Source organism: Caloenas nicobarica, chromosome 1, assembly GCF_036013445.1.
Source record: "Caloenas nicobarica isolate bCalNic1 chromosome 1, bCalNic1.hap1, whole genome shotgun sequence".
NCBI lineage: Eukaryota > Metazoa > Chordata > Aves > Columbiformes > Columbidae > Caloenas > Caloenas nicobarica.
This window is the reverse complement of record NC_088245.1, coordinates 125,435,702-125,724,059: the sequence shown is the minus strand read 5'-3', so window position 1 is coordinate 125,724,059 and position 288,358 is coordinate 125,435,702. Positions and strand designations below refer to the sequence as shown.

Below are 288,358 nucleotides of genomic sequence, written 5' to 3'. Positions count from 1 at the left end.
GTTGGAATGATGATCATATGGGTACATAATCCTGTTTGCTGCAGGCCTTTCCGAGAAAGCATTGCTTGACTAATCTCATGTACAGCCAACACAGTAGACTGTTTACTTTATTCATGTTGCTTTTATTTGTTTTGCATGATTGTCAGTTACAAAAGACAACTGTTACTCAGCTGTGTTAGCCCACAATAAAGACTCTTTTTAAGAATCCAGGCACATGTAAAACTAAAATGAAAGGTGTGCTGCTTTGGAAGACAGCTAACCTTTATGCGCCAGGCCTATAGCTGGCATAACAAAAAGATTTCCACCTACTGCAAATATAAACAAGGTGTTAACATCTGTCTTGAATGTCGCCAATGGAGAAAAAGACTTTTGCATCTACATGCACAATTTTCAGAGTAAGTACTATGAATTCACAGAGCCTGGAACAACTGGGAACCCTTAAGTAATCTGGAACTGCTACTTGGGGTGTGGACGCACATCTGCTTTTATGGTCCTTCAGGTTGTCATTTTTATTTTGGGTGCTAATTAAGATTTCCAATTAAAGAAATGGAAACAAAGAAATAGTACAAAATATACCTTACAAAACTGAGCCTAAATAACTTATAAATGATCCAAGGAAAAGTGAAGCCTGCCAGCGAAATGCAGCCACTCTCTACTTGAAAAAAAACCCATTCAGAACTCTCTCTTCAGCTGGCAGATAAATCAATAAAGCAGCAGGGTTTTCCTGTCTGTTATCAGTTTTAATCTGGTATAATGACTTTTGAAGAAAGCTATTGAAAAGTTCCTTTCTAGTTTGCTGTGAAAATGAAACTTTAGTGCACAAGCGCTCCCCAGTTCACTGGGTAGGGGTGTAATCAGTTCAAGATCCCCCAGACCTCCTACTGGTGCAATTTCTAATTGGCTTGCCACTGAAAGAAGAATTTAATTAGCATTACCATTCTAACGGTAGTAGCTCTTTAGAAAAAAAAGTATTAATACATTAAGAAGTAATATACAAAAGTATTTCTTTTTTAAGAATGACACTATGATTTTAAAATATAAGCATTTTTCCCCATGGTTTCATCTGTTTCTGAATTATGCAAGGTCAGTCATTACACTGAAACTCGAGGTGCACTCCCTTCCCTGTTACACACACCTATCATTACTAAATATTGCTAGGAAGACCTTTGCTCATACCTTTGTCAAAAATCCTCAGGAAGGCTAAAATGGAGTTTTGAATTTCTACTGTAATAACAGCTTGAGAAAGTTACAGGACACTTAAATACAACGTAAGACAGATTGTGTATTTCGTATCTCCTTTATTTTTGAGGCATAAATGCAATCATAATTCAAATGCAAACAAAATTGTTGAACTTATTTAAAATTTCAGAACAATGAAATTCCTATTAGTATTCTTGGCAGTGCATCTTTCATAGCTGCCATCATTAATGTTTTATTCAGGATATGCAGCTTCTAGGTTACCTTCAATGATGTCCTTGAAAAAAACAGGTGCACACAGTTTAGCTTCCTCTGATCTGGACAACAGAGAATTTCTTCCTTTTTAATATAGAACAGAGCCAAGGTTTTTCCATTTTTCAGTAAGTTTCCCTTTGCATTGCCTTCAGGATGATACTGGGGAGAACAAGTTGCTCTCCAGATATTCTTAGCAGTAGGAAATACACTGCTGCTCTAAGTTGCTCTTGAGGAGACAAATACCTATCAGAGCCTGGAAATCCTGGACAGGGCAATACACAGCAGCCCTTTCTAAGACATCCTCTTATCTATGCTAGGCTGAATTTATACATAGAATCATAGAATGTCCTGAGTTGGAGGGGACCCACACAGATCATTGAGTCCCACTCCTGTCCCTGCATATGACAACCCCACAGGTCACACCATGTGTCTGAGGGCCTTGTCCAGTCTCTTCTTGAACACTGTCAGGCTTGGGGCCGTGACACCTCCCTGGGGAGCCTGTTCCAGTGCTCCACCACCCTCTGGGGGAAGAACCTTTTCCTCATGTCCAACCTAAACCTCCCCTGGCACATCTTCCTGCCATTCCCTCGGGTTCTGTCATTGGTCACTAAAGAGAAGAGACCAGTGCCTGCCCCTCCTGCTCCCCTTGTGAGGAAGCTGGAGCCACTATGAGGTCTCCCCTCAGTCTCCTCTTTTCCAGGCTGAACGAGCCAAGTGACTTTAGCCGCTCTTCATACAGCTTCACCTCCAAACCCTTCACCAACTTCGTAGTGCTCTTCTGGACACTCTCCAGTAGCTTGTAAATGATATCACACAAAACCACTTGTCAGGACCTGAAAACAGCATGCAAGCTGCGTACACACAGAACTGGACATCCTAGTCTACCTTTTAATAGGGATACTAGCTCAACAGTAACACCACAGCAGTTTCAGTTCTAGTACCAGTGTGCCTGTTGCTAGCTGAACGTTATCTCTTCCACCACAACTTGCTTCGTTAGTATTTTTTTTTGCCTTACTTGGCATCTTATCTCCTCTTACACAGCGCAGCACAGAGCTTGATAGCTGGTTGACAAGCCAGTCCCAGAACAAGGACACTTCCAGCAAACCACCTCCACATCAAAGCAGGTCGAGCTGCCACGAAGTGCTTTAGGCCGCACAGCATAAATTCAGCAATCGGGTAAGCTAGACCAGCAACAACTCCCTGGGAATGGTACCTTCACAAAACGTTAGTTTAACCTTTCCTTGCACACCAGGCGTCACTGACCACATCACCGGTCAAGCCTGTCAACTGGTGGCACCTCCCAGCGCAGCCCTCGCGCCACACTTCTAAAAGAGTTCAGAATCTGACACCAGCAAAACACACCAAGTCCTGCCCCGTCACGTCTCTGCCTCGGACGCCACACGAGGCGATGCCTGTGGGACCGAGGCCGCCGCCGCGACCTACGGCTTCCGGCCCGCACAGCCCTCTCCCCTGGGAGAGGCGGCGAACACCCCGCCCAGAATCTCAGCCAGGCGCTGGGGTCGCCGCGGCCACTCTGGCTGCGCCGGCCAGCGGGGACACCGGCGGGGTGCCGGCCGCGGCGCGCATGCGCACTGCGCCGCGGTGTGGGCGGCTGCGCGTCGGCGGGGAGCGCCGCATCCAATCAGCGGGCGGGGTGTGTGCGCGGCGGGGAGGGCGCAGGGGCGGCGGGCGGGTAATGTTGTTTGGGAGTCACCTGACCGCTCGCGCCGCAGTGGGGCCGCAGCCTCTCTGGCAGGAGCGGCCGAGCCCGAGGGAGCGGGGGGAGAAGGAGTAGGAGGAGGAGGAAGGGGGCGAGGCGGTGACGGCGCTGCCCTCAGGCCGACCGGCCCGCGGGTGGGGGGGCCTGCGCGGAGCAGCGGCGGCAGGCGCTGAGGTGAGATGAGCCGAGCAGAACCGGCCGGCCGGTGCCCGTTGGGCTGAAGGAGTGGTGGTGGGGCGGAGGGGGGCGAGGGCAGCACCATTTCGCCGGGGGGGGGGGGGCAGTGGGGGCTGGAGGAGGCTGAGGCGCGTTCTTGGGGGTGCTGTTAGTCAGCCGGCCGCCCCCCTAATCTGCGGCCGGTGTAGTGGTCCGTCCCGGCGCGGGGCGGGCGTTGTCGGACCCCGGGCGAGGGCTGTGAGGGCGGCGGGGGGGGCGAGGGAGGGGCCGCGCTCGCGGGGGCGCCAGGCCGGCGCAGGGCGGTGGCGGAGTCGCCCTGTCAGCGCTGGGCACCGGGTGGCGGCCGGCTCTCCTTCCTCGGTGCCGTGCTTGAGGTATTTTCCCCCCCCGCCACCTTTCACCGAAGCCTGTGCCCAGCGCCACCCGCGGGGCTGGGCAGTCAGTCGTTAGTCAGCGTCTCGCCCCCAGTTTCCGCGGGTGCCCGTGCGCTCCGGTGACACAGGCGTGACTCTCCCACGCCGCGGTCGCTGGCCCTGTGCGAAAGGGACAGCTCAGCTCTGCTGGAAGTCCGGCGGTAACCCCGCTTTGCCCGGGTGAAACGTACAGCTGGGGTGTTTAGTGTTTGTTACCCTGTGTGGGAGCGGGGGAAGACTTATTTTTGACCGTAAACAGCGAGATCCAAATCCTGTCTGTCTTGTTCTGTTCAGTGAGATACTTGGCATGCTTTGGGGCACGCTGGAAATTTAGTAATTAAAAGAATCGTCACCTGCTTTTCTGTCAAATTATATTTACGTTCTCTATTTTAGTATGGCAATGTAACAGTAATCCCAAATTCAGCTACAGCTGGGCCCTCTAAATATTTGTTGAAATAAAAGAGAAAAAAGCAAATGCTCTAGCAGTAAAGTGAAGATAACTGTATATACAATTTCATCATGCTATAACTTTTGATAGGCTTGTTAATTTGAGGCACTTCCAGGAAGGCGCTTTCACTATGTGAAAAACGTATTTGACTGCAGTAATGGAATAATTGCAACCCAGAAACACGATAGATTAAAGTTACGTAGCACTCTGAATACTCTAGTAATGGAGTCAGTTCCTTAATCTCAAATATTATGCTACACCGAGGAGAAAGCAAAAGAGTATGTTCCTGTCAAACGTGTTGAGTCCAAATTAAAGTAACTAAGATATGCCAAATCTTATTTCACGGTTTATGAGTTTAACCTTAGAGGTTATTTAAATAGTATAATTACTCTTGGATGCCCTCACATATATAAATCTGTGTGCACGTTAGCAAGTAGTGAGGTGCAAAAGTTGAAGATTTGCAGAGAAACAGTTGTCACTGAAAACAGAATACTCACACTGTATGCTTTTCAGGAAGACTTCCTTCAAGCTAACTCTGTTGAATCCCTTAGTATTTGGGCTCCTTCAGATATGCTTCCAGAGTCTATTTCCCAATTTAATTTAGTTGAAAAAAAGAACTTGCTGTTGTCCAGTTCTGTCTTGTAAAGTGAATGAAGGCACAGCAAGTGGGATATTTGGCCAGTTTCCTTTGCTAGCACACTCCTGATTCTAACCAGAATGGTAAAGTGGAGGTTTAACTTGCATCTGTTCTGGTTTTGAGTGTTTTATACTCAAAATTGTCAAAGATCTTGGTGTACTAAATATTGATTTGCATTTAATAGGTTTTAAAATCCTTACGCTAAGGATATTTTTAACAGTAATAAAAACCAGAATTGTCTAGTATTAAAAGCCTGATAGTTTGGATCAGGTGGCACTGTCGTTGAGTGTAGGATAGAGATGTCTTTGTATATGACTTCAGTCCCAAACAACTTTGCCCTATGGTTTAGGGAAGCCTAGCTCAACAGGTCTCCTTGTCCTGTCATTCCCTCAACACTACCCGTTCCCCCCAATCCTGGTTTTATAAGACGAGGTGTTCATGCAGATTCTTCATAGATTTGATTATAGATTGGTCTTTCTCCCTGCACTGGGCATACTGGTGTGAAGGGAAGGAGTAGTAGGTCAGTCAAAGGATTCATGGTTGTGTCTAAGTGCTGGCATAGAATTTGACCACTGAAAGTTTCATGGGGGAGGTTTTAGGGGTACAAAAAAAGCTTTGTGGTATTTATAGCGTAAGTCCTGTTTACATGCAATCCTTAATTAAACCTTAGGTAACATGTAAATTGATGCAAATATGGCTGGGAGCAAAGCTTTAAGTGAGCAAAAAATAACTGCTGAAACAAGCATTAAGTTGTATGAATTCGGCCTAGTATGACCACAGTGGTGAAAATGTGTGAGAACCCACCTGCGGTTCCCTGCTCCCCACCTGCAGTTCAGAGGTTAGCAGTGTGGAAAGAAAAAAAAGTAATAGAAAGGCTCACTTTCCTGTAACAAATCATAGGCAGTGTCACAAAAGTAACTCCCTCTGCAGCAGTATGCTGTATTTTTCACTTAAGGCCCCTTTGAGGGTGGAGGGAAGTTTTGTTCTTCTTAAGTAACACGAAGGGAAACCTTAGTATTTTGGATAAATGTGAATTAGCAGGTCAGAGTAAGGCTCAACTGACCGGTCCACTACTGAAGCTTTAAAAAGGAGGAGGAAGTGCACTATGAAGGGCAAATTGACTTTAGAAGCATTGGTGAAATACAAATAAATTGAGTTTAATCATTAGACATATATCGGAGAGCGGGCGAGGTAGCCTCTGGTATCAGTCAAAGTGCCTTTAAATGACAACCTGCATCTTAAAGGATATTCAGCTAGTCTTTAGAATCACATTTAAATAATTTGCTTGTGAATTACTTCATTTGAGCTGTCAAGATAACCTTTGAAGGTGTTTGTTTGGATTGCAGTCTTGGCCCATTGACTAATACCTTGATAAGTAAACAGATAGCATTGCTATCCCTGTGTACCCTTCTTTTAAGATCAGTATTTTCTATGATGCCATCTCAGAAACACTTATTTACATCACAGCTTTATTTGACTTGACTAGAATTATCATTTGAAGTCTGGTCTTCTGCATCTTTTTTTCCTTACTATATAAATATTGCCAATTCTGATGAACCTGTGCTTTTCTGTTTTTGCATAAATGTTTCTGAAGTTCTTCCTGATTTATGTCTAAAATATTTGTAGAATTTTGTTTCAGTTTCACATACTGTGAAGAACAGTTGTGGAAAGAAATTTGAGTTAAAAAGCTAATACCAGAAACAAGATTATGAAGATAATTTCCAAAAAGTATTTTATTTGACTTGCCAATTTATTTGCTTCTCAGCTCTTTCAGGTTCTTGTGTCCTTCTAAGTTAGATACATTAAAACCACAGATGGTTAATTTAGTATTCATTAAAAATATTTTGACATACCTACTTGTGAATGGATTCTGACAGTCATTAAAACAAAATAATTTATGTGGTTTGTTTAACTGTGTCAGGGAGTAGAATATGTAGCTATAAATGCAAAGGTATTCACCCTTTAAGTAAAGATAAGAGCTGATAGTAGATGTTAATTGTCCATACTTTACATTGTACCAATTTACCCCTTATCCTAAGTGAATATTTTATTATCTAAATTAGTTTTTATTAAAAAAACTCCACCTACTAGTATTTTTGGGGTGTTGTGTTTGTGGAGGTTTTTTTGTTGTTGGGTGGTGTGTGTTGTTTTTTTTTTTTTTCTTTAAGTGAACCATACATTTCAGAAATCTGTGCATTGTTGTTGTCTTTCCAGAGTAACTGTTTGAATGTCAGCAGAATTGAAGGATTATCAGTGGTGAGATTTTCCTGGAAAGGAGTCTCTAAAATCTCTTCAGTCCTGTTTCATATTTTAGCACTGAAACAAACCCAGTCCCACAGTATGATTTTTTTTTTTTCCCCGTGATCCAAAAAGTAAACAGTAAGTGTTGTCTAAAATAATGTTAAACTACAAAATAGTAACATTTTTTTCCTGGTTTTAATATGGACTGCTTTGTGTCATCTTCTGAGGAAGACTATTCAAATCTCTGCTCTTTGGAAGATTTATATGATTACACAGTATCCATCCTTTGCTTTTTTTTTCTTTAAAATCCCAGCTAGAATCTGGAGTCTTGTGACTACTAAGAATTTCAGGTCTCTGTTTCTCCACCCTCCCCACACCCCAACTTCTCATGTAGCTTGCAAATATTAAAAAAAAGTGAACACTTAGGCTTAAAACCTGGAAAACAAATTAAGACTCTCAGTGCAGACTTACAACTTGCCAGACTTCCCGTGATTCTTTTTAATTCTTGCTTGTGACTTGACAAGAGTCCAAATGCTGTGGCAAGAATTATGTTGCAGAAATACAATGTAATAATTTTTAAAGAGCTCATTTATGTAATTAAGCTGTGAACAATATCATCCAGGTGTTTGAACTAATAAAGAATACAATTTAGAATTTTAATTATGAATGTGTTAATCATCTGAAGATGCAACCTACTTTTATTTTTAGAGGAGAAAGCATTGTTCTTATGCAGCAAAGCTTGCTTTTTGCCTTTTTTCTTAGTCACTTATTTCTTTTAATGTCATTTTGAACTAAAGATGGGGAAGCAGTAAACATGAATGCTAAAATGCTTGTTCATTCCTTGTCAGCATAACGTGACTCAGCAGCTATTAACTGCTGTAGGCATTCATCTGTAACATAACTTTATTTCCTTAAAAGGAGAGGTAGCTAGGGGCAAGGACATAGATATAAAACTTTAGAAAAAAGCCTTTGCTGTGTATTTTGAATAAAATGCCTCTTATCCAAACTGCCTTGTTTGAGCAGTAGTAAATGATAGTAGTCCCTTTGTACTTCACATCTGTGGATGGCAGTTTTGTTTTGTGTTTTTTTTTTCTTAATAGAATAAAGTAAATGTAAATGTCCCCCTCAAGGGAACCAAGAGACAAAAGTGACCTGCTGGAAGTTACTCAATAGATCAACTTTGAAGTCAGGAGTAGCATCCAGAGTTTGTTTTTTCCAAGCTGTTTTTTAGGGCTCTACTATGCCTTTTTTTCCAACTGTTCAGGAATTTAAAGTGTTCTGAGACTATAGATATGCTACGGGAGTCAGGGTAATGAAGCAGAGCTTTATTGTCTGCCAGGTGATAAATTAATCTTGCTAGTTTTGTCATGATGGTGATCACAACTGAAATTGCGTCTGGATGTGTAAGTTCAACTAGCTCAGGTAACAATGACAGCAAAGGTGTCCTGCCTGGGTCCTGCAATTACTGAAGGGGAGCTTCACTGTGTGCTTTTTCTTGTTGAAAGAACTTTGCCCATGTACAAGTGAGAGTTACTGTGATTCCTACAGAGGATTGATATCCAGTATGGTATTAGTGGATGGTGGTTCACTAAGTAAATAAAGACTAAGAAAAAGAGTTTCGTTTACTTTTTTAGTAAACTGAGTGACTTTTGAACTGGATCATTTACAGGAAATTTATGGTAGCTGAAGGTCAAGAAGAAAAAAGCCTACGTGTAGGCTGAGTTGATTGCAATGATATAGCCACATAATTGATACCGGAGTCTAGGAATAAAATATTTGAGCTCTTATTTTTAGAAATATTTGAAATGGATTTCTTGACTGACGGATAATAAGAGGCTGCTGCTCTTTTAAAGCAAGCACTGACTTGATTTGGTGTAACCTCTTGTAACTTCTGTAGCTCTTGTATTTTTTGCTTGGCTCTTGCTAGTACCATTGCAGTCTTAGTAGAGCTTAAGACAGAAGAACCACAGGTCAGATTGTGCTGGCTTTTTGCCCCACTTGCTATTAAGTGTATTACAGGTGACAGTAAAAAAGTACAGTCCTGTGTTTTATTTGACGGTGAGTCTGTCTCAGTCACTAGGTTTGGATGCTGGACTCAATTGAATCCAAATGCTTGTGACTTCCCATTGTATCTTGGTGACTGGATACTGGATTTTCTTCTCCAGGTCTTTAGATTTACCACCAAGAATTTAGATTGTAAGTTTGGCAAATCAGCTATGTCTTTCCTGAAAATGCAAGCTTTTTAAGTAGTAAAGGCATGACCATTATTGATTTCTGCGGATTTGTGTGCTCTGACTTAGTATTTTTAAGGACACTTGAAACAGTCAAACTTGGAATGTTCAAAAAGTATTTTGGTAAACTTGTATGCGAATCATAGGGGTATCATAATGTAAATAGAAGAAGTGACAGTGATTTGCACACTCAAACCTGTATCTCAATTTTAAGTGCCATTTTAGTATTCTTTGACTGTTTGCCTTAAAGAGTCTCAGAGCCTATGAAGCTCATTTGTGTGACTCATTCTTTCTAGTTGTGCATTTTCTTCTAACGCTACCAGTGGATCTTTTGAGTGTCAACTGGTCCAACTTTTAAAGCTCTCTTTAGCTGTAAAGCACATCCCTTTGTATGTTAAAATCTTACCCTTTTCAGTTTTTGTGGTGTTTGAGTATAAACTAAAGGACACTGAATTTACCAGTGTGTTAGCTGTCTTATTGTTTTTCTAAGTTATTCTGTGGTAAAGTTCCTGGCAGCTGTTCTAGGCAGGGACACCTCCAGCTGTTATTTTAAACTTCTTTGTTCAGAAAGAATGGTGCAAGTATATGATAAACTAGCCATAAGCATACGTAATTGGCGGTGTTTGACTAGTTTTATAAGTTATCGAAAAGCTTAGTTGTAAACTATTTGGCATTTGGGGGGATTTTCTAACATGATGCAAAATGCAAAATACTCTAAATCTTCATTTAAAGTCTAAAGAAGTTCTTACTATTAATTCACTGCATTGAATAGTAGTTTGTATTATTTATTTAGTCAGTCTGATTTTTATGGTCCTGTATGTTTGGCATTCATTATTAATAAAATATTTTGGACAGAGCATCAATGTTTTAGAAAGTCTCTACAGAAAAGTTAAAACTCTTTGGTAGTTGTCCAGTGGGCATCTGTATAAGTGGTAGTGATTTGGGATAATTGTTGCTGATGTTAATATTTGCAGTGAGCTGATGGATGGTACAATTGTTTTATTGTTCCAAGGTTTTTGAATGTTGTCTTAACATCTGTATCTTATTGCTATTGCTGCTGGTTAGTCATACAACTTTCCTCTTTAAATGGGATTTGTGTTTGTTTTCAGCTTTTTACAATGACAAAGGACTCAATCGTTATAGCAGATTGTGAAGTTTGGACTCAACAACATAAAGGCAAATGCTCATATTGAGTGTTTTATGTCAGTATACATACACTATGTGTTTTGCTGTCCTTTGCACAATGGGTAGAATTATTCCTCAGCATTAAATACTTGAGAAAGTGGTACTGTGTCAAATCCTGACTTTTATGAGCGGTTTGCTTGGAAGACCTATTGTAAAAGTCATTTACTGTTTCTTATTGTGATAATGTGTATATATATATAGTTTATAAAAATATATATTTACATATATAAAAATATATAAATATTTTTTTGTGAAATGCAATACAAAACTCTTTTCAGGACTCTGTAATTGTCTGAAATGTCAGAGACATACTTAATCATCAGGCTGTTCTTTTGCCTTATCACAAACTTTGGGAGGTAATCTGGTTTCTGTGCACGCTTTTGTCAACTTCACTGACAACTTGGTCCTTAAAATCTTCCTTCACCTCTTGCATGACACTTTTCTTGTCGACCACAGGATGTTGAGTGCAGATTCTCACATGCTGCAGAGGTACTGCTGAGTATGAAAGTTAATCTACCTTGTGCCAGATTTATATGTGCGTGGATAAGAAATACATCACACTATTATGAGTGTTATCCTGATAATATGTTCCTACTCTTATGTTATCTATTCAAAGATTATATTATCTACTATTATTTTCTTTTAGTAACTTAGCAATGCAAGTTCCTTATGGCTTTACCTAGTCTCACCCATAATGATGATCATCTTTGGAAAATGAATATATTTAGTATTGAATAGGAGGCTTTATAGTTTACCTGAAGATCTACACTAAGTGACTCTTTAAAGCAGAGATTGTGGGGGAAGGCAGTAGAGGATCATTTAACTAACATTTTATTCTGTAGTCAACTACGAGTTAAAGAGCAGTAATTGCTACCAATCCTAAGTAATCAGATGAGCAAACTTGATGTCTAATTTTAAACTAGCTTACATTTGCTATACTTCACAATTACCTCCATGTTAATAATATAAGCTAATGAATGACTTCAAATGCATGAGAAAAATGAGTCTTGGATAAGATCTGTATTTGCCATTGAGGCTCTATAGGCATCTTGCTCTGATCTCTACACTGTACACTTAAATGTATATTCCTTCTTAAATGTTGTTGCAGTGCTAATTTTCGTTAAGACAGTAAGTATTTTATATGTTCTTTGAAAATAAATATGTATATATCTAGTCAATTATAAGTACAGATCTCTAAATTTCCTGGAGATGTGGTAATTTTGCAGGTATGTGTTAGGCATAGTTTTCCTATTGGATCATATACTAGTAGGGAGAAAAAAAAATCAGTCTTCACTTTCATGAAGCAGAATAAAGATTTATAGCCAGTATTTAGGAGAAAATATTTTTGCCCTTAGGCAAAACATTTTTTTAATCTCAAATATCACTGTCTGATAAAGTGTGAAAACTTCATAGTAACATGAGTAGTTGTGTTTTCAAAGTAGAACCTGATTCATTCAGCTGCAAGTGTTCCTTTATGTAGTTTTTATATGAGCGTGTGTGTTTATATACTTTCTCCCATGTTTTTTTTTTTTTTTTTTTTTCCTCCCTTCAAGACTATGAGGTTATTAGGTGCACAGAATTTCAGGTGAAAGGAATTTGAGGAAAGCTCTTATACTGACAGTACTGATTTTCTTCCACTAACTAACTAAGGGTTTGTAGTTGGTGAATTTTCATGTTCTTTTGTCTTTAATCCTTTCAACCCCCATTGTAAGCACTATTTTGAGATTTGGAAGATCTTTTCAGACTCCTTAATTTTGATGGTACCTGCTGTATCAAATGTCCTAAAGAATATTCTTGCATGTTTTTGTTTCTTAGCATCTTTTGCATTCAGTCACGTGGTCGTTTGTTGATGCTGACTTAGGTGAGCAGTGATTTAAATGTACAGTCATTTAATGACTTTTGGAATACTTTTACAAATTATCTGTGCCTACTTTTAGTTTTCCTTAAGTGTTAATTTTAAAATAAAAATAACATGGTAGAATAGGAGTTTTAGTCTGGTTTTCAAGGAAATAATTTGTCTTATTGTTGTTAGTGTGCCTTTTCCTTCTTTTTAGCAACTTGTTGCTGCTTTCATTTGAGGGCAGGGTGTGGAGAATATTATAATGTTTTTAGAAAATTAAATTATGTAAAATGGACACCTGAACTGGGAAGAAGAAAGCACAGAAGGGTCTGTCTCTGTAGGACAGTTGCAGCATGAGTTTCTAACTTATAAAACTTCTTTAAAAAGCACCATTGAATTTTTTTTTTTGTCCACTTCACACCTTTTCCCTTCTTTGTCCATTCAACCATTAATTTTAAAAATTTCTGAGTCCTCCAGGGAGCAGTTACAGTAGAAGAAAAATTAAACAGCTTACATAAGATGTTCTTTTTGGTAAAAGAGTGTCGTTGTGGAAACGTGCAGAATGAATCTACGTATGGATGAGTGTATTTTGTACTCTCATGCTGCTGTGGAAAATCTAGTTGGCTGTTATTACAAAAACGATCAGAAATATGATACCATGCCTTTATTACACAACTGGCAAACAGAATTAAGACATTCATAAATTTGACCTCTGTTAGTACTTCTCTGAAATGTTACAGCTTTTTACAGTGGTTACGTTTTCCCTTTCCTGTTTGCTTTTTGTTTTCACCAGCATTTTCAGTCTTCTGGTTGTTTTCCTTTTGACTTCTCTCTTTATGATATATGACAGTAATTAGATTTTACAAAGAAGACTGAGAGAAATTTAGTGTTTGGTTTGTGTAGTGTGTTTTTTCTAGTTTGTGGTGGTGTTTTTTTGTTGTTGGTTTTTTCCAAAGGTTCTTTTAAATTTTGAAATGTTAATGAAATGCTGCTTTTTATATTTTGTATATCTGAAAAATCTTGCATCTTTAAAAATAGTGGGGACATAGTTTGACTGAAATATTCATATTAGGAAGTACCACATTGTATCAGAGTAGTGTTAAATTGAGTTTTGCTCAAATCAGATGTTTATTTTCACTTCACAAGAAACGGAAGGTAGCTTTTCAGTGTAGAAACCTAATTTATTTTTGGCAGCAACGTTGTTGGAAGCTCACTATCTGTGCTTCAAGTAGGCTGCATGCTGTTTTGAAACCACATTTTGTGCCTTGGAGAGTGAGTGAAAAGGAGATTTGACTGTTCTCTGTGCATATATATATATACACAAACACACAAATATTTATATGTGTGTATATATATCTATATACACTACTCTTGGTTTTAGCCTTTCATGCTGTGGAAGTGTAATGAGCTGAACTGGATATTGGAACTGACTATTTTGGGAACACCCAAGAGCCGCATGTGTGATACATGGATTGTCTGTCGGATGGTTGGGAGAACTTGGGACTTCAAAAGAAAAAACAAAAAAGAACCTTTGAAGGTCTGTCTGTAACTCTAGTCTCCGTTATGAGTTTTGCCTAAGTGTTCATCCCAGAATATGTCCTTATCTTTAATACTTCCCTGTACTTCCCACCACCCTGGATTTAGTCTTCTGTTTTGTGCTCCGTTCATTTTGACACTTTTTTCAGACTTTCTGGTAACAAATACGCAGTCATGCTTTGTTAAGCTATGTGTTGTAATATTTGAGGAATATGATAAGGATATAGAGCAAACAAATTAGGAATACATGGTTTATATTGCACTGCTTAGTTCTTGTAAGCTATTATGTGAATACCTGTTTCACATGGAATTATTCCATAATTCTCATTTAAACTGATTGAAAGCTAAATACCAAGTAAACAAATCTCTGTAGTCTTGTCATTAGGTATATGAAAACATTTAAAGTGTATTTTTCTTCCAAAAATAAGCCCTTCAGAGTTAATAGCACATGGGATAGCTGTTACTTACTGGGAATCTGATTTGTGTAACTTTTTTTTCCTCAGAACTTCTATTTTCACAAACCAAAATCTTGCATATTTAAGCAAATGCCCCAAAACAGCCTTACGTTCTTTGTCTTTGCCAAGGTATGATCTGTACATTTTTTTGGTAACATTGACTGAAGTTGAGTGCAGAATATTCCACGAGGGAGTGGGAAGGGCAGATAATGCTGATGCTCTGCACTTTGTACCGGAGTCCAGGCTGATACTGTGCTACTACTGCCACTGGATATGTGGATCGAAAGATCACTAAAAATGCCTGTATCCCATGAAAATAACTTGAGTAGTGAGTAATCAGGAGTATAGCTGACAGCGTTGTTTGTTTTTTCCCTGCCGTGTTTAAAAATGGCCATGCCCTCCTCCCCCCTGTGTTGTAAAAGTTTCCCATATTTGAAAACTGAAGCTTTGCATCGGTGACAGTTTTACTGTTGTTGGAAGCTGGTATATCATAACAACCTCTGTTGAGCAATATCATGATTGGGTATTCCTGTGTCAGCTGAAGTGAGTCTGAGCAGCTGTGTTCAGTCACAGTAACTCTTGGGTAGAATAGTCCAGTGTAATCTAAATGTTCGGTTTGTTAATGCTTTTCCTGGTAATATCATATTGCTCCTGCAGGACAGTTCCAAATCTTGTTATGTGGTTTTTTGGACAAGCTTTAGATGCAAGGACACTTACTCACTTATTAGGCTTTTTTTTTTTTTAAAAAAAAAAAAGGAAGAAAGGCTTAATCCAAAGAAGATAGGAATTTAGGCATACAGTGTAACGATCAGACTTGGAAATGCTTTTAAACTTTGCACTCTCTAGGAGGGCTGACCTCTCCCTAGCTTGCTGCTTTTTTTTTTTTTTTTTTTTAAATACTAGGAGTTGAGGAATAGCTTCAGGAAACTAGGATTTAATGTCAAAAGTTGTATGATATTTAAAACCTTAATGTTGTTTATTCTCTAATAAATACTGTTACTTCAGAACTTTGCTCTGTCACAAAAGAGGTTCTGTTGCTGAGTGATCTGAATCAAAGTGATCCATTAGGAAAGCAAACTTTTGACAAGCATGACAATTCAAATAGCGATGAGCAGGAGGGGGGAAGAAAGACTGCCCTAGAGAGTTGAGGCAGGTGGTAAATGGGAGAACTAATCTGCTTTAAAAACAAAACAAAGCACCAACCTACTAGAGAAAATGAAAATATTTTACCAGTGCCTGATTGGTTTAACAGGCAAACTACTTTTGAAAGAAGGTAGAACACAAATATTTTAGTCTGTACTGGGTGAATCAGTAAACAGAAGTAGTTTACATAGTATTTTGGTGAATTCTGACTTAATGCATCTGGTTTTTATTTCTCTGTACACTTTCATGGTGTTGGAGTCAGAATATACTGATAAGTAAAAATGAAAGCTTAAAGAATTTATTGGTGTTACAGTGAAATGATGACTCTTAATCACTTGCTACGGAAAAATCTGTTCTTTGCTGAAATCACGTTAAAAATTCATGCCTTTTTTGGTCTATGAGACTACTAAAGCAGTATTTTAAGATGTATATGTTAAGGTCTGAGTACTTCAAATGCTCATAAGCATGTATTTATGTGTTAATATGTATGAAATATTGAGTAGTAACCTTAGTCTTAAAAAGAATTTGAGTAGGCAATGCACGTTTAACAGTTGGCTTATTTTTTAGTATCAACAGGTTCCTGTTGGATATGACTATTCACTTGTACAACTTCTTTTTTCTTCCTCCAGATTTGAAGAATAGAAGCATGCTTTCCGCTGAGACTTACACTACTACTTGTGATACAGAATGTCTCTAAGTGAGAAAAACAGTGTGGTTTTTGCATATGAATCTTCAGTACACAGTACCAATGTACTTCTCAGTCTTGATGATCAGAGAAAGCAAGATATTCTTTGTGATGTTACTATTTTAGTGGAAGATCAACGATTTCGGGCTCACAAGGCCGTGCTTGCAGCTTGCAGCAGTTACTTCCTTTCAAGAATCGTGGGCCAGGTGGATGCTGATCTTATCATCACTTTACCGGAAGAGGTGAGTGTCACTCCCTTCTGTATTTTACCTGCCAGTGTTTCCAGTCTGTTTTGTTCAATTGGCTGGTGGTGCTTAACTGAGAAGGTAAGAGAGTTAAGAACAGAGGGGAAGGAATTTCGAAGTTGTAAAGCTGCCATTGGTTGAAGGAAAGGCTGAACAGATCAGAGTGTATATGACAGACTGAAGATAAGTGAATGCTGTCTTGCTGAATGTATAGGGGATATCTTTTCAATTAAGTATGTATTACTTTTAAAATCATGCATCTGATGCAAAGCATGTAAGTTTGTCAAAAAACAGCCCTTAAATGGTAAAGAAGTATTACATAACTAGTCCTCTTATATGAAAAGAGAATACATTTGGAGTAATAAATAAACAAAGCTTAAAATGGTAGTACATTTAAATTAGAGTTATTAGGATTTGGTTTCATACATTTGAGTAGTACAACTGTGTTTATGTTCCTTGCTTGGTGCTTAGTGTTGGTAACGATTTTCTTCTGCTCAGTTCCCCATCCTTTTTACACACTGATCATTAGCAGCATGGTTTTTTTCATTGTGTTTTATTACTTTTAAGACTGAGAAAATGTATTGCAATTACTTGCTTTCTTTTTTTTTTACACCTAAAATATAAATTCTTAAATCGGGTTGAATTTAAAGGCATTTAGCGGGAATGAGCCAGAACCTGACATCCATAGGAAAGAAAATTTATTAACCACCTATCTGGAGCATCCAGGACATTTAAAGAGTCCATTTCATACTTAGTTAAAAGACACATGAGGCAAGCCACTGACTGGATTTTCATATGAAATGCTGTGCTTGTAGATGAAAAGTAAAGAGCCCCCACGTGCTCTGTGTCCAATGATAGCAATAATCTGAAGAGTTGGTTTTTAAATAATCAGTGGCTTTCTGGGAAGCATTTTATGGTAATTAGCTTGGGGGGTGGAAAATAACATGCAAATTGTTGGCAACTCAACTAGAATCATTAAGGCTGGAGGAAAGGTGCACATCAATGAATATTTATAGTGACTTTGGAGGTTACGTTATAGACTTCTGCATGTACAAGACCGAGTTGAGTGTTAGTGCAGAGATGATGTGTTCAAGCAGCCTGTACTTCAGTAAAGCAGCTGCTTTGCTGGCTTTGTAAGGTTGAGATAGGCACAATGATTCTCTTGTTACCAGAATCTTTCTGATTTTGGAGAAAACAGAAAACTGAAATGGATCAGGTGGTCTCTTTAAAGAGCTTCTGTGGTCTGTGCTATTCTCTGTTGATCAATTAACTTGTTACAAAATTGTTACAGCAGGATGCCACTATGTCACTTTTACTTAGCCTTCTTACTGTGCCTCTGTGTTCATTTCTTCTTATGCTTTTTTTTCCTTAGTGGCTTAATATCTTGATAGCCTGAATGCATCTCAGATTAAAAAAAAGTAATGATGGGAGCTGGTGTGGGAAAGCAAGTAGGATGCTGAGGGATACAAAGCCATGATTTGGAGTAAAAGAGGGACATTAGTGGCATGTAAAACTTGTGTTGTCAGAGAATTTTGCTTTGGGATAATGGGAAAAAAATAGTACATTGAAGTTGGAGAGGGGAAAAATAGTCTCTGCTGCAGAGCAACTGTGTTCCAATGGACCCACAAAATAAACCTGAGATAAAAGAGACCAGAGTTTGTGAAGAAAATGGAGGAATGTGATAATCCTGATATTTATTACAATGTAGACTGAAGAGGACTCTTAGATCAGTAATGCTAAATTATATTAAGAACTGAATTCACTGAAGCAACAGGCAAAAATACTAACAATGAATCTCATATTTTAACCATTAAATCTGCTCACTTGCTAAAAGCATTTGAAGACTCAGCAATTTAAGCTTCTCTTCTGGGAACTGCTAAATATTTTGAAATGAGTCAGTTTATGAAGCTGCATATTTAAGAGAGAGGCAAACACTGATCACATGGTTTGACATGTGATTTTTATTTTTTTTAACCTTTTTCATCATCCAAAGTACTTGAAGTTTAAAATTAAAGATACCAGTCCACAATGTGAGGTAGTAAAATGTTTTTGTAATTAAAGTACTCCTTATATCGTAAAAAACAACTACTGACATCTTCATGTCCATTCTGTGTTGTTTTTCTGCTAGTGTTTTTACTCTATAAGTTAGACTTTCAACCTAAATACAAATTAAATGACTACTGCAAGAGTTGCTTTTCTAGGTCTGTCAGACCAACAATCTTCCTAGTGTTCTGTCTTGTTTCAGGATAGCCAGCTAGAAATGTGCAAGACAAAGCGAAAGGAATAGAGAGTGGGGTTTCTTCCCCTCTTGATCCTTCAATTTTTTAGCATTACATAGAAAGAACCTACAGTTTTGAAGTATCACTGTGTTTGTTTTGTTTAGTTTCGTGTATGAATATCACTTGTTTGTAAAACCACTGTAATGATTCATTGAATATACTAAGTTTGAAGACTTCTTGCCAGATGATGGATAAACTGTCTTTTACACTTCATTTCCTCACATTGTTAAGATGAATTAATATGGTGGTGTAATCAGTACTCTTTTTTTTTTTTTTTTCCCAGAGCATATTTCAAATGTTATTTTAAGAATTCCTTACTGAAGTTATAAGAATTTTCGCTAAATGCCTCTGTGCAGATCTCTTCAACTTCCTTTCATGTGGTGTTTGTGTTCTTAAAAAAACCAGACACCCACTAAAAAACAAACCCTCAACTGATTCCTAAATTAAATTGCATTCATAATGAATTATCTTGCTGGCAGAAGAATTCGGTATAGCTAATGCTTTAACATAGTGCTTTATGCAGGATAAAGTTGTGTTAATTTCAGTAAAGGAGGGGAGCTGAATGTGCGCTTGAGTTTGAGTAGTAGTAACGGACATATTGCTTTATCCTTTCAGAGAAAGGCTAAAGAAATGTCATGTAATATGGTGATCTGTTCACAACTTTCTACCAAATTCCTTAGTAATTTTTTTTATGTGTAGATGATCTTGTTCAGTTTGTAATGACACAGTTTTGTTTAACTCTGAATTCCCTGTTAGGCAACTGTTCTGTGGTTAAAAACTGAGATGATAATGATGGAAATGTTCAAACAAAACTGCCACCTCCAAAGAGGCTTTACGCTGAGAATAATTGGGTTGGGTGTACAGTTTTTTGGTACAATTCTTTTCATCTGTGGGAAGGAGAAAGGAGTCGGTAGCTATATAATAAATCGTAATGTGTGGTCAAATTCAATTTTTGTCAGACTTTTTTTTAATATCGGTGATGCATAGGACTGAACAAATAACAGTAATTGCTCTTTAAAGGAAAAGCTAAATACCAGCAGTATTTCGATCTTATTCTATGGTAATTCATTTACAACTTGGGTTTGAAAGGTATCTATGAAATTGGAATCTAGTTACTGGTTTTCAGTATACAGCAGTATTTTTTTTACTTGTTAGTACTGTATTTTCGGAAAATTTTAGACACTCATCACTGTGAAAAGATAATTGCCATAAAATGTACAGAAAAAAATTGCATCAGAATATTTGTTTCAGAGTGAGTGTGGTCACGTTTTCTCTGTGGTACAAACCTGCTGCTTTTGTCTTGTACTTTGTCCTACTGGTATGGTTTGCTCACAGGTAAATTTGGGTTCTGTGTGTTTCTTTATTTAAACCCATATTGGTCATACTTATATATATATATATTTTTTTTTTTAATAGGTGACACTTAAAGGATTTAGCCCTCTGCTTCAGTTTGCATACACAGCTAAACTTGTTCTAAATAAAGACAATGTGTCTGAAGTTTGCAAGTGTGCTGAATTTTTGGGTGTACACAACATTGAAGAATCATGCTTTCAGTTTCTCAAATTCAAATTTTTGGACTTCAAATCAGATCAGCAGGAATGTCCTAGGAAGAAGTGTTGTACACAGCGTTGTCGGGAAACAAGCCCTAAAATTGGCAATGTGGATGATGGAGACCTAGAAATAGATGATGAAGCAGAAGAACTTTTAGAAAAGGAATATATGCAAACTCCTGACACAAAACTCTGTAAAGATGAGGAAAATGCTAAATTGTCACCTGCTCTCCAAGATAATGCAAATCAAACATGTGATCCTGTACATGTAGAAAGGGGTGGTGTTTCCAGCTTAGCTTCCCAATGTCCAAAGTATAGGAAATTCCAGAAAGCTTTCGGAAATGACAAAGCTCATAATTCAGAGTCTAATTCCAGTACTAAAGACATTCAGGTGCCACCAATTGCAACTTTTCTTGAGAAGGACATGTCTGATAATGATGGCATACAAAAAGCTCAGGAGTGTGTACCTATGCAGCTGGTCTCAAAACGTGAAGAGACTCAGGTAAAAATGGAAGAAGGGGAGGAAGACGTGGAGAAAAAGGACGAGTCAAAGAGAGATTCTGTGACTCAGAATGTGTCGTGTCCTGTGGAGAAAATGGATCTTGCTGCTTTCCCTGCACATTCTGCTGCACCTCATGGACTCAATTCTGTGTCTTTTTTACATGCTTATGAGCAATATGGTAACTTGAATTTCAGTGGTATGCAAAACAATACAGTCTTAGCTGAAAAAACTGTATCAGGTACTGGAGTTGGGAACGACAAAATTGAAAGTCAAGATGACGCACCTTCGAAGGTTGATTTGAGCACTAGAGAAGCCACTAACATTACATCAGCTGGTGATCGAAGCAGTGTGGAGAGAGAGGTAGCAGAACATCTAGCACAAGGGTTCTGGAGTGATATTTACAGCACAGATCAAATGCATTTACCACCTGCAGTTCCAAAAGAACGCTTGGAGCCTGTATATTCGGGGAAGAAATCAGAGTGTCCGTGGCTTGGTATCAGGATCAGTGAAAGCCCTGAACCTTGCTCTCAGCGAACTTTTACAACGTTGAATTCTGTCAACTGCCCCTTTATAAGCAACCTTAGTACTGAAGGAGGCTCCAACAGCTCCGAAATAAGCAGTGGAGATTATGCTCAGGGACAGCAACAAGAACAATGTCCCTATAATTATCTGATAACTTTGGGAGAGGATTCAGAAACTGACACCGAGGGAGACAGTGAATCCTGTTCAGCAAGAGAACAAGAATGTGAGGTAAGAACATCCTGGTGTATTCCTTGCTTCCCTGTCTCTTAAGACCCTATTCAAAAACCTAATTCTGAGTCTTGTGGTGGGGTGTGGGGAACGGGAGGTTGTGGTTGCTTGTTTTCAAAATCTGGAAGATTAAACTTTAACCATTCAAAGGTTTATATGGAAGATCACTGTTAATTCAGGGAGACTTATGTTTTGGTGGGGTATTGAAGTGGTGGATGCTTCGGTATTAGAAGTCTTCAGATATTTTTTTGGAACAACTTCATCAGAAAGACTTCTTGGAACCTTTGTTTTATAGAAACTTAAGTTTTCTTGTGTTTATTCTGAGTTGTGGGGAGAAGGTTGGAGATAAATGATACTTCACATTTAGTGTCAAATGAAAATTTAAGTTTTCAAGCTGGCTTCAGTAGCTGTGTATTTGAGACTGTTTTAATAATATTGCCTTCTCTAAAAAATGAGGTTATATTTGTTCCTTCAACAGCAGAAATTGTTTAGCGCTTTTTTACGTCACTGCTTTGGTAGTGTTTTAGGCAGGTGCCATACATAAGTAGTATAATCTCAAAAGATTTTACTACATACCTAGAATGATTTCTGTCACAGTTCTTAGAATTGTAGTATTGCAGTGTGACTCTGTTTACGATGAGTCATTTAATGCCATGAAAATTCAATGGTTTTTAAAACACACTTTTTTCTTTTCAAGATGCGGGGCCATCAGTAGAGAAAGATGCTACCATCAGTATAGAAAGTTGACAGGTCAAACAAAGGGCCAGAATTGTTTAATACATAATTACTGAGGGCAATACCATCTCTTTTTTTGCCTGTTTGTCACCAGTGTTAGCCAAACACAGAGAGTTTCTCTGTTTGCTTTTTAAAATACATTCAGGTCTTTGACCACAGCAAGGTAGCATATTCTGCCACTTAATATGCTCAAATGTAAGGATTAAAATAAAGGGTCTTTAGTTGGATATTTCATAAAATTATTTTGTAAAGATAAAGATGGTTTTCAGTGTTAATCAGGACTTTGTGATCTGCGTACATTTCAGAAGCTCCTGCTTCTGTTGCTCAGGTGTACAGACAATAGCAAGAGCCTGGTTCTCTCCTCCAGCATTAAGAATTACAAGACAACTATTTAACTTCTATATTTTAAGTAAATGCCTTTCCTGCAGAAAACTATAGGTATAAAAATGTACGCAGGATACTGTCTTAATAGCAGCTATGGGGAAACTGTAGGCTGTATTAGTGATTCTTGACACCTGTTTTGTGTACCACCTAACCAAAACTTATTTTCCTAGAGTGTATCACCTAATTGCTTTGCTGCACACAAGGAAAGAGTTCATCCTACTCTGAATATGCTTTTGAAGATCTAGTGTAAATGTGCAAAGTACATGTGCCTGTGCTTGAATCCATCTAGTTGAAACTCCAGGGTTATATCCACCTCACCTGATGGCTACATTAGCTTACTCTTGTCTCTGAGATTTAGGAAGAAAGATGAGTGGTGTGGTAAAGAATGCTTAAAAACTTGAATTGGCCTGTTGGTGTTTATCAGTTTCACCTTTGATTTACAACTGTATCTTACATCCTAGGTAAAACTGCCATTTAATGCACAAAGGATTATCTCACTTTCCAGAAATGACTTCCAGTCATTTCTGAAGATGCATAAATTAACTCCTGAACAATTGGACTGTATTCATGATATCCGAAGACGAAGTAAAAATAGAATTGCAGCACAGCGATGTCGTAAGAGGAAACTCGACTGCATACAAAATCTTGAATCTGAAATTGAAAAACTGGTATGTATAAATATTCATTACTGTTGACTTGAGTCTTTCTCTAAACATTTTGACTGGATGTCTGGCAGTAGTTTGAGAGTGAGGTGGTTTACTACTTCTTGTACTTGAGATCAGAAAACATTATCTGTCTTGGATGACTACTTGGTAGCAGTTCTAGATTTTCTGTGCTTTACTCTAAAGTACACACATTTTTCCTTCTGTGGACCTGTTTCCCTTCAAGTAAAAGTGCATCCCAGCATAATTTTTCGTGAATGGTGTTTTTGAAGCCCGTCAGCATTGTGCTTAATTGTACTGGATGATTCCCGGACCCTCATCCCACTTTACTTTGTTTTCTACCTCCTTACCTTTTCTTGCTTTGTGCCTTTGTTCTTCAACTTGTGGTATTGCTCATGATCAAGTTTACTGTTGTGCAATTGTAAGTTGTGCAAGTATTGTTCTTGTAACATATCAACATGGGCTGGCAAACTGTTTCCTGAGTCTTGAATCTCAAAAATGAGACCCTTGCAGAAAGGCGGAAGACACAGATTAATTCAGGAAGCTGCTTGCCTTTTTAGCAACTGTATCAAGATTGTAGCTGAGGATCTAATGCATCCAGATTTCTCTACAACCATCTGTTTATATTTTTTCTCCTTCTTAAAAGACAATAAAAATTTAAATATGTAACTTAAAAGAAATGTGCATAATCTGAAGTTCTGGCAAGAAAATGATTGTGAATGGCTTTTCTGGTCTTTGTTTCTGACCTTCTCACCTCAGTTGCAGAGTTGATCCTACCATGTGCAGTAAATGGTTCAGTTGTTTAGGGTTACCATACTCTTAATTCTTGTTTACGGAGTGTTTTAGACTTCATGTTTATGTACATGAATTTTGTATCTGCATCAGCTAGGAACATATGCAGTCATTTATGTTGCACCTTTCTACTTACAACTTCAGAGTGAAAAGGAAACTAGAGCAAAGTGCCATGGGCTAGAAACTTATTTTCCTGAAGTGCTCCATCATCTTTCAGTACATGCACTTCTTCAACAAATGAGAGAGACTATGAAGGAAGGCCTGCAGTGCCGTACAGCCCTGATGAGTTGCCAGAGCAAGTCATTCAGTGTGCTGAATGAAGATGATACTCTGGGAGGGAAATCAAGTGATTATGTTAATAACAGTTATATTATTTTGACTTAAGAGAGAAGTTTCATTTCTGACAGTGCAGAATTGTCATAGTGTCATTTCTGTTTGTTATGTAACTTTGTCAAGATTATGCAACAGTTGGGGGGAGGGGGAAATTAAAGACTCATCTGCAAGATTAGACCCGTAGTTGACTAAGTGACTGATAATCATAGTACTATATCCTTTCTTCTGTAGACCTGGGCTAGAAGAGGCTGAATATCTGCTGTTTGACAAAGATCACTGTGCAAGGTCTAGACAATGAGTGTTGAGAATTGTAAGGTGAGGTCCGAGTTATGAATCGTGCTCTAGGCACAAATGTGTTCCAGTTGCTTGGTTTTTTCCAAACTCTGCACGTAAGTTTCTTCAGAACTTCCTGAAAAAACCTTGTCTGGAGCTGTTGAGCATGTCTGACAGCAGCTGATGTTATGCACCATCAAACTTGTGTAGGTTGTGCACAACTACAGGAACTTTAAGCTCTGTCTAGGTGTAATTTCCAGGTGGGTGGAAGAAAGGAGACATCTCTGAAAAGCATTGTGTGGTACATCCAGGATGCTTCATGCGAGATGACTCCTGCCTCGTTCCTTCTTCTATGGGTCAGTCATGTGTCTCAGACCTGTAGGTCTTTGATCTTTGCATGGTATCCTCTGTAATGTGGCTTTGAGAGAGGATAATATAGTGTAGCTATAGTTTGAAAACGCTTGACAAGTTAATACTCTGTACTATAGTCTGTTAGGAAATATTAATTGGTTAAATTCCTCATCCTGACTTCCAGTATGTGCAGCATATAGTCTTATATTAATTTCTATTCGTTGTCTCTTATCAGGTTTTTGTTCTCTCAGATTAAAAGCTAGTATTAGTGCTATGTTTCTTGGGAAGTCGTATATCTGAAACAGTCTAACTCCCTGCATGAGTAGAGGCTGGAGACTGACCGGCTGGGCAGTAGCTTCACTGAAAAAGACCTTAGCGTTCTGGGCAGACAGCAAACTGAACATGGGTCAGCAATCTGTCCTGGCTGAATAAAAGGCCATCGGGGTTGTGGGCTGGGTTAACAGGAACACAGCCAGTGGTTCAAGGGCAGCAATTGTACTCCTATGCTTAGCAGCATGTGTAAGACTGACTCTTTTGCCCAGTTTTGACCACCCCAGTGCCAAATGTACATTGACAAACAGGAACAAGGTTAGGAAGAGGGCCACCAGGATGGTGAGGCGTGGAGTACTTACGCTGTGGTGAGAGGCAGGGGAAATGGGGCCTCTGCTTGGAGAAGAGATGGATGTGGGGAGACCTAGTAGCCACCTGCCCATATCTATGGGGAAGTCCTCAAGATCATGTAGGCATTGGGAGTGGAAGATCTCCAGCCTGCCAGGGGTTAGTACTTCACAGCAGGAGAACAGGAGATATTGTCATGAATTAAAATGAGAGGTTTCAACTGTATACAAGGAAAGACTTTTTTTTTCCAGTGGAGACAGGCAGGCAGTGGAGCAGGTTACCCAGAGAGATTGTGCATGTTCTGTCCTTGGGGGTTTTTGTGACATGACTGAGCAAAGCCCTGAGCAGCCTGATCTTACCCAGAACTGACTTTGTTTTGAGCAGGAGGTTGGACTACAGAACTCCTAAGGTACCTTCCCACCCAAGTGATTCTGTAAGATTGAAAGTCTTATGTTAAGCTCTACTTATTTTGAAGAAAAGTGCTATTTGATACTGAATCTAACTGTTATCTGGGAGAATTAAGTTGCGTCATTTCTCTTGATCTTTTGTACTGATAGGGTCATTTTGGCCCCCATATAGTCTTCACTTAATGTTTTTTCAAGTGAACCTGTGTGTTCTTATTGTTCGCTAATGTTCCATATTTGAGAATAGACGTGGGCCACTAAAGGGTGATGTTGGCTTGTTAGAAAACCTGTGTGTATTCACATTCCTTGTACTTTCTCACTTCAGAACTTTAAAATGAGGGTACCTGTGAGGGGAAGCAGAGTAAAGGACAACTGGCTTCAGGAAGCACTACTTCTCTGGAGATTCTGTAGCTCAGATGGAGGATATGTTGGCAAGTGATACACTGTAGGCTGTAATCCAAGAATTGTAATTGAGATCTTGTTATATATACTATACAGAGAGAGGAAATGTGTGAACAAAACAGATTACTTACCAGAACAATTAAAAGAGCTCTGTTTGATTATTATGACGTCAAAACTAGCTGACATTACTTCACAGTATTAGTACAAGGCTGCTAAAATAAAACAATACTTAAAGGTATTAATCTGTCAACAACTTCAGACAAAGGTGGGGAATTGACACTGGAATAACTATTTCTGCATGTTGAAGTTTGTGTTAGACAGTAGTCCAAACTAATTTCATCAGTCCATAATACACAGCTGAGTGCCTCTGCATAACCTGAAATGTACATAAAGTGATTTTGCATTAGGAGATGTGGCAACAGCAGTTCCCGATATGCTGACAAGAAGTTTATTAGCAAAGCACTCTTTCTAAATGTTTTAAGCAAAAAGGACTGGCAACAACTGCTGCTCTTGCAAAATGCCACTTAAAGTTAGTCAGTTCCTTCAGAAAGAAGTTGTAGAGGTTGCAGTATGAGTTTCTCCTGCAAAAAGGAATGTGAGGAGGACTGAAAATAACTTTCTAAGAGTGAATCGACATAGCAATATTAATAGCACACAGTCCCTATGTTTAAAATTTATTTCTTAAGAACTATTTAAAGCTTTGTATGTCTTCAAAACTCTGCCTCTTCTTTTAATTAATTATAGAACTCAAAATATGTGGCATATTTGGTTTTGTCCTTTTATTTCAACTGTTTCATTATGGTGTTGCTTGTTTCCTGTCCTTCTTTGCCATTTCCTCATTTTTCTTTATTCCAGGTATTCCTTGTTTCCATCATTAGACCTCTCAGTTATCAGTCCTTTCATCTTCAGCCAGTTGTATGAGAAGTCTCAGAAAAATTCATGACATTGAATAAAAGAAAAAAGGAAAAAAACCTAACCAAAACAAAAACAACCCTGCCAAGACCAACCAAACAAAACCAAAACAACAACAAAAACACAACCAAAAAACCCAACAAACAAATTTTTAATGAATGATACTTTTTTCTACTTGATATTCATTAGTGAATTGCCATCCTTTTTGGTGCCCTGTGTTTGGAAAATTCTTTTGCTTTATGTAGCTAGACTGTAAGGTCTTCAGAGCAAGGACATTCTTATTTCATGTCAGAGAGGTGTCTGCCTCTCCTAAGCATGTTTGCTGTGTAAATAAAACCCAAATATTCAGCTAGTATTCTCCTGTTCCTATAGTAGGTTACCTACCTACTGGCACCTCTGTTCTTGTCTCTTCAGTTCACTAATCTGTCACGCCACTTTAAATTTTTTAACTTCCAGTGTTCTAGTTGGAGCCTTGAAACAAATCAGATTGCAGCATTTCCAGATAAAATATTTTATTTACAAGCTTAGCATGTTTTATTACTTTAACTTTCCTGTGTGTTCTGTTTACTTTAGAAACTCTTCTTAACTCCATTGTTTGTTCTACAGTGAACTTGGCACTTCTTGAGAAGTGAATTTATTTTCATATAGCAGAGCAGTATCAGTAGTGAAAATGCGATGTCTGGTTTTCAACATTTAACTTTTAAAATATAACTCTCTATGAAGACTGCCCTGCTTAATGTTTTGTCGGTCCAGTGGTAATGGTTTAAATGCATTTACACTGTAAAATTAGCTTTTCAGGAGTAGGCATTTGATTGTGTCACTTCTAAACCTTGTCATTGTCAAGTTACTTCTGTTTTGGCAGACCAGATTATTTAGAGTCTTGTTGTAGCTTCAGTAGGAACATAAACCATAGTTTTTGTGTTAAAATGTAGACTAAAAGGCTATTTTTCTTCTTGCAGCAAAATGAGAAGGAGAAGTTGCTGAAGGAAAGAAACCACATTTTGTCAACTCTGGGTGAGACAAAGCAGAATCTGACTGGACTTTGCCAGCAGGTGTGTAAGGAAGCAGCCTTGAGTCATGAGCAAATACAAATACTTGCAAAATATTCTTCCTCAGATTGTCCACTTTCGTTTTTATTCCCGGAGAGAGAACGAACAACTCCATCTGATAGTGAGCTTGCGATACCAGCATGTGTAGAATTAGCAGATGGTCTTTCAGGTGTTACATCTACAAATGAGCAGAGTTCTTGTTATCAGTGTGTGAAAAGCGTGTCTGATGCAACATATGATCAAGCACAAGAACTGCATCCAGTTTCTGTAAGAACGTTTGAGAAAACTTCACTTGTGGAACAGTGCGGACAGAGCGGTGGGATTACAGACTTCTGTCAGCAAATGACTGACAAATGCACTACAGATGAGTGACTTGATTCTTTTCCTATTGCCAGCCTCTCAATGTTGCAACTAAAAGTGTGAGCATTATCATAAAGTAATTGAGCATTATCGTAAAGAAAAGATGAAACTTTGTTTTGAAACCACATTGACAATTATATGGTCGTTATATTATTTGGCAAGTGTTGGGTTTGTTCTGTGTAGTTCTAGAGTGTAATTTGGATGTGTCAGCCTTGGAGGTTTTTCTGTGTGGTGATGCCAAGGAGAGTTGAGGAAAGTTATTAGAAAGTATAAACTCTGTGCACAGATGTTTATTTGTGCAGAAGCTTTCATTCAGGTATAGAGCAGCCTTCACTCTGATTTACGCCACAGCACCTAATGCCACTCTGCATCTCAAGAGGTGTTTATGCATAATGACTTCTATACCTGGAGTTCCTATCTCTGTAAGATTTCTTTTTTTCCTGGCAAACAAACCTTAAGGAGCGTAGATAGCTCTGTAAATGTTTCTTTTTAGATGGGTTAGGATGACATGATAGCATGAGGAGATTCTGGCAAGTGTGCTCTGGAACAGCTGATTACTTCCTGCTGTTCCCATCCCTGAACTAGAGCCAGCTTTTATTGAATACATGCTTTTGTCTTAGCTCTCCAGTACATAGTTAAGACAACTGGAACAGTGGAGGTGCTGCTCTCTTTTCTAAATTTTGTGGGAGGAGTAACAGCAATACTGGGAGAGGCAGAAGTTTGAAATTGATGGAATTCTTTGATTCGTGCACATTGGATCTTCTGGCATCTGAATCCCATATGCTAGTTCAAATTCATTTCTATATTGTGACTTGCTATCCTAGCACCTTCAAGATGGTTGCTGTTTGTGGTAAGTTGGAATCTAAGTATTAGGAAAGTTTAAGGACATGTTTTTTTTTTTTTTTTCCCCAAGGTATTCAGGCACCAAATTCTTCATTACTTCGGTGCCCAATAGCCTAAAGTAATCTACAAATGTATTTGATCTCTAATCACTGGGACCAGTAAATATCTATTTCAGAATTTTAATCTTCAGGATACTTTTATGGCTAAACCTGCAGTGCATTTTCAATGGCTTGTGCTGTAAGTAAAAATATAGAGAAAGTATAATAAGGAAATGGGCTGGAGAGATTTCCTTTATTTACTTTGTGAAGGAGAAATTCAGCCACTAAAAAGAATCCCTGTTTTTTAGGTGTGGTTTTTTTTTTTTTTACGTGGCAGTAAGTGCTTATTGTATACCAAGGATGCTTCGTTATTTAGATGTTATTCTCACACCTGAACTAAGTATTGAACCTCACCACAGAGAACTTTGGTTTTGCTGGTTTACAAAACATGAAGAATCTTGTACAAGCCAGTGGAATTCTTCATTTCCTACCTCAGAATGTATATTAGCTTTTTGTGTCTGTGTGCATGTACAGTAGGCAGCAACTAAGCAAAGGACTACTGTAAATACTGCTTTGCAGTTTTATCTTGCAGTGAGACAAAACTTGCTGAAGAATGTTCTTGACAAGGCTCTTTTTTTTTTCCCCTTCTCGTCTCCCTTTATAGGTAACGTAGCATTAATAAATGTATTAAGACTATTAAGCCACTTATTTAAAGCAAAAGTTAAAAGTTTGACAGATTTCAACAGTACTTCTCATAACCAGCATGTAATACAAATGACTACACTACCTCACCTATGGGATTGAAAGTTGATTCATATCTCTAGTGATATCCTTGGATTTTCCTCATATATCTTTTTAAAGGGGTAAATTTGTTAATGGAGCAGAGCTTGTATAAATCACAGTGCTTGCAGTAATTGAAATTCAGAAACAAATACTGTATGGCAGACATCATGAGAGTTCTGCTGCTTTTGATATCTTTTCAGATAATTGAAATGATTTTAAATCAAATTGAAATTCTTTTAAATTGCTATCATTTATATATGTTTATTCTATATATGTATTACTTGTGAAGCTCTCTGGTTCTCCAGCATCTGTAAATGCCTGGGTAATTTAATCGTTCCTCTGTTCTGTGCTGCCACCCTAGGCAGTGTTTTGCTCTGAAGTTTCTATTTTATTTAAAAAGCAAACCAACAAGAAACAAAAACAAATCAGAAGGCCCCAGACCCCTCTACTGTCCTTACATAATATCACCTTTAAAGCTGGTGATGTTCTGAAATGACGTGGATAATGACATTAAAGCATTATCCTATAGTACGCATACTCTAAAATGGAATTCCTTGGGTTAAATGCTTGTTATAAAGGGGTGGAGCATATATGTAGAGAATGACCGGCTGGGAGCTTAAACATCTCCCGTGGCCCAAACCCCTGACACGCTTGGCTATGGATGTTGGAAAACAAAGTCAGTGATTACCAAGTTCAGAGGTCGGAATGTCAACCAAAGAGTTGAGCTCCACTGCTGCGGTCCGGTGCTCAGCCGGGTCTGAATGCCGTCCGGCAGACAGAGCAGGGCTTCCAGAGCAGCAATCATGGCTGGCATTTCAGTGACATTTGAAATTCATGTCAGGTATTTAAACCTATGATGAACTTGATGAAGTTTGAGAGTAGGCTTTGGCCTAACCAGCTTCATCTAATTAATTTTAAAAATATTTATTTAATACAGTAAACATACAAGTTGCATGTTGACTTCTATAGCCTATATGATCAACTTGCAAAAGTGAAGAATGATGGACAATTTTATGATACAGAATTCTCAGGTAAATGTTTTGGAGTTTTTTGTTTTGTTTTGGGTTTTTTTTCAGTAAAGAAATACTCAATTTTGAAATTGTAAAATACTTTATTAAAGCATGTTTTAAAATACTTTGGACAGACTATCTTAAAGCCATAAGAGTATGATGGCATACAGATTGTAAAATAAACAGATAATTACAACAGTTGATTTTGTATCTTTCATAATTCAATATTTTCTAAGACTGCAATAAAAACCACTATCCTTTCTACAAAGGCTTTTCTCTTTTGTACAAATCTTTTGCAGTGGAAGTCTTTGCTGGTGCATTATTCACTTATGTAGTACTACTAAAATACTTCTGACAACAGTAGCAAAGTAGTCTATATAGTTTATAAGATCCCGAATAATACACGCAGTAGCAAATATTACCGAGTCGGAATAAATTTCCTGTAAGTTTGATGTCTTTGTGTCCTGTTCTGTTTGAGTGGGTTTTCTTTTCTTGGGATCTTTAATTTTATTGTTTTTATTATTATTTTATTTCTTTTGTTTTAAGGGAGAGAAAAGTTAAATGACTGATTAATGGGATACCATAGGTTTGTTGTATTTAGAAAAAACTTGGAGGTGATGATTATATGCATAATACAGATCAGTGCATGAAACTCCCTCTGTATCTCCTAAACAGTAAACTGTGATACTGATGTAGCCTTTCAGTATTGCTTTTTACCTCCTTCAGAAAGCTTTTCATTAGAAGCCTTACTTCATCTGAAGTTTTTGTAACCTGAGCATTTGACTCTTTCAAGTCCGAAATTGTATGATCCCACCAGCAGACCTTTCATTAGAAGTTAAAATGCATTTTTTGGGGAAAATGCTGGAAAGCAAAATGGTTGATTAGAAAGCTCAACTTGCTGCTTATAGTTGATAAGGCAGTAAAAGCCATATCTCTTTCTCCAGGACAGTTTTGTTGTTGGAATTCATTGTCACTTGGATTTAGTTAGTGTACTGTGCATTTATGGCCTTCAAGAACCAAAATGTTAGTTTGCACCAGAATGTTAGTGTGGTTTCTCTTTGAGGAAACTTAAACTCTTGATGCAAGAGTCTGTGATATGTTTAAAGCTCCTCTTAATATTCAGCAAGAAACAATGGCAACAAAAGCTAAAAGGTACATACACCAAAGATCAGAACTGCACAATTGGTTATAGCTCTGGATCTTTTCTTAGGAAGTAAGAAATGAGGAACTGCTGATAACTGGCACCCTTTCTGTGAGCTCTGAGCTTTCATCCTAGCATGACTGAACTAAGTGAAATCTGTTTAAAGAGCAAAATTTCTGCAAAAGTTGAAAAGAAGATAAAAGCACCTACTTTAACATATGCAGTTTTGGAACTAATTTCTTTAATAGCTCTTGTGACAAGGGTTAGTATGTAAACAAAATAGTTGATCTTTACAGAGCAAAGTGAATGTTGTCCCTTTTTGACACTGAGAAGCTGTACTTCAATGCCTGTTTGATATTCTATTGTTTGCTTATTGATTTCTTCTTTGTTTTGTTTTTGTTCTTCAGAAGAATGAGCCTCAGAAGCACACAGCTGCCATTCACTAGCATGTATAAAGGAGAATTTTAGTACTGATGCATTAATACTTACTGCAGTTGAATTTTTGTGCACAGGAGAAAAATAAGGGAAAATGAGCTGGTTTAGCACAGGTTTGAATTATAGAGACTTCATGAATATGAATATTGTAAAAGCCTATTTAAGCATGTTATGCTCTCCAGGCCTCATAGATTTGGATAGACTGCACTTAGGCTTTTTATTATTATTTTTAATCTTTTTGAATTGCAAATATTAATCTGACAGATTGTGGACACTAGAAATAATTTTTTTTCCCTATCTTTAGGCAGCAGGGATGGGTCCAGGAAAGCAGGGTTCAGAGAAATGAACAGGATGTTTCAACAGACATTTCTGTTGAGAACAAGGTGGTGGACCAGGACCTTCACAGGTCCAGGTGGTGACATTTGTTGCTGGGAAATGTTTTGGCATGTTGTAGGTTTAAAAATAAGGAATGAAAAGTGCTTATTTTCCTGTCGAACCAGGAAACTTTCAGCGTAGAAGCTGTCAGGAGTGCATGCTAGAACCTGATTTTTTTTTTTTTTTTTTTCCTTCTAGTTCAGAGTAGAGAAGGTGTTTTGCTATCCCTTCTCCACTGTTTCGAAGAAAAGTGGAAGACACATTTATAATCATGTTCATTCAGAATACAACATAGCTTTCTAAGGATAACTATTAAACAAAATAGCTTTAATATATGCTGGATATTGTAGGCACACAAACAAATAGTCCCTCTTCAAAAAAGATTTTGATTAAGGGATGTAAAATAACCTAATAACAGGATTTGCAAAGTACAGGATAAACTATAATCTCATTTTAGTTTTAGGACAGTGTTTTGACTTGCTACCTCTGAAAGACTTAAATAGGCATTCTGGGCTATGAGCAGGGATAGCGTGACTGCGGGAGAATCAAAACAGTTTTAGATTACAACTGAAAATAAATCTGTTTGGTGGTGGATTATATTGTCAAAATACTAGGTTTACTTATTCAGGAAACTATTGCCAATATTGCCTCGCACTTAAAGAACCACATTGCGTGGTCAATATTCACTAGAAAGCCCTGAGGCTGTGTTTGTAAAGTTCACTAGAAGCTGAATATTTGCTTGTAGATAGTCTTGAACAGCAGTGATCAGATAGAAGCGTTCTTTGGGTGCATGTGGTGGTTTCATTCCCCTTTCAGCTGCTGAGAAGCTTTTTCTGAGTGCTACAGCCTGTGCAAAGCTTCCACTTCTCTTTCTACCTCTTTCTACCTCTATCTCAGATGAAAATGATCAACATTTTGGTAATGTGGTGCACACTTTTTACTAATGAAAAAGTGACTTATCAGTGATTTCATGATGTTCCAGAACTAGAGGGTCAAGATGAAGGTATTTGTAAATTTGTAATACCTGTAGAGGACATCAGAAAAATGTCATCTGCTTTTGGGATTTCAGTCAGAACCAGATTAAACAAGGAACTTCTTTGTTTGTTCTCTCAGTTTTTTAATTTAAAAAAGCTGAAACAACAAAACAAACACCAAAGGAAATAAAACCAGGAAGTGTCAGATTTTAGAAGACAGAAGTTGGTAATTTACAGGATTTCCACGTAAAAAAAAAAAAAGACTTTTCCATTATTTTCGTAACAGGCAAACAGGTTTCCAGTTTTCATGGAAATTTATCACAATTTCTTATACTCAGCTTTCTGCAAAAGTATATAATTTCATGAAGAGCCACTTTGAGAACAGAAGAATCTCAATGCCTGAATCATTTTGGTATGTGAAGATTTTATTTCTGTAACTTTTTTCTTCCAAGCTGCGTGTGTAATCTAGATTCCCAAATCTCCATGTCATGCAGTTAAATAGAAGCTGATTTTTGAGAGTGCTGATGTGGTGTTATTTGTGCCCACGATGTGAACTACACACAAATGTGTTTGTGCATCTCTGTTGATCGCTTGTCCTTTGAGAAGCCTGGATCATTTTCATTCTATGAATGCTGAGTATCCAGTGGCTTCTTTTAGAATTTGGTATCAGTGCAGTCTTGTTCTTTACACTATAGATGGCAGCATGATACTGTGTACTGTACTTCTCAAAGTGAGAACAACTACATCAATGTTTGTTGGTTTAAAACCCTCCCAAAACCCAGTGGAAAAGCAAATTTAAATAATTTTCTTAAAGTAATTTAGAAGACAAATTTTGCTATCTAGCTTTTCAACCTGCAAATTATGCTTAGCGTTCACCTTACTAATTTCAACAGATCAGTGGTGCAAATGCAGCATACTGGTTACTGATGTTGTTAGACTGAATTCAGGTTTGAATTCCAAAAGCATACATTCTGCCCGTTATCTTTTCATTCTTGAAGTATATCTTATTTTACGGACTTGAATTCAAGACAGAAATGGGAACAACAATAAAATAATTAACAAAATATTTCCTGAGGCTTTCTGCATTGTGAATATAGCTGAATTGGGGTGTACAATGAGACTTTCCTTGGGGCCTGGCCTAACAGTATCGTAGCAACTTTTAATGTTAAATGTACTATTAGATCAAGGAGCTCACATTATATATTTTCTAAAAGAGAAGAAGTTTTTATGTAAATACAGAAATAGATTATGCATTAAAAAAAGCTGACACACGTTTTGGAAGAAAATATTTGATTTTATGTGTTTTACAGTGTCAACTGCAGCCCTCGCTTGGTGCCATGTAATGCTGCCCACAAAGAAAGGGAGAAGGAGAAAGAATTAGTTGAGACAAAATAGACACTTGTATTTAATTATTTTGTTGAGAAACTATGATAGTATCATTCACATTCACATTGGTGAACTCTACGTAGTTCTCATTTATGCAGATAAATTACTAGAAAACTCAGTAACACACAGATGCTAAAAGTAAATTCTCCCATATCCCTTTTTCCCTCATAAGTTTAAAAAAAAAAAAAAAAAAGAAGCCCCAAGCAACATAGTTCATGTGTGTGTGGCAAAATTTTCTGCCGTAAATGCAATTATCTTATTCTAGAATTCTTCCTGTAGAGACAGTAATGGAAGTGCTTTTAGGGATATTAATTTACTTGAAAAATGACAAGCTAAACTGGAAAACAACTTTTTGTTTGAACAATATGTAGAAAGGTCTTTATTCTCGATGCATGAAAATGCAAATGTTAAAAGCAGGAAGGTACAGATGTCATACGAAGAAAATCTTTATTTCAAAGCTGATATATTCCACTGTTATTTTACAGTTAGGAGAAATTTCCAAGTATTTCAAATGCCTTTAATTAGTAATAGAAAATGACCTGTTCTTTTGTTTTTCCCATCTCAAAAATAGCTTTAAAGAATCCTTTATTTGAGCTGTCAAAAATTATTTCTGCCCCATCTTAAAATCAAACGATTATGCTTCAGCCCAGAGAATACACTTAACATTGGACTCTGAAACACAGCCTGAACCATTGTTGAAACCAAGCAATAAAATAAGACGGCGCATTAATCCTTCTTTACTCTTTTCCTGTTGTGTTGATCTGAAGATCTGGTATCTGATCCCAGAAATATTCTTTGTTGACTGGATTGCCCTGTGGAGCTCTTAACGGGGAAAAAATAAACTGGGAGGAGGAAGGCTCGGTGCTGCAACTGAGGCACTTGCCATACAGTCGTTCCAATGCTTTTGGAGATACTCTTATGGCTGAGATTTTGCTTGCTGGCTCGCAAACTTAGGAGATCTATCAATCAAAAAAAACATGTTATGCGGAGAACCCAGCTGCTGTGCATTGTAGGGAGTTTCTGTTTGTTTCCCAAAGGAGCTGTGATTTGAGGCTGAGGCTTAAGAGGAACCAACAGCTGTTGTTTGGGTTTGGCATTTTGGTGTTAGAACTTTTTGATGTGCAAATTCTTCCAGGGAAAATACCTCAGGGAGAAACATGATCTCGCATACCAGGTCAGGAGGCATTGCATTGTCGAAATTGTTCATTTGTAGCCATCTTCTACAGGTGGTCTGTCACTTGAAAATAGTCCTGTTAGAGCTGAATGTATCGTATGTTCATGCTAAGTTCATATCTTAAAAAAACCAATTCTCGGATTTTGTTCTCCCATTAGAAAACAAGTTGCAGCAGCTGGAGACAGTCACTCCAGCTGATGCATTTCATAGATGCTTGCAAAAATACTTTAAAAATCAAATTAATCATAAGCAATTATGGTTTTAATTTTCCCTCTAAATCTCAAGTCATACTGAACAATGCTGATGAATGAGTTTGGTGTCTCTTGGCACCACAACATCCATTACATTAAGAATCACTGGTGGGATACTGGCAGAATTCAGCTAGATCTCAGACCTTGTTGCAATGTTTTTAGCTAGCTAATGAAGGAGGAAAAAAAAAAAGCCCTTTTATAATGTCCTTTTTTGTATTTCTCTTCCTCTCAGTTTGCGACTAGTCATACAAGAGTCCTAATCCTGTGTGTGCAGGACCGTCATCCTGCAGCATCACCAGTCAAGTCTATGAATTAGTAGGATCCAGGACTGTACTCTTCTTGTTTACTAGACTGTAATTTAATACATATTTTTTTATAAATCAGAAGAATATTGTGCAAGACTTCAGAGAAGTCTTGTGCTTTTACTGATTTTCTTCTGCTATTTTTATCCCCTTTAAAACTTATTTTGTGCTTTTCAGATAGGAAGGAAAACACATGAAAAAGTGATGTAATATTGGTCATGACTCCTCTCACACAGTTTTAAAAATGATGGCTTAATCATTTCAGGTTTTTGCAACTCTAACACTGAACTGTAGATTAAACTAGGTATGGTACATCCTTATTTTTTACTAAATGGTGGTCATCAACAAAAGTGCTTTTCTCTGATGTTTCATTATTCCCACTGTCTTCAGTGTTAGCATTGGGCAGTCAGGGATCTAAATGTATAAACTACCATGGCAGGACAAATTGCATGTGTAGCTCAAGAGCTGTAGCTTCAGCATCCTCAGCCTTTACCTCCTTCACAGATAATCTGAAGCAGGGATGCCAGCAGTCATCGCTGTGGCCAAAATTCGTGGGCTACTTGGAAATTCTTCTGCTTGTCGAGGCCAGATTTGCTCTGCAATGGCTTGGACCTGTTGTCACCTCTCATCTGGTCTCCTGGTGCATGTGATGTGTGGGTCCTAGCACTCTTCTGTAGAAGGATGCTAGCATGGACATTATATGGTCTGGTAGCTTTTTCAGCTCTGCTTTGGGGCTTGAACTGTCTCATGGCTGGTAGTGTAACATGGCTGCAACCTCAGTGGATCTGGCAGGAGGGCACAAAAACGTTGGTTATGACAAGGCTGTTCTGTTACAAACAACAGAATTGCAAAACAAGTATTAAGACAAATTGAAGCATCTTGCCAACTGGCAAGGATTCCTGTTGTTGAGAAGGACTTGGAAGTTCTGGTCAACAACAGGTTGACCATGAGTCAACAACGTGCCCTTGTGGCCAAGAAGGCCAATGGTATCCTGGGGTGCATTAAGAAGAGTGTGACCAGCAGGTTGAGGGAGGTTACCCTCCCCCTCTACTCTGCCCTGGGGAGGCCGCATCTGGAGAACTGCATCCAGTTCTGGGCTCCCCAGTTGAAGGAGGACAAGGAATTACTGGAGGGAGTCCAGCAGCAGCTATGAAGACGATTTGGGGCCTGGAGCGTCTTTCTTATGAGGAGAGACTGAGCGAGCTGGGTCTGTTCAGCCTGGAGAAGAGAAGGCTGAGAGGGGATCTCATCAATGTTTATAAATATCTCAAGGGTGGATGTCAAGAGGATGAGACCAGACTCTTTTCAGTGGTGCCCAATGATAGGATGAGGGGCAAAGGGGCACAGACTGGAGCACAGGAGGTTCCATCTAAACATGAGGAGAAACTTCTTAACTTTGAGGGTGCCAGAGCACTGGAACAGGCTGCCCAGAGAGGTTGTGGAGTCTCCTGCTCTGGAGACATTCAAGACCCACCTGGACACATTCCTGTGTGATCTGCTCTGGGTGAACCTGCTTTAGCAGGTGGGTTGGACTAGATGATCTCCAGATGTCCCTTCCAACCCCAACCATTCTGTGATATTCTGGATGAACTAAGGCTAGCTTAAAAATCTCAGTGGATGTGCTTTCAAACACTGTGTTCTTCCAGGGGTGAAGAAATTCAGAGGAATGACGTTCACTGTGGGAACAGTAATTGCAATAAGTAGTTTGATTGCTACACAGAAATACGCCTGCCTGACTAGATGCCTAGGAAATTCCAAGGTAAAATCCCTGTCATTGTGATTTATTTTGCTACAGCTATCAGTGGCGCTGGTAGAAAGATTCGATTGCCTCAAGACAGGTGATTAGGACCATTTCAAGTATGTGGATCTCCCATAAGTCCTATCTATTAGGCTCATGAGATGTCCTGTATACCTGATGGCACTTATTATCATACTTGTAGAGGGGGCATGAGTAAAAGAGTTTTTCCAGCACTGGGCATCAGAGCACCCTTTAGACATTGCAATGGATAACATCCAGTCAACCAAGCGAAACTGGGAAAGATAACTTTAAACGACGCTACTGAAATCTTTGGCAGCTCTCCAGCTTCCCTCAGAGAAGGTGTTTTAAAGTGGATATAGGCAGTATAGTTGAAGAGCTTGGTGATGGTTTTTTGCAGAAGACTTCTCATTCCGGGAATCTGATTAATTTAGGCACTAGGAACCTCAAATTAAAAGAATGCATTTTAAAGCATTGCACAACAAAGCACCCTTTATATATTAAAAGAAAGCCAATAGATAACCAAGCAAAATCGGGAATTATCATACTGCTGAGACAAATAGGCAGGAAACCATCTCATAGTCAGTAAATAAATTAGAAGAATCTAAACAAGCTTGTAAGGGCAAACAGGAATTCTTAATTCAGGAAAAATGAATTGGGAAATAAGGTTGAAATAAGGGAAACCTACACATTTCTGCAAGGAAGTAGTTCTTTCTGTGTTGTATAATTTGATGTGGACGATTTTGGTGTTGCATTTTAAAGACTATTGTAAGACTAGCTTTGGAACCAGACTTCTTGCCTATTCAGATGGTGAGCTTGGAAGCAGGCCTCAGGAGCTACTGGATCGGGCCTTCTGCAGTGCTTTCATCCAAGTATACGTCTACAGGTCTGATAAGTTAGTACACCCATAGCTCAGCATTGGGCCGAGTGGAATTGATGGGCACATCCAGACAGTCCGTAGACATCTGTGTTAGTTGGATGAGGAAAGTGGATCAGAAGCCTGCTGAGCTGCTAGTCGCCCTGAGACTGTTCGTCAAGAGCCTTCTTGACACAGTTAGAAAGACCAAAAAATAAATCTGAAAAATCATAGGGAGATATTTTGTTTAGTGAAAGCTTTATTCATTATAGCAACTGGGGCATCACACATTTTGAGGGTGTTAAGACGGCGGAATAAAAATGGCAAGAGCAGATTAAGTCTCCTGGTTTTATGTTTCTCTGATACTCTTTAAATAGATCTACATTGAATTGAACACTTAGAAATCAGTCTTGTTCCAGTTGGGGATTTTGGATAGCAGGTTAATGTAACTGGTTCTATGTGTTTCAAATGTTAGCAAATGGATTTTAACAAGTGTTGCAAAACCTGTTAATACATTAGTAAACTAAGCCTATAAACAGGCTAATTCGGTACCTGAAGCTGCCCTAATGTCCATATATCTAACGCACCTTAAAGATTGTCAGCTGGGCCTAGAAGCTCTCCTGAAGCTCTAAGTTTGACCGCCACCATCGTTATCTACAAGTTATTTGGCTGAACTTTAGCAAGACTGTGGGGAGCGATCCCATAGTTCAGTTCTTGATGTCCTCCTCCTACTCTCTGTTGGCTGTGCATAGCATCATGTCTAGAGGAAGAGACAATAATACCGAAAAAAAAAAAAATCTATTTTAATGTAGGCTTCCAGATAAGAAATAGGTGGAGAGTTCATACAGTCATTTGAAATGGGTGAATCCAATCCTTTAGTCTAAGTATCACTGAAAGCCTAATTCAAAGAGTTGTTTGGTTTGAAGTAAAAAGGGAATAGGAACAAAGATATCTTTTCTTTCTTGTTCCTTCCTCCTCTTTGTGAAGAAACCTACTTAGTAGAATAAGATCTCCAAGAAAGAGAGGTAGTGGTAATGTGGAAGTGTAGATGACAGCCACAGTCAGGAAGAATCTTCAAGTACTGAAAATGTGTGTAGTAGCAGAACTTGAATCTAAGAAGACGTCTGGTTTCCAAAGTGGAAGGTGAAAGAGCCCTGCCAAATCTGGCCATAGAGAGAGTAAGGGGTGGTTTCTCAGTGGGTTGACATCTTCTTTTCTTTCTCCAAGTAGTCACAGATAACCAGTCAGTTTTGCTCAAGAACAGTGCAGCAGTTGCATTCACTTGTATTTATTTGTGTACGTACAGCAACTGTTTTGTGGGTTTTGTTCATTTGTTTTTTAATATTGTATTTTGTGTGAGGATAACAATGCTGAGAAAATGTTCTAAAAATTTGGCATGACAAGCTAGACTTTTCATTTGAATTCAGAAAAACAAAACAGTAGAAAAATAACAGTGTCCAAACAGCTAATAAATAACAGACATTTAATACTAGCTCCTCTTTAGTCCTATTTGGGACTGCCTGATCACATGATGATTTACTGACTTCACTGATAATGCTCTCAGAAATCATAAGAAGGATGTGGGAACACTTCTGGATATTTTCAGAACACTTCAACTTCTTCATTTCTCACATAGTCAAGCCGCAATTGTAACTTCCAAAAGGCTGAACAACCAACTTCTGTTTTGCTGAATTCTTTTCCAATTCCAATATTAAACTTGAGGATTTAATATCTTCCATGTTATTCACATTAGGTTTTCTTGTTCCTTTCAAAGACCAAGAGTTGTGGCAGGAGCACCTGCAAGAAAGACAAGTCTTTGTAATAGACCTCTTGCAAAATATGGAGATTATTAGGTGGAACTGTGTATGCTTTCATTAGAGAACGTGGTGGAGAAGGTGGTGGAGAAGGATCTTCCCTATGTTGGTCAGCGTTGTTTCTAAAAAGTTTCTTAATCCTGAGCTATGTGTCTCAAGCTAGGGAGGAAGATCTCATCTTATTCCTTGGATTATGTGAAGAACATCTATGCTCACGAATGCACTGCATAAAAATCATTATGTCAGAAACTGTACAGGAAACATTCTTTTTATTCACTGAGTAATTTTCTCCTGTGTTTATTTGCTGATCTCTGTTAAAAAGGCCTTTTTCCTTCTGACCTTTTCCTGCTCCTTTAAATAAAACCCTGAATAATTTTGCTATTCTATCCAGCAGTATGTGCTCTTTAAGGAAACAATCTAGATTAAGAAAAGTTTAATTCTAGCTCGCTGGCATCAAACTAAGTTGAAAATAGTTCAAAACTCTTTTTGAACTTCAGGAAATGACTTTTCTATAGACTTTTCCTCTTGTGAAGTAATTTGAATAATTCAGGAAGAGGTAAACCAGAATACCCATCACTAACAATGATGTATAGTGTTTCCAGGTTTATGATAGAAAGTGCAAGAAATTTAAAATTAATTATGAAATCAACATTCTTGTTCTTCTAATGCAGCTGATTAAGATTTCTGCGACATTAAATGACTTCAGCTCAGCTACGTGCAGTGAAAATCAACAACTGTTTTGTCAAGCAACTCAGACACATGGAGATTTCTGTACAAGACAGGGAACTCAACCCAGGAGGAATAAATGAAGTTCACAAAAGAAGAGAGGTGACTCTCCCTTTTATCCCAGATCTGTCTTGCAATTAGCAATGCCCAGTATGTGCTTGCTTTCGAACTAATTAAATTATCTACATCATAAAGACCCTTCTCCTCATGCCAAGTCTGAGACAAAACCCTGGAGTGGGGCTTTCTCACTGTGGCAAAGTGAGATAAATTACCAGATCGGTCACAGGAAAAAGCAGCCTGGTGGCCTGGGAAGCCTCTAGCCCAATGCCTCAAGGACCTGGGTCCGGAGTCTTTATTCTGCCTCCTCAAACGCTCTGGATGTGGAGGTTGCCTGGGTGCTCCAGATGGCTATAAATAGCTTGGGAAGAGGAAAGGAGATGTTACAGCACCTTGTGATACCTTGCATGCCTCTTGTAGTGCTGGTTCAAAGTCCTCTGTTAGCTCCACTAAGTCCCCACCATGAGATCCCTGCAGCCAGGGCCATCTAAGGTGCCCTGACTCTTCCCCACCATGATCTCCTTCCAACACCAAATAGGTTTTAACAGGCTTTTTGGTGTATAAGAGCCCGTAACCATCTTAAAGGAGTTGCTGTATGTGTTTCTCATTTAAAAAATCCCTGTCCCTACGCCAAAGACTTTGCAATAAAACCAGACATGTTTGGTAGAGAGACCCTCAGATTTATTTTTCTTATCAGTAAATACAATTCCTAGCTTTGTGCAAAGTATGTTGTTGACCTGCACTTGTTACTAAACTTGAGTAAGCATTGAAGCCTGTAGATGCCTCAAGGATTCTAGGGGCAAAGGCAATCCGAGTATAGCTCTCTCGTCAATGAGAAATCTGGTCAAAACAGAATTATTTTCCCATCACATTAACAACATTTTAGAACACGCGCATAGGCTTTGATGCATTTAAATTCTTCGCTGAAGAGAAATAAGGGTTCTGATTGTTCCCTGTCAGAGAATATTTTTGTAGTCTCCCATTTCTCTGAAGACCTACCTACAGGTTTGAAATGACTCTCAGTTGCTGTTACTGCGAGACTGAGAAGGAAAAGGGGAAGCAAACAGCTGTCTACCAGAGGCAGGTCAGGGTCCTCTAATCTTCCATTTTATACATACAAGATTAAAGATCTGCTTTGAGTTCTGATTAAGAATGCAAAGTTAAAAGATTAAATACCAGCAAGCCAAATTAAAGAGGTTTAAGTCAATCTCAGAACTCATCAAAGTACCAAATTTTTAAGCTGTCATTACAACACAGGATTAGTGCAAAGCTTCCCTGAACCCAGATTTGATGTCCTTCAGTCAACAATGTTATTCTCCCTGCAGTTTTGTGCTCTTGGCGTAAAACCAGCTATTGTCTTGTATTTAGAACTCATCTCACCTAGATCCTTCTTTGGCTTTTTCCTTTTTTTATACCTATGGCCCAGTTAATCTGGAAACCTACATTTTTTGTGACCCACAGTTTATACTCCAACAGCAATATACTGCTCTATATTACGCACTGTCACGAAATGCATTAAAGCTTAGTAAATGTGGCTGTTTTAGAAAAAAGGTCTTAGTCTCTTGGATAATTATAGACTATTCCTGTGAGTCCCAAGAAGTAAATACTTCCCACTTCCTTTGTACGTTTCAGCTGATTGATTGCAAAGATCCAGGAAGAAGGCAAATGAAATGAGTAACTAGAACGAGATGAGGCTAATACGGTCATCACCACTGGTTCCTGAAAATGAGTATTAAAAGTCCATAATTGATGTTCAGACCTTTTCAAAACCATAAATCTTTTCAGCTGAAATTAGTGAAAACCTGGGATGGGAGGGTGGAAGTCTGGAGAATGATTACATCCAGGAATCTGCTAATGCAAATAACTACTTCGGTAATAAATTTTACAAACTGTCATAAATGTTATTTAGAGCTCATGCTGTAATGCATTAAAGTAAATGTTCCCCTGGTTTTCAGTATAATAAATTGTGTCCTTTCCGTTTTTCATTTATAGAATTTGGGATGCCTCAGCTACATTAAGATTATGCTTTCCAAGATCGTAATCACAAAAGATAACTTACCTTACTAAATGCCGTACTAATTAAAGCTTTAATTTGAAGTTATTCCCCCTTGTAAGACAGTGTGCCAAGGGACCTATTTTGAAATTTCCATCTTAAGACTTAACAATATTTCGTAAGAGCTAAAAAAAAGAATGCAGCTTTTTGAACCCACATTTTAACATACCTGTGCAGAATGTCTTATCTGAAACATCACTTATGTGCTAAATTACATTTTTTAAGGCAAATTAAAATTTTTGTTATGTATTTAAATACAGTATTTCCATCTGTATATTGACTCTTCCCTGTCTGCTCTGACTCTCGTGATCATTTCTGAGACTTGCCTTTATTAAGAGACATTTTAAAATACTGCTATACAAGTCATGTGAGCGTACTATACTGTTGTCAGTACCTAGTATTTTTCAGAAATATTCTTTGTGATGACAGAACACAAGGGATGAATTCTTGGCCTTTGAAAAAAGTTATATTTTTCCATCTAATAGTTTTCTATCATCTTTTTGGAAACAGCTTACTGATCTCACTTGTTTTGGACATACTCCATACATCCTGAAAATGCTTCCAATAAGCAAATAAAATTCATATTAAGTAGGTTTCTGGAAAAAACTTAATATGTGTCTTTTGGGTAATGATGAGAAAAATTGAATGCAGAAGAATGAGGAGAATTGTGAAGGAGGAAAAACAGGTTTTGCTTAGGAATTTGAAGGCCATTCTACTCCTAGAAGACTGCAAGTTATTTTATATCTGAATTTTCCTTGTTCATGGCAGCCAACAGAGCCACCCGTGTCCTGGGTGCACCCAGCACAGCATGGCCAGCCGGGCAGGGAGGGGATTGTCCCGCTCTGCTCTGCACTGGTGCGGCCTCACCTGCAGCACTGGGTGCAGTTCTGGGCAACACAGGATAAAAAAAGATATTAAGCTACTAAAAAGTGTCCAGAAGCAGACTACAAAGTTGGTGAAGGGTTTGGAGGGGAAGCCGTGTGAGGAGCAGCTAAAGTCACTTTGTTCGGCCTGGAGAAGAGGAGACTGAGGGGAGACCTCATGGGGCTCCAGCTTCCTCACAAGGGGAGCAGGAGGGGCAGGCGCTGAGCTCTTCTGTCTGGTGACTGGTGACAGAACCCAAGGGGATGGCAGGAAGATGTGCCAGGGGAGGTTTAGGTTGGACATGAGGAAAAGGTTTCTCCCCCAGAGGGTGTTGGAGCACTGGAGCAGGCTCCCCAGGGAGGTGTCACAGCCCCAAGCCTGACAGTGTTCAAGAGGAGACTGGACAAGGCCCTCAGACACATGGTGTGAACTGTGGGGTTGTCACATGCAGGGACAGGAGTTGGACTTGATGACCCTTGTGGGTAGCTTCCAACTCAGGACATTCTATGATTCTATGTTTTCACCTACTGGTATTTAAGTTGCAAGAGAAGTGGAAATGGGAGAGTATGATTTCCAGCCCACTGGCAGGTAAGATATTCACAACAAACTCCATCACCTGAAAATGATATTGACAAATCCATCTCAGGGGTAAGCAGACACAGATTGGGCAGATTTGGGGTAAATTTGATCACACATAGGTAGAGATGTGATGCAGATGACTCCTACCATTTTGCACTAATTTGTCCCTGCAATTTGATGGACCTTTTCAAAATGTAGAGTGTAGGAACAGTGATACTGATGGTATGTGGGTTTACCTGGCTATGTATATACTTTCTGACAGTGACTACACAACTTTAGACAAACACAGTGTCATCCTTCTGGGGCATCTCCACCCAGTGATCCACAGGTTATGGGCTTCCTGAGCCCAAGATTGCATTGGGATGTTTCTCTTTAACACTCTAGCATTCTTTTTATGGTTTAGACACTAGTTAGTGTTACCACGTAAATACACACAAAAAAAATAATTCATTTTATTTTGCTTTTACATCTTCTGCCTGACCAATACTTCTGATACACTGAAGTGTTCTTATTATGAAAAAGAATAATTAACAAGTTTCTTATTCAAACTTTCCATTTTGTCTCTCTACCTTCTAAGTTCTGCTGTATCCGTTTTCAGATGTGGTGAGCAGAACTGCATGCCTTGTTTAAGACATATTGTCACCGTATAACTGCAGGGCGACAATAAACCATGGCAGATGCTCTCTGTCAACCCCCTCCACCCCCCACTCCAGCCCCCCTCTCCCCACTAAGGAAAGGCGATAGGAGGAAAAGAGAGACAGAGTTGCAAGTTGGAAGAAGTTAAAAATGTTTTACTAATGCTACTAATAAAATAGAGAAAATAACACAAAATATACAAAACCAATCTTGAAATTCCTGGCACAGCTCAGCGCCGGCTGCTCCGGCAGCTGCAGGACAGGCACCCGGAATTCCTGGGTTGGACTCTGCAGCAAACTGGAACTGGATTCAGGGATGCAGGGTCTGTCACTAGGCCTCAGGTGGCAGGGACAGCAGGCAGAGTCCTCTCCAGATGCCGGCCATAGTCGAAGAGAGCAAGACTCTCGTGATCTTCCACCTTTATGTGATATATGATGTGGATGGGATGGAATACTTGGTTGGTCAATTTTAGTCACATGTTCAGTTCACTCCTCCTTGCAAATATGCCCGTCTCACAAGACGTACATTTTATCAGTATTTTGCATTCCATTGCTGTATTATCATCTACTGTCTGCAAAAGCAAGGAGCCAACTTCAGAAAAGTGCAGTTACTTAGAAGAACTCAGCTGAAAGGAAAATTCACTAAAAGAGAAACTGGTCTTGTTTTAACAAAACCAGGACACATATATTTATATATTTGTAAAGAATACTTTCTATTTTATTTTCTGTTCCTAATCTTTTCTAACCTTCTGCTCATTGCTTTGACCACCACTGAGCACAGAGCTGTTTCCAAAAACCTATCCATGTGTATGGTTAATTAAGGTTGTTTTTCCCTATATGCATCATTGTGCTTTAACGACATGGAATTTAATCTGCCTGTTTTACCATTCAGCTGCTCAGTCTCCTGCAACTCTTCATAGTCCATTTTATCTTTTTACTGTGCTGATTTATTATCATCAGCAAACTTTATCCTATAGTTCACTTTCTTTTCCAGGCGATTTATGAGTGTGTTGAACATAGAGACCATTACTGGACCCATGTGGTAACTTCCTTCATGGTAAAGGCTAATCATCTCTTCCTGTCTTTTATTTCCCGTCTCTTAACCTGTTATTAATCCGTAAGAGGATGTGTTTCTTACAAACAGCTTTGTTCAGGTAGCGTTAAACAAACCCACTTTGGAAATCCAAATATGGTTCACTCATAGCCACATGCTTGGTGACCCTTTTGAGGAACTAACAGCTTTGTAACTTCCCTCCTTGGGTCATACTGTCCCATCTCATTATATCACTCGTGTTTGTTCTAGTTCTGTCCATGTTATAATCTCAATCAGCCTGGGTCCCTACAGACAGCAGAATTATTAAACTCCAGCTCCCTACATCTTCTCGTAGCTCTTTTCTGAGGCTATCAACTTTCCTTTTCTCTGATGCTCATGCGGTAGGAGACATACCACACTGAACTACTTCAAGAATTAATATTTAAGATCTTTAACACCTGAACAAAAACTGTCTTGTCCTCATGAATTGTTACTATATGCTTTATCTGTTTATTCTACAACTCTTCTACTGACTCCTCTATTTAGCCGCCTCTCAAGCTGACTGTATGGCTAGAAGCCGAAGCAGGCGGCTCTACTCTTCTTCATAGTGAAAGCAGATGTAAAGAACTGATCTAGCATTTCTGCTCTGGCTTTAACTTTCTCGTGTATTTTTCTTACATCTGTTTCTTTTCCAGATTCTCCAGACTGGCTGATTTTCCACATCTGAAAAGTCTGAAAAAAAAGTCAACATTTTTCTTTCTGCAGTGTATTTCTTATCATGGTTTTATATTTAATTAGCTCCTCTCTGTTTTACCTGTTTTGACATCGCTTTTACTTCTGAAAGGATGCTTTTCTTTTAATATTATTAACTTTCTTTGCTGCTTGACCACACCAGCATTTTCAGCAATCGAGAGTCATTTTGATCCATATATGAGTATGTTCCAAGAGTCTGACACTTTGTCTTCGTATGCTTTTAAGACACCTGCAAGCATTTTGGCCCCTTAGGTGCTTTTATTTTTATATCTGTATGACGTGTCATTTCAAATACCTTTTTTTTTTCTTTACCAGGCCTGTATGGTCGCAGCACGAACAGATTAAAAATTTGCATAGCAATGAATGAACAAGCAGATGAGCAAATGTCATAAAATCAGCCTAGGTGAGGTTAAACTCTGAACTCTGATCCAGATCACAATATTATTCAAATTGGGTCCTGCCTGTTACCAGCAACATGCGTTCAATACACTCTGACACGGCTGTCATGGTGAGTGCTGAAAAAATGCCTGTGTGCCTCACTGACAGAACAACAGATGGACTCCTGGTGCGTTAACCCGCTGAAGGCGAGCTTGCCGTCTAAAAAGGGTGTTCATGGACTTTTTCCCTTCCCCTCCCCTCCCCTCCTCTCCCCTCCCCTCTCCTCCCCTCCCCTCCCCTCCCCTAATTTTCTACTTATGCTTCAGGTGGACCTTGGAAAGCACCAGGGAGTTTGCAGGATTTATACCGTGGTGTCTGTCGGCTTCCCTGGGTGTAGCTGGTGCGGAGCGCCGTGGTGGCGCAGAGGCGGCTGGGAGGCCCTGCCCCACTTTGCTGTGGTTGCTGACCTGCTGTGGCCTGCCCCACAAATGTCCCGTCAGCACCACTGTGACAAGGGCATTCAGTTTGCCCTCTGACAAGGCAAATAGTTGAGGGGCACCAGAAGAAACAAGCTACAATTAAAAGCTAATTGAGAAAGAATAGCATGAATCGGCTGGTTATCCCTGAGCTTCGCTTGTGAAGATCAGAAGTGGGAATGGCTCCTGCATGAGCAGTGAGTGAGGAGACCCCGCGATGATGTTACAGAGGTCCTACAGGACCATGACTAGTATGCGGAGGTTAGAGACTGTTCAACATCTTATGTGGGCAATCAAATGAAGCTAGCAGGGTCCAAGTTCAAAACAAAAAAGAGGTGGGTCTTGTCTTAATGGATGGCTTAGTTTCTTGTCCAAATGATATTAATACGTATAGGTGCTAGAATTTTATACAGACTGAAAGAGAGCATTGGACAAGTGCTTTGAGAAGTAACTCTCAGTGGAAGTTTATCATACAACCATATCTAGATTAGGAAGTTTCCTAGCTTCAAGTGATGGAAGGGAGTTTGTTGGGAGGGTATTAGGAGAAGTGTCATGTATGTTTGTGCACTCTTCTCCCCCAGCATCTGCTGTAGCTGCTGTTGGAGACAGTATGTTATATGGCCTCTTGGTCTGACCCTGTGTGGTTGCTTTTATATTCTTGTTGTTTCTGGTGTAGACATGCCATGTTGTGTGTAGGACCTTTATCGTGACATTAGAATCTACTTTCTCATGATTAACGATTCTGCTTTGTCTGAGTATTTCAAAAGGGAGAAGATGTTATTGAGGCTAAGGCTAAGGAATAACCATGAGTGATGCCATAAGGCTGCTTCTCTGAAGTCTGTGCTGGTGCTCAGCACTGGGTGGTAGTTCAAGGCTCAGTTTCATCCTGAGTGTTCCCAAGGCAGAAAAAGCACTGCAGTGTGGTCTCCTATGTTTGAACTTAGAAATAAAGTAAATCAATTCATTTGAATTAAAAACCAACCAACCAACAACAACAAATAAAAACCCCACCACAATCAACAACAACCACAAAAAAGTAAGATCATGGTTATCATGTCTATTGAGAAATTACTGTAACTTATATAGCACTCTTCCTTCATACATCTTGGTGCTTCTGATAGTAATTGGCATGCTGTTTTGAAATCTGTATGTGTGAAAATTATGTGCTACATTGGGTTCTCACAAAGCTTCATCTACAATATGGAATATGAAGACACAAAAATCACAGCTTACATTTTTGCAGAATAAACTTGGCCAGTGGATGTCAGAGTCCAATACTCTCTGCCCAGGTTCATTTAGTTATTCCATATTAAGAGAGTTTAATATCAAATGTACTTATTAACAAATTCACTTAATAGCAAATGACTTATTTGATTTATTTGTTGTTATATGGGATTTTAGTTCAGGAAAGTGATAGAACAATGTACTGAAATCAAAACACAAACTTAATATAACAATGTAATACACAGTAGAATCACAATACAAATGTGATTCCCATTACCAGTCTCTATACGCTCACCATCACCACACTGGACATCTCCAGTCACTGAGAAGGAATACATGGGTTGAAGACAGCTCAAATAATTGTCCTCTTCCAAATGTGCTTTATTAATCATCCAATTTTTAAACCTTATGTTTTGCTGAGCCACATATGCACTCCCTGTCCCTCCCTGGACTGGCTGGCTGAGGAAGTGATTGCTCTTTGTTAATTGTCCCAGGGTGCAGTTGTCTGATCCGAAGCTGCGGTTGCCCTCCAGACTCCCTGGTGTTGAGATAAATTTAGCCTTCTTTATGATACTTTATTCCCTGAACTCATTGTGGTGGTTGCTGTTGTTTGTTGTGGTTTTTCTTTTGTTTTTGTTTTCTTTTCTCTTATTTTCTTTTTTTTTTTTGGGGTCTGTGTTATTTTGTTTTTTCTTTCCTTCACTGTGGGGTTGGTCCCAGTGAGCCAACTGAGCGATGAAAGAAAAGGCCTTTTCAAAAAGCAGCTTACAAGCACAGTTCTTAATAATATATTTTAATGTTAGAAAAATATATTAGAATTAAGCTTTTAGTTACTTTGAATTATTTTAAGAATTGTGCAATACATAGTGTTCAGCTGTTACATTGTCCTAGTTCTTTCAAGTGCATTAGAGCCCTCAGTCTTGTTGGGCACTAGAGGTCTCTTATTTACTCTTTTTCAAAAGACTACCAGTTCATTTGTATTCCAAATACAGCACCCATCATGTTGCACTTGCTTGCTACGTTGTTATTCAAGGTACATAACGTACCATAGACCAGAAAATGTTAACAGGAATTAAGTCCTAGTTATTGAATATTACTCTTTCCCATACAAGCAGCAGCACAGCTTCACTAGCAGGAAAAACCATAATTTTTCTAAATTTTTCTTAAGAAAACAGAGATACAGGACATAGCATCTTTTTGCTAAAGTCTAAAGTTCTCCTCCTTAACTGACAGGACAGTGCTGAGCATTTGAGCCTGGAGAGACTCTTCCAGGTAGCTGAGTATGTAGCTACTCTCTCTGGTACATTGATAATAATAATTGAAGAGGCAATACATGAAAACATATACTTTGTCTTATAAACACGACTCAATTTAATTTCTGCTTATGAAAGATCTGGGGAGTTCAAAATGCAGCAACACAAAGGAGAAATACACACTTGCAATAGATCCTCAGGCACTGTGAGGTATATGTTTGCTGTGACTTTTATGATGCGCTTGACATTTTTCTTCTGCCCAGCGACAGTTTGTTACAGCCTCTACCACAAGAAAGGCTGTCAGTGGGAGGTTATCAGATGCTAGAAGTCCTACTCCTGGAAGATGTCTTCTGCAGATATTGCTTACATTTCTTCCCTTTATCTATGTTTTCCTCCTCTGATTACCCTGGGGGAAGAGAGAAAATGGATTAAAATTGATTGATCTAACGAGGTTTGGAAAAAGTGCTGAAAGATACATTTTCCATAAAACCACAAATGAAATGCACGCTGGCTACAGTCTAACAGAGGGAGTGTGAAGATAAAAATGCTTGGATGCAATATTTTCTTTGATTATCGCAGGATGAAATTCTTCCATTTCGTTTGTGGCACCTTCCATTGTGAAATCTAAGAACTTCTTACAAACATTAATGACTGAAGCAGCAAAGTTCAAATGATCGCTTCAGAGTGACTATTAATCTTTTCTAGAGGGAGCGTCTGAGGCACCCAAAAGCCACAAACATTGCTCCCATGCAGGGAGCTTTTAGCAAGGTAAGGTTACAATCTAGGTCCTTTGTCACCCAAAGCTTCCATCCCTGATTCCCAGTTAGTGTTTTTAATTTCTAAATCTTGGATTAATTCACTAGGAATCTGTGATGAAAACCTCTTTAAGCCCAGTGCCCAGCAGCAGTCCAGCCCAACCAAACCCAAGAGTGCAGCCTTCATCCTTGGAGGGCATTCCAAGACTCAACTGAGCAAAGCCTTGAGCAGCCTGGTGTGCTGGCCCTGCTTTGGGTAGGAAGTAGGACCAGAGTCCTCCTGGGTTTCCCTGCCACCCAAACTATCCGTGACGCTCCAAGAGCTTTGCTGAGCTCCAGAGATGGCAGTGGAGGCCATCCGTCTGCCTGCCAGGGGTGGGTGCGGAGATGGCTGGGTGCCATAGGCACAAGGTGTCAGTCTCTGCCTTCCTGTTGGCACTGCTGCTCTTTTCTCTGGCTGCCTGATTTGAAGGCAAGGTCAGGGGAGAGATGAGATGAGTAGTAAGCACCTTATTTCAGGAACAATTGTCCTACAATGGATAGACATAGTCCAGGGCAGGAAAATCTGGGCTGATTTTTCAACACTGGGCTACATTTAGCCTCTGTCCCCATTTATTGGTCTATAAAAGGCTAATAAGGTATGCTTGCTTACTTTAGGGATGAAAAGTTATTAGTAAATTGATATATAACGTATCTTTAATGTGTTATTTAAAAAGAAGGGCAGAGACAAACTGAAAATAAATGCAGGTTTGGAGTATATTTTCCATCCCATAAATATCTGTGTTTCTGGCTGCTTTTGCCCTTCTATATCAGAGCAGCCTGAAGTTGAGAAAATGAGAGCTACCAGCCTCAGCATCTCCTGAGCCTTGGGCTTGCCATCTCTGGTGGTGCCATCTCAAACCCTGCTGGGAAGCGGCCCCCACAGAAAGCCAAGCATTGAACACACCTGGCCGATTGCACGAGGACTGTGGGTTTATGCCACCCATGTACCCCAGCAGTGCAGGGGCTCCAGACCATGGCCCACACCCCCACAGAAATGGTACCCAGCTGACTGAATGACAGGAGAGCTGGAAGCTGAGTGGGAGTCCTGGGCAGCAGCTGTGTCCCTACCAGTACCTGGGAATGAGTTTGAATGTGAACTTTGTACATTCCTGGGCGATGCTGAGCACTCACCTCCCAGGCTACTGGTGGCTTTGCAGCAGGGCTGCATCTCCCTGTTAGGGCAGAAATGGAGAGGTGGAAGAAGCAGCCCACCCTGCAACATTTGGAAGAAAAAGAAATGGCAGAGCTTCACTGGAAAGATCAACATTAATTAGATATATTCATTTAATCTTCTCTTAAAATTACAGATCACAGAATCACAGAATGGTTGGGGTTGGAAGGGACCTCTGGAGATCATCTAGTCCAACCCACCTGCTAAAGCAGGTTCACTCAGAGCAGATGGCACAAGAAGGTGTCCAGCCGGGTTTCAAATGTCTCCAGAGAAGGAGACTCCACAGCCTCTCTGGGCAGCCTGTTCCAGTGCTCTGGCACCACCAAAGTAAAGAAGTTTCTCCTCGTATTCAGATGGAAAATGCTACAAATCTCTGTCTGAGACCACTAATGAAAGATGAGACATTAGCTGAGACCATGTCCTGGGATGCTGGCATTGTTTGCTGTTTGTAGTACTTAGACCACTATCTTCAGGAGTTTGTATTTTTGACTCATTGAATTTGTATCTGCATTCCAAGTCTCTTCATGTTTTTCCAGTTAACCTAAATGACTATTATTTCCTTCTCCTCCTCCCTCCCCCACCCGACTGTTGTTGTTTAATTAACCATAACGTGCTGCTCTTTGGTGGGTGTTTGTTTATAGCTAGATAAATGTCAGTAATATGCTATAAAGTCCTTTAACTGGGAATAGGCAGGTTCTTTTAACAACTACTACATTTGTAATTAAGAAAAGCTGCCCTAAAATATATTTTTCTGATTACTTTTCTTAATATTTTAATTATTATTTTAAAAGAAATGTGTGGTTCAAATTGCAAGTGAAACGTTGATCTCAAACTGAAACCATGTGTGATGGGAAAAGAAAATTATGTGGATTTCTTATAATATTTTTTCAAGAGGTTTAGTTCCCTAGAAATTCAGATCACATCTGCATTTCCCAGCTTTTTATTTTTCATCTTTTCCTTTCTTCTTATGCCTCTGAGAAAACATAATCAAAATAAGTTCATGACCAGTGAAATACAACATAGAGTGATCACTTTGATTTCTGATGTTTGTATTCAGTTCCTCCAAGGCGTGTTTAATATTTTGAATGACAAAGAATTTACTTTGCTAACAGTGCCACTGCAGCACTTTTAAAGCTGCTCCCTAAATGTTTTGTAATAATTTCTCGAAAATCACCTTTGTTTTAATATATTTCATAAAAGAAATACCTGATTTCCCTTTGCATGTGTGAAATGAAGTCAATAGATGATAGGACTACAAGATATCCTAATATCTGCCTTTTCTTGGTCAGTAGGAGTACAATGGACTAGGTTTGCAGTTTCTTCCTTTTCCTAAATTGTACAGACCTGGGACACAAATCCTGGCAGTAGAGCTCAGCCCAGTGCCCAGGATGAAGATATTCCTGCTTCAAGGGAAAAAATTTAAAAAAGAAAAAAAAAATTAAAAAGAACAAAAGACAGAGGAAGTTTGAAAACCTTGGCAAAGACAGAACAGGATTATAATGGTCTAGGACACTGCACTACATTTTACCCTACAGTAAGTCAAGACACTTCCTTCTTCAGGCTGCCCAAAACATTGCTGGTGGTCTTGTCTAATCACACGTGCTAATTCTGCCTCCTGTGGGCCCCAAAGACTGCTTGTGGCCAGGCTGAAAGTACAGCCCTAGCCTGGAGAGCACCTCCAGAGCTGGTGCATTTGTCAGTGTGAATCCAAAGCTAATTTAGCTTTCACACAACAAGGGCAGTGCATCTCTGCTCTGCCAGGCAGTGAAGACCAGCCCTGGTGTGACCATTGATGGAGGGGAGCTGGTCCCGATGGGGAGGTGGCCCCACGGAAGTGCTGGGCTGGGGAGGTCCCTGCAGTGGGGCTGCCCACCACGATGTGTGTGCACCCGAGAGCACTGCTGGGACAGGGCTGGAGCTGGAAGTTGTCATGTCCCGCTCTGTGTTGGTGGGATTGGTAGTTAGGGCAAGTCACGGATAAAGCATCTTCAAGTACAGGGTTTTGCAAGTCTACTTTTTTTCTTAACTTCTTAAAATAACGAATTTTTGAGGGTGAGTTTGTTCTTCTTTAGGAAGGAAGGCAATTGCTCTATGTCTGCTTATAAGCTGGCAGCCTATTTGACTGTCGTTTTTTTCTACCTGACTTGGCAGGATTGAAAAGCTGAGGAATATGGGCACCAAAATCTATTTCTCTGAACAAGACATGTCTAATTGTGCCATAACGCTCATCCAGACTCATTCCCTGTCATGAAAACATGCTGAGGGTTCTTCTAACTTGCTGAATAGCCACAGCACAGCAACCCATAGCTGGCACAATGCTGTACGGTGCTCTGGGGCCAGGCAGCCCCAGAGCTGTCTCAGGAGCCCTCTGCGCTGTACTGAATTACTGAGTCTAGAACAGCTTCTGTTTTCCTAAATGACTGGATATTTTGTATTTTACTTAAACATAGCACTGTTCTACCAGCTGTAGACTAAATCTGGAAGATTTATTGCCTGTAGTGTCTTACTCGGGACCCTATGCTGAGATTGGATATTTGTGGGGTTTTTGTGTGGAAGGCTCCCAGTCCCCATTTTATTGCCAGAAGGCATAGACATTCACTGCAGGGGTGAAATTCCTTTTCCTAAAACCATGTAATTTAAATGGAGGAAAGCATGGAGAACACCCAACACCAGACAATCATTGCCATCAGATGTCACAAGAAGAAGTCATGACTTGCCCTGTGTCACTTGGAAAGCATGCGGTAAGCTTGCTGTTAAGACAAACCTATCATGTGCTTTTCACAATATCCTTTTCCTTTTTTTTTTTTTATTTTTTGGGCGGCGGGGGGAGGATTTGCTTACATGGTGGCATCTGCATGTTTTTAACCTGGAGAGGAAAAGGCTATTTGTTACTAATCTTGTAAGAGTACAGAGCTTGTACAAGCTTTTACCTGTACACACATTTATGTTTATTGGTTGTGAGAAGATTAGCATGTCTTACATTACACTTATAATAGCTGCTGAGAAAGATCATGGACCTAAAACTGAAAGGCAGCAGGGCAAAGAATATACATACGCTGGCATACAATACACAAGGATTTCACTCGGGAGATAAGTGATGTTTTCTACCACTTATTTCTATTGAAGCACTGTCTCAGGTCAGGAAGAGTTGTTTTTCCTGCACCATCATTTTTATTCTTGCACAAAAAAGCTCTTTTGAGAGAAATAACGTGACCTCGCTTATTCCCCAGAGCTCAGTATTGGGGCCAGTTCTGTTTAATCTCTTTACCAATGAACTGGATGAGGGGATTGAGCGCACCATACAGAAGGCCATACAGAGGGGTCTGGACTGACTAGATTGTTGGGCTGAGGCCAATTGTATGAGGTTTAACAAAGCCAAGTGCCGGGTCCTGCACTTGGGTCACAACAACCCCAGGCAGCACTACAGGCTCAGGGAAGAGTGGCTGGAAAGCTGCCTGGCAGAAAGGGATCTGGGGGTGTTGATGGACAGCCAGCTGAACATGAGCCAGCAGTGTGCCCAGGTGGCTAAAAAGGCCAACAGCATCCTGGCTTGTATCAGGAATAGTGTGGCCAGCAGGACTAGAGAAGTGATTGTGCCACTGTACTCGGCACTGGTGAGGCCGCACCTTGAATACTGTGTTCAGTTTTGGGCCCGTCATCATAAGAAAGACATTGAAGTGCTCGAGAGAGTGCAGAGAAGGGCAATGAAGCTGATGAAGGGTCTGGAGCACAAGTCTTATGAGAGGTGGCTGAGTTTAGCCAGGAGAAAAAGAGACTGAGGGGAGACCTTATAGCTGTCTACAACTACCTGAAAGGAGGTTGTGATGTGGAGTGTGTTGGTCTCTTCTCCCAGGTAGCAAGTGATAGGACAAGAGGAAATGGCCTCAAGTTGCGCCCGGGGAGGTTTAGATTGGAGATTAGAAAAAATTATTCACAGAAAGGGTTGTCAGGCATTGGAACAGGCTGCCCAGGCAAGTGGTGGAGTCACCATCCCTGGAGGGGTTTAAAAGACGTTTAGATGAGGTTCTTCTGGACATAGTTTAGTGCTAGAGTTAGGTTATGGTTGGACTCGATGATCCTGAAGGTCTTTTCCAACTGAAATAATTCTGATTGTATGGCCGGCACACGTGTATGCATGATTTGTCTTCATTCAAGAGCTCTCTCTCCAAAGTCAGGCTATGTTTTTATATCACCATGTGTGCAAACTCCAGCGAACAACATGGGGCACAATCCAGCTGTGTGGCAATGCTGGTTCTTCCCTGACATGCTGGACTGGTGATGTACCCATCACCCTGGACACGCACATGTGTTTCAGGAGCAGAAAACCCTGATATGCATCTCCAGGGGTGTCCTCCCCTTCTACTCTGCCCTGGGGAGGCCACATCTGGAGAACTGCATCCAGTTCTGGGCTCCCCAGTTTAAGAAGGACAAGGAATTACTGGAGGAAGTCCAGTGGTGGGCTATGAAGATGATTAGGGGCCTAGAGCACCTTTCTTATGAAGAGAGACTGAGACAGCTGGGTCTGTTCAGCCTGGAGAAGGCTGAGAGGCACAGAGAGGTTGTGGAGTCTCCTTCTCTGGAGACATTCAAAACCCACCTGGATGCATTCCTGTGCCATCTGCTCTGGATGAACCTGCTTTAGCAGGTGGGTTGGACTAGATGATCTCCAGAGGTCCCTTCCAACCCCAACCATTCTGTGATTCTGTGATAAAGGATTCCCTGTTAATATACTGGGAGAAGGGGAGGAGAATTAGTGTTGTCCTCACTGTCACGAGCTAAGAACATTAGCCAGGTGGGGCTTGGGAACAGAGATAGATTCTTTTATTAGACAAACTGTTAAAGCTGGTAAAAGTTCTGACACATACGCTGTCCTTTGCTGAAATGAAAACAGCCAGTTTCAAAGTGAAATATAAACTGGGAACAATTGCTCTGAGTTTAACTCTCCATGTTGATGGTTAGGCTGTTTGAGAGAGAAGGTAAGAAGTAAGCCATAAGGGAGGGTTTTAGTACCAGGAAAAGCAGCTGAGGAAAGAAAGAGGAGGAGGAGGAAGGAGTTATCACTTGTAGAGCATGGAGGGACTAAGGACTGACTGTGCTGAGCTGTAATATTCTTTGAAATCACAGGAGCAGACCTGCCCCTAAAGGAACAACATTCTTTTATCTTACAAGAAGCTACTACATTTCATAATTATCTAGGTTTGTTTGCTTGTTGGTTTGTTTGTTAAAACAGGCGTGGATTTCTTTTTCTTCTATTTTCTGCCTTGCCTCCTCTTTCCCTTCACCTCTTCATACCTTTCAACTACAGCAAAATGAACAGTGACTACACATTCTCCCCAGTTTTCAGAAAAGTTCTCTTCCCCTCCCACCTCTTTCCTACCCCTACCGCATGTCTTATAAAACTCTCCATCCTCAGAAAAGGCATTGGCACAAGGGAGAAGAAGGAAGGAAGGAAGGAGAGAAGGAAGCGAGGAAGGAAGACTTTAAAATGAAATTTATTTGAAAAAAATGTTAACAACTGGAAAAAATGTTTAATCAAAAAATTTGGGTTTAAGAGCTAAGCTAATGCTGCTACAATAGTAGGAGTAGGGAGTGAAAGAGAAGTACAAGCATGTTTAGAGCCAAGTATGTGCATAATGTCCATGTGTCTCATGGCTAATTCGTTGCCATGTTCCAGCACAGATCATGCACATTTTGGTGTAGTGTCTTAACTCACCTTTCTTCTGGTGGCTGTTCCTTTATTAGTACATGAAATAAAAATTATATTGCATAAAGTACACATGAAGTTTCTCCCTCAAACTCGCTAGTCTGTTCAAATGTCAGTAGTCTTGCCTAGCCTCTGGCTGCTGCAGAGGTGACCCTGGCAGGCAGAAGCCTCAGGCCACCCCTGCCACGGAGCAAAGTCCAGCACTGGTGTGACTGCAGCACCAGGGGGACACATCTTCATGCCACCTGCATGCGTGCACACATGTACGCACACACCCTGCCATCACTTTTCTTCACTTTTGGCAGGGGAAGTGGATTCATGCATCAGGCACGTCACTCTGCGAGCGTCCTAACTCTGGTTTTGTATATATAGTCTGTCCTGTTGAATGAGTACTTTATAATCTTAAGTAAGGAGGTCTGCTAACTGGTATTATGCTCTTTAGGAGGGATTCATGTACTTCATCACTCTTGAAGAAGAGAGGATTGCTTAGTTTCAATAGGAGTGACAATACACATTTTTTCTGACTTGTGCCGCTCATCTACTTGTTTAAAGAAGCATCAGTCTAAACTAGAAGAGTTCATTGATGTGTACAGCATAACCGTGCCTGTCTGTATGACATAAAGCCTATACAATAAAGACTTTAGCATGTATCTATTATCTTTGGGCATGTTAGTTATGTTTTTGTCCTTATTATTTAAGGATTTAAATGAGCAGAAGACAAATGAGTTCGGAAATTCCCGTGAGACTACTCTATTATTAGCTTTGGTTCTTGAATTGGCCACAGATGTCTTGTGTGACCTTGATCAAATTGCTTAACACCTCTGAAATGGGTTACTCTGTGTAAATTAGTGATAATAGATTTCCCTCTGCTTTCACTTGCAGTTTCTATTTTAAGTGGATGGGAAGTGTCACCTGCTTACTTTGGTTCTATATTATTCACATTATGCTTAGCACAATGTGAGCTGACTTCAGCTGAAGCCTTTGGTAGTCTCAGACGACTGTTAAGAATGGAGACTGGGCAGTTCTGTTTAAATTATGTAGTACATGACACATGCTTGAAACCTGATATGAGTGACAACCACATCTTAAACCTCTTTGATTTTTTTTTTAAATGTATACCTATCTTAATAAAGAGTTGTAAATTCGTGCTTCCACCTAAGCTGAAGCAGTCTGCAAGTTCAAAGTGCCAGATTTCTAAGATGCTGGTGTCAATCACGTTTTTTCTGATCTAGTCAAAATAAGACAGAAAAACTCGAGAGGAATCTCTGTTCCATAAAAATTGTAGATCAGGTTTTCAGCCTCTGAGAGTTTATGGCAATATTATTCCCATCAATAATTATTACCTCTGAGACATTTATATGACTGCAGAAATTCACAATGTCCCATTGGCTGTTTTAGGGTCTTTCTTGGGTCATTTGTTGACTTGTGAAATCAAGTATTGTCTCACTTCTTCAGAATCTCTATTTTTGTTTCTGCATGGTAGTGTTGCAGCCTTGTTTGATTCCTCAGTTTCTCAGTAGTGAGGATCTCAAAGATCAGCTTGGTACATGGAGCTAGATATGGAAAGGGCGGGGTTTGAGTAAATGAGGATAAACTTCTTTCCTTTGAGGGTGCCAGAGCACTGGAACAGGCTGCCCAGAGAGGTTGTGGAGTCTCCTTCTCTGGAGAAATTAAAAACTCATCTGGACACATTCCTGTGTGATCTGCTCTGGGTGAACCTGCTTTAGCAGGTGGGTTGGACTAGATGGTCTCTAGAGGTCCCTTCCAACACCAACCGTTCTGTATATTGCTCTTCATAAGCAGACAGAGGTTGACATTATCTTTCTCTGTTCACGTGGACCTTCCTTAATTTACAGGATTAGATTTCTGACCCAGGCGGCCTATTTATTTTCCTTCATCGGCTTCTGATCTAATCAACAGCAACAAAAAAGCCATGATTTCTTTCTTGTTTTTATATCCCAAGGAGAACTCTAAGGAAACTAATAACATTCCTGCTTCTCCCCCAGTTGGTGACCACCCTGAGACATTTAGTATTCTCTTTGATTAGAGGAATGAAAGATCAACATCTATCAGGAATACATGGATATCCGCAGCTCTGCTTTACTGCAGGGGAACAAGGTGACCTCTCAAAACTCCTTCCAGTTCAATTTTCTGGTCTCCCTATATAGCATTGCAATACGTCTAGAAAGATCAGAAAAGATCCTGCATATAGATATCCCATTATTTTGCTCTGTTTTCAATAACACTGGAAAGGTCAGATTTGAAGGGAAAATCCCCGTGCAACCTTTAACTACTGTGTTGCTGTTGATACATTAATCTTCTGTATTTTTTTAAAGATTACAACAAAGCAGAAAGCAGCAGAATGAAAGCAGGTATATGACAGTTGCATGAGGAAACTTGGACAGATGTTTCACCAAGAGCAGAAATTTGAACTCTTGCACAGCAGAGACACAGTCTTACCATGCAGAACTGCTTCATAGATAGGTAATGTATATTTATACTTGGGATCACATGAAAGTACATGGAACAACTGAAGTAGGGATAACAGGCTTGAGTCAATAGACTTAAAGCCACACATGTAGAAAAACATATGCATGCAGCTTCTTGTACGCATACAAAGCAAAAGTTGCTCTCCTTTCCACTGGCGCTATACATTATGATATTTCTTCAGATGGTATAGCTGGGAGTCAGTCTGGCAGGCACTTCAGAATAGATTCTCCCCATCTGCTTTTTCATCTCAGAGGCTAAATCTAACCTCAGAAACCCTCATGTTTCTTTTTCTAGTTTCAAATAAAAATAACATTTGGCATTAACTGTCATGGTAAGTTGCTACTTACAGAAGCGACAGTTTTCTTAAATAAATGTAGAATTCTAGTCATTTATTTAAAGAAAATACCCACTCTGGCTAAACTGAATAAACATTGATCATCTATTAATATTCAGAATGACAGGTCTTGCTGCTTTGGCTCTGGATCAGCATCATAATTTATTAACATTTTGAAACAGCACTTCAGAATGGATGAGGCTCAAACCTGTACCTGAAAAATCCACCAAAATCTTCCTGTAGAGAACATCAGAGGTGAGGAAAAGAGAAACAAAAAAGGGTGTGTAGCTATCAGACAAGACTGTATAAGTTCAACACCTCATTTTACCCACTTTATATGCACTTTGTATAACAAAGGTCACATTTTAATTCTATGTTAAATCATCAAATAGTTATTTTCAAAATGTCAGCAATTCATTTCACAAATAGTCAGCCAAATAATAATTAATCAATTGTAAATGGCATGCATATTCTCAGGTAAACTTTGGGGAAATTGTTAACCTCAGCTAAATATAGATAATACTTTTAGTGGAAAGTCACTTCATTCACTTGCCTTGGTTGATTTAAACTGGGCAAAGCTCTTATAGAAATAATTTCAGAAACCTGGATTACAGTGAAAAATCATATTTGATCTTATGAGCATAACTGTACTACTCTTTGTAGCTCTACCCAACAGTTCCCTGCTGCGTAAGATCAGCCACTTTGCAGATCTGTGTCACTGGCTTAGGGTCAAACCCTGAAAAGTAAAATATTTATGTAATTACTATAACCACAGATTTTTCGCCGTTTTTTGTAGGACAGAGAACGGCATGTAAAGAGTTGTGTGGATTCCCCTGTTCTGTCAAAATATAGCCCTTGAGCTCTTAGCTAGACCAGATCTGCTCTCATTTGCATTAAGATTAGGGCTTTTGTGAACTGCCCTCTTTCCCTCTTCTCTCTCTCTTACCAGTGTGTCAGTTTCCTTCTCCTTTTATTCCCACCACATTGGCTTTGTCTAGGCTGCTTCCTTTTCACTCACAGTCAATTTTCTTCACAGCCTGTCCCCTTCACATGCAGGTATAGTATTTTCTCTTCCCACACAGCACCTTCCCTCCTTTATTTTCTCCTTTATTATTTCTCCTGTTGAAGTTGCATCTCACTCACGCTACTTTTAAATTTCTTTGCCTTTTCCTGCAGATCCTTGTTCAGGACTTCCGATTCTTTGTTAGTAATTTCCTTCTTTCCCTGTGTCTTGTAGGCAGCCTAGGTCACCGCTCCACCGCCATGGCACCCTTGCCTGGCTCTGGGACCAGCAGTGCTGGTGAAAGCTTCCTGGGGGGCCCTGGAGCTCCTGCTCCCAGTCATACCATCCTGCAGATGCTGTCCAAGGGGGAGCAAAGCAGCAAACCTACCCTAAGAATCAGAGAGAGCGTGTTTTCATCCCAGCACTTTGGAGACATGAAAAGAGGAACCCAGCCACTGTCTGACACAGGTGTGTGGGATGAAGGCGGGGTGAGAAGGACAGTGTTAAGACATCTTTATCCAAGGACCTCATGCCATTTATTTTCTCATTACTGGATTTTTCTGAGGGAGAAAACAGACTTGGGAGTAGGCTCAGAACTTGCTTATAACTGGGAACACACATTACCTTCTGGTGCAATGGCAGAGCAGCGTGGCGTCCCCTTGGCCCGCTCATTCTTTCTTGTCTGACGTTTTCTGCTCAGCCACGCCAGCTCTCCTCACATCTTCCTTCCCTTTGCAGCTCTGCACAGCACTTTGCATCTCCACTTCTCAATGGCAAGCTTATTTCTGATCATGTTGAGGAAAACTCCTGTGCCCTTGGGTGGGTGTTGCAGTCATAATGTCTTCTCAGTTCATTCTTCCTGCCACATTTGTGCCCCATTGCTACACTCTGAACCTCTGCTATGCTTTAGACTTGCCACTTCTTACCTGTAATTCATGAACATTAGTTAATCATCAGCAGGAGCCACTTATATTTTACGCCATTACTCTGTGATATAAATAGTCGAGATCAAAGTATTTGTTGATATATGTTATCTATGCTTTCTAGGACTTAAGATACTGATCATCTCTTCCTGTTGATTACAGGAATTTGGAGAATGCTACCAGCATTGCACAGCTGCCTACAAATAAATGGAGTATGTTCTGGCACGGCTCTGGCTGGTTGTGTCACCTACCCCTTCCCCTTCCCTAGATCTCCCTGCCCTCGGATAGGGATCTGTTTCCCCTCGGTAGAGCCCTGGGGAGGGACACATGGTGGGGCTGGGGGTCCCAAGCCGAGCCCTTCCCTCGGGCCCTCCGGGTGCTAAGAGGCACAGTGCCCAGCTGGGAATATTCAGGCAACTGTGTCTGAGGTACTGGCCTTGTGGAGATGATCACTTCACTTCGCTTCTATAATGGCATTTTGGAGTGGTGGACATTAGCAAAAGTAGAAACCTGGGATGTGGCTGGGTACAGGGATGCTCCAGTGAGGCTGCATGCCACCCATTCCAGGCCACCATGGGACACCTCGAAAGTTTGTCTGAGTGGTATGCCAGGCAGTGCTGCCAACTTAGAAAACCTTTATTATGAGAATGGTGTGTTCAGAGACCATCAATCTTCCCCAAGGCAGGTCCAAATTAAGCAAGGCAATCCTGAGAGATCTGGCCTGTTCAGCTTCAGGCCTTTGACATCCTCTCCAGGTAATGTACTCCAGTGTCTCTGTGTCGTTAATGTCCCTCTTCTTGCTAGAGTCTGAATCTGTTCCTTCTTGTCCTTGCACTGCAGTCAGGGAATAGTGTTTCCTCTCTGAAAAAACTTTTTGTATATTTGGAAAACATCATGCTTCCCCTCAGCCATTTCTGGGCTAAACAACCTCAGTTCTTTCCTCTGCCCACACAGGTGATACTTTTGGACCTCTGACTGCTGTCACTGCTCTCCTCTAACTTCTGCCCCCTTTAATCTCGAAGTACAGCACAGTACTCTAGCTGGACTCTTGCTGAAGCAGAGTACGCTGGTTAGAGAAGTGTCAGCGTGTTCCTGGCACGTGCACTGCCATAAACCCAGCCTGGCACGTTTGCTTTCTCACACGGCAGTATGAAAAGTCATTTATAACTCCTTGATCCTCTTTCTGAAAGACTGCTGCACACTCATTTGCTCTTTGTCTCACATGTAGGCAGCTGGTTATTCGTACATTAGGGTGGTGCTTTACAGTTGTCCCTCCTGAATTGCATCCTACCTGTGTCAGAAGAGCTTTCCACTCTGGCAAGATCACTTTGCATTGTCATCCTGCCCTCCAGAATGTTTGTGTACACTCCGGAGTTGGGGTACTCTGCAAATAAGGTTATTGTCTTCCGTCTCTCAAAGTATTTAAGGAAATGGTGAATTGATACTAAAATACTAAATGGAATTTTTTTGTCATTTTGTTCAGTGTGATACATTTCCAATGAACTAGTTCCTTGGGACTGTGAAAGTGATGCAAACAGTATTGTATTAGACATATAAACCATTAGACGTATGACTGAATTGTTTCTTCAATAATTAAAAATAATTTGTCCATAAGCTTTTTGCCTGCTGTGCCGCTGTGCCATAAAAAAATGGTTCAGTAATGCCTGTCATCTCACTAGGATAGTACTGAAGAACTTAAAAATTAATTTCTTGATGTAAGCTTACCATCTTTCTTGCAGTCACTGCTTGTCATTATACAAAATTTTGGATCCGTTTTCAGCTACTTCATCTTCAAACTTTTTCATAAGACAGTGGAATATGTCCCATCCAGACAGTCTGCACAATGTAGATGAAATTTATATTTCACTTATCAGACTTAACCATCCACCTGCCTGAAATCTACTGCATTTAAGTCATATGGAAGAATTTCAAGTAATTAAAGTTGCTTAAGCCTTGATAGAAATTGGTCCTGGGAGTATGTCTATTCTGCAAAATAGAGTCGAATGCAGAAACAAAGAAGTTAAGCTGGTGCCTCTGCATTATGCAGCACACCTTAGATATATTAGATCAGGAATTGCCTCCAGTTGTGTTGCTGGTATGTTCTCCAGTGGTATGTGGATCCTTGTTCAGTGTCTCCATTGAACACTGCAAGTCTGCCTTAGTAGTTTTATACCTCCACAGGAAAACCCAAGAGCAAAAGTCCCTCCAGCTTCCTCTGTGGTAGGGAACTACCCTAAACTACTGCTATGAATATTCACTTTCACAGTGGCATTTTCTACAGAGGTAGATCACTGTGGGAATGTATTCCCAGTTTTTAAAAACTCAGGCATGTGATGCAGATATATTGGTGATATGCTGGTAACTCTATGCAGAGATAAAGCTGAAAGCAATATAGATAATGAATGTTTTCTTCCTGTTGAATGTCCTTTACTTAACATTAGGTCTCATTAAAATCAATAGAAGGAATACAGGACAAAAGGACTTATATTTACTGAATTTATCCCTTAGAAAATTAAGTGTCAAATACATCATGCTAGTTAGGAATTAATTTAAACCAATTTTATTTTGATAATGCCAGCTGTCACTAAGTGCTGCTGTCACAGATTGTCTTCCAGTTCACCTTTTTTTATAGGTGAGCAAATCTTGACCTTTAAAATGCCAATGTGCTAGCTCTGGAGTGAACAGCCAAGCTTTGTGCAGGTTGGTGGGGATGTGGGTATTTTGCATGTTAAGAACAGAAACTGGAAAAGACAATTTAGCCATCAATAGTTGGACAAGTTTGCTGTCTTTAAGTAAACAGTCAGATAAAGCTTTATATGTGACTTTATATCACCACACTATCTGAGGGCCTTTTAAATGGATTGCAGTAACTGAGCTCCAGATATGCACTGAAACTAGTAGTTAATTTAGGATAGCAAAGATTATCTTGCAGGGTTAAATCTCGGACCAGGGTAACATTTTTAATAGAAAAAAAATGTAGGTAATATATTGGGAAATGTGGGGACAGTGACAGCATGCTGGAAAAGCTTTTCTCAAGCCCCAGAGTATCCCCTGGGGATGGCCAGACTGACCTAATCAACACGGAAAGATTATTTAATCTATCATGAAGCTGGGTTTTAATTTTTTAAAGAAAAGTAATTTTCTATTTATTTTGAGTGGGAAGCAGAAAATAAGTGTGTCTGTAAAGGAAGCTGTCATTTCTGGGGACTTAATGCGGTGACATCTTTTTGACACGGGAAACGTGTCAACCACATGTGACACTTGATCGTAGTGCTTTCTCTTTCCTCTCAAAAGAAGCAGAACCACTTAATTTTGTTGTTGTTCTGGTGGAGATGCAGATTCATGGGAGTACACTAGGTTTGTTAAAAATAAATGGCAACCTACTCGACACCTCGAGTGTGAAATGCTCTGGAAGGATTTACAGGATGCAGATGTTCTCCCCATCCCTCTGCCCTGCTCTGCGGGGGACTGATATCCAGCCTCTGCCTTCTGAGCAGGCCATTAATCTGACATGCAATCTGATTGAATGAAACAGGGTAAATCCCTGTAGGATAACAAAATGCTAGATTAGCAGTTAGGAAACCTTGTGATTAGAGAGATTAACTGCTAAAGACATCATTCTTTCAGAGGTAAGGCCTCCATTTTCATTTAGAGCTGGTAGTCCGTGAAAAACTACTGCACTAGCAATTAGGAAACTGTAAATGTGCTGACCTGCAGAGGGGTGATTGAAGCTTAAGATAACTTTGGCAGCAGTATTTCTTGCTGTTTGCTTGTTAGGCAACCCATTTTTCTTTCTCTGGACATTTAAGGCTTTACCTTCTCCAAAGATGTTGTTTTCTTTGAAGAAAAGGGGATTCGGTGCTGGCTACCACACGGAGCAAAAGTCCTTCTATTTGGCTTTATAATTTCATTAGGTATGGGATAACAGCTTTTAAGGAAGGGCATAGCTATAAAGATCAAAGGGTTCCCCAGAACTTTCTGAGCTGCCTGATAGAAATCTACCACTAGATGTTAAAGGTTACAGTAGTCTCCTATAGTGGCACTTGCAAGGGCTATAATAAAATATAAAAGGGCTATAATAAAATATATAAAAAATAATTGTTGAAATACACATGCTTTAATAGACATTGTTAAATTAGTTGGCTAGCTTAATTCAATATAGACATGATATTTAGCTTTTGCTTTGACATGGGAAGCAGGAGCTTTAGAAAACATACTACAAATATTTTTGCAAACATTTCTGCATCTCTTTCCAAGTGCCAGGTGAGAGTTTAGCACTCTACTGCTCCAAGCACATGTGCATTAAAACCTGAAAATGTGGTAACTATGAAATGAAAGGGAAATATTATTACTCTAGAGGAACATGAAATGAAAGCTGTTTGGGATACCTGTGTTTATCCCGAGTTCCCTTTTTCTACAGAATAAATATGATTAAAAAATGAAAACAATGAATGCAGAACATGAAAAAAAACTTCATAGAGGATGTATTAGGGATACATTTAACAGACAGCATTAAATGTGATTTCTCATATTTCTCCCTTTCCAGAGACATAATAGGTAATTAAGTCAAATCACACCCAGAGGTGTCATTTTGGGGTAAGAAACTCCACAACAACCTTGATCTAAGCAGCTGCTTTTGAATATTCTGCTAGGACCTAACTGTATCTTTGGGCTTCTAAATTCTTTAAACAACACAGTTCATACTTGACTTAATGAACAGAGACGTTTGCTAGATAGCCTGCCATGGCTTGCTCCCACTGAAACCAACACGTCTTTTTCCCTACACAGCCAGGAAGAGTTAAGGGCTCATGTGGTGTGACTAAAGCACTCTGGACATCACTCAGAGCAGTTTCTCTACTCAATATTTTCAGCAGCATGGTGCTGTGTGCATGAGTAAAAGCCTGTGGGGAGAAGTTTCAACTCCATCTGTAGGTAATTCATTCAAAAATTTCTACTGTTGCTGCTCCGCAATTAAGGACCTCAGGACCAGCTTGCTAGAGAAAAGCTTTACAAGTCTTTATCACCTCTTTTGCCATCCTGCAACAAACAGGAGCAAGTCTTTACACGGCTTTTCTCCCTCTAGTTGTGCTAGTTTCCTACACCCCTTCACATGGTTAAAACACCATCCATAGTGCGTTCATCAGGTCCTGCCTCACTGGTTTTTGAGATCAGAATATTTCCTTAGTGTTGCCATTTCCAAGAAGAGATGGTAGGCAGCGCAAGGATTGAAATTTGTATTTATTCTTAGGATTTCCTTAGAAATCACATACAAATTTTAACACTTTTGCAGCAGGGTTGGTTTTTCCTCACAATTTTCAGAAACCATGGAATGCTTTTGCTGCAGCAATGTGCTCTTCAGCAGAAAACAAAGCACTGAAAGCACAAAAACCCACCAGATGTGGCAGCTTTGAATGCTTTTACTTTGTAGAAAACCTAATGCTGGGGCAGAAAAAAAATATCTAGGCCTCTTACAACGTCTCCTTTACTATATATTTTATATCTAGCAGAGTATGATATAAGTTGTGGGCAGAACCCAAAGGAGATAAAATGGGTCAACTGATGAGTAATCAGATTATTTGAACCAAGTATTACTCTGATGACTCACCAGACTGGAGCTCATTTGGAAGCTGAGGATAGTGTGGACCCAATAACCTTGTAAATGTTCCTTACCCTTTCCCTCTGCAAAACTCAGTAGCATCCCAGCTTTTAGCACTTTACCCATCCCTGTAATTCTCCTTGTAGTTTTCAAGGTGAAGAGTCCTCCCTGCTGCAAGTGTTCTGGGGCTATTAATAACAAAATCCCCATTTCAGTAACAGATGCTCAAGTGCACTTGTGAGTGGAGGCGCTACAGACGCAGGACTATCACAGCAGTCTCACCCTCCCCATGTTTGGCTGCCCAGATGTTGTGTGCCTGCAGCTTCTGGCACCGCATTGCTCTAAAATAAGGGGAAACTGCCACAGCCAGACCTACCTTTGCCTCTCTCTGTTGAATTTTTCCCCCTGTCCATCAGTCCAGGTTGTGCCCCAAGGATACACAAGCTTGCACAGAGGGTGACACAGCTGCCCTGGTCTGGCAGAGGGGTGATGCAGGGAGTGAGACCTGTGCAAAGAGTCCCGGTGGTGCTTCCCCCACGCCCATGGGCTTAGCCCTTCCCCAGAATCCCTGGGAAAGCCAGAACTCAGACCTTCCCCAAGGGTGGCACCTACTTATTGATGGTCTGCTCAGTAGGACAGCCAAGGGGGTACAACACACACCTCTAGCAATGCAAAATCTGTAAAATCTGCCTTTTTGTGGTGGTGGTCGTGGGAGACGTGCTGTGCACTGAAGCACAATGGTTGTAGCCTCACAAGCTCCCCTCTGGGGGAGTCCTTGGGGGCAAGACCAGCCCTGCCCCTACTCCTGGGAAGGAGGGAGTTGGGGAATTGCCTCAGAAAGGAAAAGTGAATTGCAGACATACAGCTTTCCTCAAATCCCAACAGCACGGCAATTTGGGGGGGAGGTTGGCAGCTGGCCACATTTTCCTGGGGATGAAGCTGTTGTCCCCTCAGGGGGCTCAGGATGGAGGAGCCAGAAAGTGCACTAGCAGTCACTTTCCAGCTGCCATTTTTATAAATCTGGTTTGGTGACTGCATTTCTCCACAGTGGGTAAGCTTTCTGGGCACCATCCCTTTGGAGGGCCTCTGTCCTGAGCAGCACTAAGGGAGGGAGAGCTCCAGCCTTTGCAGGAGTCCAGCTCCTGGAAAATGTGTCCACGCTCCCCTTTGCATTTGAAAGCTTTGCTAAAGACATGTAATGCATCGTGCAAGGTGGGCCTGCCTGAAGGCGAACACCTAGCAGCTTCCAAACTGCACCTTATCTGAAACCACTGGGGAGCTGAGAAGCGTTATGGGCTGCTGCACACCTTGATGGCTTGTAGAGTGGATGAGCAGTGTTATCTGGTTCAGGTGTTTCTGTAATTGTGATTCATTAGGATAACTACAGAGTTGGGTGGCTAACACCTGTGTGCTCCTGCTGGGCTGCTGTCAGTGCTCTCAGCTCCAATAGGAAACGTACGGCTGTACTGGCTGGATCCAGATTATTTTCCTCCTTTTGTAGTCTCTTTGTGATGTATTTGTTGGCCTCTGCAGCACTGAGGATGCAGTTGCAAGCAGTGATCAGTTTGATGAGTTTTATCCATCCTCCCCCAGCAGGATTGCCCAGGTGCTCCTGGCAGCGCATGGCTGCCGTGGGAACCCATGCAGCAGCGGGCTATGCTGACAGAGCCTCTCTTACCCAGGGAACCATTTATCCTCCACTGAGAGGCAAGGGGAAGATTAAGGATGTTTAGTCCTTACTGGGGATATCTATGGTTTTCATGTTACTCAGAGTCAGGCTAGAAATCCAGCCTCCCCACAGACTTGAGTTTGTGGGATGCTGCTCTGAGACTGCACGTAGGTCTGGGCCATACATACAAAAAATAAAGGAGTTGCCTGAATGTGGGTCTCATCTCCTGGGCTGCGCAACTGCTATCAAAATCTAGAAATGCAAGGGAGAGCTTCATGTCTTAACAATGATAGCTGTATAATGTTTGTATTAACGATAATGGAATTTGGACTTGGAGTAGGAGATGAGAGGCGAACAGGAGAGTAGCTCGAGTCAGAATTCATCAGCAGGCAAAAACATATTCATCTTTATCAATCAATGGGGCTAAAATAAAATTGCAATCATTTGACAGCTCTAAGTGATGTATCTCTAAATAGTGGCGGTTCTGATCATTGAGAAATGAAACTCCTGCAAGCTTGACAGAGAGTAATTAAGGGACAAGCTCAGCAGTCAATAAATGCCCCACAGGATTACAGGTTCACAGCAGATCCATGAGACACAGTCCTCTGACAAAGGCCCCAAAAGGTAGTAAGGTGATCCTGATTTGTTCTACAGCAGCTTATCAATCATGCTATTGAGCTGGGCCCTGGGCACACAGCTTAAACAGTGGCTTATGTATTTCCAGCATTCCTTGTTTTCCACTGAGCCTGCCTTCCCACTTTCTTAGGAAAGTTAAGGGATGTTAAATAATCCTTACTAAGCCCACAGACTGGTGGTGGGTAGCTGTACAGGAAAGATCACCTGGCACTAAATCAAGGCCATTTCTGGAATGAAACACAGTAAAGACATTCAACAGCATCTGTCAATATTGTATTTCTCTTTTATAAACAATGAGGATGCATGCCTGCTGCTGCCAAGATAGAGATCTAATGAGGACATTGGCTTTCCTAATGGGTAAGTTCTAATCAGGCTTCTCTGCTACCACATGCTGCCACACAGGAAAAAAAGAAGGAAAATAATATTTGTTGGGATATGGAGAAAAGGTCACAGTAATCATATCTGCTCTTACATCAATATGTAAGATTGCCCTGTGCTTGTCCTTCGTCCCTCAAGACAAAGTAGCTTTCTCAGTCACAGAGTGAATTTACAAGTAGCATCCGAAGCTAAGGAAAGCATTTCTAGTGACACGGCTTGGTTTGCAGGAGGGAAGATTCTTTAGAAAATGATTTGGTTTTGCTTTAAACACTTCCACATACAGAAAATATGAAGAGTAGGATGGCTGTGAATATAGTAGACACAGTGGACTGTATCTGCATGGATTTGTGGAGTTGAGACCTGTCTGAGTTGTGGATGAGCAGCCCAGCCAGCATCCTAAACACATTTGGAGAAGGGTTGAAAAGGTCACAGCTCTGAATCAGGACAGCACTTAGCTGAATCCTTAAATACCAGCGGGATTTAAATGCATCCCTAAGCTTTTTCCTTAGCTACAATTTTAGCTAGCTGAAATATTAAATATTCAGTTGAATCAAAGTGGGAGACACAGTGGTCATAAGCTCCCCACCGATCTGTAGGTGCTCCGAGCTGTGCTCATGGCCAGTGCCAGGGGACATGGGGACACCCCAGTAGCCTGGGACATGGCCTCCCAAAGGGCAGCGGGTCACCCCTGGCCTGAGGTGGGAGCAATCACTGGCAGCCAGTGTCCTTTGGGCTCCTCCGTAATCTCACTTTAATCCTTTCTGTAGTTTCTTAAAAGGAGGCCAATTCGTGGGAGAGTCACAGGGCACAAAAGTGGTGCTGTACTGCTGGTTTTGTACATATATATATGTATATATCTATGGTGGCTGACAAAATCTTGCCTGGGGGGACAGGTCCAACTGATAGGGAAACTTGTCTCTGAATCACGAGAAATGTCAGAGGAAGCAGAGCAATGGGTTAGGCTGGTGGCCTGTGACTGCTTGGAGGTTTTAGGGAGCCCACATTTCACAAGGCAGTTCACTCCTCAAATCCACTCAGTATTTGGGGTAAATTTGTATTGGGGGAAATATTGGAGGGGTTTTATAACCAGTTACCAGGCTGCATTCTTGCAGCTGGCAGGGAAGGGCAAAGCCACACATCATGATGTGCTGCTTCATGAAATCATAGCAGGCTAGTTAGCTCCTTTGCATCAAGTATAGTTTGGTAAGCCACCATCCGAGTTTAACACAGAAACTTCCTGATATGTTTGACTCTTTCAAGGTACTAAAAAGGAAAAAAAGAAAATCAAAGAAGAACCAAATATACTTGCTTTATTGTTTTCCCATTGTCACATATTTCTTCCCAGATAGCAAAGAGATTCATTTTTTTCCCAGCACCTTTTTATATGTGGCAGACCACTAATACTGATGGGAAAGTTGAAATGTAAAATGTAGCCAAAGTACTGTCTGCTAGTTTCAGGAAAACAGCAACAGATCTTTAAAAAAATTAATTTGGAATTCTTAAACCTCAGGGTCTAAGCCATAGAAGAGTGTTCCTTTAAAAAGAAAAAAAATTTAGCCTGATCATAAATCTTTTATCACTTTGAATTTAGTAATTTTAAAATATCTTAGCTGAAGGCTGTGGATGGCAGAGCAATAGAGTTACACAGACTGAAAAATAATAATTCACTTTTCAATCATGATATTAGAATGTTGCTGGTAGTCTGAATGGCCTGTTTGTAACCTGATGGTGACATAAATAAATGAAACTACCTCTGGAAGTATGAAAGCACCTTATTATAAAATCCTCTATGAGCTCTCAGGGCCAGGGACTGTTTTTCTTAATGATTGCTTATCAGCCCAACCTGCCACTGCAGTTATGTAGGAGACCAAACTTCTCCAAAGCAAGCACTGATGTTAGAGCTTCCTACTGTAGTCACCTTAAAAGAGACCCTTCCCTTTCCTTTCTCAGAGGATGACTACTTTGAATCTTCTTAGAGAAACTCATGGAGGATAGATACAGTACAGAAGAAATGCTGGAATGCAGCAATAATTCCTGTCTTCAAAGGAAAGAAAAGAAGAATCTAGGGAGTTTTGGGCCAGCCAGCTTAACTTCAGTTGACTGGCAAACACTTGCATGAAATAACTATTTTGCAAGTAATTGGTAGGAAATGAGCAAGAGTTAATAACAATCTGTCAAAACCAGGTCTTGTTAATCTGATTAATTTCCTTCTTTAACAGCTTAAGGGGCCCAGTGGGTGAAGGAAGCCTTTGATGCTGTCCTGCATGACATTTGCATAAACAAGTAGAGCAATAGGTCAGATGACATATACTGTGTAGTATCCAAAATTGCTATTAACTGTCCTATTAACTCTCAGAACTTCACTGTCAAACTTGGGGGGGGTGGTTATAGAGGTCTTTCCACTGAATGGGTCTCCTTTATAGATGATTTTTAGTGCGTATATATGCTAAATTTGCAGGTACTGCAAAGCTGGTTCATGCCACAAACATAGCTGGGGACAAATTGATCTTGACAAACTGGAGAAACAGTCTGGTACAAAAAAAACCAAAACCAACCAAACAACAAAAAAACACCAAACCAAAACCACCAAACCAAACAAAAAAAAAAGCCAAACCCAAAAATCTGCAATTCCACATGGCAATGGCCCTAAACTCCAGCTGAAATTATCATTGCCTGTATTAGAGAGGAGTCACCCACCTTATGCAATTCAGGCAAGGAGAACTCCTCACAAGGTGCATGAGCAGCAGTATGACCTTTGAGACACAAGAAGAGGTTTTTCTGCCCAGCTCAATGTGGGTGGAAAAGCAGATCTAGCTTTGGGTATAGTTTTTTGAGAAGGGTATAGTTTTTTGAGAAGGGTATGGAGTAATTACGGAGATCCTTGGGAAAAGCAGTGATAAAAGTGGGAGGTTTAAAAAACTGGACCTCCACAGAAAGGCTAAATGAACAGAGGTGTCTTCTAGTCTATAATAATATCAAAATGTATGAAGCATGGCTTTTGTAAGCAATACTATTCATTGCAGATTGACCTTGCCATGCAGCACAACATGAGCGCTCACAGCGGACTGCAGGGAGTAGTGGTGGGAGGTGAAGGTGGAGGAGAGATTTCTCCACTCAAGGGCTTTCACATTACTTTCTTCTTTTGCAGAGGAAAGGGCCATGGATACAAGTCAAAGGTAATCAATTGTAAGCACTAAGTTCTCTGGGGTAATATAAGAAGGACAATAAAACTTAACACTTTGTTGAAGAGCCTGGGTCATGAACTTCCCCATAAGCTGAAGCAAATACTGTTGATATAACTCGAGCTTGCCCAGCTCCATGTGCTGCACAGAAAAGCAATTGGTGACTTCAGTCCTCTGCTTCAGTTTTTCCAGCCTTGCCTTAGGACTAGAGATGGTTGCAGTGGCAGGACAGCCCTGGACAGACCCAGCTTATATATATATATATATATATACACATATAAATAAAATATAACCCAGTGTGCAGGAAGGCAGGAGTACAGCTCCTGGGTGCACAGGGCACCCATCTTCCCACACCCACCCTCACCCCTGGAAGTGTGGAGGTGCCTGTATTTCACCTCTTTCCTTTTGCAGGCATCCTCAGAGCTAACCAGCTGGCACCAATAAAAGCCTCAGGACCAACAGAATTAATCACAGAGACAACATAGCAATAAATAGAAATGTGCTTTACCTCACTGCAATACAGAGGAACAGTTTTTTGCAGTAGAGGAAATCTGCTGCTATAATGCATCGCTTCTTCAGACAGAGGTTTCTTCACAAAAAAAGACTTAATTTCTCCTTCCCTGTTAAAACATTCTCCTGGTGCCCCCAGCTGTTGCAAGAAAAGGTTTAAATTCCAGAGCATTGGCTGTCTTTCTGTCAGATCTTGTTATCTTTGTGGTCAAGATTTGTTATAAATTGGATATTCTTGTCTCTAATTTCTAAGGGATTTTAATTTTGAAGTCAAGAACTGTTTTATTGGTATCTGAAGTTGGAGGATATGGCAGTGTGACAATGTCAGTGTTGCCTTCTCCTGATCAGTGACCACTCCTGTTGTGATTGTGGTTTTTCTTTTTTAACATCTAGCACCTGGAGCCATCGCATTACCTAATAAACATATTTTAAAAGAAATGAAAAAGAGAAAAGGAAAAACAAGTTTCTCACAGAAAATGACCTGAAAAGTGTTCCTCACAATACCAGAGGAAGTAAAAATAACTCATTGTTGGATACTGTTGTAACCTTTGTATTTAAGAAATGTTTGTATCATTTAGGAAGTTAGTTGTCCTTGTGTATGAGTTAATTGTATGAATTTTTACTTTGGTCGTCTGGGTCCTGGCTTATAAACAACTGTGCTCAGCAGAACTGCAATCTTTTCTTCAAAAGGAAAAAAAAAGAAGTTCCACTCCCAGATTACTGGAAAAAAGAACCCTGTCTCTTGTTTATTTATTTATTTAGAAAGCACATACAGCAATGCATGGGGAGGGGAAGAGAGATGCGAAACAGAAGAGCATACAAATCCATCTCAAAAGAAATAGTGAGACACTTCCCAGATGATTAGTAGTACATCAGTCTATGTGAGCATTTAAACTGCTGTACCTCTAGATTAAAAAAAGAAACCACAGAGAATTTCTGAAGAACAAAGTAAATGTCTATATTTCAGAAATCCCACCACGATCCACTTGTAGGCAGCAATGTTTTTGTTTTGTTTTGTTTTTGTTCCCGATATTTCTTCCCAAGGGTCTCTCTTGCTCATGCTATGGTTTCTTTCCTCAGTGTTCGCCTCTGGTGACAAGTAAGGATACTTGTGAAGGAAGATTTCCCCTTCGTTCTTGACCTTTTCTTCAACTTCTTCTGATGCTTGAGTGAAATTCCAAGCTCCTCCATTATCGCATTGAAAGAAAGACACTGGTGGAAGACAGAAATAGCATTAGACACTTCACACTGAAGGCAGAGCTCGACCTTAAACTTTGTACAAATGGTGGCTCTTGGAAGCCAGGACCTGAGCTCTTACTGGTGGGCTCGAAAAGCTTCTCTGCCGAGTTCTGCCAGCTTTGAATAAGCCCCTAAGGTATAATAAATGAGGCTGTGTAAGTCATGTTTTTTGCCTAACTTGGCTTCCACTGAATTTAATTTAACTTTGGCTTAACTAAAGCTGCTTCTGAATGTTTCTGAAATTCTACACAGATGCATTTGTGATGTTTTGGTGGCTTCGTATCATAAAACTTACCCTTTTTCAGTAGGTAAATTTCCTCCTGACCTTAAAAGAAAAAAGATCATCTCTTTTAAAATCACATGTACCTTAGCCACAAAAAAAATTGGTATACTAGAGAAAACAAAGAGCACAGTTTTGGGGATTTCTTTGTGGTTCAGTTATTTTCCCCTCATGGAATTAACAGACATTTCTAAAATATAGCACAGTCCTCAATCTTCTTCTTTCTTTGGAAAGAATCTTTTCCAAATATTGTGTGTTGAAGAAAGGAGAAAATTACCACAAGAATAAGGTAGCTGAATAGTTCAGAAAGAAAGCAGAAATCTTTTTTCTTACCACCATCATAACACTAACAAAGACATTTTGTGTAAGTGGAAACATCCCTTAAAGTCTACAGCTGGAATAATTACACATAACACAAAGAAACACGAAGAGGCTTTAAGTGCATTTAGCAATACAAAAATGTTCCATGCAAATATATATAAATAGATTATTTATATATAAAATGAAGTGACGGTAGCAGTGTGAAAGAAAGCTTTAACCACCTTACCTTCATCAAGTTGAGTAAATCCTTCCTACCAAACCCTTTGTAGAACTGCAGAACTGAGCAGCTTTAAAACAACTGGTTTAAACTACAGTTCTTGTAAAATGACAGCAACAGCACACAGACACGGTTCTCTGTAGCAAATACAAATTCCCTTCTAAAGGGGACCTTGCACCAATGCAAGGTAAGCAGCCTTCAGTTCTTAACCAGTAATAGTGCAATAGTGATCTCAGTTGTACAGGGCTAAAAAAATTAAAACCAGATTTATTATTGGAAGAGGAGAAAACCCAAGCTTTCTTAGTAGCCAGCTATTCCAGGGGAATGTTCTCCAACGCGAGAGTATGAGGGTAACCTGGATCCAGGCTAAATCATTTTTTTTAAAGTAGCAAAGGAATTCCAGAGAAGTGAATTCCACATGCTGTGCTTCTTCCTCTCCAGTATAAACCTACAGTATAACATGTGTAACCCTGGTTCTGCAAATAAGCTCATCAGTTCATCACCACGTGTGTGTATTTTAAATGTGTATGATCTTGCATATGCCATAATGTCCTTTTGTGGGATGGACTGCACACAGACTAAGATCCCGTAGTATGTTAAATCTATAGGTTAATATGCTCTTTCTTTGAGATGTTTAATTTTTGCTCATCTAAAATTATTAAGTGTACATAAATTAAACTACTGTTAATTCATTCCAGACCCAAAATATAATAGATGTAGGCCAGGGCAGTGTACTGCTTTTCTTTTTTTTTTTTTTTTTCAAATTAATGTTGGTAATAGCCAGGAATTTGCTGGTGCAATTAGAATTTAAATATCCCCTTTGACACTGTAATATAGGAATTCCACTGTTACTTGAGTTACAGTCAAAGGCGTTTGCTGCAGCCCCATGCCCTCAGGAAACAGCAGGTGAAGCAGGTATCATCCTAATAAAGATACTATTTCTATGTTGCCTCAGGCTTTTTAGAGAGTAGTACCACTTATTTTCAAACTAATAAAGATGCATGCTGTAATTATCCATAAGTTAGCATGGATAATTTCTCTCTACTATCTTAGTTTTAACTGAGCTTTCAAAATCTAGATTACAAAGTGATTCCAGAACTCCGCGGCACACAAGGAAAGGATCATATTAACCATTTGTAGGACTGATCAGGTTTATTTTAATTTTCTTTCCTTGTTGTCCTTAGTAACCTACACATTGTGTGTATATTTAATAATAGCCATCAGTCTCTATAATGTGCATACAGTGATGATTTCTGCAGATTAAATTGTACATTTTACTGCCTTGTTAACAGGCTTGTATTTTAATTGTCCAAACTGATTCCTATTATTCAGACTATGCAATTATCATAATGTCCTTCAATTTCATATCAACAAAATAGTCCCATGAATATAATTTTACATCTGCAGACAGATGCTGACATTAAGTTTGTGAGGATTTTAATATCTGACTACATGATTTGTAAAGTGCCCAACTAATTCCACTTCCAACTGTCTTGAATTTTAAAATAAATATTATCAGAAACACTTCAAGATATTCTTAGGAATGTCTTTGAGGTTTAGGTCTTGTCTCTAAGAATTTAACTTTTGCTTAATTGTTCATCAATAGCAGTTATATCTAAAACTGAATATAAAACCATTCCTGTTCTTTTTGATGGTCTTTTCTGTAGACTTGATTATGTTTATCCACCCAACGAGGCATGGAAGTAGGGCTTTCAAAACCTGAAAGTGCTCTGCCTTATTGAAACTCTCTCTTAACCTGTCCTGGCCGTGCAAGGCCCCAGAGGGTCGATGACCCGCGAGAGAGGTTGAAGCACACACACAGCACACATGGGAATCAGAGAATCATTTAGGTTGGAAGAGACCCGTAAGATCATCGAGTCCAACCACAACCTAACTCTAGCACTAAACCATGTCCCTAAGAGCCTTGTCTATACATTTTCTAAACACTTCCGGGGATAGCAAGTCAACCACTTCCCTGGGCAGCCTGTTCCAGTGCTTCACAACCCTTTCAGTGAAGAAATGTTTCCTAATGTCCAATCCAAACCTCCCCTGGCGCAACTTGAGGCCATTCCCTCTCATCCTAATGGGCTCAGCCACCCTGCAGAGACAGGGGTCTGGGAGAGAGAGAAACGGGAGGAGCATTTACAGTGGCAGCTGCCTGGGTCTTACACCTTGTACCTCTCGGCTTTGTAAAAGCACAAAAGCAGTTTTAGATTTACACTGGCATTAAGCTAAGTTTCAAGGGACTTTAAACATCATTGTCATGAGTTTTGTCAAAGTGAAGCAATGACTTTTAATAGATTTAAAACCCTGAACTGACCCTTCAAAGATATCCCAATGGACAAACTACAACTCTGAACAATTTTGTGTATATTTCTGTCTGAGATCCTACCACCTTTGAGAAAGCCAGCTTGAGGTGGCAAAAAACATCAGAAACGTGGGGGACACAGGGCTTTCTCTGCCCCTCTGCCTTCACACAGAGCTTCAGATGGTCTAAAAGAGCAATCTGAGATGATACTTGGAACTTTCAGGGGATGGGCTACTCATTCAGAAGGACAGTTACACATGAACTTTCCCTTGAGCTCCAGGAAGCACAGCTAAAAATCCTATTTATCTCCAAGCTTGTGCATGCCATCAGGAAACTGAACTGATGTCTGAAAACTGGAATTGCCCTGAACTTTTCAAGTAGTAGAAAGCTGCAGTACAGAGCAAGTACTAACTCAGCCCGAATGCTGTAGGATTTACAGGAAAAACACGGGCAAGAAACACATTCAGTGGGGACTCCCAAGACAGCCCTCTGAACAGCACCATGTCTGCAGCATAATTACAGTAGCCTTTAAAAAGGGGATGGTGACATTAAAAATTCCATTTAAAAGGCTAATATACTGTTCTTTTAGCTTCATATGTGGATAGCCAGACTGAAAGGGCTTCTTTAAAAAGCAATTTTTTTACACACTGTTATATCCACTTTTGAGCTCCTGCTGAGAATGACAGCAGAGTAGGCACAGAGCAATACATTTAACAGAGTAATAAGTTTAACATTTCACTTTTAGTCAGCTTGGCTTTCTCATTCTAGCAGTGTCAAAATGCTGCAGGACATGGCATGCAAGGCTAGAAGGAAATGTCATCCTTTAAAAACAGAATAGGTTTTGCTCTCCTTGTGATGTGTAACTCTTTCTTTTTGCCCTTTGGTCATTTCAGCAGGCTATAAAAGCTTGGTCGTGAAGCTCCTGAATCCTTCCTTACTCTCTCACGCAGAAGACTGTTAAGCTTTAATATAATTACAGATTCAGAATTTTTAAAATAACATAAAGTAGGAAGAAGACTGAAAAATATAATCTAGTTAGGCTTTATCGATCTGCTGGTTATGCCGCTGGGCTACCACTGGGGACAAGATTTTTCAGTTGCATTTTATTAACACTTTGCAAAAACAAACAAATAACAACAACAACAACAAACCCTATAGTGCACTGTGCTGGAGAAATGAGAACTATGAAAAAAAAAGGATGTGGGCCAGATTTTATTCTGGAAGAACACCTGACAAGCTCAGGCACAAAGAAGGATGTGCAGAAGTCAGGATTTTTCTTCTGCAGTGCCCTCATCACTGTGAAGGACCCATAGCTGGGACACTGACATATGCCTTCTGCTGAGAGAAAAGTGATTTGTTTGTGCTTAGTACAATGAAGGAAAAGTATCCAAAATAGTTTCTCCTAGTGAGCAAGCTGCTGTTGTGGCACATTAAGAATCTGTTTGAGTAGTCTGTCGCTGATGGCTGATTGCATGAGGAGATCACTAAATTAAGTCTTTTAAACTGTCAGAATCTCTTGAACAGTGATTGTCAAAACAGCATGACAATAATCCATGGATTCTTTTAACTCTTCCTCAGTTATATAAGCTGTTCCTTAGTTTCCTGTTTACAAGAAAAAAAAAAAAAAAGCTATTTGCTGGTCTCCCAAACCACCTGAGCATGAATGGGATTGCTCAGTGAAGGCACAGATGGCCACAGTATTGCTGGAAGGTGGGGCTGTGGCCTGAAACTGGAGGAGCTCAAGCCGACGTTCATTGAAAGAGGAGGAATTTGCAGACCTGACAACTTCGGAAACATTTCTATTTTGCAAGAACCTCACTGAGAAAGGGCGTTTCTTCCTTCTCCCCTTTCACTTCCTCCTTTTTTTCCAAAGAGTTAAAAATGCAAAGCTTCAAGGCTTCGATCCGAGATGGACAGCACAAACACACAATACCATGGCAGTACTTAGAGTAAGTATCAGTCTAGTTGGAGAAAGCGTTATTGCTGTGTTTGGTCTAGTTCCACGGTGCAGGCCCATGTTGTTAATCCACCCTCATCCTGTCTCTCTGAAATGGTGATCCTATTGCCTTTGTTCCCTTCATTCTTCTCTTGTTGTGTCGTTTTTCCCTCCTTCTCTCTGCACCTTTGCCTAATTGCACTGCAGACTGTTCGGTGAGGGCAGGAACTACCTCTAAATGAAGGTGGGCACAGCGACCCCAGCCAAACCAACCTGGCAATGGCTTGGGACTAGATTATTGGCTGCCTCTTTGCTTTCAGTTGTAGATGGCTCGTGTCCGTCAAATCATATGCCATTTTTTGGCAAACACTTATGAATTTGAATATTTTGGGAGTTCTGAGTAAAATACAGGAACAACAAAACAAAAATTAATCTAAAATGACATAAGGGTATGCTTATAGCCATTTTTCTCCCAAAATAGCTCTGGCTATGCTTTGCTGGTACTGCAGTGCCAGAAGTGATGGAGTCTGTTGTGGCTCATCCATCACAGGCAGAGTTGTTGGCTCTGTGCTGATTGCACAGCAAAGTCCCTGCACTGACATACACCTGAGAAAGGACCCAGTTTGATTATTGGGTCCTGGATGCAGCTGCAGGGCTGCAAGTTAGGAAGATGCAACGATGACCATCTGCATTTGTGAGCAATTTTGTGGCCAAATTTCAAAGTACAGCAGTCATAGAAGCTTACAGTGCTGATAAGCAGAATATCTTTGAATGCTTTAACACTTCTCAAAGCTTGTTATGTCTATGCGGGAGTCCTCCCAGGTGCCACGCACTTCATGGGAGATGCTATGGGCTGTGCCTTCCCCAAGCCTTGCTGTTAGCCTGAAGGCCCTTGCCCTTTTCTGGAGCCCCAGCAAACCTTGTAAAAGCTGCCTTTACAAGCATAGATATGTCAGCCCTCGGGTGGCATGCTGGCTCTTCACTGCCTCAGCTGCTGGCATAGCTGCTGAGGAGTGAGTAAGTGTTTTTAATAACTTTTTGTAGCTGGGAATGAAGCTCCATTAGGGAAAGGAGGACCTGCTTTGTTATTCCCACAGGCAAGTCGTCTAAGAGGTTGCCCACGGGGACAGCCAGACACGGTGGAATGATGACTCTTACCAACAGTGTGACTGCTTCCTTGACAGATACAAAAATGCTTACCCAGAAAGGGACAGAAAATTTTTGGATTCTACATTCATCTAAAAAGTGATTAGAAAACTGGTCAAAGCTGCAACTCAGAGGATTTCTTGTGAGACCAATAATGGAGACGAACACATTAGAAATTTTCCTTCTCCTCTGAGAGTTAAAAGAAGCTCAATTTAATTAGTTTTAAGTCTCTTCTACTGGGAAGATGCAAACAAAAGTGCTTTCTTAAATCAGGGATACAGAAGGTCTAATTCAGGTCTTTGCTGGTAAGAAGGCTCATTTTATGAAGAACTAAAGCTTTCAAGGCCCTATTCAAACAAGTTAAAGTGCCATTTTGAGCAAGACAATTTCTTGCAGCGTCTGGAGCAGTGCATAAACACTCACGTACACAGATGAGCATTGGCAGAGGAGAATTGGTATAGTCTAGCTATGAGCAGTAGATCTTTGTCACAAAAAATACTTAAGCCTGCTGCGAGCATAAATAATGCTGACCAAAAATTGTAATGTGAATAGAAGGAAAGCGCAGGTCACTGTATGAACTGGCTTTTCTCAGGCGCCAGCTACGAGCGAAACAATTCAAGAGAAGAGCAGCGCTTCACGAGAGCACTACAGTGATTGAGTGTGAAGTCATCCACTCGAACGAGTTTTCTAATTGCAGTAGAGTCAAGAAATAGCCCCTCAATAAAACAGATCATTAACTTGTTTGATGAGGAGGAACTGCAGTGAGCAAGAAAACATAAAGTAGGTGTGAGGGCTTGTGAAATGAAATGGTGAAACTGGTGGTAGGTTGGAATACAATGAAATACAGATAAAAGGTAATCAGATTTTGAAAACGTCATTGTTTGCCATGGTTCATGTCATCCTATGGGCTGGCATTTCTATAGATTTTGTGTATCTCAAATTGCTGTCATATGTTTTTTGGTGGCAACAACAGATCCAGTCCATTGTCTCCTGCCCTGTCAGTCCCCAGACTAGCTGAGGACTAGAGGAAATCAGTGTGTTATCCTTCCAGGATATAAAAAGCATCCAGTACCAACCTCCTACACAAAAGTTTCCTTGTGTGTTTCAATATGGAAAAACAATGCCAAGACTTTCTGGTTTGATATAAATTGATATCTTGATACATGGATTTTGCCAGAAAGGAGTTTTCTATTTTACAAAGCCTTGAACCTCATGAATTGCTCAAGCCAAGTCAATGGAGTTATTTTGTGAAACGTATATACTAGGGGGGCCTGAGGATGCTTTTGTTGAATATGTTCTTAAATGTTAATAGCTACATGGCATAAAATTTAACTGATAGATATGATTTTGTGCTATGATAGTTACTTGGAGGCTTTGGCTAATGAATTTTAAATGGGTGAATTAAAATTCATTAAATATTGACACTGGGAATAAGATATACCAGCTAAAAATCTCTGGCTGATTATAATAGGGGTTCAGAAAGCTAATGGAGCCCTGCAGGTTATTTTCTGAGGTTTATAAAGAACTGTCTGGCCCACTTGCTGAATGCTTTGGCAGAGACCAAGCAAAATAATTCTCCATGCTTTATCAATGAGATTGCTGTTGGTTTACTCAGGTTTGGTAGGAGACGAAAAGGAGGTAAATAATTTTTCTTACCTGAAAAACGTGAATTACCCCATGAAATGACAAGACGACAATTGTACATAGAGACTGTGATAATTCTTACAATCTACTACAGTCTATTGCACTCACTCTTTGCTGTAGGTGTAATTATTTTCTGTGATATGCATTTAAACTGCCCGAATTTCCAGGACTTTGGCAATTTACGTTAGGTTAGCTTATCTCCTGCTGAAGCAAGAGGCACTTTGCAGTCATTAATAATGTGTTGGTGAGCACAACCTTTGCCATTATGTGCACTGTTTAAGTTTAATGCTTTCCATTAGACACACCTTTTTTCTTTCCTGACTATACAGTATGAATTGAGGGCTGTGTTCGAATCCCTCGCTCCTCTCGGATTAACTTGCCACAGTCTAACTCCGTAGATAAGGTGGTGCCAGAGGTGGAGTTGGACGGATGGGTTTGCTTACATTGTAGTCCGTAAAAGAAACAAAAGGCCTTGCATGCAAAAAAAGAAAAATGGAGAAAATAAATAAATGAAAGAAGTAAAATTAAAAACAAACATGAGAATGAGATTAAAAAGCTATATGAATCAAAATATATTCTACTTATGGAAACAGAAAACTCTTAGATTGTATTCGACTCATGCTTTGGATAAGCTTAGTGATAATATACACTGTATTGCATTTTCCATTTAAGCTTCTCATTTCACCAGAATAAAAATAAAACAAACTGAGAGAAATCATAAAGTAACACTGGAATTGCTGGTATTCTACTTTCTGTAATATTTCTTCTGGAAAAGAAGTATTATATCACCACATTAGCTCACTTAAAGATTTTAGTTATTACGAGACTGCCTATAATAAGCTACATATTGCTGTGAAACAATAGTACAGTTTCAGAAAGGGTATATGTATATATGCAGCCCTGAATACTATGTTATCTACTCAACATATTGCTAAGTAAATTAACACTCCCTTGTGATGTAAAGCTTTAGGTCTACTGTAATTATGACTTCAGGAATGCATTGCCTTTCCCAGACTCCTGAAGAGTTTCCAGGATATTTTGCACTATGCTAACATTTGTACTAAACATTTTAATTAGCTTCAACTGTTCTCCAAAACGTATTTGAATGAACGATCTCCTGAAACATGAATGAAACAAAGATAATGATACATTCTTTATGCATTTTGTGATAAAACTGTTCCATAGGGTTAAAGTACTAATCAGGAAGCTGCAGTATGTGCAAAATGTATTCATCTTTTATCTCTGACTTATTCCAAAACAGGGACATTTTGATTAATATGGCCTTCAAAGTTGCTCCACATGAGCTGCGTCTGTTGTTCATAGACTGTGTCGTTGCCTTTAATGAGAGTCTGCTCAGGCACACCTGCAGATGTCTGCAAGGTCAGGAGCTGCCCTCTCCTGCAGGACACTGTGAGGACCGAGGCCACTGACATTGGCACGAGGTGTCATGGACCCAAAATAACACCAAGTGCCATTTGGCAAATGAAGATGCATGAAAAGATTCAGCTCACTTCTTTTCAGCTGTCTCAACAGCTGGCTTGTAGCCTTTGCTTACAGTGATCCCTTACTGGCAGCAAGGGGATGCACATGATTTATCCTACCCAAAATCAGATGTCAAGACCCTCAAGACCCTCAGCCCTGGCTGCTTGTTTTTACTCAGGTATCAATCCCTCCTGTGTCCCAGCACCACTGCTGTATGCGGTGTAAACTGCACCTCTGAGAACAAGTTCAAAATGTTATCCTTCTCCTCCCACTCATCCTCACTGCCTTCGTTAAGGTTATTTTTCTCAACAGTAATTTCTGGCATTTATGTGTCACCAGCCTTGCAGGATTACACCTTGGATGAAGAGGATGCACTGCCCACAGAAAAGCTCCTGCCTTTCCCATCTAAAAGTGAGCTTAAACAAGTCACTTTGAAGCAGATGCCTGTGTCTAGAAACCTGAAGTTAGGTGATACGAACCCACATCTTGGGGATTGTGCCAGGGACCACTGATCCTCCTGGGCAATGTGACCCTCGTCCCTATCGTAAGTCCTGTTGAAGTGAAGAGGATCAGGGCAGCCACAGCAGTTGAGCCAAGCAGGGTCACATCAGGGACTAGGACACAGCCAGGACCAAACCGGTACCAGGGAAGGCCGTCAGAGTAAGAGGGCTGGCAGACAACTTCATGAACAGACTCAGAGGTGCTGCCCACGCCTTGTTTCTTTTACAGCAGCTAGTGGTTCAGTAAATGGGTGTTTACACTCTATTTTAATGATTGATTCTATCTCACAAACTGCTGTAATACTCAAGGCATGATTTATATACAGCATTTCCTTTGTTTTCCCTCTGCCCTTTTAAATTGCTCATTACGCTTCAGTGGAGCCATAACCAGAATTTCTTTAGCTCCATAATCTTACTTTACTGTGGCATCCATCACCTTTCAGTAGGTCTCCCTGCTTTGAAGTGCATGCTTCGGCACAGTGTGTAAACCCCTGGCTGTGAAAAAAATGCTTTCTAGAGCAAGAGAAAAATTACACTTGGGGATTTGGAAGTACATTCCTGTTGTTATTCAAAGGGCTGATGCTAATGCCATATAAAAAAAAAAATCCAGTTTGTTTTATTCCTTTCCAGCATAATTTATACTTGAAGTCTTAAAGATCAAGCAGAAACTGTTTGAGAAATTAATTGCTCTTGTTCAGCACTGCCATAGTAAATGGGACTAATTGGACTGTGGGTGAGGTTCTTCCCTGTTCTTATTAATAAATTATTTGTCTTTAATGCCAGAAACACATGGTGAGAGTTCAGCAATACAAATTCTGCACTCCAGCAAAGAGACTTATAATGCAGTCACCTCCACATCCACAAAGCTCAGCCTACCAGAAACATAAGCAAGATGGAAATGGATGACTCACCTGCTCAATATCACTGTTTTTCCTTGATTTATATATAAATTCACCAATGGCTACAAACACCGAAAGAACAAGCCCTGCAGCAAGCACTATGAAGATGCCACCGATATTCTCCACCCCGAGAGCACTGGCTTCTTTGCTGTCCTCCTCGGGGCAGCCGTTGCCTCGCCACCACTTTTCCTTCATCATGTGCAGCTTTCCCTCCTCCTGGAGCTGGAGGATGGCGATGGTGATCTTGTCTCTGTAAGGAGACCCTGCAAGATGAGAGCAAGACCCATCAGCGCTGATTGCAGCCAAGTGAGGGCGGGGAAGCACGCTGCTGCTATCTGAAGCAAAAGATTGATCACAAGATTGATTATTCCAGCTAGAAAGTCCTGATTTCCTTTTGGCTGGAAGTGGGAAAGGCCCCTTTGGTGTGGTTTTTGGTTTGAGAATTCATGATAATTTCTAGGGTCTCCTACTGAGGTTTATTTAAGCCTTGGCAGTGGGTTTTCTTGCTAGCTAATTCCTCCATATCATGTTCCAATATTGCTTTGAGCATCCTTTGAGATTTTTCTGCTTTGCATCTCTTCTATTTACTTCAACATCTGTTTATTTTTCCTGCTGCATTTAAAATGAGTAACAGCTTAAGAAAAGCTCAGTCACTCAGATATATTTTCTTCTCTTTTATATTATACCTGCATAAGCCCACAACTTCACTTCAGCCACCTTATATCTTATAAGAACACCAGGTGGCCGAGTCATTTTTTCCATGACTTGCAACAATATTGGCACTGCAAGCTGAAAATAGCAACTATTTCATGCTTTTTATTTGCAGGCCAACAGCTTGCTAAATGATGTGTCTTCAGGCTCGGCAGCATGAATGGGCCTGCACAGTATCTGGCAAATAGTGGGGTCACGTTGGGTAGTTCAATCTGTTTAGGTTTGCATCTCATACACTCTCCTCTGGCTCTCCATCTTCCAAAATCTCTGCCGCCTGTCAGTCCCTTCAGCCAACTGTGCTCCTGCAGAAGCACAAGCCTGTAGCCCTAAAGGGGGACAAGAGAGAAGCTTGCCCCTCACCCTGCTTCTGGAGCAGTGCCTAGTCGAAGGAAATTGCTACCAATTATGTTTTCCTATGTTGCCAGAAGCTGAAGTTATCAACAATAAGAGCAGCAATCCTGTTATTAATTGTAAGAGGTTAGTGGAAGTTCAGTTTTGGGGGACTGGACTAGATGATCTTTTGAGGTCCCCTCCAACCCCTAACATTCTGTGATTCTGTGATTCTGTGATTATGAAAGAGATTTTTCTTTATGCAGCAATGATTTTATGATAGCGAGCAGGAGAGGGTTACAAGAAAGGCTGTTTGGTTCTCAAGGCATCTTTGTGCCCTCAAATCCTGCTGTGTTGGACTTCCTACCGTTGGAAGCATTTAGTGTCTGGGTTGAAATACAGTGTCGCCAGTGCTTGGTCTGTGCAGCTAACTTCCATCCATCCTCTCCTTTCCCTTACCACTTTAATGAGACTATTTTCTTAAGCTGTAATTTCACCCAAAGTCACATTTTGCTGCAAATTAAAGCAGTTGCAATCATCAATCCAATAAAGGTAAACGAAATTTTAAGGTAGAATGGGTGCCAGAATTTCAGCGATAGTGTGGTACACATAGACACGGACACTTCAGAAAAATCTCACTAGGCAACACTTTTGTGTCTTTGTGCATCTAAATAGTCTTGGAAATTTGGCCACACAGCTTCATCTTTCTTTCTTATATTGCTGTGCAAGACATCATTAAAAATAATTATACCATTAATACAAGTCCCCCTCTCTGCTTTCCATTTCCTTTAACCTGCAGCATTGTCTGAGGAGAATCAGTGTGAAAACATTGCAGTTCTTCATTTGTTGTGCCAACACTCAGCTATTTTTCAGCGTATCTTACTGCCAGCACTAGGACATGCTGTGACCACAGATGCCAAGAGACACGTGTCAGATTATACAAAGTCCATCTGGGAAGCCAGCAATCAGCAGCCACTGCCTGAGGTAGCCAGCTTTGAAAGGAAAATGGGCCTGCTGTAAGAATAGATGATTTCTATGCATGCTATTATAGAACCAAAAATAAGCACAACAGAAAACAGAAACACCTTCAAAACTGTCTTTACACAGAGAAGTGAATCATTATCACTGAAAACAGCAGCCTCTCTCAGAAGAAAGCGCAGAATTCTTTCCACCTTAGGAGACGTTTGTCGCCCTGATAGCTGGAGTCTGTTAGATTGTAGGATTCGTCTATTTTTCCCTGTTGGAAAGGACATAGCTGTTAGGTAAAGTGAAGCAGCCTGAGTCACAAAGTAGGATTTGTGGGGATCTTCATTCTTTCTTGTGATATTTATGTTGCCAGCAGTATTATCACAATTCATCTGGAGGGTAACAGGTGCATCTATATTTCTGTGGGTGCTTTTAAAGTTTGTCAAGTGTGCCTGGAGTGTTGGGCTGGTGATGTTTTAGTGGTGAGCACTAAAACCACACATAGATCCATCTCATCACTCTTTGAATATTCAGCATATCACTTATGGGCTTTGAGCTATTAAAAAGTTACCTCTCAGGCCAAGAAATGCATCTCTCTACTTTCTTAGCAGTCTCCCAAGTAACTGGTAATAGCTTTAGTGTTAGAATTACTAGCATCAGCACTGGCAGTGATAACTGGAATTAATATCTGTCCTGATATCTATAAGAATGTTGCTTTCTTCAACTGGATTCCTCCCAGGGTCACATTTTGCATAGGTTTTGCTTAGAGGTGCCTTTGCTACACCAGTATTTCCAGAGTGCATCAAGTTCACCACCAACCATCACTGCAGATTTTTCACTAGCAATGATCTTTGCCAAGAATCTGATGAAAGGCCTCCTCTCTGTGACCCATTGGCTCCCTAATAAACATAAATTGAGATGTTTGTTGATACACTTGAATCTCCTTTATCCTAACTCAGCACAAATAAGTAGGAAGACACAGCCTATATCTGCAGGTTTTTTCTTGCAGAAGATGCTCTGATAAAATAATGCATTTCCTGGATTCAGAGAACTTTTGAAAATTCTCCTTCCTGTTCCTTTGGGAGCCAGATAGTGATAATATTCAATTCATACACTGGGATTTTGGGAGTGCAAGGCATACTTTCGTGCTGCAAACCCTAGACGTGTCGTCGTGCATTCTCCTGGAGGAATCAATGCAGACCAACTAAGCCTAGCTGAAACTTTGGTGTTAAAGGTCACAGACAAGTTCGGTGGTTTTAAATTTTTTTTTCTGTACATCATCTGAAATCAATAGTCTTGAATGATATGAGAAAAAATAACAAAGCCTATGGGGTCCATCAGAATAGTGGAAAGATCTCCATGGCTTATCTTGTTTATGAAATCAATCGTTTAAGAATTTAAGATGCCTGATGGCACTGAATTATTCCACAGTGCTTGGAGATATCTGTTCTCCTGAATTTTGCTGGTTCTCCTTAAGAAAAAAAAAATTAAGGCACATTTATCATACAAGAAACATAAATATATTTCACAGCTGTATTTCCAATGGGTGCACTCTCTCTGAGGATTACCATCTGTTCCAATTATTCCTTCATTGTTCTTGGTTTAAAGTACGACGGCTTTATAATTGCAATGAAACTCTTGCTGTACATTTGTCTTTATTCAGGATTTTAGCTTTTGTATAATTTTCCTCAGGGTGAGAAGGCTGTTCTCACATAGCCAGTGGAAAAAATATACTTAAAATGTTACCTATATGACAATCTGTCTGAGGTACTCAGTAGCATAAAGAATCACAGTTCCAAGTACTGTGGTGTTTCTCCCTTGGCTATATCTGGTCTACCAAGAAACCAATGGACAGAATACTTTTCTCTTATATCTATGAAAACTGATATTGCCTTGAATAATTCCTCTGAAGACAATAAAATTGCTTAGCTATTCACTGAGTGTGGCATGGTAAACGCATATGTGAGCAGTATGGAGAAGTAAATTATACAGGAAAAAGATTCAGCTGCCCAGTGCCAATTATTCACAACAACACAGCACAAAAAAACTTGACACTCTTTCTAATTCTCTAAAACTAGAAAATCTTGAAAAGGTCACCAGATATGCTATAAAAGATCTACTGGAAAGAGTTCACAGAGACTGGGAGTCGTAAGACTCTGCTTAACTCAAAACACTGAAATCCATGATGCAGATACAGAACCTTGCAATTGCTTCTCACTGTTCTTTTGTGTGTCACTCTGAGGACATGAAATAGATCAGAAATTCATCTTCTTTCACGCAGCATTCTTTGGGATGTATAAGTTGGACATAATATTAATCCAGCCCACTTCCATTTTCCCAGAGGCACTACCTGATTTTCTCAAAGAAAACTGAATTTCAGCAGAGCGACTTGCAGCTCAAGCAGCACAGAGGATGCTCAGTTTGCTATGAATGGGATGCTCCCAAAGGCAAGCAGGTCACTTGACCTTGTTCTGCAGATGTAGCCTGCACTGCTATATTCCTTCTTGCTTGCAGAGGCTGCTTGCAGATGAGCAGGGCAAGAGTACATGTTTTGCCTAAAAGGAGGCTCCTAGGGTCTCTTAGAGTGAGAAAGGTTTCTAAAAGACTAGGACATGAGTCAAATGGCCATCTAAGCTTCTGAAGGGGACATTGCTGGGTGTGCTCCACAACACCTGTGCCAGAAAGCATCTTACCAATAGGGGTTCCCACGCCGTAGCCTTTCGAATCAATGAGCCCCCCAATCTGGGTGAGGTTGCAGTTTCTCTGAGTCACGTACTCTATGCTGGTCGACTCCATGAGCAGCGCATAGTCTGTTGTCAGCACACGCTGGATTCCCTCGTCGTTGTTCTTCACCAGTGCTGTCTGCTGCCTGCTGCTCATGAACGCCCACATCTTCTCGTATGTTGATATTTTGGATTTCTGAGGAGGGAAAATGAGGGCACAGAATCACACCGGTACCCAAATTACACTTGTAAAATATTCCTCAGCCTTTTGTTGTGACTGATGCCAATAGCATCTCTTGAATGAAAGAGAATTGGTAGCAGGGTTTTCCTTCCTGCAGCTTTTCTTTCTCACTGTGCTTTATGCTGAGGAATCTCTTTTTTTCACTTCCTTTGCAGTGCCAGGAACTTCATTACTGGCATGACTGCGAAGTGCTTTGAAGTTTTTTGGGCTAATGCTCTTACATGGATTACAGCACAAAACCCAGCTAAATTAGTGCAGCTGGATACTGTTGCACTCAGAAGCATTGCTTCTGCCTGTCACGGCAAACACATCACCCCAAAAGCCTAATGATGAATAGAGTACTGGCTCTTTTGTATGGGTATCACTTGCCTAGAAGTCATGTGCTTCAAGGATGAAGCTTGAGAAGCAAACCCAAAGCAGCTTCTAAGCAAACTTCAGCTTTCCATTGCAATCAGACTTCAGGGTTTCATCCTCCTCCCACTGAAGTTAAGGGGGAGTTTTTCAGATGGAGTGTGCACGTGTCCTGTGCCAAAGGCCAGCGGCACAGGGAACGGGGATGACAGAAGCCCCAGCCACCTCCGCACAGGGTTGAACATCCCTTCCCAGCCACCCTGCAGAGAAAGGCAGTGCCGGTGCCCCCTTGTCCACACTTCTGCCTTTTTTTGGTGGACGCAAAAAGAAAAACTGAACCTGCTCAGGAATGTGCTGGAACCCTAAGCTACCCTCAAGATGCACTGCCTACAAACCAAAAACCTGCAAGCTCTCACACAGTACTAACAGGATTAAACCTCTGTCTTCCTTATATGTTCTCAAACAACACTGGGCACACAATGTTGCTTCTAGATTAAATATCAAGGTACACTTACAGCCAGCAAAGCCATTAGAAACTGTGAATAGAAACAATTCTGTCTCATGATGGCAAAGGCAACCATGGCCAAACTACGCTGTGCTGCAGCCTAGCATGATCCAGACACGGACAAACCAACTTTTTAACATAAATATCAGTTGAAGGTCCTCCACACACTTGTATTTCCCCACTTCTGGGGCAGTATATCCTCACTTCTTTCATGGTCTCTATATTTTAGCCATCATAGCTGATTTTAGGCTCACTGTGTGGAGACCATCTGAGCTTATTAAACACCACTGTCTGAAGGATTCCTGTGAGAAGTTGATTTTCTGGTTCTTTCAGCTTTAAATGTTAATATGCTTCACCTGTAAATTTGATGCCTGTGAATGTTACCTAAATTCCACATAAGCTGGGTAAGCCACAGGATACCACTAAACTTTGAGGATGGTTAAGTGGCTCTTTCCTAGTATAACCATTTTTACTGCTCAATTTGGAATATTTTTTGAAATTCATTTTAAGTTTATGCAGTCGATTGAGTCTGATATTGAATTTACTGGAAGGATGTATTCCTTTTTCAGATGAGTTTGAAAGAAAGACCTTAGCTTCTTGACATGCCAACTCCCATTTTTTCTGGATAAGTCATATGGCAAATTCTGGCCTTTGAATTCTTATTGATTTCAGTGAAAACACATCTGCTCATCAGAAGGCGGGAGCTGGCAAGAATTGCAACGTGAGATTAAGATCTATTATCAGAGGGAGAAGAAAGCAATAGAACATTTATAGGCTTGTTGGAAACAGAACAGAACAGCAGCCCGGAGAACTCTGAGTGTGTGTGTCATGATTTGTGGATGTGAAACATTTTGCCTTCCATTGGACTTTTCCCAAAGTTGGACTTGCACACAGATTCTGAAAGCTGCCTGAGATCCTGCTGAGTCGCCTGCCTAGAACCTCATTCCCTAACTGGAGCACTCTTCAGCTGTCCAGGCCTTGTTTTTTGGGTATTTTCATCTGGTGTGGCCAGATCTGGGATCTGTGTACAGGGAAGAGGCTGACTCTGAGGTTCACAGAATCACAGAATCACAGAATGTTAGGGATTGGAAGGAACCTCGAAAGATCATCTAGTCCAATCCCATTTTGAAGTCAGAACTCAATTTTTTTCCCCAAAATAATTTCAATTGGTTTTGTTCTCATTCCCTGCACTACCTGGCTAGAAGGCATAGTCACAGCAGAAACTATCTTAAAAATATTACCTCTTTAGCAATAGTTTTTCTGGGGACACTATTACAACAGGAATACTAGTGTAAAGCATTCGAAATTAGTGGAAAACCACAACTGTTAGTATATGCATTATAAACAAGACTAACTCAAAAGGTGATGTAAATTTGAATAAATGCAAACAGAGTTTTCAGAAAAGCAGTGGAAGTACCTTGCTTTTTGTGTATGGTTCCCAACCTGCATCCCATTCAGTAGGTGCATCGTGTAATATCATCTTTCAGAAATTTCCTGCTGCTACTTCAAACACAAAGTCTTAAACCAAAGCTCTTCAGAGTTTGCTTCATGACAGGATCTTTTTCTGCACTTAATCGTTTTGCTGTGTGTGTGTCTTATAGTTCTGAAAACTGGACTGGTCTTTGCATCTCATGTCCTACATGACAGGCACTCTCTGGTTTCTCTCTGCTCCATATTGAGGAACGCCCGGAGTGTCATGGTTTTGCTTTAGAAAAACATTGTTCTGAAAGAGTCTGCTGTTTCTCTTGGAATTTCTTGGTTTAAGTACCAGGCATAGCCCTTAGATAAATTAAACCTTGCAACACAGGAAGCACTTGAAATAATGACCCTTTAGTGCAACCCAGCCCTGCACTACACTCCTGCAGGACATTTTTACTGCCATTGCACCTGATCTTACCTATTCCTCCTTTCCCTGTTCCCACGACATCAACACCCCCAGGTGGCAGGACTGTCTCTGCAGCACAAGCTGCCCATCGTAAAAAGCATCTTTCACTCCAGCTCAGCTCCTCCAACCCTCAAACCACAGGGGCACGGCTTTCATGGGGTACCCCCGGATGCTGGGGTGCTCCCAGAGTCCATCACGGCATGGGGCAGCCCTGGAAAACTGTCCAGGCCAGGTCAGGACTTCACAGGTTCCCAAAAAGAGACAGAGTTATTTTTGGCATCTTCTCTAGAACCATTATAGCAAAGGTGCTTTTTCTTAAGCTGTACTGTAACCCACGTGCAGGGTGGGAATAGGAGCAACTGCTGCACAGGAACTCTTACTCCTGCCTTCTCCTAATTCCAAGTACCTGGTTTTACATCCTCCCAGGTCTCTCACTGGTGTGTCTGCTCACTTAGCTCAAGAAGAATATGCAGCATTTTACATTCCAAGGGAGGCAAACTCATGCTCTCACAGAGCACAGTGTCTTCCTTTTGCATACATAAGTATCTATATTTATTGTACAGACACCTACTCCATGGGTGGGGTTTTTTTTAAAGTTTTGGACAGTGTAAAGAAATCCTAATCTTGTGAGGATCTTGAAGGTCTTCTATAATAAAAATAATAACACTTTTTATATAACAGTCTCTGTGTCTCACTGTTTTACAAGTGAGATAAATTGTATTTTTCATGCCTCTTTCACTATGTCACCCTCACTCTCCCAGAGAATTCATCTCCATTCTCTACAAAAACTAGTGTTTTTCACTTGTGCTTGTGTACACGTGGATTTCAGGAAGAAGTAAGCTAGCCATGTTTAGCATATAAACATTTAATCACCTTGTCAGGACATTTTTTAGGGTTTTCAGTCTATTAAGCCTATAAAATTTAATCTCAGGGATTAATGGTGAAAAAAAATCAACCATGGGAGAGCCATTACAAGGACAGTTCACCTTTGACAGCTCCATCAGGGACAGCCTACCATCAGATCTATTACAGGACTGAAACATCCTTGATGAGCATTATTAGTTTTGAGAGACGACCCAAATACTTTAGCCACAATGCTTTTTGCCTCTGTGTGTGGAAGAACTTTGCCTCATGTGGAAGCAGAAGTGTTTGTGGCTAAAGCTTGGACTGGTGCGGCAAGGGCTTGGGCTCTCAGCACTGGAGGCTGAAGCTGCTCACTCCTGCGCACCAGTGTGGCACCGGTGTTATTTTGCCCCACATGCTGCTTCCCCATGGTGCCTGGTCCTCTTCAAAGGCATATTTGACTATCTATAAACACCCTTCCTAGACGCTACAGTGAAGAGCATGATGCCAGTTCATTCAGTGCTTAATCTCCCTGCTGAGACTACTGATAAAGCTGCTAATTAATTCTAATTGTCACAGGATTTTTGTGGGTATATCCTATATTTATAGCTTGTTGGCTTTTACGTTGACATTTTATGAGACTGACCCATTTTGTATGTAATTATTACTAATAGTGAAAAAAATGCAGTTACCTACAAAGCAGTTAACCACAGAAAATAATCTTCTACTTACAGATGTGTTCACGTGTGTATGTGGCCCATATATTAACAGTCTGTGTAATATTGACCGTGGATAATTTTTAAAAAGGGACAAACAACCTTGCATTTTGACTGCCTGCAGTATTTTTCCAGTGCAAATGTGACCTTCAGAAGTGATCTTAGCCAAGTGGCGGTAAGAAGCCAAGATCCCATCCTGAGAAACAACCTAGAGTAGAATGTCCTCACATCGATGCCCTGCCTCCCTTCAGATCCTCCAATCAAAGGTATGGGTTTGCCCCTCACAGCAGTACAGCATCAGATTGTTTCTCCATATGTCTTGGGGGAAAATCTCCCATCTTTTACATTAATATTGCTGAAGAATCCTCTACGGAGTTGGGGAAATGATGTATTTACCTACTACACTAATCCTTCCAAGTGTTGTGATTCTGCCTCACCATTTATCGCTAGAGGGCCATGAGTCAGTCCGACCATACAGAGCTGGCTGATGCCATCTTACCTTGAAGAAGGTCATTGTTGATCCATCTCTAACAGCCCCATACTCTATCTTGGTTTGCTTTGCCAAATCATCTGCTGAATCGATGGGGGATTCCATCCTCTCCACAGTCAGGAAGGCAGCCAGGTTGGCAGTATAGGATGAGATTATGATTAGGGTGAAAAACCACCATATTCCTCCAACTATTCTGGTAGAAAGAGCTTTGGGCATCAGCTCTGATCCTGTTACAATATCATCAAAACAATCATATTAAAATGATGCTGAAAGATGCCTTTCCTGATACCGCAGACTGGTTTTAGGCACAGAATGCTTTTATGAGCTGTAGTATGATAAAATGATTTAAACAATAATCTCACAGATGCACAGCTAACATTTATAATGGTAACACACTGTGAAGGGGAGGTATGCCATGATACATGACAAATGGAATTATCCTTGGGTCTAAGCCCCATTACATCTCTGAGCTAATGCTCATTGTAGTATTAACCTCTTACGTCCCCAGCAAGCTATACTAGTATTTTTGTCCCTTTGCTGAATCCCTTTTTATCAGTATACTGTAACTGACTTTTTAACCAGAGATTCTTAGCAGAATGCTATTCTGCTTACAAGCTACCTGGCAGAAATACTTTAGAAGTGAAACCTGTCCTGTGCATCCTGTAGACATACCTAAGCAGAATGAGGGCAATCAATAAGCTTCCAGTGAACTCATTGGCCTGTGTGAACCTGAGCTCAAAACCCAGAACACATTTTATTATAAACATGTGATTTACATTTGAAAATTCAGAGAATGAATGGACATATCCTTTGGGTCTATAGGGCAATGCAAAGTTTTGGATGGTGTCTTTAACACTCATTATTGCTGAAAAGGCTTTAGCAGATCTGCCTACATGTAATGATAAATATCAAAGTGATCTGCCATTGTCATAAAACCCCACAGAACAGCATGTGTAGGTGTTAAGTGCACTGAAACGGCTTCCAAACAGCTCAGATAAACTGTATTTAAGCCACACAGGTACTGGTATTTCTAAGAATTCTGATGCAAGTTTTGTGCTGTTTTCCCTAGAGGCATTCCCGCTGAACTTAGCTCATTATGTGGGTTTCAAGGATCTGGTTCAGCAAAGCACTGAGAGAGCCACTTAAGCACTTTTGACTTTGAAGTTAAGCCTTTGCATAATTATTTTGTTGATGAAGGATGGACTTAAGAAAGTACTTAAGTGCCTATGAATGAAGATCTCAGCACATAAAGCTTTTGATGTGACAAACAGATTTCTATTACTGGAAAAACGTGCTGACATATTATCTCTCCCTAGCTATTTAAGGATTTCTGTAAGAAATTTAAACATGTTACAGAGAATATTTTCAGACTTTACAAAACTCTGACTGGGATTTTTGGGGCAAAGATCAAAAGGGTAAACACTTTCCAAACAACCAGCAGATTTAACTTAGCTTTGTAAACATATAGACATGTCTCTTAAAGGTCAAAGCTAAGCATAGCCCAAGGGTTTGAGTAGCTTGACAGAACTGCCAAACTCTGAGAGCAAATGCTCTGCCTGTGCAGCCCTGGTGTTGCATGAATATTTCAAATTAAGCCAGAAGTCTAAAAGCAAAAACTCTCACTTGAAATTTTTGAGTTCAAATGTACCTATTTCAAGAGCCGTAGCTCTATCTGGGTTTATGTTTGTGGTCTGTTATACTTTCTTGCTTTTCAGATTAGATTTTTTTTTTCAATGCAATGAAATCTTTTTTGTATTGTTGCTCTCAGGAAAACATATTTATTTCTAAGCTGGAGTTGACCTGCAAAAGCTGGGTTCTAGGAGTGCTGATTCGGGTCATCCTGAAGGTATTATTTTTTTAAGCTTAGACAACTATACAAATATAATTTCTACACTTGGGCCTTGATGTAATACCTAGCTCTGACATATATATCCCAGTAATGCATAATAGCCAGCTACCTTGCAGATATCTTAACAAGCAACTATGAAATCTGCCAGCGCAGCCTTACGGCAGCACAAGACAGCAGGCGGAGAAGCCCTGTGTGCTGAACCTGTGGGCTGAGATGCCAGACCTCCTGTGATTTCCTCTAGCAAAAAGCTGTTTGTGAAAAAGCGGCAGAATACATTCAGTTCAATTAAGCTCAAGACGCCAGAGTCTATTAATTACGCAGTGAGCTATGGTTTTGCTTTTGTGAGGTGCTGAGCACACTCTGCTCCCAGCTGAACCGGGCAGGCCCAGCAACTCTTTTGATCGCTCCCAGGATTATTGCAATGTTCACCTTTTTGAGAGCCTTGATTACAGCAAAAAGCATTAATTTATGCTCCATGCTCACTGACTTCGCCCTAAGCGCTCTCCTTAACGGGACAGTCCTGGTCTGACCCATCGCTTGATTGACCTGGGGCTCTGACGGATAGCTTGCCTTTCTGAAAGTGATAGTTTGTCTGAATGGATTGAATGAAATGTGCCCTGTTTGGATGCTTTCAGGGTATGCATAACACATCTGAGACTTTCAGGGGAAAAATAGGGGAAGTAAGCTCTAAATAAAAATGTTGCTAGCAAAACTCGGGGGCAGAGACAATACTTGCTGAAGTCTCTCTAGTGCCTTTTTATGGCAGACATGACAGCCAATCCTGATCCAGACTTTGCTCACGCTCTGTAGAAGAGAGAAAGTCTGATCATCACATTTTAAAATTTAATAACAAGTGGCTTCCAATCAAGCATAACAAGCAGCTGCTGCCAACAAGAAAGAGCGTAAGGGTAGATGTGGAGTTTCACAAGCATTCACGTCATGTTCAAACTCTTCACATTAATGATGATGCACTTACAATCACACGCACCACAAGTTTGTACACGGAAACATTTGTGTTGCCTTACAAATGTTTTTTCTTTCTTTTGTTTTGCTTTTATTCTTCTTGAAAGACAAGCAGAGTCTGGTTGGGGCTGACTGTCATGTACCCAAGGTAGTGGTAACGAGCAGACACTGCATCCCACAGTTTGCTGTGGATGATGGTAAACTCCAAAAAAGGCAGTACATCGAAACACAAAATCCTGGGGCACTTTCACACACAGGGCAATCACAGTTATATACACACGCCTGCCTGATACTGTAAAACCTCAGCCTGTGTTTTACTGATAAATCGGAAAGAAAAGCAAAACAAAAAAGGCAAAATAGAACAGCTCTTCCTTCACCCAGCCTCCTTCGAAGTCATTTCTGTGAGGAAGCTCTGTATCCTGCCAATACATTAGTGCACCAGTAAAAGTAAGTGCGTCTTAGGTTCAATATAAAATTTATTCTCTACCATATCTAGGAAAAGAATCTTCCTAGTGTTTTTTTACTGCTACTTATGTCTGTTGCAGAGGGAAGAATAAACTGTACCTGGATGAATGCAGAGATGGTTATATATTCCTTACTTAAATGTTTAGAAATTTAATACCAAGGTACTCTTGGGCTTTCCTCTCACTTGCTTTTTTGTTTGTTGTCGTGGAGTGGGGCTTTTTTGTTCAGCTTTGACTCAACTTGAAATGTTTGTCAGAAAACACTTTCAGTCTTTTCAGTGGACTCCAGTTTTGGTGAATAGTGATTTAATTTGAAATCTTAGAATATACATGCCATAAACAAACGTGATTAATACACATATCTGTTTGACTTCCCATATGGAGTAAGCTTCACTGCCCTTCCTTGTCAACTGAGTAAAATGTCAGCTGTTTCCAAAATCATCAGCAACAGGGACTTGTGACTGGGTTAAGTTAATGCTTCTAGGGATGGATGCATTTAGAGAAGGATGGGACTCATACCTGCAGAAAAGCCATAAAAAGAAAAGGTTTGGTTTTGTTTTTACACAAAGTGTTTGACAAGTGCCAACAAACTTAACAACCCTTCTGAAGAAAGAGCACCTTTCTTCAGAGCTAAAGCTAAGAGCTTCAGAGCTAACAGCTGATGCTGTTACTGTTTCCATTGGGATGGAACCCAACATTTTCCTGTTGCCAAGCCTCTTGTACCAATAAACTCAACTTCCGCACGAAGCACTTTGTATCCCTCTTGTGATTATTTTAAATTTCAGCTCTAGAAGCTCCTGTGTGGCCCTGTCTGCTTCCCTTCCTCTCAGATGCTTCCCCTCTTCTCTCATGCTGCAGCCCTGTTCTGGGTTTCACAGGTTCCCTTCCTCTGCCTGCTCCCAGTTGCACTGACACATCATTTTCTTCCTTTCTTGTATTGCTCAGTTTCTGAGATCAGGTTTTACAGTATATGTTGTATTTACAGAGGGTGGAGTTTACCAGCACAGAAGCCCTTGAGCAGACTGTGGGACGTGTGCGATAACGGAGTGTAACCGGTGTACCTTGCTGCATGAGAGCTCCAACTCCAAACCAGAAACTATTTAGTAAAGTAAAATTGTTTTCCACCACATCTGAGTCTGGGTTGCACGGGTGGGGGTTATACCATTCATATGGTGTAAACCTGTGGCAGTTAACAGAAACAACCTGTAAACATCAAATAGAGCACACACAGCGGCAGCAAACCTGCTGAACAATGCACAAAGTGAGGCGGTTAATGAAGGAAACAAGAAAAAGAGAACCTCAGCTGAAAGGCTGTCCACGGGATGTCTCACAGCTGCCTCGTGCAAGCTGTGGAGCAGTGCTGCAGTGTCAGAAGCCCTTTTCGCAGTCCCGGATCGAACACAAGGTGACCCTCGTACTCCTCCCACTCTTGGGAGCCCTCAAGGGTGAGGCTGCTGCAACGCCCCATGGCTTCCCTGCCCACACCGTTGACAGACAGACAGACAGACATTTGTTGGGGCAGGGCGACAATGGAAGCCGTTTGGCTGCTCCCAGGTAAAATGTCTAGAAAATAATGAAGGAGTAGCAGCCCTCTAAAGGCAACCATCGTTAGCTGTCTGTAGTCGAGATGCCGGATGCTGAACATGCTCTCCCTATGTGAGGCCGCTGCGGCGGCGGAAAAAAAGGCTGCCGATGGTTTGAAGGCTTTCGGGAGCGATTGCAGCGCCTGAAAGCCACAGGGCCACATTGTCAGTTTTGCTGGGAGAGAATTACGCAGAGGATTGCCTTTAGTGGAAGAACTCTGCTCTCTTCCCCACGCACCGACCTGCAACTGCAAAGTGTGCCCCTCCTGCTCGGCACGGCACTCGGCAGGGCCACGGTAAAGACTGCTTCTCCCCAGGGCACCTTGCCTGCTGTTGCTTCCCACTGCTGCGTGGCTTGCTGCGTACTTTCTCGTGAAGTTTATGAATATAGCTTTAGTTGACAATGTCACGCCAATACATTTTAATTACTGCTTCAACAATATAATTAAGCATTGAATTTATGCACCGTTGCAAGTAGAGTGCCTTGCTTAGCTGAAGTAATGAACTCCGATAGTAATGAACCCACTAAGTGAAACAGCATGTAGCTTAGGATGCCTGTAGCTGCACAATATTACCATTACTAGTACGATAGTATTGAAAATTGTAACATAAAACAGAGTTTTCAGGTTCAAGATACAACAGTTCTGCACACACCAGTTAAAAGAAAAACAACCACCAAGTTATATGTTTCAAATTTGTGCCATAATAATGGAAGCAACTGTTGTGTAGTAAAGAATTTGTTCCCAACTCAGTTCATGCACACATGGAGAAACACATCCTTAAGAAGAGACCCAGAATTAAGACCTGTATGTTGCCTGAGCTGCTAACCACCACAGAAGTGAAGAGGTCCTGTGTTGAGCGTTCACCCACAGGGTCCCAGAGTGTTAACACAGGACAGTAAGAAGGTGTACAAATAACTCTGCCTGACCTGACTGGGAAGCCCAAGGCTGGGATCTTGCATTGTCTCTGACAAGAATCACGTTCAGTAGGTTGGACACAAATGTCTCCATCACGGAAAGAGCAAAACAGCAGTTGCTAGAAGCTGGCAATCAAATTCTGGCAGTAAAACTCTTTCTGACAGATGGGAAAGATTTTTATAGCTTTGGGTGTATATTTTAATGTGGTACTAGGGTATATAGTTCTTTTGCACCTTAAAACAAAGTTGATTTTCTTGTTGTGTTTCCACTGATGTGTTGAGCTTTAATAAGAAGCTGGCTTACAATTCTGCTCTATTTCACTGCTCAGGTCTTCTGTTTTCCTGTCCGTTTTCTCCTGGTTTTCTCCCTCTTTGGACCTTCAGCAATAGCTATGCTGAGGTTTCTGATACAGATGAGATGCTCAGTGTCACTTAAGCACCTTTTTATGTAGGCTTTGTGTGACATTATTCACCACCGGTGGTGACTTTAGCTACGTAGCTCTGCAATTGACACCAGCAGCACAGTTGATACGGCATTATCAGTAAAGGGAAATTTTGGCAGAAAAAGCACTGTTCATTCACTGCCAGTGTACTTAGGAAAAGAGCTTTGTCAGTCTGTATCCCTTCACAGTGATAAAACCTTCAGTGTTCGAATTTAAAAATTAATATGACAATGACAAGGCTACATAAGGCTCAAAGACAAATGAGAAATTATTCAACTACTGAAAAGTCTGGAGAAATAACAAGAAGATTATCCCAGTCTATGAAAATTATTCCCAAGTATTTTTCTTCCCTGAACTGATGTCAAAATACTGTTAACTATTTAATTTACTGTAGCAGTATTAAAAGTGGGTGCTTCCTGAGGTTCTTAAAACCAGTCTAAGCAATATTTGCTAAAACACTCGGCAAATCTTAGAGAAGTCTTGTTATATTTGGAGACATGAACAGATCTAGATCTGGACTGTAAGAATGGCTTAGCTTCTTCTAGTAAATTAAAATTTATGTAGTCTGAAGTAAATTAAGATGACATGTGAACACAGTTTTGTGTACTCCAGCCTATAAAGTCACAATCTAATTAGGCACTGGTTTTGGGCATCAGTTAAAGAAGAAAAAGTTAGAAAAAATTTAAATATTTAGTAAATTATGCTAACTATTTGGCTGAACTAGTGGGGTCTCTTCATCTTTTCCTAAAATAGGTGGGTTATAAGAATGATATACAAACTTGATATATTTAAGTTGCTACAAGTCGTGTTTGGTACTGTGTATTGAGAATGTGTGGGGGTCTATATCTTCAATGACATGTAAAGCTTTTAGATAATTTTAGCCACATTTGACAAATAGGTAGAGGCCTTAAAGGTTATTATGCTATTGCAAGTGTTGTGAAACATTGCAGTAGCAGCCCCACTAGGAGAGAAGCTGCAGGATGAGCTCACAACCTGTTATATATCAGTTAATCTGCATGGGAAAGATTGCCCATAAATCCTTCAGCCGCAGGGAAAGCAAACAAACAGACAAACAAACTTCAATTGGCGATCGCAATCCACCACAAGACACGACTCTGTAGGGAAATCAGGCTTCATTAGTTACGCTGCTCCGGGAACTACTGCTTTTTAGAGAGATTTAAGAAACAAAACATAACACAGTTACACAGGGCAAACTCATGGATTTACCCAAAGGCTACGCTGTGTTTTGGAGCAGTATTTAACAGCCAAGAAAGAAAAACACACAGGTTTCACAGTGGATGATTTGTGAGGGCTGCGCATTTCCCTTTGGTTTGCTCCTGGCAGCATCTGCATGTAGGTAGCTCTGCGAGCAGCCAGAGGACCCTGACGCTTATTTATTCTTGCAAACTTGGTGCTGTTATTTTAAAAACCAGAAATGCTGAAGATAACTCAGTCTTTGTTTTCCCTTCCGCCTGTTCTGAGGTGGAAAGGACTGTGGGATGTTTTTAGTCTTGGCACACAACTGCAGAAAAGTCAATCTGTCACAGTGGAGCAGACTTAATATTAGTCATGAATGAGATCATGATTTGCGTACAGTAGGAGTTATTATTTATGGTACAGCGAGCCACTGCAAGAGCTTGTGGGAAGTCATGACTAATTGTATACAGTCTCATAGCTGCCAGGGATGGATGAACTCTTTCTTTTACCTAGGGCCAATACTAATAAGTTAACCCATGACCTCTCTTCCTCTAATTCCCTCCTCCTTCTTCACAGCCTCAGCAATTTAAAAGAAAAAGCAAATCCCACAAATTCCTGTACTTTGGTACCAGTAAAGAAACAAGCAAACATACAAAGCATTCACACAGGTTGCTCATCTGGAACAAGGGTTGTTCAGTGGGCCATGGAGAAATGTATGTTTGGGGCCAGTTACTCTCAGCAGAACTGCTCTTGTGAATAAAGGTTTTGCAGGGCTGTGTATTTTGATTTAAAAAACCCAATGAATTGGAGAAAAAGCAGCAAGAGTTTAATTTGACCTGGATCACACAGATGTGGAAGTCATCCACAATGTGCTATATTATCAGAATTAATGATTCAGACTACAATTATTTTATGACCTCTGAAAGAGGTATATATATCTATACATCGGAATATGTATGCTATCGGTGACTTCTTAAAGTTGAATGCCATCATTTGAAATAAAAACTGGAGCATTTCTGTTAATTTTTCTGTGATGTGAATGTGTGAACTTCCAATGATACATCACTTCAGCTTTTATATTTCATTGTATAAATGTTTTCTTGGGCTTTTTTCCATATACCTTATTAATGTGGAACATATTGTTGATGTATATACAAAACAATACATAACAGAAGTAGGGAAAGGCCTGATTAGGTATCCTCAGAAAAAGAACTAAAACGTGGATCTCTGTGAAGCACTAGTAAAAATATTTGTTTTAAATTATGAAAAAGAAAAAATGAAGGCTAGGATGAGATCAAATAAACAGAGTTGGAGCTGACATTCTAAGGCCACTATCTGAAGAAAAGAACAATAACTATGCCACTTTAGAGTCCAAGCTTATTGAGGAGTATAGAAAAAATATGCCTCAAATGACCAGTATCCTCTGTCAAGTTTCTAAGTTTGTTTTCTTTCATGCTTGGTTTGCTCTTGTTTAAAGCGCTAGAGCAACAGACTCCCAGACTGTGGACCATGGTCTCTGAGGCCACAATAAGTAGCTTGTAGCCAGTTTGTGAAACCATATCAGCTGTCTAGAATTTTTAAGGTAAAGTTCAGTGATAAGGGTATTGAGTGCTTTGCTGGCCCTCTGGGGATGTGACTGTGGTCCAGTGGTCCAGAAACTCTGTGGCACACCTGCCTTTGAGAATTTTATGAGCTTTGGCTTAATGTGGAAAAGTGGTGTGTACGTGCTTATTTCCTGCTGGTTTTGAATAGGGACATCATTGGGAGACTGCCTCTGACAGGCAGGGTGCACCTCAGGACCGTGCTGGGCAAGAGCCTTGGGTATACATCACCTTGCAAATTGTCCTCTCAGGTTCCAAGGCACGTCATCTTGTATTTTCAAAGGTAAATGAGCTGAGCTAATTAACATCCTCCAGCAAAAATACGTTCACATTGTCTTTCTTACCTTTTAAATGTGTGCACTGTTAGTGGGAGAAAGAAGTGCTTACATGCAAGTAATATAAACTGCTTTTCAACATGTAGTCCGCTGAGGTGTTGTGTACTGCGAAGAAAGGCTGACACATTTCATCAGATATTTCTCTCTGTTCAGCCCTTAAGGAAAGTAAAATCTCATCACATTGCAATATATAAAAGTGATAGCAGTGTTGACGTGAAAATACCGAGAGACTTTCTAGAACGTTATGTTTTAGGACTGGATAAAACCCTTAGGATAGTATTATACTATATCTGCTTTGTAGAGCCCATGCAACACCTACGGCAGGAGAGGTTGTTAATGTGGATGCATCTAAAACTATGTATTCGGCTTACCTTGCAATGACAAAGAGGACACAACTGACTCCAAGGCAGGCTAGGAGAACATACATCCAAATATCAGGAGAAAGAGGATTTAAAAAGGAGAAAACACCAGGGTTTGTCCCATTGGGCTTCCGATACAAGATACTTATTCCCAGCGTCATGAAGGGCTTGGAAAAATCGATTACTTTCTCTCTTACGTAGGTAATAGTGAGAGGAGCAACAGCCAGATCAGCTTTCTGAAAGCACAAATGGAAAAATGCTCATTCTTTTTCATGTTCAGCAAACACACTACTATTGCTTCTGTTTTTTCCCTCAAGTATTAAAAACTAAACCAAATTCGACTATAAATCTCAAGTGTGTAACAAAATTCAACATTGCTAGGGTATTGTTTGGCACACTCTGTTTCTTCATTTTGCACCTAGAGGGGTACCGGTGACTTGCGTGTGAGCAGGAGAGGTATGACCAGGGATGGGGGGCTCAGTCCTGTCCAGGGGGGCAGCCCATGAGCATCCATAGACCGCAGAGCAGAAGGGAGCTGGAGGCTCAGCCTTTGCTGCTGGAGTGTGCAGCCAAGGGCTGGGCAGGACACATGCCAGCTCAGTACTCATTGCCTCTCCTGCAGACAGAGGTTCCCCCCAAAACCTGCAAACCGTTCAGACATAGTGATGTGACTTCCTACTCTGACAAGTCGTGATAAAGACAGACAAGTGGCTCTAAAACAAAAAAAAAAACAAAAACTAAAGCAAACATTTAATTTGGGCTGGCTTCATATAAAATACCACAGGTGAAAGGAGAATAAAGAGAGAAGGATTCAATCTTACATGATCTATGAGTTCTTTGACCATGCCATTCCACTCTCCTTTGTCATTCTGGGCTCCATATTTACCATCAGAAACAAGCTTGACCTCATAGATGAAGCCTAAAATATTTGACAGCTCCTTTAGTAAGTCCAGGCAATAACCTTCGAATCTGTCATTTCCATACAAGGGCTTGTCAGACTTCTTGTACATAACATAGGGATCTTCCTATAGAAAAGAGACAGTAGACATGTAGTAATAGAAATGAGGTTTGTTTCAGATTATATCAGTTTCTTTAAATTATGTTAATGTTTTATAAATGGATTGCAACTAGACGGAAACTAGTAATTTACCATGTCCATTAAAAGCTGTTTTAGATGCGTTAACAAATTCTCCGAATCAATTAGTGATAAGCATAAGGGCCCTAATTTTCAGTGGAACAGACCATTCATAGCTCCCAGGAGCTTTAATTAAAGTAGTGTTTAGCAGCTCCAAAATCAGACCCAAGATCTGTACTCTACATTGTCCTACCCTAAGGGACAGGAAGGGATATTGAAGGAGAGAGAAGCCTAAATAACAGAAAAAGAATCATAAGGGGGACCTAAAATTTTATGTTCTGTGAGAAATAAATCTTTATTGGAAAAAATCTTCAAATGTACAAAATAGCTGTGAGTTGAGCAGGTATTTATATGAGAGAGAACAGCGTAGGTACATTGCAAAGTACCTTGTTGCTTTTCTTTTTAAAGGATTTCGGATAAAAGAAGATCTGGGAAAGCAGGTTTCTGCAGTTTAATGAGGCAAAAGACCTCTGGCAATAGAAGGAGAGTGCAGAAGGAGCCTTTGAGCTCTTTCTCTCTTGAGGAATTAGGCAGAATAATTGAAAAAAGTAGTATTACTGGCCAGGGAGAATGCATGAGGCTGAAAAACGCATGAATACCCAGTTGCGTATTTTCCATTTACCATAGTAAGGACATACGCCAAGATGTCTATTCATTGTTTGCTACTTTCTTTCAGTTCTCTTCATCTCATTTTCAGTCAAAAGGAAGGATGTATAAGCACTGACTGCAAAGCCAAGAATTTGTGTGTGTAAATTCTTCTGGGAAGAAAAGTATGCAGGGTTCATCACTGAAATACTGAAGTAAACTAAATAATTTTGGAGGCGGTGTTTCCTCAGAGTCTTTCATTGACAATGGGTATTTTATAATCCATCATTTGGATGGATGAATGTGTATGCTGATTCTGAATCTAAATTAAAAATATGCCTGAAAACAGGGTACTTCAGTGAAACATCATTTAATATGCAGGAAAACAGCTATGGAGGACAGAATGGAGGTGGCAAAGGTGATGTGGGGAGCCCCACAACCCACCATCAGCAGTGCCTGCATCCTCCAGTGCAACTGATGGTGCCGGCTCTGCCCGGCCAGACTTACCAAAATGGTGGTGACGATAAGCGTCCGGTTAGCCAAGGAATCTGTGATGTTGGTCGATCGGTCCTTGTTGCTGTCTGTCATGTTAAGGCCGCTGTATGAGTTCCAAGCCCCGATCTGCACAGAAGAGAGCAGGTGAGCGGCTGCCTGGCTACAGAGATCTGAAATTTATCCCTAAATGCTCGCCACCTGGGAGGGGTGCACTGGCTCTGGTCCCCACAGAAAGAGACATCGGCAGTAGGAAATGCTAGAGGAGGGAAACGGCTGTAGGTGTGAGTACGGCAGCAACGTCAAATGTCTGATTTAGAAAACACAGGGAACACACCACCCTTTCAAAAGCAGGTGGAAATGAATAAGCTGTAAGAGTATAAGACGTCAATACAGTGGTGCTATTAGCCAATTCGCTACAAAAGTGGAACATGTTGACTTCATTTCCTGCTAAAAAATGTCACATTTCTTTTTTTTCTTTTTTAAAAATTTTTGTAAATGGTAGAGTTGAAACATATGGCAAGACCTCTCTCTTCCAGTACAACAGATTAAAAGCTTGAATATATATGCTGAAGCAGATTGATGGATGCTCTGGCCTTTTGCTCTGCCTTCAGCAGATTTAGCAAAGATTATTCTGTCATTTCTTGACTACTACATATGACAAGACTAGCAAGTTGATACCATTTCACTCGCTGATTAGTGTTTGCACAGTAAATACAAGTGGCCAAAGGCAAATTCCTTTCTAGGCCCAGAGACAGTGAAGAATTGCAGTATTTAATGCCCAATCCAAAGCCTCAAGAGAAAGATCTTCATGTTTTCAGTGGATTTGGATCTACACCTTGTGAGGGTAGAAATTATAACCATGTTGATTTATTCAGATACATATATACTTAACATAAATACAGTCTGAAAGCATTTCCAGGGTTTTTTTGTCTTTAGATTTACATACACAGCATGGCTGAGGGCTGGTGTGAGAAAACTCCAGGCAAGGGGCTGGCTCAGGGAGTTGAGTTTATATCCAACATTTGTGGAGATCACCAGAGGGATGGCGTGGAGGTCTGACATCCACCATCCACAGAGCCCTTCACATCACCACGCTACTCTGCCAGCATGTTTCAGCTTTACCCAGGAGGGATCTGCCTTCCAGTCCTCCCTGCTCGGATTGCCAGCAAAGCTGCCAAGTCTAAGGCAAAACCTGCTGACTTGTCCTGTGTGCTGAAGGTCTCTATTTGCCATCTGATGCTGTGTCATTTCAGACCCAGACTGGACATTTTTTCTTTGATTGTTAACTGAGGCAGAGATGCTGTTGCCTTTTTACCAAACCCAGCAGATTAGTTTATGCCTGCTGAGTGTGAATTTGGGGTAATAACTGTGTAATTTCAAACAAACTTAGGGTTTGCATCCCTGGATCCCATTGCTTTTGCCTTTCACAAACTTTTTTCCAGAGTATGCCTAATGGGGATAGTCATGCCATTTTTTTTTTTTTTTTTAATTACTTTTTCAAGAATTTATCAGTCATTCCCTTTGTTTCCAAAACTAGATCAGGTTGCAAAACTGATCTGGAAAGTACACACAAAATAAAATGTTGGATATTATGATAACCTGTGCCAGAAATATAGTAAATAACCAGTATCCTTGAATTTGCACCAAGGTGGCTGAGTTAACCAAAGAGCTGTTCTGCTCGTTGTTGCTGAATTGATATGCTTTTATCAGCTGGCAGCAGGGAAGAGGAGAATAACCATGAAGAGCATGGAGCGACACAGTCACAGTGCATACAAAATACACCAGGAGACCTTCCTACGTCTGGATAAAAGAATGACACCACAGGTCAGCCTTGATTAGAGTGATGGAGGAGGTCGGAGGGGCACTGGAAGAATGAGGCCAAGGTAGTACATCACTATGGTGAATCCAGGGGATTTATTGCAGTTTAGTGACAAGTTTGAGAGGTGTCATATGCCCTTCTCAGCAAGCCTGTGCTCTGAACCAATTGTAATTTGGTTTAAATCAATTCAGCATAACACGAAATGCCTAGAGTCAAAAGTAAGATTGGTTCAATAGCATTCTGCATGTCAGGTAGGATGATCTATTCACCAGTAATGAGGGAAATTGGGGCCTTTGTGCCTTAGCCTGATTCACTGAAGATTAAAACAATGTTATTAAGTATGTGCTTTATAAGAACACAAAAAGAGTGGTATAGGATGTTTTGCGCTGGTCTACTTCATAGGATTAAAAGCCCTCTCAAAACAACCCCAAACCAAAACCTTTTCTAACTGTGTGTGTGGGAGGGGTGGGGAATAATAACATTTGTGTGAAATACATACAAAATATAATTCTAAGTGTTATAAGAAATTTTTATCTTGTGACTCCAGAACACTTTAAACATGGTAAATGCAGCTGTGGGTTGTACCTCCAGTGGGGAGCAGTGCGCCAAGCTGATCTCTGACTCCCACTTCGGTACATTATCCACCAGGGAGAGGCACTTCACATTAAAAGAGGGCTGAGATTCCTGGGGTAATTTAGATCTTTTATAAACAAGCTTGATTCCAATTTCTGTGTGTTAGCGAGTGACAGCATCAACTTAATCATCTATATTATTTTCTGTAAGGAGCTAATAACGCACTTGTCAAAATTTTGAGTCAACAATGCTCGAACACTGCCTGCACAGTATGCATTTTGTGGGAGGTAGAAAAAACCCCTAATCCTGTATGTTGAAACAGTCCTTGCTGCTAATGCTAATACACATTCAAAATGGTGCAAATTTATAACTCATGATGAATCTTAGGTGAATCAGGAAGGATAACAACTGAGAAAAGGACTGCTTTTGCTGCAGCCAGGAGCTTCTATGGGGGGAAAGCATACCTCCCAAGAAATAAAATAATACTTTAAAAAAATGGTGGAAAAGCTAAATCCTGCCACAATATTTTTATTATTTGGAACTACAGTGATGCGACTTGGGACAAAACTTATTCTACTAGAAAAATTCATACTCTTGGATAGACTGTTGTCTCTAAACTGCAATATGAGAGTCACTAGCAAAACCCAAAGGATGAGTCTGAAGACCCAGCCCGAAGGTTTTTTGCATCACCAATCTGTGTACAAACCTTCTTCCACACTTTATATAAATGATTAGAAACCTCGCCAGCAGCCTTGGTACAGAGAAAAATAAACAGAGTCCTTCATTAAAAATGAAAAGAGAACCAGTCTGGAGAGCTATGTAGGAACAATTACATTTAAAGTCTCAATGAACTCATCAGCAATTATCATTTGGAGTTAAGCCAGTGTATGCAGAAAAGGGACAGTGCTGCCTCCAGCTGACATGAGCTGGTGATGTTACCTGTTTGGGGATGTTTGGACACCCACAGCAGCCACCTCCTAGGCAGTGGTGGAAAGAACCCTGCGGTGCCCATCGGGAACCCACGCTTGCTGGCTGAGTCCAGGGCAAGGCCACCCCACCTCTCTCCAGGGCCCCCCGAAGTCCCCCTCAGTCTCCAGCACGGGCCCTGGCTAGTGGCGACAGGGTTTGGATGCCACCAGCAGCCCCATCCATCTGGCCAAAGCATCCATGGCTTTGGGCTTCTTCCTATGGTCTCTGCAAGTCAAGGAGCTATCCCTGCCTTACACCTCTGCATCTTTAGGAGAATTTGTAAGTGGTAAAGTAAGGAAAAGAAGATCTTTTGAAACAGATTTTTTTTTTTTTCCAGAGACATGCTTCCCTGAGTATTCTGAAGGAACGTGATTTTTATTTGTCTTTTGTTTGAATGCAGAACCAGTTTCTGAAATTGTATCAAGCAGAACTTTCTGTTTTCAAACAAAGACACTACAACTCACTTAGTTCCCTGTAGTCTCACAATTTCAGCACAATTTATGATAAGCAGTTAGAGATGTGAGGGAAAAACAACTTATCTAATCTCAAAAACATGAAGAATTTTTAACATCTCAACTCTTTTTGAGGTTATTACTCAAGCCCCTTCTTTTCTCTCTCCCTCAGGTCACATTTATTAAAAGCAGTTCATGTAAGATAAGTCTAGGTTTTATCTGTAGATACGAATTTACCACACCAAGGTACAGCAGCCAGAACTGAAGATAATGTGCTCTTAAAATAATTATTTCCATTCAGATAATTATTTCCAGTCCCAAATTCCTATCCCATACCTCGAAATTCAAGGTGCACATTGTAAAATAATAAAACAATCTTAGTAGCTCTGTTTTGACTTTGACTTAAATAATCTTGAGCATAGTGGTTTTTACCTCAAGCACAGTAGATTCAAGCTGAGAAGAACAGACTTTCCTACGCCCCTGTCGAATTAGCTTTCTGTCATTGTTTTACAAAAGATCTGGTTACCTTTTCTGTTCCTTCCTCCTTGAGGCTAATAATGTCCAAATCAAAATCCTTCCGTAAGCCATCAGTTTTGTTGAAGGTTATGCGCCCTGTCAGGCCATCCCACCGTGCCTGTGTGAACACAAAAACACTCTTCCCTGTAACGATCAGTAGGAACTAGTCTGAAGCCATAAGAAATATTGTATTTTAAATTAACCTTAGCATTGAATCACTTCCAAATAATTTTAAAATATATGTGGCTTTGTTCCTTCAATAAAAAACACTTTCTTCAACATTTTTGTTATCAAGTTTCTCTTCAATATGTTTTATATTTTACAATCAGTAACAAGTTTGTGACAGTTTATCTGTATTGATTTACATATGCCTAGTACTGTATACATAAAGATACACTGAAGAGAGAGAAAGAGAGAATAAAATATGTATTATTTGTCCAAAGACAGGCCAGTTTTGCAGTGCATAAGATTCACTAAGAAATTAAAAAAGGGAAGCTGCCATTGTCTAAGCTTTGAGTCTGAACCTCAGAGTAGGACAGCCTAAATCCACCTGTCCCTCTGGAGTGATCCTCTTTGCCCCAGCCCAGGACCTTCTAAGTTCTCCATGATGTATGGGTAACAAATGACAACTGGTGCTAGACAGGAGTCCCCAGAAGGTCTTCAGTGAACCAAGGCAGCTAACCATCCCAAATCACCAAAGCTTTCTCAACACTTTAGTTGTGCATTTCCTAGTCTTACATGATAGATACCACCACTGCTACTCAGGGCCCAGAAATCCAGATTTTTCCAGGACAAGATAAATGACAGAAGGGCTTTTGTCATTCTTGCTCGGTTTCTTAGACAGGTAGTTTTTAAATCTCCCCCACCAGCACTGGACTTCTAATATCCTTGGACTTTGCTGCAAATCCCAGCTGAATTGTTTCACTAATCCCCACGCAGTTCGCATCGCCAAGGACAAAGACACAAGCTCCCAGGTAAGCAAATGAGGAGCATCATTCCTGCCACTGCCTGTGCTCACAGGTGTTGTTGGCACAACGACGACAGCTCTAAAAGCAGACTTCCAGGAAAAATTCATCCAGTCACAGAGACCTAAGAAAAACTTTCTAGTGTAAGGTACACACGTCTTACATAGGTGTATGAAGTACAGCATCTGAGTGGCATATGATCAGTTTTGGTCCAGGCAGCATTTTACTGTTCTATCATAATTAAGTGAAATAATATTTTCCTTGTTTTAAACATTAGCATCAGCAATAAGTTAAAGTAGTGGATTTTGTACATCAGTCTGTATAGCCATAATAATAACCTGTGCTGGGCAACACTTCTTCAGTGCTGCAAGATTAATGTCCAGAACTGACTTTATCTGCAATTTAAGTTTTCTGTATCTTGTAGGCTTCTCAGCAAGCTCACTTTCTTTTAAATGAGGTCTATCTGTCTCTCATATAGCCTTTATTTGTCCTCAAAGCTGAAGCTTACCTGTAAAAGAAAGTATTTGATGGATTTCAAACTGCAGACAATTTTTATAATCTGTTTTTGGGAACTCCTGCATTAGATTAAATTCTTGAAAGGTAAAAGAAAGGCTAATGATAAGTGATAGCATATTTTTTTCATGTTTGTCAGCCATTTAATGCTTAAATTACAAGCTTTTCTACTGCACATTGTTATTTGCTTCATTTAATTTGTTGTAGATGGATGACATAAGGAAAGCTGCATTAAAAACCAGCAGAGTTACAGAATGGCATCTCCCTTTCTTGTTAAATCTAAATTCTAGCTGCAAATCTGCAGGATTTAATCTCAGATGCTGGGGTGTTATCACCATGTGTCTCAGACAAATCTGGCATGTCTAGAATTTTGTGGAAACATAGCAGGGTTTCGAACCATGCCGAAGTAACATAAGAATAGAAAAACACAAATGCAACAAACTTTCTATGAGACTTCCCGTCTTAATTACGCGGGAACATATGAAAATCTCAGCTGTAAGCAGTGAAAAACTTGTGGTTTTGTATGCTGATATAATTAAGATAGCAGGAGGGGACACATATGAATGCATTTTGTTGTATAATATATCTTTCTGAATCTGTCTTTTTATTACACTGACAAGGCCCCCATTTCTTATTCATAAAGATGGAACATTTTGTAAAATATGATCTTTAGAGATCAATTCCTCCTCAGAGGGCAATTTGCTTCTGTGAAATGCTTACATTTATTGATTACATATCAGATGCTCAGCTTCTCTGCTAATGTGATATGATCTTGAATAAAGGAATCAAGAAACCAACACATTATTTTTGGAAATGATATCAGGAGCCTAAACCTCCATTCCTGTCAAGAAGATTTATATGGTGAAATGCAAGCTCACTTTTTAAAATAGACATAGGTGTTTCTACCCCCACACTAAAAAAATGGAAGTAAAATATATAAACTGCATAGATATATGCTTAAATTTCAAGGTACCAGAGAAGTGCATATGACTTAAATTTTAAATAGGAGTCAGGGAGTCTTTCTCAGAAGAGTTAATCTTAAATATTGAACGTGTTTTTCAGATCCTGATGGTGAAGGCACAAGCTCCAAAAAACATTTAAATTCTAAACTTTACTAGTGATTTATATTTTATAGATTTTATTTATTCTAAATAAAAATAAAACATTTGGGGTTGAGTCCAGTGAGCATAATTTAATTTCTGACTTCAAGACAGTTGTGGTGCATGTGCGCACAGCAAGTCTAGACAGACAGATGATGAATCTTTCCTGATCAGAAGCAAAAGTTTTCCTTAAGAAACAAAGGAAGGGACAGGCTAGGAACCTACAGCCCATCCCAGGCCTTCTGAAGTCTGTGCTAAAACTTTCAAGCTTTTAAAACTATTTGAGTCCTAAAGTAAAACAGCCTGCTGCATGCAAAAACAGTGAAAATTATCATTGCTCTGAAATCATAGCTGTATGCCACCACTTCTAGATGCCTGTCAGGTAAATCAAGGATGTGAGTGCCAATTAGGAGCCGTGTTCAGGCAAACAGAATAGGCAGCAGTTGCACAGTTCTCAAATGCAATTAATGAACAGAAATGAAGCAGAACTTTCTGAGTAGTCAGAAACCACATGACTGTTTAATACAGCAATGGGATTTCATGCTTTTATACACAAGATTTATAGCAATTTTAATGCTTCTAGTGACACTCCATGTTAAATGTTACAGGATATAATAAAAATTGAATCGGAACCTAATAATGTAATTCATCAGAAGAAATTGCTTTTTTTGCACTCTGTCCTTGCTTTAATATTAGAACTAAGGACACAATTTGAAACTCTTATAGAAAGAATTTGTTTGTTTATATAATTTTGAGTATTACTTGCAGCTTGATTAAAAAAATGTGATTTTCAATGGCTTCTGTTTGTAACATCCTTTTCTTTTCTTAGATCTCATTTATACAAGGTTACAGGCTGCCTCTGACAACAGAACTGTGAGGAAATGCTGTTCTTTTGGGAGCTTGGTTTGCAGCGGTAGGGCAATGCACTATTTGTCTGGGGTTCAAAATAGGGTCTCACATTCTTCAATACTGTGTTTTATCACTCAATTATTATTCCTGTTTCTAAGTTGTAAATATTTGATGACTTTCTCCTGTTTATTAAATGAAAAGGGGTATTAAGCCAATATGTTGGTTTCAACTGGTAGTTGAGAAGCGAACTGTGTAGGACCAGCAGCTACTCAGACTCTTTCTTACTAAGCATTGGAAAGGCAGTAGATAGATTACAGATAAGTCTTCAGTAATTTCTGAAGGCTTTCTGGTACCTGACACAGCACAAATATGTGAAGCAACCTAATTAAAACTGTGAAAATTTATGTTCTTACTACTTTAAAACATTAAGATCGTGAGTAAACTACAAACTGGCATCTGGAGTTAAATACTCAAATTACAACATTGGTTTCTGTATAAATATATTGATGGAAAATTATAACAACTGGAAAAGGAAGCTGACTCAGCTTCTAGGAGCAAACACTCCAGAAGCTTGCTATCAATTCACACCAGCATCATAGGGTCTTTGTATCAATTTCCATTTCATCATCTTGAATCAATTACTACAGCAGCCTTAGTTTCAACCAAAGAAAAATCAACATTTCAATCACAGAATCAATTAGTCCAGCTGCTACCAGACTTACTAGGGCAAAACAACAGGTACATTTCATATTGTTTCCTTTATCGCTACCAGACCTCACTCATATTTCCAGATTTGTATTAGCAAGATATAATTAGACCAAGAAATCATAATGCGATGTGTATGTAATGCATTGACTGAGCAAATATTCAGCTTTATGATGTAACCTCAATAGGATATAGCCAATTTTGTAGATGCTGTATTGCGCTACTGCACACAAAAGTGTCAGTCTTTCTCAGACAAATTGATTGCTTTTTTATTATATATTTGCTTTTTTCTTATCAATATATGTTTATTCAAATACTTTAGTTATCCACTCATCTGCCTGTGGCATATTTTCACTTTCTGAGTCCAGCGTCACAGTGACAGATACTGGATAGTTGTGTTTCCGATTAGAAAACTTACAATTTTTCAGTGTCCTCTTTAAAGTATTCAAAGTGCCCTGGTAAAACAAACATACAAAGGCATAATCTTATTTTAATTTTCAAACTATTACATTTAATAATGTTTCATAATGTGCAGACATTTCCACTCTTCTGCGAAAATTCCACTCATTCCAAAAACCTATGAAATACAAAAGTTTTTCTGAACTTGTTCTTTAGACCTCCGCTTGTAATTAGTCAAGCAATCTCTTTAGACTTTCAAACACAAGTTTTAACATTTTGTTGTTCCTGCTGTTCAAAAACTAAGACCCCATATTTTGAACATATGTCTGGAGCTAACGTAAGAAGAAAACACCTGAGACATACATATGCACTACCAAATGCAAATGAAACTGTGAGTATACCGCTTACTAAATATGTATATATTTTGAATTCACTTTAAATGGTATGAGGAAAAAATGTCATAACTCTTAACAAATCTTTAAAATACATAGAAAAAGCAGTTGATAAAACTTCTGAGTGAAAAGGCAGGAAGAAAACTTATTTTAGCAGTGTCGTGGCACAAAATGACCCGTTCTGTTGTTCAGCTCCCAAATCCCATAGAACACCAGGTTCAAACCTGACCTTGTGGAAGATATTTGGACACTTTGCATCTGCTATTGAAGCCTGAATTATTGTTTAAGATGAAAATTTTGTAAATTCACTAAAAACAACATCTTATATGAAGACTATTCTTGGATATGTAATGCTAAATGACAGTCTTCTTCATTCAAAAGTCTTACAAACGCATCTGGGCACACAAAAAACTCCACTGCAATTAACTGGTGAAATTTCCAAAGTAGACAATAGCTCATATCTGGTGATCCATTTTGTAAAACAGTCTGTATTTTTTCTTTCTCTCTCTTCTTTTTTTTTTTTGAGGGGATGGGGGAGGTTTCTTTCTCTTGCTGTTTATGTGTAACTTGAACAATCTGAAACCTTATCCCCTAAAGGCATGTAATCAGAAGTTTTTTTCTACAGATTTAATGGGAGCTTGGAAGATAAACTGATTAGCTCAACTTTTCAGTATGGGAGAACCACATTCAGAAGCTAGAGTGAAGTCTGATCAAAAATAAGGATGTTTTCCTGTCTGCTCAGTTTTGTCAATGAGGTTATCTTGACTTTTGGTAGACTGCTTTCTCAAGCATGTTAAAGGTAACCTACAAAGGCAAGTAATTGGACTGTATATTTTTTTTTAATGATGGATATTTGGGCCAAGAATATTTATATTTTTAATTCTTGGTGTCATAATTTGTATTTTTATTATTAGAAGCTACTAGGCAAAACTGAACATTAGTTATTCATTTAATGTACATTTCTAATTAACCACAGTTGTGAAGTAAAAGGTATTAACTTACACTACCACCATACTGTTGTTTTCCTTTCTTTTTTTAATGATGAATGAAAAAGCTTATTGCCAATCATCTGACCTGGAACTGGGGAAGCATTAGTATTCAACTCCCCAAATTATGTTTGCTCATTTGCCATTGCACAGTGGCAGAGACATTCTAACGACATTGTCTTTTTGGACCTACGTATCCTCTGAAATGAATGCATTGGGTTTGGACTGAGATTAGGAAATTCAATTTGCTTCTGTGCTGGTTTACCAAAATGAGCAACTTGAAAGGAAACCAGTCTTGTCCTGAAGACAGACTTTACACTATCATTTCCTTTAGCCACCATCTCACTAGAACATTTTACTTCAGCTAAACATGAGCAACCTAGAGTGAAGACAGCAAAGCAACTTCCGCAAATGTCTCCATGCCACTTCAGGTACGGCATCCTTCAGCTTTTAAGAAGAGGTGGCAGAGGAGTACAGAAGGGGATCTCAAACAGCATATCAGATGTACCAGCGTGACAGAGCTGCTCTGTTTAGTCAGCGTTACCTACTTGTAAAGAAGGTGAACATCTGCTTTAGTTTTGAACGAGTAATCCCAAATTTCTGATGAGGCCTGTTGTGCTAACTGACATCCAAATGCAGAGGCGGGCAATGACATCTACTCCATTGGGTCTTAGACTTATTAACAGATCAGAACTCTCAGGGTTACAGAGTTACTGACAAAGATTAATGCACATATACAGAGGATATTGATTGTGTTGCTTGATGGCAAGAGACAAGACAATGACTGAGCTCTTTTCCTCCTTTTTTTTTTTCTTCCACTCTCAACTTTTTCTTCTTGACTACAAAATCAGATATCTGAAAAATTTATAAAACATAGGCATACCTAAACCTACTGTCACCGCATACTCAGAATACCATAGATCACTTTTGCAGAATCTTCCAAAACCATACATACTAACCAAAATAGTAATGACCAAGGAAAGGTTTACTTTAGTTTTCCTTTGGTTTTCTTTCTTTTTTGGAAGAGAAAGCTCCTGCTTTATTAGAATTGCAGAGACAGTTGATATATTTAAGTGACAGTGATATTGCTTCTAGTTACAGTGGAACTCATAATGTGCTCTGAGCCACACATCAACTTATCAGCTCTCACAATTAATCCTCTTATTAAATGAGATCCTCAAGGATTATGGAATATAGTGAGTTAGTGTATGACTTTTCCATTATCCTGGTCCAAATCTAGTGTAACAGATGTAATAGAAAGAATTTCAGCATTCATCATTACAGGGTTTTATCTATGCCACTGAAAATCACAATGCTTTGTAGCCTCTTTACTCGGAAGACGTCCAGGACTGGAACAGTCCCAGGCTTTTAGTAAGCAGCACTGGAATGGAAAAGAGGAGGTGTGGGGGAAGCTTGCTCTTAGGAAGGGGTTTAGGCAGCTGTTACAAGACTGAGCACACCGTTGCCTTGAAACAAGAGAGAAATGGTGGGTAAATAGGGAAGAGGGATTCCTTAGGAGTCACAGGCTGTTCTGCAAGCCATTCAAGAGCACTCATTTCCAGAGCAGTGGCTGAGCTTAATGACGTTCAGGGGTAGTCATATGAAAGGTTTATGGTGTGACAAATTTGACAAATGAACCCTGAATACTTGAGGATGAAGGCTTAGGTGGATTCATTTCAGAGCATATGTTTGAAAAGCCTTGGAGTTTTTTTAAAGCTTACACCTGCCAGATTGCTTGATATCAATACCAGAGATGAGGGAGTGGGTGTGAAGAATCGGAAGGGAAGGTCAAACCTTGCCTGTTCTTCTTCTTAGTAAGTGCAGAGTCTGTCCTATCATGCATGAACATGACTGTCACTGAAGCATCTGGGTGGGATTACTGTCGACTATGAAGTTGGAAACCATAACTTTACACTACTGCATTAACGTGGATTGGGATCTCATTGTAAGAGCTACCACTTGTATAGACGAGACAGTATATAGAGAAATCCTCTTCCACACAGCTAACAGACTAAATACACTAACTAGCCATCATCCATCTTTTACAGAGGGGAACCACAGCATTTCCAGCTCCAGGACTTTTTTACCTAGAGTCTAGGTTCTGCTGCTTTTGTTTTAGAGTGATGTAGTAGCTATAAGGATGGATGGTGAACAGCCTGATCCTTGGAAGTGCCTGCCAAGCAATGACCGGTTTTACCCTCTCAGGTAACCACTGCACAGTTTTTGGAGCTGCCCTGAAGTGATTTGCTCAGAGTTGCACAGTCTGTGGCAAAGGCAGGAACTGAACCAAAGCTCTCGCATTCCCACCCAGCATCTTGAGTGGGAAAAGTTCTCTCCAGCTGAGCTGTTGTCTTCTTACAGTAACATCCACCCATTGAATGACAGGGATGACATGGAGCCCGTGCAGGCTTTATGTGGTGCAAAGCACCGTGTCATTTCCAACTGAGATAACCGGACCGAGTGCAGACAAATCTGTGAATAAGTGAGTAGGAGGCAGTGTAGTTGAGGAACAGATTGTTTCAATGAGAGTACACTGCTCCAAAACCTAAATCATCTGCATCTAACAGTTATCTCGTATGTTATTTGGAGCAGACTGTGCACAGTGAATGGCTTGATGGTGATGTGACTAGGGCTCCTGGGAGCTTTTCCAATACAAACAAGTATGATCTAGCTTAGGCCATGCACTTAAACTTAAATAGAAATATCAGTGTGGAGTAAAGGGTGAGAACTTTAAGTAGGCAAGGACATATAAAATATGTTTTGAAAAAAGGTTTTGTGTAGCAAATATCAAAATATCCTCCATATACTCAGATAAAAATACTTTATAGTAATTCTTGCTCATTTTTTATAAACAGATCTACTTTTCGGGTAATATTTAATAAAGTAAAAATGTAATGGAAGAAAATATACATATTTTTGTCAGATTTCCTGTTTTGATTTTAGATATCACAGTATCAGAACCTTGCAGATAATTTTTATCAGTCCAATATGTATTTATTCTTAGTATGCAAATTCTAGGACAATTATTTTGCAATGGGTGCACAGATCATTGCATAAATTAAGTGATTTTCCACTTGAAGTTTTATTTCAGAATAGGAATCTCTATTGGCATTAACTTCAGCCATACATTATCTTCATGGAAAGCTGAATTTTATTTTCTAATAAATCATCATGGGATGCAAGTCTAGCAGTTGTTTTGTTTGCTCTTTTAATTAGGAGTTTTCAGTTCAAAGAAAGAAACAGTAATAGGTTTATATGAGAAATGCATCCATTACTTTATGGACAAGCACATTTCTAAAAAGTAAAACAAAGGAAAATATTTCTTTTAATAGCAGTGGATCAAACCCTAATATCAAATTATCTAGGAGAGAAGTCCTACCAAGGTAAATAACTGGATTAATCTTTGGATTAGCTAAATATTACTGCATCAGAGCCTGGAGAATAAATGCAGCCAGTATCTATAGATGCTATAATTGGCTCAACACTAAAACACGGTGACAAAGATGTGGGTGAAGAAATTCAGTTCTACGTCATCTTTCCCCAGTCACATGCATAGAGACACCTGTGCAGCAGAAAGATCAGGCGACTGACACACAGACCTTTCCTCAGATAGAGGAGGAGACAGTGAGTTATTGGGACTTCTTACATCCAGAGTCTTGTTCTGCTCACTTCTTTTTTTTTGTTCCACTCCGTAGATTTTCATTCCCATGAAAACACTCTTACATGTTGACTTTGGCAGTGATAAAAGACCATGAAACAAAAGAAATGTTCTGTTCTCTTACAAGATGTTTTGTGCTCCTTTGTTTGAAGATGCTGCCAATTTTAACGACAACAAAAAAATTGATTAATATCTCCCCAGATGGCTTGCTTTCCCTTCTGTCTTATTTTAAATTCCTACTTTTCTTGTAATGAAAAATCTTCACTTCCTTCTTCTTCCAGTGATCTTCTATGTTTGTTTTAGATTTAGTTAGTTATTATCAAGAATCCCCTGAAAATTACATCCTGTGATTTGATACCAGTTAATCAAGGCTTTGTCTGTTCCTGTCCCTTTCTCAAAATGTTAGTCAGGTCATCAAATTTGGACAAAATCAATCTGGATGAGGTTTTTTGGAAACCCGCCACTGGTTTTGGGGGCAAGTATGGGCTAGCAAGTGACTAATGCACTGAATCATCTTCACTCAGAAGAATTATTACAAATAAGTTGACCCAGAAGCTTGAAAAATATACAGTCTTGGTAGTCTCTGTATGACCAAGTCCACCCATCTTGTTGCTTTCTATGGTCATTACTCTACATGAAGAAGTGGTTCTGCTCAGAGGATTGTCGAGACTTTTTTCCTATGGTGCAGGTCTTCCCAGCCATTTTTGTGGTGAATGGAAATTATAACACCTTCCTGCTTCCCAGTCTTCCTGATTATGCTGATGGGGAGGTCTCTTTTTCTACATAGCAAGGCTATCATTTGCTTAAATGCCTTGAGTTTGGAAGAAAAAAATCAAGTAATTACATTCTTCAGTATATAGTATAAGCTAGTTGCTGGTTTTTGTTTGTTTGTTTTTTGTAAAGAAGAAACATTAAATAAAACCATTTATAGCCAATGTAACCAGGATGCAGGGTACCACACTCTGAATTATTATGCTTTCAAAAAGTAGGCAAAATAACAACTTAAGATAATAAAGATGGCCTTGTTGTGTAATTTCATTTCTTGATGCTCAGTCCATTACTGTCCTCTTGTACAGGGAAGGACTGGATAAGTCTTTATTTAAAAATTAATTTTACACTTGATACAGCAAGTCTTTGACACAGACCAGAGTCACACAGTGCTAGATGTTTTAAAAACTGTAGAATGTGTTCAACAAATATAAAACCAAGCTAAATTAAGGTCTCACTTTACATCTTTAACAATGAAAAATGATGTCAGAATTTAAGCAGGTTTCTTCAGGAACATAATTTACTAACCCTTGTCTTTGTTGCAGGCCAGAGACATTCTGTAAGGCATACCACTCATTACTTGTAGAAACAAGAATCAGCTAGCAGAGGGCTAGGAAACCCTTTATAAATTCTAAGGAAAGAGTTTCTTGAGCTTAGAGGTATTTGAATGAGGCTGGCTCTCCAGTCTAACTGGGGTATCTTCACTCAGAAGAGTTATTACAAATAAGTCGAGACAGAGGCTTGAAAGTTTTACAGGCATGATAGTGCCTGAATGACCAAGTCCACTTATCTTGTTGCTTTCTGTGGTCATAACATTAGCCTACACAAGGAATCAGTTCAGCTCAGAGGATTCTTGTGGTCTTGTGATGTCACACCATGAAAAGAAGGCTGTATTCAATTACTTGATGCAAAATCTAGACTAATCGCTCTCACTCCTGGTCTCTACTAACTAGATGTGCTTGAAATGTATCTTGTCAAAAACAACATAAACTGAAAGGTAGATGTAAATGCTTCAGTTTTCTTTTAATCTTTGATATTTGTGTATGTGACACTGAAGGGATTTAATAAATTCACTCAAGATAAAGTCCGCATCTCTGTCTTTTGAAATACTTCTCTATGCAGTAATTTTTTAATTGTTACTGGATTTGAGTGAGGGGAGCTCATATTGGTTTAGATGATAATTGAATAACAGATAATCATTATTTGGGGGCTTATCCCATGCTTTAAAAGGGACATGACATTCAATCATAAACACCTATTTCATGTTTACACATTCCTTTTAGGAAAGGTGGAATCATCCTTTGTCTCTCTATTCCCTTTATGAAGAGGGACAGCAGCCTCCTTTTTCTTTCTGGGCACAGGTAAGACGTACTTTCTGCAAATGCTTCCACAAGGGCTAAAAGATTAAAATATCATTTAGATATGAATGATATTAGGTCACTGAGAGACAAAAGCTTCTGACAAGGATTTACTTTTCATTAAAAATATCTTAATAAGCTATTGTAGAAAAGTCTTGACCCCAGACAGTGTATTTTATGTAATAGTCTCTTTTGTAGAAACTAGCTGATGACCACTCTGACCTCAAAGCTGTGCTCAGGGCTAGGGGGCTTTTGTCGACTTGCTTTTCTCTATGATTTTCCAAATGCTTCTTGCAGTCACCATTAGCTCACGAGATCTTTAAAGCATAGAAAATTACTCTTTTTGTTTCTATAACTGGTTATTCTACAGCGTCAGACATTTTTGTTAGTGCTTTTCTCCTATAGTCTTGCTGGTAGCACTTCAAGTCTTGGTCATTAGAAAAATAGACAGTGGGTCTGCTAATGCTCTTGCCTGGCACTCTTACCTGAAGTCCTACAGTTGAGAGAGGAGTATCCTCACATTAAATTAGCCATCTTTTATTTTCATGTACTCTGAAAATTCAGAAACCAACTCCAAAATACACGCATTCGGGTTGACATGAATCAAAAGGCAATATTTTGCCCCAGGATGTCCACTTTCCAATTGCTTTCAAGAAGTTGCTAGCTTGTGTGTACCCGAGCACCAGACACAACCTGAAACTTGACTTCCAAACAGGACAATTACAGGGTGAAAAAATTAATTCTCTATCTGCTGAGTGAAGAGAAAAGCAACCTACGAGCTGCTATACAAGTCAGAGGCTTTCCACCTTCTGCTCATGTCCAGGCAGGTTCTGAGGTCCTTTCTGTTACCATCAACCTGGCACTTTATAGCATTGGCAAAGCAAATGAGATGGCTGCAGTTCTTATCATCACTAAAATAGAACGCAAAACCCACCACAGAGCCATTGAAGTATCTGCTAAGCAATAGCACCCACAGGGCTCATTGCAGGCAACCTCTTTGTCTGAAAGTTGTTTATCTAGACTGCAGTACAGACAGAGAAGATATTTTTCTTCAGACCAGTCTGTAAAATTCCCTCACAGACTGTCAGTACCGTATCACAGAATAATAAAAGTAAATTGTATTTATGTGGGCCCAAACGATAATTCTGACTGCTTGACTTTTTTTTCCATACGTATTCACTTGATTCCAAATCTATAAAGTTCATCTATCCTTGTTAAGCAAATCAGATGAACTAGGGAGGTCCAAATACATTTACTATTTAGTTTCCAACATGTGCTATAGTCTTTATGGGAAATGTAATATTGTCTTATTAAACCTTATCCTCTACTTTTAACAACCACCTTTTTTGGCTACAATAGAAACAGGAAGATAAGACTCTCAGAGTATTTAAATCAGTGTTTTACTGACCGTGAAAGACACTATCTACAAAACAATCAGTAATTAGCTCACATATCTCACTCCATGCAAGAGAAGATATCTGTACATGATAAATGTGAACTGTATAACTATTTAAGCTTTGAATTGGATCTGCTGAGATACATCTGGTACTCTTGGTCAAAGTACTTCTTCTGGTTTAGGACTCAGGACCCATATGCTATGTATTTCACATCACCCAAAATAAGTAGGTCACCGCTGTACAATTATGCGGGTGTATTCAGTAATACAAAGTCTTTTCCTAACTTTCAATTTCAATATAATTATTCTTAAAACACACCATGAATTGTATGAATAGAAATGCTACCTCATTTAGTTTGAGTTTGAGAAGTAGAAGAGCAAAAGTTCCCACTTAGATCAAATCAGAAGGGAGGGCAGAAGAAGTTCAACTTTCTTACAGACACTTCTAAGACAATTTTCTCCAGTCTTCAACTGTTCCTGCTACTGTCTTCCCACCTCCTCCCCAGTGAGGGAGATGCAGCATGGCTGATGTCAGTGTGATAGAAATAATCTTTACCAGTGCTGCTTCCCTGACTTCTTGGGGTGTTCCCGTGGTTGTGTTGCAGTGAGAAAACTATCTCAAAACTTCCTTGATTCTTAAGTCAGGTCCTCAAGTATTGGGGTAACTTGTCTTTTCTTTAAACCTTCGAAGAGAGAAGCTTACAAGGAAACTTTAAAATTCATAAAACACCCTGTGTGGAGAGTACTGTTTCAGTGACTTTCAATGATTTCTGTGTAGGTGAATCACTATGTCGTACATTACCAATGGTAATTCTAAAAAATTTACTTGGAAAAGTTTGAGGAAGGTGATGACAGCTCTTCTACATGTTCTGTAACCACCACATGTCATGTCTTTCAGTTTACTCCTACTGTATTTCTGGATTCAGGTGTACGCCTTGATCTGCTGAGGCCACTTACCTTGTACCTCAGCCTACAGGTCCCGTTCCACCTACACAAGTGCTAATGAATACGGCTTTGATAGGAATCACACTGTCATAGACAAGAACTGAGGAAAAAGATTAAATATGTATAGGAGGCTCCACATAATTTCCAATTTTCATTTCCACACTCTTCCCTAAAGGAAAAGTTACCATTTGAAATTCATATTAAAAAGTGAATTTCTGGAAGAGTGAAAGCATTTCAGCCAAAATGTGTACTTTTTAGAACATCTGTGGATCAAGCTAGCTCAGTGACAGATTCTTATGGGATAGTGCATGACTTCAAGAAGAAATTTACTTCTTTAGAAATACCGGCTGCAATATTTTCTGGATATTGATTACTGACCAAATAATCTGCAAAACAACTGGAATTAAGTGGTGAAACAAGGACAGAGCTACAGTCTCACTTTTCTTTCAATTTCTAGAATGGCTGTTGTTAGTTATATCACATTATTAGAAATTATAAACATCCATAGTAAACATTAACCAAGGAAAAAGCCTGGAAAGTCTTATGGTGTGTTAGTCTGAAATTGTATCACACCTAGGGTTTAGCAATTTCTGTTTTTGAAAGACCACATAAAATCTCCACCAGAATGCAAGCCACAGACTCGTGTCTGAAAAATCAACAATGCTAGGAAGGTGAGGGAAAATTGGATATCTAAGTGCCTGGAACCAGAGCATAGCACATGACAAAGAGCAGGGAGCAACAACACAAGCCAGGGTGGTAAAGAAGACAGGAAGGATTATGTTGACCATAAGCAGATGGTTTACACTTGCCTCTTTTATCAGATTCATAAATCTGGGTCCAAAACGCCACGGCTTGTGTCTGTGGCACTGCAGGGAGCTGACAGTCATTTGGGAGGCACGCTGGGAAGCCACTGCTACCATGTAAACAGCATCGTACATCAGAGCTGCTTCAGTCTGCATAAAAAAAAACCAGAAAGACCTTTTAAAGTAGTAATACCTTTTAGTTAAAGTACCTTTTAAAGGTACTTCTTTGTGCTTGGTCCCTCCATTTCTCTACTGAAAACCATTGCCCTGGGCTGCTATTATGGAAAAGGCCACTACTGGGCTCTCCATGGAAATCTGAGGTGCAACAAATTTCAATTTTTTGTAGCTCATAATAATTTCAGAGTATTTTCAGGTGAGCATTGCGAAGAAAACTTCATTGGGCAGCAACAGAAGAGAAAGGTCGGTGGGTCCAGCATAGGAAGGAGCACACAGGTAGCTCTGTGGCATGGAGGGGAGTTTTAACAAGCCTCAGGTGATACAGCAGTCTAGGTCCCACCCTCCAGGTGTGTCTTATGGCCAAGCCCTTCTCAGTACTCAGTCTCCTATAATTTCCTCATGGGATTTTCCAAAGACTCTCAGCATCTTAAGGTGTGTCATTTGAAAGCACCAGGAAGGTGCTCAAGCCAGTGTCTGCCCAGCCTGCAGGTTGGCATTTCATGGTGGCATGGCATGGGGGTCTGTGGCAGGGCTGTCCGCTTGGGCCTGTACTTGCTCCTTAACACCGCTCTTTTCATGGCCGCTTGTGGTATTGCTTTCTTCCTTGAGGGGTAGGCAGGCCTAGCTCTCCAGGGAAATCAATCCCTCCAAGCAGCTGGTAGATATCCCACCAGACAGGTTTCTGATGTCTCTATGTGTCTGCTGCTCTCTTTCGGCACAAAAACAGCCCGACTGAGACTGTGCTGGGGCTGCTTCACTGCCATACTTCCCATGCCATCTTAGAGAGAGGTGAACTGTCATTTCAAGGTGCTTTTTTTGGTGTTTAAGTTGGACTTACACATCTTACTACTAGTTTTCTAAGACAGGGCAGATGAATATCTCCCTAAGATAACTAAATATTACTGGATGCTGGTTGAGCATCTGTGTTTCTTTTAAGAATGGGTTTATTGGTTTAAAGGTATTCCCAGTAAGCCTCAAACTGAGATCACACAGTCTGTCATCTTCTATTGCTGGGAAGTTTTAGAAAAATCGCACCTTTACCTGCACTGTGCTTCAGTGCTGTTGTGTGAGGTGGGAATGGCCATGTTTTGCTTAATGAACAGGGACGCTGTAAAAATAAAGTGCTTACCTTTCTTGTAAAGCTACTGAAAAATTAAGTAGGACCTTAAGAAAAAGTACTAACTCTGCAGATGAGAAACTGGACTCATTTATACGAACAGCAAAGCTAGTTCATTTTTTATTCCTTTCCCATGCAACTCCTTTCCCATGCAATTCCTTTGGGAAATTAATAGTTTTGATTCTTTGTCTGTTTCATTTTCCTAAGTAAATTACAACAGCATCAGTCTTATCAGCACTGGAGGTTTTTGCTGGCAATCAAAGGTGATCTGAATTTATCAACTAATCTTAATATACTACAGAAGAAGAACCGCTCTTGACTTGGTAGTCAGGATCTGCCCAAAACAATGCTTCCACAATCAGAGCAAACTGAAACATTATAAATGGTGAGGCAAGCAGGAGGAGACAATAACAGCTATTCTCAGTGTCAAGTGTCTTAAAACTGATAGTTGTTCCACACAGACCTTGAGACTAAAGGCCTGATCGAAAATCCCTCAAAATCAATGGAAAGATTCCCATCAATGTCAATGGATTTCAGATCAGTTTTTACATTAGACTGGGGAACATGTTCCTTCAGGATTGAATTTTACTTGATCACTGGAGTTCCAGTCTGTCTGTGTCCCAGGCCTACAGACTCTGGGGATACTTGGTGAAAATGCTGCAGCACACCTCACTTTGCACTCCTATCTGGAACCACCAACACTTGTACTTGATAACATGGTGCATCCCATGATGTCCCATTAGGGACATGGTTTAGTGCCAGAGTTAGGTTATGGTTGGACTTGATGATCTTGAGGGTGTCTTCCAACCAAAATGATTCTATGATCCTGCAGTGTTCGTACATTAGCAGCACCGCCAGACTTGGCTGTTTGAATCTCGTGCTTGTGTAACTTGCTATTCAGCCATCCTGCCCTGCAGCAACCAGGAGGCTGTATTACCTCCCTTAACCTTTTATTTTCCCCTCGCTGTTGTTCTGGTTAAGGGTTTGGGGTTGCATGGAGGAAAGAAATGTCACCTCATTTTCTGAAGCAAACTGCCTTACATTGATGTCCATACTTGTGTATAAGTAGAAAGGGACTAAGACTTTCTCTTGGAACTTATCTTTCCAAGTTTTGTGTTCTATTTAAATTATTGCAAAGAAACCCAAAGATCTCGTTAGAACAATTATGCCTCTGTCTGCAATTAGGGCATAAAGTGGCACGTGAGCTCAAAACAGTCTTGGTCATGCCCTGCTGACTTCCCACAAGCTGACATCAGGGCAAACAGTATAGTGTGAACCAGAAAGGAGAAATCGTAAGTTAACAATAGGACATGTAATCCTGATCTCCTTATACTGTTCAGCTTGTCATAACCTTATTGTCAATGAAACATAGCAGTGTTGCAGCTCTTCATCAAATTGAGTACACAGAATTTGCTATGAATATTTAAATGATCATAGTGAACTAGAAAGATGCTTTCCTCTGTGCTCATGTTGTTCGAGAGCAACAAGGACACTAGGAGATTACCGAGATGCAAAAGAGAGGATAAGAGTCAGAGATACAGAGGACACCATAAGAGTCTAGTAAGAACTTGTTTTTTCCTAGTTTTACAGTTGAGTGAATGCAGGTGAATATCTATGTGTGTACAGCTACCCTTGCAGGTCTTGTGTATTCACATCAGAAGTTCCCAGAGAGAGATTTCTCCCTTGTTTTGTGTATGAGTGAGCACAACCGCACTGCCCAAACAAGTTAAAATTTTCTTAAATGCTAGAGATATCACACATAATGTATCTCTCTTCAGGATGTTAGAATGTTTCAAAATTTTCCCTGGAATCATCTGCAATAAAGTCTATTTCAAATCATTTCGAACTCCACTCAGTACATAAGACACATTCTCTTATATTGCAAAAAGATGGCAACCCTTCACCCCACAAAACTGAATGGAGTCACACTGTCCATGTAATTGTTCCTATTCTTTCTTTTGCTTCTAGAAGGAGTGGTAGGGAGGAAATCCTAATTTCCTGGCTTGATGGTACCTTTCATTTATCTTTAGATTATATCTTAAAAGCCAGAGTTGCTGTAGATGATGGAAATGAAGAGAAAGGGCACTTTTCCAATTTAAAAATACTATTATCTGTCCTCATGTACAATATCTTTCCCTGCAGGTTATAAATTGTATACCTGCTCTGAAAGGTTTTTTTCCTGCTATGTTCTTCACTCCATGCAGAACATTATTAGAGAAATGAGGCAGCAGTATATACATTTGACAACAATAAGATGAGTGACGTTAGCTGGATGGCACCAAGACAGAGAATTGTCACTAATTTCTAGAGCTGCCCAGCAATGGTTTGTCACACAGATGAGCATATTGGTTCACAGGATAAATGCATTTCTGTAGAGAAGCGGGTGAAAGGAAGTCTGTTTTGGGGATGCTGCTTGAGCATTTCCCTTGTGAAATAAAGCAGTAATGGGATCGGCTCAAATCCACTAGAACAGCATTGCAAAGTGTGCTGTAGGTACTCCTGTGTCATTGTAGTTGTTCACTTACTGTCATCATGCCATCGAGAAGGCCAGTCTCTGGTTTTGGTGGCGCCTGCAGACGCTCCATTGACCATTTCTCAATGACCGACGAAACTTGTGGGTTCTCTATGTTGAGCAGGCGAAACCCTGTCATATTTACTCCACTGTATCTGTAAGGTTCCAGGTCTAATGCAAACAGATCCTAAATCACCATTAAGAAAACAAACAAAACCAGATATAGTGTTTTTAAAGCAAAGTTTTTGGAAGGTACAATTAAGCCAAAATTGTATTTGATTTTAAATCCAAAGCTCAAGTGTTTTTTTTTCTTTTTGTTTTTTTTTCTTTTTTTTTTTTTTCCCCTTCCCTGTGAATGCTCTGCTTGCCTTCAAAGTCTAGTCATGGCTGCTTCAGATATAAATCTGAATAAACCAAAGCTGTGTGGAATTTATGACAAACCACATATCTGCTTTGTTGGAACATAAATATCCATTCCCCCACAACAGCACTATTTTGCAACCAACCTGCACAACAGTATCTAATTTTAATTTATAGCAGTCTTCAGTGTTACAGCTCTGACAAACCAACATGAGGAATTAGCTGGCCAATGTCAAGCTTATTTCTCAACTCAGGGAAGGAAAATTCTAAGAGATGTCAAGAGCGATGCACTTTTACTACTTATGAATCCTATTTTTCTTCTGCCTTGCCTCCTTCAGGTGACTTGCTGCCAGTATGTCTAATGGATGTGTCAGGCCAGTGTACAGTAAGTCCATGTGCTTCAGTGCTCAGCATTTACAGGGCAGGAAAATAATGGGTATTCTAAGTGATATAATTGTGTGGCACACTCCACAGCTGTATTTATCAGCCGGTGGAAATATGATAACTGCTTTTCAAAGCCTGAAGGCTGTTTTTCAAGACAACTTTTTGCTGATCCCAGCAGGCCAGTAAAATGACAAATGCATTGGTTATGGTTTAATACCACAGTAACCATCAAAATGTCAACATTTACAATACCACAATGTCTAGATACCACCAGCACTGCTTACTGCTCTTTACTATCTCATGCATATTGTTGTTAGTGGTTACCATTTTATGTTAGATTCACTGCTATTGTAAGTTCCACAGTAAATCCTATTTTTTCGTATTTTTCTTCATGTTAAAATGGGTTCAAAGAGAATTATTTCGAGCTACTATTTCAAGTTCCAAACAGCTGGATAGTCTTTTCTGACTAATGAATTGACTATTGGATTCAAAACGATTTTTCACTTCCACATAAAATTGTATATGGAAAGGAAATAAAGAGTCAGCTGATGCACATGAACAGATATAATCCAGCCCTCTAGCACTGTTCTAGCAATATTGGTTCTTTGCTGTCTTTCTAGTCTGCAATGTAAATGGACCTTAAGTTACATTGAGTTACATTTTTATATAGCGTATCAGTTCAAATGTAGAAAAGATGTGCTGAAATAAGTATTTATAGATTTGTACCATTAAAAAAATAGGGTTTTTATTTTATTATAAAATTTCCCAAGTGATTTTACATATGTGATTTTCTGTTTTTATAAGTAAATCAAACATTTTAGTGATGAACTCCATCACCCACAGTGCTTGACCTTGGCTCCACTGCAAAACCATTCATTCATTATTTTGTTTTGCTCTGATGCACCTGTACCAATGGCTCCTCCTTAAACACAATGCTGCAATTAATTTTAATTGCATTAAAGTGACTCCTGATTTTACTAAGAAGTGTTAGTACTCCTTCTCCAGGGGTTACTTTGAATAATGGCAACAAAGATCTCTTAGAAAAAGTGGAAATTTTTAGTTGTCTTTTCTGCAAGAGAGAAAATTCACTCCCAAATATTTAGTGTTCCTTACCAGTGTTGTAAAAAAGTAGTGGTAGTATTCGGTCATCATTCCCATGGAGAGAATCTGTTGAAAGAGATTGAAAGGTGAATGTACATTGCACCGATTGTTTTCAGTGTACTGCTCTGTCTTTTGGAAAGCATGGGTTAATCTGGAACAATATTTTACAGGTTGTGAAAACTTGATTACAATAAAGCCTACATTTTTCTTCAGGAGGAAAAAATACATTTTTATCACCTCTCCTCAGGAAAGAGATTAAAGATTGCAAAACTTCTAGGACAAGAAAAATGACTAGTGATAAGAAGGAGCTGATTTTTTTAAAACTTAAATTCTTTAATCGGCACTTTAGAAGTGTTACAAAATCATTTACTGGTGGACAATGGAAATTGCACGGAAAAGTGCTTAGGTGTGGGTTTTTTGTATTCTGCATCACCATGTGAGGACAAGACACTGGGTGAGTGCTCACCGAGATAAACCAGAGGAAAGAAAACAAAGAGAAGAAAGCTTCTATAAATGTCTTTCGTTCCACCTGGGGAATGCAGGTCTGCAGGAGGTTGTCAAAACAACCGGTACGAAAGGATTTCTGGTCTGGATTAATTTTCCAGAGTTGGATGTTTTGAAGGTCTACATGGTAAGAATGGCATTTAAATGCGTACAAGCTGGCCAACTCAGGCAGAAGAGGAAGTTTTTCTTCCCAGTCCTCACATTGCAGAAAACTTCAAGAGGGATGTGTTTTTTTCCCTCAGCCTCTCTCCAAAAAATCATTGGGGATGCTTACGTAAAACATCCCTGATGGTGTATAACGGGATGCTCCACAGTTTCAGACCAGCATCACCTGTGCTTGTTGCTGCATCCATGCACACTATTACTATGATGAAAGTATTTTGCCCTCTCTGGGATCTTGTGAAGAGGAGGAGGAATTATGAGCTAGGAAACCACCGAAGAATTCATTATCATGACAGTAACACAGAAAAAGGTTAAATGTTATTCAATCTTGATCATAGTAAAATAAACGTCTGCTATTAATAGTATTTTAGGACACTTAGAGCAGTGCCTGAATAGCTGTTTGAAAGACAGGGGGAAATAGTGTGATTTGGCTTGCCAAAATTCATGTCAAAAGCCTCTGAAAATCAGTTGTGTGATTGTGTATGGCAATTCGTCACATAAGAAATGGGAAGAACCTGAACTTGCTAAACTGTGGTAGATAATAAGAACAGCTCAGTATTAATCACAAACAAGGAATCCATTTCCAGGCACTAGAAAATCAAGCCAGAAGGCAAGTATTTTATTGAAAGGCTCCACTGAATTTACATGTCAAAATTGCCTTTTTTATTTCTTATTTTATTAATCCTCTTCTATTCCATTTCTCAGAGTTATCGTATTACCTGCAGAAATGAACGATCTAGCAATCCTGGAGACTGATGTTACTCCCCTATTTATGCACATTCATGCACAGCTTTTGCATTCTGTGTTTCCCAACTGACCTGACTGGACTCAGCTCTGCTCCCTGGAGCCACTGGATTTGTACCTAAGGTCCCTGCTATGAGAAGGAGTTGCCAGTCAGGATTTTTCTGACGCAGGTCTCTTGAGCTAAAATTGTATTGAAATAACCCAATTACTTCATACGGGATGCCTGGATGTTTGGGAAGCATTACTTAGCCATCCTGCTGCAGCTACACTGCTACTGGGTATCAAGCTAGTTAATCCAAGGTAGCCCTGTTATTGCTTTCCTCACAAACCCAAGGGCACTAGCCTGAGAGGAGTGTTTGCCTCCTGAATATAGTTTTGATTAAAACTTTTTATGAGAGTATTGATTCCCAAGTAATGTGCTATAAACAGAGCTGTCAGGACACATGCGTGCCTGTGAATAATAATGATTTCAAAGTCATGCTAGAGGATTGTCTTTGAAAACAAAATAGAATCAAAATCCCTGAAAATCAAAGGCAGTTGTATGTAAAAAGTCAGGTTCATGCATCAACGTTATCTGCCGTTACCAAGACACAGGTTCACGATGGCGATTGCTGGAAGGGTGCCATGGATTTGCCAAGGATCCTGCACCCGAAGGCTCCACGAGAGATTCTCATTGAAATTCTTCCAAAGAAAGTATTGCAGCAGCCCAGGAAAGCTTAGTGAACATGTCACTTTTGTATTTTCTCTATTAACGATGACTCAATTAAGACACGAAGCTACGGACAGCTGGAAGGGAGCTTGTAAGTGTCACACACACATTACTAATGTCCTTGTCTGGTTGAGGAATAGGAGTTGATGCTGGATCCGTCCCAGGCTGAGCCCTGATCTGCCGCTGAGCTCTGCCCTCTCACTTAGCACTGGTCACAGGACCAGGCTTAACTGGTTGTCCTCCCCTCTGACAACCTTTAAGGCAATTACTCAACAGTTACATAGCACTTAGACATTGCTGTGACATGTTTGATCTGTTGAGTGACCTAAATAGGGTGCTTTTTATTTATGGATTGCAAATACTTTGTAATAATAACTTATGTTTTAGGGTAACATGGTCACTAAGTTCCCAATGAAGGAAGATTTGATGACGGTACCAAATGCCCACTCTGGAGGATGGTATTAGGAAAACAGAAGATGAAGACAAGTTAAAGCAAAAGCAAGAGGAATGCTGAGTATCATGCTGGAGACCCCAAAGCATTAATGACTTGGATGCTTCTATTAGTGTGAATAAGACAGTTACACTTGTATGCTCTTAGCAGCAAGGACTCGTCTTCTGCTGTGTGTTTGCACCACAGCAGATATAGGGAAATAATCTTCTAGGGACTATCAGGAGAGAGACAATAATAAAAACATGTTAGGAGCAAAGACTCCTTTCAGGTTGGGACACCTCTGAAGCACCTGATAAAGCAGCTGCACAGGCCCTTCCCACAGCACAAGTGTCCTCCTCACTGGAGAAAATGAGCTGAGTAGCCCAGAGGAGAGAAGGGAAGGCAACAAGATTGGTTTATGTGTATAGAACTGCTCATAATAAACTAGAATGAGATTTCATTACACATTCCTATTTAAATAACTTTGCATGTAATTATTTAAATAATTATGCATCTGATATAAATGTCCTATTTAAATAATAACAGCTTTTACTTACTGTGGAGCTTAGATGAATATAAACTAGTGAAACTAGGCTAAAATATTCTTCATTCTCCTTGCAGATCTCCTACCCTTCCTGGCCTGTATAAAATCTGTTCTTCAGCCAAGCTAAGATATGGATTGATTATAGATTATCCTGGCAAATAAGATAAAGAGACTTCCATCTCTAATTATTTCATTTCAGATCAGATAGTTGAGCCTTGTCTTTTGCAGACCTGTGCTTTTAGCTGGGGGGTCATGACCTGCAACGTGAATCTGAACAAGTATCAGTGGTCAAAATGTATATGGCAAGTGGATAGAGACTGGATAAAAATATTCTCCGTATGTCTGTAAATCTCTCTGGACACTCTGTTCCTGGCTTGCATCACATCCCAGCTCCAACCTACATTTGTTCATCTTGTAAAAAAAACACCACCTCATTCAGAGCTAGTGTCAGTCTTTCTTCAAGGCAGACTGAAACCAGAATGATGGTGAAGCATATTAGTGGGAACTGCATCAAATACTTTGCTTGCTTTCACTTTGCTTTTTCTTCCATCGTGCTATTATTTAATTTCAGGACCATTAAATGAGTGCATCTCATGATCCAATTAATTAGTACCACCACTGTTTTCTATGATCAGCATGATATACCATCATGAATAAAAGCCCCTAGGCCTCCTTGCCTTTCAAGCGTTCAACATAAAAGGTTTATATTGTGCTTACAGTGCTTGCCTGGACTCTTTACCTGGACATGACTTAACTCACAGGAAATCTGCATCCCACTCAGTCACAGCAGTGGTCCAGCTGGAATGGTATAGAGTTCTTCCAACGTGGACATGAGCCATTTCAAGAAACAAGATATATTCTGTAAATACTTCACTAGTACTGGAGTCCAGCTGGAAGCAATGGCCATAGCAATGGGGCAGCACAAATGTGTTGGCCCAGGGTCCCTGTCAGCTGTGGTTGGCTCCTTCTGCTTCCTGAAGAGATCCCATGGAGCTAAGGCAGCAGCTTTACCTTTCAAACTTCAGCATAGACATCATCTCACAGTACCAAGACCGAAAGCACTCTTTCGGTTTGAAAGACTGCTTGCATTCGCACCACCCAGGGAATCCTCCAAGGAAGCAAAGAACAACTACATGCGCAAGATGTAGCATGGATGGCACAGCACTGAGTTTATGCAACTAGTTTAGCTTTCGTATAGACAGCAGAGCTAACAAGAATAGAGAAACAGAGGTCTCAGCATAGTGCAGCTGTGATGTTACAAAGTAAAGATCCCAAAAGCCTGTGTTTATAGCCTGTACTGCTGTATCTTCAAATTTCAAAATAAAGCTTCCAAGGCAATGGCCACATTTACTTCCACAGAGACCCACATTTAGATTTGGGAACTGAAGCACACTGCCATATTTCAGGATGAGTTACCACTGCCACACCATTTCTGTGCCCATGATCTTTACGGATGTCTTAACCCATGCATGTCCCAGTGACCAATTCTCTCACCATCTGATGCCATTCATCAGTAAACAGGCGGCAAGAAGAAGATGTTCCCCCATCAACAATCCTTTATAAAATCAATAAGAGAGAGGAGAACCAGTGAGGTGAGGATGTCACCTTGGGACTTGGGGGCATCTTTGGGGATCTGCCACTGGTATTTCACCAGCAAGCAATGAGAACAGAGCTAATCCTGTCTTTCCTTAGGACAGAGTGGGCTTCAGCCTACCTGTCAAGCTACTAGAAGGAGCATACGTAGAAACTGAAGTTTTATATTCTCACATTCATTATTGTACCTGGAACGTATACTATGGTGACAGTTTTCATACTTCTATAGGAACTGAATTAATTATTTGCTCTTCGTCTGTCACATCGTGAAAGTGAACATAGAAGTCTTTATAAAATTCTCTATGAGTGTCTTAGACCTGATTAAATATACAGTAAATTTCATAAAATTTATTTTAGAGGTGTGGAGGAAGGAGTAGATAATTTAAGGCTAATAGCAACAAAATTTATGAGAGACGAGTTTGCTTAGCAGTAAAATCTATGTCAACTGTTGGTGTGTTAGAAGAATAAATGGAAGGTTAACCATAACAACTTAACCTCTTGAACTAAGTTCCTCATACTAAAAGGCAATATCAGATTAAATACAGTACGTGTAGGACATATTGGAAGATTTGTGCATGAAACAGATTGCAATTTGCAATAGCTAGATTTAACTGACTTGTGGGATTGCTTACCTAGTCTAGACAGAGCATCAAATCTCCGTCCACAAAATATTTCAGGTGAATGTTTTAACCACCAGCTGCAACTTTTTCCATCTGCTCTGCTGGTGCAGTACATCTTGTTTGAAAACCCTGCTGGCATCACCTCCTGGTTCAAGTAATTTTGGAATACCCTGATCCCTGTGGAGCTGGTCACTTTGGGCAGCAGAACTGCTGGTTTGGGTGGCTAACTGATACAGGCAATAGACCTTGAAAACTTTAGCCACCGTGCACCCATCGCATAAGGTTACCAATCCTCATAAGGGAATATGGAGAGAAAATTCAAAGTGACTATCGGAAAAGGCAGCAATTATGATTGCAATCACGATTTCCTCTTGTTCCTTCCAGACCTAGGTGATGAGAGGGCCAGGCCTCATTAAGCTGGTCGGGGACTGCGAAAGCCTGGGCTCTCTGCAGCATGTCAGAGAGAAGGGGAAATGTGTGAGTTTAGGGAACAGGTTATTCAGCTGTGTGCAGACATTGTATTTTGTCTAAATTAGGTTATTGATTTGCCTGTTTTTGTTGTGCACAAGAAAGAAGTGTGGCTCAACGGTATTTTAGTTGAAGCTATAAATAAGAAAAAGATAGTCTCATTAAAGAGAAGAGATCTGTCTTTTGTGCTGTTTTGTAAACAATAGGTTGAAGGAGGCAAGGAAGAGGTCACCTCCCCCAGTCCCACAGCCCAGTAATGCTGCTACATCAGGTAACTCCACACTCCCAAAACCAGCTCCGTATGCTGACTCTCTCAGGACATAATTTTGGATGTGTTAAATCTTTCCCTCCCATAAAGAGCTTTGCATCCCTTGTCCTCCCTTCCTGGGAAACAAGCTGTGCTGCAGCCGGTGCCCCTGAGCACTGGTGTGAGCAGCCCCTGCTTGCAGAGCCATCGCTGCTCCTGCCAACCCTCCACGGCACAGGTGCCATGGAAGGAGGGCAGAAGCTTTCCTGCCCTGCCTGTGCCTTCGGCTCTGAGGCAGGCTGACAGCAGAAGTGCTGCTGGCAGTGTGCCTCATTTCCCTGCAGCAGGGAAATGCAGCCAGAGAGGGTGAGAGGTGGCCTCTTGCCTCATGGGCCTCATAGGCTTCAACACTGTCTACGACTACCTGAAAAGAGGTTGTAGCATGGAGGGTGTTGGTCTCTTCTCCCAAGCAGAAAGTGACAGGACAAGAGGAAATGGCCTGAAGTTGAGCCAGGGAAGGTTCAGACTGAATATTCGGAAAAAATTCTTCACGGAAAGGGTTGTCAAGCAATGGAACAGGCTGCCCAGGGAAGTGGTGGAGTCACTGTCCCTGCAGGTGTTTAAAAGACACGTAGATGAGGTTCTTAGGGACGTGGTTTAGTGCTAGAGTTAGGTTATGGTTGGACTCGACGATCTTAAGGGTCTCTTCCAACCAAAATGATTCTATGATTCGCAGACCCTTGTGCAGAGTGGTTTTTTGAGGGGGAAACTTGGAAAGCTCAGAGGGTGAGGAAGACAGAGGAACCAAGCATAAGCCATGGTGGGTATGTACATCTGTGACCCTGCTGCAGTTTTAATGTGTAAAATACCTTCTCCACCCCAACCTGTTACAAATCTCTACTTCCTTTATTTATCTTCTCTTGTATGGGCTACTGAACAGCTACTACACTATTGTAAATACAGTAGGCAGACAAGAAATTGTTGCTTTGGGGACAGTTTTAGGTGACTGGGCTCCGATTCCTATTCATATTAGAAATCTCGTGTACTTTAACAATTATGTGTATTTTTCTGTAATATCTTTAGGATCATTTAGGAAGTCAAAAATATTATCCACTAACATTGCAGAGTTTTCTAAAAATAATTTCTATAATATTCTCTTTAATATCTTGTTTTCATTCAGTGTAAAATTATATAGGGGTTTTTGTGCGCAGCGATGAGACCGTGAACCACAGGACTCCATGTATCATAGCTAACCTACAATCAGATGAGTCCCACATGAATTCAGAGCCCTGCACACCTCCCCATTTCACAGCTGCCTTTGACAGTGAGGAACTTCAACACCTGAGTTACTGCTGCCAGCATCAAGATTCAGCCACAGAACTGTATCATAGAAAAGCCATTTTCCCTTTCTTTCTAGCCTATATTTATGCGGCTTCTCTTCTCACAGCTCTGACCCACAGGTGTACCTCTCTTAATTTTCCTGCTTTCTTCCACACTGCCTTTCACCATCCTTCTGTGAGTTCTTAAGGCATTGGAAAGAATTATGTGTATCTGCAGCCTGTGAGTTGTCTCCCTGATCCATTTCCCACACAAACCGTTCTGCCACTTTGCCCTGTCTTAGTGCATCTTTTAGCACTTCCTCTTCTTTTGACATTGTTATGTTTTTTTCCCCATAATCAGCCTGATATTTTTGAAGCATTGTGCCTCCTGCAGTGTGCCAGACATCTGCACTTTCTTCTTGAAGATCTTTGAAAATTCATGTTGTCAGTTTAACTCTTCCCCCACAAACCTCATTTTAGAGCAGCTGGTTCCTGCTGTCAGGTTTTGATGTTTTTGGACAGCCCTACAGGGACCAGAGTGAGAGGAGAGCAGCTCTCCTGTTCACCCCCCTTCCCAACCAATGCCATTTGCTACAGTGCACTCCCCATCACATGAGAGAGCAGCTGCGTGATTGCACACAATCCCCTTGTTCTTACCTCACATTCCCAACACCATGCCTGTATCTGGCCTTGCTGTAGCTTAAATATATAACTTGAACTGAGAAAATCTTGACATTTAGTACAGGCCAACTTTCATGACAGCAATAAATCTAACCTTACCAGCTCATGGGCTCTTGCGTGCTGTTCTCGTCTGTGCTGCATCTGATTTAGGACACCATCCTGCACACATATATTCGCAGGATCAAGACTTCCCAGTCTGGAGAGGATGGTGTCAGGTTCTGCAGACTAATGCAACCAGTAAGTTTTCTCACTTACTTTGATACAGAATGCAACTCTGCATAACTTAAATATTTCACCAAAACATTCTGTGATGGAATCATAGCTTTCAACCTTTATGGGACGGCCCATATCTGTACATTTTCATCAGTGGAACCTCTCTGATGGTCTTGTGCGATCAGTGTTTCCCACTGACAGTAAAACCAAAACCCCCTCATACCCAAAATTGCAGCAAAAAGGGAGATATCATTCATAACGTATTAGTTGCTTGGTATTATTGTCTAAATGTCAATGAATTGCAGAGGACAGAGCTTTAGACTTTGTCTAGCAATATATATATATAGTAAGTGACAACAGTAAATTCTAGTTTACACTACTCTTTGTGTGTCCCTGGTAACGTCCCAGCCCATTAACATCAGGCTTTGTGGCATTTGTCCTTGCCTTGCATGACTGACCAGCTCTCACACTTAGGTCAGGGTTATGTCAGCCCTTGCACAATAGCCTCTCTTCTTGTTTTAAAGTATACATTTTTCTTCTGATACTCTCTCCATCCTGTCTTCTTGCTGTACCAGAGTTTAAAATATAATGAGGTAGTGCCAGCAGACCAAATCTTGCTTTGTTACAGGGATGTGAATACAGAGTTATGCACTTTTCTGCAGAGGATCAAATTCCTGTAGTTACTGTAGCCAGCGCTGAACCCCTGATGTGCAGCCTCTGTGAAGGCAATAGGTCAACATTAGCCACTCCTTAAGCACTCCAAAATGGGCCTTTTGTGGGTGTGGGTGTGGGGGTGTGTGTGTGTGTGGTGGGGAAGACATAAAAACTGTATTGATTAAACCAGGACAAGTTAAAATAAATGCAACAATCTTCCAAGTCAAGCGGAACCTGAAGTGTTAAAAAGAAATGCATGTTTCCTTCTGCAGGACACTTAAGAGTTTCTCTTCAGACATCGGTACTGCTGCTCATCCTTACAGCTCTGTGAAGCCCTGAAATGCTGTTGAGTGCTCAGATGCTGCTGCACATTTTGTAACAACTTCTGTCCTTGGTATTAACAAGCCTATCACATAACTGGTAAATGCATTCAGTTTTAATGTTTCTCAGAAAATGAAAACCAGAGAGGCTGACAACTTTCAGGATATAAAACCAATGTTTTTTCACCCCTTCCTCTTACCTGCTTAAGGATTTCTGCTGCTGTTTCATGTGAGCAATCAAATATCACGTAGAACTCCTTGCCCTTCTTCATCTCCTTGAGTAAAGGCCTGGCGTCTTTATTGCCAGAGGGTAGTTGGCGGATTTTTATTTTAATGTTGTATCTAGAAGGGGCTTTGATGAGTTCTTGTAGGCGAATTAGACCTGAAAAATGATATGCAGTTGATACACAGTTAATACAAGTAACCATTCTGTGCAATGAGTATTTACTGTCACTTAAACAGGGTCTCTTGTCAGTCCCAACATGTTTCACACACCCAAAGGATAGTTGTTAGCTTCGTATTTGCCAGCCTCCTAATATTATTATAGCTTTTCCTTTTCATAGTTATACCTGGCTTCAACTTCCAAGTATTCTGAAATCTATTTTTAATTGGTTGGCTATAGGATATGTTTGTATTGATACTATAGTGCTACAGTTTATTGTAAAAAAAAGATATAATGCTTCTTCCCTGGTAGCTAATTATTATTTCAATATTAAACAACAAGAACATAGAATTGAAGAAATCTCCTTACTAACTTTCATACCTAATGGCAAGCAGGAGCAGATGAAGGGAGATAGAGGGAGAAAAATATTCAGTGGCCAGCAGCCTCCATTATGGCTCATTTAGAAGCCAGCAGTTAGCCTGAGTGGCACTTACTAATGATTACTCTTATTAGGCATTCAAATGGCTCTCATTGTCCTCATTTCAGCATACATTGCAATAGTCTGGAGGAGGAGCCTTCAATTTTTCTTATCATCAGTTTAGACACAAAAAGCCTGAAGGCATAGTGACTTGCCTAAGGTCACTCAGCCAGTCTGAGATCTTATAAAGAGCTGAAATATTTTGAGATCCAGCTCTACACCTGTCAACACAAGAACATGGTTTCTAAGAGTCTTTGGCTGGTACAAATCTACATGGCTTATTTGAAGTCAGTGGAGCTAAACCAGTTGAAGATTTGTCCAAGTATTTAAACACAATGTAATTCTACTAGCTAATTCAGCACTCCTATGTAATTTGTACTGCCTCCAAAACCTAAGTAAGATAGTTAAGAGTTCTTTGAGGTGTGTGATTACAGCCTTTCTCATTACCCATGAATATAATTTACCCACAAAAAAACTCATGATCTCCTGCTGAGTGAAAGTAAAAGGCTGCTTTAAAAATATGCATAAAGAGAGAGAGAATACAGGCAAGAAGCACTTCTTGAACAAAAATCAAACAAATTACTAATATGAAAAACATCATCGCTTTCCTGCTGGGAGTGGGTATATATTTGTCATGTGCCTGAAAGTCCTTGGCTGAATGGTCCAATGGTATATACAAAGCAAGATGAAGCATCACTATTGCTTCTGAGGTTAGTGAGTGATTGCTACACTGAGGACTTTTGGCTTTCACTCAAATAGCAGTAATGTGTTTTGGAAAAAATAATCTTTTCCTCCGCCTGCAATTCTGAGTCTGTTCTTTGCAGTTTTTCAAGTATCAACAATTAATATAGAATATTAAGCATCGTGAGTATTGAAATGTAAATTACTGCATGTGCTGTGAGATTGGAGCCTGGCTGGAAGCCAGCCTGTGTAAATATGAAACAATTTGAGCTCATTATTGTGAGAATGGGGCACATGCTTCCAACACTGACTAACAAGTAGGGGAGTTTATGTAATCTGGCTGTAAAGCTGTAGCTTGGTTGTCCCATGCACTCATGTGTTTAGCCCTGGATCGCAGTGCCTTGGCCACTATAATGTATGGAGACTCTAAGAGGGAAACCTGAGATTTGGGAGGATGAGTTCAGCATGCAGGGAATCTTGTACCTTACCCAGAGCCTCACACTGAGTATTGTTGTTTCTCTTTCCAGCGACGAAATGTACTGAAGGGCAAGTGTGGTGAAGAGTAGAAGAAAAGTATTTGCCCAACCACCTCCATCTCCTTTTTTGGGGGAAGAAAAGTGCTGTGTGCTTTAAAATATCTACATCAGTTACATGAGACTTGGACCTTACACTTCTCATCACTTCCTACTGCCACGTGAAGTGAAGGTAAAGCCTAGCTACAATCTACCGAAGAAATCAAAGAAGCAGTGAAAAGAGCTGCAGTTATTTTTTTGGAGGACCAGGAAAAAGCCTAGATCAACTGTCTGCCAGCATAATTAATAGCACAGGGAATAACCATCAGAGCTCTCCTTCCTCTTCCTCTCCCTCTTCATCAACAAATCCAGACCCTTGGACATGGTACCACCAAATCTTGATTTGGGGCAACTTTTACATGTGAAGTGCTTAGCCTGACCCCTGCAGGAAGTGGGGAAGGCCTGGGCAAGTACAATGCTCAGGGCAGTCACTTTTCTCTGGCTTGGTGAGACCACCTGGAGCTCCATCTACAACAGGCAGGAGGCATCACAGGCTGGCCATGAGATTGGGAAGGGAGTAGCGGCCAAACTGGGAAGGGCTCAGAAGTGACATATCCTGGGCATCACCTCCCTCTCTGCCAAGCGGGTGATGTGACCTGCAAAGAGATGCACGACGGCGCTAGAGCAGGAACTCGGATGTTGTAGGGCCTGGCCAGGTGGAAGCTGTGGTGGCTGAGCATGAACTGAGAGGTTTAGCCAGTCCTATTGAGAGGAAAGGCTCAATTTAGGGCTTAAAAAAACATACATATATAAAGATGGAAACCAGGCTTGTTTCACGAACTTTCTTGGCCTACTGTTTGTGTTTTGCTGCCTTTTACCCAGATATCTAAACACTTTCTTCTGTTCCTTTGGAAGTAAGGTTGAGAATTTTCTGTATTGTTGAGAAAGTGTCTTGTGGTCTCTAACACTGATGGATTCAGTAAGTTTTGGGGTTGGATTTCCTACTGCAACTAGTGGTTTGATCAAGAGAAATAGTTTGCTCTGACACTTGAGTAAAATATTAAAATATGTGACTGTTTTTGAATACTTAATATAATTTCATGATGTCCAGAACTACTGCAAGTTGTGTGTGATGTATTTGGTTCAAACATGCCTAACATAAACACAGTATTCCAACAGGCAAATAATAATACATGTTGGCAGTAAGCGTGGTAGTGTGTGTTGGTAGAAAGTATTCACCTCTCCATTTCTCTTTTTTTTTTAAATTAAAAATATGTAGAGGTAATAGAGCCAGACTTAAAACTGAAGAAATGCTTTTACTGCTTTTGTAATTCTTTTTATTAGAAAACTGCATTAGGGTTAGCAAAGTTAGATGTTTCTTGTAACTGCAAGCTCAAAGAAAGCAGATTCAGTAAGAACTCAAATTCTGCCCTGTACAAACTTACTGAACAGATATGATGAAAATATTTTGATCTCCTGAGCCTTAAACCAATACCAGGAGAGCAGGATAACAAGTGGGAAAAGTCAGGGGTTCTTACAGAAGATGAGGAATTTGATGTAGTTGCCCTTCTCAGCACCTGGTAGGTTAGAATTATTGAATTCAGTGAAGATGGATCAAAAGCAGAGTGAAACCTGTACTGAAGGCTGTGTTATTCGTTTTGTTTGACTTGTTGATAACTGAGACAAAGTCATGTGTCTGGTACAGATCAATGTGCCAAATAACAAAGTGCGAAAGTGGGATATTGGAAGAGATCTATTACAAACCACTAAATTAAGCCAGAGAACAGTATGTCTACCCAGTTCTAGCATGTGGAAAGATAAACCATAATTTATGGTACCTAAGTTTGAGAAATGCATGCTCGATGTATTGTGCAGTCTATTGCAAGGCTTCATTAGATCATCTTTAAATTTTGGGATACAATTTTTTGTCTTACACAGAAGCATTCCACTTGATATAAACTAAGTCTTTTTTAACACCTTGATGAAAAATAAAGAGTAATTGATAATCAGAATGAAGGATGATTATGGCTTTGGGACTCTGAATATAACATGGATTATGCTTAATATGGAAAAAAGGAGCACAGTGTCAACCTGAAAAATAAATACAATTGCTTAGCAGTCTTATTTTTCCTTGTCATTGGACAGCTATAGACATTAACGAGCAGGATGAGCATTTCAGAAAAAGAAAACTGTGAGGTGTTTAAATAAATATTTACTCTATAGCCAGTTTACTTTCGAGAAAGATGACTTTGGCTGAAAGTCCATCTTTTGACAGCACAGTAAGGACAGCAATTAGAAATCAAAATCAGCTTTACTATTTTTATATATACTGAAGTCTAAGAGACAAGAAGGTAAAAATCTAATCAGCTCAACTCAGGAAACATGAAGCAATTTTGCAAATGTATTTTAGGAACAAGCTGTATAACTGCTGTACGTCCCTTTGGACGAGACAGTAGAATTGTTTAGCATGTTGGTTTTGGTACCATTTAACCTGATATTTGATGAGAAGCAGGATGAGTAAATACTTCCTATTCCAAATATAATTTTAGCACTCTTAGTTGCAGGTTTTCTAGACCTTCTTACATAAAATTTGCTTATCATTGACAGTCCTGTAGAGTCCACTCAGCAGATCACTAACATTCAACAACTAATCTGATAAATATTGGGACAGTGAATGAATTCTAGAAGATTGGAAAAAAGTGCTAATGTTTCATCAATATCAGAAAGGGTATGTGAGGTAACGTATAATGGCTTATCCCAGTGAACGCACTGGCCAAGCTAAAAGTAAAGCTGTTACGGTGGTAAAATGCTGAAGAATGAAAACTTGGGACTATAAGAGAGATGATAAGCTATCCAGGGAAGAGACCTCTGTATCACACCAAGTGCCTTTGTTTGGTGTTACAAGTTCTGTTGACACAAGTACCTTCCTAGATGTAAAGCACTTGCCCCTGGGAGGTGTCTGTCTTCATACATCGTAAAATCTGTTCATGAAAAATGTGGGACTATAAAATAATCATTTGCCAGACCTCAAAAAGCAGATGTTAGTGAGAAAAAGCCTTATTAAACAGTGGAGGTCTGTGAAGGCTGGTGCTAAGCCATGCAAACATTTGTAGTGCTCTTGTCTCTGTATGCACTCCAAAATCATTGACTGGAAAAAAGTTATGGCTGAAAGACATTTGGATGACAAAAAACAGCAACATGGTAAACAGTGTTTGAGATAGGAGGGTAGGAGGGTAGGCACAAGTGATTTGGATCATTTGGAAACATGAGGTCACTCAAATGAGCTGGTTTTTTTTTTAACACGGCTCAGTCCAGACTTGTAACTGCATTTCCATTGATGGATGTGTCCATGCAGCAGTGAAAAGTGTAACTACAGGAGGTGGGCAGCTACAGCTTGGCAAACTGGCACAGTATGTGGCCTCCATGCTTGAGCTGGCCATAATGGCACATGGGCTTGCAGCAGTGCTGTAGTGTGAAGGATGAAAGCAGAATTTTCCACACTCAATCTACAAAATAGATTGTTAACAAGGAGCAAGGCTAATTTCAACCTGAATAATCTGGGTATGTATCACTGAAAGTTCACTGTTACAGCTATGAGTTCATTGTTTCTTTAGGAGGGAAGCTGTTCTTCACATACAATTAGTCTTTATAGAAAAAAATAGGTTAATATTTTTTCCTCTTTAGTGTAACAATGTCAAACATGAGAGACGAGAAATAAAAAGAGCTTGAGCTAAATGGCGTCACTCTAACTCAAAATCCAAAGACTATTTATATTGATCAAAGTTGACCTGTTTACTCTCCTGACTCCAAGTTAATAAGATGATTGATGATTAATTTACTTTGTAAATATCTCTGCAAATGAAGTCTCTTTAATATCAGTAATTTTGCAGCTGAACACGTACACAACGCTCAGTGTTTTGGAACGCTAATTTGATAATGGAGTAGGCTGAAAAAGACGTCTACTTGTTTATTCATGAGTATATTTTGGCATACAGTGCTAGGAGCCCAGCAGAAATCCTGCTGAGCTAGACCATCCTAATGGAAATGCAAGAAGACCATTGCAGTAAGCCCAGCCTGACTTGCTCTTTCTCTTCTACCTCCAGCCCTGTGGTTTAGTCCCTGAGCCTTGGGTGAGCAAAATATTGGCACTGAGACCTGCATCTTGGATCCAGGAGGAAACGTGCTTCTTTTGTGCTGCCAGCAGTGCAGAAAGAAATACAAAATTGAGGTTTGGCTTTTTTTTTTTTTTTTTTTTTTTTTTTAAGCAGGATTCTGTCTTTCAGACGTACTTTTACAATGTAATTTTAATATGCATGCTTTTTTTTTGCATACTTCCTTTAAAGTTTTAGGCAGATGCCTGAGCTCATGTCTTGTCCAGGTTTGTTTTATGCTTTTATCAAAGAATCAATTTAAATGTTAGTTGCACATCTGTAGAGCTCCAGAATGTCTTATACTTCTGTGAGCAATGGGAAAAGAAAGGGGACTGCAAGTCTCAGGGAGGGGTTGACAGTGAAGTGCTTAATTAGCACCAATGACTGCTAATGCACAACAGGATTTTTCAGAAACACGTATGGTTCAGCTACACCTTTACTATAAAAAGATAATGTTGAAGGATGGTGATGAGAGTTTACAGTGGAATAACTGTCAGTGTGAGTCTTATTTAGTTGGCTATATTTTTTTCATCTCTATAGATATGATGTCCCCAAGAAAATACTTTCTCCTGCTTAGAATTTGTCCTTACCTGTAACTTTGTGTGCTGCAAAAGAGAATCGTTTGCCAGACCTTGCTTAACGCTTCCTGTGTTTTGACGGGAGAGCTACAGACCTCTCTGAACTTTTAATGGTTTGTTTATACGCAAAACTTTTCTTGGGAAACCAGACTATGGACCCTTAACCCATGACTGCATCTACACCGTAGGAGAGATTATGTTCTCTGCAGTCATGCTTGGAATAAAATTTGGTGTGTAATTCTGCTGGACAGGACTCCTGAGAGCAGTTTAGGTACGCAGTTCTCTCAATAACCAGAGCAGCTAATACTTTTCTAAGAAACAAATACAGTACAGTATATGGTGTCAGCTACAGGGGTAGTAAAACCTATATATGTAAAGACATGCAACAGTGGCTCAGTCTTCCTTATAACACTGATGCTCTTCCACAGTCTCTGTGTATTAAAAAAAAAAAAAAAAAAAAAAGTCTTAATCTCAGGTCCCAGAAACAAGTTCGTTATTATCTTTTTCTTTTTTTCCTTTTTTTTTTTCCCCTTTTTTTTCCCCTTTTTTTAAAAAGGGACGTGTTACTGGTATTGATTTCCCATGGTACGTTGCTGGACATCTGTTACTATCGTGTGCATCAAGGAGAGGTTCCTGTGACAAAGATTGAAAGATCTTCTCTGAGTTAAGAGTCCCAGGCTGGAAACATTTACATGAATTGCAACTTTCAGATTCAGTCTTTGGTCCCCAGCTGACAAATGGCTTGACTGTTTCTGAGACAGTTTCAAGGAACAAAGTAGAGGGAATCCCTAATCAGTCCCATGCTAGAATATTTATCAGTTTGAAGCTGTGGTATTGGTTCCACAGACAGGAAGCAAAACATGATTTAATATTCAGGATCTGGGAGCTACCTCCTGGTGACTTCTTAAGGTCTGATGAAACAAGCAGCTTTCCAAAAGCCATAGCACCAGAAGGACAGCTGCTCCTTAAGAGACCTTTTTCTTCTGTATATATTAACTGCTGTTAAGTACACCAAACTGAACTATCACAGGCACTCCCTCTCACAGAATTTATTCACATGTGTACATTAATATAAGTACATGACCAGCAGTGCACCAGTACTGCTTACCTGTGCTGTCTTCATATACTACTGTCACTATTTTCCAGTTGTAGTATAGCACAAGATCCAAAACTGCTCTGCTGATGGCTGCATAGTCTGGATAGAGGTTGATATAAAATGCGTCTTTGTTGTCCACTGTCGGGTGCTTCCATCGGGTCTGAATGTGTGGGACTTCCAGTGCATTGCAAATGGACTGCACAGCACTGACGGAGGAGCTGTGGGAAGGTCCGAACAGAGCAGCTACGCCAAGAGCGAGCTGGTCACACGCTGAGGGGGAGAGGACGGAAGAGGAAGAAGCAGTTAGCTTGCAAAAGCAAGTAACTCGTGTGATGTTTACTGAGATCATTTATTCTTCGTCTATCCCCATCATTTCAAAGGGAGAACAGATAACCATGTCGCTCCCCAACCCACTGAGAGATTTGCAAATGGTTCCTGAAAATGGCTTTACTGATTAGCATTATATCCTAGAACCTGCTTGATACAAATGAAAACCAAAACCACTTTTCTGCTCATTACCTTCAGATCACATTAATTCCTAAATTGCCTTTCTCTGAATGGCATTATCCTGGAGAAATCAGGAGCTTTCTAGCGACGGGCTTGCCAAAGGGGCATCACATGAATTAAGTTTCATGGCAGCGTGTCAAGAAATATGTTCATGGAGCCACAACAGACACTATATGGATTCCCTTCATGACTGGCAAGCTTCTACCAATGTGAGTTGTTTTAATTTCAGGCTACTGAAGGAATATAAACAGTAAAGGGCACTATGATTCATGGGGCTCCATAATCTGTGTTTACAAAACAGGCCATAAAGCCTAAAGCCCTCAGTAACAACACAGGGAAATAAAGCACCAGCACACAGTGACATTTTAATACATTTCCAAATCAGTCAAATCCTACTGTCAATAAAGGTTTCTTTCTCCTTGTGCGTGTATCTTATCCGTAAGAATCGCTCCTGTGGGTGTCTTTTCATTTTTCCTCCCCTCCCACATCTTTTCAGGCTAACAGACAGAAGATGAAGTAATATTACTTTTGTCCATTAGTAAAATTTACTGCAAATGTTTCTACTAATGTCTTTATCGACTGGGATAAAGCCCTGCACTGAGTTGCATTGCTGTACTCTTTGCAATGTAGTTCTTTGTGGAAAATGTAGAAATTACAGTGATTTGATGAAATGCTAAGTACACAAACATCCACGATGAGCTGGAATTTTTGAAATTAATATTTAGCTCTCTGGTAGTAAAAGAATATGACAGAAAATCAATTATTTTCTGTTTTCAGTCTACAAATGAGTGTTTTACAGACAGCATAAAGACTTTCAAGGTTTAGCTCAGAAGCCTTCTTAAAGGATCATAGGTTTTAATGTGCAAATTGCATAAATAATATCAATAATTCCTGACAAGAAGAAATTACTACTCTCTGAACAGATTCCTTGCATGTATATTTACAAAAAAAAAATTATAATTAACTCCTTCCTACAGGTTAAATGGAGAAAGTACTTTCACAATAGTCACAGAAGAGATCCTCACACTATAAGGAATCTAAAATCCTGTCTTAGTCTGAATTATATGGATTATAAATCCAGCATACTTGATTTTCTGATAGCATATAGTTCCAGCATATATCTGATACTTGAAAAATAATGCAATAAAGAGAATTCAAAGCTATTTTCGATATTCTTTGAAAGCATTCTCTTTTTTCCCAGTCTTTAGTAAGAAACTAGAGTACCATAGGGAGAATGGAGTGACTTAGACATTTGGAAGGCGACAGGTCACTGGCATTCTAGCACGATTTGTGATGTGAAGCATGTTTATTTTACAGATTTCATTTGCCTTATAGCAGGTACATCTTTTGCCTTATAGCAAGCATATCTTGTACCATTTACAGAGACAGATGTTATAGTGAACTGCAGAGCACATCTGCAAAGTCTTAGCAATTTATGGGACTTTCTCCAGACTAATTTGCATGAGACTGTGTGCATACCACCCAATTCCAGGAACCAGATTGCTGTATATAAAATTTTAGAAAACTTCAAGTTTGCCTCCTAGAGGTGTAGAAATACGCTGTGCTTAAGGAGAGCTATGACTTTTTTTCCCCTTTCTGTTTAGGTCTGAAGTAAATTAGATGCAAGTAAATTGGACCATAATTTTCCCTCTGAGAAAAATGAAATAATAGGCAATAAAATTCCAAACTTGTCCACTCCAATTCTTATAGTTGTTTAGAACAGAGAAATTTACTTCTGTCTCTAACCCTCTGAAGCATTAATATTTCAGGACAGGGAGAGTACTGGCCTCTGTTCCTTAAAATACAATAGAAATAATTTGTTATGAATAATGGATATCTGCGTGTGTATGCTATTTTTGGGTTATGACAAGCCACTGTGCTCCCTGTTAGTCTGTGATCATATTCTGCAGAATTCCAGGTGGCAAATCTATTTTTTGGAAAGAAAAATGGGTGGACTTGTCTCCTTCCATCTGAGGCTCTTAGCATGTAGACAATATGTAGGTGTTTTCTCAGAAACTAGAGGATAAGTCCAAGTCCAGCTTCATTCTTAGTTCAAATGACTTTGAAAGATGAATTTTATGTTAACATTCATAGACATATGTTACAATCAGAGCAAAAAAGGAGACCAGGCTGGGGAAAGGTAGTATAGAACATGTATGTTACTGACACAGTAATTAAGATGATTACCTCTTCTTGAGGCTTCAAAACTATCAAAAAGGTTAATTCTCTGAATATCATAGGTTAATGTGGTATTAGGCATCAGTGTTCTGTTTCTATTAATGTTGGTGACTGCAAACTTGAAAGCCAATTCTTCAATATTAACAGGTTCATTTTCCACAGTTTCGAATATGCCTCCTGTTGAAACAGAGATAAATGAGAAGTATTATTCATCTCTTCATCACTGTACATAAAAAGATAAAAATAAATTATGAGCAATAATAATCTGAGTGTTCATAAAGGAAAACAGTTAAAATTGCTGTTAAAAGCACTACAGCAAAAGTATATTGGATCATTAGTTTTTATCTACAATGTCACTGTAGGTTAAGTCAATATTATGAATGTTGCTTAGACAAACATCTGTGAAAGATGATGCATGTTTATTATTTAGGCTTTTCAAAAGAAAATTTTTAAATGCTTGTGGAACCTTCTATCAAGTTCCCAACTAATGAAAGTAGTGATATTCATGAGTCTCGTTCCCCCGATTCCAATGTAATCTATATTTAGAGATGAAACTTGGATGTGTTGGAGACGTTTTCTGAAGTGTTTCTGCAAATCTTGGCAGTACAAGATCCACATTCAGAAGTGACTTGGGAGTTTGAGCAGAAATGGACTGATTCCACTCAAGATTGATGCCTTAGTAGAGCTTTGATTTTATAAATGTTAGGCAATGTTGTTGGCCATTTCTCAGTTTGCTCACAGAAAGGCGAGTACTTTTACTTTTTCAAAGTTCGTTACTGAATTAACTTGTTGATGCAGAATATAACTGAGCCACACGTTGCTCCCACAGAAGATTTCATGTCTGTGCCAAAGTGTCAGGTGATCTCTCCAGTGATGTAGTGTCTACCAGTACCATGATGGCCCTGGTTTAAAAGCCTCTTTCCAAGGACAGTGCAGGATCTAGTACAATTGCTCTCAACTTCCTATCATTCCTCTCGACTCTTCTTCCAACATCTGCTTTGAACTATCTGAACAAAGAAATGTCCCAACCCATTCTGTGCAATCCCAGCTGGGCGACTGCTCTTTGAGTGCTGCTCAATATTTCAGAACTTATTCTCTACATTTCAGACTGAAATGTTATATACTTCCTTTTACCTTTTAAAACAAATGAGGTGAATCTGAGCTTTTCTTTAACCTGGAAGCAAGTTTTCCAAAAGAGGACCTTTAAGTAACCAATTTGAATTTTGGAAGCGTTCTGAATGCTTTGGCATATACTCTGAGACATGGAAGGTGGCTGTGTTTCAAGTCAACAGGCTGTCCCACTTACACTGGGATGTCTACTCCCTCTAGCCTCTAGAGACTTTATTATGCCAACAACACATTCAGGCTGTCTAGGAGCACTGGGATTTGATGAATGCATAACAAACACAGCTAATTTGAAAAAAAATAGCTCCTTTAAACAGCAATCTCCAGCTTCAGTACTTGATTTTGCAAGTATAATTTACTCATTTAGTGCAAGTCACTAGAGAATACTTTGGATTTCTCAGTTACATATTTTTGCATTTCCCCATGTGAAATTTGAGTCCTAGATATCACTTTATATTTTCTGAGCATCGGAATGTATTCAGCTAATGTTCTGCAATCTCTTGCAATTTTGATGTCACCAGTGCAGGAACAGTGCAGTCATTAGCTGACAATCAGGAAATGGGAATACAGTGGAATTAAAACCTGTTTCGAATTTTAACTCAGCAATGAAAACACTGGAGGCTATCAAACCCAAGCTGGCAATGTAACCTCTAGCTACTCTCAAATACACAGCATTATATTACCTCTCAAATCCATGTATAACAATACCTTAACATGACTTAGTCAATTTTGTCAATTAGGCAATTTTCTTGTTCACTATATATCATTATCATTTACTATACGCATGTATTAGAACCTTAAAGAATTTCTGATATTTTTTTTCCCCTCCATCATAAACCAACAAATGATTAGAGGAAACTGTGACACACAGAAATAGCTGGGAAAAAAAGGTTTAATTGCTGGTTTTGGAACCAAATGTAAAACCTCATGTGGAATGCTGAGAGTCAGTAGGATTTTCCAGATTTACAGACTATAGGATTACCAGAAGAAAAGAAAATCTAATGCCTGTTCTTTCAGATCTTATAATTCTGCATCCCAATGACGATACAAACAAGTTTAATACTTTTCTAGTTAAACAAAATTTTCTTTATCTCCTTTCACCTGAGGAAGACAAGTATTTTCAGTTAGCTATAATGCCAGCTTGGCTTGTGCCAGCAAGATACAGCTGTTGTATTTTGCTTGGACTCCCACTGGAATTAGCAGAACATTGTTTTGTAAGGCAAGGTGGAAGTCAAAGAGTAAAATGCATAGCCTGAGACAACTTTATAGTAAGATAGAGTGACCACCATCTCTCCCCACTTTCAATAGGATAGGTTTCTTACCCTTTGATCTTGGCAAAAAATCTTCTCCATCTTGGAAATTACTGTTGTACTGTGCTTGTATTACTTTTTTTTTTTTTTAAATTAAAACAACTTCTTTCAACCACCCTTGAGGTAACCTTCATATCTATATACACACAAGCACTTTCTCATTTTAGGGCTAGAAATTTTTCGAGACCTCTAATCAGTTGCCTATTAAATGGAGATTAATTTTAATTGATGCATAATATATCCATGAACTATTTATAGTACATTAGCAGAATTTTGCAGAATTTTTGCTTGGTCCCTTTTAAAAAAGAGTAGATCACTATGCAGAGGGAAGGAGCGGAAGGAAAGAAGGAGTGATAGAAAGAGGGAAGATGTTGTATGGAAGTGTTTCCTAAGCAAACTAATCAAAACTGCATATGTACTGTCATGTATACGTCGAATATATAGATAGGTCTCTCTGAAAGTCAGATGTGTAATCAGTACATTAGTACCTGTTGAACATATGCTCCAGTTTCGTTTTGTACATGTTAACATAGCAGTAAAGCACTTACAGACAACTTTGGGTACATACTTTTATTTGCTGGTGAGATACTCTGCATAGGTCTGGCGCAGGAAAGGTAGTCAAGAGGTTCATTATTTTACACGGGTGATTTAGTTCAGCTGAACTGGAGATGCTGAATAAGGTGCCATTTAGAGTTTCTGAAGGCTAGTGCTCCCCCTCCCCACTAGGATAAAGAAGTTTTGAGACCACGAAAGTCATTCTTCCAAGCCAGTAAATGTTTACCTGACTGAATGTTGGCCTGATTAAACCTTGAAGTACACACAAAGAGTGGTGCTTTGCTGCCCATGAGCAAAGTCCATGAGATAGGTTATGGAGGAAATTGTTGCTAACTGTGAGTGAAATTTGGGACAGTTGCTTTTTTAAAAGCTTGAACTGCTCCTTATTTGAGCCTGATTTTTCTGTTGGGACCTATATGTGTAAAAAATAATTAAATCAGTTTATACATTTGCATCACAAACAAGCCAGTAGATAAAATCTGGATGTTCTGTGCTGTTTTGTTTCCATCCATGTATCCTTAATGAAATCTAGTAATTTAGTAAACAGTTTCTCTTCTCCTGTTTTCTGCTGATGACTTACTGTCAAGCTTAGAATTTATTGTAAGGTCCAGGTTAAAAGAGAAATAGCAAAGTGACAAATCTGATGAAGAACTGGTTTGTCAGATTATTCATTTAAATAAAGTAATTATTGTACAACATTTTAAAAACAAATTAACCACAGCATTCTACAAGGGAAGGAAAAAAAAGATTATGTTATCTCAAGATGTAAATGATGCTCCAGAAATTAGGCTATTATTGCTAAGCATGGAAACGAGCGCTGACTTTCAAGGTAGGCTGCTGGTAGCACATACATGGGACAAAGCTTGGTTTCTTGAGTCCTCTCTTTCACCTCCTTCCCCTCCTTCTCAATTACTTGTCCAGGTAGTAGAGACAACCTGCAGCAGCTTCAGCCAGCCAAAGGCTTCTTAGTCCTGGTCAGCAGCAGACCTGACCTTTCTTCTGCACAAGTGCTACGTCTGCCCCCATGATGGGTAGGATTGTTCACCTGAGCAGGAAGCTGCCTACCCAAAACCAGGTGAGTGCCAAGGGTTGCTCTGCTTCACATGAATGCCAATACCTCCCAGAGGCTGTCTCACCAGACACAGCTGAGGGGCAATGCCAGATATAGGTTACCTGATCCCTTTGCACACATGGAGTAACTCTCTGCCAACCACATGTGAGCACATCTGTGGGAGAACCCAGTGTTCATGTTCACTTAACCAATAATCCCGCTTCGGCGCACGTGTGTGATCAAACCTTTCCCTTTCAGAATTTACTTTACAAAGTGATGTCTGCGAGAATGAAGAAAAATGCTATCTCTGCCCCTACTTCGAATTTAGCTGTGTAAAGTAAGAGGAAAATGACTACTTGGCTAAAGTTGCTCTGATAAGAATGAGGGCTGAGCCACATGAGTGACTGCTCCACAAAGAGGAGTGAGGGATGTGAGTCAGACTGACAACGATGACAAGGCATCAGCCCCATTCATCCTCTGAAGACTAAAAAAAAAAAAAATCTACAGCAAGTAAAATGTCAAAATCACAAAAGCACACCTCAGTAGGCATACCTGAAAAAGCAGCTCCAATCCTTCTGAGCAAGCAAATGTTTCCATTTAAAGGGGTCATCACAGACTGAGAGAGTTTTAGAAAAGGTCATTGCTGAATCAATTTCCATACCTCTCAATGGGTCTCAACATTTCACTTCCAGACAAGGCAGAGCTCAAAAGCTTGTTATTGGAGAAATTCTCTGTCCTTGTTTTAAAACAATTTATAAACAGCAACAGCTAAAAATTGTTGACCTTTCTGATGGCAGTTATCGACCTGTCTCCCTGGGCTTCTTTGGTCAAGTTTCCTCAATGCAAAATATCTCACTAGTATATTTCAGTCCCAATATAGCTGATGTAGTATATTTTTTTAGCTACCTATAGGTAGAATTGCCTGAGCAGCCTTGAAAGAATTACTGTGATTTCAGTCAGTAGTATCACTTTGATGCTTTCAAAGTAAAATGATAACTTTTCAAAATATTTTAAAAAGCTACATCCCACTTGCAGAGAGATTTTCCGTACCTACTCCATAGTAAACATAAGAACAGTGTCTTATTGCATTGTTGGTGGGGTTTTTTTGTTATTTGCTTCTTCCTATTAAATTACTACAGAAAGCTAGATAAAATGGAAGCAGGCTTACAGAGAAAGACAATATTGATAGCCTGCAAAATAGAGGTGTGAAAATTCCATGCTTTTTGAGGATGGTCTATATTCCCTTTTGACACCTAAAGGAGACCGAAAGAGAAAAACCATGTTCTGCTCTTAAACCAGACTGAGACCCAGTGGTCACCATAGATATGCCAAATAAAGTGGGGTTTTTTTTCAGATGCAGATCTTGCTCTGAAATATTTTTGTGTTCATTATCTCTGTGGATAAACTTCAATTTTCCCCATTAAATTTGTTAAAAGTCTCTCCAACTCACTGGTGGCTGTGTGAGGCAGCTCTATGGCAGGTCCATGTCCACACTTAAATACTGCATCAGCAGTCGACCTCCCTTTCCCACCAGAAACCACTGTGTATCAGCTATTGAACTGTCCTCCAGACATTTTTAATTATATTCTTTATCACTAACATATTTCTCTCTACTTTTTCACCAGTGGAAAGTGCTAGCAGCATAGGGAAATTGCTGAATACTAGATACGGTATTCAAGGACCATAAGTCAAACTACCAGATACAATGAGATTTAAAAGATATATTGCTCAGATTTTTATTTGCTGCCAGGTTTTCATCCCCCAGCATACCATCCCTTTCCTATAGCCAGCAGTCCCAGCAACTTAAAGACAATAGCTCAGCTATTCATATATGCATATGACTCCAGGAATAGCCACATTAATATTAACAAGAGGTATTTCGATATTCTGACTGAAATTAAAGCGAAAAACAGAAGGCATTAAAAATCCTGAAAGCTGTATTTGTTTATGTTCTTATTCAGGTTCTACGCTTCAGAAGAATGATGTTTGAAAACAAACATGCTGACCATGCAGTAAAAAACAATTGAAATATTAAAACGTACAGACTAAGAAGAACGGCAGAGGAAAAATATAGCAAACAACTAAGATTTTCCTCATAAAGACATAGGTATTTTCCCCTTTACTAGAGAAAAATGGGAATTTCTATGGCTTACAGCTCTTTCCAGTTAAGGACAAAACTTTACTTCTACAAGGTTGATGTCCAGGTTTCCTTTTCTTGCTCAAAGAATGTCCTGGTTTCATAGTCTCCTCCACCTGGAGAGGTGTTTGTTGCACAGGGTGACACTGAATAAGCATTGTGGAAACACAGGGTTCACTGGATGTCATTGCTCCATCCCTGAAGCTCTGAGCCACCAACAGCTTTCAAAGGCAATCCAGCACCGTGATGTGCAGGTGATTTGCTAGCAGAATTTCCAGAAACATCTGAACATCTATCTCCTGGGGGGATTCATGCTTTGAGAAGCCTCTCCTCATTTCCACAGCACCATCTGAACACCAGGAGGTCCATGAGACCTCATTAAAACCCACCTGTCAGTCACTGAAGAGAAATGAGAGTTAAAATCCTAATGACTCTGCAGCTATGTGCCACTGGTTTCCCGAAAGAGAAGTTGTTGCTGGTGCCAAATTAATGTAGGAGATTTATAAAGCCAAGTTAGCATGCTGTTTCGCCCTTGCTCTCTGTTAATGTAGATACAAACTCACATCACTGTGCTGCCACGATGGCTATGGACCCACACGCACTTCTGAAGCTCAGTGGGGCTGGCAGAGTGGTGGGGGTAGACCTGCTGTCTCAAAAAGGAACAGGGCAGAGCAAAACAGTGCTTAGGAAGATTTTTTTTCTCCAGATAATGTCCTCTTACAGAGTTAAAGAGCGTGCCACTTGGAGCGAAAGCACTTGCTACTAGAAACCCCCTCCAAGCATTTTTTTCCATCCTTGCCTCTTACCAGACGACAGTTTCCTGTGCCATGAGGCATCTGACTGAGAGCCAGTGCAAGTGCACTCATTACAGAGCTAAGTCTGGGCATCCATCTTACCAGAAAGGAATAATCAAATGAGTTATTACTTAGAGGCTTACCTTTAGCAGACAGTTTAACAGTGTCTTTCTTTTTAAAGTTAGCTCACTGACTGTGTAAGATTAGCCCAGAAATTGGCTATTACCTCTAATTTATACGTGACCTATAAACTACTTTGTTATGTGTGTATCTTAAAAAAAAAAAGTTTCTCAGGAAGAATCATTAATGATCACAATCCTATAACAAACAGTAATTGCATTTTACATTTATGAATCTAGACTGAAGTGGGTTTACTCCCCTAGGTTTTCATGGAATTAGATGTATGGGGTTTGCATTTGGCTCACAGGATGCAAACTGAACACATTAGCATTCTTTGCACGGGTGAATTTAGCCTTGCAACAGGGACTTCTGAGTTAAGCAGCTATTATCATCCTCATTTTACAGACAGTGAAACTGAGAGCTTGAGCAACTTTTCCTACCATCACTCCCTCTTAAATCTGTTCAAAAGCTGTTTTGGAAACCTTCCACACATTATGCTCTATTTCAGCTTATTTCCACCCCCCTTTTTCAAGCCCCTGTCCTTACCTCAGCATTAACTATCTTTGCATTCACCCAGCCTGGCTTCTGTCCAGCGTGCCTTCGATTTTATTCCTCATTGTTATACCCTGCCAAATGTCACTGCCATTTCATTGCCTATGCCAGATCCTGGGTCTGGATCATTTTCCCTGTGTAACTCATCATCTGTCTGTGGGCTTCTCCTTTTAGGATGCACTTCAATCAAAACTGGAAGCTCATACTGTAGCCCATTCTACACTCTACCCTCATTATTTTCAGCCATTTGAATCTAAAATAAAAGAAGAGACAGTGGGCACAGAAAGGCAAATATCTTGCTCTGGTGCTCACCTGGATTTCCTGCCTCCCTTAACCACATCTCTACATTTCTTTGCTCTGCTGTCCCTGTAGACTGCAAGCCTTTCCAGACTGCAAGAAATTTGGAACCAAACTGTACAGTTTGGAGCAGGGCTGACCTTGGGGAGTTGGGATGACGATTACATTCTCCTTTCCACAACTGTGTGGCAGAGCTGGAAATCTGAAACACGGGACAGGTTCATGACCTGAAACCTGACAAAGAATGACGGAAGGGTGTGCAACTCACGTGTCAAATTCAGCAGACGTGAGGGTTGTTTTTTAAGAAGATTAGATTTGGTTTTGGAAAGGTCACTGAATACTTGACAATTTGAGTATCTACACATCTGAAATCCCCCTCTGGGCACGTGTTTAGGATCTGATTGTACACCAGTCGCTTCTGTGAATATTTTGCTCTCAGCTTTAAGAAGAGGTGAGGTATGGTTTGTCAGGCTTTGCAGGCTGATTAAAAATTTGCTTGATTTAGACTGAACTCTCACGGGGACTTGGCCTTTCTGTTATTTTCATGCAACATTGTTAGTGCTTAATTACACAGCGATGAAACTGGTTGAAATCACATTTTGGTTTCAGCCCTTGTGCAGACAGGTGTGAGTTCTGTGGCTGCCAAAGAGCTGCAGCCCCTTATATTATTATACATAACTCACAGCAAACAAGACCTAGTTAAAGATTGAGATGAAGAGTATAAAAGAGGGAAAAGATCTTAAAGAGAAAATGTTAAAGCATTTCTCTATCCAAAACATTCTCTGTGAGACCCAGGGCCACGCTTTTATAATTATCTGCACTCTAGCACGGTACTGCATTCAGCGATGCCTTTATCCTGTGGAAAGCAGAGGGATGAAAATATGTATGTGTGTATGTACGTATATAAAAAGCTGAGCTTATTAAGATACAAAGATCTGTGTTTTCCAATGGGATTTATTTCAGTACAGCTTGTGAGTTTGGAGATATTTCCCAAAGGCTCAATTGGCATGATTCATGTTATAGAATTTCTAAGTAATGAACTTTTTCTTTTTTTAACAGGGAAAAAATGGTTGACCTGATTTAGGTATTTCTTGCAATACAGTGGCAGTACTAGCTGGAAACTAAGGCATAATTTTAGAGATGCAAACTCTGTATTTGATACAACTTTAGAAAAACTATTGTTTTGCTGCCTGTATTTTATTGTTTTCACTTGATGCAGACACTCATCAGGAGGTACTTGAAAATGCAGGATAATACATATGTTATTTATATTGTTTGCTGTTCTTCATCCAACATAAGCATTCCTACTTGGGAAAACTAGCCATCCATGCCTTGCAGCATTAATTTCAAACAAGAAAAAAATGGAGGAGAAAATTGGTTCTAATTACCCAGTCATACATGCAACACTGGGTCCCATCTGATGCTATTTTGGCCATGCAGCAAGGGTAGGGGAATAAAAATTGTTTCCTTTCTCTTCTTGGAGCTAGAATTAGGCAGATGAGCCTTGCAGAGACCAGGCTTAGATTTTGTGTGAGGTGTTTTCCCTAGGAGCAGGGCACTGGCTAAAGCAGCACGCACAGGGTTTTGGCACCCCACTTTCCCTCCACCCATGCACACGATCTGGCCTGCTTTGCAGAGTGTGGCTTTGCAAAAGTCCATGGCAGATCAAGCCTTCGCTTTCAACAGAACCTCATTTTAATCAGGATGTGTTCTACAAATCAAGCTGCTCTCTTCAGAGCTGCTCACTAACCCTGTAAAACAGGGCAGTGTCATCATGAGATGCACTCCCTGAAGCTCAGCAAGGAAGCCCTTCTCCAACGCATCTCTTGCTCTAAGTGCTTCAGGCAAACCTTTTGGCTTAGTATGAGCCCTATCAAAATCCTCATAACAATAGTTAGGAGTAGGAAGTAATAAAGTCATTCCTTTAGTTAATGAGATCTTGGTGAATGTGTTCGTTAACCATGTGCTGACTTCAGCTGAATCCATGCATAGCTCCATGCCTTTTGCTATAATACTCTCAGAGGGATCTGGACAAACTGGAGAACCGGGCAATCACCAACCACATGAAGTTCAACAAGGCCAAGTGCTGGATTTTGCACCTGGGACACAGCAACCCTGGCTGTACATACAGACTGGGGGACCAGATGTTGGAAAGCAGCTCCGTGGAGAGGGATCTGGGGGTTCTGGTCGATGGCAAGTTGAACATGAGCCAACAGTGTCCCTGGCAGCCAACAGAGCCACCCGTGTCCTGGGTGCACCCAGCGCAGCATGGCCAGCCGGGCAGGGAGGGGATTGTCCCGCTCTGCTCTGCACTGGTGCGGCCTCACCTGCAGCACTGGGTGCAGCTCTGGGCAACACAGGATTAAAAGGATATAAAGCTACTGGAGAGTGTGCAGAAGAGGGATTCGAAGTTGGTGAAGGGTTTGGAGGGGAAGCTGTATGAGGAGCGGCTAAAGTCACTTGGTTTGTTCAGCCTGGAGAAGAGGAGACTGAGGGGAGACCTCATGGGGCTCCAGCTTCCTCACAAGGGGAGCAGGAGGGGCAGGCGCTGAGCTCTTCTCTCTGGTCACCAACGACAAACCCCAAGGGAATGGCAGGAAGATGTGCCAGGGGAGGTTTAGGTTGGACATGAGGAAAAGGTTCTTCCCCCAGAGGGTGGTGGAGCACTGGAACAGGCTCCCCAGGGAGGTGTCACGGCCCCAAGCCTGACAGTGTTCAAGAGGAGACTGGACAAGGCCCTCAGACACATGGTCTGAACTGTGGGGTTGTCACATGCAGGGACAGGAGTTGGACTCTATGATCCTTGTGGGTCACTTCTAACTCAGAATATTCTATGATGCTATGATCCTGCTGCATAACACATGTGGCAAAAACCCTCTGGGACTCTGCAGAAACAGTGGTTTCATTCCCTTTTTTTAAGGCTCCCAGCAACAAATAACGGGCTTTTAAACTTCCCCCATGATTTTGTTTAGGAGAAATAAGACCTTACTGAAAGAAGTAAATGTTTCTACTGATTTTAATAAGTTTTGATCAAATAGTTTCATGTCTGAGCATCTCTCCCACCATGCTGTAACAACTTAAATGGTCCCACTGGAAGATAATCTTGCTTTCTGTTGTCTTTTTAAATCTTTCAGAGCACTACTTCACAGATATGTTTTTCCCACATATCTGAGTCAGAGGATTTCCCTCTGAGACAGCTGGACATCTTAACATATTAATTGTTGATCATGTGCTGGACTACAAGGCACTTCTGAAAATGGAAAGGGATAGAAAGGCAACATGAAAGTAGAGCACAAGGGAAAAATCAGAAAAAACCCCAATGCTTATATTAAGGAATAAAGGAATGCAAAATGAATTTCAGAGAAAGAAAAAGTAGATGAGGACAATGGAAAGAAAGCTGGTTGAATGAAGACTGAAAGACTGATGGCATTGAGCTGTGGAACTTGCGAGAATTTTTTTTTACTGATTTTATCTGGTTTCATCTCCAAAGTAATAGAATGCTCAAAAACTATAATAAGATTTATTGCAGATACAAAGTAATTGTACCTTACATTTGAGGAAACCTTGAGCCAAATAGAGCAATAGAGACCCTATCTAGAAGAACAGCAAGGAAAATTGAATTCAGAGGGTTTCTGCCACCTGGTTTTGTACTGGGTTAGAACAGGAGGTATATCTGTGCAAAGAAAAAAATACTTCAACACCTTCCTTTGCAGTGGTTTCAAGATCTCAGACTTTCCAGCAGGTAGCGATCAATACAGTATGTGCAGCCATTTTACTTTTTTTCCTGCACTATGACAGCAGATGACCCATAGAAAGATGTATAGATTCATTTGACTGAAGTCCTGAAAAGGTTACTCTAGCTGCAGAGCAGTCCTGACTTGTGAGAATATAGCCTTGCTACAAAGCAATTGTGAGTTTGCATACACAATGAAACTACTTCAGGATTAGCCATTTTTCTCAAGCTGTTAGACAGAAATAGAAAGACATTTCAAAATCAGAGACTGCACTTTAAAATGTGTGTTATTTAGTAAACAGCATTTTTATGCATAAACATCAGGGTTTTATCTTTAAAATTATATACTCTTTCTTTTTCTGAGTGCCCATTAAGCACTATTATCTGTAAGATGCTTAGGAACATAAGGTCTTTATTAAAGCTGAAGAAATCTGAGCTTATCCTGAAAAAGCATGGATAAAGTCAGATCAAAGACTATCCAAAAGTACATCGTTCAGAAAGGAGGTGGTGGTAGAGGGAGGTTAAAGTTGGTAGGGGGGATATTTTATGCTCTAAATTGGGTCAATTACTCTTACTCCAGCTGTTACAATTTCCCTAAAGGCAGGGCTATCGATCCAGAAATGATTGACACGGGAGATGCCAAGAAGTTCCCCACTAGCAAGCTACTAGAGATCTCCTTTTGTAGATTACTAAGGACATTTTGCATTTTTCAGCATGCAAAAATGGTATCCTAATCAAGAGTTTAAACATTCAGAATACAAAGATTACATTAGCTTTTGCTGTCACACACTGTGCATGAAGTAATAGTGAATTTTGACTTTGTTTTCCTTTGAATATGCAACAACTGCTTATGGTAGACTCTTATGAGTCTGAAGCTGGTCCTCTCACTCTGGAGGAAAGGCTTAAAATCACTCAGCTAAAACAGAGAGGGCTTTACTTGTGGCAGTCACCACCCCTTCCTTCTCCCATGGTGGCTGGAGCTCCCCCAGAACTCTCCACTAACTCTGATGAAGTCTTGGCTCACAGCTGGAGCTTCCTGGCCACACTGCTACGTATGGGCAGTAAATGCAGTCAGTGGGGTAAGGCTAGACAGAAAACAAGAAACCTGCTTCAGTTCTGGTGTCCTTATCCTTCTCGTTGGAAGGGAAAATGAGAATTTTCATACTTTTTTTTTGTTTGTGATGGTAATATGAGAGACTTGTTTAGCACAGCCAGCAAACCAAGGCATAGGACAGTGGCCCGAGTTTTGTGTCCCTCTCTCCAGCCTCTCTGGGAAATGACAGTCTATACCCCAAAAAACTTTCTCAACACAATGGTGACAGTATGGACCTGTTTCTGTGAAAAGCATAATAAAATTTTTCGTGACAAATTTGAGCCCAGGATCTGTGTGCTCTTCCAATGCCTCTCTCCTGCATGTGGCAACAAGCCCCATTCTGTTTAACACTGAGCAACTGAATCAGAAATCTTCCAGATTCAGCTTCAAAAGTACACCAGAGGCAACACTTGGGAACTTCTTGGCACCTTCCTCTGCTGTCCACAGCTCCAACCCTGGGAGAGGCAGGGAGGAAGGGATCAGTGTAGGGAAGCTGCTGTTCCCCACTCTTCCTTCCCCCGGCACCATCTCTCACTTGCACCTTCCCAATGTGCAGCCCCAGCCTTGCTGCTTTTTTCTCCTCAGGTCTGCTCAGCATCATTGAGATGCAAACTGGGTTTGGCCCAACAGGCGTTTAAATATGACTGTTAGTGAAATAGACTGTTGAGCCAAGTGTGCTTCAGTCCTCATCAGACTGAAATGATGGCATTTCTTGAAACACCTCAGCAAAGGGGAGCATCAGCTATGTTTTATACCTATTAGATAAAGGTGGATGCTCAGACTCCAGAAGACATGCATTAATAAAACACAGCCAGCTTGACATATTGCTTGCTGAGCTTGTCTTGGCTTACAGGGGAGCTATGTAACATGTCTATTAAGCAAAGATTATTCTGTGGAAGAACCTTTGAGCTCCTCTGACAAAAAAAAAGCTAAGGACTGGCACCCCGCATAGCCCCTCTGTGAATAAAGTATGTGCGTGTTGCAGCTAACCTGGTGGAAGATTTTCCCAAGCCTCTTTAGCGTTCTTCTGCATAGCTGAGCCTGTTGCAACGTGACAGAAAGACTTGCAGACTTATAGAAAGAATGACAAAATACAGGCAAGAGTGCCACAAGCCACTCAGACCGTGTCAGGTATTTGATTAAAAATGTATAAACCTGAAGTTTAAAAACAGAAACTTAAAAAATATATAAGTGATTGAATAGATTTTAATTAAAATAAATAAATCCCCCCTTAATCTTTTATTGGTATAGAGAAACTATATAAAACCAAACGCTTCCTGTCAGTATCAATTGTTTTGATTGTCCTGGAACTCCAAGCATGCCATGGGGATGGAGTACTTCACTGACAGTCCCCCACAATTTGTGAGATGCAAGTAAGTTGAAATTAACAGGTTTTGCTCAAGATTTACCTATTATTCTTTAAACTTTACAGGAATATGCTTTCTTCCATCCTGTTCTATTATTCTGTCTTTCTCTTACTAGCATTAATGTAGTTTCATTCTTAAACCCCCAAGTATCAAAAAGGAACACACAGAAAATGAGCTGACGTTTTTCTAAACAAGGTATTATTTATATTGCAGCCTCAGCACAGCAGTTACTTGAAAGAAAACTACCAGGATATATTTTCAGTCTTGGAAAGTACAATGTCTAAGTAGGCTCATCTAGGATTATGTTTTTAAGGATGAAGTTTGCAGATTTTGCAACCAAACCACTCTTACAAGCAATGTTTAATCAGCACCTGCACTTTGAGTTGCTATATTTCTTTATAATAATGATGGTTGGCTCCTGACAAGACACTTTTGAGGTGCCTGCAATTTAAAGCTTTCTTGGTAATTATCAGTCTGGAACATTTCTACTCCTCAATCCACTGAGGGCCATTTGTGTCTGAAAAATATCTTATTCACGTCTACATTTGCAAATGTTAAAGTAACAAGTGTAAACAGAATGCATCTATACTTAATCACAACTTTACATGAAGTGTTAAATTATGCAACTCCAGTACAAAATTGGAATGGGAACCTAAACAACCATAGGGACACTGTTTTCTTGTAATACTACCTCCTCCCCACCCCAAAAGAACACCTATTCTGAAAAAAACCCAAACATATTCTAGCAAGACTGATTTGAAAATACTTAGAATGCGCAGAGGAAACCAAGATTTCTCAGCAGTGTTAAACCATCTGATGGAGAAGCATATGGTGTAGAAATTCCTGTGCATAATGAGGTCTAAATTATACAGAATATAAGACCCTTAACTCCAGAAATTCTTGCTTTAGGCGAACTTTCCAGGTTCTATCATCACTTTTCTTAATGCTGAATATCCCTAGAGGTTCTTTGGAACCAAACTTTTCATTTGTATTTGAATCAGAGGCTCCTATTCAAATCATTAATGAAATCTGTGAAAGCGATATCTTTGAGGTAAGCCACCCTCATGCTGTGTAGGCAAATTTCAGGGTACCTGAGCCAGCAGCGTTGTAAGGGATAAAACCCAAACATGAAATCTTCAACATTCATACCTGATGCATACATATAAATGTATTTTTCACCAGCAATCATACCCAGTTGAGGCATTCCAGTGCTGGGACTTACTACCTCATCTCAGGGATGAATTCAGTTTAAAACTGAGTAGAAAAGATAATAACAGTTATATCTATTTTTTATTTTGTTTCTTCTCTGGAGTACTTTTGCAGGTAGCCTTTTATTTAATCTGTTCCAAGACCTACATGCAACAGATACAATTTTTCTGAATGGGTCTGTGAAAAACTTCTAAAATTCTTAAAAACAGACAACTTCCCTCAAACATGCATGCATCGTGGTGTATTAGCAACTGTTAAGTGAAAATTCAAAATGTATCCTAGTTTATACTGGGTTGAAAATGAAATTATGGTAGCATGACTGTACACAATGATCCTTGGATTTTTACTGCAAAGCCTAGGTGATCTGTTCTTGCATTAGACAAGATTTCAGTAACAGTGATTTGGCTGAAACAACATGAAGATGTGCAAAGCACACCAGCCATCATCTTTCTCCTCTACAAAAATGTCCTATGTATGCAAATTTTACATTATTGAAAATTATTGCTTGTTTCGTGCAATGGATATGTTAGCAGTTGGGCACCCTTACACAATGCATGCTTAAAATTGTGCTGCACTGAAAATGTACTTCTAGATCTCTTTGGCTGTTTCATCCAACATCTGGTCTCTGCAGGACTATGCTCTTCCTGTGATACAGCATTAGAGACTCCATCTCCTCATGGCTAAACACTCAAGTACTTTCAGTGGGAATAGCTTCATCAGGAATTATCAACATTAGTCAGATATGTTAGTTATATAGATATTACAATTATGTATTATAATTATTCCTACTTGTAATTATCATAGTTATTGACAGGTAAGATAGATCTACCTTTTTTTTTTAAAAAAAAAAAAAAAGGCAGGGAAATTTGGTTGTGGAAAAATTTACAAATTGGTTAAAACTGTGGCATTACATTAAATGAATGAGGAAAAAAAAATAAAGAAAAGCATAATTCTCTAAACAAATGAATACAACGTCTCTGGGTTCCAGAAGGTGATTGTCTGAGTTAGTAAATTATTTGCCAGATTTTTAAAATATAAAAGCTGAGGCTATTAATTATAGCTATTATGTGGGGGGTTTTTTTCCTCATAACCTTATTGTCAGAAATTTGAAACAAAAGTCCATGAAATAACCTTGCTACAAAAAGGAAACTGTAATTACTTATAATTAGTACAGTGCATGAAGTATGGCTCGGAGCCCATTACATAGCCATAATTCCAACCTGTTACCATCAATCAGGAGAGGAAAACTTAGCTTTCAAAATAAAATTAAAACTTCAGCTAAGGAGAAACTAGATTTATTTTCCTTGCTCAGTGACTCACTTTTCCCTTCCTATACATTGTGTTACTTTACATTTTCTTGACATTTTCTACATTTGAACAGGCTTACATTTTTCAGAAGCTGTATATTAAGTCTGTTTCAAAGTGACATGAAGGCCAGTCTTCTCCTGAAAATCAAACAGAGCTTGAATTGAGCTCCTCATCTCTACACATTTGAAAACCTCGGGGTGGATTACCACAGCAAGAGGATGGAGATTGTTTCAGGTTGCTGAAGCTGCTGCATTTTGTGTCTATGGAAACTGGAGAAACAAGATTGCCTGGGTGACCTCACCAGTTCTTGTTAAGCGTCAGCTGCAGCTCTAAAAGAAATATTGGACCAAGGTTTTCAGATGGCCAGGGTCAATTAAGGCCTTCTGAGGGGCATGTGGCAGAGCTTGAGGAAAACAGGGTATAAAAGAGTGGGTAACTAAGAGGGCTTCTGAAGTGGGGCATTCTTGTCCTGCAGAATGTCATATAAACTCTTCAGATTCAAGCAGGCACTTGTAGGAGGAAACAGACTGTTTCTCTCATAGCTTGTGATTCTTGACCCTTTGATGTGTATGCAACTTTTTCCCCTTTATGCAACGAAATTAGTATTTAATCCCATATGCACATTGTTTAGTATTATCATATTGGTTTCAGTAACTCAATAAATCAGCTATTACAGTGAAACCCTGCTATTTAAACACGTGCTGAGTGGTGCAGATGTGGCAATGTGGCTGCTAAGGTTTACTGTGTCCTTTATCTGCTTTATGTTTTGCTTAGTTAGTTTCTGACTACAAAATGCTGGTGCCTGGTGGGCATGACTGATCTCAGTATCACTGAAGTTTCTCCGGCTACCTCTAGTCACTGTCCCAGATGAGTTACTTCCAATATGCACTAAGGATAACAAGTGATCCAGGCTTGTTGATTCTTGTATTAAAAGATGCACTCAATGCAGAAAGTGTAGCAATCATAGAGATATCTCTAGTTATTATTTTCACTGACATGCAAAGCTGGAACATCACCAATGTATATACCACCTGGTGATGGACAAGCCTCCAAAGATCTGGCTATCCATAAATTGGCGAAAGTTTCATATGACAACAGCCACATAGACCGAGGGAGGTTGTTTTTTTTTTATTCCCCAAGAATGTGACACTTGACAGGGTGCTGTATGATTTTAAAAAACAGAGACAGTTTTAAAGAGCCAGAGCACTACTCCTTGACAGGTTGTCATTTATTCGAATCAATCCTGAGTGCCTTTCTGAAAGACGTGCCACAGTCACACAGAAGTTATTGGTCTCACTTTTGAGGTGAGGGGACAAAATTCTGCTGCTTGCTTATAATGGAAGATAGGTGTGGATCCTCTAATGATCCTGCACAGCTCAAAACTTTATGAAATTCTAAAGGCAGGAATAAATCACACCAGATATCTTGAATAAGACGGAGAATGTTCCTATGTGGCAGGAAAGCTTTCTTTCACAGCTATAGATGTCATAACAAACTGGGTAGCAGAATTATGTGCACGTGTGTTTTTTGCTTGGTGACAAAACAAGCATCGCTTCTAACTCTGTATGTTTTCTATGAGATATTGAACATTGAAAAATGGTCAAATTAACAACCGCAATACATTTTCTATGTAAATGAAATGCTGTGTAGACAACACTTCTAGTGATTATATCTCTCTACGTGACATATGTTTAATGATTTAGATTGGCTCCTGTTGAGAGGGATTTAATTTAAGGCACTTATGGCATTGGGCTCAAATTATTTGTGAGAGTTGATTGAAGCTTATGTTTTACCCTGCAGCTTGTGTTCAGCTAAGGATCATTCTCTGAGTACATTTCATTTATCTTTTGCAGGATCTAAACTGTGGGCTTTTGCCACAGTTTTCTCTGTCCATACATACTCTTTAACTTGTTTCTAGCACAACCAGCCATTGTTGTAAAATCAGATATTAGAGCAAAATAGCTTAATTCCTGTATTTTATTTTGTATTTATTTAAGTGTTAGGTCTTCAAGTTTCAAGGCCTCCTGATCTATTTCCCTTGGCAACAGGTTTTGGGTGTCTAATTCCAATTAAAATTAGCAAGAACTGGTCATCCAGCCTCTTAAGAAGCTTTAAAATCTCTGGTTTTCTGTCTGTCTGTATTATTGATCATGAATTACCTGCTGATTTTAGGAACTTGTGCATTCAGAAATGTCACCATCAAATTTGGTAGTAAATTAAACTTAATCTGAGATATGCAGCTACCACTAACCTTCCCTGTGCATTGTGATGTTATCTCCCCATGTTGATAAACACCACTAAGTAGTGGTTTGCAGCCATACGCTCTCCATAAAACATCTGCAGATGCATGTGAACATCTGCTGGAATGACATGGGAGCTGAGTGCATAGCTTTCACTGTTGTTTGAGTGTGAAAGTGTGATTTTGATCCAAAATCTAAAGGTCTTCCATTAACTGTTTTGGCCTTTGTATCGGGCCCTCAGCATTCGCTGGTCTGGCCCTTATTAACAGTAATGATTGTTAAATCCAGGAGGAGGGTGAGGAATACAGAGTTCAGATGAGAGTAAATAATCAAAATGAATGTGTAATTTCCCTGTAGCACAATGCCAGCTGGCTTGGAAAAGACTGAGGGCAACTGAAGCAATGGTTATTTCGTTATTGTTTGACAGCTGGGTGGCTGATGATGCTCTTCAGTTTTGCCAGGTAGTTGGCTACTCTGCTCTGACTTCCAGGAGTTCTGTGAAGGAATGGGTTGGTCTTCCGAGAGTCTATTAGTCCAAATGTCCACAGGGGAGTGTGGGTGCTTGCACATGTTAATTAGTCCCTTAATTCCTTGTGGGGGAAACCAGTTGTTGGCTCCTTATATTCTAAGACATTGTGATGGCATCAGGGGACAGTGCAACACAGAAAATCAAACTGCTGTACTGTGTAGTCCTCACCAAATAATGACCATGAATCCTGGAGAGCTCTGCATTTAAATAACATTGTGTATGCCAATGACCCTTTTTCTTATAAAACCCAGCAGGTATAGAGAAGACTTGCACCCTTACTAGCTTAGAAACATTACGAAAACACTCTGTTTCCTCAGGGGGAAGCAAGCTAGCTTAAGCCCGGTGCACCATAGAAACCCTCTACAGGTAGCGTGCAGGGCGAGCGCTGGCCCATTGCGCAGAACTGCAGCTCCCATCACTAGAGCCATTGCTGCAATCTGAGGCCATGCACTAATTAATGCCTGAGATTACGTAGACTCAGAGCTAGGATGTCCCCTCCGCTTACTTGGAGCTAATTATACATGTCTTCTGGGTATATTACATTTCTTGCAGGTGTTGCAGGCATGTCTGGCTAAAGCACGTGTAAAATATAGGTTGAATGCCCAGGGACACCCTAACATAAAGCCTATGATTTAAAAAAAAAAAAAAAAAAAAAAAAAAAGTATTAAACAGAAATTAGTTAAATGAGTTTGAGAGGAGAGCAAACAGTAAGCATTTTTAAGGAAAATGGTTAGAATAGTTTGCACACGTTGCATGTGAAATTCCATGCTTTTCAGTGGGTGGTATCTTGCAAATGCTCATTTTGTGTTTTTTTTTAATTTGCTCCTTAATGATTATTACACTTCCCTTTCACAAAACATGGAGTTTTTCCTGGGACACAACTTTGACTTTTTATTCACCATAGCAAATACAATTTTTGAAATACTGAATTGTTTCAGACAGGTCAAGTACAGCCTACAGTTTTATGGTATTAACTATCAATTAAAAGAAATGCAAGTTATTATATTACAGCATCTCCTGGACAGATGCTACCAGATGTGCTCCTGCTGGGCAGTTTGGAAGCACCTCTTTAGGTAATACTCTGCTCAGGCTTGGTCCTCTAAAAGTAACTTGCAATTCTGGGGATAGCCACTGACTTCCAATGTGCATCATGAAAACAGGAATCTCAAAAAATAATATCAAGAATTGGTAAAACTGAAGTGCCAATTGCATATAAATAGTGAGTTTATAATAAATTATTCCATTATAATGGATATCTTTCTCAGATCATTTTGTGGAATACATGAACCATAAACATACTAACATCTGGAATATTATTTTAAAATTATGCAAATCAGAAATGTTCGATCCAAAATCCAGCTCCCTAAAATCAACTAAGCCCCAGCTATAGACAAGAGGATTAGGATGGGATGTGGGTATGAAATCTGAATATTACTGGAGTTTTGACTGTTGACTTGCCTAGAGGTAGAGTTCACCTACAAACTGGGATCTGAGCATAGATGTGGACTGAAATAAAGATATAAAGCCATGGTTACAACTCTTCTTTTACAAAAAATAAATATATTTTTAATAATTTCTCCTCTTCAGATTGTTTGCTATATGAAGGACACAACACATAAAATTGCCATGTCAGGAATTCAGCTGCATTGCTTGTTCTTTCAGATAGTACATGCATTGTCCATAATCATGGGATATTCTACTTCTTAATCTCTGCCTTCATACGGTTAATCGCGCCAAAAATAATACCAGTTGATCCTGACAGGATTTCAACATGCAGTTTTAGCGTGCCAAGAAATGATTTCTTAAATTTGTCCTTTGTGAACTCTGACAGATGTTTTTTCCCTATTGTGGCTAAATTTTTATCATAGACATTATTTTGTGAGTGGAGCTAGACTGAAGGTTTGAATTCTAGACCAGGCAGTAAAAATGTATTATTATGCATTTAGAATCTATTTTCTTCAATAAAGCTTTAGGAGTAAGCTGAATAAGCTTATTAATGTAAGAAATTGCTGTTGGTCCTTGCTATGTTTCATTCAATATGTGAAAATTTGCAAAAATGAAAAGCAGGAGAAAAATAGAAGATAATTAAAAAGAGAAAGAACATCAAAATTTTTCTGACTAAGAAATTCCTGTTTCCTTAATATTTGATTTATTTTTTTCAAGTTCCATGTGGTTAGCTTATTAGAGTATAATTTGTATGTTTTCAAAGGTGTGTATATCTTTAAAATCTTCTGTGGTAACTAGACAGTTTTTAAATAGCAAATGAGCCCAGATGGCATGTATTCAAGAAGTCTGGAGGGAAAAAACCAGCAGAAAAGCAAAGTAGCTGAGCTGCTGACCAAATACACAGTTTCTCATTAGTGCAGGAATCATTACCAGAGCACTCAGAGGTAGCAAACATTGTTGTACTAGTTTTTAAAAGAAGGTTCTTGGGACTTACGTTGAGAATTACTGGCAAATTCACTACCTGGAAGATCGACTGAAGGAATAAATTACACTATGGAATTTAAAAAATGGCTTATGAAAATGAACGGCGTTTACATGTATAATGATTAATTTAAAAATTAAACTAATCGCATTAACTCTTGCTATTCTGAAAGTGCACCACTAAGCTATTGTGAATACTTCCTTGAAAATAGTGGTGTTCCAGCCCCCTGATCATCTTGGTGGCCTTCTCTGGACCCTCTCCAACAGGTCCATGTCTTTCCTGTACTGAGGGCTCTAGAACCGAACAAAGTACTCCGGGTGGGGTCTCACGAGAGAGGAGCAGAGGGGCAGAATCACCTCCCTCGACTTGCTGTCACTCTCCTTTTGATGCAACCCAGAATAGAGTGGGCACATTTTTCAGCCACCGATACCTCCCAATGAAAGTTTCTCCTTATTTGAAATGGAGTCCCTCCACACACTTGTCAAACAGACCTGGAAATTACTAGCAAATCCTTGCTTGTCTTTGAAAATTGGAGTCTTACTATGTTGGAGGTTGCTTTTATCCTGCCCCATATCCCCACCGCTGGAAGAAGATGCAGGCAGGGTGAACCAGGGAAGCACACGTGGTTGTGCCCGGCGTGACACTGGTTTCAGCTCTGTGTTCTGTGCCAGGCTCAGGGAGCTGTGGGGACTTCTGCCAGATGGTGACAGCCAGGAGCAGGTTGTCTGCCAGCTGTGGAGGTGCTGCAGCCACACCTTCTACTGCCATGCCTCCTGCCAAAGGCAGTGAGAAAGGTAAAAAAGGGAAAAAGAGGGAAAAGGAAGAGGAAAAGAAGGGAAAAGAAAATGAAAAGGGGAAAAGAGCAGTGAAAGGGTTTACAATGAGGGAGGTGAAACACCAGCATGGGTTGCCCAGAGAGGTGGTAGGTGCCCCATCCCTGGAGACATTCAAGGCCAGGCTGGATGGGGCTCTGAGCAACCTGATCTAGTTGAAGGTGTCCCTGCTCATGGCAGGGGGTTGGACTAGATGGGCTTTGAAGGTCCCTTCCAACACAAACCATTCTATGAGTCTATGAAAAGGAAACAGAAAAGGAGAAAAAGAAAAAAAAATAAAGAAAGAAGAAAAAGAACAAAGAAAAGGAGAAAAGCAAAGGGAAAAGGAGCAGCACTGCAACTCACTGCATTAGCTACAGGCCAGCTGGGCTCCCAGCTGAGATGCTTGGATGGTTTCCCCTCTAGAGCAATGAGCAAAGAGGAGGCAGCATGTCAGGAGAAATGGTGTCCTCAGGAGCCTTCTCCTGTGGAGGACAAAGCTGCTCGATCCCTTTTTCCCATTTTTGGGTGTAAATGGATCACACCTGTGCTGCCTAAGAGTTCTTCTTACTATTGCAAATGCCTCCTCTTGAAAACTGTGTGGAGTGTGGAGTCCACACGTTTAATCATGTCCATCTCATCAGGATGTGAGAAAACCTATTTCTCCTTGCCTAAAGTGGCAAATGTTTTATTCCAGCAGTGATGTCTTTTAACTCTTCCATATGTACTCTATGAATGAACAGCTTCCTTGTTTAAGGCATTTTCTGGCAACTAAAAAAAATGCAAAAAGAAATCAATCTGTTTCTCTGAATCCTGTGTAATGTTTGTCAATGTTTTAGTGTAGACTTTGTGCATTTTTTTACAGAAACATGTAAAAATTAATTTCATTATATTTTTGTCTTGGAAAGAAGCTTGCCATTTGCCCTACATAAAGCCAAATGAGTTTAGGAAATTGTGACATAAATTTTACCTACATTTCTCTTAAGACATTCATCAAATTCAAAATTAAGAATCAAGTTTTGGCACAAAAGTAGTGCAAACACAAGTTAATTAGGTTTTTTTTCTTTTTTTCACTAAAAATGTAGAGATGTGAGATCTGTCTGAAAAGCAGTGGGATATGCTTTTCATGTTATCAGGTTTAATGCTTAGTAAGACAAGACAGATGACATATTTATAAATTACTTGCAGAATAAGCCTGAATCACACATCATACAGCAGTCATGGCTGAAGTTCTGGCTCATGGAGGTTTTATTACTGACATTCAAATGAGTAAAAATTTCATAGTTGTTTCTGAAGAAATGTTTTCTTTGTCTCTCATTCTACTAAGACTCGCATGTCTAAACTTAATGCACATGACTGCTCCTACTCTACTCAATGGGACTACAGTTAAAACTAAGCCAGTGCACACTTCTTCGCATGGTAGGTGTTACAGAGCTAAAATATTCTCATCTTGGTAGAAGAGAATTCATGCAGATGGATGCACAGCGTGGGTCTCCAAACCTCAGAAGTTATATATGAGTATAAAATCAGCTTTTTTTCTCTGTAGCAGAAGGACAGTTTTCTCACTTTTTCCAGGTCTGTGCCTGAGACAATCTTTATAAAGGGCTATTACAAGAGCCTGACAGGGCTCCCAGTTCAATGGAAATAACAATCTATGTTAAAAATTGAGCGTTCAGAAAGTTAGACCTAACTACAGTCTCAGTGCAGGAGATGATACTTGGCAGACCACTAACTGTAGACTTGAGATTAGGGAGGAGATTGATCAAGAAAACAATTACTTCATTCTAAATAGCAAAGAACCAGAATGAGACAAGATGTCTGGAGTTACTGTACTATACGTATCTCAAATAAAGATGATAAATGAGCAAGAAGGGTTGAAAATACATCTGAAAACATGGTGAGACTTTTGACTGGAGACAGTCGCCTTGGATGCGCAACTGAAATTCAATTTACTCTCTATACTTTGCCCAGTCTCAGTTTTGGGTCACTGCTGTCTAGAAGAAAATGCACGGAGGCTGGGCATTTGCTTGGTTGTTTTTTCCATATTTAAATTATAGCAAAGCTCTTAGTATTACAAGTGACTTTTTTTTTTTTGACTGTGCATGTTCTCTTGATACCTCAGTGATCAAAGGCCCCTTTCTACAAAAAACAAACTCATTTCACTAAAGAAGGCAGCTGCTTTGACAGAAATTTACAGTCACCATTAGGATATTTAAAAAAAAATAAAACAAGCAGAGCACTAAGGAAGAAGATTTACACTGAGGTAAACCATAGGGAGCTTTTAAAGGGTATGGCACCTTTCCGTGGATTCACTGTATTTCTTGCTGTGACTGCAGGGTAACACTGCTGCGGATGCAGGCAGGTGCTCAGTCTCCTTGAGGGTCTCATATTTTCCCATATGGATAATTTAACATTACAGCAGCATTATGGTTATCTGCCAAAAAAGGGTTTTCCAGGTTTCCCACTTTTTGAATATTGATGATGCAGATTCACAGCAAAGAGGAAAACGACATGGAGAAATTACTGTATTGTCTTTTTATTTAAAACACAGCATGGCCTGGTTTTGCCTTGATGTCCTATTAGTGAGACTGTTTTCTCCCCTTAGCACATGAAATTATATTGTCAGCACTAGGAAAAAAAAAAAAAAAAGAAAAAAAACCCCAACAACACCACACACAACAACAACAAAACAAAGAGAGAAAGTGCAGATAGGTCAGGATGAACTCCATTTTATGGATTTTATGGAGCTATGAAACTGAGAAACACAGTAAAGGCCTGGTTCCTTAGCTCTGTTAGGTTTTTTACTCTTGTTTGCTGTCTGCAGAGGAGGCCAGGCACCGGGCAGCACACCACCTCTGGCTTTCTGGCTCCCGGCACAGGCATACCAGCATGCACGAAGAGCTCAGCAGCCCCCCACCAACCCAGCTGTGTCACACCTGGTCCCAGAGCCCAGCTTTGTGGCATTAGTGCAGGCTTTGCGGGATGCACTGTACTGCACCGTGAGGCACAAATATGTCCTTGTGTGACGATCCAAAGTCATGCAGGTGGTTTGCCCCGACCCCTTCTTTTGAGTTTTTAATTAAAATGCCTTTCCCACTCTCCTTTTTCTGCTTCCTTCTCCCAGTGCACATACATCTGCTCAGCTCAGAGGGCGGCTGGTGCATCCTGCAGAGCGTGCTCTTCCTAAGCAGAGTGTGCTCGTCTCCAGGCTTCCTACCCAAACAGCAAAGCAAGGTCACTCGACAGCCTGGAAAAGTACCTTAATGGCATTTCTGGCAGCAGTCTTCCTCTGTGCCTGATTTCCCACTCCTCAAACAGTCTTAAGAGATAAAGAGGTCATTGCACTTGGAAATGCCCCTGGGAGCTTCCTCTGCAGCTACTGCACGGCAGGAGTGAGCAAAATGCAGGAAGGCTCTGCCAGGTCACCACAGGGGCAATGGACACTGGCCACTCCAGCAACTCTTCAGCCTCCATGAACCCTTAAAGCCAGAGGCCCCTTTGCAGGATGGAAACCTGCAGTTGAACATGAGCCAACAGTGTCCCTGGCAGGCAACAGCGCCACCCGTGTCCTGGGTGCACCCAGCCCAGCATGGCCAGCCGGGCAGGGAGGGGATTGTCCCGCTCTGCTCTGCACTGGTGCGGCCTCACCTGCAGCACTGGGTGCAGTTCTGGGCAACACAGGATATAAAGGATATAAAGCTACTGGAGAGTGTGCAGAAGCGGACTACAAAGTTGGTGAAGGGTTTGGAGGGGAAGCTGTATGAGGAGCGGCTGAAGTCACTTTGTTCAGCCTGGAGAAGAGGAGACTGAGGGGAGACCTCACGGGGCTCCAGCTTCCTCACAAGGGGAGCAGGAGGGGCAGGCGCTGAGCTCTTCTCTCTGGTCACCGACGACAAACCCCAAGGGAATGGCAGGAAGATGTGCCAGGGGAGGTTTAGGTTGGACATGAGGAAAAGGTTCTTCCCCCAGAGGGTGGTGGAGCACTGGAGCAGGCTCCCCAGGGAGGTGTCACGGCCCCAAGCCTGACAGTGTTCAAGAGGAGACTGGACAAGGCCTCAGACACATGGTGTGAACTGTGGGGTTGTCACATGCAGGGACAGGAGTTGGACTCAATGACCCTTGTGGGTACCTTCCAACTCAGGACATTCTATAATTCCATGATTCTATAAGCAGGCAGCAGGGCACCGCCTGCTCCTGCTGCACCCAGGGACTCTCTTGTTTCCAGAGAGACATGTAAAGCTTCCCCTCTGCTGGCACCATAAGGGTCAGCCAGTGTGATATACATGGGCTGTGTCCTGATGGGCAGGGGAGTGCCTAGCACAGCTGGGGTTCAAAAGAGTACACAAAAACCTTTACAAGTATAGATAGAACTCCGTGAAATTTGCCACAATTTAAAATAAACAAGCAAAACTAATCCCTTGGTGATGGGGCAACTGCGTACTGCGCACAGATGTAAAAAAGGAAGGAATCAGTCTGTGGGGCTGACCGCCAACCCGTGACCATCTTGCTGATAGATCACACTGCATCCATTTTTCCTGCCCCTTCATCTGGTTTTGCTGCCTCTAGTGTCATGTGAAAGCTTTCAGAAATGTGCAGGGCACAGAATACTGTAAGTTTTAGCACCAGCTGAGGGATGAAGAAGCATAGTCTTCCTCTGCCCTTATCTGGGGAGAGCTCTGCTGGTGCTGCTTTAATCCCATCGACCCAGCACCTAATACAATACATGCTGCAACAAGGCACAGTAAATAGGTGTGAGCAGTATGCTCTGTCGGTATAAATTCACACAGCTGCGCCGATCCCACCAGCATCCCATTTGCCATTATATCCTTTGCACACACCACATGAAACCAAGACTTCTCAGTTTCCTCTCTGAGGGCGAGAACAAGCCCTCTGCCCATCTGCCCATCATTTCCTTGCAAATAAACAACAGCTTTCACAAAGATAATTCCTCTCCTGTGAATTTTGTCAGGAGCAGCTGGTGGGGAGAGAAGAGCAGCAGCCCCATAGTGGGCAGGGCAGGCAGGCCAGGCAGGGCTGGCAGGGCAGGCAGGGCAGGCAGAGCAGGCAGGGCAGGCAGGGCAGGCAGGGCTGGCAGAGCAGGCAGGGCAGGCAGGGCAGGCAGGGCTAGGCAGGGCAGGCAGGGCAGGCAGGGCTGGCAGGGCAGGCAGGCCAGGCAGGCCAGGCAGGGCAGGCAGGCCAGGCAGGCCAGGCAGGGCAGGCAGGGCTGGCAGGGCTGGCAGAGCAGGCAGGGTTAGGCAGGGCAGGCAGGGCTGGCAGGGCTAGGCAGGGCTGGCAGGGCTGGCAGGGCAGGCAGGGCAGGCAGGGCTGGCAGGGCTGGCAGGGCAGGCAGGGCTGGCAGGGCAGGCAGGGCTAGTCAGGGCAGGCAGGGCTGGCAGGGCTAGGCAGGGCAGGCAAGGCAGGCAGGGCTGGCAGGGCTAGGCAGGGCAGGCAGGGCTAGGCAGGGCAGGCAGGGCTGGGCAGGGCAGGCAGGCCAGGCAGGCCAGGCAGGGCTGGCAGGGCAGGCAGGGCAGGCAGGGCAGGCAGGGCTGGGCAGGGCAGGCAGGGCAGGCAGGGCAGGCAGGGCTGGGCAGGGCAGGCAGGGCTAGGCAGGGCTAGGCAGGGCAGGCAGGGCTAGGCAGGCCAGGCAGGGCTGGCAGGGCAGGCAGGGCAGGCAGGGCAGGCAGGGCTGGGCAGGGCAGGCAGGCCAGGCAGGCCAGGCAGGGCTGGCAGGGCAGGCAGGGCTAGGCAGGGCAGGCAGGCCAGGCAGGGCAGGCAGAGCAGGCAGGGCAGGCAGGGCTGGCAGGGCTAGGCAGGGCAGGCAGGGCTAGGCAGGGCAGGCAGGCCAGGCAGGCCAGGCAGGCCAGGCAGGGCAGGCAGGGCTAGGCAGGGCAGGCAGGCCAGGCAGGCCAGGCAGGGCTGGCAGGGCAGGCAGGGCTAGGCAGGGCAGGCAGGCCAGGCAGGGCAGGCAGAGCAGGCAGGGCAGGCAGGGCTGGCAGGGCTAGGCAGGGCTGGCAGGGCAGGCAGGCCAGGCAGGGCTGGGCAGGGCAGGCAGGGCTGGCAGGGCAGGCAGGGCAGGCAGGGCTGGGCAGGGCAGGCAGGGCTAGGCAGGGCAGGCAGGGCTAGACAGGGCTGGCAGGGCAGGCAGGGCTAGGCAGGGCAGGCAAGGCAGGCAGGGCTGGCAGGGCTAGGCAGGGCAGGCAGGGCTAGGCAGGGCTGGCAGGGCAGGCAGGGCTAGTCAGGGCAGGCAGGGCTGGCAGGGCTAGGCAGGGCAGGCAGGGCTAGGCAGGGCAGGCAAGGCAGGCAGGGCTGGCAGGGCTAGGCAGGGCAGGCAGGGCAGGCAGGGCTGGCAAGGTTAGGCAGGGCTGGCAGGGCAGGCAGGGCAGGCAGGGCTGGCAGGCCGGGTGCTGCCTGCCCTGGATGAGGACAGCTGTCCATCTCCTGGCCTGGCCCAGCTCGGCCCAGCCGGCTGGGGAGCCCTGCTGGAGCTGAGGATGTTGAAGCGGGGAGTGAGGGAAAGGAGGGCTTTGAGAGAAATCTGCTACCTGTCTGCAGATAACCGGGTTTCGTTAGATAACCGGGTTTCAGAAACCTGCAGGAACCTGCAGATAGCCAGGTTTCCACTCATGGGGCAACGCCTGGGAGGACATCTACCAAAAGTACTTAGTGGTTCACCGCTGTGTCGGCGATGCTTTTTGCTCCTGTGGGCAAAGCTTAGCTAGAGGCTGTGTGGCTCCATCCAAACTGATGAACACATTTTTGCTGTTTTCTTTTCCTCTTTTAAGGACCATTTTCTGTCGGTTTTCTTAATAACTCTTTGACATCACTGTTTTAATAAAATTATCTCACGTTCTGAAACATTTGGATAGTGAACAGAGTAATAGAGCTGTCAGTTCACTGCTCCTCAGCTGACCAGCTGTCACACCAAGAACTGTCTTTTGCAATTGGTAGACATTGGTTTTGATGTTTAATTCTCTTATTTCATCAAAAGACTTTCTTTGAAAAGAGTATTTGAATCATGCATGTGTTGGAGACGGTTTCTTGTATCTAGATCATCTGCTAGAAGCAACTGGGGTTTCTTGATTAAAGATTTTTTTTTTTTAAAGAAAGTTTCCTTCTTGTGGGTTTTTTTTTAATGAAAGCAATTCCTTTGCATTATTCAGACCTGGTGACAATTAATTGCAAAATTTGCACATCCGGAATAGTGCACCTTATGCAAAATTTTGCTTGTACTGAAATGGCTTTGAGACGCAGTGCACCACATGCCAAGGTCCCCTTGCCCCTTCCTGCGAGAATCTGTAGGTGGTATGAGGGCATCAGGAGGATTTTCATGTTTAACAGATTTTAACAGGTGGTAGTGGCTGATTGCCACTCTGTCCTATGATAACTATCTTAGAGTATTTATTCCATAAAAGGGCTAAAATAATTCAAAGTTTATAAATGAGAGGTGGGGAAAAGACTTTTCAAAAAGTCACAGAAAAAGGACTTAGACAATACCGTATTAAGTATGGTGGGAGAAGTTAACAACTTGCGGGAATCTGGCAAGTCTTCGACAGATTTTGCTAAAGTAGACACAAAGTTTAATACTTCTATTTTCTTCTTATTTTTAAACATTAAAAGTCACTCTCGAGCTCCAGTAAGTACAGGGACATGCAGAAGGATAAGCTCTGCTCTATGGGAGGACATTTACAGCACTGAATATAACAGTTTCATGAAAATAGAACAATTTTCGTGAAAACCTGTAGGTATGATTATGAGGATTATATTGAAGTTAAAACTTGCTGCAAAGCAGCATTCAGAAATCCTTCTAAGAAGATTGTTTCTGCATTCTTCTCCATGAAACTGGGCAGAAAAGGAGAGAAAAATCAGTCTTGCTTATGAGGAGCAGACTTACATTTCAGACTCTGCTATAAATACAAAACCATGTATTCTTAAGTGTTCCAGGATTTGCTAGTTGCTTATTCAACATCCAGCAGCATGTTTGAGAGAAGCATTTGAAACAAAGAGGAAATCAGTCAGTCAAGGCTTTGCATTCTTTCTACCTGGGATGATGGGATCCAATCTGAATAATCCTCATGCAAAAAGATGGCGAGTCCTGCCACAGTCCTGCTGGGACCCTGCACCAGTTCCTCAGCCCAGGTGTCAGAGGGATGTTCCACAAGGTTTGGGGCAGGTGGATGAAGACCCAGCTTGTATCTGGTGGGCATAAATGCCCCAGAGCTGCCCAGTGGCGGCTGTGGGGATGCAATGGCCACAGCTATCACACTTGCCTGTGGGCTAGTACTGTGTACCTGTGAAAGAGGCATCCAGCCTCCGTCCTTGGAGGTTTTCAAGACCTGCCTGGGGAAAGTCCTGAATAGCCTGGTCTGATTCCAGAGCTGGCCCTGTTTTGGGCAGGGGTTTGGACTGGAGACCTTACTGAGGGGCCTTCCCACTTGCATCATCCCATTGTCCTCAGAACAGCTGCATAGCTTTCTGGGACAAAAGCCAACCAGCACAGTTTGGGAAAGTAGCCTTTAGCTGAAGTAATGCAGATGATGTTCCCTTCCAGTGTATTGCATAAGCTCTTCTCCCATTTTTGCATGCATACACATCCTTCTGCACTGCTTTGGTGGTACAAAACAAATACAGCACTGGTTTGACTGACCTCTTAATACGAGAACATTTATACTAAACTTTGGCTGGTCTATGCTGTGAATCTAGTTCTGCAATTCCCTGCAGTATCCAACACCTCGTCCCCATGACTGGTGGCAAGGAGTAAACAGAAAGAGCAGAATAGTTTTTGCAGACTAGTTACTTGCAAATGTATTCTTTGAGGATCTATCTCAATGCACAGTTCAGTTCTGAAAAGGGAATATGTATTTTACATATTTTATTTATTCCATCTTTTACTTTTGCATTGTGGCTAGTTTTTGATCTTCACAAAGGCTGGTATTCCCATTTATAATATCAGGAAGGTAGTAGAAAAGTGGGCTGAACTGTAGTGACTCATTTCCATTTACAGATTCAAATATTGACCTCCATATTTGTCTGTTCCAGCCATATGCATTGCATCTTTGGAGAAAAGTTGCGAGCTTTGCATTTAAGTGGATGTTACCACCTTCACAAATTAAGGAAGAAAAAAACCTTTGGATTTCCTAGCTCCTCCCCACAAGAGTTAACTATAGAGCGGAGAAGTACCTGGCAGTTAATTCACTGTAACACCTCCTGGAAAAGTAGCCAAAATTTGCCTCTAGCATCTTCTCTTTTCTCAGGAGACCCTTTTTTTGTTGTTCTGCACAGTCATGCAGGTTACAGAAAATTGTATCAAGCAACAAAACATACAAGATTTAACAGTCGCTTCTGTTTCAGGATAGATAAGAACAAAAATGTAGTAAACCAAGGTGGACAGTGCTGCCTTGTAGTGCCGGGCCCTTTAAAGCCCTGTAAAGTACTAAACTGAAAGTAATTCATGGTCTATGTGTGTATATCCTCACTGTTCGACCAAACGCTACTTTTCAGCTTGTGACGGGTGGTCACGAGCCAGACGAGCCCTTGCCCTGGGTGTGCTGAAGTCATCTGTGCTTTGATGCTGGTTTGAGCATTAGCACACTGATGCCTCCCTGCCCTCCTCCCTGAGCATGGAGGAAGTAACCTGCAAATGAAAAGTATATGAATATTTGGAGTGACTTGTAAGCACTGCTCTGACTTGGAGGAGGGCAAGCCGGCAGCCCTGTGTGTGGAATTATGCTTGCTGAGTTTTGTTTCGGTAAGGATAAGGGTCACAGCTGCTGAGATACAAATCAACTGTGCATGCAAGTGCATGCATAAGGCTGGCTTGCCTTGCTATGCCATGCAATGGCAAGACAAAAATGATGCTGTTGCTAAACTAAGCTTTTACAGCAACAAAGTGTCCCGGATCGGCTCCAATGGTGCATCTATATGCTGCAGACAGCATGTCCATGTTCAGACTCATTGTAAGTGTTCAAGAAACCTTCTAAAGTCTTATCCTCCTATCCTGCATAAAACTATTCACAGCTAGTTCATGTCTGATCATGGCTAATTCCCCATTATGCATTTAAAGCATTGCCAATACACACCAGTTTGTATTCCACTGGAGGGCCTACAGTTGCATGTAAATATTGATGACTGAAACCTACCATAAATAATCTCCTTAAAATTGCTGGGTAGCTGTCTGTCCTGGTACTGTGTGCACATATACAGATTTTTTTCTGCTATTAAAAAGACACTGTATCTGAAATCCCACCATACATGACTGACTGACAAGAAACTGAAGCTCTATATGCTCTCAAGGGAATAGTTTTAGGCACAAAGCAGGATCTAACCTTCAATAGTGTTTATACATGTCATCTTTTATTACAATAGTTAAATGCTATGGATATCGGATAGTGCCAGAGAAAAGCAGGCTTAGGGGACTTGGTGTAGCTTTGATACAAATAGGAAAAAGCCCCTTTGCTTCCTTAGTATTGAAATTGCTTTTACACTCTGAGTAAGTTGGCCCATATTAACCAATATGCCAGATGGATATAGGAAATGTCTTAGATTTTATGATGCTTTCCAATTTGCAAATTACCTAAACCCATTTGCTGTAAATTATTGAAGATACTAAGGGCTCAGTTTTCAGAATTAGCCTCCATTCTGTGCCTGCAAACAATTACAGGTACAATTTATACCCAAAAGATGTAAGGGCATTTTTTTGATATGTAGACCTCTGCCTACCTGATCATTCCACAGAAAGATAGCTATGTGCTATAAAATGTTCCCTGAGTAATCTGTCTCTGGTAAATAGCTTCCACGAAATTGCAGCCTGAGTTGAAGTTTTCTCAAACAACCCAGAGTTAAAAAGTAATTACATGATTACTGTATATCTTTGTGGAACGAAGTTTTAAAAGTCTTTCTTTAAATATGTGCTTTATTGTTATCATCATTTCACTGGGACTTGGTGCACTGGCAAACTTATGGTCCATTGCCTAAAAATATCAGTGTGGTGCCTTTGGTACACATAAGAAAGATAAATCTTTCTTAATGTTGGTATACAAACTATTTTCATGTTTCAGCATTGGGATTTATGAAGCATAGTGTATCTGTATTACATATTTTTTTTAAGTAGCAGACTTACAAAAATTAAACAGGGTTTCCATTAAGCAAAACAAAAAGAAAATTAAAAAAAGAAAAAATAATTATGTTAAAGGCACCAAAGCATCAGGGATTTTATAAGGCTTAATTTCCACTCTTCTCCATGGGCTTGAGACAGCTTACATCTAAATATCGTGAGTATTAGGGCGAAGAGGTTATTTAGATTAATTCCAAATTTCTGCTTACACTGAGCCATTGCTAAAGCAATGCGCCCTCTGGAAGCAGTGGGCATGTGGGCCTGAGCAGCTGAACTGAGATGTTGCAGTCAGACTTTGGTATGTCGTGGAACAGCTGATGAACTAATGAAGCTGAGCATTTTATATATAAAAATCTGCAAATAATTTTTACTATCTATTACTTTCTTATTGTGCTAGCTCTCCCTTCAGTTGCTTAGAAAAAGTGTGCGATTTCTTGATCTTTGTTCCAGAAGCCCATGGCTGCAATTGTGAGCTCTGGTCAGATTTCTAATGATTTTGGTGAGGAAATTTTTCCATCTAGAAGTGGAAGTTAAATATCTGCTGCAAGAAAGAGTGCCTAATTCTACCCCCGCAGCCACACACTCCCCTAGGTAGCACAAAGTCTGCGAACCTGGTGTATTCCTCTGAAATGCCACGTAAAGCCAGTCTTACTGGCAAATGTTCCCCCGTGCCAGTGAAAAAAAACATCAGTTTGACAGAGATTTTAATGGATGAAAGGAGGTGAGGAAAGTCAGGGGTAGAAAAACAGTGTGTCCAGTAGCCCAGAGAGTCTCATTCACTGGGAGAGTTCAGCTCCAGCATCTGAGGCAGATGGAGCAGAGGCTCCAGCCTGGGTCTTCCTCCCACCCCAATAGATGCTCCCACTGATGCCAGTTTTGTCATCACGTTTCACAAGGGGCAATGGATCCACTCAACACCCCGTGTTTAACCAAACCAGCAGCAGTTTGGATCAGGCTCCAAGGGAGGGAAAGGCCTGAGCTGCAGCTGGGCCAAGAACTCCTGTTAGGAAATGCACAAAGGAGTAGAATGACACACTGAACACTGATAAGTTGTGGGTGCAAGGAGTCTCTTGCTTACCTTTTCGACTGTATGAAATCTTACTACGAGCCAACCACTTTATTCCATAAATATGATAGCCTGGGTGAGCCTACTTTGAGCTTTCCCTGCTAGACAAGAATGGCTGTATGGCAATGATCATTTACTAATCACAGATCATTGGATGAGCCCAATTAAAGTTTTTCATTAATTGTTTAGCTTATGTAGGTACATTTTAAATAGAATTAATCACTTAGAATTATAAAGTTGTGTGATTTTTTGTATACTGTCTGTTTAGCGTTACTTAGTAGCTAAATCTGCTGAAATCTTAAACTGTATGTTGTAGAGTTCCAGTTATATTTACCAAACTTACACTTTATGTCTCTTAGACATAAGCTGCTGACCAAGTCTGGGACTAAGTTTGAATCCAACCGCACCTAGACTCCTCTTTGAGAAGGAGTTCAGAAAGCAAGAGGGTCCGTTCTGAACCTCATCAGTCAACAGGAGGGCCTCACTCTACACTTTCACATCTCCTGTCTGCATATAAATCACTATAAAATGACTCTAACCTGATTCTCCTTGGCATATTTCCCCTATACAGTAAGTAATTGAGTGAACCTTGCCATTAAACCCTGTTAAGTCACACTTTTCTTTAAGTGATCTAAGGATCCTAAATCACTCATCTGCAACACAAGGAAAGGTTTTGTCAAGAACATCCAACACAGAACATTCATCACTACCTCCAAAGTTATGACCAGCTGGTGATTCAAGAAATGACAAGGTTCAGATTTCTTGGTCATGACTCATTGGACCAGGTCTATTCCCAGTTCCTCTGCTCATTGATATGTCCTTTGTGTTTGGTTGGTTTCAGCAGTAGGTAAAGAATAATTCACAGCAGGCTGCATTTGTAACTTTAGATGGTCACAGACAAGAGGTTAGAGCAACCAGACCTCTCACACTATCTTAATTCAATATGCAAAAGAGTCAGAAAACTGAAATATGGAGCTAATGTTTTTTTTTTCCCCTGGACTATGAAGCCACTGCGAAGCTGAAAAAACTTGTCAGGACTGTTAATTCTCTTGAAGAAAAACGAAAGATGCTTATTAAAAATGTAAATTATTACACTCTTAAACATTCAGGTGAGTAAATAAGCAGACAGTTGAGTTACAAGGTAGCAAGAGGGTGCTTCCTAAGAAACACTGAAAAGCAGAGAAATTCCCTGCACTAAATGATGCAGCATTCATTCAGAAGTAGAAAAAGGTGCTCTGGTCAAAATCGCATTGTGTTTTCTGACAGATCCCCTATATTGACATCCGCAAACTACTTGTAATGATGAGGGCCCAGCTTTATGGACTAATTAACTTATGAAAATAAGAATTTAATTTCCTACTGAGCTTTCATTCTGAAACCTGGCCCCATCTTTGCTTTCAAATTGGGTGACTTTTTATTTTCCCGGAGAAAGTTGTAGCTACCATGAAATTTAGTGCAAATATCATGGTAGTGATAAAGAGATTGTAATATACATATACACAAGCTTGCATACACAAGCATGGCACATAGCGTAAATATACCATGCATTTTCTAGGACAAGTTATCATAGGGCAGGATTTAGTGGAGGGAATGTAACTGTAATCTCTGTTCGAAATATTTGGAGTGGGACTTTGCTAGCATTTTTCACCATGTCTTCCATTTAGTACTTCTAGAGAATGCCAGACAGGAGAAACTCCTGGGAAACAGTTCTGAAATCAATAAAAAATGTGTGAAATAAGTAGGAATTCCATCCAGAAAGCAGAGGGAATTAATGTTTTATTCAAACTTAAAAAAAAAAAAAAAGGCATTCTAAACCACAGGCTAAACTTTCCTCAAAGTTAAGGTTCCAGAAAGTTCGTACTGACTGAGAACATAAATGGAAAGGATGCATGGAAATATGCAAGTATGGTGAAGGTTACGTTTCCTTCTGCAATGTTGCCTACTCTTGTGAGCAAGATAATAATGTGCCACTGTGGTCAAGAAGCACTGTTGCCATCTCTTGAAAAGATAAAGAAAATCTGATTTCAGTAGGAGATGACTGACAGATGATGTCTTTAGGCTTTTGATGGCTATGAACTCTGTCTCTCTGTCGCTAATGAAGGTAAAAACTGACAGCCTCAAAGAGGTGATATGGTCATACAAGCTTCTGTTATGGAGGAAAGCAGCTCTCATCCCCATGTCCCAAAGTCCGCTTGTTAAATAGAAATTAATTATCTTCTTTCAGCTGTTCTGAATTCAGGCTGGACAGAAGATGAGAAAAAGAAGAGAGATCTGCTAGGCATATGTGAACCCTTGCTTTGAAATTAAATTTTTCATAAATTTGTGTTGCATCTAATTTTGTACATTTTCACCCAAATCTCCCCCAAAGGTAGGCTGAGTTCTGAGTGTCCAAAGACAACAGCATCTGCCTCTTGGTACTGTAATGAGATGAAGCACCATAACAAGCCACGTGTCTTGAAACCTGACAGTTATTGACAATAAAAGCTATAAAGCACTTAAAAAGAGCAATACTGAAATAATCCAGCAAGCAGCATGTGGTCATCTCACAGAGGCAACTTATGACCTCTTGTACTTAGTCACATCCCACTCATCAGTGTAGTCTCAGGATGCTCCATCCTATTTCCAAAGCTGATAAGAGTAAATCTGCATAAGATTGCCTTTGGAGGTGGTGGGACAAAGGGAATAGGACATACTCTCTAATTCCCCCAGAAGCAGGTGTGATTATGTCTTCAGAAGACAAGGTGAGGCTGAGGCAGTAGTCTGCCATGTTTCCCTTGAAAAAATTGTAGCCAACCTCTTCTTGTCTAGTCTCTCTGACATGTCCTTCTGACTGCAGCTCTCATCCTTTGAGCTCCTTTCCAGCCTAACTGCCCATCAGGGTGGCCTCAGCAGCCTGGCTTCTGCACAAGACCTTCAGGCAAGGGCAATGCAAGACTTGGAGAAATGGAAAGAGGGAAGATGCGACCAGGCAAAAGAAATTTTGCTTCCTTGACATTCAGTTTAGCTCTGCTGACATTTCAGGGCATGAGCATGCCTTGCTGGCATCCTTAGCTGCAAGTAGGGAAGCTGGTATCCTGGTGGATGGACTGTGTGACAATGGGCAAGAAAAAAGCTGAGGTGGCTGACTCTTTTCTTTGCCTTGCTTTTCAGTGGTAAGACCTGCATCCCATCTCCCAGTTTCCTGAGGCTATGAAGAGTATGCAGGAGTGTAGCATTACTCTTTGCAAGGGAAGAAGGAGTTAGGCATCACTTAGGCCAATGGGGCATGCATAAGTCCATGAGGCCAGATGGGTTGAGGGTGCTAGGCAAACCGGATGATGCTATTTCAAGGTCTCTTTCTGTCATCCTTAAGGATGTCATGGTGACTGGGAAGGTTTTTGGTGGATGAGAAGGCAGTAAAAGTCATACCTGTCTCCAAGAAGGTCAAGAAAGAGGATCTCGGTAACTACAAGCTGGTCAGCCTGACCTTACCCCCTGGGAAAGTTATGGAGCAAATATATCTGGAAGCCTTTCCCGACCACGTGAGAGACACGAAGGTGGTGGGAACAGACAAAAATAAACTCTTTCTTCTCTCCCCCCAGCACTGTCCCTGACGGAGTCAATACAAGGCAAGACACGCAGTTGGAAGTATCTGGGGAACGAAATCCTTCAGGTTTCCAGGTGGCGGCTTCCACATATTTACTCAATCAGATTGTGTCTATGACCATAATATCCTTGTGGCAGTCATATGTCTTTCTGCAATGAGGCTGCTGCTCTATTTTCTGCATAGTATGCTGAGTGGAGGTGCTAGCTTTCTGCTGTGAAGTAGGGAAAGGGTAAGGCTTTTAACAGCAGGTTTTATTCCTGTGACTTCAGTCTTTCCCTGCAAAGGTCATAAAAGCATCTATAAAATATTTTATTTTTGCAAATACTCTAAAGCTGTCACATAATCATTGCCTGCTTTTCATTCCCTGACGGTGCAGCTGTTGTAGTTACAAGAAAAGTACACAAAGAAAACTGTACAATATTAACAAACAGTAAAATTCTAGTAAGAATAATGGAAGTTTGGGGGCTTTTTTTGTTCTAGCCATAGTGCAGACTCTGTATTATATAATTACAGTGAAACTGAGCAATACTGCTTTACGTCAATGTCTACATGCACAATAGTAATGATATTCTACTGAGCACTTTCCATTGTAACTGGTTATGCTGAGTCTTTTTCTCATAAACATTGTTGTCAGTCCCCTTTATCAGAGAGAGGTTCCTATGCTAAAACCAAGCAAACTAAGAATTTCCTGTTTAGTTTTCCTTAGTCTGATACCCTCTTCCATTTTCCAGACATTCTTCAAACGCGCAGACATCCCTGTCCCAAGGAAACAGCAATCCAGTAAACACCATTTACACCACCAGACTGTCAGTAGAGTACCAGTAAAAATGACAAAATGATAAATAAAATCTCTCCCTTAAATCAGCTTAACCCTTGATTAATATTTACTGAAACATATCAGTAGTGAAAAGCATAATGTACAACAGAGAGCAAGATTTGCATGGAGGGGTCTCCAAACGTGAGCATGGGTAAGTCCTAAAATCGTGGAAAGATCATTTCAGCAGAGCTGAAGGACAGCTGAAATATGTGAGTAAAGTGTCATCTGCTCTTACAGTATATAAGGCCAATGCCAAGTTTGTGTAAGCCACCTGAACAGAATGAAACTCTGTATCCATGCCACACAGTACAATTGGTCACACTAACATCTTCTCATCCTGAGCATAAGTGATAGAGGCTCATGTTTTTACAGAGGGATCAAATTAGTGCTAGTATTTTTGACTGTGTATTCTGCTGTTATTGGTCCATGTCCTGCTTTCAAAGAGAGAAGGAGAAAGTAAGAAAGAGGTTGTCCTGTAGTCTATGGACAAATGTTGGAATAAACATGGTCCATCTATCTTTACTGGGTAGTGCTCATACTGGATCAGAGCACACTTCCTTCAGTTTACCCATGTAATGTAACCGGGAAGAAAGTTTGCCTCATGAGTCTAAGATAGATTCACACATTAAAGTTTCACACATGATTTACAGTGTTATGAAGAGAAAGACAAGAAAAAAGTTCAGTGCTGGAATCTTGGAAGAGTTTGTGGATGTCACATCTCAAAAAAAACCCCATATGAACTTGTGCATGGACCAAAATGTGCTATTTAAGATTACTGTGCTAGTTGTATTTAATGGGAGTTGTCTCTTCTACAAGATGTGGCAGATTGGGATATTCTGTGTGTGCCTGCTTCCAGTCAGTAGATAATCTAGTCTGTGCAAGCGTCAAGGAGGTCAGAAGCTGATTTAACGGCCTTATCTTTCTGGAAAAGAAACCTTATTCCCAAAGGTGTATTATAAGTGTTCAGGTAGGTAATGAGCTATTGAACCTTTCCTGAGAAATCGTGAGTGCAATTCTGCCTCACCTTGCAAGAGCTGAAAGTAGTTTCCAGCTTCTGGGAGTTTGGCAGCCATAAAATCAGTTTGAGTCCTGGCTGCAGCTGCTACATGACATATCATAAGACACTACTTTTTACCAGGTAGTGAGGTCTCAGCAGTGGCAGTGTTCCTCTCCCATGCTGTGTGCTCCCTAAAGTAGCTGTTTTCCCTCTCTGGGTCTCCTTGCATTGCCCTCCCGTCCCAGTTAGGCATCTTGAGAAAGAAGTCCTCCTCAGGAAGGAGGCAGGAGCCAGGAGGAAACCAAGTGCTTGCTGGTCTTTAGTAGCTGTCTTTAAGCAATGTCGCAGGCACCTCTCCCCCGCACTTAATATCACAAGGATTAGTGAAGCTGAATGTGGGTTCTTCTTAGATTCCTCCTCCTCTGATCTGTTTCTTGCTCTCATTTGGTCTTTCTTCCACCCAATCACTTCATTTTCAGTATCTACCAAATTAATATCTGAATCTGTGGTCATCAGTTTTGTTTCCTTTCCCTTGGTTCACTCATTCTTTTCTGACAGTATTGTGGTCCCTGTTTTCAAGACAAGCTGTTTTGTTTCTTTCTGCGCAAAAGTTTGTTTCTTGTCACTACTTTTATTCATTCTCCATGAGGAGTACTCTCACTTCTTTTATACTGCACCAGCATTTACTTTCCTTGCCAATATTTTCCTTTCTAAATCACTTCATTCCCTTTTTCAGCCCATCCCAACCAATATTAATCAGCACTTTGAGCCCTATATTTTATTTTTTATTCTTGCATAAAATTGGGTTTTCTCTACTCAAAAGCCCATTTTCCCCAAAGGTGGTAATAACATTCATGATCTTTCCTCTCAAACCCTTATTCAGCTACTTTGTTCTTCATCTTGGTTTCTAACTCATGTCATCCTTCTGCTGTCAATCTTTCCCTTTTGCTTTTTATTTCACTTTCACCTCCCCCTTCACCTTTCCTCATGAACTATTTTTCCCGTTAAGTTTCCAGTACTCAGTCACACAACAATTCTTATATTTTCTAACTAACCTAGTTCCTGTTGCAGTCTCACCTCTCTCCCCCTCCTTTTTCATGAGAACTCATTAATTTATTCTCCTGTGCTGGCTCTTTCTTTCCTGGTGCAGTTAGGTTTTGACATGGGTGAAGAGGTCCTTATCACAGTATCCAAAAGCAGTAGATGCTCAAGACTGGATGATAGTATAGAGATGAGAGGCTTATCTTTATTAGCATTTATCTCATCTTTCAGACCTTTCCTCCTCTATCTTTTATGACCTCCCCTTTAGATGGCCTCTGCACAGACAGCTCTAAATTGACGGTTTCAAATTAAGATAAACAAGTATTTCTGGAAATTAGGAATTTTCTAGGAGGTGCTGATTCAAAACAGGGAACTTATTTGTCCAAGACGCAGTGCCCACCCCTGTCACGATGCAATTTTCAGTGCCTAAGCGAGCCCTGCCCCTTGCTGCTCATTTCCATTTGCAGGCTGCCCCGTGCCCAGCACAGCTGGGAATGCAGCCACAGGCTGAGTCAGACAAGGGAATAGATCCAGCTGAAAAAAACCTATTTCTTCAAACTGACATCCTTTTGCACAAATCAGTTCCCCACCTTCTTTGGCATGGAGTCACACCAACTGTGCTGGAGCAACAAGGCGCTCACCTGGGGGCAGGATTGGTGCCTGTGGGGGAAGAGGGTACTCTGTGGTTCAGGCTGGCTTCAGCAATACCTGCCAGCACGTGTGAAAGCACAGCAAACATGGAAAAAAACCCCAGCAGTAATCACTTATTTTGTTCCCTACATCCATCAGTAATTGACTTACCGAGAAGCTTGTTTGATTTTGCTAGGTGACAAGAAAGAAAATGTATTGATTCGGTCTCAGATTAAAACTAAATGACTGCTGCCCAGGAAAGAAACCTCTTAGGTCAGCTAGAAGGCACCTGGGATGGGAATGTGCAGCATGGAGAGCATTGCAGCTAAATATCTGCTCCCATCACAGTATTCCTTCAGATGCTGGACTAACATAATTTGGTACGCATTGGTCATCAGAAGCTAAAGGACTACATCTCTATAAATGCTGCCCTCAACCACCGCTTTTCATGCTTAATTGCCTCAGACTTCCACACAAAGGTGTAAAGATTATGTAAAAGGAGTACTGTGTCAAAACTGATAGCACTGAGAGATTTCAAAGATAATAGAGGTTTCTTTGCTATCACCAATACATTGGGTTTTTAGAAACATTTACTAGTAATAACTTTAAAATTACTGCAGCACTGCTATTCCGATGCTACACTTGCGGATATTTCAATAGTTCTAGATCTTGTTTTTAGGGGCTTGTGTCAGATCTCGAGAATATAACCACAACCAGAATCAGAGAGCATTCTCATTTGATATTATTTTTAAAATTAACTACAGGTATATATTTTATCCTAAAAACAGATTTATAACCTTTAAGGAGAGCAAAGACAGTGTATGACAATCTAGTCTGGAAACCTGAATTAAAAAAACTGTCAGCTTTCAAGGGGCATAATTTCAGCTGTTGATGTAGATTGCTAGCTTCTAATTTAGCCCTAACTTAGTCAATATCAGACATAATTCCCTTGCTTAAAAAGTTATTAAGATTTTAATAAAACCAAGGAGATGCTAAGACAAAAGTATATTAGATGGCATAAAAGCTGTGCATACATATCATTAATTTAAAAACAGACTAGATGTTAATTAGAATGACTTAATTGAACATTTCCAAATATGGACATTTTTAGATTCATTTGGAATGCATTTTCAGTTCTGAATATGGTAGGTTTCGAATGCTTAGTAACAATGGAAGTCTGAACTCCTGTGAAGTTGTTCTTATATGTTACTGTCATATAAATGTTAGGGGTACATACATACGAGTTTTTCCTATATGTTATATGTTTGTATGTTACCGGTACTGATACATGAGATCTGATACATCAGATCTCAGCTCTCTGTAGCTTTGTTGAGTGTGTGCAATGCAATCTATATACTTTCATTAAGTGATGCAGAGTACGCTCAAGGAGACAAGCTTATTTAGAAGTCAAGTGTTGAAGTTACTTATCAAAATTAAGCTCGAAGGAAATTTTTCATACCCGCTGAGTTTGGGTTTAGGGGTTTGAGATTTGCTTTGGAGGTGGGGTTGGGATTTTGGGGGGTTTTTTTCTTTTTTTTCTTTCTTTTCATTCTCCATCTATCAAAGCAGACAATTATTCTGAGTTATAATTCTGATTCCTGTCTAAGTATATATAGTTCTGATTCCGGTCTAAATATAAGCTACCACTTTGTAGGGTAGTCATTTATAGCCATTTATAGTCAAGCAGTCATTTATAGCCATGAGGTACACGTGAGTAATCGGAATCCAGTTTCTTTCATTTCCAAGTGGATTTAGCCTTCAACAAAGTAGCCTAGAATGTATTCAGCTCATTTTCTAAAAAAACTGTTAGAGAATGCACTCTTCTTCTACGAAAAATCCAACTAAGATTTTGCCTTAAGCCCCTGAGTACCTACACGTATATTGCTATTTTATTAGTTAATTTGCCAGTGTAGTAGTCAATATGCTCCTGGATTGCTTTGAGAGAGTGCAGAGCAGTTGCACACTGTGCCTAATGTATACATACAAAGACTCTTTTCTAGTCTATCAGCACTGGGGTGTCCCATAAGCAGATATTATTCAGGCTAACTGTAGTTCAATAAGGGGTTTTGTTTAAACATTACATCACATATATAAATGTTTTCATAAATGTCTTTGGGGTTTTTTTGCTTGTTGATTCTTGTATAGCTCAAAAATAACATTAAGATTTTTCAAGCAAACTAACAACCATAAAAACATAAGCACATTCACAATGTGTATAGTTAAATACTTCTTATTCACCCAGACCTATAGAGAAAAAGAAATATATTAGGAAAGGTACAGTAAAGTCATTCCATTTTTGGATCAATAAAGTATTGAAATTCAGATCATATTGTTAGAGGCTTTGCCATCAGCAGCTTTTCACAGGTTTACATAAAGTGTGCTGGTGGGTCACAGATAGGCCATGTACTACAGAACTACTTGCAGCTGACACCTTCCTTTGCCAACACGAGCACAAGAGTCAAGGGCTACACAGGTAGCGATGCTGAACTGAACTGTTCTACTGCTACAACAGTCTTTGCAGAGTAAAATCCATGTATTTAAAGGTTTTTTTAATGAAATCACTGGTAACCTAAATGGTTTCTGTCCAGGTGTGCACATTTTGTGTAGAATAGATACCCATGTCAGTATAAACTGTTTTGGAGAGAGAAAGCCTGATTTTATTAGTAATAATATGTTGCTGCAAGTGTCTTTAGGCCTCATTCACCTGATGCTCAGTGCATCACCTGATGAGGAGTAACCCTCTCCCGGAAGGTGTAGGCATCCCTACCACCACTGAGCTTACCCTCTGCTTCAGCAAAAGGAGCACAGTTTTATTTCCGATAACAACACCATTGCTCCCCTCCAAGGAGAGATGCTTCTGCTTTGTCTTTTTCCATTTGTAACCTGCCTCTCCTTTCTCCAGTCCCTGGCAGTTGTCTCTGGACGCCTCCACGGAGGCTGACAGCAGCCCAACCAAGGGCCCTCAGGCATTCCTGTGACTGGGGTGCATGAAAGGGATCCGTCCAGCTCAGGGTAGAGATGTGGTTTCATTGCAGTTATGCTGATATCCCACAGATACTCTCGTGGTGGTCGGCTGATCGCTAACAAGAGCAATTTAGAGAAGAGACACACAGGGCACCCATGCTGCCTCAGACCAAAGGGCAGGCTCTCCTGCTCTCGTGTCTCTAACAGTAGCAAACCGTGGATGTTTAGGAAACAGCATGAGGATCAGGGAAGCTTATAATAGTTTTCTCCCTGAGTACTCAGTGTCTGGGTCTCTGTAGCTCACTCAGCTGCAGAGCCAGAGGTGATGTCTGGGCATTTAGTAGGCCTCACTGGGTTATTTTACTAGGATTTTCCCAATGCCTTTTTGAACCTATGAAAGGCTGTTAGCTTCCTCGGTGCCCTCTGGCAAGGAGTTTCACAGTTTCACTGCAAATTGTATGGGGAACTACCTTATGCCGCTGTTGCAAATTTGTCCTTTGCTAGTGTCATTTCATGGCCCTTAGTCCCTGTATTCAGAAAGGCAAGGAAAGCTTGTTCTGGATTCACCTCCTCCACCACCTTGGTGATTTCACAGACCTCTGTCTCAGCGTTACCATCTTTGCGCGCCGGCTCTATACACTTTCCTGTCATGTTTCAGGCTATTTTTATTGCCCTCATCTGAACCTCCTCTATTCCTGAAAATACAAGCAATGCTCTCACAAATAACAGGCTGTGGGATTTTCAGATATGCCTCTCAATTAGTATGTGCATACGTTCTGCATGTGCTGGGATCAAATGACCTTTGTAAATGCAGCTTGCCAAAACAGTTGCTTGCGCATTTCCAATATCGCTCTCTGAATGTTATTTGGCTTTTTAATCCCACTCTCAAGGGTTACCCATTTGGTGAGTTCCAGTCAAACAAATACTCAGCTGAGTCTGATCTCAGTATGGCAAACACACAGAATACTAACAAACTGAAAACAAACCTCAGCAGCGATACAAACTTTTAAACTCCTACTTTTATAAGTCCTATATACATATATGTGTTTATAGTCCAAGCTTTGTTTTTCCTTGAACCTATTTTCCTTCAATGAAGACCATGACTACTGTCAAAAACAGAAGAAATATTCTCAGTAAATTGCTCCTGCAGTCATCAAATGTCATTGGATTCATTTCAGCATTTAATCACCATCAAAAGTGGTTTTTTGCCTCATATGTTTCTGCATCCTTTAATCATGGAGGAATTAATTGCCAAATCTTGTTTTGTTTGGGGTTTTGGGGATATTTTTGTGGGGTTTTTTTAATTTTAAAGTATATTCTTTTCATGTACTGAAATGAGGAAAAATAGAGGGTGTTTCGTGGGGTTTTTTGATGAAGCTATGCACAACTCTTCACCCTAACTGAAACTTAATTCCCATTCAGACTGGATAAAGAGGATTGCTGCTCTCTTTCCCTCATCTCCATGTATCCTGTCTTCCCACATTCTGTGCCTCTTTTCAAAGGACTGCCACTAAAGAAAACTTTTGCCTCCTTCCAGCCCTCTCCATACTCACTTTTTAAAGAAGTAAGATTGCTACTGGGGCTCTCTATACAGATAGATTAGATAGATAGATAGATAGATAGATAGATAGATAGATAGATAGATAGATAGATGGATGACAGATATACACAAAAAAAACTTGGGAGTTTTTCAGGGACAGATTCAGCAGCACTTTCCTCTGAAATGATCTTCTGCTATGGATTACCAGATAATGCACCTGGAACTACATTAGTTTGTTGAGGCTCATGGTTTATCTGAAAATCATTTTCCAGTAATCTTACGTACACCATCTGGCTAAACATCCTGTTAGGAACCAGCCGCTGAAAGGAGGAGGAAGTACTCTCTTCCCCCAAACTGTTGCTAAGCAGCTGAAGTAGTAACAACCACACCATTTATTCAGTCTATGTGAACCTGGGTCCAGCAAGATCCCCTGGCCCCATCGGGGACATGGACATGCAGCCATGGCTGTCAAATAAGCAACAAGAAATGTTTATTCCCCTCCCCACCATTTGTCAAGCCAACTTATTTTTTAACATTTTTTTCCCTATACCAATCATTATTCTTTAGTGTGCATGAGCCGAGTTATCATAAAAGGAACCCTGTGCCTGTGACAGCACCAGTTTCTCCCCAAGTGCAATGATTTGTAAGCTGCGCAGATTAATAGATCCAGTCATCAGACAGATGCAGCGGTGAGCGAGGAGGCCATCTGGGATCCTAAAATCTGCTGCCCACCTCGCCTCATCCAAACTCCGAGCTCACACAGACCCCACCTGCCACCTCCTGTGCTGCGTGGCTGGTGGCAGGGTGGGTCAGTGAGGAACTCCAGCCTGCTCTCAGTGCCGTGATGGGTAAGGCAGGCAAAACTGGGGGCAAGAAAATGCACCCCTCCTTTTCTTCTACAGGGGAGAAGAAATCCTTCCAAACAGAAGGAATTATTCCAAGCATCCTTTAAAATGCACTCGTAATATAATGAGGAAAATGCGTCCTACTTTAAGATCATAGAATCACAGAAGAGTTTGGGTTGGAAGGGACCTTCAAAGGTCATTCAGTCCAAGCCCCTTGCGATGAGCAGGGACACCTTCAACTAGATCAGGTTGCTCAGAGCCCCATCCAGCCTGGCCTGGAATGTCTCCAAGGATGGGGCATCTACCACCTCTCTGGGCTACATGTCCCAGTGTTTCACCACCCTTATTGTAAAAAATGTCTTCCTCATGTCTTTCCTGAATCTCCTCTCTTTTAGTTTAAAACCATTACCTCTTGTCCTATTGTAACAGGCCTTGCTAGAAAGTGTGTCCTCATCTTTCTTGTAGGCCCCTTTTAAGTATTGAAAGGCCACAATAAGGTCTCCCTGGAGCCTTCTCCAGGCTGAACAACCCCAACTCTCTCAGCCTGTCCACATAGGAGAGCTGTTCCAGCCATCTGATCATTTTTGTGGCCTCCTCTAGACACTATCTAACAGGTCCATGTCTTTCCTGTACTGAGGGTTCCAGAGCTGGTTGCAGGACTGTGTGGTGGGGTCTCACCACAGCAGAGGGGCAGAATCACCTTCCTTGACCTCCTGGCCACACTTATTTTGATGCAGCCCAGGGTACGGTTGGTCTCTGGGCTGCAAGTGCCCATTGCCAGCTCATGTCCCATCTTTCATCCACCAGTACCCCCAAGTCCTTCTCCGGAGGGCTGCTCTCAATCCCTTCATTCCCCAGCCTGTATTGACACTGGGGGTTGCCCCAGCCCAGGTGTAGGACCTTGCACTTAGAATCATAGAATGTCCTTGTTGGGACACAGAATCATAGAATGGCCTTGTTGAACCTCATGAGGTATGTATGGGCCCACTTCTTGAGTTTAAAGATGTACCAGCTAACTCAGCTTAGCTGCTTGGGCTTCAAACAGGTCCTTTCTGCTGACGGGGCAGGGTATGTTGTCTCTAAAACCAGCAAGTCTTGGGTTCCTCCTAAAATTAGGCCTCCCTTGGGGCCAAATATAAGGCTCCTTCCTTAGAGGAGGGGTGTCTGCCTCTAATGAGGTCATTCTCACACATTCACTGGACTTCACCGCCTGCTTCAGGGCAGGCAAGTGTACCGGTGAACACGTGTAGGCAGCGTCCTACTTAAATTAATTCTTCCGAGACCTTACTCATTAATCTCTGGGATGCTGCAGGTGCATTTATTAACGTAAGGGCCCCATGTTAAAATGCTGTGATCCTTTCTGACATATTAAGCCATTTTTAATTTGCTCTCATCATCTCCAGCTTCTCTAGTAGACATTAGATAACTCTAGGGTCCTAAATAAGCTAGTGACTTAGGCAGAAAAAGAGTGACTTATTAATCTTATGCAAATGCCTGATTAATTTTCAGGGATCTTGGCACCATTGTAAGTGCTGGAAGTCATGGACTATAAAGAAAAAAAGGTAATTTCCTGTTTGTTTAATTGATCTTCTGTAACATTTCTCCTGGCTGGTAAAGCTAGGTAATGGAATTTGCAATGTAAAATCATTATTAGAAGTGCCAGTACGACATTTGATTAATCCAGTCTATTTAAGCTTAATAATACACACTTCACTTATGTTCTAGAAGCAAAATTGCCTGCTATTTCCCCTCTTGCTTTTTAAATATATTTATAAATATCCCTAGCATTATGATACGTGAACCTATTTCTTCATGCATTATTAGGAAGTGATATTTCCCACAAATGTAGGCATCATCAGCAATAGTCTGTTTTCTGTAAGATTTCTACCCACAGGAAACTTTTGATCTACGCAATGTCCCAAAAATTCCTTTAAAGGACCGATGCCTTTCTCACTTCCCTACAGGTTGAGACAGGTCAGTTCTTGCCACCTCTTGATTGGCAGATTTCCCGGGTAAACCCAAAAGGTGGTGATGACTCAGGAAATGACATTGTTCTCACTCAGCACTGAATCAATTTTCTGTCATGCTAGTTCTTGGACAAAACAGAAAATAACAGTACTTCTGACTGTTCAAGGAAAATAAAGGCCATTTGTCACTTCTCTTCAGTGAAAGAGCCTAACACCCAAAGCCATGGCAAGCTCCAATTCATGAGAGAGGTTTTGTCTCCACCCACCTCTTCCTGTGTCATTTCTACTAGTTATAGCATCTCTTCTCTCTCCCCAGCCCAAGCCACTGTTAAAAACTCTTGTATATTATGGCAGGTATTACTTTAACTCAGCAATGAACAAAGACATTTCTTCTTACAAAGTGCTTTGGAGTGAAAACAACATTTTTAAACGTATAACCATTGCAAGTGATGCACAAATACTGTATAAGACCTGGGTTACTTTATGGAAATATTTTTTGTAATTGTGCTAAAGGAATTGTTCTATTCCTGGTTTCATTTCATTTTACAATAATTGCTCTAAGTTCTATTTCCATCACAGTAATATTTAGTGCAATCATATCCATTTAATTTGATCACTTATGTTCCACTGCAGTGATCAAAACAGGCAGTCTACTACTTCATGTTACCATTCATTACACCTTAGTAAATCAGGCATCCAAATAAAAGCATTTATTGTAAACACACGTGAAATGCTACATTTTACGCTGCAAAGTGTTAAGAAAATGCTTTTAAACCACACTATTTTCCAGTTAAAAAAATATTCCTTATGTTTTGTTTGTACTTCTTCTGTGCTTCATAGCCTGACTTCGGTTTGCAAGTCAGAATTGTAAGGAATACATAATATTAGTAAGCTTTAAAACAAAATAAATAAAATAATAATCATAATAACAGAAACTCTAAAGTTTTATTCTATAATAGGTTTCAAAAAGCAGTTTATTTATATAGATTGTATTTAAATGTTTCTCACTGTATGTCTTTTGGGGCTACGTCTGCCTGTAAAGAACACTAAAACAAAAAAAAATACTGGCAGGGCAGATTCGAAATCAAACACCTTTTAAACAAACAAAAAATAGTCTGAAGCATTTTCAAGCACTTTTCAAATAAAACCAAATAAAAATCTTTGGAAACCTGGAATCTGTTTGATACACCAGAAGTGTTCATTTATTTGCCTTTTAATGGGAAGTTTACAAGAATCAAGTGCAACTGTTAGGGATGCTCCTGAGCACAGAGATGCTCGGTGGGCTGGGGGAGAGGTGAGCTGAGACCCTGCCATCAGGGGCAGAGCTGGGACCTGGCCCAACACCCTGCCCTACCTGCGAGCCATGGAGAGCCTGGGGAGAGCACTCACCTTCCTCTTCCATCAGCCAGAATCTTGAAAATACTAAAATGAACACCCTGCAAAACCATAGACCTGAACGCACTAACAATTTTGGCTTTTCTAAAATCTTCTTTTTCAAAGAATAAGTGAGTCATCCTCCTTTCCGTTCCTCCTGACAAGCTTGTCTTTTGTCTGTAGCTCTTACAAAATGAACCTCCAATTCTGTTTTATGCAATCAGTAGCCAGATGGTGACTGGACAAGAAGCAGCCTGATATACCTCGGAGTGATACTGAACTTCCACAGCTGCTACTGAAAGGGAGTGTTCTCTTTTGAATGAAGAGCAGTTTTTTGGGCTCAAAATAAAGTGGCAAAATTGCGGTAGACTGGTGTTTATGTAGAAATGTATTTTCTTAAATGACTGTGCTCCTATGAACAAGGAAAATGAAATCTTTGGATGCATCTGTTGAGCTCTGTCCCCTAGACAGAGTAAACTACTAGTGTGATTGCACTAGGTATTGGTGAGAGCTCACTAGGAGGACAGTACACAATTCTTGTCACTTATATTCCAAAACGGTGTGCAGAGATGGCCTGCCAGCATGCTCAAGAGGTGGAAAATCCATCTTTTGAGTGAGGAATAGATGAGAAAGGCTTGATCAGAGAGTATGATAAAGGCTGCAAGAGAACAAGTTTTCTCTTTCTAAAACCAATTTTTGGTGGCATGGAAGAGTCTGATATATGGGGAGGGAAAGGCTGAAGGACACAAGCAGAACATGGAGACGTGACGTGAAGTAGGCACGAATAAATCGAAGACAGCAATGAAAATGGGTTCTGGAGCAGCCTCCTATCCCAACAGGCTCTCTCTTGCTCATAAATTAGAAGTTCTTATTGGGGAATGGGAAAAAGACTGCTCTCTTCCCCTCTGCCTCCTCCACTTCCTAAAAAAAATTATGCTCGTTAAGATAGGGGTGAGGGAGAGAGGGAGCAGAAAGCAGCAACTGCTCAGGATTCCCGGCCACTCTTCGGGGAAAGAGAAGCTGCATTTATATGTTCTCATCATTCAGCTGGAAATGACAGGCAATGATTTCCAGGCTCTTGCATCTCCTTTTGGTGACTGTTTAAAAACTGTTTGTGTTGGTTTCGGGATATTTTATTATACAGAGAATAGGTATATTTGACAAGCCTTAAATATGAATTGCTGCTGTGCTGCATGAAAAATCTGATAGCAGACACGTTTTTAAACAGTGCTTTGCTGTGATGCCTCTGTTTGTTTCTGCTAAGTGTTCTGCTTTGTAGTTTGTTTGTCATTATTATATCTTGTCTTGCCTGATGCATTCTGTGGTTTGTAAATGCAGCTTTCATTCTACAGTTAACAGTGTTGAGGATTTTGATAAATTGCCCCCCAGTCATGCTGCATTTTCTTTCTGCAGTGTCTCCTCTTTTGCACACAGAAATAGCTATTACCCATTCTGGTTTGTGGCAAAAACCTACAGAAGGTGAACCTTAAAGCACCTTTCCTAACCAGCTTAGACCTGCCTTACATTGTGTGCTGCACAAACAGGCAAGAATAAAGTCATTTTCTTCTTCTACATCCTAAATCCTGGATAACAATGCTGCCAAAGTATCGCACCTATAACATGCCAGTAATTCCATTCTGTTAAACTCATTTTACCAGTTTAATAGTCCTCTTTATGTAAATGCTGTAGCCAATCATTGAAAGTGTTTTGATTCTCGAAAATGGCTCTTGGTATCCCTGTACTGCATTGCTTCAATTGAAATTGGGACGTTAGATTTTTTAAAGGTTTTTCTTGGAAACTGAGGTATTTAATTTTATTCTAAGAACATAAATATTGGTTAATTGAAGCTTAAGCTTGCAAAAAGATTAGAGACATTTAATTAATCAAAATTATATATCATGCTGTAATATAATAAATTACATTAGACAGGCTTTACACTTCAAAATCACATTAATGACTGCATACATTTTGTTAATATTATCATCTTTAATCTAAGATCCCTGAAGATACTAATAATTCTCTAACTCATCACTGACTTTAACATCATTATTTAAGACTATAATCACTTCTAAAGTTTTAAATTTAGCTTTAAGTTACAGGAAGTAGCTATATACCATGTAAAGACAAAATACATATAGTTCAGAATGTGAGATTTCACTTAAACTTTTGTACTAATAAAGGGCCTATTTTGCATCCATGGTTAACTGGGACCAGCTGCAGTGGTTTCTTTCTTTGATTTAGCTTAAAAGAGGCTGCTTTGTTCAAATTTAGTTTATCGTCCTCTGGAGATGGGCTTGGCAGACTCAGGTAGCAGTTAGTGCCGTGTCATCGTTTCACATTTGCAGAAAATGCTGCCTTGAAAGAAGCTTGCAGTGGTAACAAACAAACAAAGTAGGTGGAACAATGCTTCAGGCAGAAACTTCGCTCAAGTGATGGCAGAGTTTGCGATCAGCATGTGGCCATCATTTTGAATGTGGGATTTCTTTGTTCATTCTCAGAATGAGTAGGGCTGAAGTAGCACAAAGGGTATGGGATGGTGCATACGGGAATACCAGTTACTAGTTGTTTCTCACAGACTGAGACTAGCAAGGCCTGACTAAATCAGAGATCTTCACCTTCGGTTTTCACTTCACGGTCAGGTTTTGGAAAGAGGTGTCCATATCCCCACTCCCTTCAACCACTTGCTTTCATAGGAACACATCTGAGCTTCTTCCACCTTTGAATAAATAAGTGCCTTTTGGAAGATCTTATTTTCAGAGTTTCATTCCAGATCTCACTATATCTTAGCAGAGAAGCGCTGCAGTGATGAGGATCTGTGGCTTGTTCCAGCTCATTGCACCCATGGGCTCAGATTTATATATTTAATAGATTAATCTATTGCATCCAACACTTGTGCAAGTCTCCAGAAGGCTACTTCTGCAGAGGATCTAAATAGCCTGGGGTATTTGATTTGGATCAAGAGCCTTTGGTCTGGTGGTTAAAGCCCAGAGCACCTTGAACACACTTAAAAGCTGTTCCTAACGTGATGCCGACCAGCCTCACCTGCCTTTGAAAGGCAGATTCAGAGCTGTAACACTGCCTGCCCTAATCTTCTTAATCCTGAAGTGCAAGGCAGCCCAGGAGTATGCTGGGGAGCATGCAATGTTACGGTGGGCTGGGACTGCTCTGAAGAGTTGCCTCTCTGAGGCTAAAATCCAGTATCTCTCACTGGCACTATGTCCCTCCTGAAAGCAATACCTTTAGCTTTGCCTTCAAATATGATCTCACTTTAGAGGTTCAGTTTGGAAGGATTTTTTTTCTTCTGGTTTCCCAAAGTGCATTACCTCATTTTCTGCTTCACTCCATTTTGTCCAGGTATGATGCATAAGAAGAGAGCCCCTGACACACACGGCTCAGTCAGGGGACTGGAAAGGAAGGTGTGATACTGCGAAAATTCAGGAGAGGTAAGGGACACTGCGTGAATGAGGAGTATTTTAGTTCAAGAGGAATGGGAAGAAGAAGGGGAGAAATATATTTTTCAAAGAGCAAAACCAAAGCATGAGAAGATGTACGTGTTTCAGCCATTCTGATTTGTACAATTTCGTCCCTTGCATGCAATTTTGTCACTCTGCTGTGCAAGTAGAACCACAGGAAACTTTTAATTCTTGCAATTATCTGCTGAAAAAAAAGAAAAAAAGAGACTGGACAAGGTCCAGCAAAGCAGCTCTGTAACGTTCCTCCTAAGAGAAGATGAGTAGCTTCAAAAGGATGTCACACAGCAATGGACAACATAAAACATTCTCTTCACAGCACATTATATAATAGACCTCCTTGATGCTGTTGAACACAAAAAACATTTAGAGCTCAGTTGGTTTATGATATCTCCTCAAGTTACTCAAGGGAATTATGTCTTTATGCTGTTTATTGCTGTCTTTACATGTCATTTTAATGCTAAACTTCCCAGTCAAAATCAGAATTAGCCCTGTCCTTTAATGACTTCATTCAGGATGTTGATCACCCAATATGCCTGACTGCATTCTAAAATTAAACAGAAAACTGAATGCATCCATAGGAGAAAAAAACAGAATTTCTTCTGTCTCGTGGAATTCACAGAGGACAGTCAATAAGTAACTTGGAAGTGAAAATGTCCATATGTACCAATTTTTTCCTCTTTCAGGTACATTTTCTTAATTATACTAATTTGTCAAAGGTATCTTCATTTTTACAACAAGTTTCCTTTTCATACATTTGTTAAAAGAAAAATAATTGCAACTGGAAAGCAGCAAAATGAAAAGAACTTTAATTATGCATTATAATAACAAATGTGTTCTAGTTCAGGTGAGCCAGACCAATTATATGTGATTAGTGAATGGAAACAATTGATGTTTCTGCATTTTCATTTGGGTCTGCTGACCTTTTATGGTGAATGTTTTACAATCTGTCTTCCCTTGGTACTCAACACAGAGAAAGTATTTTAATTTATCAAGCCATTTGGAGAAATTATTTCAATCTGATTAGAGACAAGTTTTACTGAACTCGATCAGTATTTACTCCATTCTCACAGAAGACAAGAATGATCCTGTGTAGCTCTTTTCAAATTGCACATGGCCTGAATCTGAGACACAGCTATCAGGCTATTATTGTCTTTTCTTCGTAGTGTATTTTGCACCTCTCCATTAAGAAATGGACAAAAATTAATTGATATGGATATTCAAATTATACTTAGAAATTAGATGAAGTTCAATAAACATGAACGTTTGCTAAAATTTCATAGAATCATAGAATGCTTTGGGTTGGAAAGGACCTTAAAGATCATGTAGTTCCAGCCCCACTCCTGCCACACGCAGAGACACCTTCCACTAGATCAGGTTCCTCAAAGCCCCATCCAGCCTGGCCTTGAACACTTCCAGGGATGGGGCATCCACAGCCTCTCTGGGCAGCCTGTTTCAGGGCCTCACCTCCCTCACGGTGAAGAATTTCTTCCTTATATCTAATTTAAATCTACCCTGCAGAGCCTTTTTTCTCCACGCTGAACAGCCCCAACTTTTTCAGCCTGTCTTCATAAGAGAGGTGCTCCAGCCCTCTCTGATCATCTTCATGGCCGTTTTCTGGACTCACTCCAACAGGTCCATGTCCTTCTTATGTTGGGAGCCCCAGAGCTGAATGCAGTACTTCAGGTGGAGCCTCATCAGAGCAGCATAGAGGGGCAGAATCATCTCCCTCAACCTGCTCGTCACACTTCTTTTGATGCAGCCCAGGATGCAGTTGGCTTTCTGGGCTGCAAGCACACATGGCCAGATCATGTTGAGCTTCTCGTCAACCAACACCTCCAAGTCCATCTCCTCAGTGCTGCTCTCGGTTTGTTCTCCACTATTTGTGCTTGCCTTGTTGAACTTCATGAGGTTGGCATGGCCCTACCTCTTAAGCCTGTCAAGGTCCCTCTGAACGGCATCCCTTCCCTCCAGTGTGTTGACTGCACCACACAGCTCGGTGTTGCTGGCAAACTTGCAGAGGGTTTACTCGGTCCCGTGGTCCCTGTCACCAACAAAGATGTTAAACAGCACTGGTCCCAGTACCGACCCCTGAGGAATGCCACTCATCCCTGGACTCCACTTGGACATCAAACCACTGCCTGCAACTGTTTGAGTGCAACCATCCAGCCAGTTCCTTATCCATTAAATCCATGTCTCTCCAATTTAGAGACAAGGGTGTTGTGTGGGACAGTGTCTAATGCTTTGCACAATTTAAAGCTGTTTAAGTGTTTACTAAAATTTTAAATTTGCAAAACCATGGTCAAGTCCAAACCTTGCCAGTGTTTGTCTCTGAAGTGAAAATGACCATCACCTTACTACTTCAGCTGATTAATATAGGAAACTACCAGTTACAATCATTTCCTTCGCTCAGCATAAAAAGTAGAAGGTATGGCACAGAATGAAAACCCAAAGACCAAAGACATTACCAAAATCAAATGGTGTTTCAGTCAATTTGTCATGGATCTTATTCTTGTGAGACACTGACCAGTGCCCGGTTCCACTGGACCTCATGGCCACAAAGTTATAACTGGAGCCCCTCATACCAGATACTCAAAATGATGTCAGGTAATGTGATGGCAGCATTGCCAGCATGAAGAACAACTGGCATGGCAATACTGCCAGCTTGAAGAACTTACTGAGTATTTACCTTCCAGAAAATGTTTGAAAAGACAAAGCAAAAAGTGCACTTTTTAAAAGGACACGTAAGGTGATGAGGCATTCGATTTCCTATGGTAATGTTGACATAATGTAAGAAAAAGTAATTAGAACTCTTATTAAAAACTAAGCTGCCTTTAATATATTCTTCAATTTCTTCTGACCGTGACATGTGATTTCTGATGTTTACTTTTGCTTAGTGCTTCTGAATAGCTCTTTAATCTGAGGCCTGAATCATTTGGGATGCTATGCTTCAAAACGCCTTCTTTAGTAGAGACATATAAAAGATGCACCATGCAAATGTAAATCATCAGAAGCTCTAGTAACTCAAATCCTTATTTTACAGAAACCTTAACTTAAAAGAAATGTTGGTGAGAAAACGTGAATTAGCTTCAAATGTGCTATAAAAATGGACAAGAACCACGTAATTACTGTATCCCACTTACTTAATATTATATTTTTCTTCTAAATATTTTCTTCCTCCTTGAAAGTTCAACCAAGGCATTGCCAGTATAGCTGGGTCCCTCCCAGCATCAGCAGAAAGATATTCTGCAACTAATGTAATATTCTATAACTCCATTACTTTCAGACTGTGCCTTTGGAGAAAGCTATGCAAACTCCCTCAAATCTAATGAGGCTATATATCGCTGGATTCACTTTGAAGGTAATAGGGTTGCACAAAGTGAACTGAGGGCATAATTTGGCTACTTATAATGATGATGAGTGAGAGAAAAGAAACCCCCTTGAGTCTCCGAATTCACAGAGAACCTAGACGTTAGGACAGGAAAATGCTGTTTTATTCTGGGTAAATCTAATACAGAATCAGGGGGTTCAATAAGTACAGATCCCTACAATGACTCTTCATCACATCTTCTTTGGGCAAAGCTTCGTTTTAAATCTACTTACATTACAGAGAATCAATGACATTTTAATTCATAATCTTTATCTTTAATTCATAATTAGCTGCAATAATCTTTATTAAGGAAAGAAACCCATTGGCAGGGTACTGTATTGCTCAAACTTAGAAGAAGGATGTGAGCGGAGACACAGCTGAGATGTTCACACTATGAAATCATGGGGAAAGGACTATGCATCTAAGAGCTTGACCATTATTTTCCAGGAGTATCAGGTAATCAAAGATACTACCTCTCCACAGCCTTCTGTGACACCAAGTGAGCTGAAAAGAGGAGGGGATGGATGGAAGAAAAATCCTGCAGGTTTTCCTGGCCTTTTTTATCTTACATTCCTTAAGGATGTTTGCACAGAAAAGTACTTTTTCATTCTACACATCCTCAGTATAATAATATTAAGCGTTACTTTCCCAGCTGCAACTGATAAAAATATTTTTCCCGTAATCAGTGAGTGCTGCATTTTATCATATGCAACTGGGAAGATAATGATTAATATTTCCTTACTAGGAACTTTGGGATTTAACAGAGATTAAAGAGTGACTCTCCCTCATGCATGTTTTGCATTCACTTGCAACTAGAATTAATCAAAGCTAAATTGTCTTCACAATTTTGCCTTACAAAGTGAGGATTCATGTTAATTCTGCACACAGGAAAGCATGAAAAGAATCCAATGAGGATACAGAGCATATGGCAGATAAATAGGAAGGAAAGGCAAACAGATTTGCATAAGCTATTTATTTATGGGTAGGGGTGTGAGGCTGGTTCTTTAAACGTCCCTTGATGAACTCTGCAGTCATTCTCCTTTCCTATTTAATGTTTCTCTTTCTTCCTTTACTTTGCCTGATAGAAACTAGTGGCAGCCACCTCCCCAGAGAGTGATGGTCCCAGAAAGGCTAGCAGAGCTGAGTTGTTCGCTATCTCCAGACGTATGCTCCTCAGAAAGCATGCTAGGTGAGGACAATGTACAACAGTGTACATTTTAACTCCCTTGAAAACAGTATTTGTCATTTTGTGGACACCTTATCAATACCGCTTGCCATCTAGACACTGACTCCCATCGAGGTGTCTAGAGGTCATTCTTACAGGGTTTCCTCCTGCAAAACCTGCTCTCACAAGTATATAATGCTGCTCCCCCCACACCTTTTTGAGTTTGCAGTGTACATAGGTGGCACAATCTGGCAATCTGCATCATTCCTTAGGAGACAGTTTGAGATGCTACAAAGATCCTAAATCATAATTTAGTACCAGCTTGTCAAAAACTATTTCTCTAGCTTTAGATGTCTTGCACCACAGTTTGACATCTGAAGCACACTTACACTCATTCAGTCTCTTTTCTACTAGTTTCCCATTAAAAGGTTTTTTTCACTTAAACCAATCAAGTAGTTTGGGCAGTTCTGAAGGTCAGTCGGAGGCACAGGAAAAATCAGTATTTCCTTTATGTTGTTTAAGTGCATGTAGAGAAATGGCTTCTGCCCCCAAAACTTGTAGCCTGACTAGACAAAGGTGAGTAACAGAAGTCAATTACCAGCCTTTACAAACAGCTCAAATCTTAAGCAGTGTCACACTTTCTCTGAAAAAAACAGAACAATCCTTAAATTTCTTTTTCACTTACAACGTACTTAATGCTATTCTCGGTATATTTGCTTGCTGAAATGGAAATCAGAGCCTAGTATTAAAAGCCCACTCTGTTGGCACACTGGGAGGTAAGCAGCCATCCAGCCCAGGGTTTGCTTGCAGCTCACCTCCACAGAGAGGGCCAGGAGGGGCATACATGCACCTAAAATCCCATCAGGGTCGTATTTTGAGGCTTTGTGTTCTGTTGTGAGCATGATTTCAAATAGTATAGGATGCCCAAATGTGCCAGCTGCCTTCAAATCTGGTGCAGATAAGGTATCGTATCTTTAACATGCCCTAGAACTGGTGAAATTTAAAGGTTGTGTGGAGTTCAGTACAAAGTAGTTCAGTGAGCTGAATAGATGTTAAACAGCATGTCCTATCTCCGATAATAAATACAACTTTTGTAAGACATAATTGTTTGCTACAGTGACAGAAAATTAATATCACTACCTTTACCTAGGAATATCTTCAAATAGCTGTTACTTATGTTCATGGGCATTTTATTTCAGAGGTGGAAGGTGGATGATGCACTATAGCACGGGAGCTGAGATGGAGACTCAAATTTAAATCCCCTTACTAGCAGGAAGAATATCAACAGTATGAGGCTAGTCATCCCTCAAAACTGCACAGCTGACATCTTCTGCTTACAAAAATCCCAGAACAGCTGGGGTTTCTACTCAAGAAGTATTGGCATCCCAGGTGGGGAATTTCCCTCAACAGAGGCCATAGTAGACTAGATGTGGCAGCATCCACATCTAGGAAAACTAGAGCAAGTCCAGGCTTAGATCACTGCGCCTCTCTCTGCCACACCACTCTTCCTGTTCCTCCTTCCTACGATCTCAGGGCGAGACAAGCTTTAACTTAGGTGAAAAACAGGCACTGCTGTACATTTCTTGCTATGCCTTCAGATGATCCAGCTACCCACTGATGTAAATCGAAACAAATTGTAGCTACTCCAACTCCCGTGGTTGAAGCTGTAAACCTCACAAGAATATTGTACTGAAAAATGTTGACTGCACGTAGTCAGCAGTAGCAATTTCATTCCAAATTATTCTACCTGATATATTATACAAGGAGTTAGCTATTATCTAGCTGTGCACCGATAGTGATTATTTATTCGTTTGGAAATATATCTCTTACCAGACTGAGAAGTACTGCTTTTCTCTGAGCCTGCACCTGCACAAACAATGCAATTTATGCATTCGAGAGAAAGCCTGTGCTCAGTATCCCTACAATCTGCTTAAAATTCATCACCTGAGCAGCATGAGTCTTGTCTGCTTGTAGAGACAAAACTAAAAATCAGATGAGGAATACTGCAGCAAAAGTTTACTGTCTGTTAGTGTTTCACTTGTAAATTAAGATATTTTTCAGTTTTACTCTCTCAGTTATTTCGGATTCCACTGTGCTGCAGTCTGATATGGTAGATAATTCATCAGCCTATATGTATTTTGTTATTATTACAGTTACAAAAAATCTTGAGTTTAGGAGAAACAAAACAATAATTTTGCAACATTGTCACAACACATTGGGTTAGAACATAATAAGCCTTGTTATTATGATCCTGGAATAGCAAGGCATCACTAAACATGGTACACAAAAGCATTCATTCAGAAAAGTGCACTCAGCTGCAACTGAGTCTTTTGGGTCAAAATCAGTACCTGTTCTCACTGCCTCCCAGTGTGAGCCCGAGCCTTGGGTCTTTATCTCATGCCAATACGTAATGACTGTTTGGGAGATGACCACTGAGGTGTAAATTGGCACAGCTCCACTAGCTTTCAGTGCATGGTGTTGATTTAAATGTGCTGACAATCTGATGGTCCTAAGTTTTATAATATATAAACACGCTCAGGTGAAGTGAAAAAAGAACTTCAGCTCATGAATTCTCTGCTTTGCTGCAGGTCACAGACAGGCACCACGTACAGAGCCCACTGCACGTCCTCATTGTGGTAGCCCTTGGACTTCAGGAGGTCAGGGTGCAAGCACTTGCAGGATGGAGCTGCGAGGGTGTTTACTAGTTTATAATAAGCTTTCAGACTTGACATTAGGAAGCATTTCTTACCGAGAGAGCAATCAAACACTGGAACAGGCTTCCTAGAGTGGTGGTCGATGCCCCAAGCCTGTCGGTGTTTAAGTTACATTTGGACAATGCCCACAATAACATGCTTTAACTTTCAGTCAGCCCTGACCTGGTCAGGCCATGGGACGAGGTGGTCATTGTAGGTCCCTTCCAACAGAAATATTCTATTCTGTAATTTGGTAATACTAAATTACTGTGTCAAAAGGGTTTGGATCTTTGCTGGAGGTGGGGTTTTTTGAGCTAGAGGAAAAACGCTCCACCAGGTGAGTTTTTTGGGCTAAAAGGTCTCAACAGGGTAGCTCAGAACTACATTGCCCTTATTCTCCACTACGGCAGTGCTTCTGAATGGCGTTTCACTAATCCCAAATGACGAGCTTGCCACCCAAGCAGAAACACAATGAGCTGATGCAGATGAATTTCCCGAGCGCATGAGGACCTCTCCGCCATGGAAGGCTGCTGGATAGCACTCCACAGAGCGCCGTCAGATATGAATTATGCATCGACACTTCACTCCCACATCATTATACCTTTCATTCTGCTGTGTCTGCACAGATAGAATTGATTCGCATATCGTACACTGTAACGTTCGTAATGGGCGAAGGCTGGAAACGTTTGCACAGTGAGAGAAAAGAACATGAATAAGTATACATTTGGTATAACCTTATTAGTGATTGGTCCTCAAGTTTCTAATGGGGCATGAAATGCCATCAGAAAGCTTTTTGCTTTTATCAAAATATTCCCTATTTAGGCAGTAATTCAGAAGTAGGCACCAGGGGCCTGATGCAAACTGTCTACTTGCATATGGTCTAGCAAGAATGAAGAAAAAAACATGTTGTGAATTTTGAACATACTTCTTTCCAGAACAATGTTTTATAACAGCCCTGCCAAACATTCAGAACCATCATTTAAGGCATCTTGCAATACAGAATTATCTCATCCATGCAGTAAATTAATCAGAACAGAAATGTTGCATATCAGCAGTGTCATTATGTGCCTGTAACACAGTGCATTGTTTTTCAGAAAAGAATAGACACTGAAAAATAATCTGCCCTCTTTTTTTTTTTTTTTTGCCTCAGGATGTTACATCTCTCAGCCTATTTTCATCTCCACACTCAAGAGAGGATCTAAAATACATACCAGTCATGTTGGTGCAAACACCTGAATGAGATGTTAAGCCAGGATTAATGATCAATTTTCTTCTATCAATACACTTGTCTGACAATGTGGATAAAGAAACACAAAGGTTTAAAAGAGGTTTCCTACACAGAGTGGGGGAAAAGCAGCTGCTGTATTAGGATATTAATCCATCATTGTTTAAGGATATCATTAATTAGCTTGGCCTGGACTCTGACCTTTACCTCTCCTATTCATTCCAGGATTGTGAGAAAAAACATACGGATTCTGGCAACAGAATTCATATTCTGGATATACTCTGTCCACAGAGACTTTTGCAGGCACCAGGAAAGGATGAGAAGAGTGATTACCAACTTCTATACCTCCAAGAATTGTCTATGGAAACACAGTGATGATTCCACAGCAAGAGCACAAGTCCTTTTGAAGTACATCACCTAACAAAGTCACACTTAGTTTCAGAACAAAAATTGTTTTCATTTTTAAGTGTTCAAAAACTACATTGGAGTTATGAGGTGTAAAGATTTCTGTGGCCTTTTGGTTAGACCTCTAACACTCCGGGAAACATTTCATCATTTCAGTGTTTGCACCTACTCAAAATTCCGCAAGTATTCAGCTTCCTAGAGTTCTGACTTTTACATTTCAATTCCATTTAGGTTGAAAGTGGCACATGATTAGCTCAGCTCATCAGGAACATCAGTTCAGGGTAGTTTGCACATAATTGCTTTTTAATTAATTCTGCTAATATGGAAACTGTTTTTTTAATTTTGTCTTATTACGTATGGTGTAAAGTCGTGGATTTATCAACATAAAAAATTTCCTTATCTTGCCACGAAAGCAAACAATTTATTTTTTAGCTTAAATTTGTATTTTTTGGATCAACAGAATTTTTGAGTACAGACAGATCTGGTACTTTTCAGTTTTCCACTTTTTATAGTAAACACAGGGTGAGAAGAAAAACACCACATCAAGATGTCTGTGATAAGAACGTAGGAAGAGATTGAATTTGCAGCTGATTTTTTTTTTCATGTTCCTTAGAGAAAGGAATAAAATCAGATAAGAAGAAAAATAATCTTTTGGTCACTATTTTAATCTTCTTTCAAAAATTTACAGAGCAGGTTCCCCATGATTTTATATTTTTGCCTGTAGACTCCACTAAGCCAGATCAGAACAGCAAAGTGTCAGCTGAAGATGCAGAAATAGGAATACATCAAGCAAGTGGAGAATTCATACCACTGCATTTTAGACATCTAAATGAGGTGTTTAAATTAGCGGTCTAATAAAGCCAAGGAAAAGAGGTAGGTACCTAAGTACCTTATGGAGAAATGTCTCCACAGGAATGCATCTCTTAGGTTCCTAATCTGGGCACCACAGTTTTGTGCCTGAAGTTAACTGGTATGAATATTCCAGCTCTCTGAGGCAGCTATCATGGCAAAATACTACAGGATAATATGTTAAGGAATAGTTATAATAATTTTTAATTTTATCAATGTTTTCTGCAGGAGTCATCATTTAAAACAGAGGCAGCGATGCTGCTGAATAAATGAATAATGGCTACCAAAAGGATTTAATTTTCAGTTCTGCCTTGCAGGCAGAGCTGGTTAAAACCATTCTATATTCAAAATAATATTTTTTCCAGTGAGATGCAGGGGTATAATCAAATCCCAACTTGTCACAGGAAGATGGTGAGATTGGTCCAAAAAAAATGGTTGGTATGCTGTGAGCCTCCCATTTCCCAGAGAGATCCTGCAGGTGTTTTTGCTTTGCTGAGTCTGAGCCTGCAGGCACCATGCAGTCCATCCACATTTCGGAGGGTGTCTCCCGCAGGTGCACAGCCAGACAGTCCCTTCAAATGTATTTGGTGGGCAGAGATACTCACCCTTCCTTGCCAAAAACAGCGTAACTATGGTCCATTCGAGGGGAAGCCCTGAGCACTATTTATTCTATTTCTTGCACCTTTGCTCCTGCCAGGGCACAAGGCTCAAAGCAACCCAGTGGCACAAGGGCATGGGGTCACCCTATGTGAGGGTGACTCTTTATAGGGTTAAGCACACTTCCCTGAATTTGGACCCAGGAGAAATTAAGGACCAGGCAGAAGAGGCCATTTTGAAATAAGTTTGTACCATGTAGAAAGACAGAATGAGCAGGGATCTTAGCTCTGCATAATTATTTCTTAGCTATGCCATTATTCCAGTTTCCTCTGAATTAATACAATTACATCTCTGGGAAGAAAACGAAGAGGTGTTTTTATGTGTCTTCAGGTACTTTAATACACTAATTTTCACATTTTTACAAGCATGCACACCAGCACTGAGAAAAGTCTGATCTCAGAGGGGCTCTTTTTTAATATTAAATATTCATCTATACGATTATATTCTGGATTCAAGCTTTTTTTCCCAGCTGTTCACCAGCTCCATACTGATAACTAGTAAATGACAGAAAATGTCTTCGGAAAAATACTTTACTCCATAATGAGAGGCTCTTCAGCCCGCTAAGTCTTGTCTTTATGCACCAGCAAAGGATGGGTTAAAAAAAAATTAATTAAAAGAAAAAACGCACCCCCTCTCGCAGCTCTGTTCTCCTCCATGTTGTACCTAAGGGATCATTTGCACACAGGGTGCTCCAGATCTGAGCTCTGCAAAGGTGGTGGGGCAGGGCAGGAGTCCTGCAGCTGTAAGGCTTAGTGCGTCTTTTCCTCTCTATCTCTCTGCTCTGCATGGACTCTTTTGGCAGGTAAAGGAAATGTATTGTCTCAAGCACTTAGTGCCGTGGTCAGAACTTTACTAAACGGCACTTGGGAGCCAACAGATTGCACAGGGAGAAATGGATCTGTAGAAGGAGAAGGGGAGAGCGGTACGATTGTACTGGAGGAAGTAAAATTCAGCAAAAATCGGAAAACAATCAAACAGACACAATAGCGAAGACGAGACAGCATAATGAAAGTGTCATGATAGGCGAGATAGAAGAAACAAAAGCAAGGAAGAGGAAAATACAAAAGTGAATTTGGGAAAAGGATATTAAATTCTTTCTCTAAGTAGCACATCTAATTCTTACACAAAGGATGATGCTACAGCTATCAGAGAGCACATGTAAAAGGCAAGTGAGTGTAATTAAATAACACTAAAAATCTACTGACTAACCCAAAGGAAAAAGAATTCCTTAAAATAGATTGCACCTTTGGAAAGAACTGGACACACATCACAGGATATGTCAACGATGCCATTACCCTCACCGCTAGCTAAGTAACCTGTCAGTTTTACAAAGACCTTGTGCCCGAGGAAAAGAAAAGATTAGGAAAATATGGCCAAACTTATTATACAGTTCTCTGAGAAAAAGCCAAAATGGTATATAAATTGAGGATAAGAACATATTAAATAACATTGCGGATATAAAATACCATAGTATCTAGGAGTGCTGAGACAAGGAAAAAGAGGAGCAGACTGCTGAGGTGGCTCTGATGTAGCCAGGAAGTTATCCAACTTGCTGCTACCAAATTTCCTTACCAGTGTGGGCTCCTTGCATAGTCACGGAATCGCAGAATCGCAGAATCACAGAATGTTAGGGATTGGAAGGGACCTCGAAAGATCATCTAGTCCAACAGTCCCGCAGAGTAGCTCTCTTACTGAAGACAACGGGTGTTTTCATGCAGTGTCGATAAATTCTCTCACGTCCTATTTACACATGGATGCAATTTTGCAGAACATTTTACTTGGGTTTGCTGCCTACTAAGGGAAGCTTGAAGCTTTCATAATATGAAATATGAGACTCATACAAAGGAAATCAAACCATTCAGGACAATCTATTAACATCTATGGATGAGCTGGAGAGCTGCAAGCAGAAGCAGGATGCAACCCTGTAACCCCAAGCAAACCATGCATCCCCTAGAAATCACACCATGGTGTCAAGGTCATTAAATTGCAAATTAGACAGAAAATTTCATCTTCCACAGCAGTGCATGTTTGGCAGCTTCAAATGTAGCCACAAAATGTATTATTCCTGATTAATAAATAAGTAAATCAATCTATTTCTTCATCCTACTTTGCGATGTGTGTGAGCACACCACAAACACTCAACAGTTATTATACACACGATGTGTCTCAAGAGTGTTGTGGTGGCAATCCGCAAGATTTGTTCATTGTTTTTGTTTAGACAACACTTCCACAGGATTCACTCTTCCAACGTGTCAGACACATCTCCTAGAGAAATGGTGCAAGTGTGGCTGGCAGAGGAAACTCTGGGAACAACCAACGTCCCTGAAGGGCTCAGGATATTGGAGGGCCTGTTACAGCCAACTCAGCTTATTTTGGTTGAGATTTGGCTCTTCCAAATGTGAGCAACACTGTAAGCCAACAGTGTTACCAGTCTATCTTTCCGATGACATTCAGCTCATCCAACAAGAGAAGTAAAAGGATTCTTGTACCAGAGGCTGTTTTTCCCCCCACTGAGTCTACTCTGAGGTTTGCTTGGAGTGAAGTGTCCAACTTGCTGTGCATCTGCAAAGAAGTTGCATCCATTTAAAAAATGCCAGTTCTGTGTAACAGTGTGCGTATCCAGAAGGCAACAACAAAAAGTAAATAAACATAGTAAAGAGTAAACGGTTTAATTTTTGCTTGAATACATTTGTTTAGAAAAAGCGTGAAATGCAATCTGAAGTCATTTTCCAATGTTTGAGCTATTAAGTCAAATATATTCTTATAACAAAAACCTCTTCAGAGAATTCAGTTTTATTTGCCACTTAAAATAACTCTTAGCCTGGATAGGTACCGGTGGCACTCTTCATATTTCTTATGAGAGCAGTAGAAAAAATTACTAGAATTCCACATGGACAATATGCAGTTATTATTTTTTTATACGGTTGCACACCATTGATCTTGACAAATGAATCCTGTCAAATGGGCTTTTTTCCCCATAAACTTCCTTTGTGATCAGTTTAGCTCTTGAGGCTGATCCAGAGGAAAATGCCTCATGGGATCAGGGTTATCCCCATCAGATAAGACTGTAGTTTATCCTTCAATTTCCTTTGATTCGGGAATCAAAAATTTGAGGTATAGGATCAAATGGAAATCAAACACACCACTTATTCCCATGTAAATAAAACACATAGCAAACTCTGCTTTTAGCAGATTAATACCTCAATGGCAGAACATTTGTATTTATGAAAAAAATTGTTTTAAATGTGAGGACGGTAGACTTACATTCATTCCTAAGTGCACACACAAAAAGGAAAATAAATCCACCTAATAGGGTGAATTGTAACCACACAGACTTCAGCATTGAGGCAATTGGCAACGTCTCAGTTGACCCACCTTGGTTGCCATTTTTCAGGAAAATCACCATGTCCAACTGTTCCCTCTTATAAACTAGGCACAAATAGTCATTCATGGCTCCCAGAGGAACTTCTTAAAAATAGACAGCTAAGAGTGGAACAGAGGCAAAGTTTGCTTTGGGATCCACTTCTTCCTTATCCCAGGGACCATAGTCACCAAATCACCTGACTTCACACATAGTACTCATGTGAGCTCATTCATCTGTCTGCTCCACGGATCTTTTTGAAAAAATATTATACTTTTAAAAAAAATGTGACATTTCAGCACTCAAAAATATGTCAGGCCAGATGGTGCTGAGCTATAGAGTGCAGGGTTCACAAGAAGGGTATTCTCTATAGGCTTACTAAATATTTTATTTGCCTGTTTGGCTTTTTTAATCCATTTATTTACTTATTATTTTGTTGCTCTGTATATACACAGGCTTTTTTTGAGAAATGTGTTTGTGCCTTGCAAAAGCACTGGTAGTGTGCTTCTGTCTGAAGTTTCTCACTTCATAGTTGCCCCATGATGGTCTCTTTTGTACACCAAACAGCTCCTGCACACCTTTCCAAACCTGAATAACCGACACCTCCTAAAAACCACTGTGCCTGCCATCACAAAACAGACTAAAACAAAGCTGAAAAAAATTTCAAAAAAAGCCCAAAAGAACTTTATAGCTCACAGGATTGAAGTAAATAAATAGGGGTTTAATCTTTTAGGCATGAATTAAACTTACAACTAGATCATTTCTTCAGCTTCTGTATGGCTAAACCAAAGCAAACAGACAAGGAGCAGCAAATGGCACGGCAGCAAATGGCAATTAAAGTAGGCTTCCTGGAGCAATTAAGATCACAACTCCTGGGGAAAATCTGCCCCAGTATTGATGTTTCACCAGATTTCCAATATGTGACAGTTCCCAGCTGTTTCTGAACTTATTTAGGAAATACATAAAGCAGGATGCACAAAGTGTCTGAAACAGTATCTCACATTGTGACAAGAAAAAAAAAAAAAAAAAAGAAAAAAAGACAAGGAAGGATTTTTTTTTTTATAGTACCCCAAACTTGAAAACCTATGGAAAGCCCCTTGGGCCAGTGACATGAATGAAGGCAAACAGACAGGTTCCTATTTTCCCTTCTGAATGTTCCCTGTAGGAACATGTTGAGGGAGAAATTAATTTGAAGTCACCTGGTGGCATGGATGCTTTAATACATTGCAATTGCCCTGACCTGTGGTTAACTTCTGAGCAGCAGCTGAAGGACAGGGCATGGCACGCACCCACGTTCCTGCTGTTTGGCTTCAAATTCCCAAGAAATTTCCCATTTGAGAGGGGCTGAGTGTGACAACTCCGCATACCCTGCAGCAGTCTGATGTTGCACTTGCTTTAATAAGTGAGCTCAGAGTGCAAATCTAGTGTTTTCAGTGCCATCTCTAGGGATGTGTACTCTGCCCAGAAATTTCTTTTTTCTTTATGTTTCCTGTCCACAGGCAAACATATCATTGCGACTGATAGAGCTTATATTAAAAGTCTGATGATTAAGTAACCACTGTAGGAACCAGATTGGCTCTCAAGTTACACATTTCTGTGTCTTTCGACCCATTTATGATAAATCTCTTATATTTATTTTAAAGAAAGGAGAGCTATATTGGATTCAGAGTCTGGTCCCTGGCTCGCTATTCTTCTGCTATGTAGTATTATAATTAACTCAAGGAATCTAAAATAAAAATAAAAAATGTGTCTTCTTTCTCTTTTGGTCTTCATTTACCTGCTCCCAAACTGGATAGAAACTTTTTTGTTTATTGTTTCTCATTCCCATTATACCAGACAAAGCTGAATTACATTTAAATCCTGTTTACTAAATTAGCCTGCAGTCCCCTGGGGATCCTTTTCCTGGAGTTCCAGCCCATCCCTGCTTTATGGCAGCTATACTTTTTCACTGTGTAAAACATGACTCGCCTGACAGAATATTTTCTTCTTCATTTGTTCGTTTCCTTATCTAACTTTATCACAGCCAGTGTGCAATTTTTCACACCTCCTTTGACTGCTCTTACCATCACTTCTGTCAATGTCCCCAATTTACAGTCACACATCCTCCTCAGCAAGACCAGCTGCTAGGATGATGCTGATGATGTTTGCACTCCTATAAAGATTAGTCCATGCTTTCATTAAAAGCTGCAGTTCGAAATGTCACAATTGGCAGTGGATTTGTTCTGTTATTAGCACAACCAGGGTTTGTTGAACTACCAAAGAAGGACAGTTGCCAAATAAAATGTTTGGCACACAAGCTTGCAAGTGACAGATCCAGTACAGAGTGAAAATTTGGAGCACACAAACCGACAGCATATCCTTTTTAAGATACAGGCCACACAGGGTGTATGCATAGTTTGTTCAGTAGTGATGGCACTGCTGTCACTGTTAGACAGATTTTTTGCTTGCATCCTGGAGCGGTCCTGGGGCACACAAGCTACTTCACATCTGGATGAAGCTAAATGGGAAGGTGCGCTCCAGAAGCATAACCTAATGCAAGCCTACCACTGGCTAGCATCTCGTGAGGGCACAGCAGAGCTCAGCCACCATAAATGCCCACAGCCACTCAAGTGGGGCTGTCACTTGGTGGTGGATGGGTCTCCAAGCACCTTCTGCTAATGCAGGAGAGCCTCATGCCCAGACATGACTCAAGAAACCATAACTGAAGAGGTGGAAGCCTCTCAGCACTAAAATGTGTATGTTCTCAGGCCTGTATTATTTTCACCTGATTATGAGGACAAGATACACATCACAGAAACAGTATGAGAATGTGTTTTTTTCCATACAAAATGAGCTGTTTGACCTAGGCAGTAAAGGGTTATTTCTATTTACCATAGGTATAAATTAAGCAACCTCACAATGTTCCCCCTATAAAAAATTACTCTGTGATAGCATGTGTCAAGGTCACTTAATGATAGTGAGCATCTCTATTTCTATTGACTTGTAAGTTTTAGACTATTAAGCAGAGATAAACTTGATGATGTAGGATTTCACTCCTATTCTGAATTACATTTCACATTTGCATCTTTGGGAAATGTGTGCTTGTATGGCACCTTGCACAACAGACAGCTTAACATGTCTACACAGTTATTAAGCATCTCTATCAGCATCCCAAGGTGGGTGAATAAAAGCAAGGACTGGAGTCGAAACTATGGAGGCACGTTAGTGCTCTCTTGACACAGCACACTAGCCTGAGCTGTGTTCTGCAGTGATTCATCGATACCTCCTTTGGACTGAGCTGGCTGTGTCTGCCTCTTACACATCTGAGCAATTATGTCTCCACAAACCTCTGGGGACTTGCATAGTTAAATATTGTACACTTCATATTTCTCAGAGTTTTGGAAAACTGGATTTTCAGGAAAGTGAAAAGCAGGGAAAGTGAAGGTGTTTTTTATTCAAGCGATTACACATGGTTTAGTGGTGGACTTGGCAGCATTAGGTTTATGGTCAGACTCGATGATCTTAAAGGTGTTCTCCAACTTAAATGATTCTATGATGATATTATTCTATGACATAAAATAGTGAATTTCTCTGGTATGTTTGCATTCCTCAGGGTTGCTCCTTGGTGAAATGTGTAACTCTCACCCTGGGTAAGAAAAGAAATACCATTTACTCAGCTCCTGGTGCCTAACTATGACTAGTTGTTTTCTTTTTCCTTTTCATTTTGAGAAAAGAAAGGAGGAGTACTGGTAGGCTCACTGTAGCTGTAAAGTGCATTTTAAAAAGACACTCCATCACTGCAGGGGTGGTTCTCCTTTGGGGACAGGCACATAATCTTTTGTCATGATCTCAGGAGTCCTTCAGTGTAAGTTCTTCCTGTTATTACCCTTCCCACCCCCAAAAAACAAACAAACAAAACAAACCAAACAAATTCAAGTAGCTCTTCCTGATATAGTATTCAGTAGATTTATGTATTTAAATAATTTTTTTTTTAATCAAAAAAGGATTCTTGGCAATTCTGAGGTTGCCAGAATTCCTGCACGGGAAGTAAAAGCAATGGGATTAGTAAATATTACTAATTACTAAATATTAATATTGCTGCACTGTTAGGCCTGGATAACCATGAAAAACCTCTGGCACATTTCCAAGCACCTAGTTGGATACGCATCATTATAGCTGGATACGGATCCTTATGAATATATTTATGCCTTTGCAGTAACACATACCTGGAAAACTTATTTTACCAGTAGAATCTTGTTTTGCATCTATTGATATACTAAGGACAGAAAACTAGCAGAGAGCAGTGTCTGAAAGTGCTTGACATTGGCCTGACTCTACTCCAATGAAGTCTGAGGTTTTACCATATAGAATATTTGGTGTAAGCCAAATTACAGTATTTTTTGTAAATCCCATACTGAAAATACAAGAATTTGGTCACAGCATTGCCTGCTAGAGTAGCTCCTTGGTTTATAATAAAACAAGCAGGAGCCTATTTCATAGGGATGAGATACATTGCACAAGTGGGAACAGAAGAGGGTGACAGTGATGTGGACACACATAACTAGACCCCTGGCTTTTGTAGTACTAAAATTAGATGACAAGCATACGATGCCAAGGGTACACCCTTTGCTTTCTCGATTTCATAGATGATAGCTTTTGTCTTTTTGACTAAGACAACGGATTCAGCCCTTTGTGGTTGCTCATGCCTGCCTCTGACTTGTACACTCATACAACTGCTGAACTTAAAGAAAAATGACATTTTTATTCTTTGTGTGGTAAGCATGTCTCTACTGAAACCACACAGGGCCATTTAGATCACTGTGTGTTTTCCAGATCTGAACTCATCCCCAGGGAAGCATCCTAGCCTTTTCAGACATGATCAGAGTGAATGCCCCTGTGTATTTTTTATATGGGTGTTTATCTCACTGTTGCATAAAATACACATTAGAGCATTACCTGTGGACAAATACAGCTAGCAAGATTCTAACTTTTCTTTCTCATACAGTCATCAAAAACCTACAGTACAGGACAATTGAGATAGCTCCATAAAATATGTGTCACATAAAAGGGGGGAAGTTGTTTTCAAAGGAAATCTTGTCTAGCGAGTGGGACAACCCACTTTCAGAAAAGTTAACTTCATGCTGGATGGAGGGCCTGATGTTATACCTGACGTTATCATTTACACAGGGAAAATTACCACTTCCTCTACGTCGGTGCCCACACAGTAGCCGATACCTATAGATAGCTGTAGTTCTAGAAGCTAACATCATAGGCTTTCTATAGGAGGGCAGTTAAGCTTTGCTCTGTACAAGGAAGTTTCCTGCAGAGGCAGAGAGAGGAGTGCTATAGAAAGCATGTTTGGGTGACCTTGGAGTGCCATGTAAAAAAAACTACAATGCCGCAGCAGGGTATTGTAAGAGAGAGCTCACCTCTGCAGGGCAGTTAGGGAAATGGGGTGGCTTTTTTGGGAGATCAGAAGATGCTGTGCCTCTCACGGCATCTTTTTCTAACAAAGTGAAGAGAGAGAGCAGAAGCAAAAGCGCAGATGCAGGCTCCAAGCTGTGAAATTTCTGCTACTGTTGTTTAACCTTGGAATTTTCCTCTCAGGACCAAAATTTTCCATTAGGATGCCTCCAGAGGGAAAAGCAATGGCCCTCCATTCTCTTAGCTGTTTCTTTCCTTCTCCCTCAACACAATAGCACCTTGTTTAACTGCAACTAAAATTTGGATTTGACTGTTAACTCTAAGGGGAATGAAGGCTGGCTCACAGCTCAGGCTCTGCCTTTCGGAATGGAGCAGCCAACAGATGGAACCAAGCAGGGAAAATACGATGCAGATACAGAAAATAGCAAGAGGGACACAGGCAGAAGATTATCCTCTCCAGTTCATCTTTTTCATTTGTATGGATACATGCAGATAGTGAAGTAGGAAAGCACCAAATTTGAAACGGATGAAGGAAAATGCTGTTTGATACAAAGAACAATTAACTTGGGGAACGCATTGCTACAAGATGATACTGAGAAGTGAGAGCTCAGAGAGATTCAAAAAACACGAGACACTTAGAGGGAGAATGAGAACAGTTACAATTACATCAGGTAAGATTAAGTGCAGAATTCATGCATGTTAGTAATAGGCAAAACATCAGAGGATAAGCTGGGAAAGAGCTTTCTTGAGGAATGTCTTTCTATAATACTCCATTACAGGGTTTCTAATTTCTTCCTTTCAAATCTCTAACACTGGGCACTGTCTGACATTGAAGACTGGAATGAAAAAGCTCCAGAGGATGCTTTATATTGTAATTCCTCTGATTTATGCAACATTTTCTGGGAAGTGCCTGTTCTATAAAAATAAACTGTCCGAGTATTGAGCTAAAACTGCGTATCAGTATTTAACTAGGTAAAATTAACCTTCTGTTTCTAAGCTACTGACAACAGTGAGTTTCATGTGTGAACTGGGGACAGCATGCAAACCCGTGTCCATAATATCTTACCTCACTCTTCCACCGAAGACCTCAGAAGAGGAGGAGAACCCATTTAAACCTTATATTCATCTACACTGACAGATTAGAGAACACCTCTAGCTCACAGAGAGCAAGGAGAACTCTCTAATAAATACACAAACTACTTTCAGTTTAACATCTGTGTCTCCAAGTGGCATTCTAATACCGGGTTTGTGATCTGTGGACAGTAATACAGTAATCTCTGACTGCTCACTGGGCTAGGCACGAGTGTGTCTGACAATTTCACCATTCGGTGGTTAAATATTTGTGGCTGGGCAAAAATAACACAACAGATTCCAGCTCCAAGGGGAAGCCCATTTGCTGTGATTTATACACTTACTGCAGTGGATAAACACTAATGCCATCATGATTGCCCGTTGTAAAGATCCTGTCATCTGTAGCAACCTGTCTTTTCCATCGGGACCAACTGTTCTATCTGATGATAAGCAATAAAGCTCTGCAAGGTGACTGTAAAAGTAACAGACTGTCAGTAGCAGCCAGAGTTCTTGTTGTTTTGTCACTGCCAGTTATTTGAATTTTTAAGACTTACAAAGCCAGGAAACTTGCTGTCTTTCTTACAATTTAGTCATTTTTTTCCTTATCCTGGCAGAAATACTGAACGTCTTTGAGTCTTAATACAAAGGCATCCCTACTGAAAGGAAAATGAATAAATCCTTTATTCCCCATTAGCCGCAAATACATTCTTATACTGTCTTGGTAGTTTTATAAGCACGTTCATCTGACTTGATAGATGTCTGAGTTCACGCTGCAGTTCTTTCAAGTTTCCAGCACAACACAATATGCCAGGATAAGAGAAGTGTATTTGAGCATTTCATGACAGTTTTTGCAATAAATCCTGCACTCTGTAATCTCTTAAGCATGTTGCATGCTGGAAAGCACTTGAGTTTAACTAGAAAACGTGCATAAACAGAGTTCCACATACTTAAGATTATCATCGACCTGTCAATCCGCTCTTATCTCAGATTTTTTCATTCCATTTCCTTTTCTTTATCCTCCTTGTGTACTGCTGCTTGAGCTCATGATGACAGGAGATAGCAAGACTGCAGTAAAGAGCTATTGTAGCAGAACTCCAATCACTGAATCTCATAAAAATTATCACCTTTATAAGGCAAGCCTGCAGGCTTCAGAAGCAGCCTCCAGCTCAAATTTCTGGGGCCGTGAGGGCAGAGGAAAAGAGCACAGATTGAAAAATGGTGACAGGCAGCAATCTGGAGGACTATAACCTACCTTAATTAATATGTCCGCAAAAGACTACAGCCAAACAGTACAGTACTGCTTCAGAAGAACTGTTACCATATGTGGTCCATACATATAAGCTGCATCACCATATGCAGGTATCACTGTACAAATGTATCATCTGCTTTCCTGGTGTCTCTGTGTCCTTTCCTCATGCTGCAGGAGCCTGAGTCACTGAGAAAACAACACTCAAGTTCCAGCTCCTCTTCCACCACTTTAGGTTGCAGAGAACATCATTTCCCTCAATTGCTTTTTGCTGTCTTTGCAGGGATTTTTTTCTTCCTTCCAATTCAAATGTGGGTGATTATGATTAATATTCTGCATTGTAAAGGGCTTTTACCATAAGATGAAAAATTCTCTCTTTGATTTTGTACTTTACTTATCATCCTCAACATAACAGAGCAGTGTAAATTTTGAGATGCATGAAGGATGTAAATCACACTTTTTGAATAACAAACATCAGCGTACTTCTGAACTTCCTGTGCTCCTTGATTTCTTGAAACATGTTTTCCTGTAATGGAGAGAAAGTTGAGCTACACTGATGGGCCTGAAATTCCAGAAATTGCTATCAAATCTTTTCCCTTTGATGTCTGTCTACATCCTGATTGCACTGTCTCCCAGGCTGGAGGGGAAGGAAAGATATTGTTGGCATAATGTTGTGTGGCTTGAATGAAAGTAGCATCGCATCTTAATCCACTCTTGCCCCACGAGGAAAGAAAATCTCCCCAGATCTGATCTTTCACATGAGCACAAACTTCATAGCAAGAATAGCGATGCTTTGACTTTGATCATACATCTCCACAGAGTGTAGAATGGAGGAAACGCATTTTGGCTCTCCCAGATATAATCTAGTTTGTTGGTAACAGGCACATCTGATTTCTTAAGACAAAAATTTTAATTCCCTTTTTCAGACAGATTTTCTAAGGGGACAAGGATTGCAAAATCATTCTGCCTTCTCATCTCAGTCCTCTTAGCACCAATAATTCAACCACTGTCCACATTTAGCCAAGTTTGACAAATCGTAGAGGTCTCAAAGTCATGCAGTTCCTACCAATTTTCTGAAAAACAGTTTGAGGCATGTAGTAAATGGCCTCACCAAAGGAAAAGCTCAAGTTACCTGCAGGTTTGGTCTGCTGGCTGTGTGTCTCCTGGAAACAACACTGCTGCCTCTTGCTGCTTGTCATTTGGGGATAGCCAAGAGGACTTTGGAGGAAGAGGAGAATCACAGGTGATGCTGAAGGGAGGAGGTCAAGAGGGAACAAGAAAAGCAGCTGAGGTTACAGTAACTCTAGGACGGATAGAAGCAGAAGTCTGGGCTTCGTTAGATCAGCTATTGCTATTAAGCAAATAGTTGGTTTCTTGGACCCTTCTCTTGCTTGCTTGCTTGCTTGTTTTCTTCTCTTTCTCTCTCTGTCTCTCGCAATGTAAGCATTAGTGTGTCCCAGAAAAAATGCAACATTATTATCCAGAAAAAATAATCTAGCAGCAATGTTTTATTTTTTAGGACAAAGTACAAACTGAACAGACCCTGATCCTTGGGTGATATAAATCCACGTGGGTCTTTGGAGGTCAGGGATCTCTTCAGATTATATCAGACCTCCCTCAAAGTATTCCTCTGTATTTAGAGATCAATAATGTGGGGAAAAAATAAAATTAATAAAATCAAAATTAACTACGTCATAAGACTCTGTTTTATATGTTCACGGATGTCTTTCATTAAGTAACACACTCCAGAGTCCATCAAGTATGTCATGAAGAATGGCAGAAGCTAATCTATCCTAAAATACAGAATGCACTATTTTTACTAGCTATAGGACAGATAGGATGATCTCAAAATATTCAGGCAGAATCACAGGACCCAGAGACCCTTGTACCATCCTACTTGTGGCTACGAAGGAGATCTTTAACTTCGTAGCATAGCATTCGGGGACTTTTTATTTCATTTTGGCTCCCATCAGGTAGAAACATATCAGGCTGCCTGCAGTTCTCCAGTTAGAAGCAGGTTTCACAAATGGTGGGGGCTGCCTGCTGCCCCCTTCACACAGGAAGCTCGCTGCTGGTGACAGGGGCTGCGTGTTCTGCAGGGACTGATGTATCACCACTTGGCTTACCTGCAAAATTCACCCATTTGGGTTCCTTCTCTCTCACTCTCACTTTTATAAGTAGCTTTGCCAGATTACATTTAAACCTGACCCTTTTAATCAGGTTACTCAGTTTAATACAAGCAAAATTATTATGAGATTGATGCTGTTATTGCATTATCTATTTTTATCTCCATTGATTCTTCTGTATCTTTCATGAACCATCCTATTGAAAATGTGACAGGTTTATGTCAGTCACAACAGGACTGTAACAATATTAGCTCTACTATGAATTCAGCGTGACACCAAAATTGTATCATACTTGACCTTATTTGATATATTCATGTGCTGAATCAGAAGCTCCGTGCTAAGCTGCACAAAGCAAGTGAAGATTCTTTTCTAACAAGACATTCTTCTATATAAAGGTTTGTGCTTTCAGTGTTTGCTGCACTAACTCCAACCATGTGATCGTATACAGATAATAATGCTATTTCTAGAAACCGTGTCTATAAGACATTCCTGCTCTCTTATTCAAGCCTGTTTACAGCACCATCAGTAGCCGGAATAACTTACACCTGACAGCATCTGTTCTTAGCATAAACTAGTGAATTTTGGCATTCTTTCTATGCCACTGCCTTGGTAAGAACAAGCAGGCCAGAGAAGGAAACCACAGAATCATAGAACATCTTGACTTGGAAGGGATCTATAAGGATCATCAAATCCAACTTCCTGCTCCTTGAAGGACTACCTAAAACTAAACTATATGACTAAGATCATTGTCCAGATGCTCCTTGAGCTCTGATAGGCTTGGTGCCATGACCACTTCTCTGGGGAGCCTGTTCCAGTGACCAACCACCCTCTCAGTGAAGAACCTTTTGCTAATATTTCATCTGAACTTCCCCTGACTTAGCTTCATACCATTGCCCTGTGTCCTGTCACTGGTCACCAGAGTGAGATCAGCACATCTTTCTCCACTGCCCTCCTTGAGGAAGCTGTAGACTGTGATGAGGTCCCCCCTCAGCCTTCTCCACGCTGAACAAGCCAAGTGATCTCAGCTTCTCCTTGTAAGTCTTGCCCTCGAGGTCCTTTACCATCTTGGTCACCCTCCTCTGGACACACTGTAATACTTTGATGTCCTTTTTATCCTGTGTTGCCCAGAACCGCACCCAGTGCTGCAGGTGAGGCCGCACCAGTGCAGAGCAGAGCGGGACAATCCCCTCCCTGCCCGGCTGGCCATGCTGGGCTCATGTTCAACTTGCCATCAACCCAAACCCCCAGATGTCTTTCCATGGAGCTGCTCTCCAGTCTCTCATACCCCAATTTGTACACATAACTGGAATTACCCTGTCTCAGGTGGAGAATCCGGCATTTGTCCTTGTTAAATTTCATGCAGTTGGTGATTGTCCAGCTCTTTAGTCTATCCAGATCTCTCTGTAAGGCCTCTCTATCCTAGAGGCAGCCCACAGCTCCTTCTAATTTAGTACCATTAGAAAATTTCGCAAAAGTGGGAGACCTTGATAAAAGCAGTTGGAGAAAAAGGAAGGAGGAGGCCTTTTACCATTGATTTCCTCAGACTAATGGAACTCAGAACCTTCATTTGCAGTTTGGATGAACCGCAGTAAGTTGCCAACTGTTCTTTTCTGTCAGACTAATACACTTACCAGAACCTTATCACTATAAACTACCACAGCTTCACTGAATCTGCGAGAGGCAGAGATAAAATAGCCTTTAGGTCTTCTTTTTTTTTTTTTTTCCCCTAGGAAAAGTGGTCTGTCATTTAAAACAAAAGGACAGAAAATCACAAGAGATGATTTTGTACCCCATTTTCTCACAGATTTTCTCTAAGAACTCATAGATAAGAGTGAGGGCTTGGTTTTCAAAGAAGTTTTGCAGTTAAATCTAATAAACATAGGCAGTTTAAAGCTCATGTCAATCAAACTTCCTGGACAAGATGTATGTGCAGTCACTGGGCTTTTTACCTGTTGTCAGTGAAGTTTATGACAAATTGCTATGGAAGAAGGACCAAGCTCTGAATCTTTGAAAAAGTCTGTGCCCACTTCCTTCAGAGCCTGCCGAAAGTAGGAAGGGATTTTAAATACGATGTATGCTGAAGGAGCTTGTCAGCACTACTTATTATGAATCAATATTTTAATTATGATCCTTGCTTTCAAGTGGTTAAATCAGAAGTATGGTTGACCATCACCGCTTTGCATCCCACCTGTCTGTTTTAACTTAGAGGAATAATGAAGGAACAGAGTTGTGTGTATTAAAATTCTAGAATCTGCAACTAAATAGGTTGAATATTCCTTTTAAAATGTTTCTTTGATTCTTCTTAATTCTCCAATATGGATTAATTCAGCTGTAATAAAAAGATATAAAACCTGACAATTTGGCATGAGCGGTAACTACATTTCATTCAGATTTTTCCTGTGGATTTGGAACAATGGGTCAAATAATCAATGAAGAGACTTCACTAATATAATGTACATTCATATTACTTCATGATAAAATACCACAAATCGTTGCATCATTCTAAGAACTGTAATAAAAAATACTATCGGTATTGCAAACATCTGAGTTGCAAATACAAAAGCCAGGAATTCTAGTATTAATTAAAGCTCCCAAGGAAAGTTTATACTGAATCTTCTAAACTAACTTAGTTATGGAAATTATTTTAAAATCTCTTTTCTTACTGTGCAAATGCATAGTCAGCTGGTATCACTGAGCAGCTCAGTCTCCCACCTAAGAAACTCCAGCCCTTAAAACAGCAGTTAAAAGTCACTGGACAGAAGTAGCTTCACGCTATTCTTACTAGAAGGTGCTAAAAAGTAGCAATTTCATTATAAATGTCATAGAAAGAGTACATCTCAATTTTTCCACATCATAGTTGTGGGGAGTTGACCTTGGCTGGCTGCCAGATGACCACCTAGACACCTCCTCACTCCTCTTCCTCAACAGGACAGAGGGAGAAAACTAAGATTAAAAAGCTGATGGGTCAAGGTAAAAACAAGGAAATTGCTAAACAGTTACTGTCATGGGCAAAACAGACCCTACTTGGGGGAAGTTGATTTAATTTATTGCCAATGAAAATAGATTTGGATAGTGAGAAACAAAGACAAATTAAAACACCACCTTTCACCAGGCTCGACTTCACTCTTTCATTCCCGACTCCTCCGTCTTCTCCACCCAGAGTGGTGCAGGAAGATGGGGAATGGGGGTTGTGATCAGTCCGTAGCAGCTCCTCTCTGCTCCTCCTTCCTCCTCACACTTTGGCCCCACTCCAGAGAGGATCCTCTCCATGGGTTGCAGTCTTCCAGGATAAACCTGCTCCAATGTAGGGTCTCCATGGGCCACAGTTCCTTCAGGACATATCCACCTGCTCCAGCCTGGGCTCCTCCATGGCTGCAGTGTGGATACCTGCTCCAGCCTGGTCTCTGCAGGGGATCCCTGCTCAGGCACTTGGAGCTCCTTCTCCCCTCCTCCTTCTCTCCTCTTGGGGCTCACACAGCTGTTCCTCACACTTTGCCCCCTCACTCCCCACTGCGAGGTAGCATTTTGTGTTTGTTTCTGGGAGCAATTTCAATAAGTCATAAGCATTATTTCTAAAGTTTTTCTTTTTTTTTTTTTGCACGTGACACTTGCAAAACAATATGTAACCCAGAAAACAGATCAGGACTGACTCCAATGAAGTTTAGCTCAGGAAAGAGAGAAAGTGCCAGGGATAACTACAGCTGACCAGAAACAAGATTCACCTGTTTACTGACAATGCATAATAACAAATTAGGACTCACAGAAATACTCAGGACAAAGGACGGCTTCCTGAAATTACCTTTGTGAGGAAGAAGAGGTGGGATCGCATCACCCTTTCCCTTATGGACTTGTAGAAATAAATTAGTACGTAAGTCATCTTAAAACAGTAGTTGTCATTTTAATTATTCTGGATTTATAAAGAACAACTAGCTTTTCCCTCATCACGCTTTCTCATTATCTTGCTGTACAAAGGATTTCAATACATTACAGAAAACTGGACTAACTTTTGCCTATATAAAATAGGCTATGAAACACTCTGATTAACACAGAAGTAATCTGCTTACACACAGAAACATTTAAAGCAAAGAACCAGAGGGCATAAAGTATATAGCCATCTAATTAGTAGGAAACATTTTCTTTCTCTTCCTGTGATTTTGTGCTAGCCCCAGCACTCCTGAAAAGGTTGAGACATATGCTGCACGCCTCGGGTGCCTCTGCTGATGGAGAACTTGACAGGGTGGAGGTGGCTTTGACCTACTCACCCAGAGGAATGCTGCCTGCAGCAGCCCCAGGCGAGCGTGCCACCACTTTCTCTCTTCTCTTCTTCTCTTCAATGGAGCTGCTGTTGCTCCTCCACGTGTTGCTCCTGGAAGAAGGGGAGGGCAACTGCCGCAGGGGGAGGAAACAAGGCGCCATGATACCATGTCTCCCCTCAGCTCCTCTCATGGAGGTGATGAGGATGACACAGAGAAGAAGCCAAGGGGAACCCCGGCACTGTGCTCTTCCCACATTGGTTAATGTCCTCCAGCCCCGTAAATCATCTGGACCAGATAGCTGTGTTACAATTTTGAGCAAGCAGCGTTTGGGGCAGCTGTAGTGTCTGGCTTTTGTGTGCATACGTGGGAGACAATTCATAGGAGGAAACAGGACTAAATTCATTGTTTTATGCAGATGCAACGGAACTGTTTGCAGCACTCAATTTTATCGGTACTATGTTGCTTTAAAGGAGGCACCCACCCAGCTTCCTCCCAGGGGCCGGTGTTAGGCACAGAAGGAAACAAACACAGATGAGATCTCCCCACATTCGGAGCGCTATGAGAAGAGGGCTGGTAGCCAGGGATTCAGCCTAACAGAGACAGGCGTCTGAGTAAAACAGCAGTGCATAAGTATTCCACTTGGATACTCCAAGCAACTGTTTTTTTAAAACACACCCGTGTATCATACATACATCAGGCTTCTACAGGAGAAGGTCTATGCAGATGAGAAGACAAATGTTTCTTGCTAGTTTTCCTTAATGACAGTTCTGATTTCAAGATGACAGCATAAGAATTACAGTTTCCCAGACCACTTGCTGTTCAGGGCACATCCCACACTCACTCCATTTGCAGATGCTTTTTAATGTCAGTACATGGATCAACGACAGGACATGGTCCCCAGGGAACAGTCTGGCACCTAATAGAAAAAAGAAAGGCTTGGGCAGCAAAGTATGCAATGAGCCACACTGATGCAGGACAGATTCTTCATTTCAAAGAGAAAAATCTGCATTCTTCAGAAAACAGTGTTCAAAAATTTAATCTTCATTCAGTTCAATGGAGCAGCTTTATAATTTACAGCACCAGATAAAGCTAGACGATGTAATGTGAAATATCTGAAGCAGTTCTTCCCCTGTATTAAAATGCACCTTGGGCAACAGAGCCTTAACTTCTCTTAACATATGTTTCTAGTAGATAAGTAAATAATTTGGACGTGAAATGAAAATTTTCAAGATAGTTACAGTTGGAAAAGCATCAGCTCATATTAGACTTCAGCTGTGGTGCCCCACTGATAAGTTTTTGGGGCAGTTTGGCATAGTTGAAAGGGAGTAGCTTCGGAAGAATAAAAAGCTGTTTTGTGTACAAATTGTTGGATTAGAGATAGCAAGAAGAAAGGCATCATTTTTACATCAAAATTCTGAAACTGGCCTTGGTGGCAGTATCAAATCAGATGCCAGAGCATGTGGCTGGATGAGCTGAGCATCTCCAAGCTCAGAGAGAGGGGAAGGAGAAACAGAACAGGCAAGGCTGGGAAGCTTAAAGGTTCCTGTGCAGAGAAGCAATCCCCTCAAGGCACTGAGCTACATTGACATTCAGCTTCCTTATGACCACAGACTCCTTCAGCTTTGAGGACAAAATCTTTAATCACGTGCACATTGAACTTTGTGTTTGGCTTGGCTCCATGAGGCTTTGCGTGCAGCAGTGAGCTGCAGGTGAGGGCTGAAGTCATCCCAACACCACCACGGCAGCGGCTTAGCGCTAGATCACAGACCAGACGATGACCCCAGTGAAGCTCAGCACAGCCACAAGCTGAGCAGTTTCTTTTCAAAGTCTCCCTGCCATGCAGGCTTGTATGGACTAAGGCATCCTCTGCAGCAAGCTCCCTCTCCGCTCAGATCCCTATCACTGGGCTTAGGGAATGTGTGCTATGGACTAGAGTGTTGTGTGTCCTCAGAGGGACCTTCGCTCAACCGTTTCACAATAGAGAAGTGAGGAATCTTATACATCTTTCTGCTGTACTTGGACATTAGCAGGCAAACAAACAAACTCACTCAAGAAAGAACAAATGCCCATTCTAAAGTGTCTATTTAAGTAGACAGAGCTGCAGTGAAGGAAACAGCATGTTGCTGTAAAGATCGCAGTATTTCACAGTGTAACACATCAGGAGAATAGCCTGTGTTGGCTTGTCCTAGCAGGTCTGGTTTAAACAAGCCAGACTGCCCTGCCACAGCTGTCAGCATGGCCACAGGCCACCAACCTGTCACTGTACCTCAAGTTTCCAAGGTCCTTCACCAAACAACACACCCAGAACTTGGACCATCCAGATCAGACCTACGAGGCTGGCAAGGCTCACGCTGGCTGATGACTTAGGTGCTTCATGCCAGCAAAGGCAAAAGAGCTTCCCCACAAGGAAGCTCCACCTCATCTTTTGTAAGTGTTGTCAGTAACACCTTGTAGCAGTTGTCAACAAGAAAGGACTCCAGACATTGTCCACCACACAACATTATCTTCAGCTACTTATAACTCTGTCAAATGTTAGCCATCTAAAGCAACATTTCCCCCATCCTGCAGCTGTCTCAAACTGAATACAGGAGTTTTTAGCTGTTCCAGAGAATAACAAATACATTTTCTTGCCCAAACTACAAAGATTCTCATTACCTTCTCACTGAGAGTGTTTTCACCAAGAATATCTTCCTGCAGGGACTTAAAATTTGATGGCCTGGTACTGTGAATGCAGTCAGTGGCAGCTTTTTACCAACGGCCAGATAAGTACCTACCATACCTGTTTGCATGATGCACACATTACCCAGAGCTGCAGAAACAAGCCTGTCCCTTGCCTGGTTTGGTGCCTGCAGCAGTGTAAGCCAGGAGCCCACACTGCCCCTTTGCTGTGCTGCCAGCCAACTTCCCATCACCAAACGTCCCTGGAAAAACACCATCAGAAGCTGCCTCATCCTTCTTCAGGACCAGGTCCACAGGGAGAACAGCCACACCTACTGGCGATGGCTGGCACAGGTCTCCATCATGCACTGCAGCTCCGGTACCACTGGGCATCCCAGCGATGCCCACAGGGTGTGAGAGGAACGTTCCTGGCATTTCTGATTGTTTCTTACACAGTGACAGAGAATTATACCAAAAGATTTTATATAAAAGTGTAAGATTAAAAAGTGAAACCCCAGAAGATGGGAAATATTGAACTAACGTTGACTGAAAAACTTCAAAATCCCATCTTTTGTTCCTTAACTATGGACATTATTCTTGAGGATTTCTGCCTCATTTACTGCACTCTTTTACTATAGTCTTTTGCATTTAATATTTTTAAGTATGGTTGAATAATTTTGGGATATAGGATTCTACTAACAAAGCAATTTTGTTCAGCATGAGCACTGTTTATCATATAAAATACATTTGTATACTCGTAAGGGAAAATAGTACAGCGGTGACTCCATGTCCTTTTTGCATCCTGTACAAGACACTTACTTATTCATCTCTCATTCCAACAGACAATCAAAGATAACCTGTTTGATTTTTAAGTCATTTCCCATGCTCTTTCTGAACCCTAAGAGGAATAAAAGCATTCAAAACCAAAACATTAAAATATTTTCATCAGAAATTGTAATTTTATTTGTCTTCAAATTGCAGGGAAGAATTCTTAGGTGGCTTATTACAGTTTCTTTAATAGTTCTCCAATTACTTATTACTATATTATTTTACATGGACAGCTAACTTGCTATCCACATAAGATTGCTGAAGTTATTCATCATGTATTTTGACTCATTGGCCAACCTGACACTGACTGACAGTCCCTAGAAAAATATAGTACAGCTAAAAAACCTGACCTAACTTTTAAACAGCTTTGTCTGTGATACTGACATGATCAAACAGAGTTTTACATATGTCACGTTCTTGCTGCAACAACCTGGTCTCCTCTCCTTTGACTACTGATAGGGAGCCTCTAAGCTTGATATGGGCTCAGACATCTTGAGATTAATCTCTTGGGACCATTCCAGAGAAATCAGGATTAATTTGCAATTCCTCAAAAATGAAGTAACTATTTCACGTAAACTACTTTTCACATTCCATCAGGCCTGAGCTTCCTATTCACAACCTTTCTGGAAATGACTGGGTTGGCACAGGGCCCCCAAGACATTTAGGAGAAAGTCATTTGCACAATGGGGAGGAGGATTAAAATGGCTTTGGCTTCTCTCATATTTTTCTTGATTGTAAGAGGAAAAAAGGTTATTTATGTGAAAGCAAAAGTTGTATTTTGTTTTGGTTTGTTTTTTCCCTCTTGATGTTTACATCTCAGTGCATCTAATTTTCAGTTCTTCTTATCTTTGTCAAGGCTGAGACCGAGATAGTGAAGGCAAAGGACTGTAAGCACTGACATGTAGTACCTGAAGTCAGAGTTAATTCCTAGCTAGCACAGCTGTAGAATTTTATAAGGACACCTGAATATTTGATAAAGGCTTCAACAGTTTTGATGGTACAGTCTACCTCACTGTGCATGGCTCAAATGCTCTGAAAGCCTCTTTTCCTACTGCTTAGACCCCTTTTTTGGGGAAGAAGGGGAAAACATGATGCTGGAACAAACATGATGCAAGAGAACGAGTCAGGCCAATTCACACCAGTTGCTGTATTTGCCTGCGAGTTACAACCTAGTAAAACACTTAAAAACCTTGCCAATATACATAATATCCTTCTATAAAGGGCATCAATAACAAATTGTTTCTGTATTCTAAATATATATAACTGCAGAGGGCATGTACACCATAGTGGAGTAGTCCATGGGAATGCCAAAATGGGGAAAAAAAAAAAAATCGAAATTCTTCTGTACCTTAAAAGTGTCTATCCTTTGCTAAGACTTACCACATCTGATCTTCAGCAGGACACCACTCTGCTGAGCAGATGTGAAGTCAGAGGCTGGAGAGGACATGGCAAACCATGCTGAAAAGATGCTCAGAAGAAATCTGAGCAGTAAAAAGGCACTTTCAAAGGCTGTGGCCTCTGAGGAGCTTCTAGCTAAGATCAGACACAACACTTCACGTTTGGCCATTACCCAGATCGGGAGAGGAAGGCACATGCTCTGCTTCTTCAGAGAATCCTCCAGCACAAGGGAAAATCTCAGCATTGTCTGCTTTGCACTGCACACCCAGGGCTGGGCTCCAAGGGTGTGCAAACAGTTCAGGCTACAAAACACCTACCTATAAATTGTTCGGTTAAACACACTTGGGCCTCTGTAGAAGCAACACTTAGCACTTCATACTACTAATTTCTAAGCAATCTATGGAAAACTTCACCTAATATACAAACTATAAGGAAATGTCAAAGTTGTGATGCAGTGGGCAGAGGTCTGGGGTGATGGCACTCGAGACACCTGGATTCACTCCCAGCATTGCCACAAGTTTGCCAGCAAAGCACTTCAGTTATCTGGCCTTGGCTTCCCCGGTCATAAAATAAAACTAATTATATGTGCTTTCTGAAGTACTCTGAGCTCTGCTGCTTCAGAAGAACTCAGTGTTGTTCTTATTCATTACAATTCTTGTTGAAATATGACACAGTTCATCCTACATGTGACCAAGCAGTAAGGAAACTGGTTCAACGCAACCTTTCATCGCATGGTAGACCCCAAAAGCATGAAGTTCCATGGATTTGCCTTCTAATTATATGGTCCAAGAATATGGATCTCCATACTGTCTGGCAGAATCATGCTAAACCAAATTTATATAATCCAGCTTCCCCTGAAGATAGCACAATTCATAGTAGTCATTCATTGTTTAATTGTTCTACTGCATTACAATATGCAATAGTACTGTCACTATAGCTAGCAAAGCTATGGCAAGGCAAGACTCATAAAGAGAAGTAGCATCTTTTGATTTACCTGTTCAGAAACATGGCTGTAAGCCCTGGCATGTGAGCTGCTCTTGCTGTTCACTGCAGGAAAGCAGAGTTAGAAACCTCCTGGCCACTGTCTGCACTCTCCCGGACCACAAAGGCCAAAGCTTTCAGGTAGGAGAAGACATCTAGCATTAAAGAAAAAAGCTACTAAAGTAATACTCAGGATCTGTTGGGCTGAGGTACAGACTGCTATTAACTGCAGAAACAGCAGTGGAATATTGGGCAAGTCTAATTACCCACCAGGGGATCTCGCTCACATGCTGAGGACATTAATGACACATCTCTCCCTGGGAGGGGAAGGGGAGGCGAACTTTAGTAGAAGCAAGTGGCAGCAAGTGCCATAGAAACATCCTGGCAGGACTCTTCTCCATCCCTCATTCTAGGAGAAGAGGAGAATAAACTTGTATCTTCAAGCATTTTTTTCTTATTTTCTTGTAGCTACCTAATGTTGTTCTTTTAAAACAGCTTTTTTTTTTTCCCCAAACCCTTTGATCTACAGCATACACTAGTGTATTTTCCTGCTTATTCTGTCCAAAACATTTAGAACTGAAAAGCCTGTATTACTTACAGTGTAGTGAATGGCTCTTACTGTATTTTAGCATGCTTGATCTTTCTTACAAAAAAGTGTTGGGTTTTTGTTGGTTTTAGTTTGTTGGAGGCTTATTTTGTTTTGTGTTTTGTTTTTGTTTTTTCTCTCTGTAGGACAGCATGCAAAATCACAGTGATTTTAAGGTCTCAGTGGTGTACCACTGAATTCAGAGAGAGCTCTGCTCCTTCTCCACCTGAGAACCAAAGCAAAGCCTCAGCATCTGTGATAATGCTTCTAGCAGAAGTGTCACTTGGACATAACGAGTGTGGGAAGTTTCTCCACTCCTTCGTATGTAGGTAGAACAATGCGTTTCACACACTTGCTCACTCAAAACAAGTCCTGCTCCATATTTCTGGAGGTACTTCTGCACTCTGACTGTCACTTCCACCTACTCAGCATTGCACCAGGACCTCCACGCCATTTAGCAATATGGAAAGATGGCTGGTCTTGAGCCCCAGCCAGAATCAATGTGCTGTAAACATAATTTTCCTTGAAATAGACCAAGTTTGCATGTGCAAATCCGATGGCAGAACGTGGGAACAAATTCAACGCTAACAGAATTTATAACGCTCCTCTTTCAAACTTGTGGTGGTGCAGCCTGAAAGCCTAAAGGAAAAAACACTTAGCAGATGAAACTGTAAAGAACCTCATGGACCCAAGAAAAGAAGCTCAAAATTGAGCTTTTGAGACCACTTCTAACTATTTGTCCATACTGCTGTGCCATACAACTGATTCACATTTCCCAGCGTTTTTGCCGCACTAATTTAGTGTCTTGATACAGGTGAAGCTGTAAAGATAATATAATGAACCTTGTGCACTCTCAGAGAGAGGAAAAATTAAGAAAAAAAAAAATTAGCAGCTGTATCAGATACTCACTCCTCTGGCTGAAATGAAAAAGATGACTATTTGGAATAATGACAGTTTTAATTTTGAATTTTGATTTTGCTCAGTGAAAGAAAGTTGATCATTTGAAAGCTAATCATTTTCTAGATAATACCGTATCACCTTCAGCAGAAAGAGGAAGGAAAGAGAGAGGGAAGGATAATAACATTTCGGCTACAAAGCTTTCCCAAAATCATAAACTCATTACTGCAAGCTAAAATCTAAAGTCAACCAAAAACTAGGACATACTGGGCTTGCGGGTTACAGATCCAAAGCTGTGGAGTAAAACTAATCAGTTCTTGGACAGGATTTTTTTTTCCTGCAGTACTATCTAGTTGGTCAAATCAAGCTTTTCTAAGAAAAGAAGATTAGAGGCAGTTGTTTAAAATATTTGGGGGCGAGGGGAGAGAGACGGATTTAAGCTTTATTACTGACCAGGATATACAAAACAGACTGTAATGAAAAAGCAGTATTGAGATTGTACTTGCAGTCTGAATGGAAAATGTGAAGTGAAGGCAGGGCCATATGGAGGAGCTTATAGTTACAGCAAGAACTGATGCTGAGGCAAATGTCCTCTGAATAAGTGAAATTAAGCATTATTGGGAACTTGCAGGAATTAAATATATATATATATATTACACCTGAACACTATAAATAGGCTATTAAGCAAGAAAGGAAATTGGAAAAAAAATTAATTTAATTTTATTTATAAGGATTTTTACTCCTGCAATGATCACTGTACTCTGCATGGATTGTTAATTGAAAAAGTACTAGGTTAAGTATCAGTCCTTTTGCATGAACAAAATATGTGATGAAAAATTCTTATCCTTTAGCAAAATCTCATCAATTTCATTGTTTTGAAGATTTCATCCTGTATGTTACCAAAGCCTGAAGTGATGCACATGTGCTACATTAATGCATTTGAAGCCTTGGTGAACCACAGCAGGATGTCCTATTTATCTGCCCACCTGGAGCTTACTGCAGCACTATGGACCTATTTTGCACAGGGGCACATCAGGATACACCTTGCATAAGTTAAGAGAAAATAAAATACTACAGCACAGATATCAATGCCCTGGCTTGATTTCCATTTGATTTTCCTATAACCCGCTTGACTTTTCACCAAGATAGCTACATGAAATTTGCCATAGTTAACCACATATCTCCCAAGATGTGAAATGCAGGACTAAGATATCTTTATGATGTACTTTTAAAATGTTTTTATCTCCCTTAGTAGTGTCTAAACCATCCTAGCTCTGGTCCAAGCCAGCTAAATCCAGCCTTGCTTCCTTAATTTTCATTTTCTGATCTCAGAACTTTTGTTGTTCTCCATTAACCTTTACTGACAAGTGGTCCAGAATAGAAGCAACTCAAGTTTGGTATTTTTGTGAATGCAACTCTGAGCGCCTGGCCACCTGCTGCATAATCACCAAGCCACGGAATTACAGACTATTTGAAGACTATCATGCACCTTTACAGCTCATCTATTTCATGCTAAGGCAGATATTTGACGTAGGTATATTTCAACAACAGAGACACAAACCACCAATTTTCTGAAAAGTGACAGTCTCCTCTATAGTTTCTTCAAATCCTGAGCAGCACTTTACACAGTCCCAGCAATAACGACATTCTGGCCACAGCCTGGCCACCCAGAAGACACCCCTATTGAGGCATCAAGAGCTGACATGTAACAGGTCATCGTAATGCTGGCGAGCTCCACGCGCTCAGTGACCACCTCGGGAGTGAGCTCCAGAAATGCTCCGGACAGCGCACTGGTGTAAAACAAGAGATAAGGATGCACAGGACCTGATTTTGTCAGATCCTGCCTATCATTAGGAAGGGCAGCAAGTAGGTAGGTCAGTTAGGGGAAGTACAAAGGTTTCATCATTCTCAATATATTAAGTATGTCCAGACAGCTCTTCAGGCAGTTTAAAAGAGTGCAGCTCCCTTGAGTTCAACAAAAGGATGCCCATTTACATGAGCTGAGCACCGGCTTCATGATTTTTTAATATTCACCGACAGAGCAGCCCAGTACGGCAAATGACTTCTACCGTACAAAAGCCTGGAAATACAATGGTATGGAATCCAAAGTAATCCATCCCTCTGCATCATCAAGCCTAGATGGCAGAACACACAGATATCACCAATGAGATTTTGATTTTAATAATTTATGGTGAAAACATGCAAACCGTTATGCAGTCAAGTGTTATCCCTGAGCTCCCTGTATGCATTGAGGCCACTCAGCTCCATTGACCTTTCATTGCACAAGTGTAGACTTGCTGGGGTGTCCTGCTAAGGTTCTGTCAATACATTTTTCCTGGGCCTTTTATAGGGTATTTTTAACCCGATTAACCACTTAAAGCATGCAAACCAAACTTTACGCTGTCTCACACTTGTATAGTACTGTCAAATCCAATGAGGAGGGAAACACACAAAAATTGATGTTAGGACACTTTGGTAGCAATCCTTTAGAAATATTTGTAGCAAAATAGGTTTCTGTTAAGTGTGGAATGAGGAAATTTAGGCAAATTATATTACAGTAAAATGATAAACCACTGAGCATTCAAGATCTGGTGAACAAAATATAATAACGTCTGGACATCTAATGACAGAAAATGCAGTCCTACTTCCTACATTATGGAGTAGAACAACTTGTAGACACCCAGTAAGAAATACTTTTGAAAATTAACATTTTAAATGATGTTCAAATATGATAGAGACTTTCAAAGTACAATTTTTGCCATGTCACACTGATGAAGCTCAAATGTATATTTATATCACTCTCTTCACAAACAAAATCTTGAAAAAGGTTGACAAAAAGTAGCAGATTTGCAGTGAAATTAATTAGGTTTTTGTCTTTATAATTCTAATAGTGTGGGAATGGTAATATCACAGAAAAAAACCTCACCGCTCTAGCCCTGCTTGGAGAAATATAGACTTATATTTGGAAATCTATATTGAAAATTTCAACTTATTAGAAAATAATAATTTGCAGGTTAGGTTGACTTATGTGAGTCTGGTTTAAATCTATATTTCTCAATTGGAGAAAAATATTATGGGGCTAATCCTGCATCTTCAAAAACACTAATCACTAAACTGTTGGGTATCTTGCTTAAGGAATACATCAGTGCAGGGTATGAACCTGTACTTAAATATCCCATTTAACTACAGAAACACACAAATTACTGGAAGTTACTTCTAGCATGAACTTAAGTGTATCTATTTCATCACCTAAAGCAATTTCTATGGAACCTAAAAATTACTCACTTGCTCATTTTCAGGATTCGTTAATTTTAGAGATTAATACCAAAATTCATCCAAGTATAACTTCTTACAAGTATTTGTTGAAAACTGCCACATTCTCTTTTTAATTAACTCCAGTGATATGTTAATAACTTGTGCAGTTTATCAACTATTGGTTAGTTCTAATCCAGAGCACAGCTTGAATGACTACCATTTATAATTTTTTAAGTCATATCGCTGAAATACATTCCTGTAACCTAGTTAGAAGTGGCCTTAAGGATGTACAGAAGAAATGAGAAAGCTCTGTGTCCACTATTAACAAATACATGTTGTTGCTGCTGAGATTTCCATGCTTTGGAGGCTGTCTCTGCAACTTAGTGCTTGCTTGTCTTAATTTATATTATTCCTTTGTTATTTGAGTTCATTTATTTTATACAAGTGGTAAAAGTAGAAAAGATAAGAAGGTTGGGTTGGCTCAGTGTAACAACTAGAAATTCCTTGGTATTAAATAAAAAATATTAGGGTCGTGAACTTTAAATATATCTTTATATAATATATTCTGATGGGTTATGTCTAGATAAACATGGTATTTCCTTGGACAGCTCTATCAGTTCATATATCAAGGGAAAAGCTTTCTAACAGAAACATGAAAGAAATACTCAGTAAGACACTAAAATTTAATTATTGTGTTACCTGAGACTGAAAATGATATCTCTACAACCATTATTTTAATCCTAATTAATTAATTTTTACTCATCATCCCCCATTTTCTTGTTTAGAGGGCTAGAAAAGCAGTCATTAGCTAGATGCTGAGAAACAGTGAGAATTCCTATTGCTTGCATGTCCTTTCTCAACTAATTAAATATCAACAAGAGAATCCATTCATTTGTATTATAAGCCAGATAAATAATGAAAAAAAAAATCCAAAAGCTCCCTAACGGTGGAAAATGCAATTAAACTACCAGTGTATTAATCCAGGTTCAATCTGCTACTCCACTGTATATCAGTGCTTTCCTTTCCTTAATTAACTAAAACATGAAGAAGAAAATCTGATGGCTTAAGACCATTTTCTTCACTGTTAGAAATGCTTCGGGATCTTTTTATTTTGTTATCACAAAGAGTGTCAGAGGAGTTCTTGCCATTACTTCTGTTTGTCACCTCTAAGAGTGCCAGATTCCATGGAGAAACTTCCTGCTGTTAACGGATGTGAAGGATTAATATTTTATAACATCATTACTTTATGGGCAGGATAACTACAGTAATAGGAATACATTTAATATTTTATGCATTCATAACCATGTAACACACAAGGAGCATTTATCCTCTGGCAGCATCTCTTTGGATGTGTGTGTGGTTGTTGTGATTGAAAGCTGAACAGTTTGTCATACTTATTGTTTATATTGTGATGGAAGTAACAGCATCTAACCAGTGTTAGGGTACCACCGCTGCAGGCACTGAAAGAGTGAATCTGAACTAGGGCTATGCACAGAGCTGGCAGCAGAGAGTCTACAAACCACGCAGAGCAATTTTAAGGAAAAGCAACGTGGGCAATTGCCTGGGAGCCTCGCTAGACCAAACAGAAGCAGCAAAGCAAATTACGTAATGGGGAGTTTGACAGAGGGAGGAGTGCAAACCCTAAATCTCTGCCTGGGTCCCTGCAACGCTGATGCCAGCTGTGAAGCTGAGGTTTCATGATACACAGAGGTAAGCATTGAGACTACGTTCAAGCAAATATGTTTCCCTTTAAACTCTGGTGTGCTCCTTTTTCCTTCAGAGGCTACTCCCACTAAAGCCAAGCAAGTTAAGGCTGCCTAGTAGCAGCAAGGATGCTCATGTATTTCCAAAGCATGCTGTTGTAGCATGTGGCTAAGTTATACACACATGGTTTACTTTCTTCTGCAAGTTTCATTGGCCCTGAATTTACTGGTCTGTGAAAGCACAAAGCTTTGCGTTTCATGTGCTCTGTGCATGTGCGCAGACTTTCCCCTTGGCTCCAAACTGGGCACAGTTACACTGTAGTGGTGAGCAGAGAAACAGCAAAGTTCACCTGCATCTCGTGATAAAAAAAGTGAGCATACACTGAGTACGGACAGTTATAAAATAATTATAGATTTTTCAGCTGCAAGGTCCTAAATGCCTTCAGCTTTTCTTTCCTCCCCTTCCCTTGCCTTTGCTCAGCACTTTGATGGACTGTGTCCCTTAATTTATTTAAATGTTTCAGTCATCAGGTCCTTGTTCTCTAAGCATATGAGGAGCCTTCCACTTGATGTTTAAAGGAGCACTCAAGTGAGAAAAGCTGAGTGGAGTTAACGCTTGCCAGATCAAAAAGCATCAGTCTTTCACTTCGCACAGGAACATGCCTTTAGGAATGCATCTCCCTGGGTGGCATAAACAGCTTCTTTTCTTTTTTTTTTTTTCAGCTTCATGTTCAGTGTTTGTTAAGCGAAAGAGGGACAGGCAGGAAAACAGAAGTGTGGCAGATTCTGCCTGCATCGTTTCCACAGTTTTTCCTAGCCCCTAACTCTTTTGATACTTTGTATTCACTGTCTTACTTGACTGACACAAGAAACCCACTGTGGGGAGAGAGGCTTCCTGTGAACTGAGCCCCGTTTCCATGGTGCGGAGTTTTCTCCTTAAAAATAAATTCCTGTTTTCCGTGGCTACACCTTACGTACAGCATTTGCGGAGCTCCCCACTCCTCAGGGTTAGGGGCCAAGGGCAAAGGAGGGCGACCACGTCCCCCATCCCAAAAGGTTGCCGACCGCTGGCTACAGCTCCTCGCTCTCCGGTCCAGTAAACCTCATCACTTCTCGGCATGCACTTTAAGATCAGCGAACCATCCCTGTGCCTCCCCCCCTGCGGCGTGGCGGGGAGAGCGGTGTTTGACTGGATTTGGGCGCACTTTACACCCGCTGCGCTTCAGCGGTGACACCTCCTCGCCCGCGGCCAGCCCCGAGCGGCTCCCGGGCTGCTCGCACCGGCCTCGTCCCCATACCCGTCCCCGCTCCGCTGGGATCTCTCTCCGCGACCAACTTCCCCGCGTCCCGCCGCCGCGCACCGGGGCAAACTTTCGGGAGCGGCACCCGCGGAGCCCGGCAGAGCGCAGCAGCGGAGCAAACCGGGAGAGCTGCGCACCGCTCCCCGGGCAAACGCCCCGCCGAGGAAAGCCACGGGCCGGAGGGCGGCAGCCCAGCCGGCGTCGCCCGCAGCCCCAGCCCCTTCGCGGCGGTTCCCTGCGGGCTGCGCCGCCGCCCCCGGCGGGAGGTACGCGGGTCCCGCTGCTCCGGCACGAGCAAGTCCCCGCACAGCGCCCGGGGCAGGAGGGAGGGGAAGAGCCCAGCAGCGAGAAGTCCCCTTCGCCGCTCCCGGCGGAGGGAGCCGGCGGTGCCTGCGGAACGGGGCGCGGAAGGTGCGCGGGCAGCACTCACCGATCCGCAGCACTTGCTGGCCGGTCCGGGGCAGGCCCGCCGAGGCGCAGAGCAGCACGAAGAGGAGCCCCCCGCCGCCGCCCGGAGCCGAGCGCCGGGGCCACCGCGGGCCGAGGGCGCTCGCCATCCTCCGTGCCCGTCTCAGTTCATGCCGGGCTCCGCGGGTGCAGGGCGCGGGCGGCTACCCCCGGCGAGGCCGGCTGCGCGCCGCCGCTCCGCGCCGCCCGCCCATGGCGCGGAGGCTCCGCGCCCGCCGCCCGCGCTCCCGCCGCTGCCGCGCCGCGCTGCGCCGGCGCCCGCGGCTCCCGCCGCCCGGCTGCCCTCGCCCCCCGCTGCCGCCGGGAGGGGAGGGAGGGGGCGGCTCCTCCCGCGGGGCGGCCCCGGGCGGGGCGAGGCGGGTCCGGGGCCTGAGCGGGACGGGTAGAGTGGCGGGGCACCACGCACACGGGTAAACGCACACGCACAAAAAACTGTCTTGGTGCTCCCCGGCCCGCGTTGAGCAGGGGAAAGGCAGGGCAGGTACAGGTGCAGGGGCAGGCATAGGGACTAAGGCAGGACAGGGGTAGGGACAAGGGTAAGGAGGACGGGGGCAGAGATGCTCCCTGTCCCCGGTCCCGCCAGCCCTCCTGTCGCACGTGGTGCCATGTGCTCCTCCGGCCCCCCACGGATCTCTCCCCGAAAGGCTGGAAACCCCTTCTTGGCCTGGGGGAAGCTTCCCCCCCAACTCCCGTGCCTGTCGGCCCCACAAGTCCTGCTTTTTTTTTTCCTTCTGGTTGTATGGGAATTTGAAATGTGGGCAAGAGGCGAAGATGGGACAGGAAGCACATGTGTGTGCACGGCTCCCTTTTTTGGGGCCGGGCATGGGATGAGGCAATGGTGAACAATATATGGAGGCTGAGGGACACCCGTGGGGACAAGCTGGAGGGAAGGTTGCACTTTCTGCAGTGTGTTTACTACTCTGGACTTCTGCAACCAAGTGAGGGACAGAAGACACATCCTCACAGGAGCCTCAGCAAGGGGACTGCAGGGCTACTCACTTGTGATCAGGAGTTCACAAAGTTCAAGTCATGAAAACTCAAGGACAGTTTTGGACAGTTGGACACCGTGATCATAACATTCCCTGTCCTTGACTTGGCCAGCGGATTGCTTTTCCCTTATGACTTGGCATTCTCAAATTATTTTTAAAATCTCTGTTTTAAAGGTTCAGCGAAACTCAAAATGCTTCACTATAAAGTAAACATATGGGTCCTGAGCATATCTGAAAAAAGAAATAAAACATAATAGGAGAATGACTCCCACCTAGCAACAGAACTAAAATTGCATAGCTGGGATCCAAAATTGAAGTGATTTAAATTTGTTTATTTTGTATTCCTCTCCAGTCTAACTATTGTTCCAGAAATTAACTCCTTGGAGCAGTCACAGCACATACTGAAGTGCAATGGAAATGCAAGCGTCTACATTATATCTCCCAGTCAGTCTCAAATGTTTCCTGAAAAGCCTGCCTCTACTGTTTACAGAGCATTTTAAGCTATTCAGGAGTTCTTATTACCAAGATTCCTAGCCAGGATGTGAGGTAGTGCCCCACTTTACATTTCTTACAGCACATTTTACATGGATCTTGGAGAATTTTTGCCGGTGATGTTTATTTTTCATTTGTTTACCTGAGAGCCATCCTTTCCGTAGGAACAGACCTAAATCCACCTTGCAGGGACAAGGTGGGGAAGTGACATTTCCCATTAGCTTTCATGCCTCATCCCCTGCTGCCCTGCCAGCACGTAGCTCTGCCTGTGCCTCCTCTGGGGCCATCACCATCCCACAGCTCGGAGCGATGGCCGAAGATGTCAGCATTGCTGCTCCAGCCCCGCATCCGTTTTCACAGCTCAGCACAAGCAGCCGCCCCCAGCTCTTGCCCTAACAGAGGGTGAGAGACAGGCTCAGGCTGCACCCTCACCTGTCTCACGCATGTCACACCAGGTAAAGGTGACAATTATATTAAATTACTTGTGTGGTTAATAACTACAGCCTCTGCTCCCATACAGGAGGCAGAAAAGAAATCTATCAGGCCACTCTGGACTGGACTGAATGGCTCGGTAATTTTGATGCAATGTTATAATCTGCCATTGCCTTTTGAATTGCTGTACATAAGAGAAGGCATGCATCTCCTAATCTGGGAAAATCTCAGCCACTGAACAATGGCTAATAACAGCTACCCTTCAGGAGCACATTCACCCACTGTACAAAACCCTATTTCTGACTGGACTGGCAAGTTTTATTTTCACAGTCACACTGACATAGCAAATAACAGTGATATAACAGCAAGTACCGGTTTCCAAAGGGAAGTCATATTAGTTCCACTTGACTGAGAAATGGTACTATTTTGAAGGGAAAAAAGGAAAATATTTCATCAGGAAAATGCACCTACTGATATTTTCAGAACCACTTGTCCTCAACCTAAATGGGTTCTTGCAAAAGCCAAAGACACCTCAATGTTCGTTTCAGTGAGATAAGAAGTTGACTTGTACTGTATGCTTTTGAAAATACCACTGTTTTTAGCTTTCTCTTTCTCTGAGGTATGTGGACTGAACAGGATGGGAAAAATAAGAGTTTAATAAAGGCTGCAAGAGGGTGGCAGAGGTCTGTGGGCACTTGCTACTGGTAGTAAAAACCTGAACATCTCAAACTCTTCTAACCCCTTGTGGTAGGAGCGGCTCAGAGGAAACTTGAAATAGGTACTATCTCCTGCTTCAGGATGTAGTTAACTGTTACCTAGGTTGTATTCCACAGCTTCATACATAAAGAGTGATGTCTTTTAAAAAAACTACAAATGGGTGTGGAAAAACTCAAATTGGCTCTAATGCTGAGAGACTGGCCAAACTTTAAAATGACAAATAGTCCGTTTGGTATTGTGGGTGATCTTTTTTCTCAGTTTTTCTAGCTTTATTTGTGTATATGATCTCTGTGCACTGTATTGGTTGGAGTGGACATGTAGTGGAAGGTGTTTTCACAATTTTTCACAGGAAAACTGAGGGAGAGGGTCTAAAACCACTCATTTCGAGATTTAAAACATTGCATTTTCTCAAAACAGTTCTGAAAAAATATTTTAGAATTAGAAAGAGGCAATTTTGAAACACAAAATAACAGCAAAATATTTTAAAGTGCCTGAAATTTCCCTGGAAGTGTTCTCCATGTTTCTAATTTTACAGTAAGCTCTAATCCATACAGCTCTTTTGTTGTGTACAACACAGGAGATCACCCAGTAAGCTCTATCCTGCAAAATCATGGCATGCTTTACAGGGAATGTTGTTTTATTTCTGACTGATATTTTAAAATGGTAAGTCTCAATACATTTCATCTTGCTAGTCTCCAGTTATCTATATTCTCACATTTTTAATCTCCTTTTGGACTTTGTTCAGAAAGAGTAGGGGAAAAGTTCAGGTTTCTTCCCAGTCTTTTTTTCTCCCAGTTAAGCAGGTTTGAATGCCCAGAGCCTTAACATGAGCTGTTGTTCAGCTCATAAGGGCTGCTGCATATGCTTACTCATTCATTATGTTGCCAATATTTAGATGAATTTATTAGTAAGGTATGTTGAAATACCTTGAGAATGAAAGGTACTGTGTGCAAAGTCTGTTCTCGCCACATTAATATTACAAAGGGTAACAGACTCCTTTACACATGAATTTGAAGTCTTTATTCTTGTTTTCCAACATCAAATTCCAGTTAGATATAATGTGTAATTATTATGCAATTTGCATAATAATTAGGCTAATAGCTAAAATCTTGTCTGATACCAGGGCCTAATGACTGAGTCTGGGGATGTAAACCACCTCCCTCACATTTTGCATCCGTTTCAGAATTCTGAGTTTGGATGTGGTCAAAATAACAAAGAACTAGTGTATGCAAACAAGTAGAAAAATCTGGAAATTTTCTCAATTTCTTGGTCAAGTTCTGAGAAACTTTACCTGCATTAAGTTGTCCTCAGGACTTTAACCAGACCTTGTCCAGTCTCAGTTACTTTCTTACTGAGTTGAGACAACAGGTTGCAGTCAGGCTTCGTTTGGGAAGGCTGTGTTTTCCACCTTTGTCTCCCAATAGCCTTCTACCATCACACAGTACAAGATTCAACAATAGATTGTAAAATATTGCAGTAGTAAAAGCTCGAAATGGAAACATAATAAATTAGACTCCCGCAGGTCTTTCATAACCTACATACAACACCTGATAACGCAGAAATTGATAGCATAATCTAAAAATAAACACACCAAATCGGCCTTCTGCTCTTCTAACAAATAGTTGAGATCTTCAAAAAAATCTTTTACTCTGAATGTACCTTAGAAAAAAGCTGAAAGAAACTGAAAAGTAAAAGAAGAGATTAAAACATCCCTCTCTTGTCCTTTTCTCTTTTCACTTGCTCAAACATTTTCTTTCAGGACCATTTGCAAAATAAATTTTGCTCCAAAGGAGACAAAAACTGAAAGCTGGGTGATTCATCGCTCTCTTCATCTCCTGAGCGCCAGCATTCATTGTGGCTCCTTTGGTTGCAGACTTGGGTTTGGCTGCTCTATCAGCATTTGGATTTCCCCTGCACATCCTGCCTCCTCACACCTTCTCCTGTGTCTGACTGTCATGCTGCCCCTCCACAGAGACCTTGTCTCTGTCATTGCATTGAATCTGTCCCACGTGCCCCAAATTTCTGCTGCTGCTGAGATGGGCGCTCTTCATCCACTGAACTTTTTAAAGATGGTGCAGTAGCTCAGATCCCCCTTCTCAATCACTCTGTTCCTCTCAGAACAACTGAATGCCTGGGTATCTCCCAGCTTCCACTCCTATAATCTGTCCACTGACCTCTTCCACTGTTACTCACTCACCTCCTTGCTGTTAACTCTCCCTATTTACCCCCCTGCAAAATTAATCTCTGGGTCTCCACATGCCTCACCTCTGGTCAGAGGAGAGGAGAAAGGAGAGGAGAGGAGAGGAGAGGAGAGGAGAGGAGAGGAGAGGAGAGGAGAGGAGAGGAGAGGAGAGGAGAGGAGAGGAGAGGAGACGAAATTTGACCTCCACTTAGCTGACTGGGAAGACACAAGGAGTAAGCCCCAAGCATCCCCCACAGCCTGCGGGAACACAAATAACCTTTATGCCTCTGAAGGTGCCATTGCCTATGAAGAACAGCTGTCATGGAAAAGACGCTCTGGAGATCTATGGAATGCAACATGATGAGACAAGAAATCTGGTCTGTTGAGCAGAGCTGATGGATGTGAGCGATGGAGCACCGTGCTGGCATTGGCAGGGGAGAGGAGAGAGCTGTTTGAGTAGAATTATTCTAGAGTCCTCTGACATGCCTTCAGTTTTGCTTCAGTTGAAGTCAAAGATTATTTTTATAATTTTTTCTCTCTCTTTAACAGCATGTTACCAAAACATAACTGAATTTCACTTAAATGAGGGAGTTATTTTTTTTAAACTTAAAAATGTTAATACATAAGTATTTTTACTGAAGCATCATAATACATAGGAAACTAAATAACAAGTATTTCCCCAATGAAAACAGCACCATGATTACAGCAAGTCTAAACTCACATTTTGAAAAGCTCTTTTTGGTTCAAGTGCTCTCTTTATTTATGTTCCCAAACCTATAAATGCAGTTCTTCCCTTTCTAAACTGTTTTCACTAAAAATGCTACAGCATATCTCTTAACAAACTAACATTGATCCACTCCATTGAACTGGTCTAACATTAATCTGCAAAACTGCTTTTCCCTGAGCAGTAGGTACTTTTATCCACCATACTATTTAGCTAAAAGACATAAATAACCTGCAACTCAAATGTAACCCACTGAAAATCTTTTTCAGCCAAAGACCTATTACATTTTTTCTTCCAATATATGATGCACTAGAGACTTTGTGAAAAAGAAAGCTTCTACTGTATATACATAGAACATCCTGGCACATCTTCTACTGAAGAAGGGACTTCTACCAAATTCTGCTTAGTCACATCAGCAGAAATCTAGAAAGTTCCACTAAAATGAGTGGAGTCAATGTGAGCTTCCAACATTTGACCAAGAGCAATGCTTCTGCCCTGAGAAGCTCTTGTCATATTTCCTTTTTATAGAAGAAAAACCCTTTTAGCAGATAATGCGGACAGAAGAACTAATACTATTCTTTATTAAATTGCACTGTTTCCCCAGTGTATATTTCTCTTTTGGCCATTGAATTAATATTAATTATGAGCAAGCTGGTGGGGTAAATTAATGACAGTTCCAGATCTCTATGAGGTATTATTTTAACATGTCCTAACTCATGTTTCTCCTTCCACACTTATTTCAAAAGAGTGACTTCAATTTCAAAAAGATAGTATTTCACTTTATTATTGTAGTACCCCAGCACTGACAAAATCAAATGGGACCTGAGGGAGAAAGAAATCACAGAATCACAGAATGTTAGGGATTGGAAAGGACCTCAAAAGGTCATCTAGTCCAATCTCCCCGCTGGAGCAGGAGCACCTAGATGAGGCTGCACAGGAAGGCATCCAGGCGGGTTTTGAATGTCTCCAGAGAAGGAGACTCCACAACCCCCCTGGGCAGCCTGTTCCAGTGTTCTGTCACCCTCACTGAGAAGAAGTTTCTTCTCATATTTAAGAGGAACCTCCTATGTTCCAGTTTGCACCCATTGCCCCTTGTCTTATCATTGGTTGTCACCGAGAAGAGCCTGGCTCCATCCTTGTGACACCTACCCTTCACATATTTATAAACATTGATGAGGTCACCCCTCAGTCTCCTCTTCTCCAAGCTAAAGAGACCCAGCTCCCTCAGCCTTTCCTCATAAGGGAGATGCTCCACTCCCTTCATCATCTTTGTGGCTCTGCGCTGGAGTCTCTCCAGCAGTTCCCTGTCCTTCTTGAACTGAGGGGCCCAGAACTGGACACAATATTCCAGATGAGGTCTCACCAGGGCAGAGTAGAGGGGAAGGAGAACCTCTCTCGACCTACTAACCACCTCCCTTCTAATACACCCCAGGATGCCATTGGCCTTCTTGGCCACAAGGGCACAGTGCTGGCTCATGGTCATCCTGCTGTCCACCAGGACCCCCAGGTCCCTTTCTCCTACACTGCTCTCCAACAGGTCATTCCCCAACTCATACTGGAACCTGGGGTTGTTCCTGCCCAGATGTAAGACTCTACATTTCCCCTTGTTATATTTCATTAAATGTTTCCCCGCCCAACTCTCCAGCCTGTCCAGATCTCGCTGGATGGCAGCACAGCCCTCTGGTGTGTCAGCCACTCCTCCTAGCTCGGTGTCATCAGCAAACTTGCTGACAGTGCACTCTATTCCCTCATCCAAGTCGTTGATGAATATACTGAATAGTACTGGTCCCAGTACTGGCCCTTGAGGCACTCCACTAGATACAGGCCTCCAACCAGACTCTGCCCCATTGACCACGACTCTCTGGCTTCTTTCGTTCAGCCACAGTCCACCTCACTATCATGAGCATGCTATTTTCTGCCCTTCTTGGATTGACAAGAGGGGGGAATTAGTTCCCTTGATTCTCCAGAAATTTGTGGTTTTTTCCTTTCTGGTGCAGTCAGCAACACAGGAAACAATGGGAGATCTTCTGCTTGTCCTCTCCAGGAGTCCCAGCTGGAGCAGCTCTGGGGTGGTAGGTACCTCCCAGCTTCAGCAGATCCCAGGGCTTAGGGCAAACTTTGGAGGTCCCTCAGAAGTGCCCTGCTCCTTTCTGCAACTCATCCCTTGGGTTGTGCAGGTCAGTCCATCCCAGACCAAAATGGTCCTGCTCACAGGGCAGCTAGACTATCAGCAAGGAGCGCCAAGAGCAGTTCCAGGGTTTGTAGGCCATTTTCCACTCATCCACAGACATGAATTAGGATTTTGGAAAAAATCCTCCACTGCCTAAGAAAGATTACAAGTTTTTCCATAACAATGAGTGTTTCATTCTAAACATGTATGATTTATTGATAGCTCGCATCATCATTCATGTGGCACCTGGCAAAATTAAATTCACAAAGAGTGGTAGCTTCTGTTTTTAAAGCTCTGCATTCTAAGGATCATAGAAACTGTTTGTTTTATGAATGTTTTGTCTTTCACTTCGCATTTGCATGATCTATTTTACATATCCACAGATAATAAAACATGACATACTGTCTGTGACGAAAAACAATATATGGAATTTTCACTAGGTGTATAGATAAACAGGTTTAAATATATATACCTATCAGCACATGATGTAAAAAGCTACTTATAAGATTTTGATGTCTGTATATTACATATTTGCATATGTATATAATATAATGTCTGTATATATTGTCTATATGTGTATTTTTAATCATCTGAGTTACCAGGTCTTATTTATTTATATTTATTGCTTCCTTTGTGGCAATGCACAGTGCTTCCAGCCCAGGTAGGGCTTCCATTTTTGCAGGCACACAAGCGAGCAGTGCTGGAAAGGAAGCAGTATGTATCACCGTGCCGTATCAGCCCTGCTCAGAACTCCACAATCATCTATTAGCAGACTTTCATCTCCTCTCTCTACGTGTGAGAGGAACTGGTTGAATGCAGGATTGCTTGTGCTTCTTCCCCTCTTCAATCATGATCCACAGGGAGATCTTCTTCCCTCTATGAAAAGCTTATATTAGAAAAAGTAGATGAATAAGCAGCAAAGCAGGTAACATACTTCACTTGCACAGTCAAGGAGAACCTGGCGAGAGGGGTCAAGGACAACAGGAAGAGGTTCTTCAAATACATGGCAGATAAAACTAACACCAGAGGCAATGTAGGCCCACTGATGAATGGGGTGGGTGCCCTAGTGACAGAAGATACATAGAAAGCAGAATTACTGAATGCCTTCTTTGTCTCTGTCTACTCTGCCGGAGGCTGTCCTGAGGAGCCCCGTACCCCTGAGGCCCCAGAGGAAGGCAGGGCAATGGAGGAGTTTGCCTCAGTTGATGAGGACTGGGTTAGGGACCAGTTAAGCAATCTGGACATCCATAAATCCATGGGTCCAGATGGGATGCACCCGCGGGTGCTGAGGGAGCTGGCTGAAGTCATTGCTGGACCGCTCTCCATCATCTTTGCCAAGTCTTGGGAAACGGGAGAGGTGCCTGAGGACTGGAGGAAAGCAAATGTCACTCCGGTCTTCAAAAAGGGCAAGAAGGAGGACCCGGGCAACTATAGACCGGTCAGCCTCACCTCCATCCCTGGGAAAGTGATGGAACACCTTATCCTTGGTGCCATCTTAAGACATATCAAGGATAAGAGGGTCATCAGGGACAGTCAACATGGCTTCACCAAGGGGAAGTCGTGTTTGACCAACCTCATAGCCTTTTATGAAGACGTAACAAGGTGGATTGACGATGGCAGAGCAGTGGATGTGGTCTACCTTGACTTCAGCAAAGCATTTGACACCGTCTCCCGCAGCATCCTCACGGCAAAACTGAGGAAGTGTGGACTGGATGATCGGGTAGTGAGGTGGACTGCAAACTGGCTGAAGGAGAGAAGCCAGAGAGTCGTGATCAATGGGGCAGAGTCTGGTTGGAGGCCTGTATCTAGTGGAGTGCCTCAAGGGTCAGTTCTGGGACCAATACTGTTCAATATATTCATCAATGACTTGGATGAGGGAATTGAGTGTACTATCAGCAAGTTTGCTGATGACACCAAGCTGGGAGGAGTGGCTGACACGCCAGAGGGCTGTGCTGCCATCCAGCGAGATCTGGACAGGCTAGAGAGTTGGGCGGGGAAAAATTTAATGAAATATAACAAGGGGAAATGTAGAGTCTTACATCTGGGCAGGAACAACCCCAGGTTCCAGTACAGGTTGGGGAATGACCTATTAGAGAGCAGTGCAGGGGAAAGGGACCTGGGGGTCCTGGTGGACAGCAGGATGACCATGAGCCAGCACTGTGCCCTTGTGGCCAAGAAGGCCAATGGCATCCTGGGGTGTATTAGAAGGAAGGTGGTTAGTAGGTCGAGAGAGGTTCTCCTTCCCCTCTACTCTGCCCTGGTGAGACCTCATCTGGAATATTGTGTCCAGTTCTGGGCCCCTCAGTTCAAGAAGGACTGGGAACTGCTGGAGAGAGTCCAGCGCAGGGCAACAAAGATGATGAAGGGAGTGGAGCATCTCCCTTATGAGGAAAGGCTGAGGGAGCTGGGTCTCTTTAGCTTGGAGAAGAGGAGACTGAGGGGTGACCTCATCAATGTTTATAAATATGTGAAGGGTAGGTGTCACGAGGATGGAGCCAGGCTCTTCTCGGTGACAACCAACAGTAAGACAAGGGGTAATGGGTTCAAGCTGGAACACAAGAGGTTCCACTTAAATATGAGAAGAAACTTCTTCTCAGTGAGGGTGACGGAGCACTGGAACAGGCTGCCCAGGGGGGTTGTGGATTCTCCTTCTCTGGAGACATTCAAAACCCGCCTGGACGCCTTCCTGTGTAACCTCACCTAGGTGTTCCTGCTCTGGCAGGGGGATTGGACTAGATGATCTTTCGAGGTCCCTTCCAATCCCTAACACTCTGTGATTCTGTGATTCTGTAACATGGAAAAGGAGCTTGTGCTTTCTGGTTTTTTCTTAATGTCGATCATGCTTAATTTTTGTTCTGGTCATAAGAGTTAATACAAATACTAAAGAAGTAATTTAGGATACAAATGTCAAGGAAAGGAAAGAATCAGAAGAAAGCCCATTAAGAATGAAGGATGAAGGGGAGAAATGGGAGTCCTAGAAGGAAAGATGAAGAAAGAAGACAGGCAAGTGGAGCTGGAGTGGAGGCACTAAGAGGCAGACAGAAATTATTTGGAGTTCACATATCTTGGAAATAGTACATTCTTGTGGCTGCAACCAAGGATCAAATAGTCTCTGAACGAGGCACAGAGAGGCTGGCATGCAGCAGACAGGAGGGGGAAGGATTTTATTCCTTGAGGATGAAGAGAGAGCTTCATTAGCAATCCCATTTGCACTTCTCACAGTGCTAGTTGTGGTGAAACATGAGAACATTACCCAGGCCTCTCCCTATGCTACAAATCTTCACAGCTTTATCAGTATTGATAAATAACCCATTCCTGAATTTTCAGCAAGGCCAGATCTCAACGTTGAAAGGAGTGCTTGTAGACGAACAGCAGTGCATCACTGAGTCTTGGGTGGACTTGGAGAAACTTTCTTTTTTTGGGCTCCTCCATGTTCAGACAAGGGTCATCAGTATGTACTTGTGTATGTACACTTTTATATATGTAAATATAAAAGTACAAGATCAACGTCATCCAGCCACCTTGTACTGCCCTTGGTGCATACAGGCCAGCCCTGCACACAAGTCCCACCTCTCAATCCTCAGCATTTACACAGATCTGCCCCCAACGGTGATGAAGGTACAGAGCTCACTGGAGAGGGCACAGTCTCTAGGCAAGATGAATGGGAACAACAGGAGAACATGCCACTGTGGCTCTTTTGTTGCCAAAGCCATGCCATGTAAAGACACCTCTGTGTCACTTTAATGTCTAGCATCACTAACACAGTGGTCTGCTCAGGCTAATTTACTGTATTTCTTAGTAGTGCATAAAAGCTGGGACAGTGCAGTATGTCCAGCACCTTCTTTTCATTTGTCTGATAATGAGGTGTATGAGCTTCTGCTCTTGCCATGTGTCTAAATATCAATATATTGTGCAGTGCAGATATTTATCCTAATTCTAATGACAAGTTGAACAGAGAGTGTCTGGTGCTTGCTCTTAGCTGGTCCTCCCCTTGCAGCTACTATCATGCTGGTCTTGCTGGGATTGAGATTGAACATTTCATTTCCAGCTGTGTTTGGCTCCTTGAGGGGCTGCCCATTCAATTGACTTTGGGGTTTGGATCAAGCTCTTTTATATTCTGATGTTCCAAGTAAGCTTCTCATCTAATATACTTCCTATAATTACAAAAGGAATTATACATGAAAACAATTCCAATATTAAATGCAATCAAGTTAAGGAGAAATGTTCTTTCAGAGTTAGCCTGAAGTTCCTATATACAAATTGTTATCTTAAAGCCTATGCCTTAATATGGTATCTTTTACAGCTGTTTTAATAACCCAAAGCCTACATGAACTGCTTTTCTGTAAGCAATTTATATATATTTTTAAAGTGACTCTCCTCTGCAGTGTTCAAATAAAACTTGCAATAGCTGCTCTATTGCATTGGGAAATCAATTCCTTGCATATTTTGCTTTTTGCTTCTCACATAGTTAATGATGCTGAAGACCTTGGTACTAGCATTATGTTATGAGTTGAAAACAGTCACATTCTCCATATTCTTCATTCCTGTCTGGGTTTTTGTTTTTTCCTGACTCCTGACTAATTCACATTCTGCCCACTCTATTGTGTTGCTGCATGAGCGCTCTTTGCAACTAGCTGATGACTATCCCATTATTTGACCCAGTAGAAACACTTCTATGCCATTTCTGTGGGAAACAGAAGAGGATAATACATCTTAGCCAAAATCCCTCATTTTTCAGTGTTGTGTCAAAAAAATAGGGCCAATATCACCAGTTGCTAAAATGCCCCTTTCAAGAAAGCACTATATATAACAAGACTCAAACTGGCTATAAGCATATCTTTTTCCTCTCTAGCCATGACACTGATAGTTTATGATGCAAATCAAAGCCAGGGTCAGGAGAAGACAATCATATCTGAAACAGTGATGTCGTAATTGAGAAATCCACTGCCAGCTTTCCTAAATCTCTTCTGACTTGTTGTGGCTCTTAATTAGCTTAAAGTACAGGTTAATTGAAACAATCTGGTTGATATAGGGCAGCTTCTATAGCTGTGACTATCATGCTTAGTGCAGTGTCTTTTAGGAATGAATAAAATGCTTTCACAAGCTGAGAAATTAATCAGCACAGTTATTTTTACTGCTTTAGATTACTTGTCTTCCTGCACAACACTAATTCCTGATTCTTTCCTACTTATGTAATATATAAACTGCTGTGAATATGCTGATTTTCTCAGCATGATAAATAGATTTTTTTCAGTTATTTCTGCCTTCATGTATTTGACCAAAGCGGAAAGAAGAATGGAAAGGTATTTCACCACTATAAACAGAATACTGAAAAGAAACACCAGAGAAAGCTTAATTTTCCTGTGCCAGTAAGTGGATATACTTGCAAGTCTCCCTGATTATCCACATTGACAGTATTAAAATTGTATGTAGAACTTAGGACAAAATAATTCAGTAAAGCTCCATTTGTCTTCGATGGACCTATGCCAGTTTATGCCAAGGTTACAGCCCATTTTGGGCAACAACCCTACACCATTTTAAAATGTCATATACCTAGAGCTGTATTAGTGACAACGAAGGAATATTAAATCTTCCCCATTAATGCAGTTTTCCCATTTGATTTGAGACTTTAGTATTGCAAGCTAAAACAACTTGAAATCCAGATATATTGACTTGAAATCCATCAGATTCTCATCCTGAACTGCAATGCAATCCAGGGATGCAAAATTCCAACCTCTCTCACTGGAAGAGTGTTATCAAAAATACTGAGCTAATGTTATATTTTGTTGCAGTGAAGGGTATTTTTAAGCTCCTTAACATAATACTATAGTGTAGCTGAAGTATCCATGGAACAATAAACAAGTCTGAGTAAATACATCTTACACCAATATCGACAAATTATTTGCCTTTGTGGATTTAGGATTAAATTGCTGACATCGGACACCAAAAATCTCATTTTCTTCTCAGATTAGATATAGGAGAAAAAGCATGCAGAGGCCAAAAATCTTCACTTATTCTTGTGATATTTTTTGATCAGAATCCTCAGCTGTTGTTCACTGAAGTAGATTTCAACTTCAGTGGAGCTGGTTTTGTTCTAAGAGTTGCTGATTAACATGCACGTATACTCCGATACTGTTTATGGTTGCATTAGTTGCAGTTTGAAGCTTTTTATTACCTTTACTAATTTTCTGATAACCTTATTGGACCATCTTCATATGTAAATATTTTATGGAAAATTACTGATTGAAAACATCAGCAGAAAGGAATGAGGAGGAATAGCATTATTAAGGTGTTCTAGCCAGCATGTCCTCCAAGCATCCACTTCTGAAGAGCACCTGGAACTTCTTGGAGAAGAAACTTCTTTGGGAAGGCTGGATCAGGCTGATAGATCAAGGGTAATCCTGTGGCTTGTGGCCATCCTAGGGACCAAAGTGCAGGATGTGCTGGATTTCTGAAACTGTTGGATGCCCTTCAGTCCCTGAGGCATTTCCTCATCAAGACAGCACGTGCAAGTTCTTCAGTGTTCCTAGTACATAAGCAAATCTGTAAAGATGTCAGCTCTTTGTCATTAAGACTGCTTGTGTCCTAGATACCCTTTCACCACACAAAAGCAGATCAGTATTTTCTTTTCCACATGTGGTATTTTCAGAGCTTTTAATTGAAAACTTTCTGTCAGAGAAATGTTAGTGTATATGATCAATTGAAAATAAAATACTTAAAGAACATATCTTCTTACTTCTATGTTTCCATGTTTGTGTTTCCATCTGACTTTCAAAACCATTTATTTTTAACTACATGATTAATAAAAGTTTGAAATAAATTCTAGGATGTGGGTTCCATATTCAAAACTGAGCAACATCTCTGTCTATATGACAAAATGGCTGAGGCTGGAAGGTACCTCTTGAAATCATCTGGTCCAACCCCTATGCTCCGCAGAGACACACAAACTAGGTTTCTCAGGGTCATATCCAGTCTGGTTTTGCGTATCTCCCAGGACAGAGACTCCTTTGGGCAACCTGTGCCAGTATTTGATGACCCTTACAGTAAAAAAAAGTCTTATCTTCAGAAGTCAGACCCCAAGTGGGAAGCCACCTGAAGCCAGATTAATAATGATGCGAAGGCTTTGGGCTACAAAATTTTCTAGATATTTTAAAATTTTCCTCTATGCAACAGCAAAATAAAGTAAAAAAATGTTCAGTTTCTTACTTCATTCAGCTGGAAAAGTGTGAGTCAGACAAGAATTGACCTATATATGCACTTGCTTCTTTGTTGAGCTCAAGACCTTTCCTTGCATCTCACAAATGGTTAATTCTCTATGATGTTCTTAAGTATTAGGATTAGCTGATATTGAGTGGTTATCGTTCTTGATTTTACAGGGCAAAAAACCCAGACGTTGTGGAAAATATTTATATTCAAAGGTAAAAGCTAGAATGATGGTTATTCAGAATAAGCGTCCTGCTTAAAATTTGACTTTCAGGAATCTCCGTTTCTCTAGCTGTCAACTACACAGAAGCACAAGGAACAGTAATTCCCTGCCCCAAAGGTATTCTGAGACAAATTCTGAGAATTTGAATGTGGACACAAGACAGTTCTCATGCTTTTGAAGTCACACTAAGGAAACAATTATGGGAACAGCAGCCAGTGGCTGGACTAAGGTTTCATGAGCCCTGTATCCTGTGTCCAGTAAGAGCAGCAGGAGGTCCACAGGGGAGGAGTGTCAGTAGAGGTGTAAGAGAGGAAGATGTTGGTCGATACTTTCCCCCACCCCATCTCTCAACTCTTCACATCTGTGACTCAGGGACTTCTCAGAGCATCAGCACCAGGATCAGTGGAGTTGGGATGAATTAATCCAACGTGAAGCCCACTTTCTGATATAGTCCCTATATATTTATGCTACACATAGATATGTTACGTGTTCCACAGTGCAGCTACAGGAACAGGTCAAGGAGGGCTTGAAGGGTTGTGACATTTTATAGAAAAAAACTTGTGTGTGAAAAACATCTTTCTGCCTTGGGGGAGTAGACTGTCAGAATGTTGCAGATAGCTTTAAACATTATTTTAATACTTTAGTTCCAGAAAAAACATCAGACATACATCTTTAACATCACTCATGGCCCAAGCACATCAGAGGTCCATCCAAATTAATGGGGTTTTATTTCATTAGACCTGTAACAAAGATAAAGATTTACAGTCCGAAGACCACCAGTCTCCTGAATATTTTACACCAAATAAATGCAGTGTACTTAAAGCAAATCTCAGAATCTCTGCATTTGTTGTAGGTGGTGGACACAATTGATCTCAGTGGAACAATCTGAGAGTGGAGACTACTTCTCATGGTATGTAAGGCTTGTCTCTCCTCTTCATAAACACATGGAAAGGAAAAAGAGACTAACTGGCAAAGAATCAGGTAAAAATAAATCTGTTAACACACATAATGAAGAAATTCACTGTGTGAATGCACAAAACATGTGAAAAACCTTTGTGTCTTTTAATCTTTTAACTGTAGTTTAAAAAGTGTTCCAGGCAAGGGATGTAATGAATAAAACTCATTGTAGTGTGGTGATTCTCTATCTTAAATTAATGAAAAGATAAAAATTATTGCTTAGATTCCTATCTTTGCATATCCCTTTTCAAACAGATAATTTATTATGCAGTACCTATGCACATTTTGGCCATTTTTCAAACAAATTTCCATAACTTTAACAGAAATTCAACAAACAATGAAGACTTATTTTGTCATTAATGATGGCCTGGTAGTGATACTGACAAAACTCTAAATGTAATTTGATAGGATTTGGCTAAATTTCAAAACATATCATGCCTCACTTTTAACTTTTTTAACATTTTTAACCTTTCTTGAAAAGTTAGCAAGAAGTAGCCTGGCCATTTTTACGAGTAAAAAAACCATATGTTTTCCCGAGTGTATAAAACAGGAAAGAAACATAACAAATATTTCTTTGAAGAGCTCATTCATGTTTCAGAGCACGAATTTTGCAGCACTGAGAACAAAACTTAGTCTCATCTGTCTACCCCTGCTACCTTTCTGGAGAAAGAGGGGGGAGGCACTAATTCTGCATGCAGACCTCTAATGTCCATGACCTCATCGTGAAATACCTTTGGTCAAGCCTTGAGAATAAGAATGGTCACTGTTTCACCAACCAGTTGAAGATAACAGGAAGAATAATTCAAGTTTTAGGTGGGAGAAAAAAACAACAACCAAACTAAAAAAAGTTATTTGAATGTTCAACTTCAAAATAAAATATTGGCCATTCTGAAGCGTATAGCAACAGAAATGGACTTCCAAAAGTCCTCTGATAGGATAAAAGATAAAATTTTAAAATAGATATCATTGTTGTAGTCTGGTATATTATAGTTATCACATATCAGACCTCCCTCCACTGACTGAAGATGTCGTGGGCTCCTCTGATTCCTGTAGCAATCTAAGGATCAGGGCTCTTGTCGGGGCTGTTCAGGAAGCTCTTTCCTATGTCATATAGAGGATAAAACACATACAAACAAAAGATAAATTAAACTTGCTTCTACTCTATTTTAAATCCTGTTCCCACTTTCCCAGGTCAACCAGTGCTGTACAACCACAGTCCATGAGGAAAGCATGAAGTTCTCTCCTCTTCTGCCTCACTTGCTGTGCACACGATGTCTGACACAGAAGCATGTAAGAGACCAATGCATCTGCTGTTCACTTCACTAATAATCCAGTTTTATAAATTTAACTGTTTCCCTGATTTTACCACTCATTGCTCACAGACAGCAACCATTCAATACTACACTATTAGGCGTTTACTGTTGTAAAGTTACACAGCTACGCATCAATGACTACTTACACATCAGCCTGACTGAATGCACAGTTCAAGTAAATGTATGAATAGATCATGCCATTCCCTGTCCATCATGTTGTGGGACAACCCCAATTCCTATTCTTAGCTGTGCTGTTGCAGTATATGTGATTATTCTGCCTTTTCTAGAGCTGGTTGCTAGGAATATTTACATCTGGCTACTAAGATGTTATTTCCTTAACAGAAAGTATTACTGTTTAATCTCCTTTCTTAAATTCTGGCGGTCCTGATATCTTAATCTACTCCTAGTTTTACAGTATAGTGACAATTTGTTAGAACTGTGCAGTAGAATGTGTGCCCAGTATTCATATTTTTTGCTATCAGTTTTTTGAAGCATCACCCATGCGATGTTTTCATATTTTCCCTCAAGGGAGATACTAGTTTTGACGTGGCCTTATGACTAGTCAAACATTATTTGCAGCCTGACTTTTTAATGCAAGTAAGCTAAGCACGCACAGAGTTTTAGCTTAGCTCATGTCAATCCCATTACATTCACACATAGCAGCCTAAGAGCTATTTTTATTGGCACCTGAGTTAGAAGCTCCTCCTTCAATTCATTTGTGAACCCCATTCTCCACTCTCTTTGTCCATCTTAAGGGAAGTTTAGAGTGGCAACTCCATTATCTCATCTCAAAAACTTGCCCTTTCCATTTTCCAGTTATCTGAATAATTTACCAACAAAGATAACTGGTGACTTTTAAAATAAATATGTCTCTTTTAATACCAAGCTATTTAGGAAAGCAAAGCTTTCTGCTGATATGAAAATAAACTAAGTCTTGCTTATGGCAGAAAGACTGTTCTCTTTGGATCTGGATCCTACTCCAACAGAGTAGTTGTCTTCACAGATATAAAAGTTACTTGTAAACCCCCATTGAACTCTGTCTTTGTGAATATAACAGTACTTTGCTTTTATGCAAAATACCTGTAGAACAAAACAGGACACAATACTTTAATCTAAAATGTTAAAAGAAATATTTTCTTTCTCAAAAGTGGCCACTAGCTATGTGCCACAGAAGTTCTAGAGGTAGGACTTTATTCATGCTTTGTCAGCCAAGTGAAATTCCCATTGTGTGGGAAAAAGGTTCAAAATACTATGTTCAAGTATTTATTTTAGAGTACTTAGATATCAGTGGCAGCTGGCATTGCAAGAAATGAAGACAATGAAGAAACTTTGCCATTTACCATATAACCTCAGTAAAATGTTCTATTCTGAAGTTTATTCTGCACTCTTTTTGTTGGAAGACCATTGCCATTTATAATGTGGCCATTTATCGTAATGAATTATATTCAAATAGCATTATGTTCTTCTAACAATGCTTCCAAAAGGGAAATGAATTTATATTGACATTAGTGAAATTAATAATAATAATAGTCTTTAAAAACATACAATGTAGGAAAACTATTGGATGAAGAATGCCACATGTCAAAAGTCATGCCTGTACCACAGAGCATGCTGCTCACAGAAACAGCCTTGCTGAAAGCCAGAAAACTACCCCTGCAGGAATAATGGTATCAGATGGTCCCACTCCAAAGTTCAGATAGTGGGGGAGCAGCAGCCACAGTAGTAACTACGTATTTATGGTAACTCAGCAACTCAAGTCTCATAAATGGTACCTGTCAACCTTGACTGAGGAGGCCACAGCAGAAGAGAGAAAAGGGATGGCTTCAGGTCACAGACGTGCTCCTCAAGATGCCATCTGTGTTTTGTGCCGTTTTTCTGCCATCACCAGCTGGCCGCATAGAGAACACTTGCCATTTAACATCTTGTATTTGGCACAGAATGGCTATAGTACACAGGAAAGGTTGATGCCCCATTTTAATTGCAAAAATAAAATTTGTCCTAATTAAGCCTCTTGGTATTGGAGTCTTTTAATAAACATTGCCATATTTCATACTCAGATTAATGAGAATTCAATTTATCATTGTAAATATTTTTGACTGAGAATGAATTTTTGCCTGATAAAGAACAAAACAAACAAACAAACAAACAAACAAACAAACATGGATTTGAGTCAGGATTGCGGCTTTCACACTGATTAATTTGTGCCATGACCTTAAAATGCCTACACTATGAAGCAGGTTCCCTCTGTAGTTATTCAACAGAAACATAATCTTCCAGGTCACAGTTCAAGACCAGAGCCTGTTTCAAGTATTTTGAGATGCCCCTTTCTCACCATAGAAGGAGCCTTGGAGATGAGCTTAGTAATTAGGCACCTGAAGTTAGTCATCAAGCAGCCATGAAGCATGCCCACCGATTTAAGTTAAGCTATTAATTTTACTTCAGACCATCATCAACATGACCTTCAGAAGAAGCAACAGCTGCACAAGGCACAGCCATGCGCTCTTGTTTCAGTGGATCTTTGTTAGCATTAAGCTCTGTATTACATGAAAGAGCCAGAGTTGCAAATTAAACTTACATTTTCCACTTCAGCATGCATACATGAAGTCCATCTGTCCCTGTGGGAGTCAATGTTCAAGATAATATACATGCACTGTAATACCTCTGAGCATGTTCATTTAAAGTCATCCACTGTAAGATGTTATGCTAATACCTCAGAGAATTACGTAAATTAGGAAGAATTGGCTAAGTCCTCGGATCTTATTACCAGGAGCACCTTCTACAGAGAAGCATTGATAGGAAGTGTTATTTCATTGTTACTAAGGTGTTTAGATACCACACAGATATATAGTTGTTGTAGTTTAACTCGAGCTAGCAATACAATCACGATAGCCACTCACTCATCCCCCGCTGCAACCCCCCACCAGGGGAGAGAATCAAAAGGGAAGGGAAAAACCTGGATTGAGATAAACACAGTTTAATAAAATAACAAAACACCAATACACTACTAGTAAATATATATATATATATATATATAATAGAAATAAAAGATACTCAAGGCAATTCCTCATGAACTCCATCCACAACTGAGCAGCCAGTCGCAGTAAGCAGCACCTGGTCCCCAACAGTGAAAAAAGAGGAAAAAGGCAGAAAAGCCCAGAGGCCTCTGCGAAATGGCAAAAGGCCGGGCTAAACATCCTGACTGAACTTCCCGTCCACCTCCAGAGAGAGAGAGAACCAGAGAGATTGGTAGAGCCAAAACAAGAAGTTCCCAACTCCCAGCTCTCCTTAAATAATTAGCATGATGCTAATGGGATGGAAAACTCTTATTGATCAATCCAGATGTCAGTCAAGCTCTGCCCCATCTCTGCCTCACTGTCTCACACCTAGGGGCAGAGCACTCAGAATGTCCTTGGCTCTCAGACCAGAGGAATTAAAAACATTAGCTTTGTGCTGGGGTGTTATCTGCTTGTTCTCAAAATAAGTCCAGATAATGACTGTGCTAGCTATGGAAAAAAAAGATTTCTAACTGCATGAAGAAAATTAACCCATTTTCAGTCAAACCAGCGCAATAATAAGACACAGTACCTGTCCAAAAGAGCTTACAGAGCAGGACAAGAAAGACATATCATGGCAGAAAGTACTATTGTTTTAGTTTTATATAGTAGAATATAAAGCATACAGGGATTAAGTATATATGCCCAACATCAAATTGGAAAGAACCCAACAGTAAAGCCAAAATCCACACCAAAAATCTCCTGAATTCACATCGGTGATTTAACTCTTTCTCTTGTGCTTAACTAGCTGACATCATGCCAATGACAATTCTTAAACACTGCATAGTCTTTTCTAATTTGAGGAGGCAAATACCTCTGGCCTCAGCACTCTTCATTGTCATATCACGTCTCTATTCTCAAATGTTTCACAGCAGTTACCTTATCAAAATTCACCCTCAAAACAAGTTTCAAAAACATGTAAAGCTTTTCAGGTATAATGTGATGAAGAGTGTTTCATTGGTGGGGAAAAAAACCCAAACACAAATAAAAAACCAACCAAACAAAAAACCAACCAACCAACCAACCAAACAAACAAACATCCCCCACTGTTAGTAGCATCACTGTTATAACTTTGACAGCTTTGCTGTTAAGAAAGAAAACAGGCAGTTTTAGAATGACTGAAAAATGTTAAATGCTGGGATGAGAAATAGAAGTGGAGTAAGAGTGGTCATTTAATTTTATTGTGAGGATGCAAATGTGACTGAAATGTGACTGAAATACAAATGTGACTGAAGTACACAAAATACTCATTATATGTCCTTCAGTTTTCTGTTCCTCTGAATTCTTGAACACAGTGGTCCTTACAGTGCAAGCAGAAAAATCAATGAAATATCCTATTTCTGCTGAACCATGTTATCATAATGATTTGGTGTATTTTACTCATTATAGTTATCTCAATTTGAAGTGTACAAGAGGAGGAAAGAGTGGTAGATAGGAGGAAAGGGCAGAAGGGAATAGTGTTACAGATAGACATTACCAGAACTCGTTACAGTCAATGGCATACATTAAAATTGAACTTCAGTAGATTTGCATGCATTAAAATACATTTTATCAGCGTGTCATAATTACTCGCTTTCATTTCAGTCATGTCCTTTTGAAGTACTAAAATGGCAGTTGCACCCTGTGCGATATTAGGCCTGTGACTTTGACTGAAATCCAAACAAGCTTATAATGAAACTGGTTTTGTTGACTTCTTGTAGATCTGCATGTTACTCAGCTAGATATGTCTTCTGGGAGACATGACTGGGTAATGTCTAACCAAATAATTTTGGGATATGTAATTAAGTGGTGTTAACTGTTTGCTGACACAGTCACTCTTCCAAATGAAGAAGATATCATCAATATACCTAGATAGTATCTAGATGTAATCTTTAACTAGCTAGCTGGAAGAAATGAAAACCTTCTGCTTAATAGGCCAGTCAGGATTTGAATTATGCAGGAGTCTACAGCGAATAAAGTCAGTTTGGTTTAGTAGATATACATGTTTCAGAGAAGGATCACAAGCCAATGTACGCAGCGGCTTAAGCACGTAAGAGAGAAAAAGTCCTTATCCATATGTGTGGCTGCCAGTGTACCATGGACACTTACAGCCTGCTGTTTCACTCATTCACTCCAAAGCAATTTGAGAAGAGGGTATATAGGCCAAGATAACATGTTGCTAGCTGCAGGCAAGTGGTTTGGAAACGTACATTGCAGAGAGAGGGATCACCATCTATCTGACCAGCATGGTACCACTGCTGTTGGAAGAGAGATCCTGTACAAACTGGACCTGTGCCATCCAACTTTCTGCCCTGCAGCGTTCCTAGATGGCAAAAACAGGGCTGTGGAGCTGAGAACTGAAGTCACAAGGAGAATGTAACAATGGTTCTCCCTGTTTTTTCCTGAGGCTGGACATAAGGTGCATGTCAGCAGCAAGAAACCACAAGGCAGTCCTTGTGGGAGAGCTCTCTTCAAAGCATTTGGCAAGTGTTAATTTGTTAAAACACATTGCAGAGAACAGCAATACTCTCCAAATAGTGATAATGCATCTGCTTGAAAAAAGTCCTGATTGCAAATTATTGTAGAACTAAGAATACAGTTCTTGAGCTGTTCTTACCTTCCCATGAATCTTCCAGGCTCAAAAAGCCTTGTCCATTACTACAATTCTGAGCTGGACAGTAAACTACAGGAACCTGGGAGACTTGCTTCCATGGCTGTGTGTATTCGGGGAACAGACAATATTTGTTTTGCTGTATCTAGTTTCTTCATGTGCTGAGAGAGCATATATGAGAGGAAGACTTAGCATGTGTTCAATAGCTTTCAAAATGGAGAGTGACCGGCTGTTCAGGGTTGCCTTCTCTTGGGAGAATATGTTTGTTGGAGAGCTTGATTTTGATTAGTTTTCTTCAGAATTAAGTATTTCCTAGATAGTTTATCTGTTTGGTAATTTACAGGTCTAGAGGCTACTCTCATAAACCACTTCAGGGCAAATATAAACCTTCTTCTACGTCCCTAGAAGACTTCTCATGCTTAAGACTTTGTATGGTTATTTATCCTACTTGCTGTCAGAAGACTTAGTTATGTAGCTTGTGATCATCTCTTGGCCACATGGTGACAAAACTTTGGTCCCTTCTGTTTAGTTCTGTCAGAGTTTATCTCAGAGACCAGCATAAGTGGAAGGAACAGGATTTTTACAGAATATGCAATTGCTCAATGACACTTGTGGCCTAGAAAGTCATAACAAGGCTGGCAGCATCTCTGTTAGATCTGTTTCTGTAAGGTGAACTTCTCTCAATTTTGTGCAAAATGTAGAGGCAGAATGCCCTTCTGAAATCTCCAAATAACAGCTTCAGTAACTTCATACCAATCACTTGGCCTTTCATGAGTAGAGACTGGTTCATTTTCTGTTAGCAAAGTTTTAGTGGATTGTTACATTTAGATAATCTTTCTCCTAGAAAGAACATGCTCTTAATGGATATAGCTCATTCTGTGAAACTGTAAAGTTTAATTACTGGGCTACACATCCTGTATGTTAAAACACTTAGTTTCACCACTATTGATTTTAGTTTCTGCAGGCCAAGCAGGATTTTTTTCCCCCTCCATCAAACTCATCTTTCACATAAAATATGCATTGGCTCATGCCAAAGACAGAATCAGTGAAAGGACTGTGGAGATCCTATCCATCAACTCACAGGAGCTAGTTCAGTCCAAGCATCAATCTTCACACTTTCTGACTGGAGAAGGATGCTGCCAGCTCTGAGAAATTACTCCAAGAAGAGTCTTTACTGTTTGATTCTCATTCCTTAAGAACAAGTGTTTCCTTGGAAGAGCGGACAAGAGCTGTGGGGAAATTCATAAGAAATAAATGTTACTGACAACATCTGACCGAAACAAATGGAGTTTTAAAGTGGGTGTGCTTCCTGACTGCGCATAACCTTTTTTTCTTTCTGAATTTCCACACTGTATTGTGCTGGTATTTATTCAGAGAGTGCTGTGGTTCTCATAGGAGAGTCCTAAGGTGACAGAGAAAGGTAAGAGGTACTCCAAGTTAGAGGTGAAATATAAAGCAAAAAAAGGCTTTCCTTGTGTATGTAACTCCTACCTGATAAATAAAGAAGACCGTCTAGCCAGAATTATAATTAGCTGATGCTGGGGTTTATTTATACTTTAGAAAGGAGGAAGAGAACTTCCTGCTCAAGGTGATGCTAGAGGAACCCAGCAGGTCCTGGGAGAATGTGAACAAGGCCATTTTTGGGGAGTTTCTTCCTCATTCTGTTGGAGGAGGGCAGAGAGGCTGATCCACCACCTCTCTGTGGCACACGTCCACGCAGAACAATCCTGTCTGATATTTTATTTCCATTGAGGAAATCATTGCCACACAATTTTTCATGATTTTTCAGCATGTTCTCAAGTAAAGCAGACAAGATTAGAAGATACTGTTGGGAAAAAAAAAATCAATTTAAAAAAAATGCTTTTAAATCTTCAGCTTACCTTCAAATAAGCTATGCAGCAATAAAGGGCAAAAATCAGCTTTGTACTTGAAGGTCCTTTCCACTTCTTCACTAGTTTTCATCTTTTTTGTCTGGATCGTAGTCAATGCAGCAGCTGTTAGAGTTTAGTTAATACTTGGTTTTGGCCTATATCTACTTTTTTTTTAAAGCATTACTATTATTCTGGTTCCTGCAGCCCTGCAGGTGAGCATGGCCCTTTGTAGCCAAATAAAAAGACCATCTCCTTCTCTGCAGAGCTTAAAGTTCAAGTTTAAAGCTCCGATTCTGTATTTTCATACCAGTACTATACCACACAGAGCACAGAGGCAACCGTGGACTCTCTTTACTGCAGAGATATATGTTTCAGTGTCATCCCTATATTTCCCTGGACAGCTTGAGAGAAAAGTGACTTGTTCAAACTGTACTTGTAAATGTTTCACAATTTAAAGTTAATCCTAGGCTTTCATGAGGAATACTCATTACTTCATTCATCTGCCCTCAAGATCAGTTATGTTTAATGAGAGGCTGTTTTTAAGGGGCAGCATGGCCATGGAGTGATACAAAAAATGAATGGAAGGAGAATGGGTGCTCTGAATAATGGAATAGATGAAAACTGAAACATACATTCATAATTAGGGGGATTACACTAAGGATGAATATTGCTTTGTTTTTCCACACTCATGTAAATTCATTATGTGCTCTATGCATATAAAGCTAGCAATTAATTGGATACTCTATCATCAGGTATTGTTTGTAATACAAAGGTTGTATTCTAAAGAAAATAAATCTGAACTTGTTATTAGACGCTACAAAAATACTCTCATGTAATGTCTTCTCGTTCTAAAAACAAAAGGAGGAAAGTACACCACTGCACTTCTTAGGCAGATGTTAGTGCAGGCAGCCTGCATGTATTTTTTCAAAGGCCCCCAAAATATCCTGTGCATGAACTATACCTCTGCCCTTGCATTTCCACCAGGGACTGTGATTTGGATTGCTCATTCTTGATGCCTTAACACTACTCTTTGCTAACTAATATCATCAACCGTGAATCTCAGTTTTTAATGGGCTCTAATGATCCTTGTGGGAAAATTCCAGTTTTGATCTCTTCGGCAACTACAAATGCAAATATAACTCCCTCTCCGTTAACGGCTTGTTATGCTTAAGAAGTAAAGAGCACCGGAAATTATTATGGCCCATATGTTACTAAAAAGATTTTGACATGGATTAATGGCTTATGTAATGGGTAGGCCTAACCCACATTGGGCTTAATTTAGGGGGTTTTCTCCTTTTTTAAAAAGAAGGCTTGTTTCCTAATGATAAGCTTGAGTACTAATTTAATTTACATTTTGCTGCTCTTAGGCACAATCAGCATACATTGGAATAAACATTTAAAGCCCCTTACAAAACAATTTGTTGCCTTTGCCATTATTCGTTTTACTTTTTGAATAATGTTCTTGTTTTGCCTTGATTAAAAAGTCTAGTTAGGTTTGATTTGGAATTACAGAAACTGCAAATTAAAACAATGAGTAACCATCTGTGGTCTTCTTAAGGAAATGAAAAAAAAAAAAAAAAAAACAACTTCAGGAAAGTTCTGCAACCATAGGAATTTTTCAAAGTCCTGGTCTAAACAAAGGTCAGAAGATAGCTTCGGACATACAAAGAAAATAAAAACAAAGTCTATAGTATAAAATGATAAAAGTGAAAAATTACATAGTGTAGCTGTTAAAAAAAAAAAAAGAGGTTGAAATTGGTGATGTGTTCTAAGTTTATTACTAAAAATCTTATCACTACAAAATTGAAATTACTGAAGCATGTATTTTATTCTTTGTGCTTCCCCATAGACATTAACATCAGTTCAGTGCTGTGTTTTAGAAGATGTATGCTGTATCTAGACACTCAAATGCAGTTTTTCAGAGAAGACGTATGTTCACTTGTGATGTGTCAGGTTTTTGTTGCCAATTTGATGTACTCTGGGTCAGTTCTAAAATGCTGAGCTGTTTTAGAAACAGTTCCAAGTTAAATCAGAGATACACATATATTCAGCTTCTCTGAAAGCCAACTCAAAGAAAAAAAGTCATCTGTCTTTTATTATTATCGAGTATTAGTCTCACTGCTAATTCGAAAATAATCTAATAGATTCACAAGGCATTTCTTCCTTCCACAAAAGTCATGTGGATACATACTGTTTATGCATGTACTAATTTGAGTTTTATCGTTGTTCTGACTAATCTACCAAAGCAAAAATTGGAGTTATTTGTTTTAAATCCCTGAATTTCTCCTGGACAAGAATTTTTCTCAAAAAAAAATTGTCTTTATAGGTATCACTGTCTCTTCCACTGGCATCAAGGCTACTTTGGGGTACAGGTTACCAGCCACAGTTAGTGTGCTAGCAGCGGCATATCTGAATCCCTTTAGCATCTTTTTCTCATAGCTGATGCCCTTTAGTGCCTCAGACTACTCACACAGTGGCCCTCATGGAAAGGCTGCAAAACTCTGAAAGCTTCTCTAGAATGTGTAATTCTTGATGCCAAGAAATAATTGGTCTACTTCCCAAAAAATGATATAGCTCCCACTTCTGAAAACATTTTTTTTTACTCTTTCACTGAACTGTTAATCATTCTTATTTGAGATTTTTTTTCCCTCTCTGAAAGCAATTCCAAAGTTTTATTCTCAGCCTGGAATGTGGTGATGTCCTGAAGTGGTCTTTAGGTTGCCTGCAAACATTTTACATTTTTAGTAGTTCCTTTTAATTTCCTCTGAATTAAATTATTTAATTGATTGCAGTTCTACTTCTTAAGTGTAATGTTATTATTGTGGATTTGTGTTTTGACTTTTCAGTCTTAAAAGTAGGTCAAATTTGAATACTTTATGGCCTCTTTTACTGAGAAGAATTTCGGCGGCTGCATCTTGAAACAGGTCACATGTTCTGCTTGAAACTAAATCAAGAATGGCTTTTCCTTTGTGGATTTTCTGACCAATCAGTTGAAAAAGCATTCCTTTACAGTGTTTAAAATAATATTGTTTGCAGCATACCCCATCATGACAGGTATCAAGTCTACCTGGAATATAGGAAGTTTCCTACTATTACATGATTTCTAATCTTGTGGCCTCTTGGTCTTCCTTATTGTGTTATGGTCATTGTCCCACGTTGGTGTGATGCTTAGTAGTATAGACCTATGACTGTGCTCCTTCTGAACTGGCAAAGAGTTAAAGCCCAGAGAGATTCTGCAGTAATCATTCACACAGTGTCATGGATTAACCCTGGTAAACAACTAAGCAGCCCACAGCTGCTCACTCACTTCCCACCAGTGGTATGGTGGGGAGAGAATTGGAAGGGTTGAAGTACGGAAACTTGCAGATTGCGACAAAGACAATTAAATAGGTAAAGCAAAAGCCACGTACATGCAAGCAAAGCAAAACAAGGAATTCACTCGCCACTTCCCATGGGCAGGCAGGAGTTCAGCCATCTCCAGGATGGCAGGGCTCCATCATGCATAATAGTGACTTGGGAAGACAAACAACATCATTCCAAACATGCTTCACTTCCTTCTTCTTCCTCCAACTTTATATGCTGAGCTTCACGTCATATGATGTGGAATATCCCTTTGGTCAGTTGTGCACCCACACTCTTGTGCACCCCCAGCCCACTCGCTGGTGGGGTGGTGTGAGAAGCAGAAAAGGCCTTGACTCTGTGTGAGCACTGCTCAGTGATAACTAAAACATCCCTGAGTTATCCACACTGTTCCCAGCACAAATACAAAATGTAGCAGCATATAAGCTACTATGAAGAAAATTGTCTCCATTCCAGTCAAGACCAGTCCACACAGTTAGGATATTTACCTTATTTGATTTTAACCACTCCTTAAATTATTATTTTACTCGCTGAAATCAGACCTGTTCTGGTTCTGTTCCTTCTACCAAGTTTCTGAGATATTAATTTACTTATTATCCACCAGACATTCCAGTTTCTCTGTCCTTAGTGTGGTTCAGAGCTCTAGCAGTAGTACAAACAGACACATATATACAATTTTAGTCTGCTTGCCAATTTTACGTATGTACTGAAGTGAGGATTTACTTGTTAAGCTGCACTTTGCTATTGCTTTTCTGTGTTTGACCTGTTTTCACCCTATCCTTTATTGGAGGATATTGTGGTTTTGTACTTTACCTGTGTGAAATGCACTATCCTGAAGTATGCACTCTTACTTGTGTCTTGACTTTCTCCCAGTCTTAGCTTTCAAATTGCCCCTTAGCATTTTAATTTTAATTCTCAGTTACCATGTTCAATTTTGGATTATATAGACCCTTTAATACCCGGACAGCAATAAATCTTAACTGTCCTTCCCTGCAGCACGTTTTCATGAAGCACTGAGCCTCTGCCTCTCCATCTGCTGCCGTGTGTAGGGTCTGGTAAGCCTGAGCTTCTCTTCCTGCCAACGCTTATATTTCAACATACATCACAACGTTGTTGACACTTATCCCTATCATTTTGAAGAGATCATTTATGTGCTTCATGATGTCTGCCACTTTTATGCTTGATAGGCCAGAGCAGGCCTTCTCTTCATCTAACTGCCACTGTAGTGATCACAAGACTAGATATTTATCTGTCAGGTAATTGCAAACTTTCATGTTATTGACCAAATGCTGAAAAAGTATATGACAGCAACAACAAGGAAAATAGAAAATAAAAGCAGCTTTGACAGATGTGCTCTCTCTTTCCATGCATTTTGCTATGGCTACACACAGAAATACATAGAGTTATCACTTCCGAATGCACCAGGAAATCATCTTGGAATCACTGTGTGAAATGTACTGAAAAAGTCAATTTACTGCTCAGCTGTGGTCTTTAGGAGCTGTTTAAGAAGTCGGAAAGAAGAAAATAGACGACATCATTGTGCCACTGTGAAAATAAGCCTCTCACCCAATGTCTTGAATATTTTGTGCCGATCCTGTCACCTCAGGAGTCTGCAACAGGACTAGACAAGTTCAGATGAAGCAAAATGAGGTGGAGCAGGGAAGGGCTTCTGAGGAAAGAGAGACTGAATGGAGTAGGACATTTCGGTTTGGAAAAGAGGCAATAGCAAAGGCCTTGGAAATCATAAACCGCAGGGAGAAAGCAAATAAGGGATAATTATTCCTGACTTCTGTAAACACAAAAAACTAGCACTCCCCAAAGGAAATCATCAGATGGCACATTAAGACAAGCAAAAAAGCAGCACTTTTTCACAAAACACACAAACTGTGGAGCTTATTCACAGGTTACGACTGGGCAAATACAGAGAGGAAGCAGTAGGAATGTTAAACATGAGGGTCCAGTTACAGCCTCTGGCTAAATAAATCCCTAAAATGCAGATTGCTGAAAATGGGGAGAATAAACTGCAGGAAATGCTACTCTATACTTGCTATGATATTCTTTCCTTAAGTGTCTACTTCAGAAACAGAAGAAAGGACAGGAAGATTTTTGGCCTAATGCTATACAGTTAGTCTTACAAAGTCCTTTAAAACTGCAGCTATTCAGAATAATGAATGTTGAAAATGAGGATTCAGCTCTTGGCATCCCTTTATTACACTGTTGGCCAAATACACTTACTAGGGTTTTATTGTTTTTCTATAAACTACAGTATTATTAAATGAAGACACAAAAAATAAACAAGCTTCTAACTGTTTGTATGGATTATAGCTTTTATCACAAAAATATTTTCCACCTGGAAGTGAGTTTTAATATTCTAGGTAGAAGAATTATCTTGTACATAAGTCTTTCCCTTGTAGATGTCACTGCTATAGACATAATTTTATATGATTGAAACAAGTGATTTAAGAATATACCGTACTTGCAATCAACTACCAAATGTATTTGTCAGATGTGCTTTAGACAAAGCGCAATATGATGTGTTCTACTCACTACTAACCATAAATAACAACAAAAAAAAAGCATAATATGAGACATGAAAGATTGTATTTCCTGGGCTTTTTTGCAGTAACTAAAGCAGAAGTGTGTTCCTGGAATGGTTCAGCACTGACTTGAAAACGAGTTTTATATACTCATTATTAGGTTTTTTTGTTGCAGTCACACAAACAATACATGTATTTCTATTTTACATGCAAATGTGGAGAGAATTCTGAGAAGCCACATGCTAAGTACCAGTTATTCTTCACACTGAAAGTGCATTACAGAATACTGTATATTTCAAGAGTAGAGCAAGAAGGGATTCCTAGATTTAATAGGGAGGAATTATGATGCATTGTAGTTTGACAATAACATGGAGGGGATACTGAAGTTCAACAGTTCAGGAGCATTTCAGCTCTGCAGAAAAGGACCTGGGACTCCTGGTGGACACCAAGTTAAACATGAGGCAGCAACGTGCCCTTGCAGCAAAGGTGGCAAATGGTGCCCTGGGCCGCATTAGGCAAAGCATTGCCAGCAGGTGAGGGAGGTGATCCTGCCCCTCTGCTCAGCACTGCTGAGGCCACAGCTGGAGTGCTGTGTCAGTTCTGGGCTCCCCAGTACAAGAGAGACATGGATACAGTGGAGGGAGTCTAACAAGGAGTCACAGAGAGGATGAAGGAACAGACACATCTCTCTTATGAGGGAAGGCTGGGAAAGCTGGGACTGTTCAGCCTGCAGAACAGAAGGCTCATGTGGCTCTTATCATTTTTGAAAAAGGGAAAATATTAAAGATTTCTTTATTTTGGTCTTTTTTGCAACCAAATTTTTGAGAAATTACAGCTGTACTCAAGCTAGCAAGAGCACACTGAGCAATACCTTTCCCTGATAGGAGTCAATACTCCCTTTTAATTCAACACAGCTGGCACTTTAGCCATGTTGCTGACATTAATTTTCTAGAGGTACTAAAAACAGCCTCACTAACACACTTAGGTGAGTTTATCCAGCCTCATAAATACTTCCCTAATGCAAGACCCCAAGCTGCTAAACAAGGTTGTAGTCTCCTTAGTTCTTCTCATAAATCTGGTTAGTAAAACATTTTTAGCCACCTGTGAGCTGAGAAGGCCTTGCAAGTTGTTTAGATTCGCAGCTACAGTAGGCTTTCTGGCACTAATGCTGCTCTTCTGTCTGTCATTCATCTCCTCTTTTAAGCATTTTATAGTTTATAAAACATTCCATCTAAAGATTTTGTAGATGGAAAAGGAAAGAAAAGGAGCTTTAATCTTACAATATGTTTAAATTATATGTACAGTTTTGTGTTTTCAGCTGTTACCTGTATCACAGTATGAAAATGAGAAAATTGGGCTCTAAAACATTCATTGAGCAGCTTTTCCATTATACTAGGTCCCAGCTGGAACTCTAAATTTTGCCTTGGAAGGTGCTGCGGAAGTGAAACTGGGAAACAAAAATAGCAACAGTTAAAAATGGAAGAGCTACAGAAGCAGAGGGCATAATTCCTCTGCACAGCTGGAGAGGTGGAAACTTCACCTGGGATGCTGGGAACCTGCAGGATGAGGCTAAGAGAATCTGTTGAAACCGTCATAAAATGCTAGAAGGATGATGCTCATTGGGATCAACACACCTGATTACAAACATACTTTGGAGAAACCTCAGAAGTACTCTGCTGCAACACCTGTGCCCTTCATGCCACATCTCCAGTGAGCAGTTGCATCTCCATGCACCCCCGTAGGGCTTGCTCTGCCTGAGGGGAACACAGTGACTCCAATAAGCTGTTGCTGAAAAGCACATTAGTTAATAAATCCACCATAGTACGAGCAGTGAAGGTCTGCAAACTTGACTGTGCCTTGTTTTAAGGAGACAGTGTGGAGGGGTCATGTGTGTTAGCTCCCTCTCCTCCTGCCCAGATAGTGGTCTCTAAGGGGCAGGGTGTCTGTTTGCAAGCCAAAGTCTGCACTGCAGCTGCCGGCACAATTTGTTTCTTGTCAATAAAGCAGCAGAGCCACTAGGGCTCTGCATTACTCACTAGTAATGAAGCTCAAATTAATTCTAATATTAGTTTCCAGTTCAACAAAGGAAAAAAGGCAACCTGAAAACAATAACCCTGAGAAGAAAAAACAAACCACTTGCAAGATCCCAGATGGCAATAGGCAGATCTTTGCTCCTGCTGATTTTTTTTATGAACTCAATTACCTTCTATTTGGGGTTTCATTAACTATGAGCCCCTAAAGCTTGTTTCTGCATAGTCTGGAGTTTTAAATCAAGATTAGAAATCCCCAGTTGATGAAGTAGCAGACAAATTTCTTGGCAGCCTTTTATGAGAACACATTTTGTGCTTTTTCCATTCAGATGGCATTGGGTACCTTCCTTGACTTCTTTGAATGCCTCATGACAAATGTAATTATTCCTTTCACATGTGTGCAGCTAGGTCTGGGTCTCATGTGTACAGTATAAGGATATTTTTATTAGCATGAAAATCTCAGTACCATGAGTCTTGACTCAGGTAAAACTATTTATTCTTTTGAGTAGAAGTTCTCCCCAGGATTAAAAGGCACTTCCAAGAGTTAGACCCATCAGACAGTACTCTCACCCTGTTGAAGTCAGTGAGAAACATTTTGTTAAATGGCTATGAGCAGAATTTATTGGTGAAGTTTTGTGCCATGAGCTACCTTGTAGCAAGCTCTCAGCTTGACTGCAGGCAGTGGCGATGCGCTGATTTACACCAGCTGAGAGCCTGGCTGCTCCATTTCGTACTCAAAAAGCAGTCTGTGCCTGCTCTGTAACGCATGCAAGTATGTACTTAAAGTTAAGCGTGTGGTTAAGTGTTTGCTGAAGTGGGCCTCAGAGCAGAAGAGATAGGTGTAGTTTCCTCCTCTAACCACTGTTTTTAAAATCATTTCATCCATTATTTTGCATGCTTTTAGTGAAATGATACTATGAAAATCTCTGATTACTTGCTGTCAGTGAGCTGCATTATATTTTCTAGCACAAAAAGCAAAAGTGAAAAGTATGTTAAATGCTGCTTCACTGAAAGTAATTATGTTAATATATTGTCTAAGTGCTCATATAAAAGCTACAATTAATAAAAATGCATTGACTAAAGTATCCTTAAGCACAATGTGGAAATTCCTTAAGGCTAGCAGGTAGCAAAACTTCTGTTCTGAAACAGATTTCAACTTTCTTATTAATAACCTGACTACTTCTACCAGTTACAGCCCCTTGCTTGCAATTAGTGCTACAAATGATACTAATATTTCTGTCACAGAGTGCTGAATGACGTGTTTTCTCCAGAGTGCCATCCTGTGACATAGCTCAAATACAGCTATGTGCTTTCTTAGTCTCAACCTAAACAATCTAATGATGGGGTTTAGTTTTATAGTGGAAGTTGTGGGCAAACGTGAAAACAGTGCAAATACAGCTATGTGCTTTCTTAGTCTCAACCTAAACAATCTAATGATGGGGTTTAGTTTTATAGTGGAAGTTGTGGGCAAACGTGAAAACAGTGTATTTAACACTGTGAGTTCACAGTCTTTGAAAGACTGTTAGTTGCTTTTTACTAACATGCCTGAAAGAAATCTTCTGCTTTTGCTGTGGCTTCTTTTACTTGTCGCTAGTTCTAAAGTGATTGAATGATTTTATATCTTTCAGCCTCCTGAAAACCACAGCCTAAATCTTCCAATATTTTTTTTCAGAGATTGTGTATTTGGATGTCTGAATACTTGAATTTGGGTTTATGGAGAACTGGTTTTTTGTTTGTTTCAGTAGGAGAAATTCAGACATACCAAATGCTGAAAAAAGCCCAGAAGAGCTACAACCAAGATCTCAGGGGCTGCAGCTTACTTTATAAGCCCCTCACATCTCTAGTTCAGTGTTCACGCACAAACTCCACAGTCTCCACTTTCCTAAGGCAGCATTCCTACTGTCATCTTTCTTGTACTGCTTCAAATGTTGTAACATGTAATTTCAAAATTAAAATGTCTCTATCCTTCCCCAAAGCTCCTGCCTTAAATTAGAATTTAAATACAAAACTTTTTAGCCTGACAGTATTAGCCAAAGTAATGAACTTCAAAATCAGTGTTTTCTCTCTTCTATCTCACGTTATTTACAAGACACAATGACATATAGTATTGTTTATAAAAAGAGAGATTTTCTGTGCTAGTTGCCAAATATCCATGTGTGGGCTAAGACCGGCCCTGTGCCAAGAAAGATATCGTTGTAATTGTTCCCAGGTCTGTATTTTCACCACTGACCTATGGATAGCAATATCTGCACTTACTCCACATCACAGCACCAGCACCAGCTGTGCAAAAGATCTTCCGATACTTTTTAAAGCAGGAAATAGACACACCTGTCCTTTCCCTTTTTTCTTTCTAAGTCTATTTTGACTACTAGGCCTACAATAGACCAAATCACTGATGCTGATTAGAGATATCTCTCCTTCAAGGGGAAAAATGCCTCCACAGGCAAAGCAGTAAGAAGAAAATGGGCTTTGGCAATTGAAGAATAGACTGGCTTTGCAACCATTCAATTTTTCAGCAAGCAGATTAGGCAGTTTAAAGTTACTCTTCCACTGATGCTTGCTGTTGAATGCAATCTGCCTCCATAGCAAACAGAAGGGGGAAAAAAAACCCCAACAAAACACATCAGTCATCAGACACCAGGGCTGTGTAAGAAGAAAGGAACATTGCAACCTGAAATAGAAATAATGTCTGGATCACATTTTTACTTTGTTTTTAAAGGATATTTCCCTGGGTAGTACATTACTAGAAGGCAGTACTAAGCACCTTCTTGTTTCCCTAGAGGACTATTTGCTTATTTTAGGGCTATGATGTATAAAGCTATGAAATACAGAGTCTACCTGTAAGCAGGCTGATATGTACATGCAGGCAACATTTCAGATTGCCAACTAAAACTTTAAGGAATAGCCTCAGGCCCTGCCTTAGGAACTCATCTGTAGTAGCTTTGATATAACAAATGTAGTCATGCATGTGCTGAGATAGAAAAATAAAAAGAACAAGGAGGAGAGGACAAAAAAAAGCCCTAATCAGTGTTTAAGATGATGGAATGATTTAAAATGAGGCATCTGCCCGAATTCTTTTGTGGCAGGAGTTGCACTGGTGAAGAGATTATGCGGTACAAAACAGGGTTGTCTCTCCACACATGCATGAGCAGCTTGCCAAACCTCTGTGTTCCTGAGGGACAGTATGTTGACGGTACCTTTGGATGTCATCTCTTGAGTCAGCTAGGTTTGTTATGAAGGTCCACCAAAAAAGCAAAAGTGTCTTCCTTCAACAGAAGTTCCCAAGGCAGGTTGATGATGACAGTATCTTGGACCACGACATAAGCATGGTCTCTTCTGAACAGAAATTCACTTGTCTCAGGTCTGAGGAGCCTAAGCACTAGTTGTCTGAAACATGTCTGCCTTTAGCTGTTGTATCCTGAATTTAGGACTGCATAAGGGATTTGCAGGATCCATTACCACAATAAATACAAAAGGTGTCAAAATAATGTATTTAATTTGTAAAAGTTTAAAATGAGAAAAATTTGAATTACAGGCAGAGAATGTTTTAGTCCCTTTCCAATATTTTTGCACATAAATATAAAGGTCGACACACTGAGCTTGCTTTTCCATTGAGACTACAACAACTATTTATTTAGTAAACCACAAAATTCAATATATTTAAGCAAACAATTTCTTAATCCATTGTAGCATTTTAATGACTCAGTGTTTATTTTAGTTTAAAGTTGTTTTTTAAATTAGCTCAATTTCTTTTTACTCAGGAAGAACAAATAATCCTCTCTGGCATGAAGCACGAGGTGCTAAACAGTTCTAAAGTGGCCCTATGACCCTAAAAAAGAAAAAAAAAAAAGGCACTCCAGGAGATTCATTTCACTGGTCTTCTACCCAGTAATAAATTCAAGGGTCTCATCCAAGTTATCAATGCATCAAGGGCAAGAGCAGCCTGATCCTGAAAGTTCCAGAGCACTCTCAGACATGATCCATTGCTATTACCTGTGTTCATGCCCAGGAGATGTCTGACAGACACAGGGGCTCTAACCAGAAGCCAAGGTTAGCAAGGGGTGAGCTCTGGAAATAGGTGTGAAACAACTTCAGATCAGTAATTTCAGTTTTATTCCCTGTACATGAGCACTTCCCAAGGGAAGAGCTTGCTGCAGGAGGCAAATTTGCACATTCCTGGCCAGTCCAAGGCCAAACTGCAAAGGAATCAATTTGCTTGTTCAAAGTAGTTAACACGATTGATTCCTTTTTGGCAGCTCTGAATGTCATTTGGGCAGCTCGGATTTCAAGTATTGCTTGCCCTGAGTATAGCCAATGTCCTCTAGATTTTTCCATCCATTTTTCTTAAAAATTGAAAAAATCACTGTCTTCTGGTTTTTATGATTGCTTTTAGAGCCTTTCTTTATTTCAGCTGTTATCAGAGAAAACAGCAGAGTTCTGGAGCTCTCTTTTGGATTATGTATGTTTTATTTTCCCCTGTTCCTTTCTGCGATACCAGTGTTATATAATAGATATTATTAAATGCATAAAAACCAAAAATGTGGAAATTCATGAAAGAGGAGAGAAGCGGGCACCCATATGTTGTTGACTGGTCAACTAGAAGTTCCTGAAGTCAAAAGTCTTCTATTAATCCACAAAAGATATCTGAGATGGAAGGTATTGTAATAAAAATCTGTTGCCTATTATCACCCATATCACCAAACATGGCCTTTAAACAGGGTACCTCAGTTTTGTGATTCCAGTATTTTGACAGGAGGTGACTTTCAGAGATTAAATAAACCACAGATTTAACTGGAACTTTGGGAGGTCCATGCGCCGGAATATTTGACTTTTCATGTCTGAAAAGATACAGAAAAAAGGGAAATGCAAAATTTCTGTTTGTTCCACGAGGTGTAGTATCTCCTTACTAAGATTGCCAACAATGGGACCAGCTGTACTTTTTGCTCTCCAGATATGATGTATAAGTAATCTCCC

The 288,358-nt window shown here is 40.5% G+C and overlaps 2 protein-coding genes across 7 annotated transcripts; one reads left to right on the top strand and one right to left on the bottom strand.

Moving 5' to 3' along the window:
• Window positions 1-2,553: 2,553 nt before the first annotated feature.
• BACH1 (BTB domain and CNC homolog 1) lies at window positions 2,554-31,685 on the top strand. 3 transcript variants are annotated; one of them, XR_010605631.1, is made up of 6 exons: window positions 3,193-3,346; window positions 16,108-16,405; window positions 20,104-21,489; window positions 23,070-23,276; window positions 24,627-24,710; window positions 28,315-28,369. XR_010605631.1 is itself a non-coding variant. In XM_065626719.1 (5 exons), exons 2-5 carry the CDS (start codon window positions 16,166-16,168, stop codon window positions 28,774-28,776), a joined length of 2,295 nt encoding a protein of 764 aa, XP_065482791.1. In that variant the 5' UTR covers window positions 2,554-2,628; window positions 16,108-16,165; the 3' UTR covers window positions 28,777-31,685. The 3 variants fall into 3 exon arrangements, 2 of the variants coding, with proteins under 2 accessions (XP_065482791.1, XP_065482790.1); XM_065626719.1 differs by lacking the exons at window positions 3,193-3,346; window positions 24,627-24,710 and adding an exon at window positions 2,554-2,628 and having other exon boundaries at window positions 28,315-31,685; XM_065626718.1 differs by lacking the exon at window positions 24,627-24,710 and having other exon boundaries at window positions 3,195-3,346; window positions 28,315-31,685.
• A 45,603-nt stretch (window positions 31,686-77,288) lies between these two features.
• On the bottom strand, window positions 77,289-250,630 carry GRIK1 (glutamate ionotropic receptor kainate type subunit 1). 4 transcript variants are annotated; one of them, XM_065626858.1, is made up of 17 exons: window positions 250,504-250,630; window positions 154,582-154,749; window positions 151,900-152,157; window positions 144,210-144,391; window positions 134,814-134,867; window positions 132,970-133,143; window positions 129,157-129,300; window positions 114,324-114,431; window positions 109,997-110,110; window positions 108,591-108,794; window positions 107,782-108,005; window positions 102,397-102,515; window positions 98,069-98,286; window positions 92,999-93,224; window positions 88,311-88,561; window positions 85,723-85,888; window positions 77,451-77,538 (listed from the first exon to the last, which is right to left on the bottom strand). In XM_065626858.1, the coding sequence occupies exons 1-16, from the start codon at window positions 250,628-250,630 to the stop codon at window positions 85,739-85,741; spliced, it is 2,721 nt and encodes a 906-aa protein (XP_065482930.1). In that variant the 3' UTR covers window positions 77,451-77,538; window positions 85,723-85,738. The 4 variants fall into 4 exon arrangements, with proteins under 4 accessions (XP_065482933.1, XP_065482930.1, XP_065482932.1 ...); XM_065626861.1 differs by lacking the exon at window positions 85,723-85,888 and having other exon boundaries at window positions 77,289-77,538; XM_065626860.1 differs by lacking the exons at window positions 77,451-77,538; window positions 85,723-85,888; window positions 88,311-88,561; window positions 98,069-98,286; window positions 102,397-102,515 and having other exon boundaries at window positions 93,095-93,224.
• Between the last annotated feature and the right edge of the window lie 37,728 nt (window positions 250,631-288,358).

What these genes read in the sequence shown, in the direction of transcription:
- BACH1 (XM_065626719.1), top strand. Translation starts at nt 16,166, where the DNA reads ATGTCTCTAAGTGAGAAAAACAGTGTGGTTTTTGCATATGAATCTTCA. An exon ending in TCATCACTTTACCGGAAGAG is followed by an intron (nt 16,406 to 20,103) that starts GTGAGTGTCACT and finishes TTTTTTTAATAG; the next exon opens with GTGACACTTAAAGGATTTAG. An exon ending in CAAGAGAACAAGAATGTGAG is followed by an intron (nt 21,490 to 23,069) that starts GTAAGAACATCC and finishes CTTACATCCTAG; the next exon opens with GTAAAACTGCCATTTAATGC.
- GRIK1 (XM_065626861.1), bottom strand. Translation starts at nt 250,630, where the DNA reads ATGGCGAGCGCCCTCGGCCCGCGGTGGCCCCGGCGCTCGGCTCCGGGC. An exon ending in ACTACTTTTTTACAACACTG is followed by an intron (nt 133,144 to 134,813) that starts GTAAGGAACACT and finishes ATGGTGATTTAG; the next exon opens with GATCTGTTTGCATTAGACCT. An exon ending in TTATCGTCACCACCATTTTG is followed by an intron (nt 108,795 to 109,996) that starts GTAAGTCTGGCC and finishes TCTTTTCTATAG; the next exon opens with GAAGATCCCTATGTTATGTA.